The 267,504-nt window shown below is 33.4% G+C and overlaps 10 protein-coding genes, 1 long non-coding RNA gene, 1 other non-coding gene and 1 pseudogene across 16 annotated transcripts in view; 6 read left to right on the top strand and 7 right to left on the bottom strand.

Moving 5' to 3' along the window:
• Window positions 1-66,455: 66,455 nt before the first annotated feature.
• LOC120081849 (cytochrome P450 77A3-like) lies at window positions 66,456-70,079 on the bottom strand. The gene is made up of 2 exons (XM_039037023.2): window positions 68,742-70,079; window positions 66,456-66,954 (listed from the first exon to the last, which is right to left on the bottom strand). Exons 1-2 carry the CDS (start codon window positions 69,988-69,990, stop codon window positions 66,599-66,601), a joined length of 1,605 nt encoding a protein of 534 aa, XP_038892951.1. The 5' UTR covers window positions 69,991-70,079; the 3' UTR covers window positions 66,456-66,598.
• Window positions 70,080-90,176: 20,097 nt separating this feature from the next.
• On the bottom strand, window positions 90,177-90,250 carry TRNAT-AGU (transfer RNA threonine (anticodon AGU)). Its single transcript has one exon. It is a non-coding gene; the product is annotated as a tRNA-Thr (tRNA).
• Window positions 90,251-92,100: 1,850 nt separating this feature from the next.
• Window positions 92,101-93,891, bottom strand: LOC120081038 (mogroside IIIx synthase pseudogene; annotated as a pseudogene). The gene has a single exon (XR_016530537.1). The product of XR_016530537.1 is annotated as a mogroside IIIx synthase pseudogene (transcript).
• Window positions 93,892-122,786: 28,895 nt separating this feature from the next.
• On the bottom strand, window positions 122,787-123,756 carry LOC120081264 (uncharacterized). The gene is made up of 3 exons (XR_005482747.2): window positions 123,641-123,756; window positions 123,007-123,267; window positions 122,787-122,914 (listed from the first exon to the last, which is right to left on the bottom strand). It is a non-coding gene; the product is annotated as an uncharacterized LOC120081264 (long non-coding RNA).
• A 146-nt stretch (window positions 123,757-123,902) lies between these two features.
• On the top strand, window positions 123,903-126,840 carry LOC120081263 (mogroside IIIx synthase-like). The gene is made up of 2 exons (XM_039035990.2): window positions 123,903-124,614; window positions 126,055-126,840. Exons 1-2 carry the CDS (start codon window positions 123,940-123,942, stop codon window positions 126,724-126,726), a joined length of 1,347 nt encoding a protein of 448 aa, XP_038891918.1. The 5' UTR covers window positions 123,903-123,939; the 3' UTR covers window positions 126,727-126,840.
• A 274-nt stretch (window positions 126,841-127,114) lies between these two features.
• Window positions 127,115-127,746, top strand: LOC120081037 (uncharacterized). The gene is made up of 2 exons (XM_039035716.2): window positions 127,115-127,435; window positions 127,537-127,746. Exons 1-2 carry the CDS (start codon window positions 127,115-127,117, stop codon window positions 127,744-127,746), a joined length of 531 nt encoding a protein of 176 aa, XP_038891644.2.
• A 12,525-nt stretch (window positions 127,747-140,271) lies between these two features.
• Window positions 140,272-153,965, top strand: LOC120081506 (Galactose oxidase/kelch repeat superfamily protein). 3 transcript variants are annotated; one of them, XM_039036455.2, is made up of 17 exons: window positions 140,272-140,429; window positions 140,510-140,607; window positions 141,662-141,800; window positions 142,936-142,964; window positions 143,067-143,163; window positions 143,244-143,299; window positions 143,456-143,563; window positions 145,097-145,153; window positions 145,858-145,949; window positions 146,702-146,786; window positions 147,089-147,241; window positions 147,506-147,606; window positions 148,510-148,689; window positions 148,781-148,884; window positions 149,377-149,467; window positions 150,625-150,707; window positions 153,567-153,965. In XM_039036455.2, exons 1-16 carry the CDS (start codon window positions 140,368-140,370, stop codon window positions 150,685-150,687), a joined length of 1,515 nt encoding a protein of 504 aa, XP_038892383.1. In that variant the 5' UTR covers window positions 140,272-140,367; the 3' UTR covers window positions 150,688-150,707; window positions 153,567-153,965. The 3 variants fall into 3 exon arrangements, with proteins under 3 accessions (XP_038892383.1, XP_038892382.1, XP_038892384.1); XM_039036454.2 differs by having other exon boundaries at window positions 148,772-148,884; XM_039036456.2 differs by having other exon boundaries at window positions 140,368-140,429; window positions 141,662-142,579; window positions 148,772-148,884.
• On the bottom strand, window positions 151,728-153,567 carry LOC120081508 (uncharacterized). The gene is made up of 4 exons (XM_039036457.2): window positions 153,312-153,567; window positions 152,315-152,425; window positions 152,079-152,159; window positions 151,728-151,987 (listed from the first exon to the last, which is right to left on the bottom strand). The coding sequence occupies exons 1-4, from the start codon at window positions 153,498-153,500 to the stop codon at window positions 151,913-151,915; spliced, it is 456 nt and encodes a 151-aa protein (XP_038892385.1). The 5' UTR covers window positions 153,501-153,567; the 3' UTR covers window positions 151,728-151,912.
• Window positions 153,966-159,134: 5,169 nt separating the features above from the next.
• Window positions 159,135-164,880, top strand: CDC2 (cell division control 2). The gene is made up of 9 exons (XM_039037151.2): window positions 159,135-159,322; window positions 159,747-159,795; window positions 159,906-160,090; window positions 160,693-160,813; window positions 161,337-161,510; window positions 162,541-162,704; window positions 163,449-163,536; window positions 163,654-163,707; window positions 164,485-164,880. The coding sequence occupies exons 2-9, from the start codon at window positions 159,787-159,789 to the stop codon at window positions 164,572-164,574; spliced, it is 885 nt and encodes a 294-aa protein (XP_038893079.1). The 5' UTR covers window positions 159,135-159,322; window positions 159,747-159,786; the 3' UTR covers window positions 164,575-164,880.
• Window positions 164,881-167,614: 2,734 nt separating this feature from the next.
• Window positions 167,615-172,548, top strand: INV-E (alkaline/neutral invertase). 2 transcript variants are annotated; one of them, XM_039036577.2, is made up of 7 exons: window positions 167,615-167,869; window positions 168,536-169,296; window positions 169,405-169,570; window positions 169,670-169,881; window positions 170,634-171,127; window positions 171,221-171,269; window positions 171,921-172,548. In XM_039036577.2, the coding sequence occupies exons 2-7, from the start codon at window positions 168,643-168,645 to the stop codon at window positions 172,245-172,247; spliced, it is 1,902 nt and encodes a 633-aa protein (XP_038892505.1). In that variant the 5' UTR covers window positions 167,615-167,869; window positions 168,536-168,642; the 3' UTR covers window positions 172,248-172,548. The 2 variants fall into 2 exon arrangements, with proteins under 2 accessions (XP_038892505.1, XP_090171980.1); XM_090315854.1 differs by lacking the exon at window positions 167,615-167,869 and adding an exon at window positions 167,872-167,970.
• A 763-nt stretch (window positions 172,549-173,311) lies between these two features.
• LOC120080766 (large ribosomal subunit protein P2y-like) lies at window positions 173,312-175,195 on the bottom strand. Its single transcript, XM_039035391.2, has 3 exons — window positions 174,967-175,195; window positions 174,000-174,232; window positions 173,312-173,504 (listed from the first exon to the last, which is right to left on the bottom strand). The coding sequence occupies exons 1-3, from the start codon at window positions 175,052-175,054 to the stop codon at window positions 173,478-173,480; spliced, it is 348 nt and encodes a 115-aa protein (XP_038891319.1). The 5' UTR covers window positions 175,055-175,195; the 3' UTR covers window positions 173,312-173,477.
• A 30,916-nt stretch (window positions 175,196-206,111) lies between these two features.
• On the bottom strand, window positions 206,112-208,231 carry LOC120082224 (copper transport protein ATX1-like). Its single transcript, XM_039037501.2, has 3 exons — window positions 208,144-208,231; window positions 207,308-207,383; window positions 206,112-206,526 (listed from the first exon to the last, which is right to left on the bottom strand). Exons 1-3 carry the CDS (start codon window positions 208,150-208,152, stop codon window positions 206,306-206,308), a joined length of 306 nt encoding a protein of 101 aa, XP_038893429.1. The 5' UTR covers window positions 208,153-208,231; the 3' UTR covers window positions 206,112-206,305.
• Window positions 208,232-264,450: 56,219 nt separating this feature from the next.
• Window positions 264,451-267,504, top strand: part of LOC120081466 (uncharacterized) — a 7,544-nt gene continuing 4,490 nt past the window's right edge. Inside the window, exon 1 of the mRNA XM_039036352.2 lies at window positions 264,451-265,106. Within this exon, the coding sequence (XP_038892280.1) occupies window positions 264,815-265,106 (292 nt within the window). The 5' untranslated portion in view covers window positions 264,451-264,814. The remainder of the gene's footprint in view (window positions 265,107-267,504) is intronic.

Raw genomic sequence — 267,504 nt, 5'->3', positions numbered from 1 at the left:
GGAACTAAATCCTTGGTAGGAAGAACTTATGTGATTAGTAGCACCTGAATCAAGTATCCAGGTAAAATTAACATTCTCTACCAAACACGTCTCCAAGACAAATAAATCGCGTTTAGTGTCTTTAGACTTCTTCCTCTTTTGGAGAGTAGTGGGATCAGTATCAGAACCTAAATAAGCTCCAAGTTCCATTTGAGAGAACAATTCTCGTCGATGAACTTCATCAGAGTCAGCAACAATTGCTTTCTCTTGTATTCCCTTGACATTTAAAAAAGACTAGAGGTTATCTTGGGAACTGACACTACTGATTTCTTTGTCATCCATCCCTTTTTGCTCAAAAAAGTGAGAACTGATGTTCAAACAATTCTTGTAGCGAGTCTATGATCTTACGTGCAATGACCACGTTCTCAACCCTTTTGGCCAATGCATCAGGTATGCTAGCCAAAATGTGAAGTCGGGCCATCGAATTAGCCTTCATCCACACCTCATATGCATTACAAACATTTCGCGGTGCATTAAAGGTTAGGACTTGAGGACACTCCTCAACCATGACAAACTCGAGGTCGTTTACCAAGAAATATGTTTTAAGAGACTCTTTTCAATATATGTAATCAGTTAAATTAAAAGAGGCAACTAATGGAAAATCATACATATTGCTGAAAAAACAAACCATACATGTTGCTGAAAAAACAAACACATTGATCTACATTAGATTTTAGCAAATACTCTTTAAAACAAAATCCAATCTGGTTTAGCAAAATCTAAATGAACCCCGTGTGACATCTAGTTTTGCAATGACGCTTCAATGGTTTAGAACAAAAGCCACCGAAGGGTAGTCAATTTATCCCTCCTCTGAATTGAGACACTCTCGACCAGTCATTAATACCAAAACATCTCTTGTTCCTATAATGACTAGCCATCATTGATTTGGTCAAGAAATCATTAACTTGCTTAACAATTTTTCGTAAGTGTGATCCTTCATTTTAGATCCTAGAGTTCGCCCCAAGCAGCCAATCTGAAGGGAAAAAATCCAACTGGGGCAAAAACTAAAGTAACCCTATCCATTTCTAGAGTTCACCTTGATATTGACCAACCACACAAACCATCCAAATGGGGACGCTCCCAGGGCGCCATGAGCCATACAAGAAGATCTCATGGTGCAAACCAATGAAGGAGACCGCAGGACATGTTCACACACATCGTTCACCCAGTTACTATGAATACTCTTTTCCGTCCACCTTGATATTGACTCATGCAAACACCATCTGAAGGGGGATACTCCCAGGGCGTAATGAGGCCAAGCGTGAATCTCACGGCATGAGCATTTAGAGAGAAACATGGTGGAATTGACATATCATATATATCTTTTCCTCCTACTGAGTATTTTATAACCTAGGGTTTACTTGACTTAGAAAAAATACAGCTAACGATTTTAACTGACTTTTTAGGTTTTTCCAAATGTAACTCTTACTTTGGAAAGTTATACAAGTTTTGATCATCATTCATTAAACTCTTTAGCGAAGTCTTTGATTAATTGTTGCATGCTTGCAGTAAATCTATCTAATTCACCTTTCCAGGTAGGTTCCCAGGTAGGGGTGTTTTGTTTCCATCAGCTTAAATACCCTAGCCTAGCCAGAACCAACCTTAGAGAAAAGGTCTCTTATAGATAGATTTAATACAAAGTTAATCTTTTACGGAAATTAATTTAATCCTATTAAACCGATTCAAAAGATTAAGCTAAGGTATCTAACCTCATTAAAACCATGAACTTAGGTCTATCTCAATCCAATTTTAAAACCCTTTTAAAACATGAGTTCACCTAAGTTCGCATGCAACTCTTTCTTATTGATTTTAGTTCTAATTTCCATTATAACTCTTATAACAGGAAACAACTAAAACAACCACAATGCAAAGCAACACATACAAGGCATTCATAACTCTTATAAATAAGTCTAAGTGTCATGCTCCATGCATTGTTCATTCATTACTACTAGTATATAACACTTATACAACAAAGCAATGAACCAAGCATACATGCTCTCATACACCCTTATACTATAACTCTTATAATATAAAGATGATGCATGAATATGCTTAATGCATGCATAAACATAACTCTTATATTTCATGATGCATGAGCATGGTTTCTTGTAATTTCATCATGCAATTAACTATATTATAAACTTATAATATATGATGCATGAATAAAATGCATAACCTAATGTGGGTTTTAAATCTATATGTCATACATTATGGCATATAAACAAAAATACATCTCATGATTAAGTAAAAGTTGATGAACCGGGATAATTAGCCTCAAAATCTTAAGAAAAAGCTAATTATTACAAAGAGCAAAGAGTCCACTAGTTTAAACAGGCGAACCGGGTCTTGAACCGTCTAGGCAAAGATCACATCTCCTTGATCGTGTAACAACTCCTTGTGATCATCTAGCAATGCTATATGAGCATAAATGATCGTTTAGCAACGATCATGTACCTTTGACTATGCAATGAAGTATGAAGGTCACGTGATCGTGCAACGCAAGCCTTAAACGATGAAGTAGATGACAACGATGCGGTGAAGCATAATTGTCTAAACGATCATGAAACAAACGTAAGGTATCGTATACCGGGTGATCGTGTAGTTAGTGACAATGCGATGAAGCATGCTGAACTACACGATCATTTAGTGTGTGCGCCTTCTATTAAACAATGAGTGTCAAAAACTCTATGCGATCATTTACCTCAAGCATCCACGCGATCGAGTAGCCAACACTACATGATAGAGTAAACTTTTTACTCAATCGTTTAGCATTAGCTATACGATCATTTAGTAAATACTACACGATCGGGCAAAATATTTCTACATGATCACTTAGCCAAATCTGAACGATCGTTTAGCATGGGCTACACGATATGACCAACCTTTGGTCTTCTTCCTCGATGAGAACTGCATCTCCATGCTTCGAAACTTCATCACGAACGACTAAAAAAACTTCAAATACTTTGAATACAGACTCGATTGCTTGTTAATTATACCCAAAAACACAGGGGCCCTTACAAATTAACACTTTGTAAATTTAAAGAAAGATTTAAACAGAGGCAATCATCCTGTAAACATCCATCAACACATCCGCAAACACATTTAACTCTTAAACACATCGTAGAAAACTTAAAACCCACCACGACTGTAAAAGAAGTTCAATACAGCAATGGAATTTGTAATATCAGAACAACCTTGCTCTGTTACCAATTGAAGGAAATCTAAAACAGAGATCTCCATGAGCAGTCGAAGTGGATCGTTCCAAATCACATTCATAATGAACACAACAATCACAGTCTAATTGGAAACGAACAGATTATGCACAAACAGAAATTACAGCATGCTACTTTAAGATACAAGGGATAGAGTATGTGTACCTTTGAAGAACTATTCGTCAAGTATCCCTCGATCAGTCTCCAATGCGTTCAAAGAAGCACTCGAACGCAACGAACAAAACACGAACAACACGAACAACTGAATGCTCCTCAAACCCAATCGAGTCCAACTCGATCCACGAATAGATTTAGAACACCATCATAAGCGTTACCTTGGTATGATCTTGGATTCAGGAAGATAGGAGGTATACGATCGAGTAGACGATTGAGTAAGTGGGAGATATGAAGACTGTCTATTGCATAGACGATGTCCTCAATCGTTTAGAAAACAAAAGCCTATCGTGTATACTTTGCTAATCAATCGTTTAGCAATGATCAACGAGTAACTATCGTATAGTCAACTCTTAATGATCGTGTATGCTCTAAATGGCTATCGCTTAGTAAAAACTCTTTTTTACTAGATAGCCTTTTTCCGTGAGAATTTCCCGAATGAATCAACTTTTAAATTTGGAAAACAATTTTTCTTTCTATCTCACGATTACCATAAAACTTCCAATAACCTCCCACTCAAATCGGTTATTAGAGAAAAAGAATTAATTATCATATAATTAATATATTATAAATAAATATGATAACCAATTTATCATATTATATTTATAACCTATAGTTTTAATATTTCATCATATGAAACATATAAGCCATAATTCTTTTTCTATTTCATGGTACTTAATATAAATCATATTTATATTAATTCCTTCAAATAATGTATCTAATACATCATATCAATTATATCATATATAATTGAATTTATTTTTGTTAATTTGAACACTTCAAACTAACCTAAAATCTGATTCTCAACATAAACCCATTGAGCTACCAAGGGGACCTCATGGACCTGTAGCTTGAATCTCCAACGGTACGTGAATAACTGACTAAACTCTTTAGTCACGAGATCTATCATCCGTTAACTGTTGATTACTCTACTAAAGAATGACAGTTGCACTCTTCTCACTACAGATATATTTCAGTGTCCATATGACCAATCAATAGTACGTTAACCCTTCAACAATCGCTCGTAAGTACAGGTGAGCCAATTTACCATTTTGCCCCTATGGTTACATCTACCTTCTTAAGTACCACTGATTCCTCTAATGAATAATAAGTCATAGTTCTACTATGACTAAGTTCTCTCTTCCAAAGAGAGGGTGTGACCACTATGTTCAAGACCCGAAATCAGCCCTTTAGGGAGCAATTTATCTACTTACCCCTGCTTCGAGGGAGGAGTGAATTCCGTTTTGTGTAGCTGAGTTCTCAGCTCCCCAATCAAATGAATCCCCAAAAAGGTAGGCTTGTTGAGTTGGCAATCTAGCTACTCTCACCCATACTAATCAAAGGACCGCTCTCGTAGGCAGGAGCTCCTAACGCACTCAGGATTAAGGTCTTGTCACCTATGACATTAGTGAAATGTGAGTATCAATTAACAACGACATTATATAAAGAGACTAATCATCTCATGGTCTGCTCTTATACAAACTCTTTGTATAGGATACCCCCGCTACCATGTCTCTATATGAACGGTCAGGATCAGACCATTTGTAGCACTTTACAACACTTGTAAATATCTACAAAGTGGGTTGTATCTGTAGTGTCACCAGGATAAGGTATCCCTCTTTTATCCTTATACTACAAACCATTTAGGTTATTGCTTAAGGCATGATCCACTTGTATGTCTCACATACAAGCTTAAGTTATATGAAATAACCACGGATCTTAGTTTATTAGATATGAGTAAATGCAAATAAAATAACATTTATTTTATTAATAACAATGTGTACAAAATGTTTACAAACTACGAGACCACTGGGAGAATTAGGACACCAATCTCAACAAGTAGATATCAATCCAATTCAGGATTTGATCATTGGAAGATAGTTAAAGTTATTCTCAAGTATCTTAGGAGACGAGAAACTATATGCTTATGTATGGTGCTAAGGATTTGATCCTTACAGGATATACTAACTCTGATTTTTAGAGTGATAAAGATTCTAGGAAATCCACATTAGGATTAGTGTTCACTCTTAATGGAGGGGCTATAGTATAGTGTAGCATCAAACAAGGCTGCATTGCTGACTCTACCATGGAGGCAGAGTATGTAGCTGCTTGTGAATCTTTTCGTGAAGCTGTATGGCTTAGGAAGTTTTTGACAGATTTGGAAGTTGTTCCAAACATGTCAATGCCCATCACCCTACATTGTGATAACAGCGGTGTTGTGGCAAAGTCCAAGGAGCTTCGAGGCCATAAACGAGGAAAGCACATCGAGTGCAAGTATCATCTCATCAGGGAAATTGTGCAACGGGATGTTGTGATCGTTACAAAGATCACTTCGGAACATAACATTGTTGACCCTTTTACGAAGGTTCTCATGGCTAGGTGTTTTAAGGTCACTTGGAAAGTCTAAATCTTTAGGATATGTGTCATCTTGTCTAGGGAAAGTGGGAGATTTTGGGGTATAGAGAATGCCCTAGTTTATTGTATTGTCCTTTATATTGTAGCTTGTACTGTACTCCCTACTCGCTTTAGGACAAGTGGGAGATTGTTGGATTTAGTTTTATCTCGTTCATCCATTAGTTTGTAATTTAGTAAATACAAATTATTTATTTAATAAAATAAGTAGTATTTTATTTAACCTTTAGATAACATTAGCTCAATCCAATAAACTAAGATCCAAGGTCGTTTAATGAAACTTAAACAATATATGGTAGACATACGAGTGGATCGTATTTAAGCAATGACCTAAAAGGTCTGCAGTATATGGTTAAGGTTGGGTGCATTATCCTTGTAACACTGCAGATACAATCCGCTTTGTAATTGTTACATGAATTCTAAGTGTTATAAACAACATGATCCATATTATTCATGTGGAGACATGTGAGTTGAGGTATCCTATATAAATAATTTATATAAAACCGGACCACAAAATGTTTAGTTTCTCAGTATAACACTATTGCGTGAAGAAATTGAGAAACTAACTTTAGAAAAGAAAAGTAGATAAATTTCTCCCTTAATAGCTTATTTCGGGTCTTGAACAATGAGGCCTCACCCTCTCTTTGGTCCGAGAGGGGTTAGTTTATAGTTGGACTATAAATTGTTTGTTCATTAGAGGAATCTATGGCATTTAAGGAGTTAGATATAACTACAGGGGTAAAACGAAAATTTTGTCCCAACTGTAGTTACGAGCAATTTGTGAAGGGTCAACTTACTGTTGATTGGTTATATTCAATGGATACAAAAATATATCTACAGTGCGAAGAGTGCAACTGTCGGTTTTTAGTGGAGTAACTGATAGTTAATGAATGTTGATTAATCCAATTAAAGAGTTTAGTTGGTTAATCTCGAATCATTGAAACTTCTAATCTATAAGTCCAATAGGCCCCCTTGTTAGCACACTAAGAATAGAAACAAGGATTAATTGTTTTCTAGAATAATTTTAATTGTTCAAATTATTTATGGGAATTTGAGTAATTAATTATATTAATATGATTAATATAATTTATGATGTATATTGATCAATTATAATATATAGTTAATCATAATTATGATTTATATATAATATGTGAGAGAAAAATATTTGAATGTGATTCAAATATTTTTAATGGATTTTATACTATAGATTAGTATTTAATATGAATCTGATTTATATTAAAACTATAAGTTAAAAGAGAAGGTTGCATTATAATGTGATTATAAATGCATATAATATGGTTACTAGTGATTAGTTAACCATATTATAAACATTATGTTAATATTATTTAATTAATATTAAAATAATATTATGTTAAAAAACATCATATAACTCCCCATTAGGGGACTTATTTCAGTAAACGTGGGGGAAAGGGGGAGTTATCGTAAGTCCCTCCTCCTCCCCTTCTTATTCCTTTTCTCTACCTAAAAATTCAAGTTGTTGCATGCAAAAAGAGAGACAGATCTCTTTGCAATTTGCCTCTCTCTCTCAAACTTCCCTCCCCCAAAATTCACAGAAGCTCACACTTCAACCTTGTGTCCTGAGAATAACAAGGACTCCAATTGGTGGTGTTCGTATTAGAAGAATGATTATTCGTTTCCGCATTGGGATTCAATCCCTTCAAAGATAACATGAGACAATATAAAATAAGACAAAATAAGATTTAATCTAGCTTGTTTTGTTTTAGGAAAAATCATATCCTAATCCTAGGAGGGTTAAATCTCATATATTATTCCTAGTAGGATTAAGATCAAATCCCTTACAAATAGACCATTATGGCTCCATATGAGATGAATTAACTTCTTGACTTCTTCTCTATTCTCAATTCTCTTACTGGCATAGGCATCAGAGCCATTTTTCCTTGTTTTGCAAGTCCTCTCTTCCCATAAATTACAAATTTACCGTTGATGTTACATAGAGGTCAGGTGTGTTTTCCCTTAACCAAAATTTGGTGTCACCAATAATTATTATGTTAACAAATTTTAGAATTATAATTTCAAACTAATACTAAGAATGCATGCGATAAGTGTATAATGCAAAAGATGTTACTTATTTCTAAGGAATCACTCTTCTTGTTTTATGAGTTCTAAATCTCGAGTTCTCTCAAACTGAGATTTAATCTACTTAGAGTAATCTTTCGAGTTATCAAAGTATTTGATCAGGCATACATAAAACAAGTACAATGCATGGTTTAAATATTGCTTACTTCATGTTAGCTAGATGCTTCTCAACCCATAAATAATTTAGTTGCTCATAATAAAAATGGAGAAAATGGATAAAAGATAAAATGAGTATGTATTCATATTGAAAAAATGAGTCTTTTCAATGTTTAAACAATACAAATACACTTAAGATAAGGAATAGGGATAAAGAATCAAGTGATGATGCATAATTTCTTGTTTCCTCCGGCTTTCTCAATGACCGCTTCATTGAAAGTGTTGAAAGATGGAGTTCCTCTTCTACTTCCATGGGAAACAAAGCTCCCACTAATATTTTTTTAATGGTTTTGTAAGAGAAGAATTTTTTAAGAGTATAACTTTTTTCTTCTAAGAAAATCCGTATTATGCATGGCGATTTCATGGCTATTTATAGGCATCCGAGGATAGCTTTTCTTCTCTCACTCATGATTGTGCTGATAAGGTGCATTAAATTCCATACTCTGATGCACTGCTTGCTGTGCGTCAGAAGTTCATTGGCTCTACAACGAAGCTTTCTTGTCATCCACCAACTCAATCTTTTATTTTACCTCTATCACCATGTGTCATATCATGTCTCATCGCTTGGAGTCACCGACTTGGCCAGCTATGCGATCATGTGTTAGCATTGAGAATTCTCATTCGATCACATCAGTCGACATTTTGCACTTAAACAAAGTGATTTCAACTTTAAAATGGAAAAATTAGACGTTGAGTGTGTGATCACATGTTGAAATTATTTCTATGAACTCCTTAGCAAATTGTCGCATTTTCAGAGCTTTTTCCTAATTGTTTTAGATAAAAGAGGCAGAATAACTTATATTTCTACAAGTTATCGAGCTACAAAGGGGACCTTATGGACCTGTAGATTGAAGCTCCAATGGTACTTGAATAATTAATTAAACTCTTTTAATTAAATTATTCAACATCCATTAACTGTCGGTCACTCCACTAAAGACCGACAACTACATTAAAGACTGACAAATTATCGAGCTATAGATATATTTTTGTGTCCATTGAATATAATCAGTCAACAGTGTGATGATCCTTCACAAATTGCTCATAAGTACAACTGGGGCCAAAATTACCATTTTGCCCCTGTAGTTACATCTAACTCCTTAAGTACCATTGATCCCTTTAATGAACAATAAGTCACAGTCCAACTATGACCAAACCCTTCTCGGGCCAAGAGAGGGTGTGGTACCACATTGTTTAAACCCCAAAATTAGCCCTCAAGGGAGCAATTTATCTACTTACCCCAACATTAGGGAATGAGTGAATTCCGTCTTATGTAGTCGTGTTATATAATGAGACTAATCATTTCGTGATCCGGTCTTATACAAACTCCTTTATATAGAACACCCACAAAATCATAACATTTGTAGCACTTTACAACAATTGTAACATCTACAAAGTGGGTCGTATTCATAATGTCACCAGGATAAGGTACCCGACCTTATCCATCTACATAGAATATTTAGGTTATCACTTAAACATGATCAAAAAATAACCTTGGATGTTAGTTTATTGGTTTGTGGGTTAATGCTACTAAATGACAGATAAAATATCTCATAAATAAAATTGTTTGTACATTACAATTACAAACCACAGAACCCACGAGATTTAGGTTATTAACCCCAACTGAGTGTATCCACAGTTAACGAACATTGATTAATTTGGTTAATGAGTTTAGCCAATTAATCTCATATCATTGGAGCTTCTGATCTGCAGGTCCACCAGGTCCCTTTGTTAGATCACTAAAGGATATTAAAGATGAGTGATTTGAATTGTTCAAATCAATTCGAGGAAATTGCATATTAATATGGTTAATATGTAATTGATTATGGATATGATCTATAATTGAAATTAAGTTGGAGAAAAACATTTGAATGAGATTCAAATAATTAATTCAAGTGAATTAAATTCACAAAAAATTAATTAATTAATAGAGAGATGTTGCACATAAACATACGATGTTTATGGTAATTAAATAGATATATTAAATTGGATTTAATATATAAAAGGTTATTTAATTAGTATGCTAATTAATTAAATAAGTGTTATTTAATTAATTGTGCACAAGGACAAATTGGGAAAGACTTAGAGAATGGGCTGACCTTTCTCCATATAAAGTCTTCCCTATGGCCCTTTTAGAGCAAGATTTCATTTTGTAATTTTTACCCTAATCATCAAAGAAATCCTCTCTACTCTCTCCAAAGAATTCTCTCCTCTTCAAGCTCTTCCAACAGTTGGATACCACCTATCATTCTATTAGAATCCTAGAGAATAATAAGGTTATTCTTGTGGTCGTATTTAATATTGTTCGACGAGACGTTCATGTTTTTCAAAAAAGCGAGAGGATCGTTCTAGGAGCTTGGGAATCTTCAAAGGTAAGAATGGTTCTTCCTTCTTATTTTCCTTATTTTCAACCATGCTTTTAACATGTTTATCTTTTCTATAATCTGTTTAGAACATTGTTTTTGTTTCCTTAAAAATGGAATTTCGAGATGTAAGGCGTTCACATGCTTCTGCTTGGGATTTGATCCCAACAATTAGTATCAGAGCTAATTGCTTGTGTCTTCGTTCTTCTTATTTTTGAAGCAAAAATCAGTTTAGAGGTGGGGTTTTAAATCTGCATTTTGAATGAAGGTTTGTAAGATTGGATGTTTCAATTTTGGCACTTAGATTATCTTTTAATTTGATTAAAATATAAAGGTCTGTTGTATTTTTGGGTATTCTAATTCTTGCTTCAAAACTGTAAGTCTGTGTTGAACGATAGAGCATCCATTGTTAAAGAGACCAGGAGAAATGAAGGTATTCCAGGCAAGTTTGAAGCAGAAAATGCACAAAAATAGCATTCTGCCTTACAACATCTCGCGCTACAATTGCAACGTTATAACGCTAAAGCGAGGCCTAACACGAGGAAGTAGTAGTGTCGCAACGCTGCCCCTTAGCATTGCGATGCTATGAACTTTGACGAAACCATGGCGGCCCACGCATGAGAAGGCTATGGGTGAAGCTGTTTTGGACCTAATTTGCTTATAGTATTAATTACTTATATTGATATAATAGTTATATTAATTTAATTAATTATTTTTTGATTAGGGTGCCAAAAATTGTTCACTTTTTGCTAGTTAAATTAATTTAATTATGCATTGGATATATGTTTAGATTAATATCTGAATTCATATTACATATTGTATGTCATACAGATTCAAAATACCCACCTTAGGATAAACATGTACATACATCATAATAAAATATAAAGCTTATATTTTATGGATGCATGATTAAATTAGCATACTCATGCATCATAATATAAGTGTTATAAGGATTTATGATCACATTAAACATGTCCATGCATCATGCTATGTTATAATTGTTATTATGAATGGTGGAATGATGTATGTGTATGCTTGAATTTCATGTATGATTAATATAAGTGTTATATTCATCAAATGAAAATGGAATTTGCATTGAGCATGACATTACTTAGATAAATATAATTCTTGAATTTAATCAATGTCACTAGATGCAAATTATAGATTTTAATAAAGCATTAAAATATAAATGTTATGTTTTTAATGAGAAAGATTAAAATCTATAATCAAGAGTTGCATGCAAACGTAGGTCAAATTAATTTTAAATTGTTTAAAATTAATTCAACTAGACTTATGTTGGAAGTTTTTCTAATGAGATTAGAAACAGGTTAATCTTTTAATTTGTTTTAATAGGATTAAAATGAATTCCATTAAAAGATTAAATTTATAAAATAGCTGCCCATAAGGTACCTTTATCTAAGGAACGTTCTGTCTAGGTGGGGGTATTTAAGCTGACGGAAATGGAACACCTCCACCTGGGATCTGACTTGGAAGGTGAACTGGACAAATATTTTATAAGCATGGAATAAAGGATTGATTTTATTAAAAGTTTAATAAATGAAATCAAGTATTGTTAAATCATTCAATATAAATGTTATATTGAACAAATTAAAAGGACTTAGATAAATTCATTAGCCAATTTTTAACTAAGTATAATAAAATCCTAAAAATAATAGAATACTTTAATGGGAGGAAATTGGTACATGTGATATATCAAATTTCAGCTCTCACGTCCCTAAGATTTCATACTGTGAGATCCATGCTCGGCTTTGTGTCGCCCTAGGCGCGAACTCCCTTTGAAAAGTGTTTGCATGGGTCAATAACAAGGTGAATGGAGAAAGTGTTCATAGTAAGTAGGAGAGGGAAGCGTGTCAACATATCCTACGATCTTCTCCATTAGGTTGCACTGTGAGATTCCTATAGTCCACCTTCGTGTTATCCTGGAGCGACCATCCCTTCAGAGGGCCTGATCATAGGAGTTGGAACAACGCAAACTCCAACAATGGATAGGGTTTCTTATGTTAATCTTCAATAGTTGGCTTTCCTTACGGTAACCTGTTGAAACGTACCTCTGAGATCCGAAAACGAGAGGGTCACACTTACAGAATGAATTAAGCTAGTTAATGAATCATTGACCGAAAAACAGTAGCTAAAAACTATAGGAATGAGAGTTATTCTGGTATTGGTGATTAGCTGATATTCTCTCAATTCGGGAAAGAAGTAGTCGATCACCTTTTGGTGGCCGTTGCTCTAAACCTCTGAAGTATCGTTATAAAAACTAAATCAATAGTTTAATCAAGGTTCTATAGTTACATGTGTTTTTGTTAAATTGATTGAATAATTAATAGGTTAAGACAAATATAATTAATATGGTCAATTATTCATTTAAGCATTCATTACTTAAAAGCGAAAAATTAACCAGTGAAAACTATGCAACGTGGAATTCTAACCTGAATACAATTTTGGTTGTTAACGATCTGCTATTTGTCTTGATAGAGGAATGTCCTTCAATCCCCGCTCGCAATGCATCCCAAATGTTGAAATATGCTTATGATCGTTAGACGAAGGGCAATGAAAAGGCCCGAGTTTACATCTTGCCAAGTCTGTTTGACGAGTCTTACCAAGAAGCACGAGGCCATAATGTCTGCACATCATATCATGGAGTCCCTCTAGAAGATGTTTGGACAATCGTCCATTCAGATCTGGCACGAGTCCCTCAAGTACATTTACAATGTGCGTATGAAGGAAGGTCAGTCAGTGAGAGAACATGTTCTCGACTTGATGATTCAGTTCAATGTCCCCAAAATGAACGGTGTGATAATTAACAAGCAAAGTTAGGTGTCCTTTATTTTGGAATCTCTTTCGAAGAGTTTCCTTCAATTATGTAGTAATGCGATTATAAACAAAATACAATACACCATGACTATCTTTATTAATGAGTTACAAACTTATGAGTCACTTATGAAAGGTATTGGACCAGTAGAATGAGAGGGAAATATTGCCCATTCTAAGAAGCTCCACAAAGGTTCATCCTCGGGAACTAAGTTTGTTACTTCATCCTCTGGCTCTATGAAGATCCATAAAAAGAAAGGAGGGAAGGGGAATTCTCCCACTATTGGGAAGAGCAAGTGCAAGGCCAAGGCCAACAACGAAAAATGCTTCCACTGCAATGTGGATGGTCACTTGAAAGGCAATTGCCTTAAGTACCTTGCTGAGAAGACGAAAGAGAAGGAAGGTAAATATGATTTACTAGTGATAGATACTTGTTTAGTGGAATATGACCATAATGCCTGGATACTTGATTCGGGAGCCACTAATCACGTTTGTTCTTCTTTATAGGGAATTAATTCCTTCCAGCAGCTCGAGGAAGATGAAATGACACTCAAGATTGGAATGGGAGATGCCATTTCAGCTCATGTAGTGGGAGCTGCTAAGTTGTTTTTTGGGAATATATTTTTGTTTTTAGAAAACTTATACATTGTTCCTAAAATGAGGAGGAACCTTGTTTCTATTTCCTGTTTAATGAAACAATCGTACTTTGTTTCTTTTTCGTCTAATGAAGCGTTCATTATGAAATATTGTGTGACTATCTGTTCAGCTAAACTAGAAGACAACTTATATGTATTAAGACCAACTGAATTAAAAGAACTTTTCAATCATGAGATGTTTAAAACAACGATTACTCAAACAAAAAGGCAAAGAATTTCTCCAAGGAACAATGATATGTATCTTTGGCATTTGAGATTAGGTCACACAAATCTCAATAGGATCGAGAGATTGGTAAATAATGGACTTCTAAACAAGTTAAAAGATAAATCATTACCTCCATGTGAATCCTGTCTTGAAGAAAAAATGACTAAAGACCTCTTAATGGAAATGGTTATAGAGCCAAAGGGTCCTTAGATCTTATACATTTGGAACTTTGTGGTCCAATGAATGTACAGGCTAAAGGAGGGTACGAATACTTCATTTCTTTCATAGATGATTATTCGAGGTATGGTTACTTATACCTAATAGAACATAAGTCTGAAGCCTTTGAAAAGTTAAAAGAGTATATGACTGAAGTTGCAAACCTATTAAGTAAAATGATTAAAACATATCGATCAGATCAAGGTGAAGAGTACATGGATTTAGAATTCCAGAACTATATGATATAACATGGAATTCAATCCTAACTTTCAGCACCTGGTACACCTCAGCAGAATGGTGAATTATAGAGGAGAAATAGAACTTTATTAGATATGGTTCGTTCTATGATTAGCTATGCTTGATAACTCTAAAAAAGAGTTATTATTCCTAGCTTAATTTGGTCTCGTTATCGGATTTTACGTGTTTATTTTCCCTATTTGTAGGTACTGAGCAACCAAGAGGTAGAATCGATAATTTGAAGCTGATGGGGGTTAATCTGAAGCAATTTGGAGGTGATTTGAGCACCCGAGCTTCAAAGGGATCAAAAAGACCAAAATGCCCATACTTCAACGTCGCAACACTCGTGGATTGGCTTGGCCTAACGCTCGCCCAATGCTATAAGTCAGAATGGGTAGCGTTGCAACGCTGGCCATCAGCGTTACAATGCTACGAGCTTTGACGGACGAGGAGTCTCACACGTGTTCGCCTTTTAGCCCTTAATCTCAAATTAATTAATTTTAATTAATTAATTAATCAATGTTTTGACGATAACAAACTCAATTTTTAATTACTGAAAATCTTAGTTTTTTAATATGTCCATAGCGTAGAGCTCAGAACAACGATTCCAACACCTCTTGAATCACTCAAATCGGAGCTAAAACAAAGACGATATGATCGAAAAAAGTCTATAGAGAAAATACCGTGGTGGATGGCGTGGCATAACCAGACCATTTGCATGTAGAGATGTAGTAGCATATTGGTTGAATGGTGGATCATTAAGAGATTAACATATGATGGACTTTTGATTTTTGGAATGATTTAAAATTAAAAAAAAAATTGAAATTTAAAAGAAATTTAAAAGGAAAATAAGTTTAATATTATTTTATGTTTGTGTCTAACGGCTAGTTTTTTACACATGGTATGTTTTTTATTTTTGGATTGACTTTAAAAAGAATGAATTTAAAAAGGAAATGAATTAAAAGGAAAATAAGTTTAATATTATTTTATGTTTGTGTCTAACGGCTAGTTTTTTACACATGGTATGTTTTTTTATTTTCTGGATTAATTTAAAAAAGAAAATGAATTTAATATTATATTTTGTTTGTATCTAATGACTAGTTTAGTTTAAACTCTCCACCATTGATTTTTCTTTTCCAAAATCCAATGGTCCAAATTAATTGTGGTTTCTAAAAATTTTTCTATCTCTATATAAACCATCTTCCATTCCAAATTTTAAACCAACAAATTTTACATTTTCATAATACTTCAAAACTCAAAAGTTCCATTGTTGCTCTCTCTAAGTTCCCAATTTTTTCTTTTCATCTTATTCTTGAGAGAGTGTTATTGTATTGTGAGGATAAATTTGTTGACTGCTTAAACTTGTAAATCTACTCTAGTGAGAGTTTATTGTGTTCTTCAAAAATTCCAATATTTGTAACGGTTTGATCCTAAAACGTGGAAACGATCGGGTTTTCTCTTGAACCCGTAAAAGGTGCGATGGTGTAACAGTTGGGCTCTAATCCGTGGAAAGAGTCGAAAATATTTTATTCAAATTCCCAAGAGGCACTTGGGGAGTGGAGTAGGTCGAGTTTGACTGAACCGCTATAAAAATTACGGTGTCTTCTTCTCTAACTCTTTCCTTTTTATTTTTGCAAATAATTTAAACAATTTATTGTATTTTTTAGTTTATTCTTATTTATTTGCTAAAATTTGATAGAATTAAATTATCACATTTTTGTCATCTTATTTGTTGCATAAATTGATTTTTTTTATTATTTATAAAAAGTATATTAATTAGTTTAATTGGGTTAATTTAGAAAAAAAGTTTAATTAAACCCTATTCACCCCACTCTAAGGTTTCCATATCGATCCAACAACACGCATGCAAGTGAGCATCATGGCAGCGTTGGACTTCTTCACCCTGACGCTCTTGATCAGCCGCCTCAGCATTGAAACGCTATTCTGTTTTCTATAAATATTCACCTTCGATTTTAGGTTAATTTATGCTGAATTTCAATGGAGGCCGAGGAGAGTTCGAGTTTTCTTCTTCCCTCTTCACATTTTCAGTATCATTAGGCTGGTTTTTTTAGTTTAATTTTGGATTGTGAGCACGGGTTGGATTGTATCTCATGGATTTGTCTATAAGTCGATAAGGTAATTTTCTATCTAGTTCTTGGATTAAGGATTCGATGTAACTCTTGAGTTTTCTGTCCAATTTGATGTTTATAATTCAGAATTATGTTTTCTTTGAATCTCAATTGAATTAGATTTGCATTTGTGTATTGGATTGATGCCCCTATCATGATTGCAATTCTCTGATAGTTAATTTCAAGCTCACATATTTCCTCGTAGTTCGTATATGCTTGAATTTACCCCATTAGTAACAATTAAATGTGTATATGCTGACCTTGAATCTTTGCATTGCATGTTTAATTTATATTTAAAGAATGTTTGGTTAATTGAACATGTCTTTTCTTGACAATTAATCGACATAGTTGAATACTAAATCTTAATGCATGTGTTTCTAGCTTTATATGGCCACTAAGATCCCAATTGAATCTAGGAGCATATAGATTAGTTAGGGCACGGTCTTTTCGACCTTAATTATTAATTAGGATACTTGATTGATTTTGATTTAATTGATTGTCGGCCTTTGTCGAGATTAGTTAAATCGCATCAATTAGGTAGTTGTGCACGCATAATTCGGTGACACAGTCAATTGACAGAAAATGATGATTGAAGTTACATTGAATGTTTACTTGCTCTGAGAACTAGATGAACCAATTGCGACTTACATTTATCCCTTGCAATTTATATTTCTTGCATTTTATTCAAATTTCAACTAAAAACCAAAATCCTGTTTTTACTGTTTTTCCAAGGTCAATTTTAATTTAAAGGAAACTAATTCAACGCTTCTCTGTGGTTCGATCCCGTACTTACTACTGTTGCTACGCTTTAGTAATAATAGGAGTAGTTTTGGTTAATACAAATTATTATTTTGACCAGCTTTAGAGTCGAATTAATGACATTGATTCTCGATCCTGTCAATGCTCAATACCTAACTCGTTTTGGGGGTATGCAATAGAGACTATAGTTCAAATCTTGAACAATGTTCCCTCAAAGAGTATTTCTGAAATACCTTTCGAGTTATGGAAGGGGCATAAACCGAGTTTAAGTTAATTTAGAATCTGGAGTTATCCTACACATGTGTTAATGAAAAATCCTAAGAAGTTAGAACCTTGTTAAAGGTTATACCAATTTGTTGGTTATCCTAAGGAAACGAGAGGTGGTCTATTCTATCACCCTCAAGAAAATAAGATGTTTGTATCTAAAATGCTACATTTTTAGAGGAAGACCACATGAGAGATCATAAACCACGTAGCAAAATAATATTAAGTGAAGTTATTGAAGAATCAACAAAGGTTGTTGATGCAGTTGGTCTTTCATCAAGAGTTAATGAAGAAGCCAACACTTCACGTCAGTCTCGTTCTTCTCAATCGTTGAGAGTGCCTCGACGTAGTGGGAGGGTTATGATACAATCTAACCATTTCTTGGGTTTAACTCAAATTCAGATTGTCATACCAAATGATGGTGTTGAGGATCCATTATCCTATAAACAGGCAATGAATGACGTAGACAAGGACCAATGGGTCAAAGCCATGAACCTTGAAATTGAGTCTATGTACTGCAAATCAGTATGGAAGCTTGTAGAACCACCTGAAGGGGTCAAACCCATAGGGTGTAAATGGATCTATAAAAGAAAGAGAGACGTATCTGGAAAGGTATAGACCTGCAAAGCTAGACTTGTAGCAAAGGGTTATACCAAAAAAGGAAGGAGTTGACTATGAGGAAACTTTTTCCCATATTGTTATGCTTAAGTTTATAAGAATTCTCTTGTCCATAGCCACATATTATTGTTGGGTTGTATGTCCTAAAACTCGCAGTTTGTAAAGTTAAACATTTTCTATTATCAATAAAGATGTTGTTCGACATTTATTCAATAAATTTGTTATTGAATTTGTATATTGCACTTATAAAGACTAAATCCAATAAACTAAGATCCATGACAATTATATGAATACTTGAACTTTATGTGTAGACATAAAGATGGATCAAGTTCGAGTAAATAGCCAAAACGTTTTATAATATATGAAAAAGGTTGGGTGTCTTATTCTGGTAACACTATTGGATCTGGGCCACTCTGTGGTTGTTACAATTTGTTGTAAGGTGCTACAAACGAAGTGATCCTGATTTGTTCATGTATTGACATGAGGAGTGGGGGCGTCCTATGCAATGAGTTTACATAAGATCGGACCAAGAAATAAGTCACTCTTACTTTATATTGTTTAAGACTGACTATTTCGCATAGATGACCTAGGTAACTCGATCTTAATCTTGAGCTAACTATGAACTCCTGTTAATTTGGGATTATCCTTAGATTTGCATTGATGAGGGTTGACTCAACAGCGCTAACTCAATAAGCCTCCCATTTTAAGGATAAGATCGGGTAGATAAATGGGGATATAGGGTGCAAGATGGAATTCACTCCTACCCGATTTAGAGATAGAAGAAAGGTTGTTCTCTTAAGTGCTGAATAGAACAATGGGCTCCACCCTCTCACTGGCCCAAGATGGATCCGATTTAGTGATTGAATCACAAACCAATTGTTCATTAGTGGGTGAGAGAAACTTAAGAAGCAAGACGTAATTTCGGAGGTGAAACAACATTTGACCCAGCCATTATTATGAACAACCTGTGAAGGGTTGAATTACTGATTATGGTTAAATCAAGTGGACACAAATATATCTACAGTGAGAAGAGTGCAACTACTGAGCTATAATGATGTGACTCGGTAGTTAACGAATATTGATTAATTCGGTCTAAAGTGTTTTAGTCAATTAATCTCAAATCCTTGGAGCTCATGATCTGTAGGTCTATAAGGTCCCTCTACTAACTCCTAAAACATGAACACCTTGAATTAGTAAATTGAGTGAATTTGAAATGATTTCAATTTGAAGTGTTCAAATTGAATTTCAATTTGAAATGTTCAAATTGAATTTAGGGTTTTCCAATTTGAAGTGTTCAGATTGCAATTAGGGTTTGTATAATTATATTCGATATAATTAAACATTTAATTTATCAAAATTAAACGAAATTGGAGAGTTTATAATATTTAAATATTAATTACATGAATAGGATTCATGTTTAAATTAGGTGTTTGATTAATTTAATATTTGATATTAAATTATTATCTAATTAATTAAATTTGTTTAATTAATTAAAATCAAATTAATTTTCAATATTATTATTCAATTTAAAAAAAATTGAGTTTTGATTTTGAATTTAATGAGTTTTGAATTAATTAAAAATAAAATTGAAAATGAAGAGAAAGTGGATTTATCCACATTTAAGGATGTGGTGTCATCCTCTCAATTCAAACATCTAGCCCACTCTCAAAGTGAAATTGAGGTGGCCATGGCTAGAATCCAAAATGCTTGCATTAAATGGATGAAAACTCTCAAATTATCAGATTGATGATGATTAGAGCTAGAATTTAGTGAAGTCTCTACAAAAAATTCATCTTCATTCCAAACCCTCTAAAAATCCCTTCACTATTCAGTTCAATCTAGAGTTTTACCACTCAAATTCAAGGTTGAGAATAGTAGAGAAGATCTCTTGGTGGTTCATTGAAAATTTGAAGCCGAAATTTCATTTAGAGCAGCTTGGATTTGGAGGATTCTTCAAATGTATAATTTATGGAAATCATTTTCTGTGAAAATATGTTTTGCATGCTTTTTAGAACTCAAATTAAATGTAATTAGAGTGCTTATTAATTCTATTTGCTTCCATTGTACGATTATACATCCTATCAATTATGACTATGAGATATGGCAAATGGATGTCAAGACTGCTTTTTTGAATGGCAATCTTTAAGAGAACATCTTTTTGTCTTAGTCCGAGGGGTTCATAGCCCAAGGTCAGGAGCAAAAAATTTGCAAGTTAAATCGATCCATTTATGGGTTGAAGCAGACGTCCAGATCCTGGAACATTAAATTTGATACAGCGATCAAATCTTTTGGTTTTGATCAAAATGTTGATGAATCTTGTGTTGGGATGGTATCAACACAGAGCGGAAGAGACGAGGATCGATAAGCACTCTAATTCATTAATTTTGGCAAAAACGAAGACATGCTTAAATAGAATTTAATGGGTTTCAAGAACATACCTTTGAAGAACGATTGAAATTTCGATTTCCCGCTGCTAATTCCTCCAAATCTTTGTACAGACCACCACAAGATCTTCCCTGCTATTCACTTGTTGCTCTAAATTGAGTTATGGAACTCAAAATAAGCTGGACTCAAAGGAAACTTGGAGAATACTTACTGCAGCAACCCAAAATGAAGAACATCTTCTTTTACCAGAATTTTTCAGAAAAATTCAATCGGTTGCCCCCTTTCAAAATCACTCCAATCTCTTCTATATATTGCAAACTATCATACAAAGAGATTTACTACATGTGATGCAGCTCATGCTTGGAGTAAATGAAGGTTGAAGAGGTGGGTTCTTTATGAGCAACTTAAAGATGAGGATGGAAAAACCATTTTCCTTTTTTGTGTTTTTCTATTTCCAAAATCTAATTTTGATTTTAAAATCATATTTTATTTTCTAAAATCAAAATTTATTAATTTTACAAATTAATTTCACAAATTAATTTTCTAATAAAATTAATAAATAATTATTTAAACAATTTAAATAATTCTAATTAATTTAATACCTAATATTAAATTAATTTTACACAAATCATCTTCATATATTTAAATCATATTTAAATATATATTCTCCAATTTTGTTTGATTCTAATTTGAACGTTTCAAATTAACTTATCACACTGCTCTAGAGCTAATCCATTTTCAAGCTAGTAGGGGGACCTCGTGGACCTACAGATCATGGGATCCAACGATCCGAGATTAATCGGCTAAACTCATTAGATCGATCTAAACCCCATTCGTTAACTAATGGGTCACTCCACTAAAGCCCATAGTTGAACTCCCCTCACTGTAGATATATTATGTCCATTCGATATAACCATGATTAATAAGTCAACCCTTCACAGGTTGTTCGTAATAACGATGGGTCAAATCTCTATTTTACCCCCGAAATTACCTCTTATTCCTTAAGTCCCATTGATCCCCCAATGAACAATTTTTTTGTGATCCAATTAACAAACCCGAGTCCCTCTTGAGCCATTGAGAGGGTGGGGTCCTTTGTTCAAGACCCAGAATCAGCACTTAAGGGAACAACCTCTCTACTATCCCTAAAAGCGGGTAGGAGTGAATTCCGTCTTGTACCCTATGTCCCCAGCTATCTATCTGGTCTTACCCCTAAAATGGATATTGAGCTGGCGTTGTTGAGCCAACCCTCACCTATGCAAATCTAAGGATAATTCCAAATAAATAGGAGTTCATAGTTAGTTCAGGATTAAGGTCAAGTTACCTAGGTCATCACCTTGAAATAGTCAGTCTTAAATAGTAAACAGCGTTATAAAGTAAGAGTGACTGATTTTGTGGTCCAATCTTGTACAAATCATTTTGCACAAAGATACCCCCATTCCTCATTTTCCAACATGAACGAATTAGGATCACTTCGTTTGTAGTACTTTACAACTCCTTATAACAACTACAGAGCAGACCACATCCAATAGTGTTACCAGAATAAGGTACCAAACCTTATTCATATACTATAGATCATTTTGACTATTTACTCGAACCTGATCTACCTTTATTTCTCCACATAAAGTTCAAGTACTCATCCAATAGTCAAGAGACTTTGAGGTTTATTGGATTTCTATTCAATAATACCTTATTGAATTTTCAAAATAAGTTCCTTTGTTTACAAACCACGAGTTTTAGGATATAAAACCCAACATCTTGTATCTAAAATAAAATCATCAATGATAAAGTATCTTTCTTAGTACTTTATGTGGATGATATCCTACTCATTGGGAATGATGTGGAATACCTTACTGACATTAAGGAATGGCTGGTAGCCCAATTTCAAATGAAAGATTTGAAAGAGGCATAGTATGTAATTGGGATCCAAATAATTAGGAATCGCAAGAAAAAAACATTGGCTTTGTCTCAAGCAACTTATATCGGCAAAATGTTGACTTGATATTCGATGCAGAACTGTAAGAAGGGTTTATTACCTTTCAGGCACGAGGTTCAGTTGTCTAAGGAACAGTGTCCTAAGACACCTCAACAAGTTGACGATATAAGACGTATTCCCTATGTCTCAGTTGTGGGCAGCTTAATGTATGTTATGCTCTGCACTAGGCCAAACATTTGTTATGCAGTGGGAATAGTTAGTAAGTACCAGTCCAATCCATGGTTAGACCATTGGACTGCAGTTAAGAACATCCTCAAGATCTTAGGAGAACAGGGGACTACAAGCTGATGTATGGAGCTAAGGATTTGATCCTTACGGGATACACCGACTCTGATTTTCAAATTGACAAAGATTCGAGGAAATCCACATCACGATCAATATTTATCCTGAACGAGGAAGCTGTAGTATGAAGAAGCATCAAGCAAAGATGCATTGAAGATTCCGTTATGGAGACTGAATTTGTAGCTGCTTGTGAAGCAGCAAAGGAAGCAATTTAGCTTAGGAAGTTCCTCAGTGATTTGCAAGTGGTTCTAAATATGAACTTGCCCATCACCTTATACTGTGACAACAGCGGGGCAGTAGTCAATTCTAAATAACCTCAACATCATAAACGAAGAAAGCATATTGAGAGGAAGTATCATTTGATATGGGAGATTGTGCAAGGAGGAGATGTGATCATCACGAAGATTGCCTCGAAGCACAACAATACTGATCCATTTATGAAGGCTCTCTTGACTAAAGTGTTCGAGGTTCATTTAGAGAGTCTAGGTTTACAAGATATGTACATTGTATAATCTAAGGTAAGTGGGAGATGTGTAATGGGTATATAGATGCCTTAGTTTACTATATTTATTTACCATATTCCCACGGTTTTGGATTCTGATATTATGTACAAACCAATTACTAGAGTTTTAGTTCAAGTGGGAGGTTATTGGGTTTCATGCCCTAAAACTCGTAGTTAGTAAATGTTATCAATTGATCATCATCAATAAAGAGTTATCGATGTTAATTCAATATATGTTATTGATTATGTTGTATTCTATTTTTTCTTAATAATCCTAAATCCAATAAACTAATATCCAGGGCTGCCTTATGAGTCTTGAACTGTATGCGGAGACATATAGAGATCAATGTTCAAGAAACAGCCTAAAGGGTCTATAGTATAGAGATAAGGCTAGGTACCTTATTCTGGTGATACTATCGATACGATCCACTTTGTATTTGATACGAACACAATGATCCAATGCATTTTTGTAGGTGACATGCGAGTGAGAGTATCCTATATAATGGATTTGTATAAGACCGGACCACAAAATAGTAGCCACTAGATGTAACGCCGTTGACTAGTTTGGTTCCTATTTCGATTGGATGACCTAGGCAACTTAGTCTTAATCCTGAGTGTATTATGAATTCCTGTTCACGAGAGATTGTATTTTGATTTTTATTGGTGAGAGTGGTCAGTTTGCCGACTCAATAAGTCTACCATTTTGAGGATAAGACTGAGTGGAAAGCTGGGAACATAATAATACAAGATGAAATTCAGTCCTTCCCGATTTTAGGGTAAGTAGGTGAGTGTTCCCTTAAGTAGTGTCTCTGGGACTTGAACAAAGGGCCCTACCCTCTCACTGAGCCGAGAGGAGTTTATGTTTAATGCTTGGACCATAAACATGTTATTCATTAGAGGAGCATTGGTACTTAAGGATGTAGATGGAATTCTACTTGTTTTAAATGATTTAAGGTGGTTTTGAACACGTTTTAGCAAGTTTTTTAGCTACTATTTTTTATCTTGCAACCATCTGGCAAACATCTCACAACTATCTCACAACTTCCAAACTTAAAATACCTAAACCAATTAATTACATACTTATTTTAGGTGATTTAGGGTGGTTTTATACATGTTTTGGCAAGTTTTTTTAGCTACTGTTATTGTAATGACCCCAATTTTTACAAATACTTAAGTAACTCAACTTGAGATCATTACTCATAAAATATAATTTCTTAAAAAAAATTAAACCTCATGTCTTCTATTAAACCATGTATTACCAATGTAAATAAAACTGAAACTAAAGTTTAGTAGCGAAAATAACAACATGATCTTAAACATCATGTAAATATAAAATAGATATGTGGTTCTAAATTAATTAAATTAAAATTAAGGTGAGATGTCTCATGGCTTATCCTCTTCAATACCAAGATCATTTTCGACGAACTCATCATCATCGTCCACATGACCATCTTAAGGAACCTTCATGCTCAATCACACACATCATGCTTACATAACCTATCCTAACATATAAATCATGAGACAACCTAACATAACTGATTTGCACTTACTTGCATATCCTTACATACATAATCATATCCTTGATTTCGCGTCGTGCTATTCAGAAATACCCTATACTATAACCGTCAATTCCTCATGTAATATTTACAACGTAATTGTCCCTTATAAATACCATTAACATGAACAAATTTTGTTTCCTAGGCCCAACTGGTTAGTAGAAACCATACTTATCATATCATGCACCTTACTACATAACATAACTACTTAATTTGAGTATTTCATGCATAACATATTTTTACTTAATTCCATGACACGTAAAACTACTAGCTGGGCTTCAATGCAATGTAACACATAAGTATGACATGCTTAACCTAAACATGCATGATCAATCAACATGCTAACATAAATCACGATAAGTGAAAAATCATGGAAAATTTACACACTGTAACATGCTTTCTCAAACATTAATATATATATATATATATATATATATATATATATATATATATATATTCAATCAAACATATACAAAAGAAACATAATAAAAATAATCAATAATCAAATTCTAACATTCAACACATCACAATTCAAGAAACCAATTCAATGGATAATTATTTATAAAAGTCAAACACAACAATAAACCATAAGCTACACATATATTATAAAAGATTCAATTAGTAACATATGGTAGAAATTACTTACGAGTAATCATACAACTATACAATTGAATAACACAATAATAAAACACACAATTCAGTAATTTATGATAGAATCCACTTACCTCAAGCTTGAAATATAAATCCTTTATAAGATTTGTATATAACATTTATCATGATTTCAATTAGTTTTTAAAAAATCAAATTTGGTCTCCTAAAGGAATCTCATTAGCTAGCTACGTATACTAATCTAGCTAACCTAAACTACATATTAATTATCATAGTTATCATTACTAATAAAATTATTACATATATAAATCTCATAATTTAATCTTTATGTTATTAGCCTCTAATCTATACCTGAAAAAATACATGAAAATGTTTTGTAAATTTTAAGATTGATGAAAGAAAATGAAAAACTCGACTAATAGTGTTTTTACCAAAATTTAGTCCTATGAAAAATAAATCATATAAATAAATTTTAATGTTTTAAACATACTTTTGGCTAACTCTAAACTACTGGTCATGATTTCAAAGTTTCATAGTCAACATATTTTAATTTTGATATAAACAAGCTAAAATTAGAAAGATGACGTAAACTGATAAAACACAATTTTAGACTAGTTTTAGGGATGGTTTTGAACCATTTTTCATTCTGATTTTCAGACCAAAAATCAAAATTTTGAGATCTAAATAGCACTACAAAGAATACCTAGGTTTGTTTAGAACAACGCCTAAGGAAAATTGAAAGCTAGAGAGAATTGTCCTTACCATTGGATATATTTTCGTCTCTACCGTAACGATGGATGGAGACAACTTTAAATATCTAAAGAGCTTGAAATAATGTTGGAATACATGAGAAAAGATGGTAGGAAGATGTTTGGGATCTATGAAAATTAATAGGAAAAGATTCACTACTACAAACTAGATTGAAAAGGGATCATTTCTTGTTGATTTGATGCTACTATTGAACAATCTTGTGAGATCCAACAACACCAATTGAAACCACTTTTAAAACCCACTATTCTCTTTAAGAAGTATGATTTACAATATTAGGATAGGGGCTAGAGAAGAAATTTTTAGATTTTTTTAGTCTATCTTGAAGGATAAATGGCAAGCCACTTAAATAACTTAAGAAATAAGGTTTTTGGAAATTGATCAATCTCCTCTCCTTTTTCCTTTATGCATGCATGACCATGTAGCTTTCCAATGGGATTTTTGGTTCCTCAATTCACCCACCTAAACTCTTATTTACCTTAGGGTGGAAGCTAAAATGGTTGGGTTAGAAAATCATACTATGATTGATGTTAACTTGCGTTTTGACTAAGAATCTTCCTATTTCTTAGTACTCTCTTTAAACAATCACCAACTAATGATTTTAACCTCTTATATTTTTAAATTCCTAATTATCTTATTTTACATTCCTAATAATTTAATTAAAACTCATGACAAAAATTATAAACTATGAAATTGTAAGTAACAAAACCATTCATCTATTTAATATCATATTTTTACCAAGTTAATTAATCTCGCATTTAAATTCATGCCTCCATTTTAAAACTAAAATAACTAAATATAAATATAACTAAGTTAGAATAAAGTTTTAATTCATATGCAACAAGTATTGAAATGAATCTTGATGGAAAAAAAATAAACATATCGCTTAAGCTTAATGACTCTCAATCATCATAAATTTAGTTTCCAAATGACTCTAAATTATATTTAAATAATTTATTAAACTACTTTATCTAAATTAGCAAAAGCATAACAATATTATAAAATTACAAAAATACCCTTAATGATTATCTAGGTCATTACATTTTTTTATCTTGCAGCCATCTCACAAACATCTACAACTATCTCGTAACCTCCAAACTTAAGATGTCTAAGTCCAAATCAATTTTCTACTTACTTTAGGTGATATAGGATGGTTTTACACATGTTTTAGCAAGATTTTAGGTATTGTTTTCTCTCTCTCCCACTCATCTCGCAAACATCTTACAACTATCGACTATCATCCCAAATTAATTTTATAATTACAAGTCTCAATATATCAAGTATTATCTTCGAATCTCATCATATATTATGTGGCCTCTCACTCATGTAGCTAATAAGTTAGCGTGTTAAAAGCCTGACCCGTTGATAGTAAGTTGTATTTTGATCTAATTAATAACCCCTTCAGACTACTGCAATCTGTTATCATTGTTCTATGCGTTAACCATATGATATTGGAACTCTTTAGCCTAACAGTCTATGAAAACCCATAATAAGTGTTTTTCCAAAAAAGAAAGCAACACCGTTCGCAAGAAGAAAGCAAAATAAATCCAACTCTTCCATTTTGGCAGCCAAGATAAATTTACAAATAAGAAAATTCAATTAAAAAATAATAAAAACGTAAGAAAAATTCAGCAAAAATCAGCAAAAAATACTCTCCAAGAAACAACAAAAAGCAGTCAACAGCCAAATCCAGGTTTTAAGTTCATTAGAATGGTTGAAGTTTGAGAAATTATTCTGATTTGTAAGGAACTTAAACACATTGTCGTTGCTGTCTAAGTGTCCAAGTCGCTGCTGTCCTATTTTGAGTAAAAGGCAAAACCCAAATGTCTAAAACGTGCCGCTGTCATTGTCCAAGTCTTCGCCGCCGTCGGATCGTGCTACCGTCGTCCGATGGAAGTATGTGTTCACTGCTGGTGCTGGGTAGTCGCGTGCAAGGGGCATGAATTGCAAGGGGAATGAATGTGGAAGATAACTTTTTGTTTTAGGGTTTTTTTTTTTAATAAGGCCAATTTAGACCTTTCACATGCTTATTTGTCTCAAAAGTCTATATTTGAAAATTTATCCCAAACGTCTTTACCCTCCATAAAATTGTCCTATTTTTGGAAATTTTCCTTTATAAAAAGGGTCTCCATAGGCATTACTTCACTGATGTTATCACTCTTCAAGTAAAACTTCGCATCTGCAAAATGAGACTCAACTTCTGAGAATGGAAAAGTGAAAGTAAGTGAAAGAAATTATGACATCACTACTGCCCACTTGGTTTTCTTTCTCGCGGAGCGGCATACTGAAAAAAAAAAGAAAAAAAAAGACGAGGATTAGAGTCTGCTTTAATTTTCTTAATGTCATCTTGATAAAACTTAAAACATTGATGCAGTGTTGAAGATATCACTCCATTTTCGTGAATCCAAGGACGACCCAACAACAACTTATAAGTGGTCTTCGATTCTGACATGAAACAATGTGTTAGCCTCTATGTCACCAATGAAGAATTCTATGCATATCATGCTTATCGCTCTTTGCCTACCCTGGTTGAAGCCTTGAATTACTAACTTATTGTTTGACAGTTCTTCCATCAGAATGCCTAGTTGCTTCATAGTTGACTTAGTCATGATATTAACAGTTGATCCATTATCAATGAGAATTCGACCAACTCTCTATTCTCGAACATATCTTGAGACATAAAAAGGCCTATTATGAAGCTTTGATCCCAACAGCAAATCGCCACCTGAGAAGTCTATGAACGTACGACAAGAGGCACATGTGTGCGTCATAGAGGTTAGAGCACTAGATGCATTTGAGTCTAACAATGCGTCGATGAGATCCATCTTAGTTGTTTGAGGAAGTGACAACTACTTATTTATGTTGAGTGATAGTACGTCTTTTGATTCTTCAACCGTCTCTAATGACCTTAAAGGAGTATCCTCGCTTTCTACTGTGTTGGCAGCATGACACGCAACAACTTCTAATGCTTTCTTCGAATAGTCATTGTAGAAGTTCTTTGGAAGGAACTCTGCTAGTATCACCTGTGATCACCTGGGTTCAAAAAAGTCCTCATCTTCCTCCTCAACAAGATTTGGTTTCCACATCTTTTTCTGTCCTTTCTTTTTCAGAGTCTTGCTTGTTGGGATTGGTGTCCTAATTCTCCTGGAGTCTCGTTGTTTGTAATGATACACATTATTTTATGAATAAAATAATTGTTATTTCATTCTGGCATTTACTCATATCCAATAAACAAAGCTCCATGGTTATCTTATGTAAACTTAAGCATGTATATGTGATATACAAGTGGATCATGCCTTAAGTGATAACCTAAATCGGTCTGTAGTATAAAGATTAAGGTGAGATACCTGATCCTGGTGACATTACGGATACAACCCACTTTGTAGAGGTTTGCAAGTGTTGTAAACTACTACAGATAGTAGATCTTGACCATTCATGTGTAGACGTGCAAGTGAGGGTGTCCTATATAAAGAGTTTGTATAAGACCGGACCACGAGATGACTAGACTCTGTATATAACGTCGTTGATACTAGAGACTTACATCTCACCTAAACAATCATAGGTGACAGGACCTCAATCCTAATTGTTTTGGGAACTCCTGCCTTTGAGGGCGGTCATTTGATTAGTATGGGTGAAAGTGGTCAGATTGCCAACTCAACATGCCTACCTTTTTGAGGACTTGTCTGATTTGGGAGCTGGGAACTCAATACACGAGATGGAATACACTATTTCTCTGAAGCAGGGGTAAGTAAAGAGATTGCTCCCTTAAGGGCTAATTCCAAGGCTTGAACATAGTGGCCACAGCTTCTCTTTGGAAGAGAGGACTCAGTCATAGTAGGACTATGACTTATGTTCATTAAAGGGATCAATGGTACTTAAGGAGTTAGATGTAACTATAGGGGCATAACAGTTATTGGCCAAGTTGTACTTACGGGTAATTTGTGAAGAGTTGTCGCACTGTTGATTGGTTAAGATGGACACATATTATATCTGTGGTAAGGAGAGTTTAGTTGTCGATCTTCAGTGGAGTGTCTGGCAGTTAATGGATGGTGGATCCCGTGACTAAAGAGTTTAGTTAGTTATTCACGTACTGTTGAAGTTTCGAGCTACAGGTTCATAAGGTTCCCTTGATAGCTCAATAGATTCAAGTTGAGGATCAGTTCTTGGTGTTGATTTGAAATGTTCAAATTGGCAAAAGGTAATTTGATTATATATGATATGATTGGTATGGTGTATGAGATACATCAAGTAGAGGATTAATGTAAATGAGATTTACATCAAGTGCCATGAAATAGAAAAAGAGCTATGGTTTATATGTTTCATGAGATGAAATATTAAAACTATAGGTTATAAATATAATATGATAAATTGGTTATCATTTATATTTATAATAATATTAATTATTGGATAATTATCTTTTTTTCTCTTATAACCAATTGAGTGGGATTGGTGGTTTCATGGTAATCGTGAGATAAAAGGAAAAATGTTTTCCTAATTTTAGTAAGGTTGAAAATTGTATTTTTTGAGATTTCCAATTTCGAAAAAATCTCACTGAGAGTTGTTAAGTAAATTAGATTTACTAAGCGACAACTTGGAGTCAGCTAAACGATCGTGGAGTATTAGTAGGCGATAGACACTCAGCTAAGCGATGAGCTAAACGATCGCATAGCTTTTTCTAGACGATCGCTTAGCTTTTCCTAAATGATTGGGCATCGACTTATACGATAGGTTCTTCCATCTCCCACTTGCTCAATCATTTACACGATTGTGTTTCCTCCTATTTTCTGCCTCAAATAAAGTCCACACAGAGCCCACCCTCTGGATTCTCATACCAAGAATACCAAGGTAACCTTCTTGGTGGTGTCATACTCAACTCGACATTGTCGAGGTTCTGTGGAGGCCGTTCGTGTTGTTCGGGGTGTTCATGACCTAAGCGATTACTGAGTTCAAGTGCACGGTGATCGTGCAGTGTAGCGGTCGTGTTGGACGAGCATTCGTGTGTTTCTGTGTTGCTATGTTGCTATGATCAAGCGTTCGTGATCAAGGGGCTTTGTGTTGAGATTGCAAAAGTGTGTTACTCTTGTCCTTGATCATTTTATTAGCATGTTGTAATTTATGTATTTTGCATAACCATATGTTTTGTTTGAGATTGTAATTGTAAAGTTCATATACGATTGTAATTTGGAGTGATCCTTCCACTGCTCATGGAAATCCTCGTATTCGATTTCCTTCAATGCTTCCTCTTTTGGAACTTTAATAGAAGCGCGACTCATTTTAGGTGTAACTCAACTTTCTTCTCTTCCAATGAGTCACAAGGATCCACCCTTCATCGTCATCATTAACATGTTCATCTTTGTTTTAAGAGTCTGTCATTTGAATCACTTGTTAAAACCAAACAACTATAGGTTTGAGGGTCCCAAACAGGACCAACCTTTCTTTTTCATCATAAAATGCATTTGATATTGGAGCACTTGAAGTCACAGCAACTGCAACGTGATTTGTTTGAGCTACTTCATCTAGATCGAGCTTAATCTTCTTCTCACAAGTTAACCTTAAAATCAATTCCTTCAACACAAAACATTTTACTGGGTGGCTAACGACCCTGTGATACATGTAGTAATTAGGATCATCTACTTTTCCTAATTGTTCTGGTCATTTACATTTCGGTAGCTGAATAAGTTGCTTCTCTAAAAATTTCTCCAACATATCAACAACATCAGAGTCAACAAATGGATAAATATTTTCTTGTCTTTCCTTCAAAGTTAGGTGACTCCTCTTGCCTCATTCACTTTTCTTTTTAGCTCATGCCTCTTTTCCTTTTGAGGAAAATCTCAGCGGAATCGCATTTACGACCATAGATTCCATTGTGGCACTTTTCACAGTCTTTTCAGTGCTTTTCGCTTCTTTCTTGTCCTTTACACTTCAGGGACTAAGAAATTCTTAGTTCCCCTATTGACAATGCTTAATTCCATATCATCAGCATGAGTTGCCAATTCCTTAACCGTGCGAGGTTTTATTCCTTACAAAATATAAAGAAATCCCAAATGCATGCTTTGGGTGCACATCTCTACTGCAGAAAATTCGGTGAGTCCGTCCTTGTAGTCAAGACTCAGAGCTCTTCATCGATTGATATATTCAATGACTAGCTCTCCCTTTCGTTGCTTAACATGTCAGCTCCATCATGTTAACAATACGCCTAATGTTGTAAAAGCGGTTCAAAAACTCTCTTTCAAGTTGTTTCCAGCTGTCAACCACCTTGGGCTTTAGATCAGTGTACCAGTCAAAAGCGTTCCATTTTAGGGTTCAGACCAACTACTTAACTAGTAGCCATCCTCTAGTTCCTGTGTTCTCACATGTTTCAACAAAGTGGGAAATGTGTGTGCTTTAGGTTGCCCTTTCCATCGAGTTGCAGGAACTTTAGGGAGTGTTGGTTGAAGAAATCAAATTCCGCACAAAAGCGAATGATCACCGTGGAATTGAAATTCAATTTGAAAAACACTGAAAAATAAAGAAGCAAATATACAGGATAAATACAAGAAACCTAAGGATGCTTTTTATTGAGTATGTGAAGAATATAAAACTTACCTTTGAAGTATCACTTCTTCACATTAATCCGCTCTACGAAACACGAATTGTAACTTTTTTGTTGAATGGGAAAGTCTTCCTTTAAACCGACAAGAACACAATCTCAGTAAAAATAAATTCTTAAGGACATGACCATCCAATCACCTTATTATTCTCAAAAAACAAGGAATGATGGATGTGTGGGCTCCAAAACCTTTTTGGCAAAAGGAATTTGTAAGAGAAGAAGAGAGAAAGAGAGAGAGAGAGAGAGAGTTTTTTTCCCTTTTGTTTTATTGTGTCTAAGTCTTACAATAGTACTCTCTTTTTCAAAAATGGATAAAACCAAAAGAGTGAGGGAGAAGGAGTTACGTTAACTCCCTCCACAATCAGCATGGATAACTCGCCTACCATGGGGAATTATTGAATATTATATTATTAAAATATAAATAATATAATATTTTTATTATATGGTTAATTAACATATTAACAAATATAATGTGCATTAAAATGCAATTCTCTCTTATAACATATAGTTTTAATATGAATCATATTCATATCAAATTTTAACTTATAGTATTCATATAAATCTTATTTACTTAAATAATATTTGCATATCATTCAAATATTTATCTATCGCATATTGTATAGTTTTAATTATAAATCATATTTATTAAAGATATATGTTATAATGTATCAATATAAATTAATATAATTAATAGCTTAAATTCCTTTACATAATTTGAACAATTCAAATCATTCCAAAAACAATTATTCCTTGTTATTATCCTTAATGAGCTTTGACCTTATGGACCTAAAGATTAAAAGCTCCAATGATACAAGATTAATTAATTAAACTCTTTAATTAAATTAATCAATATTCATTAACTACTAGTCACTCCACTAAAGACCGATAGTTGCACTATTTGCATTGTAGATATATTTATGTTTTCATGGATATAACCATTCAATAGTAAGTTGACCCTTCACGAATTGCTCATAATTATAGCTAGATCAAATTATCGTTTTACCCCTAGTTACATTTAATTCCTTAAGTACCACCGATTTCTTTAATAAACAAACGTAGTCCAACTATAAACTAATCCCTCTTGGGCGAATAAGAGGGTGAGGCCTCATTGTTCAAGACCCAAAATTAGCTATTAAGTGAGCAACTCATCTACTTTTCCTTAAAGACGAGAATGTGTAAATTCCATTTTGTGTAACTATGTTCCTAACTCCCTACTCAGGCAAATCCTCAAAATGGTAGGCTTATTGAGTTGGTCAAACTGGAAACTCTTACCCATACAAATCAAAGGATTATCGTCATACACAGGAGTTTACAACTCATTCAGGATTTAAAGTCAAGTCATCCATTCAAATAAAGGTGTTATAGAAAGAAACCAATCATTCCATGGTCCGGTCTTCTATAAACTCTTTATACAGGATACCCCCACTCACATGTCTCCACATGAATAATATGTATCATATTGTCTATATCACTTACCACTCATGTAATAGTGCCCAAGTGGGTTGCATTCGTAGTGTCACCAGGATAAGGCACCCAACCTTATCCATATACTGCAAACCTTTTAGGTTATTACTCAAACATGATCCACTTGTATGTCTACCATATACTATTCAAGCTTCATGAAATAACCATGGATTTTAGTTTATTGGATCAAGTTAATACAATCTAAATGTCGAATAAAATACTTCTTATTTTATTAAATAAATAACTTGTATTTAAAAATTACAAACTGTGAGATCCACGAGATTTAGGACATAAATCCAACAACTCCCATTTGTCCTAAAGCGAGTAGGGTGTACAGTACAAAATACAATATAATGTACAATACCATAAACTAGGGCATACTCTATACCCCATAATACTCCCACTTACCCAGACAAGATAACGCATATCTCGTAGACCCTCAAATACTTTAACCATGAGAGCCTTCTTAAATGGATCAACAATATTATGCTCTGAAGCGATCTTGGTAACGATCACATCTCCCTATTGCACAATCTCCCTAATGAGATGATACTTACGCTCGATGTGCTTTCCTCGCTTATGGCTTTGAGGTTCCTTGGAGTTTGCCACAACACCACTTTTATCACATCAAAGGGTGATGGGCATTGACATGTTTGGGACTACTTCCAAGTCTGTCAAAAACTTCCTAAGCCAGACAGCTTCTTTAGCAGCTTCACAAGCAGCTACATACTGTGCCTCCATGGTAGAGTTAACAATGCATTTTTTATTAATGCTACGCCATACTACAGCTCATTCGTTAAGAGTAAAAACTGATCTTGATGTAGACTTTCTAGAATCTTTATCAGTCTGAAAATCAAAACCAGTGTATTCTGTAAAGATCAAATCCTTAGCACCATACACAAGCACATAGTTTCTCATTCTCTTAAAATACTTGAAAATAGTTTTAACTGCCATCCAGTGATCAAATCTTGGATTAGATTAACATCTACTAACTATTCCTACTGCATAGCAAATGTCTAGACTAGTACACAACATGGCATACATTAGGCTACCCACTACAGATGCATAGGGAACCCGACTCATCTCCTCAACTTCTTGAGGTGTCTTAGGATACTATTCCTTAGACAAGATAATTCCAAATGATTCAACATACCATATGAAAATTATAACACCCTGATTAAAGTAACCAGAAGAGGGCTAGAAATGAGAGGAAAAAATGAAATAGCTAACATGTCTCCTCCTTCTAATAGAGTTTAGTTAAGGCTCAACCTATTCTAACTCCTTAGTCCATACGATATTTCATACGGGATCTTTCAATGGCAAAAATCTGTCGACCTGAGTTAAGGCTATGGCATGAAGGAATGCAAAGAAGTCCATTCGATTTATCTTGTATTTTATATAAGATCTGTGTCCTTACCCTCACGGTTGGTTAATTGGTCACATTTTGTTCTGAAATGGGTTGGATTGATATTAGTCTGGATACAGGAAAAAAATGGGCGAAATAAGGCATACAACTAAGAGTTTCCAGCAGCAACCAGAGCATCTCATATGAAGGTTGAAGGCAGGAAAGCAAGCCCTAAAGTACAAGGAATAAATAAGACTTAGTCTCTTTGGTCGTAGGAAAACAAGCCATTGGCTACAAGTAGATTTATGGGGATCTCAACTGAGTTATTTAGATTCTAGAATTCCATCTGACATTGGAGGTTTCAATTTGAAGGTTATATAGTCCCCTCCCTTATACTTTTTATAGACAATTTACTATACTTGAAGCTACTTCCTCAACTTAAGGAAGGTAAAAAAACCTTTCTTGGAATTTTGCATCGAATACCTAAAAAGTATTTTATCGATATACGATGCTTGAAATAAGGCCAGTGTTTTGTTCTTACGATCTCTTATAATTTGGATCCCTAGAACAAACTATGCTTCACCCAAATCTTTCTTGTGAAATTGAGTAGCTAGCCATTTCATAATATCAATCAGTAAACCTACATAATTCCCAATGAGTAGGATATCATCCACATATAACACTTAGAAAGCTACTAAACTGTTGACAATCTTCTTGTAAACACAAGGTTCATCAACATTCTTATCAAAGCAATGAGATTTGATTGCAGTATCAAATCTTATATTCCAAGATCGAGATGCTTGTTTCAATCCATAGATGGTCCGATTAAGCTTGCAAACTTTTTGCTCTTAGCCTTGTTCAATGAATCCCTCTGAGAAGAACGTGGCTGAAATGAACGAGGCGGTCATTGATGAACAAAGTCCGATATCTTTTATTCTAGAATCTCTTTCGCAGATCTTTCTTCAATTCGTAGCAATGCGGTTATGAATAAAATCCAGTACACCATAATGACTCTCCTTAATGAGTTGCAGACCTACCAGTCTCTTATGAAAGGTAAGGGACCGGTATAAGAAGAGGCAAATGTTGCCCATTAAAGAAAGTTCCATAAGGGTTTATCCTCAGGAACTTAGTCTATATCCTCATCTTCTAGTTTTAAGAAGGTTCATATGAAGAAATGAGGAAAGGAAAAGGCTCCCTATACTGAGAAGAGTAAGGGAAAGGCCAAGGCGGCCGAAAAGGGCAAGTACATTCACTACAATGTGAAAGGTCACTGGAAGCAGAACTGCCCAAAGTACCTTGCTGAGAAGAAGAAGAAAAATGAAGGTAAATGTGATTTACTTGTTTTAGAAACATGTTTAATGGAAAATGACCACAATGCCTTGATACTTGATTCAGAAGCCACTGATCATGTTTGTTCTTCTTTATAGGAAACTATTCCTTCTAGCAGCTTGTTGAGGGTGAAAGGACACTCAAGGTTGGACCTGGAGACGCCATTTCAGCTCATGTTATGGGAGTTGCGAAGGTTTTTTTTACAAATAGATTTCTTTTCTTAGAAAGTATGTATATTGTTCCTAAAATGAAAAGGAACTTAGTATCTATTTTTTACTTAATTGAACATATGTATTAAGTATTTTTTACAAGTAATAAAGCGTTCATTTAAAAAAAATGGGTACATATTTGTTCAGCTAAATTTGAAAACAACTTGTATGTGTTAAGATTGCTAATACTCAAACTAAAAGGCAAAGAATTTCTCCAAGTAACAATAATACTTATCTTTGGCACTTACTATTAGGTCATATTAATCTCGATAGGATCGGGAGATTGGTAAAAAAATGGATTTCTCATTAAGTTAGAAGATGATTCATTACCTCCATGTGAATCTTGCCTTGAGGGTAAAATGACTAAAATACCTTTTAGTGGAAAAGGTTATAGAGCCAAAAATCCCTTAGAGTTCATACATTCGGATCTTTGCGGTCCAATAAATGTAAAAGCTCGAGGAGGGTACAAATACTTCATCTCTTTTATAGATGATTATTCGAGATATGGTTACTTATACTTAATGGAAAATAAGTCTAAAACCCTTGAAAATTTCAAGTAGTATAAGGAAAAATTTGAAAATCTATTAGTAAGACTATTAAAACACTTCGATATATGCTACGCTCAGCTGTGGGCAACTTAATGTATGTTATGCTCTGTACTAGGCTTGACATTTGTTATGCAATGGGAATAGTCAGTAGATATAAGTCCAATTCAGGGTTAGACCATTGGACTTAGTTAAGAATATCCTCAAGTATCTTAGGAGAACGAGGGACTATATGCTCGTGTATGGAGCTAAGGATTTTATCCTTACGGGATACACGGACTCTGATTTCTAAACTAACAAAGATTCTAGGAAGTCCATGTCAGGATCAGTGTTCACCCTGAATGGGGGAGTTGTAGTATGGCATAACATCAAGCAAGGATGCATTGCAGACTCAACCATGGAGGTTAAGTATGTAGCTTATTCTTAAGCAGCAAAGGAGGCAATTTGGTTAAGGAAGTTCCTAAGTGATTTGGAAGTTGTTCCAAACATGAACTTTTTGATCACCTTATACTGTGATAATAGTAGGGCTGTGACCAACTCAAAAGAACCTTGTAGCCAGAAACGAGGAAAGTACATTGAGAGAAAGTATCTCGTAATACGAGAGATTGTGCAACAAGGAGATGTGATGGTCATAAAGATCGCTTCGGAGCACAACATTGCTAATCCATTTACAAAGGCTCTCTCGGCTAAAGTGTTCGAGAGTCATCTAGAGAATCTAGGTCTATAAGATATGTATATTGTGTAATCTAGGGCAAGTGGGAGATGTGTAATGGGTATGGGATGCCCTAGTTTATTGTATTTTACTTTGTATTTGTAACATCCCCGTTGTTTCATGTAATGTACATCCCACAAACTAGAGTTTTAGTTCAAATGGGAGTTTGTTGGGTTTTATGTCCTAAAACTTATAGATAATGAATGCAATTAAATGACCATCATTAATAATTTTTTATTACTATTTTTTTTTATCAATTAGTGTTATTTATGTTTTATTTCATTTTGTCTTATTAACCTTAAAATCCAATAAACTAACATCCCAGGCTGTCTTATGAGTCTTGAAATGTATGTACAGACATATAAGGATCAATGTTCAAGATATAGCCTAAAGGATCTATAGTATAGAGACAAGGTTGGGTTCCTTATCTTGGTAACACTATGGATACAACCCACTTTGTATTTAATACAAACGCAATGATCAACCATGTTCATGTAGGAGACACGCGAGTGGGGTTATCCTGTGCAATGAGTTTGCATAAGACCGGACTACTAAATAGTAACCATTAGATGTGAATCCGTTGACTACTTAGGTTTCTATTTCAATAGGATGACCTAGGCAACTTAGTCTTACTCCTGAGTATATTATGAACTCTTGTTCACGAGGGATTAAACAAATTAATTCCCCATTTTAGGAAAGTTATGAGAAAACGTGGGATCAATCCCATGTTTTTCTCTCTCTCTCTCACCATCTCTCTCTTTAACAAAAGGGTTTTGTTTTGAAGAGGGAGAATGAGGCTCTCAAGCTTTCTGTATGTCTTTTTTTTCTTCCTGAGAAAAGAAAGAAAAATCGTTTTGTAACATTCTTAAATCCCAAAAGAAAGAATCCCATAATTCTTCAAAGCCTCAATTCCCTACAAGAATAGGGAGGTTTTCAAGTGGTGGTGTCCAATCTCAATTCAACAGATAAATTCTATAGAATTGTCAAAAAGTTTGCAAGGTAGGGTTTCTTTTCCTGTATAATTAGTCTTTCTGTGAATTGCATGCTTAATCGATATTACGTTTTATTCCAATGCAAAATTTAAAAAATATGAAATAGTTCTGTGTTTTGGCTTCCGTTGTGCCTTAAGGTTTTCATCCCTTCAAAAGTGACAAAATATTTGTTGGGGTTGTCTTGTCTAAGGAGTAGTGTCCTAAGATACCTCAAGAAGTTAAGGAAATGAGATGGATCCCCTACGCATCGGCTGTTGGCAGCCTGATGTATGCAATGTTATGTACTAAATCTGACATTTTCTATGTAGTGGGGATAGTCAGTAGATATCAGTCTAATCTAGGATTAGATCATTGGACAACCGTTAAAACCAACCTTAAGTATCTTAGGTGAACGACGGACTACATGTTTGTGTATGGGTCTAAGGATTTGATCCTTACAGAATACACTGACTCTGATTTTCAGATTTATAGGGATTCTAGGAAATCCACTTCAAAACCAGTGTTTACTCTTAATAGAAGAGTTGTAGTCTGGAGAAGTACCAAGTAGGGGTGCATTGCTGACTCCACTATGGAGAGAATATGTAGCGACTTGTGAAGCTAACAATGAGACTATTTGGCTCAGGAAATTTTTTACTAATCTGGAAGTTGTTCCAGACATATCAAAGCTCATCACCTTTATTTTGATAATAGTGATGTTATGGCTAATTCAAGGGAGCCTAGGAGTCACAAGTGTGGAAATTATATTGATCGCAAGTATCACCTAATACGGGAGATTGTGCATCAAGGGGACATGATCGTCACAAAGATCACTTCGGAATAAAACGTTGCTGATCCGTTTACAAAGGCCCTCACGGTTAAGGTGTTCGAGGGTCACCTAGAGAGTTTGGGTTTGTAAGACAAGTCGCATTTAGTCTAGGGAAAGTGGGAGGTTTTACTAGACGCGTATTACATGGCCTAGTTTCTTATTCTTTGTGTACTATGTACTTGATTGTACTTTATGTACACCCCATTAGCTTTAAGACAAGTGGGAGATTTTTGGGGTTGATGCCGTAAATCTCGTGGTCTTGTAGTTTGCAATTATATTGTACAAATATTTTATTTATCTAATAAAATAAGAGGTATTTTATTCAACATTTAGTTGCATTAACCCACAAAAACAAATAAACTGAGATCTCGGGTTATCTTTTGTGACTTAAACATATATGTGGATCATGTTTAAATGATAACCTAAACGGTCTATAGTAGACGGATAAGGTTTGGTACCTTATTCTGGTGACACTATAAATATGGCCTGCTTTATAGTTGTTACAATTATTGTAAAGTGTTACAAATGATATGAACATGATCATTCATGTGAAGACATGTGAGCAGGGTTATTCTATAAAAAAATTTGTATAAGATCGGACCACGAAATGAATAATCCCTCTGTACAACACCGTTACTAGAAGAGACTTACATTTCATCAGGGTGACCAAAGATGACTTGATTTGAATCCCAAGTGAGTTGTGAACTCCTACCTATGAGGCGGTCCTTTGATTTGTATGGGTGAGAGTGACCAGTTTTGCCGACTCAATATGCCTATCATTTTGGAGATTCGTCTGATTAGGGAGCTGGGAACGTAGCTACACAAGAAAGAATTCACTCATGCCTAATAGTTAGGGTAAGTAGATAAGCTGCTCCCTTAATAGTGGATTTTGGGGCTTGAACAATGTGGCACCACACCCTCTCCTGGCTTCAAAGGGGTTCCGTTATATTTGGACTATAACTTACTACTCATTGGAGAAATCAATGGTACTTAAGGAGTTAGATGTAACTATAGAAGCAAAATGGTAATTTGGCCTCGTTGTACTTACGAGCAATTTGTGAAGGGTCAATGCATTGTCGATTTAGATGCACAATTCTAATAGAATTTGTTTAATTTTTAGCAATGTCGAACTCGATTATACAAATACTAGCTTCCGATAAATTCAACGGAGAAGGGTACTCAAACTAGAAGTCAAATATAAATACAATTCTATTCGCTGTAGATTTGAGGTTTGTTTTAACGGTGGAATGTCCTCCTCTTCCCAACTCAAACGCTAATCTAAATATTCAGGAAATCTATGACAAATGGGTTCAAGCTAACGAAAAGGTTAGAACCTATATCTTAGCGAGCATATCTGATGTGCTCAACAAGAAGCATGAAGCCATGCCCACTGCCCGTGAGATCATGGCTTCATTGCAAGAGATGTTTGGGCAATCGTCATCCTCGGTATGACATGAAGCTATAAAATATGTTTACAACTCATGCATGAAAGAAGAGACCTCTGTTAAGGAACATGTCTTAGACATGATGGTCCATTTCAATATTGCAGAAGCTCATGGCGCTATCATAGATGAAAGAAGTCAAGTTATTATGATAATGGAATATTTTTCAAATATTTTTCTAACATTCGGTACTAATATGGTAATGAATAAGATTGATTACAATTTGACCACTCTTTTGAATGAACTACAGACTTACCAATCCTTGATGAAAAACAAGGAAAGTGAAGCAAATGTTGTTTCACAAAGAAATCTCTGAATGGATCTTCCTCTGGAATGAAACCTTCAGAGAAAAAGAAGTTTGTTTCTTCTTTAAAGGATAAGAGTATCTAGATGAAGAAGAAAGGAAAAGGGAAGAAGAAAACCCTGCTAAGAACAGCAGAAATAAAGCACCAAAAGGAAATCGTCTCCACTGCAATGAAGATAGGCATTGGAAACGTAATTTCCTGCAATATCTTGCTAGAAAGAAAGTTGAAAAGGCAAAACAAGGTAAATTAGATTTACTTGTAATTGAAACATGTGTAGTGGAAAGTTCTCACTTAACCTGGATGTTAGATTCAGTCGCAGCAATCCATATTTGCACTTTTCTTTAGGAAACTAGTTCTTGGACTCAGCTTTTAGAAAATGAAATGTCTTTCAAGGTAGGAATGGGTGAAGTCATTTCAGAAGAAGCAGTGGGAGATGTCAAGTTATATTTTGGAGATTCTTACAATTTGCTTGAAAATGAATATTGCATATCCAAAATAAAAAGGAACCTAATCTCCATTTCTTGTTTAATAGAAAATATGTACAAAGTAACTTTTGATATCAATGAAGGGTTAATTAGTTCAAGAGGTGTTCATATTTTTTCTGCTAAACTCGAAAATAATTTGTATATATTAAAACTGACTAATGCAAAAACCATTTTAAATATAGAGATGTTTAAAACAGCAGAAACTTAAAATGAAAAATGAAAGATTTCTCCCAATGCCTATCTTTGGAACCTAAGACTTGGTCACATAAATCTTAACAGGATTGACAGAATAGTAGCATAAAAAAATATGTTATTTTCCTCTTCTTAATTCGAGGTCGTTACTATGTTTAATGTGTTTATTTCATGATTTTGTAGGTATTAAGGATGTGAGGTAAAATCAATTGTTACGAGCTAATTGGGGTTAATTTGGAGCAATTAAGAGTTAATTTGAGCAACCAGGCTTCAAAGGGATATGAACAGATGAAAAAAAACCCCGAACGGATCGTTGCAATGCTATAAGGTAGTAGCTGCCTATTTTAGACAGCGTTGCAATGTTGAATGTAACGTTGCAACGCTACGAACATCATGACTGACGTGTGTGAAAGGCAGGGCAGCGTTGCGACGCTGCGACCAACCCCTATATATATGTTTCTTCCCTTTAGGTCAGAAATATATGCCCACCTTCGGCCTCCAGTTGAATTTCCCCTCTCTTTTCTCTTCCACTTTGTATTTTAGGCATTTCTTTAGTAATTTATTGAGTAGATGTCGGATTGTAGTTTCTCATCCTCCATGGGAAGGTAAGATTTTGGTTTCTTAGTTTAGGGATTCGAAGGAACTCGAATTTCTTGAGATTTCGATTTATTGATGTATACAAACTTGTCAATGGGTTTTAATCTGAATTTATATTCATGAATTGCATGATTTTAATTGTTGATTGATGCCCAATAATTTTGTTGTATGATTCTAATGCTTTATGATTAAGTTGTAATATTTGAAACATATTTATAAGTTAAGCACATTGGAAGCAATAGGTTAATTAGGCAAAAAGGACAGCTCCTAGGAACCTAGAGAAAAACCATATTGATTGTTAATTAGACGTTGGAAGTTAAACACTCATTTTAGCGTAATCCCTAGAACTTAATGTGATTCGTTAATTTGTATGGAGCGAATTCGTTTTTTGTGAATTTTGATTAATTAGATAATTAGGACCATTGATTGGGATTCTAATTAATTGGGCTAAGCATAAACAAGAAGTTTAAGTCATAAATTGGTTTAATGATCTAAACTACATTGGGTGAATCCATTCCTCCAAGCAAAATATTTCGATTAATTGCGCTTTTAACTTTTATTTTCTCACACTTTATTTTATGCAATTTCAATTATCCATCCACCCCTCCCCCCCCAAATTCATCTCTTTAACTGAAAACAACTTTCCGCGGTTCCCAAAGGTTCGACCCCAGACATGCCGCTTATACTACTAGTTAGTCTAAATAGTTAGTTCAATGATTTATAAATATTATTTGCATAGGTGTGGGTTTACAGGTGATGGTAAACTCGACGCGGCCAAATTTTCGCCATTCTCGGGGAAGCCAATTAGTTCTTCTTAGTTAGTTTTTAGTTAAAGTTTCTTTTGCTTTGATTTTTTTTCTTTTTGTGTTATTGAAGCATGGCAAGATTTTCGAATCAATCTTGGATGTCTGAAGGTCAAGTTGCAAATTTTGATGACGAGGTAAGTGGCCTTTGCCACGAGCTTATCGAGTTGACTTCCTTGGTTGGCCACTTGGTGAAAAGGAGATTCCAGCAAGTAGAGGTCTGCAGGAGTTGCCTACTCGAAGGGCATCCCACTCAAGCATGCCCGAGGTTGCAGTGGATGCTAGCACTATGTGGATTCGCCGAGGAGGGGTATTATGGCCCCTGGGACTATGAGCCTCACCATTCTGGGTGAGGGAAATCCTTTGACCATGGATACTTAGGATGGCAACAGAGTTTTGGCAACCAATATTTCACAGCACACACCAGTCGACTCACGCTTAGTCTTCAGGGTCAGGTAAATCTTTAGAGGCTTTGGTTGTGGAGCTTGCTGACAGAGCTTTTAAGTTTGAGCAAGACAACCTCCGTAGGAAACAAGAGTTCAAGCGCATCTAGCAGGAGAGTCTTTGCCCCAAGGAAGAGGCCAAATTTGACTAGCAAAGCCTGAGTGACCTTGTTGCTCGACTTGCAACTTCCGTTGGGAGGCTAGACGAGCCATTGCCAGACCATTCCTTTGATTTTCCAGAGGCTCCATTCTTGCTTATGCAAACCTAATCTATCCCTCTCGAGCATCGATTCTAACCTAGCTCTCTCGAGTCTTAGGTTCTTTCTTTAGACTCTCTATCGAGTAGCTCTAAAGGTGTGATGGGCGCATACATAAGATAAGGTAACCACACAAACTCGGCTGACGCAAGATTATTCCTATCTCTAGTGAACAATGACTTACATTGCTTAATGCGACCAACCATTACCCTCCTAGGCAGTTGATTGTTGCTGACTTTACTCATAGACAACCATTTACAGTGCCTACATCCACGGGAAGGAAAAGAACTTTTATTTCAAGAGCTAAGTCACACTTTTCTTTACATATCTTGTAGCTTTCTTGTAAGCTTCTAAAGATTGTACTACAAATTGTAAATGATGCATATTTATACTTTTTTTTAGCTGATACAAGTAGTTACATAATAAACTGTAAAGAAAAATGTAAAAAGCTGTTGAAGATTTGTTTTGAATTCTTGAGCTTATTTTATACTTCAAATCTCCACCTTAAGCTCAACATGCAAGCTTTTCCTCCTTCTAGATCTAACTTGTCTTCACTCTTTTTCAAGAAGCTGGAAGTCAATCTAACCAAGATAGTTGGAGAGCTTGAGCTTTGAAACTGGTTTGGTAAGCATATCAGCGGCATTCTCACTGGTATGAACTTTGAGAATTTCGACTTCACATTTTTCTATTTTGTCCCTTACGAAGTGATATTTAATATCTAGGTGTTTGGTCCTTGAGTGGTATTGGGGGTTTTTGGAAAGATGAATGGCACTTTGGTTATCACAGTAGATCTTAACTACTGTTTGATTGATACCAAAGTTCTCCATCAACCCCTTTAAACCACAATGCTTCTTTTATTGCTTCTGATAATGCCATGTATTCTGCTTCAGTAGTCGATAGGGCTGTGATTGACTGAAGATTTTCTTTCCAACGTAATAAATTTGGACCATATAAGAATAGATAACCTGTTAATGATCTCCTTTTGTCTTCGTCACCTGCAAAATCTGAATCAACATATCTATATAGCTCTAATTCTGTTTCTTTTGTACTTTGATATGTTAATTTAAACTGTTTAGACCATATTAACTATCTTAATATCCATTTTGTTGCTTCCCAATTCCTTTTTCCAGGGTTAGACATGTATCTACTAACAAGACTAGTAAAATAGGATGAGTCTGGTCTAGTTGATATCATTAGATACATTAGACTACCTACTGCTTGGTTGTAAGGAATTAATTGCATTTGAGTCAAATGTTCTATATATTTTCCTTAGGTGAATTATCTGAAGAAAGTTTAAAATGACTAGCAATGGGTATAGTGATAGATTTAGCATTAGACATATTAAATCTTTTAAAAACTTTTTCACAGTAGTTTAATTGACTAATGTGAGGATAAAGGACACCCTGTTTCTACTTATTTCAATCCCAAGACTCTTTTTAGACTGACCCAAGTCCTTCATGTCAAACTCTCTCTTTAGGACATCTTTGATATGTTTTAAATGCTCCTTAGATTTCCCAGCTTGCAACATATCATCCACATAGAGTAGTAAATAGACTTTATTCTTATAGGTAGTTGAATTAACATAAGAACAAATGTCATAGGTACTTCTTTGAAACCCAATACTCTCTATGTAATCATTGAATCTTTTGTACCAGCATTTAGGGGATTGTTTAAGACCATATATAGATTTTTTTAGGAGACAGTAAAGGTCTTCCTTTCCTCTTTCTTCAAACCCTTTAGGTTGAACCATATAGATAACCTCTTCTAGATTTCCATGAAGGAAAGTTGTTTTAACATCGAGTTGATCTAATTCAAGGTTGTAATGAGCAACTAGAGATAGTAGAAGTCTAACAGAGGTTACTGGTGAAAACATTTCAGAGTAGTCTATGCCTTCCCTTTAGGTAAACCCCTTAGCCACTAACCTAGCCTTATACCTAGGCTTTTCTTCTTTAGTAGAACCCTTCTTTAGTATATATCCACCTGGAAGCTATAGGCTTGCATCCTTTAGGAAGAGAGGCTAGGGTCCAAGTATTATTGACAGTGAGTGATTCCATTTTTTCACACATAGCTTCAATCCAAGACCTAGCATTAGGGTAGTTCACTGCCTCTTCAAAAGTAGTAGGTCCTTGGTCATTAGAAGCTATTGTGGTATTTAGAACTAGGTTTATGTGATTAGTTTCAGTATACCTAGCTGAAGGAACTATCACTCTTCTTTGTCTATCCCTTGCTGATGAGTACTGACTCAAATCAGGTTGAGTTTCAGTATGCTCAATAGGCTCACTTGAGTTTTCCTCTTCTTCTTCTTCAATTTCACTAGGAGGGTTATGACTAGTGGATGAATCTTTAGGTGCCTCCACCTCAATCCTAGCTGTACTAGGGCTTTTAGAAACTTCACAAGTTGTCTTTTCATTTTGTATAAACATCTCTTTCTCTTTAAAAGTGGCATCCCTAATTACAACAAATCTTTTCTCAATAGGATTCCACATCTTAAAACCTTTAACACCTTCTGAGATCCCAACAAAGAAACACTTCACTGCCCTAGACTTTAGTTTCCTCTAACTTTGGTGAATATAGCCAACACATCCAAATACCCTTAGATTTTCTAGGTTAGGAGGATGTTTTGTCCATTTTTCTTTAGGAGTTAGGAAGTTTAGGGAGGAATAAGGACATTTATTTAAGGTGAAAACAGTGTAGCTTGTTGCCTCAGCCCAATACCTTTCACTAAGAATTGCATCGGAAAGAAGACATCTAACCCTTTCCATGATTGCTCTATTAAGTCTTTCAGCAACTCCATTTTGTTGAGGAGTAAATCTAACAGTCCTATGCCTAGTTATGCTTGTTTCTTTACATAACTTATTAAACTCTTCACTACAGAATTCCAGTCCTTATCAATTCTCAGGTATTTAATTTCTTTAGAAGTTTGCTTCTCTATCATGAGTTTCCATTCCTTAAACTTATCAAACACTTGGTCTTTAGTTTTAAGGAAGTAAACCCAGCTTTTTCTAGAGAAGTCATCAGTGAAAGAGAGTAAATACCTTGAGCCACTTAGGCTAGGTGTAAGAGCTGGACCCCATAGGTCTGAGTGAATATAATCTAGGATAGCCTTGTGGTGTGTTGTGCTTTAGTGAAACTTTGTCTTGTAGCCTTTCCTAAAACACAATGTTCACAAAAAGTTAGATTTTCTAAGAGACCTTTAGGTAGAATCCCTTGCTTAGATAGGACTTCTAGGCCTTTAGCACTAATGTGAGACAATCTCTTGTGCCAAACATCGGCCTCAGTGATCTCATTTGTGGTGGCAATATATGCCCCTGTCATCATTTCAACTCCTTTAACCACAAATAAGTCATATATATTTTCCCCAACTAGTATTACTTTAGAATCTTTTAGCACCTCAAGGATTCCTCTTTTACCCATGTATTCACACCCAATTGCATCAAGCATTCCTGGAAAGTAGGTTTCTCTTAAGAAGTGGAACATATCTCACATTTCTAAGAAGTTTAATAGTTCCATCCTTAAGTTTCATAGAAACAGAGACAATGCCTTCTATCTTACAGCCTTGGTTATTTCCCATGTAAACCATTTCTCCTTCAATTTCTTTAAAGGTGTTAAACCATGGTCTCATAGAGGTCATGTGATAGGTGCATCCAAAATCTAGGACCCAATCATGTTTTCCTAGGGGATTTATATGGTTGGATTTATCTAAGGTTGAGGCTAGAGCATCTGAGTAGATATAAGAACCTTCTACCACAGAAGCTTCAGGTTGCTTACCTTTAGAGTCCTTTTCTTTCTCTTGGTTCTTCCTTTTAAGAATAAAATAATCTTTGATTAAATGTCCTTTCTTTTTGCAGTATTTGCATTTTAATTTCTGTTTAGGCTTGTTTTCTTTTGAATTATGTGGTTTTCTGTCCTTTGAGTGATTTGGTTTAAAATTTCCTTTAGCAAATAACCCTTCACCACTAGGATGATTCTTTTTGTCAGTTTGTAACTCTAGCTCTCTAGTTCTTAAGGTTGATATTATTGTATCAGTACTTATATTATCCCTTCCGTATTTTAGAGCATTTTTAATCTCCCTATAGGGTTCAGGCAGAGAATTAAGAAGCACATAGGCCTCATTTTCATCCCCAAGTTTCTCTCCTAAGGTTTTGAATTTAGCAACAATTTTCTTGAATTCATCTAGATTATCAGTTAAAGATTTTGATGAATCCATTTTAAATGTAAAGAATTTCTCCCTAAGGTACATTTTACTAAGAAGATATTTTGTAGCATATAATTCTTCCAATTTAGTCCATATCCTATAGGTTGTTTCTTGATCTAAAACTTGCCTTAAAACATTACCACTAAGGTTTAGGACTAACGTACCATAAGCTGCCAGCACCCAATCTTCTTTTTCTTGAGCTGTTACTGAGGCTGAGAGTGTACATGGGTCAAGGAGAGCTTTGTGAGCCTTCTGTTGGCCGAGAATTGCTTTGATTTTGGCCTTCCATAGGCCAAAATCTCCTTTACCATTGAACTTCTCTACTTCAAATCTTGCTACTAACATCTTGGAGTGAAAACTTGAATCTTGAATCTTCAAGAACTGCAATCTTGTAAGTTTTTTTCTCTGATACCACTTTGTTGGGCCTGTACAATTGAATTTTCTTGAATAAAAGCCCAAATGATGAAGCTAGCCTTTTGCTGATCCAAACCGTGATCAAGCCTGGTTAATTTGCACCAAATATTTTGGTAGGTAGATAACTTGGTCCTGGTTGCTCCACGATCTTCCAGTTGATGTGCAACACGTGGATAGATCCACGTACTTCTGCCTGATGGAAATGATACCACTCTGCTCTGATGGGAAAAGAAAATTTACAAACAAATTATTTTTCTTTCTCTCTCTCGTTCTCTCCTCTGTTTGCAGAAAACTCTTTCTCACCCTTTTTCTTCCTGATTGTTTGCATGAGTTTTGCTGTGTGAATGAAGAAGAAGAAGAACATGCAATATGATAAAGAGAAAAAAGAGAAGAAAATCTACACGGAGATGTACGTGGTTTGGCAATACAGTGCCTACATCCACGGGAAGGAGAATAAACTTTATTTCAAGAGTTAAGTCACATTTTTCTTTACAAATCTTGTAGCTTTCTTGTAAGCTTCTAAAGATTGTACTACAAATTGTAAATGATATATACTTATACTTTTTTTAGCTGATACAAGTAGTTACATAACAAATTGTAAAGAAAAATGTAAAAAGCTGTTGAAGATTTGTTTTGAATGCTTGAGCTTATTTTATACTTCATTAGATGTATGCACATTGAGAAGAATGTATGTATGAACTTGTTGGGTACCTTGACTTAGAACAACTAATTGTAAACCCCAAACTCCAAGTTTCCTATATAAGCATCTTTAGCCAAAGTAATGTTATATTAATTATTTGATAAGTAAAGATCCATGGTTACTTACAGGGGTTATGAAGGAAGGGAAGGAAAAACAAATTAATTGAAGGAACTCACTAATTAGAATTGGCCGGAAACACTAAGTGTGGGATGAGGTGGTGGCTTGACCATTGAACATGGGAGGCAGCAGGAAGAATAAATGGAAGCAGAACTTCACAAGCTCGGTTTTGGCAAATGACATGAGCAAATTAAGTGAGAGTAATGCCATTTGAAAGCTGAGAGAATCTAGTTTTCAAGGTTGTTTTTTCGGAGAAAGATCTCAGAAGGAGAAGAACAAAAAGTTAAGAATTTGCAGAAGGAGCAGATTCTCTAATTAATTAGGGATCAGGGTGAAGATTGGAATCTCCAGGCCAAACTACAAGGAATTTTTGGCTGATAGTTTAAAGTAAGAAAGTCAACTCAATTCAAAACAAGTTTGTAGTTTCTTAAAAAGAGTCCTGGATTTTGAGTTATGAATTTTTGAAGTTAAAACAGGAAATTTGTGCGTAAACAAGCAGCTGCTTAGGAAGATTAAGCAGGTAGCTCACGAGAGAGAGCGAGAGCGAGAGCGAGAGGTGGATCTTGCTAAGGACGAAAATCTTGCTAGTTTTGTACTGAATCTCGTTGGAAGTGCCAAATCTCGCTTGGAATGGTTAATCTCGCTTATAAGGATGATCTCACTCATGAGGGTGATCTCGCTCATGATGATCATCTCGCTAGTAATGCTGATTTTTTTTATAAAAGTTTCATTAGTAAACGAACTATCTGAGGCATTTTGCTAAGAATTCTAAGGAATCTAACCCGGAATTATGTTCTTTCAGGCCAAGAAGAGCTAGGAGAGGCATATAAACCGATAAGAGCCCCGACAAGCTATGAGTGACTAAAATAAACTTAATGCTTTCAATACTTATGAATAAAAGACCATGTAAGTTACAGTGATGTTGATGATGAATTTATACTTCCTCAAGCAACAAATGTTTAATGATTAGCATAGTGTATCTTCTCCAGCTTGTATATGTTTTAACGCATGCCAAGGTATGTTGTGAATTCATTACAAAAGTTAAGTTACTATGTTGAAGCATGTGTTCTGGAGGAAGGCTATGATGGAATGAGTCTTGTGTAAATGGTATGTAATGAAACTTAATTTGTTGCTAGGAAATAACCCGGTACTGTAGGACACGGAGAAGGTATCTAGGTAATAGTACCTAGAGTGTTGACGATACTTAGAAAACTCCACGTGCACGTAGGTAGTTCTAAATGAGAGGCCTAAGTATGGGTCTTCTAGGCCATATACCAGTAAAGGGAGGTTGAAGTATGGGTCTCTTGGCCAGTAATAGACTTGGGAGCTAGAGCTATGTATGCTCGTTCTCAACTAGGGAATAATGATGTTTAATGATGTTTAAGAGTAGTTATCAATGTTTATGTTTAGAGGAAGTTGCTTGAGATGACCATCGGTATATTTACATGTTTATAGTGATATAATGCATGGTGTAATATGATTCTATAGTCACTCACTAGGCTACTAGCTCACAGATTTTCTATGTTTTCCTTTTTCAGGTAGCGGTCAGATTCCTCCAGATTGATCCTGCTGCTGCTTGCCACTGAAAGGCACGGCTTGTCAAGAAGAACTTAGGTTGATGGCCTGCCTATGTACACATGTTTTGAGAGGGACTAGGGCTTTGTTAGTGATGTTTGGGCCCAACTGTAAATATTTTACCTGTAGATGTTGTGTCATGACTGTTTGCATGTGATTATATAAACTTATGTAGAACCTTATGAAGGCATGTTGTATGCGTACATTAATAATGTTTAACAGGTTGGTGTTTAGGTTAGAAGGCTTAGGTGGTAAGTGCTGGCAGTAGGGCTAGTAACTGCTACCGTCATATCTCTTTCCAGATTAAGAGGGTAATCTGGGAAGGGGTGTGACAAGTTGGTATCAGAGCATAAGGTTTTGAGAATAAGAGGGAAAGTTAATGCATAAGTCTAAGTCCCTAAAGTGTGAGTCCCTAACATGTGTACATTGTAATAGGTGGAATGTTGAGGCAAAGCTGCAGACAGAGTAGACAGATAGAAGGCAGGAATACTGACCCTACCAATAGAGGTCCGGAGGTTAGAAAGAGCCCACCGGGTGGAAAGAGGAAAATGAACAATCCAGTGGGCCAGGAAGTGACATCTGAGGGAGAGTCTAGTACTCCCCAAGCAAGGGCAGATTCCCAGCTAGAAGATATAGTTTTTGACAGGATAGCACAGAGGTTAGCAGCCAGTGTGGGCTCAGTATGAGCCAACCCAGAGAAGAAATATGGCATTGAGAGGTTTAAAGCCCTAGGGGCTGTAACATTTGAAAGTACAGCGGACCCAGCTGAAGCCGAGTTATGGCTGGATGTAGTTGAAAAATGTTTCAATGTTATGAGCTGTCCATAGGACGGGAAGGTAAGATTAGCCACCTTTCTACTACAGAAAGAAGCGGAGAAATGGTGGAAGGTGATATCCGCCAGACGAGCTAGTACAGATGCGATGTTATGGCTTGAGTTCAAGAAGGCCTTTGAAGACAAGTATTACCCCAACTCGTTCCGAGATGTGAAAAGGGATGAGTTCCTCAGACTGACGTAGGGAATGATGTCAGTGGCAGAATATGAGCAGAAATTTACAGAGTTATCACAGTATTCTTTACCGATTATTGTTGAGGAAAGAGATAGATGCAGGAAGTTTGAATAAGGTTTGAGGAAAGAGATTAGAACTCCGGTGACATCTACGACTAATTGACTAGACTTTAACCAGTTAGTAGAAATGGTGACACGAGTCGAGCGGAGTTTGGTAGATGATGAACAGTTGCAAAGGGGCAGTGAGGCTATAGTAGGATCGAAAGACAGGGGATCCCGACCTCCAGTTGCAATTCATACTAGTGGAAGTCAATTCAGGGTATCAGTTGGCAGGGATCCAAGAAGAGGAAATCGAGACCCTTGGCCAGTGTAGTCAGCCGACCAGAGATGCCACGAGCTGGTGAGTCGATAGCTAGCACAGACAGAAAACCGATGTGCCCTAGTTGTGGTAAGAGGCATTTTGGAGTATGCTATAGTGGCAAAGGGGTATGTTTCCAATGCGGACAAGCAGGGCATTTCAAGAGAGACTGCCCCCGAGTCAACAGGGAAGCCCTAACAGTATAGCAGACAACCTCCCAGCAGTTAACCAACTGAAGGGAAATCAAGGCGAAAGGTTAAGTGGTGCCAAGCAGAAGGGTATCGTAGGTCAACCCCAGCAACAGGGGCGAGTGTATGTCATGACACACCAGGAGGCAGCAGAGTCTCCAGATGTTGTGATCGGTAATGTCATATTATGTGCACAGTCTGCTCATGTTTTATTTGACACTACAGAGAAAGAACTCTTGACTGTGATTTTTGCGTTGGAAAAATTCAAGGCATGTCTGTTGGGAACCAAGGTACTCATTCACACTGATCACTCGGCAATCAAATATTTAATGATAAAGAAGGACGCAAAGTCGAGGTTGATCAGATGGGTTCTTCTCCTTCAAGAATTTGATATCGAAATAATTGATCGAAAGGAGACAGAGAATCAAGTTGCAGATCACTTGTCCAGATCGGAAAATCCCAAAGTTGACCGCAATGAATCTGAGGTGAGTGTCATGTTTTCGGATGAGCAGCTGTTCCACATAGAAGAATTGCCCTAGTATGCGGACATCGTTGATTATTTGATTTGTGAGCAATTTCCTGATAAGTACACCTATCATCAACAGAAGAAGCTCAAAAATGAATGCAGACACTATTATTGGGATGAGCCGAATCTGTATAAAAGAGGTGCATACCAGATTATTCGATTATGCGTACCAAATGCTACTCAACAATGCATATTGTCGCAATGCCACGACTCACCATATGGTGGGCACTTCGGAGGGCAGCGCACCGCAGCCAAAGTTTTGCAAGGTGGATTCTTTTGGCCTTCATTATTCAACGATGTGGCTGACTACGCAATGAAATGTGATCAGTGCTAGCACACAGGCAACTATTGCATGGAAGAACGCAATGCTAATGAACACTATCTTGGAACTGGAACTATTTGATGTATGGGGGACTGATTTCATGGGACCATTCCCTCCTTTGAACGGTAAACACTATATTTTATTAACCGTTGACTATGTCTCCAAGTGGATAGAGGCAACAGCATGCGCCACAAGTGATGGGCGGTAGTCTCCCAGTTCCTCAAGAGAAATATTTTCACTCGTTTTGGCACTCCCCATGCCATCATAACTGATGAAGGATCACACTTTGTCAATCACAATATCAAGAAGTTGCTGCGTAAGTGCAATATCCACCACAAAGTGGCCACCACATACCATTCGCAAACGAATGGTCAAGCTGAAGTGTCCAATCGAGAAATTAAGTTGATACTTGAGAAGGTGGTAAAGCCTTCACGGAAAGACTGGGCAACAAAGCTTGATGATGCATTGTAGGCATACCAGACCGTATTTAAAACACCTATAGGTATGTCCCCCTATGCGCTGGTATTTGGTAAGGCGTGTCATTTGCCTTTAGAGCTGGAGTATAAAGCACTGTGGGCGGTAAAAAAGCTGAATTTTGATTTGGAGAAGGCAGGAGAAGCGCGAAAAATACAATTGGTCGAGCTAAAAGAATGGAGGAACAACGCATATGAAAATGCAAAGATTTATAAAGAGCACACCAAGCGCTAGCATGATCAACGCATATGTGGTAAGAACCTCCAAGTTAGGCAAAAGGTCTTGCTCTTCAATTCACGTCTGCGACCTTTCCCGGGAAAGCAAAAGTCACATTAGTCCGGACCGTTCGTAATTCGACAAGTACTTCTGCATGGCGCAGTGGAATTATCAAATGACAACGGAACCAACATATTCAAAGTCAATAGGCAGCGAATAAAGGCATACCATGGAGAAGACTGGCATCGCCAAGTCGACTCCGTGGAACTAAAGAACTTTGAATGAAGAAAGAAGTAGGTGGTCCCCGCGTTATCAAATGATCGCAACTTATCAAGGATGCAAGTTTGGGAAACCTCAATTCTTCAACTCTTTTCTCCACTACTCAGAATTTTTACTATCTTTTCAAATCATGATCCACCTTTATTTTACTGTTACTATCTTTATTTCTACAAAAAAAAATGCGATAGCAAGTTTTATTTTGTTTAAAAGAATTTGACCCACTCTTTATTTTTCTTGCAACGATCGAGGCGCTAGATTGCGGAGAGGTTACGCGGAAAAGTGCGGGATGAGGTGGCGGCTTGACCATTGAACACGAGAGGTGGCAGGAAGAATAAATGGAAGTGGAATTTCAAAAGCTCAGTTTTGGAAAATTACATGAGAAAATTAAGTGAGATTGATGCCATTTGAAAGCTGAGAGAATCTAGTTTTCGAGGTTGTTTTTCCGGAGAAAGATCTCAGAAGGAGAAGAATAAAAAGTGAAGAATTTGCAGAAGAGGCAGATTCTCGGATCAATCAGGGCCCGGGGTGAAGCTTGGAAGCTCTCGGCCACACTACAAAGAATTTTAAGCTGATATTTTAAAATAAGAAAGTTAACTCAATTCTAAACAAGTTTGTAAAAGAAAGTTTCTTAAAAAGAGTTCTGGATTTTGAGTTATGAATTTTTGAAATTAAAATAGAAAATTTGTGCATAAACAAGCAGCTGCTTAGGAAGATTAAGCAAGCAGCTCACGAGAGAGAGCGAGAGCGAGAGAGAGCGAGAGTGAGCGAGAGTGAGAGAGAGCGAGAGAGAGTGAGAGTGAGAGGTGGATCTCGCTAAGGACGCAAATCTCGCTGGTTTTGCACCGAATCTTGCTGGAAGTGCCAAATTTCGCTGGAAAGTGCCAAATTTCGCTGGGAATGGTAAATCTCGCTCATAAGGATGATCTTCTCATGAGGGTGATCTCGCTCATGATGATCATCTCACTCCTGATGATCATCTCACTAGTAATGTTGATTTTGTTGATAAAAATTTCATTAGTAATTGAACTATCTGAGGCATTTTGCTGAGAATTCTAAGGAATCTAACCCGGAATTATGTCCTTTCAGGCCAAGAAGAGCTAGGAGAGGCATATAAACCGTTAAGAGCCCCGACAAGCTATGAGTGACTAAAATAAACTTAATTCTTTCAATACATATGCATAAAAGACCATGTAAGTTTCAGTGATGTTGATGATGAATTTATACTTCCTCAAGCAACAAATGTTTAATGAATAGCATAGCGTATCTTCTCCAGCTTGTATATGTTTTAACGCATGCCAAGATATGTTGTGAATTCATTACAAAAGTTAAGTTCCTATGTTGAAGCATGCATTCTGGAGGAAGGCTATGATGGAATGAGTCTTGTGTAAATGGCATGCAATGAAACTTAATTTGATGCTTGGAAATAACCCAGTACTGAAGGACACGGGGAAGGTATCTGGGTAATAGTACCTAAGGTGTTGATGGTACTTAGAAAACTCCACGTGCACGTAGATAGTTCTGAATGAGAGGCCGAAGTATGGGTCTCCTAGCCCATATACCAGCAAAGTGAAGCCGAAGTATGGGTCTCTTGGCCGATAACAAACGTTGGGAGCTAGAGCGATGTATGCTCGTTCTCAACTAGGGAATAATGATGTTTAATGATGTTTAAGAGTAGTTATCAATGTTTATGTTTAGAGGAAGTTGCTTGAGATGCCCATCGGTATATTTACATGTTTATAGTGATGTAATGCATGGTGTAGTATGATTCTATAATCACTCACTAGGCTACTAGCTCACAGATTTTCTATGTTTTCCTTTTCCAGGTAGCGGTCAGATTCCTCAAGATTGATCCTGCTGCTACTTGCCACTGAAAGACCCGGCTTGTCAAAAAGAACTTAGGTTAATGGTCTGCCTATGTACACATGTTTTGAGAGGGACTAGGGCTTTGTTAGTGATGTTTGGGCCCAACTGTAAATATTTTATCTGTAGATGTTGTGTCATGACTATTTGCATATGATTATATAAACTTATGTAGAACCTTATGGAGGCATATTGTATGCGTACATTAATAATGTTTAACAGGTTGGTGTTTAGGTTAGAAGGCTTAGTTAAGTGTTGGCAGTAGGGCTAGTAACTGCTATTGTCACATCTCTTTCCAGATTAAGAGGGTAATCTGGAAAGGGGTGTGACACATTCATCCTAAGTTGGCACCAAAGGTTGTGGGGAGAAGGACATACATACCTCCAACTTGTTACACGCTATCCAAAAATGAAAAGCATACAGTTTTTCAATCATTGTCCAAAATTAAAGTTCCAGAAGGGTATTCTTCTAGCATAAAAAATTGTGTATCACTTGACATTCTAAAAGTTACTGGGTTAAAGTCTCATGATTGTCACGTGCTCAACAACTACTTACAGTTGCACTTCGTGCTACACTACCTAAGCACGTGAGAAATGCTATCACACGATTCTGTTTGTTTTTCAATGCTATATGTAGTAAGGTTGTAGATGTCACACAGTTAACTATCTTGGAACAAAAGATTGTGGTAATATTGTGTATGTTTGAAAAATATTTTCCTCCATCATTTTTAATAGTTATTTCACATTATGTATATTATGCAAACATTATGATATCTTGTGTGTTTATTTTTCTAAGGCCATAAGATTGTTTTATGCTCGAACAAATATGAGAGCTCGACCTCTTACTTGGGTTCCTGTTAAGGTAAGCGTTTTAATTTTGATTAAATGATAATACCGTGAGTGGAAATATATGTGTGCTAAAAAAAAAAAGTAGTACGAAGTGTGGATACTATATTATGAAGTTCATGTGCGACATAGTAAAACACACGAGCAAAATAATTAAAGACGTGGTATACATTTTCTTAGACTATCTTTTTTAGCTATAATGTTTACACTTTTTACAATTTTGTTAATAAACACATTTATTTATTTGTTTGCAATTGGTGAGACAAACACCTTACAGTCAAATGGAGTTAGATGCGGTGAGGGTTAAGTATTGTGACTTTATAGGACGCTACATCTGATGAATCATTGTTATACGATGCATCAATAGTTTAGTACAATGAGTTTACGATATGAGATACAATATCAATTTTTGATAGGATTAGGTATTATATGATCTTATTTTTAGATATTGGTTGTTTTACTAGTTGATTACATAAAAATACTTGTTTGGTTCGTTGGATAGTAAGTTTATTATATATGTTACTCTTTTCAATGAGATGGTTTGATGATATGAATTTAGATATGTGGTATTAAATATTTAAAGTTGTGTATAGTTAGTAGATTGCAAGAGATCTGTGTAGCTGGCAGGTTTGCAGGAGTAGAGTGAAGTTGTGTAAAGTTGTTCTACTACAAACTTTATGTAAGTGATATGGTGTATTTTGTTGTTTGTGTATGAAGCACAAGTTAGATACCATGAGTGTAAATGCAAATTGCATATCAAAAGCTTGTTTGAGGTCAATTACAGGTTGTATATAAGGGGTCCCAATGATCAAGATTTTTTTTTTCAAATTGATATAGTTGACAAGTAAAACACGTCAACAAAAGTGTATAGTTGACGCTTAAAAGCCGTCAATAAAAACATTTTCTTGACCTTCAAAACACGTCAATAAAAAGGGTTTTCTTGACGTTCTTAAAAAATAGTTGATGGACAAAAAATGCCAATATTATCTTACTTTAACATTCGAAGCGTATCAACAAAAGTGTTTTTCTTGACATTTTTTTCCATATAGTTGATGGGAAAAACACATCAAAGTACCCTTTCTTGATAGTCAGAAAGGTCAAGAAAGAGTTTCTGGTGACTTTTTTTACCATCAAGAGAACCAGTTTTCTTAATGGTCAGGTTTTCTTGATGTTGGTTATCTTGACGTTTTTTGGTCATCAAAGTAGATATTTTTTGACATTTTTTGCCCATCAACAAAGGCCAATTTTTAAGTAGTGAACTTATTTCTAATCATATTAGAAATAATATAATATAAGTCTAGGTGAATTGATTTTAAACCATTTAAAATTAATTATGACCTATGTTTGCATGCAACTCTTGATTATAGATTTTAATCTAATTCATTAAACTTATAACTTTTATAAAATAATGACATATTAACACTTATAATCATGCATCTAATGACATTAATTAAATATAGCATTTATATTTACGAAGTAATGTCATGCTCAATGCAATTTCATTTTCATCATGTAATATAACACTTATATTATTCATTAATGAAAATAAAACATATCCTTCGCATATATAACAATTATACTATAGTATGATGCATGGATATACTTAATAATGCATGCAATCATATAATACAACAATTATATTGATTATGATGCATGTGCATGCTAATAATATCATGCAACTATAGAATATAACATTTATATTAAATATGATGCATGAATAATGTTTATCGTAAGGTGAAATTTTTAAAACTATATGGCATACATTATGCAACATATAAAATTTAATTATACATCAAATGTAAAATTAAATAAAAAATTAATTAAATCAATATAACAATTATATTAATTTAATTAATTAAAAGAAAATAAAATTACATAATTCGAATTTTAAATGAAAAAACTGAAGAAAACTACTCCAGAAGGCTTGATCCCACGATCAATGGACAGCAACTGTAGCACGTCAGAGCGCAGCTATGCTGGTGGGAAGTGCCACTACGCTTTGGTCTTCTTTCCAAAGTGTAGCTCGGTGCTACGGCAAGGCGCTGCGGCATCGGGCAGAAATTGCAGCATCACGCTATGCACAAGAAGAGTGTCACAACGCTCCATATGATTTCTTCCGAGTGTTGCTGCGCTGCGGCAGGGCGTCAGCGATGCTCTGGTCCAGAAACTTCTTTCTTCTTCGCTTTTCATCAATTTTGCTCTAAATTATGGTCTCCATCACGACAAATGCTTTACCACGAACGAAATAGACTAATACAGATTCGATAGCGATAATAAATGTCCAAAACAATAAGTTCTTACAACTTGAATCAACATTGAAGCAGTAAATCTAAGTGCCAAAACTTGAAATTATTCATTTTTGCAAACCAACATTCACAATGCAATAAACACACATTTTCTCTAATTTTGTTTTTAAAATGAAAAAACAAATCATACGATTTGGCTCTAATACCAATTGAAGGAATTGAATTCCTTGCGAAAGTGAATGATCATGCGATTGAAATTTAATTTGAAAAACACTGAAAAAAAATAGAGAAGCAAGTATACAGGATAAACACAAGAAACCTAAGCATGCTTTCTACTGAGAATGTGAAGAATAGAAAACTTCTTAGAATGTGAAGAATAGAAAACTTACCCTTGAAGTATCCCCTCTTCACGTTAATCCCCTCTATTGAACACTAACTGCAACTTTTTTGGTTGAACATGAAAGTATCTCATTAAATCGGCAAGAACACGATCTTAGAAAAAATAAATTCTTGAGGACACGACCATTCAATTGCCTTCTTATTATCAAAACACGAGGACTGATGGATGTGTGGACTCCAAAAACCTTTTTGGAAGAAGGATTTTGCAAGAGAAGAAGAAAGGAAGAGAGCTTTTTTTCCCTTTTGCTTTGTTGTGTTTAAGCCTCACACCATTACTCCATTTTTCAAAAACAGATAAAAAGATAAGGGTGAGGGTGAGGGGGTTACGATAACTCTCTCTCACGATCAACAAGAATAATTTCCCTACCATGGAGAGTTATTGAATCTTATATTATTAAAATCTTAATAATATAATATTTATATTATATGGTTAATTAACAGATTAACAAACCATATAATATGCATTAAAATGCAATTCTCTCTTATAACTATAGTTTTAATATGAATCATATTCACATTCAATTTAATCTGTAGTATTTATTAAAATCTTATTTATATAATTGAATCTCATTCAAATATTTATCTCTCACATATAACATAATTTTAATTATAAATCATACTTATAATTAAATATATATGTTATAATGTATCTATATACATTGATATAATTAATAGCTTAAATTCCCTTAAATCATTTGAACAATTTAAATTATTCCAAAAACAATTATTCATTGTTTTTATCTTTAGTGGGATCACAAGGGATCTTATGGACCTACGGATTAAAAGTTTCAATGACAGAGATTAATTAATTAATTAATCAATATCCATTAACTACCGGTCACTCCACTAAACATTCTCGATAATTGCACTATTCACATATATTTTTGTAATCCATAGATATAACTAAATCAACAGTAAGTTGACACTTCACGAATTTCTCATAACTATAGTTGGATCAAAATATCATTTTACCCCTATAGTTACATCTAACTTCTTAAGTACCACTGATTCCTCTAATGAACAAATAGTTTATAGTCCAACTATAAACTAATCCCTCTTGAGCTAATGAAAGGTTGAGGCCTCATTGTTCAAGACCCGGATCAGCTATTAAGAGAGCAATTCATCTACTTTTCCTAAAGACGGGAATGAGCGAATTCTATCTTGTGTAACTATGTTTTCAACTTCCTACTCTGACAAATTCCCTAAATGGTAGGCTTATTGAGTCAACTAAACCGATCGTTTTCATCTATACAGATCAAAGGATTGCCTTTATAAACATGAGTTTACAACTCATTCAAGATTAAGGTCAAGTCACTTATGGTCATCCTAGTGAAATGTTAGTTTATTCTAGTAACGTGTAATAAAGAGAAACCAACAATTTCATTGTTTGGTTTTATATAAACTTTTTATATAGGATACCCTCACTCACATGTCTCTACATGAACAATATGGATCATATTGTCTATAATATTTACAACTCATGTAATAGTTACAACGTGGCCCGTATTCACAGTGTCACCATGATAAGACATCCAACCTTATCCATATACTGCAGACCTTTTAGGTTATTACTTGAACATGATCCACGTGTTTGTCTACTACATACTGTTAAAGCTTCATTAAATAACCATGGATCTTAGGTTATTGGATCGAGTTAATGAAATTTAAATGTAGAATAAAATACTTATTATTTTATTAAATAAATAATTTGTATTTACAAATTACAAACTACAAGATTCACAAGATTTAGGACACTAAATCCAATATTGGTACTCAATAGGCATTCTCAAGTTGTCGATTCTCTTAGTGTATGGCTTGGAGTATATAAAAGAATTCTGAAACAGACCTCTATACTAAGCTCTGATGAAGTTTTTGATCATATCTTGCAGTTGCTGGACCAACAAGGAGGCAACAGAAGTTGATTGTTATGGTTGGTTCTCATGCAACACAATTTTCTTTTTGTCGTTGGTTTTGGCTGTGGGAGTTTGACTTGACTCAGTGATAGCTCTAAAAAAAAGCTATTATTCCTAGCTTAATTTGAGCTCATTAATGGATTTTATGTGTTTATTTCTCTATTTTGTAGATAACGAGCAATCAAGAGGTAGAATCAGGGATTTGAAGCTGATCGGGACTAATTTGAAATGATATGGAGTAGATTTGAAGTGTTCAAGCTTCAAGGGACGTGAAAAGACCAAAATACCCCTAGCATCAGCGTCACAACATCGTGCAACGCTTCAGCCCAACACTGTAAGACGGTAGCATAGCGTTGCAACACTCCTTTAGAGCGTCGCGACGCTACGACATTTGACGGACGAATGAGAAGCGCGCGCGTGAGTAAGCATTACAACGCTCTACTATAGCATTGCAACGCTGCCCTAAAATTTTCTATAAATATTTCCTTTTTCTAGGTCAAAAATATGCTGAATTGTATAGAAAAAGGCCCTAAAAACGCCAAACTCTTCATGAAGGCTGAGGAGAGGCCTTGATTTTCTCTTTTTCCTCTATGTATTCAGTATCATAGGTTAGATTTATTTATTATTATTATTTTTTTTTGGATTATGGCTTTATATCAAATTATATCCCATTTCTTTGTCTATGAATCAATGAGGTAATTTTTTATTAGTTCTTGGACTAAGTGTTCTTGTAATTTAATGAGTTACGTGTTCAATTTTGTGCTTTAATTAAAAATTGTGTTTTTCTTTAATCTTGCATGAATTTGACTTGCTTTTGTGTGTTGGACTGACGACCCTATCACGATTGCATGTCTTTGCTAGTTAAGTTCAGGCTCGCACGTATCCTTGTAATCGTCCATGCTTTGAATTTACCCCTGTAGCACAAATTAGATGAGCATGCTTAAGTGTATAGGCTAACCTTGAATCTTTGCATCGTACATTTAATCTAGACTTAAAGAAATACTTTGATTATTTGAACATGGTTTTCCTGACACTTAATCAACATAGTTGATTCCTTGATTTTCATGCATGTGTTTCTAGTTCTTTATGGCCGCTAAGGACCCAATTGCATCTAGAAGCATGTAGGCTAGTTAGGGCACGGTCTTTCTAGCCTCAACTACGGATTAAGACGCTTGATTTGGTTTGGATTAGTTGGGCATTTGTAGAGATTAATTAATTCTTATCAAATTAAGTAGCTATGCATGCATAATTGAATATTAGTCAATTGGCATATAACAATGACTTAATTTACATCGAATGAGCACTTGATCTGAGAACTAACGAGTCCTTTACTATTCCATACATCCCTTACAATTTACTTTTCTTGCATCTTTATAAATCAAAACCAAAACCCCGTTTTTACTATTTTTCCCGCAGTCAAAATCTAACACAAAAAGAAATTAATTCCTCACTTCTCTGTGGTTCGACCCCGCGCTTACTACTGTTGCTACGTTTTAGTAGTAATAGAAGTAGTTCGGTGTTTTGTAGAGTTTCTTTTGACCAGATTCGAGGCTTATTAAAGACGTAGGCTTTCGGGACCTGTCACTCAACTGTTTTTCAAGGCAACATTTGATCTTTTAAAGTAGTGATCTCATGATCTCGCTCCTCAACAACTTTCATTAGAAGGTTGATCTTTCTCTCCATCTCTGCCATGGTGGCTTCGGTCATTATGTCCTCCATCATAACAGACACCACATCAATGTGACTATTTCCTATATCAATCAGGAGCAGGAGCAGAGTTATTAAACAAGAGATTTTCCTTGATAATAATCCCACTTTTAGAGATCCCTTCAATTGTTCCCAAATTCTCTTCACGATGGCATAACCTTACTCTTGCTCCTGCATGATTCTCTTTGAGCAGCTACGTGTGATAGATCTCATGTAGGTGTCGCTTGCATCAATAGTTCTGGATGTAGCTTTCTTTGGTGCTATTAGTTTGTTTGAATGTCGAGAGAGAGATGAGAGGTAGAGAGGTCCGACTGAGTATGCTAATTTGTTCACACGAGGTTTCTGGAGAAACGTGTTTCATGGAGATGAACTTATGTCGATATTGATTTGATGTAGATATGATTTGATTTCTAGTACTTGATCTTCTAATTCTCTCTCAGTTAAATGTGTACGCTTGACTTGAGGAAGCGAAGCGTGTGATGTTCTTGAAATTGATGTCTTGGAAGAATCTTTGTATCTTCAGCAGTTGAGCTTTAAGGAGCGATTCAGTCTTCAGGAGCTAGTCTTCAGGAGCCAGGGAGTCTTCTAATTGTATAGAATTCTCTCTAGGGTCTTTGAAGTCTAAAATTTCTAACCCCAACAAATGGAAAGAACTTCTCTATTTATAAAATTCTTTGGTGGGCTTTGTGGACTTGGGATTGGTTGGTTCATGGACTTAGCCCCTGAGCCCAACTAATTAAATTTGGGTCTTATTTGACATTTGGGTCAAATCAACCATATTCTTGAACACAATTTGACTTTAGTCCATACCCTAATCTTTAATTGAATCAAAATAGTTAATTTAATCTGTGGACAAGACGAAAACACATGGTATCATTGGGATTCGCCAATTTATGTCTTCAACTTTAGTTTGAGACGCATATCAACTTTTAATTGGTCTCAAATCTAATTATTTGTAATTTCGTAATTAATTTGATAAATGATATGATAATTTGTAGTTGATCCAAAATTTTTCATTCAAGAGTATCCATTAAAAGAAATTTTCTCATGAAGCAATTATGATAATCTTAAAAAAACAAAAAGAAGAAAAAACTCTTGAAGCAATTTTATACATAAATATCAATAGTATTTAATTATAGTACAGCTACTTAACACCCATTTCAAGAATCTATTCATGTGACCATGCTTTATGAAAATTACATAACTTCAACACATTTATTGGGGATCATTATTCTATTTTCCCTTTATTCATTTATTCATTTTTTTTTATAAGTAATCTCTTTTCCTTTTCAGTTGGCTTTGGTTAGGTCATTTAATTAAAAGCTTGTAATAAATCACCTCCAATAGTGGTTAGTATACTTTCGTAGGATTGTTTCCATAAATTCTTACGTATTTCAATTTTTTAGATACACATATAACAAAGCAGGAATTCAAACATTAAATTAAAATGAGTAACTCGATTGACATAGTATTTGTATTATCAATCTCGATGTTTGAGATTCGATTATTCTCATCCACACTTTAAATCAATATCATTGCAAAAAAAAAAAAAATACATTAAATATAGAAGAAAATTTCTTAATATCTTCATTAGTCAATGAATTGTGTTTAGGCATTTGTTTTTTTTCTTTAACTTAACAAATACTTGCCCGGAGTAATTATATTATTAGATATATTTTTTTAAGTGAGTTTAGCTTTTCTTTAAAACTTGAGTGGATTTTCTATCCTTGCAAAACATACAAACAACATATAATATCTTCTCTTAATTCCTTTTCACATTTCTTTGGGAAAAGGAATATAAAAATTCACAATTTTTAATACAACAAATGTGGAAGCGAGAGCATAGAATCGGAGCTATGTTGACTATAAAATTTTAAAATTTGTATTCAATAAATGTCACTAAATTTTTAAAAATTTCATTCCATACATTTAATGTTTATAACTAATATACTTCTAAACTAAAAAGTATCTAACAAATATTTTTTAAACAAATAAAAAAAATATTTAAATTTTTAATATTTGGTTTAATAATTTATAATTTCATAACTTCATGAAATTTAAATGAATCTAAATTTAATTGAGATTGAGATGAAATCAATTAGAGGCTTGAACTCCATTTCTGATCACAGTATAAAATATAATAGACAATTACTAAAAAATTTTACACTGATCAAAGCTATTGTAAAATATTTATAAAAAATATATATATATATATATACTTTTTTCAGAGAGAGATAATTAATGAGAGACCATGGTTTGAGCTTAAACCCTTGATTTGACAACAGCCCTAAGAGGATTCTTCATAACGACGGTGAACTCCATCTTCCATGAAAAGTCGACGGCGCTCGACGGCGGATAGGCGGTCCATTCAAATTCCTGCAGCATTCTGGCAAGCATTAAATGAATGTGGACGGTGGCCATTCCTAAGCCCGGGCAGATCCGCCGCCCTACGCCGAACGGCATCATTCTGACGCCAGTGACGCCGGTAATGTCGGCTTCTTCCTCACCGGAGTGAAATCTTTCCGGTTTGAATTTCTCTGGATTCTTCCACAGCTTCGGATCCCTTCCGATCGCCGGTAAGAAGAATTCCACGTTCGTGTCTTTTGGGATGTCGTATCCTGTTGTTTTTTTTTTTTTCAAAAAAAATAAAACTATAAATAAATAGATATTAGGTTTTAATACTATTTTCGTCAATACTATTCACCTTTGTTTCCATACATTTAAAATATTTATTCTAGTAATTATATTCGTAATTTTTTTTTTTCATTTTGATCGCTTTAAAAAAGTTTATTTTGGTTCTTATACTTTCAAAATAATCATTTTGGTTTCTTAATTTCCATTTTTACTTCATTTTAAAGGATCAAAATGATTACTTTTTTAAAGTTAAAAGAATCAAAATGAATAAAAATTGAAAATACAATGACCAAAGTAAACATTTTAAAAATATATAGACGAAAATAAATCAAAAATTGAAAGTTAAGTACAACTAAAATAAACAAAAGTCAAAAGTACAGAGATCAAAGTAGTATTTAAACTTATATATTATTATCTTAAATATTTAAAGAAAAAAGTTATGTGCCAGGTGCACCTTATGCATCCACGAGTTACCTAATTAAAAATTTATAAATTGTTATTTGACTTTTTCTTTTTACAGCCAGCCTAATAGAGATGCTACACCCAAGTTTTTTTTTTTTTTTTTCTGTTTTTTAAAAATAAATTGTTATTATTATTTATTTTACTCACTTACAAAATAGGGTTGCATGATATAGTACAGTACAAAAATAAGTACATTATCCATTGTATGATGTATCTTTTTGCAACTTATCAAATTATTCAATTAAGTGTTCTTTCTTTCTTTTTTTCTTCTAAATACATATATATATATTTTTTATTTTAAAGTTTTTTGAGTGAACTATAACGAGATGAGTGTAACAAGGTACGTCAATATATTGCACTTTAAATATTTACTTCACTTACTATTTGTAGTTATGTTCTAACTTGTTCTTAAGATAATTAATTTTTCTATAAGTAATTTGGTAATGTTATCGGACCTGCATTAATTTTTTTAAAAGAAAAATGGTAAACACTTATTGAAATTATTTTAAAGAACTCCGTTTAGATGCCCGAGGAATTTTGGTGAAGGTTTAAAGAGAACATTTTTACTTGTCAGATCATTCACGAGGAAAAACCTTGAGGTGGTAAAAGTTAGGAGACTCCTACATATTATTGTTTTTCAAAAGCATGATTTTAAATCATATGTATTGAAAACTCTAAAAAGTATTTTATTATTGTAATTTTTAAAAGTATGAATCGGTTAAATATAGGAAAATAAATCAAAATATTTATAAATATAATAAAATTTTATTATCTATTTGCAATGGACAACGATAGACTATTATTTGTGTTTATTTGTGTCATGATAGACACAAATAATAATTTTCTATTAGTAGAAACATTTGAATAAATAGTAAAATTCTAAAGGAAAAAAAAAGTTTTAGAATAGTTAATTTAAAATTTAAATATTTAATTTGGATTTTGAAAATTTTAACTTTGGACTTCGAAAAAATGAAGAAAATAATTATACGAATTCAAACGTTTTAAACCAAAAATCTAAAACCCAAATAGTTAAAAATATATATATAAAGTAGTCTGTGTCAAATGTAGAGTGAGGATAAATTAATTTCTATTAATTTTTACTATATATGAAAATAATGATAAACAGTTTATTTTGTCAATTAAAATAATTTATCGTAATTTTAGTATTTTCGATAAATCTTAAAATTTAGTTTGATTTAAGTTTTTCAAAAAAAATCCAAAAAAATTGTGAACAAGAATTAAGTGGGGCTTAAACTGGATGTAGCTCAGTTCTTTTTAGACAGATGCAGCAAGATAGTTTTGAGATAACCTGCCAATTTCGCCGGCTCCGTCACGGAGTGCGTCAAAGCAAAGAACGTCGGAGGATGTTTCCGCAGCACTTCTTTCACAACCGCTTGTAAATATTCCATTTTCTCTACATCTTTTTCCTCTACTTTTCTCTCACCAACTGTCTCTTTTATTTCTTCCACAACCTTCCTCTGAACTTCCGGATTTCCTATCAGTTCCGCCATCCCCCACTCTATCACCGTTGCCGTCGTGTCCGTCCCTCCGTTCAAAAACTCCGAACAAAGTGTCACCAATTCCTCTTCCGTCGCCGACGACTTTACTCCGCCTCCACGGCCGTCGATTTTCAAATCGAAAAGGGTGTCGAGGTACGAAAACGACGTCGCTGCGCCGTCGGACGCCGTATTCTCCAGCGCCCGCCGCCGCCGATTAATCAACTCAACGACGAATTCGACTTGTTCTTTCCGAACTAGATTCGCTTGATTTCTTTCTCTAGAGAAAAAAGGAGTTAAAATGGGGAAATAATCGTCGATTCTCGGATCGAGAGTGAGCAAAACGGATTTGAGAATCTCGTCCATTTTCACAACCGTTTCTTCTTCCATCTCGAATCCGAAACACATTGTCAACAGAATCCAAAACACCGCAAAACGCGCGCTTTTAAGGACCGAAACGACGCCGTTATTAGCCTCTGCTTCATCTCTTAACCGCTTAACGAATTTTTCCATTGCTTTTTCTCTCACGCCACGGAACTCCTTTACCTTGCTGGAGCTGAGCATATTTTCCACCATGTTGCGGCGGAGGGACCGCCATATAGGGCCGTAAACCGCTGCATTGACGGAAAATTTGTTGCTACTGAATATAATCCGGGTAGGATTTTCTCTGGGCCGGTTAGCAAAAACTGCCCCCTTTTTAATTAGAGCTTCGTGAATGAGATTCGAATCGCTCAACACAACCATTGTTCTAGTGCCCATTTTTAAGGTAAAAATTGGGCCATAAATTCGGCGTTGATCTTCGATGTATTCGAAGAAGGGTTTTCTGGACCGGGCGACTTGGAAGAGGTTGCCGACGAGGGGCCAACCGGGCGGTCCAGGAGGGAGTTTGGGGCGGTTTTTAATGGGTTTTCTGGTGAGGAAGAAGATTAAACCGGAAAGGAAAAAGGCAATGAGGGAGAAAGAAGCCATTGAGATGTTGGGTGTGAGAAAGAGAGTGGAATTATAGTTAAAAGATGAATGGGTGAAGGGAAAAAAGTTGGGCATAAAAAGAGAGAGAAGCATGAAATTTCAGGTGAGGTTCAATTAAAGCTTTTGTTAGGAGAGTAGATATTCATCCTTAACCTTTTAGTCAAATATATAACAAAATTTTTGTTGATGGACTTTGAGGTTGATAATATAAATTGAATAATTATTAGGTGCGAATTAAGTTATATCTAATAAAAAAAAAAGTAACTTTCGGATAAATTTTACGGCAATTTATTTATGTACATATTGACTCAAATATATATATAATCAATTAAACAATGTGGTTGACTGTACTAAACTTACTATATGTGATTCATTAGTTTGTTAATTACAGTTAGGTACACTTATTCTATCAAAATTTGGTTACCATTTTGTTTTTTATTTTAGTTTTTGAAAATTAAATTCATTTCCTCTTAATTTCTTATAATGATTTGCATATTTCTTAAATATAATGGTTGAATTCTTAGCTAAATTCCAATAATAAAAACAAGTTTTTAAAAGTTATTTTTTTTAGTGTTCAAAATTTCACTTTTTTTTAAATCATTGAAAAGAAATAGATAACAAATAAAGAAATTCGAAGATATGGAAGTAGTTTTAAAGAACAACAAATAAAAAGTCAAATGATTATTAAATGAGACATAAATTAAATACATCACGTTAAGCAAAATTGACTTATATGTGAATAAATAATTTCAAATGGATATGAGATAGTTTCCAAATTATAGAAGCAATAATTTAAAATACATCGGGTTTTATAATTATGTTGCTTTTGCGAGTAACTTTATTTTTTTTCTGAGATGATATATATGAATTATGTGGTTTGGAATTATAACCAGATAAATAAATATGATGTTTTTGGTTTCTAAATTTCAGATCTAGTTTAGATATCATATTTCAAAATGTGTTATATTTTTAATTTTTAAATTTTAAATTTGATTTCAATTTAATCTTAGTACATACAATTTTAAAGTTTTTTTTTAAAAAAAAAAAAAAAAAACTTGGAATGTGGGATCAAAAGAAAACGAAAAAAAAAAAAAAGAGTTTATTTATTAGTAATATCAATATAGATTTTGATCTACTATTAGAAAATCAACATATGGCCATATTAAATTATAATTTATTTTTTGAATTTTATGGACTTTAACAATAATGTAATGTAAAAATGTACTTGATTTAACTAGTATAGCATTTAGATTATCAATCTCGAAATTTGAGGTTCGATTTTTCTATCCTATATATTATAGAAAAAATAATACTGTAATATTTGGGTGTTCTATGATGTACCAATCTTTATGCATTCTCTTCAATTACAAATGAAAAAAAATAAAAATATATATTTTAAAAAAAAATTACCTTTGTGATCTAACATTTAAATGAACTGCATCAAGATAAATATAACTTAAGATGCATCTAAATATTTTAATTTTTTTAATAATAAAGTCATATAGTACTCTACTTATTAGTACGAAATTAGACAAATTTGGTTTGAATTTATGCATCTTTCCTTTTAATTTGTTTGTTTGTGGTCAAGAAAATGGTCGGAGGGTGGACTTCATTCATGGCATTGTCTAGGTTGTAGATCCTTCAAAACTTGATATCTTAACTATGATAAGTTTATAAAATATGGTCCCATGGACCATGGTGACCCATTCAAGAAATTAAAAATGAAAATTTATCCATCTTCTCATCTCTTCTATTCAATTATTTTATTTTAGCTGATATATAATCAACTCGAGTAAGTGTACTTTGATCTGAAATTTTATTCTTGTTTTTTTATTTAAAAGAAATTCTTTAGAAATTACAAATTTGGTCATTTTCAATTAGAAGAAAGTTATAATTTGGTCCTGGGATTTGAAAAGTTAAAATTAGTAGACTCTAGTTTCTATGCCAATTTTGTCTCTAATTTGATAAACTTCTCATAAATAATCTCTATTATAGAGTCTATTTAGGAGAATTTTAACCTACTCCAAGAACAAAATTCAACATTTTAATGAAAAAAATTAACATTGACACTAGATGATCGAGGATAACAATTTTAGAATATTAAAGTTGAGTTGTCTTGCCAATGCACGCTTAGTTCAACAGTAATTGACATGATTTTCCTATCTATAAGTTCGAAGTTTGATTTCTCAATTATTGTCTAAAAAAATGAGTTGTCGCCAACGAGAGCTTAGCTCAACTAACATGTATATGTATTGAGGATCAAAAGATCCGTAGTTCAAATCTTTCACCCTCAACTTATGCTAAAAGAAAAATGAGAGGTCTCTTATAGGAAATTATGAGCTTTGAAATAATATTTTTGAGTGTACCTAATTTTAAGTGTAAGCAAAGAAACTACTGTAGTAACTGCTTCAGATATATATATAAAGACTTGGTACCTCAGACATCTCCACTAAATTATGTGCCTTGGTGCATTCAGTGTTAAATTAATTAAGAGAGTTAAATTATTAAAAATAGCATTGAAATGTTAATTTTCTAAACTACTCATTTAAATATACACATTTATATTCATATATTAAAAATAGATATATTATCATTATATGTCTCCAGATTATATTAAACTCAACAAAACCAACAAATAAAAAATCGACAAACATAAGAATGGATCAACAATTAAAATATTATTATTATTATTATTATTATTATTATTTACCTTAAGATGGAAGGTTGAAACTTCCACTACCACATTTATTTTCTAAAAATAAAATAAAATAAAATACCATTTTGATTCTTTATTTGGGATGTTAGTCTCCTCTAGTCCTAAAACTTGCAAAATGTTAAAATTAAAACCTTTTAATTTCAATAAATATTAAGGATAGTGTGGCTATGTACACTGAGAAGTGTAAGTTATAATTTCGAGTGCACTGCTTGAACGCATGATTCATATATTTGCTTAGGGATAGTTAGTGAATATTCTTCTCAACCTTATCATCACACATCTGCATTTCACAACCATCACATATAATGTTTCACTCGAAGTGTAAACCCCATTACACATAACTTAGCGTTAGAGTAGTACCAAAATCAATCATCTAATTAATATTCCAATCGCTTCAAGATCAAAGCATTAGTTTTCATTGCATATTTGTAAAGTAATCTCTGAGTTCGACCCTTGACTTACCAGGACTCTAGTTGAACTTGCACTTGGGTTCAACTAGATAAAACAATGTGATATAACCTCACAATTAACATTCCTTTTATCGCATGGTATGATCGCATCATAGCTCAACTGGGATTATTGAGAATTAATTTTGGATTAATTTGAATTGTTCAAATTAATAAAGAGAATTAACTAAATATGATATAATTAATTTAAATTAATTATATGTGATATAATTAACATAATGTATTCGATACATTGTAGTATAAAGTTTATTTTGAGAGGAATTAAATATTTGAATATGATTCAAATATTAATTATATGGATTGGATTCGTATAATTAAATTTAGTATAAATGTGATTTATATTAAATACAACAAATGATTGAGAGAATTAAAAACTATAGGTTATATTGTATTTGATACAATATAAACTATATGTTATGTGTTTTATTTGATATAACGTATAGTTATATATATAGATATAATAAGTTAGTTATTATATATATATATATAACTATTATTTAAATGATTTTTTTTAATTTAATTTTGAATTTAAAGGAAGGGAAATAAATTTCCTCCCCTTAATTCTCTCTCTCAATTTTTTACGTGGAGAGTGGGGAAGTTAGTTCGATAGATCTGGTTTTTAATCTTCTTCAAGAAGAGAGGTCTCTGTGAGTTGTGATAGTATTTTTATCTTAGTGAAAATTCCTCTCTCAATTTTCATTCTCTCTCCCAAAACACAGAGTCCACACCTCTTGAGAATTCTCATCCCCTATAGAGAATATAAAGGTCTCACTTGTGGTGGTGTCCTGTGTTTTTCGATGAAGGTTCGTGAAGAATAAGGATTACATGAAGAAGGATTCTTTAAAGGTAAGCAATTTCTAACCCTAATTCTTTTCTTCTTGCATGCTGTAAAATATTTTTTTTATTGAATTGCATAATTTTTGTTCTGTAAAGTTTGTATTTTGTGATAAAATTGAAACTAGGATGATCTTCGCTACTGATGTAGACCTTAAGGTTCCTTCACACTCCACTAAAAACCCACAACTGCATTCTTCTCATTGTAAATTGTTAGGTTTTTAAAGGATGTATATTTTATATGTTAATTTTCCCAAAATTATGTTGATTATTTGCTTTAAATGTTAATTTTGTAGGTAAAATGGTCCTCGAGGCATTTAGGAGTCATTAAGAGAATTAGGCCTAAAGGATAAAAAATAACCAAGAAAATCAACAAATTGAAGAGAATCGAGTAAACACCAAAACTCCATCGAGTATTTAACAGAATACTATCGTGTATAATCGAATAAAGGCCATCGAGTAATCAACTATCGAGTCATCGAGTACTATCGAGTTCCTTCTTATTCATCGAGTATCATCAAATTTCATCGAGCAAATTGTCATCAAGTAAAAAGGCCATCCAGCGTCGAGCATCGAGTAAAGTACCATTGAGCATCGAGGATCGAGTATGAAACAGAAAACTCGCTTTTTAAACTGCAAAGAAACTCGATGCGTTCGTTCTTTTTTCCAGATTTTGACGCGATTCATCCCCATGCCTCACAATGATTTGATGTTGGTATAAATTTTGGTTCATTTCGTCAGCAAAGAAGAGGATATCATTTTGATAAATATTTTTGAAGAGAAACTTCGGAAAGGAAAAACCCATTTCTGGGGAGGAAACACGATTTCGATGGAGGCTAGAATTTCTCTTTGTATCAATTAGTCTCTATGATAATTTTGTTTCCTACCTAGGTTAGATTTTGATGTCTTTTTTTATTTGTAATCAACAACTTGTAATTCTTCATGAATTTGTCTATGGGTTTATGAAGTAATTGAATCTTATTTCTATTTCAAGAGTTCTTGTAAATTTTTTTGAGTTTTCTACTTTTCTTTATTATTAGCAATCTGAATTTAAGCATTCTTGAATCTGATTTTAATTCTTGAAGCATGTTGAATGATCTATATCTTGAGCATGTTTAGCCTAGATGCTTGGTTTTGTCACATTCACTCATGATTGAATACGTTGCTTTTAATGTTTTCGATAGAAAGTCTAGCCAAGATCTCCAAGAGGCAATAGTAATTGTGTGTTGAATGGCTGACTAACCTAGGATGCACTAATTCTAGATTTGTAGAAAATTCGGTTAATTGAGTAAGTTATCTTAACAATTAATCGATGCAATTGAATCCTAGAACTTAATGCACGTGTTTTCTCTTCTATATGACAGCTAAAGAACCCAATAGAGGTAGAAGCATGTAGATAGATTAGGGTTAGGGCTATCCTACCTTAGTTGTTAATTAGGATGCTTTCTTGACTAGGTTATACTAGTTCTCCGCCTTTGTAGAGACTAGTTTAATCTAGATTAAGTAAGTAGTTGCGTGATTAATCCGATTGTGAATTAAATTTGTAGAATTCAATGATAAGAATTGCAATGAACGTATAAACTTGGATTAGAAGCAAGATTTTTCTAAACTTGCTTACATCTATCCTTTCTCTTCTTATTTTTAGCATGTTTTTTGTTTTAATAAAAAAAACCCTCGTTTTATAACTTTCATAGTTAAGCTTGGTTAAAGAAATGATTAAATAACATTTCCCTATGGATCGACCTCTTACTTCCACTTTAACTTCGAGTTACTTAGGTTGTTGTTTGAGCTTTATAAATATTGTTTGTTTTGGGTTAGGTAGAATTAACGACACCTACTTAGCTCCAGACAAACTGGCACCGTTGTCGGGGAAATGGCTAACCATTCAATCTTTTTCTTAGCTAAACTTAACTAGAAAACTTTAAAACACCAAAAATATTTTCTTCTTTTAGTGTCTACTTGTTTTAATATGTCGAATGTGAACATATATTACGCGCTTCAAGCGATGTATACGGCCCACCAGAGAGAACAAGAGGTAAGAAAATTCAATTTGCTTAAAAGTGAAGTAAATGAACTAACCTTTCTTGTTTGAGTTGTGCTTACTGAACAGATACAAGTTTCGCGTGGTCCTGAACGCGAGTACTACCCAATTTTGGATGAGCCCGACCGAATTCCATCATCGATGCCGTATTCTACTACCAATTTAGGTAATTCCTTAGGAAATTTAGTTGATGAACTTTCTGACTACTCTTGTGAGTTTGTGTAGGAACATTCTTATCTTTCAAGAACCATCGAATTTCTAATAGAATGGGTTTTATTCTGGACAAGAAGTTAGAGCCGATGTTCAAAATTTTTGTGACATTGCCCAGATTACCGATTCGGTTAGGAGAATCGAGGAGTCTTGGAAAGATACATTTTCTGAGAATATTGAGTTAAGCGGTGGAGGAATTCACATCGACAATCCAGTAGAGCTGCCAATTCTTTGAAATTCCTATCAAGGTAAGACGTTGGATTTAGTAATGTGTTAACTTACTAATGGCTTTTCTGATTGTGAGCAGGATTCAATTGAGTTACACCTAAAAACTCAAGCCCCCGTGCCAGCTGAGGTCCATCAAACGTCTAAGCTTGCACACTCCATGCCTACATTGGAGAATCATTTAGAGCCTTATGTCACTAAAGTCAATCTAATTAGGGAGTTTCCTTGGACTGACAGTAAAGATGATGTTTATTCCATGCAATATTCAGAACAAGTAAGTTGGGATAAGTATAAGTCTGCACCACATCTTAAGGAATCTTAGGTAAAACAGTTAGAGGCTTCTAAGCCTAGAACCATACTTTGTCCTGGAATTTCTTGCATCTTCGATTATTGCTCGTATTTTCCTTATGAGTCTGAGTCTGTTGTTGAGTCTTTTCTTTCTTTCAACTCTTTTGAGTCATTTGAGTCTTTTGATTCTTTCGTTATCTTTTTTTTTTTACCAAATATTAGAAAATTCAAATTCGACCTGTCTGGTTCTCGAAAGAGGATGAGTTCTTTTATAGCCCTTCCCGGCTATATAGATTCATCCAAGAGAAGACCCGAGAATGTGAGAATTTTTATGTACCTTGAAAAGCATAAAAGACTGATCGTGTCGAGCAATCGACGTTAAGAATTTTCCCTTCCTTGAGGTAGCCAGGCGTCAAAAATAAAACAACTTTTACTTGCTTTCTTTATTAGCTTTCTAAGTTTAGAAATTTTTAGACTAACTTTCTTTATTTTCTTGTAACTATTCTTTTCCTTTCTTTTTCTTTTCTTTTCTTTTCTCTTTTTTGCAGGAACAAAAAAAAAAAGACAAAAATTTGATGCAGGAAACGAACATCAGAATAACAAAAACAAACAAGGAAAAATTTCTACCACTACTCATTGCATGAAATCAGGGAGTTCTCTGTTCCCTTTTCTTTTTGTCAACTCACTCATATTTTAGTTTTATAAACATTAAGGACAATGTTTAGTTTTTAAGTTGGGAGTGAGAATACATTGCATGTTCTTAATATTTTTTTAGGGTTGTTAAAAATGAGCCTTACAAAAAAAATTTCTCTATTTGCTCTATTATCTCTATTATCTTTGCATGTCTGGAACCTTTGAGCACCTAAGCTCGAGTTATGTGGATTTTATGATCTTGATGAAATATCGATTAGGCTCTATTACATTCCTATGGCATTTTTTTTATTCTCTTAAGAAACACAATATTATTATCTTGACATCATTTTTCCTTTATATGACTCATTTTTGCTTTCAATGCATGTTTCATCTAAGTATGTTCATTCATTCAAGAATAACATTCACTTTGTTAGGCATGATCATTTGTTTTTCTCAATTTTTTATTCTTATCAAAGAACTTTGATGACACATTCTCTCAAGCAATGATACAAATCAATTTTAAACTTGTTAAAATCTTTTCAAACAAAATTTGAAACTCATTTTTCAAAAGAAACTTTCTTTTCCTTTTAACTTCATAAAAATTTGAATACTTAGTCTTTAGATTTATTTAGAATCTTAAACTCTTAGAAATGTCATATCTACTTAATTTTCTTTGTTACCCCGATAGGACAAATTTTGGTCTAAGAACAACCATCTTGTTTTAGAGGCAAGTCTAGACATAGAGGAATAAAAAGAGCCTAGTGTATAAAAAAATTTGCTAGCTTAAAAATAAAGCAAATTTTCCAATTTAACATAACTTTCACTAACATGTGTGTGTATGCATGGAAAGAGGTGAAAAGAGCTACCTCTATCGTGTTAGTTAGGGCCTGCGAGAAAAGAACGATAGGTTCCCTGCAGTGTGAGTGTGAAAGCTATCCCTCTAGGTAAAAGAAATGCGATTTACGTTTTGTGTGTGTGAGTTTTTTTTTTTCTTTTTTAAAGGCACCCTTGTATTAGAATTGTTTGTCTCTATCCAATGCAAGTTAGGTATATCATAGATCGATAACTGAGCCAATGTAGGTCGAAGAGGAATTGAGAGTTGGATATACCTTTCTACTAGTTTTAGCCTTTAAATAAACTAAAACTTAGTAGTCTTTTCTTTTATGGCTTTACAAGAAAAAGACGTTTTCTTTTCAAAAATAGGCTTCAATTCTTTGCTGGAAAAATTTTAAAGGTTTAAATGCCCATTTGTATGATTCGTTTGCTTGATTGTTGAAAAGAGAGATATGAATCAAATTTTTTAGTAAACCACATGAACATATTAACATTTTTGAATGAGCTCTCTGAATGAACGCACGATTGATATTCATGTTTTTGCTTGAATGTATGCATATTTCTAGTTTAGACTTTCTCGAGATGACCAAGAGTTAAGTTTAGGGTGTTTTATTAGATTTTTAAAGGATGTATATTTTCTATGTTAATTTTCCCAAAATTGTGTTGATTATTTGTTTTAAATGCTAATTTTATAGGTAAAACGGTCATCGAGGCATTTAGGAGTCATTAAGAGAAAATTAGGCCAAAAGGATAAAAAAAAAAATAACCAAGAAAATCAACAAATTGAAGAGAATCGAGTAAACACCAAAATTCCATCGAGTAAGGTTGTTGAATAATCGAACATCGAGTATTTAGCAGAATACTATCGTGTATAATCGAATAAGGGCCATCAAGTAATCAACTATCGAGTCATCGAGTACTATCAAGTTCCTTCTTATTCATTGAGTATCATCAAATTTCATTTAGCAAATTGTCATCGAGTAAAAAGGCCATCTAGTGTCGAGCATCAAGTAAAGTACCATCGAACATTAAGGATCGAGTATGAAACAGAAAACTCACTTTTTAAACTGCAGAAAACTTGATGCTGAAGGAAATCAAAACACAAGGATCTCCATGAGTAGCGGAAGGGATTGTTCCAAATTCTATTCAGATTGAACACAAACAATTACAGTCTTAAACGGAAACTAACAAGTTATGCATCAATAGAAATTACAGCATGCTTAAAATCAAGGGATAGAATATGCGTACCTTTAAAGAACTATTCTTCAAGAATCCCTCGATCAGTCCAATGCGTCCAACAAGGCACTCAAACGCAACAACCGGTACAGCCAATAAACATGAACATGAACACAAAAAACGACCAACAGCTCCTCAAACCCAATCGAGTCTCACTCGATTCAAGAACTGAGTCAGAACACTGCCACAAGTGTTACCTTGGTATTCTCGGTATGAGAATCCAGAAGTTGTGGGCTTTGTATGATCTTAGCTTGAGGAAGAGAGGAGGTATGCGATCGAGTAGACGATCAAGTAAGTGGGAGATGAAACACTGTCTATCGCATAGACGATGTACTCGATCGTTTAGTAAAATGAAGCCTATCGCATAGATTTTTCTACTCGATCATGTAGCAACGATCAGCTGAATGACTATCGTATAGTCAACTCTACACGATCGTTTAGTTTCTGTCAACGCTATCGCTTAATAAAACTCTTTTACTTGATAGCTTTTTCCGTGAGTAATTTCCAAATGAAGCAACTACTATATTTAGGAAAACAATTTTTCTTTTATCTCACAGTTACCATAAAATATCCAATAACCTCCAACTCAATCGGTTATTAGAGAAAAATAATTAATCATCATATAATAATATATTATAAATAAATATGATAACTCACTTATCATATTATATTTATAACTTATAGTTTTAATATTTCATCTCATGAAACATATAAACCATAGTTCTTTTTCTATTTTATGGTACTTAATATAAATCATATTTATATTAATTCCTCCAAATAATGTATCTTATACATCACACCAATTATATCACATATAGTTGAATTTCCTCTTGTTAATTTGAACACTTCAAACTAACCCAAAATCTGATTCTCAACTTGAACTCATTGAGCTACCAAGGGGATCTTATAAACATGTAGCTTGAAGACCGACAGTGCTTGATAGCTGACTAAACTCTTTAGTCACGAGATCCACCATCCATTAACTGTCAGGCACTCCACTAAAGACCGACAGTGCTTCTCACTACAGATATATTTCTTTGTCCATATTAACCAATCAACAGTGCGATAACCCTTCACAAATCGCTCGTAAGTACAGCTGGACCAATTTACCGTTTTGCCCCTGTAGTTACATCTAACTCCTTCAGTACCACTAATTCTTCTAATGAACAATAAGTCATAGTCCTACTATGACTGTGTCCTCTCTTACAAAGAGAGGATGTGGCTACTATGTTCAAGATTCGGAATCAGCCTTTAAGGGAGTAATTTATCTACTTACCCCTGCTTCAAAGAAGAAGTGAATTCCATCTCAGTTACAGCTCCCCAATCAGATAAATCCCCAAAAAGGTAGGCTTGTTGAGTTGGCAATTTGGCCACTCTCACCCATACTAATCAAAGGACCACCCTCATAGATAGGAGTTCCCAAAACACTCAGGATTAAGGTCATATCACCTATGGTGGTTTTAGTGAGATGTAAGTCTCAATTATCAACGACATTATATAAAGAGACTAATCATCTCGTGCTTCGATCTTATACAAACTCCTTGTATAGGTCACCCTCATTCGCATGTCTTCACATAAATGGTTAGTATCAAACCATTTGTAGCACGTTACAACAATTGAAATTATCTACAAAGTGGACCATATCCATAGTGTTACCAGGATAAGGTATCCCTCATTTATCCTTATACTACAGACCATTTAGATTATTACTTAAGACATGATCCACTTGTATGTCTCACATACATGCTTAAGTTTATATAAAATAACCACAAATTTTAGTTTATTGAATTTGAGTAAATGCAAATAAAATAACTCTTATTTTATTATTAACAATGTGTACTAACTGTTTACAAACTACGAGACTCCAGGAGAATTAAGACATCAATCCCAACAGATGCGTCCGTTCTTTTTTCTGGATTTTGACGCGATTCATCCCCACGCCTCACGACGATTTTCCGTTGGTATAAATTTTTGGTTCAGTTCGTCAACAAAGAAGAGGATATCATTTTAAGAAATCATTTTTTAAGAGAAACTTCGGAAATGAAAAACCCATTTCTGGGGAGGAAGCGCGATTTCAATGGAGGCTGGAATTTCTCTCTGTATCAATTAGTCTCTATGGTAATTTTGTTTCCTACCTAGGTTAGATTTAGATTTTTTTTTTTTTTTTATTTGTAATCACAACTTGTAATTCTTCATGAATTTGTCTATGGGTTTATGAAGCAATTGAATCTTGTTTCTATTTCAAGAGTTCTTGCAAATTCTTTTGAGTTTTCTACTTTTCTTTATCATTAGCAATCTGAATTTAAGCATTCTTGAATCTGATTTTAATTCTTGAAGCACGTTGAATGATCTATATCTTGAGCATGTTTAGCCTAGATGCTTGGTTTTGTCACATTCACTCATGATTGAATACGTTGCTTTTAATGTTTTCGATAGAAAGTCTAGCCAAGATCTCCAAGAGGCAATAGTAATTGTGTGTTGAATGGCTGACTACCCTAGGATGCACTAATTACTAGATTTGAAAAAAATTAGGTTAATTGAGTAAGCTATCTTAACAATTAATCGACGTAATTGAATTCTAGAACTTAATGCATGTGTTTTCTCTTCTATATGACCTCTAAGAAACCCAATAGAGGTAGAAGCATGTAGATAGATTAGGGTTAGGGCTATCCTATCTTAATCGTTGATTAGGACACTTTCTTGACTAGGTTATGCTAGTTCTCCGCCTTTGTAGAGACTAGTTTAATCTAGATTAAGTAAGTAGTTGCGTGATTAATCTGATTATGAATTAAATTTGTAGAATTCAATGATAAGAATTACAATGAACGTCTAACTTGGATTATAAGCAAGATTGTTCTAAACTTGGTTACATCTATCCTTTATCTTCTTATTTTTAGCATGTTTCATGTTTTAATTAAAAAAAAAAACCCCACGTTTTATAGCTTTCATAGTTAAGCTTGGTTAAATAAAGGATTAAATAATATTTCACTGTGGATCGACCTTTTACTTCCACTTTAACTACGAGTTAGTTAGGTTGTTGTTCGAGCTTTATAAATATTGTTTGTTCCGGGTTAGGTAGAATTAACGATACCTACTTAGCTCCGGACACAAATATATTTTTGTATCCACGTTTATAGATCAATAACAGTAAGTTAGTCCTTCATGAGTGTCCCTAACACCAACTAGATCAAATTACTGTTTTACCCTTGGTTACCTCTATATCCTTAAGTACCCAGTGTTCCTCTAATGAACAACCTGTTTATGGTCCAACCAATAAATAGAAACCCCTCTCGGACCAATAAGAGGGTAGGACCCTTTGTTCAAGTCACGGAGACACCACTTAAGGGAACACTCATCTACTTACCCTGAAATTGGGAATGAGTGAATTCCATCTTGTATTATTATGTTCTTAGTTCCTCACCCGGTCTTGTCCTAAAATGATAGGCTTAAATAGTCAATGAACTAGCCACTCTCACCCATAAAAATCAAAGGACAATCCCTCATGAACAGGAGTTCATAATAGACTCAAGATTAAGACTAAGTTGTTTAGGTCATCCAATTGAAATAAGAACCAAACTAGTCAACGGCATTACATCTAGTGGTTACTATTTTGGGTCCGATCTTATGCAAACTCATTGCATAGGATTCCTCACTCGCGTGTCACCTACACGAATGCGTTGGATTATTTTGTTTGTATCAAATACAAAGTGGGTCGTATCCATAGTGTCACCAAGATAAGGTAACCAGCCTTATCCCTATACTGTAGACCCTTTAGGTTCTTTCTTGAACATTGATCTCTATATGTCTCCGCATAAAGTTCAAGACTCGTAAGGCAGCCCTGGATGTTAGTTTATTGGATTTAGGTTTATTAAGACAAAATAGAATACAACACAATCAATAATATTTATTGAATTAACATCGATAATTCTTTATTGATGACAATCAATTGATAACATTTACTATCTACGAGTTTTAGAACATAAAACCCAATATCCCCGACGTGTTCTATAACCTCTATCAGAGTTGGTAACGTGGGACACATTCACGTAGAGTCAATCTATGCCCTAACATGCCCTATAACCTCCATTGGAATTGTTGCAATAACTTCACAACAAAGGAACGACCAATGTATCACATCCTAAGTTGACGCATCGATGTCTTAAAGGAGCACACCAACATGCCCAACATAGCTACAAAGAAACGACAAAAAAGACCAAAAGAAAATATAAGTGCACTCTTGGAGGAAGTTCTATTACCTTAAGACTTATCTTTTTGAGTAGTAGTGAAATATTCTGTGTTCAAGAACCCAAAAAAAGAAGCTACAAAAGAAAAATGCAATGGAGACAAGTTAGTAATTTTTTTTTTTAGAAAAAAGGTGGAACAAGTAGAAAAAAAGTATATATTAAAAATAGAGAAAGCCCTAGTTTCCCTCATCTTTCTCTCCCTTGCACACAGCCCCCCTCTCCTCTCAAGTTCCTCTCTCCATCTCTCACTCTCTGGTCTCCATCTCTCACTATTTGCTCTCCATCTCTCACTCTCAGCTTTCACGAATCATCTCGACTTCGACAGCAGCAACGACGAACCTTATGGCTGGCGGACGATCAGAAACCTCAACAACCAACGCGCAGTCTTTCACCTCCAGTGAATCAAATCCGACGACCCTTCCGATTCTAGACGCAGCGGCAGACTTGCGCTCAGTTTTGGCGAAGACCCACCTCCGGTGCGACTTCTAGTGAGCAGCGCAGCAAAAAAAGGGGGGCAAAAAAAAATGAAAATCGAATTTCTGCAAGGATGAAATTCCAAATTGCCTTAGTATAGTCCAACACCTAGAGAGTATGTTTTTTTTTTAGTGTGGGGTGATTTGGTTGCCTTTGTAGTGCAATTTGAAATATATCCAATTTGTGCGGTTCTGTCTTAAGGTTGGTGTGAGTTATGTATGTGCATCCTATTTATAATATGCTTCACTCCAAATTGATTTAGATTTCAAGTGAATCTTTTCAAATCGGTAATTCTAATTCAAATTGAATCGAGTTATCTTAGGGTAAATTTGTATGGTTTAGCTTATAATCAAAGGCTAAAACTATCATAATTTGAGTTTAGGGAATATTTCAAGTGTTTTTCCAAATTTTATCTTGATTCAAATCATCCAAAGTCTAGTTGTTTATCCTCAAATCAAATTAAAATGGATTAAAATCATGAAATTATCTCAAATTAAAATTTGACCATATTTCAAAATTTATCCTAAATTCAAATCATCAAAATTTAGGCTCTTATTCTCTAACCAAATGAAATGGTGGGTCAGACCTCGAGCAAATCAAAATTTGGCTATATTCCAAAATTTACTCCAAAGTCAAATCATCCAAGTTTATCCTCAAGTCAAATTAAATTGCAGATAAAACTTTAAATTTATCTCAAATTAATGTTTGGATATATTCCAAATTTTATCCAAACTTAGCTTTTATCTCAAGTCATATCAAATGGTGGATAATACAGTTCATTTATCTCAAATTTAAATAAGGAGCATAATCCATAATTTTATCCATAAGTAAAATTAAGTGAGGTTGAAATCCCATCTTCATGTTTCATTCCAAATTCAAACCAAGTATCTTGGGTAGAAGTTCAATTTTACTCCAGATTTAACTTTGAATTATGTAGAGCATAAATTCTAATTAAATTCAAATCAAAATTTATGACAAAAAAGAAAATAAAAACTTTGACCTAAATTCACATTTTGATAAGTTGACATAAAAAAAATGTCTCAAATATAGACAAACTTCAAGTCAAGCTTATGTACCAAATTCATAGCTTGATTAAATTGACACATCAAATATGAGTTAAATTCAAGAGTATCTAGCTTGTATTTTGATTACAACTTTACCTGTTTTGAGATTCATTCACCCATACATGGGCATAAATCTCAAGAAATGACATTTGTTGAATAAGAAATTTTGGATCAGTCACAAATTGTCACGTCATTTACCAATTAATGATGAAATTACAAATAATTGAATTTGGGACCAATTAAAAGTTGACATGCATCCCAAAATGAATTTGAAGATATAAATTGGTGAATCCCGATGATGCCATGTGTTTTCGTCTTGTCCATTTTATTAAATTAATTATTTTGGTCCAATTAAATATTAGAGTTAGCCTAAAGTCGAATTTGGTTCAAGAATATGCTTGATTTGACCAAATGTCAACTCAAATCTACTTAGTTGAGCCCAAGGGCCAGATACATGAACCAACCAAGCTTAAGCCCACAAAGCCCACATAAGAACTCTATAAATAGAAGAGTTCTCTTCATTTGTGGGGGTTGAAAGTTTTAGACTTCAAAAAGCACAATCAGAAGGCTTCCTGACTCTTGAAGACTGAACCACTCCTTCAAGCGTATGCATTCAATTGAGAGAGAATCAGATATTCTTTCAAAAACTTAGTGCAAACAAATACAAGTCTTTTTAGGAAAATAAAAAGGTGTCTCACCAAAATTTGTTAGTTTATATATATTTTAGCCTATCTATATTCATCTTAATAAATTGCACCTCATTGAAACAATAACTTCGTTTTTCTGAACATAATTCGTTTGATCTTATGAATCACACCTACCACATCCTAAAAAACTCATTTCTTAACAACTTTTGTGAAGGATGTCTAAGCTAAATGTGAAGGGCAACAGTTGAAATTGTAGGAAAAAGTGACCAGTTAGGCATTTTGAGTAGTCTAGAATTCGAGTAATCTGGACATGGTATGATGTTCGAAGGATAACAAGTTGTAAAGATCGATTTTGGAGCTGAAAATTTGAAGTTAGTAAGTTAACTCATTTTTTAACAACTTTTGCGAAGGATTCCTAAGTTAAGGAAAATAGGTGAAATTGTAGGAAGAATCGACTGGTTTGGCCTTTCGGGTAGTCTGAAATTCGAGTAATCTGGACAGGATATGATTTTCAAAGGATAACAAGCTATAGAGATCGAGTTTGGAGCTGTAAATTTGAGGTCAGTAAGTTATCTCATTTCTTAACAACTTTTGTGAAGGATGCCTGAAAATGTGAAGGGAAACAGGTGAAATTATAGGAAGAAGTGACTAGTCTGGAATTCGAGCAATCTAGACAGGGTATAATGCTTGAAGGCCAACAAGCTCTAGAGATCGAGTTTGGAGCTGAAAATTTTAGGTTCACTCAGTTCTTAACAACTTTTGTGAAGGATATATGAGCTAAATGTGAAGGGAGATAAGTGAAACTATAGGAAGAAACAACTAGTTTGGCGTTTCAGGTAGTTTGGAGTAGGGTGGAGAAATTTTGAATTATCTGTTGAACGAAAAAGGAGCTAGACTGTGAAATTTGGGAGTCTTGCTGGCTTTTCTTAGTCTCGCTAGTTATTTGGTATCTCCAATAAACTAAACTTTAATGCTAAAGATCTATTTGTTATACCTTTGTGGGAATCTTAGGGAATCTAACAAAGGAAATTATACCATTTTAGGCCAAGAAGAGCTGAAAGAAGCCTATAAACCATTAAGGGCCGGGACAAGTAGTGAGTGACTAATGTTTCAATGTTTTAAAAGTTTATGTTATACAAGCTATTCTCGTGCCAAGTTTTATATACATTTCCAAGCAACTTGTCTTTATGATTGATAAACATAACCAACACATGATATCTAACAAAGTATGATTTTTCTAAGTATGTTATGAATGTTTAACGCATGCCAAGGCTTCTACGAGCTAGTTCACTTGATTGAAGTTAACTTGTTTTCTAACGATAGAAGCTTGTGTTAGAAGTGAGTTTAAAGTTCTACAATGTTTTGTTGGCTATGTTTTGAACATCTAGCTATCAGTATATGTGTTGATATTTCTAAAACACAATGAATAAGGGATGTCGAAGGTAGGGAAGGTGTCCTACAGTGTTTTCTATGCTATGTTTTAAAACTTTATTGACTAATAATTTTTGAGAATTTGATAACCCGAGTGGGCCAGATACAAAGGTAGGGAAGGTATCCGAGTAAATGTACCTAAGATATCGAAGGTACTTAGTAAACTCCAAGTTAAGTATGAAGAGACCAAGATAAGGGTCTCCTGGCCACATTTAGTATAAAGAGATCGAAGTAGGGGTCTCTCCTTGCCAGAGCTTGACGTTGGGAATTAGAGCGATAAATGTTCATTCTCAACTAAGTTTTAGTTGGTTTTATTAAAAAAAAAAACGATGTTATGTTTTATGCCTTATGATTTATGAAAGTTGCTTGTTATGTTTTCCAGGTTGAACTTTAGATGTTTTATGTTAATGTTTAAAGCATGAGATTTCCAATTTTCTTTAAGTCATTCATTGGGCAATTAGCTCACCTCGTTTTAAAATGTTTTTCCACTCCCAGGTAGCGGTCAAGTTCCCAGAAGTTGATCTTGCTACTACTTGGGAAGGTGTTCAAGAACTAGTAAATGTATTTTGGGACCCACTGTATCTGATTCTGTATACATGTGTCAGTTGTATGAGTTGTATGTTAACATGATAAAACTCTATAGTTGAATGTGAATACTCTGATGGTTATGTTTATATAAATATTGATGGTTAAGGTTGTATACGCATATCAAGGTCTTTATACCGGTTATAGGCCGTAAGTACCAGCTAAAGGGGTAATCTGATAGCGGATGTGACAAATATAATAGTAAAAATAAAAAAATAAAAAAAAAGTATGATTTAAAGAAAATCAAGCTTTGCAAATCTATACTATATTAAATAGAACAATAAGAGAGTATCTTTATCTTTCTTTTTTGCCCTTTTTTTAAAGACACTCATATTTCTCTCATGGCATTTCTTTTCCCCCACACATGAGCATGCAAATGCCAGTCTGAGTTTAGGATCCAAGAAGCCAAATCAATCACACTATCCTTATTATGCAATTCTTCACTTTCCCTTTTATCTTATCCCTTTTTATTCTCCCCCATTCTTCTTCTGCTGCTAACATCCGCTTAGCTTTTATGTTATCTCACATTTTTCGTTTTAATATTTCAAAAGGTTCCATGGTTATTTCTGTCTTTATATGTACATATGTACGATTGTTTTCTAATGCCTCAAATTAAGGGCTTTGTTATTAGTCTATGTTCATTGCATTTTTTCTATTAGGGAGAAGTTTATTGATGAACAAAATAGTGGTGTTGGAGATACATAGCAAGAGATTTGGTAAATTTAGGAATCGTGAAAAATTGGGAGAGAAGTTGAGAAAAATAGATAATTATTAAGTTAAAAAATTCATTTAACTTTAATGTAGAATAATAAATTTGTCTTCCTCCATTATCGTTTTATTCTCATAATTTTAGGTATTTATTTCAACAATCAATCATCTTATGCATTTTTTAGAATTAAACAATTATGTACTATCTAAACTCTTTTTTAATTTTCTTTGAATTAATAAAATAGTATACATTATAGTTTTATTAACTTTTAAGTATGTTGTTGCCCTCTCAAGTCATATTCAATGAAAAACACTTTGGACAGATTTTATGAAAAGTTTTAAAGTAGTAAACAAACAAATTTTTAAATAAGATAAGAAAGAAGGCTCATTTTCAAAAATAATATTAATAATAATATGGTTTTTTAAAAAAATTTAATTAAAACTACGAGATTTCATGTGGTTGTACGTATTTCTTGATTAGTATAAATAAAAGGGACAAAATTGAGAGAATCTTTATATTCTCAAGTTGCCCCTCACTTTTAAATATATGTCCATTAAACCCTCCATTTTAATGGTAAGTTATTTAAATCTATTCTCACTAAAAAAACATATCTTTTCACCAAAATATATTTCGACGTAAAAACATACTTTTTCACCAAATACTTCTTGTGCATGTAGGTTTATTTATCATCTTTCCTTTCATTTCTTTGTTTTGATTTTGGTTTCTTAGACCGACAATTATTGATATCTTTTCTTTTCTCAACTTTATTATTGTTTGGTGCGTAATGTGGCCGATTCCAATACGCATTTTTCGGCCATGTCACGCTATTATAATTATTGAAATCAACTAATTATTTATCTTCTCATGTTCATTAGTGTGTTTTTTTTATGTTTCTTGTGTTCGAAATTTGTGTTCTTCATTGCTTGCAGGTACGTTCATTTATCATCTTTTATTTCATTTCTTTGTTTTGATTTCATTTTCTTAGAATGGTGGTCATTGATATTGTTTTTCTTCTGATTTTCATTATTGTTTGGTGTGCAATGTGGGTGATCTCAATATGAGGTTTTTCAGCGATGTCACTAAAGGTATGAGTGTATGTTTATTTTAGAACAAAATGTTCATTGCGATTTCTTCTGTTCCACCATTGGGTAATTTAATAGTTAATGAAATCAACTAATTATCTATCTTCTTATGTTGGTTAGTGTTTTTTTTTTTTAAAAATCTTTTTTATGTTTCTTGTGTTCATAATTTGTGTTCTTCGTTGGCTTTCTAAATAATTTTTGTCACATTTTTTTTCAAAAAAAAATTGTTGGGATTGAAGTATATGGGTGATGAGTAGTTGGTTGAGATGTGAATGGAGAATTAAAAAATATATATATAGAGAGAGAGGATGAGAGATATAGAGAGGATTTTTCGAGAAAATTAGGGAATGGAGTAGATATGAAGTTGAAAGGTGAGAATATAATCTTCCTAGTTTAATTTCTAGAATCTCATCATGTTTTAATTATTGTATTCATTATCCTCCATTTTTATTTTTTGATGTAAGTTTTCATATATTTGTTCTCAATAGCATAATTAATACTAATAAAAAAAATCTAATTATTTGTCTAATATCACGTATTGTTTGAAAAATAAATTAATTGCTCTCGTTGAGAGTCGAACTCAAGACCTCCCGCTTACTAAACGGGTGCTCTAACCAACTGAGCTACAAGAGCAGATATGACTAATAGTTTTAAATAAATATTTATTACCACTAGTAATAAAATCGCTTTTAGTTCGGTACTTTAGAACGTAAGCCAAACACATACTAGGATACTAATAATATAGGAATACTTGACCAATCTCCATGAGTTTCTTTAATCACAAAAGAGATATATAAAAATTATATTTTTTAAAAAAAAGAAAAGATGGTCCCGTAACGACTTATGATTGGATATTAAAATGTGCTGCACGAAAATGAGTATAACCTTAATAATGTATTTAAAGAAATTTTCTACTAAATTACTATATACAAAAAGGTAATTATAACCATTTGTCACTGAAAAAGAGCTAACTCATCAAGTTATTTGATAAATAGTGATTGCCATGGGCAAACTTTTGGTTTTATTTTTATTTTATTTTTTTAACTCTAGTTTACTATGTAATTAAGAGAGATGTATGAAAACGGTTACGACTTGTACTGCACTTGAAAAGGACCAAACTCCTATAAGTTGTAGAAAGAATATCATCCACAATCATGAAATCAATTAAATAAACTTAATGAGGTTGTAATAATGTTGTTGTCTTATAATAATAGTTGGATGTTGATTCAATAATTTATCTGTCTAACTTAAAAATAAATTTGAGTTACTTCTCTCTTTACATCTAAGTGTGAAAAATTATTATTCACACATTGTGAGTACCTCATCAAAAAGTTTGTTCTTTACCATCAACTACTGCTATGAATTCACGAGAAGTTGAACGATCAAATTGCAATGAATGATGATAATACAAATGGAAAGAGTTTAGTACAAATAAATGACATCAAAAGGGTAAGAACACTCGTGAAATTCAGAAATTCATTATTCATTACATACTTTTGTAACATTGATTCTCTACATTATCTCTCCACAAAAGAAGTATGTTAATACTTAAGGTTTACTTAATTTTGATCTTTGTACTATTAATAAATCAATTCTTTTAAAATATATATATATTACTTGAATATACTTTTAAAATTGACAATGAACATACTAATAAATAACAAAAAAAAAAAAAAAAAAAAATCAACCAACTAAATTTAAGATTTATTAAAATTACATAGACTAAAATTAAACAAATTTTTAGAATTAATTTTGGGAGATTTTCAAAATAGAAAAACAAGGAAATTATTTACACAAAATAACAAAATTTTAATCTTCTTTGATATCAATGTCTATCAAACTGTAAACTATGAAGCACAGATACTTTATGTGAGGCAAAAAATTAGTATCAGACACGTATCGGATACCGATACTTCTAGATACTTTCTAGATACGTATCTGACACATGATTTGACGTATCTATTTCTATGCGTACTTTTTTCTTTTAAGAAAAAAGACAAATAACTCATCTAATTTTTCCCAATCTAAAATTAGACAACTTATTTAAAAAGCTCACTACTCAAGTCCAAAACTAAAAGAAAAATAAATAAATAATGTTCATACTATCATATGTTCAAAATAACTACTCGAGTCCAAAATTAAAAAAAAAAAAAATAGTCTATATGAGATTCGCCTTGCTAATCTTCAATCCATATGATAGTATGAACATTATTTATTTTGAACATAGAATTTCATATGGATTGGATTCTATTTCTGACATAATGTTCATACTATTAACCTCGTGGTTTGGAATTCGATTCCTCCACCTCACACTTTAATTACAATACTTCTTCAAAAAAAAAAAAATTTACATTTTTAACTTTCATTGTTCATCTATTAATAGTCAATTATAGTTGTGTTAATGTCTATTACATAACTTAAAATATTTAAATTACTTATAATTAAATTATTTTATTAATAATTTTCAACACTATCAAAATCAATTAAAATTTTCAAAACACCCAGGTAAAACTATAATATTTTGAAATTTAATGGCAAATACAAGGTAAACTAAAAACTCTGTAGTTCCAAATAACTCAATAACCATACAGATGTGTTAAAAAACTTCGTTAGGAAAAAGAAAAAAAACAGAGTTATTTTCTCCTCTTCGTTTGGCACAACATCACTAATTCCGTTGTCAATTTATCAACCTCTTGTTCGTCATTCTCCTTCAAAACGCTGCAAATTTCTTTTGCTTTCTTTCGAAAAACTTCCCCTGTTTTTCCCATCAAAACCTTCTTGATTGCTCCTGCAATTTCATCCCTCATCATTCTCCCTTCTTCATCTCTCCTGATCTCCAACCCCACGCCGATCTCCTCTGCCAATCTCGCCACAATCGGCCCGTCGAGTTGCATCGGCGCTCCAATCACCGGCACGCCGAACATCAAGCTCTCCATGAACGAGCTCCATCCACAGTGGCTCACGTGGCCACCGGTGCTCCGGTGAGCCAGTATTTCCGCCTGTGGAGCCCAACCTTCAACGATCTTCCCTCTCTCTCTGCTCCTCTCGATGAATCCTTCCGGCACCGCCGCTTCCACCGCCGTCTCCTCTCCCTTCGGAAACCTGACGATCCATAAGAAATTCGCCTCGCTGATCTCCAGTCCGTGTGCTATTTCTTCACTTTCTTCCTTGGAAAGGTAATACTCGCTCCCGAATGAAACCAGCACCGTCGAATATGGCTCCTTCTTGTCCAGCCATTCAATGATTTCGCTGTGGTTCTCGTTTTCACTGCATCCAGGTTCCTGAAGCAGAGGACCGGTGGTCACGATCTTATTCACGAACGAAGACGCGAGAAATTCCAAGTACTTTGTCTCGATTTCTCTGGAACTTTTGAATAAAATTATGCCTGAAGATTGATCCAAGGATTGTTTAAACGATTGACGCGATGTTTCGTCCATTTCCAAATAGGGGCATTTGGATTTCCAGTACTCACGAAGCTCAAATTGGGGAAATGGAACATGGTGGGAGACGATTCTGATCGAGAAAGAGATGGTTATAGCGCCAAAAATAGGGAAGAAAATCAAGGGAATGTTGAGTGATGAAGAAATGGGAAGCATCCATAGTTGAAGAATGTCGACGATTAGGAGATCTGGATTTAGGGTTTTGATGATAGATTGGAGATTGGGGGCAGCCATTTGAAAGGCGACTTTGAGTTGGGGCATTAAATGCGGTGGAAGGCCTTTGGCTGTGTGAAAATGGGGAGGAAGCTCTGGTGTTGAATGGAGATGAATTTTCACTAATTGGATTGAATCAGAGTGGGTTTCTGAAAGGTAATTTGATTTAATGGCTTCTAAATTTACAGGCGTAGAGCAGAAATAAACTAGAAATTTTCTCTTTGCAAGCCTTTTGGCTAACTCTAGGTAGGGCGATATATGGCCATGGGCTAACCATGGAAGCATAAAAACTTTGAAGCTTTCTTGCCTTGCATCCATGGCCAAATGCCTACCTACCAAAGATCTCTTTTCTAGGCATATGTCTCTAATTTTCTTCCTTCTGTCTGTGTTCATTTATAGAGAGTGTTAAGATGTTTGCTCGCAGTGGCGTTTTTTTTCTCTAAATTTTTCTAGACATTAGATCCAAAGTATTAGTAGATATAACTTAATATAAAAAAAATTACAAATATGACCAAATTTAAATAGTCCATATCGCTATCCGGAGTCTATCAACAATACAAGTCTATCATTGGCTATATTTGCAATTTTTTTAAAATGATGTTATACACTTGGTTATTATTCCTAAAATGTTACCAATTGTAATTTTTTTTTTTTTTTTTTTAAAGTATGATAGTCATGGAAAATTCGAACCACGTACTTTTTAGTTGGTAAAACAGAACAATGCTGATTGAGCTAGTAAACATCTTAAACATTCTCTGTAGATGGAAGGGGAGAGACATTTGAAGCATTTGAAATATTGGTGTCTTAATCGATAATATATGCTTGAATTAGTCAAGCTAGGTTCAATTTAAGAAAGTTTTTAAAGCTACGTAGATTGAAAAAAATGAGTAATTGCATTGGATAGAACTTTTAAGATAATAATTAAGTGTATAACAATATTTTAAATAATTACAAATGTAGTACAATCTATCAATGATAGAGTGTATCATTGATACTCTCACTAGTGATATAATCTATCACTTATAGCATTCGAAAGCAAAATCTAATTTTTTGTGCATTGTACTATATCTGAAAATACTTTGGGTCTGATTACTATATTTACAACTGTCTCGTTAATATTCGACATTTAGAAGTAGAGACCAAAATGATATAGAAAACATTTGCACCATGGGCTTACGAGTAATCCTACTATAGTTTATTTTGTAACAAACTCTTATTTATTCATTTAAAAAAAAGTATGTGGTAAAAAGATAAGTCTAGTTTAAATACTCCAAAATACTCTAAACTATTGTTAAAAGAAATACTTGATGCATTTCAGGTTACACTTACTTATACATCTTATCTAATCATTCCATCATAATTTACCTTAGATCAACTCTTATAGTTTCATTTTAAAATTATTTTTGAAAAAAATAGTGAGATGCATGCAACATATAAAACCAAAAACTTTGAGAACATAAAACACATGACACTACAAAACAACCTTACAAGCTTACAAAAGCGTCACGTTTTCCTCGTTCTTTTCACCAACGAGTTAAGAGAGAACAACGCCTTATGCAGCAAAGTGTCAAATGAAAAAAGAAAATGATCCTTATATTAAACCAATCTTCTTTATTCATTGATCCACAAATCCAACACAACCATGCCTACCAACATACAAACCACCAAAAAGAAATCCTCATGCTCCCCCGATTACCCCATTCTTCGAGCTAGCCAATAGATACTACAAAAAAAACTGTGATACCATGACATTTAAAAACTGTCATATTTAGAATTCATAACAATTATTTTCCGTCATGGTATCCCCTGTAAAAATATGATGTTCAATGAAAAGTGTCGTAATTGAGCTTTAAATGACAACGAATAATTGTCATTAATGAACAATTACTGAAATGATAAACTGTCATTGTCAAGTTTAATATGATATGTTATCGTTGTTATCAACTAACTCAAAATTGGCTAATTTATGTAGTACGTTAGGTAATGATCACAGTTTAAAATGTCAAAAAGGAATATATAGTGATATTTTTTTTCTTGTCAAGAATAAATGGACCATGAAAAATTTCAATGTCATCGAAATATGAATCATGACGAATTTTGTATGTCAAAAAATATTATATCATTATATATTTTAACTGTCACGAAATGTAATATTTTTACACTTTTGTAATATCATTAAGATGCACTTTTTTATAGTTATTATTTATGTGATCCCTATCATCACATATAAGATTTCCATAATGAATTAATGCTTTTCAACCCAAGAATACCAATATAAAATACTTTCATAAATATTGGAAATAAGCATAACGTTGATAATATGTTTACATAAAAGATCAACTAATAACCATTAATAAATGTTTTATAATAAGCCACATCAAATTACATTTCAATCAAAGTTTAGCTATTAACCCTACAAAAAATCATATAAATATATCAATGCTCTATGATTTTTTTTTTTCCCTCCAACAAATTCTTACAAAATTTGTTAAGAAAATAAAAAATCATTTTAGAGTTCCAACCCAAGGCTGGTAAAAAAAAAGTACACAAGACTTCAACTCTACCCATCAATATTGACAATAATAACAATATAAGAAGGTTTTATCTTTTCAATGTTAACAGTTTTTCCAATACATTGATCTCGCTCGAGTTCATAACCTATATCCACGAGTATGAATATCCATAATCAAATTGGGTACATGTTTTACTTATACAACATTGATATAATAACCTACACTCGCAATTCATCCATATCAACAATCATAACAATATTCAACAAAATTCTCCAAAACGGTAGTAAACACATAATACTCGACAACAAATAGCATCCTTCTTTACCTTATTATTATTATTATTTTCTGGGGGGGAGGGTAGGTATACATGTAAAAACAACTACATTACCTACTGAGCAACAATATGTTGCCAAAAAATGACAAAAGAGATCCCGTCAACCTATACATTTCTTTGGATAATCATCACAAATTCTTTCTAGAATAAAAAATCAATACTCAAATTAATCTACATATATAGCAATCTAAGTGTTCTTATATATCATTCAAGCACTAAACTCATCACTTTTTTTGTCTTAATTTTCCCTATTGTATATTCGTACATGTATTTCTTCTCCAAAAAAATCATTTACAACAAAATGCAGTCCAAAAGCAACAAAAAACACCAAATGCCACATATCATGCAAAAAATATATGTGATCCTATAAACTCAGCCCATTCAGATCACACATAGTCAATGTCATCTTGTGTATAAGTAGATGGTGCACCTTTTATTTGTATACAAGAAAGTAGATCTAAACTTATGGCACTAAATTTCTAGTTCAAATTGTTTGAAGTTCTATAGTATATATCATGTCTACAATTGAATTATTCTTGGACATATTACATCACGCATAAACTGCATGACATAATTGTTGGATTTTATGTCCTAAAACTCGTGGTTTGTAAACAATAAACTCATTCTGTAAATCGATAAAGTTGTTATTGAATACATGAATTGTTTATTTCGTTTTAGAAATAAATCCAATAAACTAAAAAGATCCATGACTATTACATGAGTACTTGAACTTTATGTGGAGACATAAGAGTAGATCAGGTTCTAGTAAATAGTCAAAATGATCTATAGTATATGAATAAGGTTGGGTGTCTTATCACTACAAGAATTCTGGGCTTTAATGTCGGTTGACAACCAACATTAAAGATGGTGTTATTAAAATCCTTTAATGTCGGTTAAACCAACATTAAAGCCCAGAATTATTGTCCATTTTGTTCAATGTCCGTTTTTTGTAAATATCATGTCCGTTTTTTTCAATTATTGTCCGTGTATTCAATATCATTATTGTCCAATCCATTTTTAATGTCTGTCACAAATTTAAAAACGACATATCTCTAAAACCAAGGTAATCAACTTGTACATGCACAAAATAAATTCTTAATTGCTTTCACAAATTCATAATAATAAATTACAAAAGAGGAATTGGAGATGATAATTTAACTTTAAAACCAAGGTAATCAACAAATTACCAAAACTTATAAGCGTTACATAACAAAATTAAAGTTTTGATCCAAACAAGAGCGAGAACTTACTTTTAAACTATAAAATACGAACTAAAACTTTATTGTCTTGTGAATCTCCAAAACAAAACCTCCCCCCCCCCCCCCCAAAAAAAAAAAAAAAAAAAAAAAAAAAAACAAACACACACTTGTTGTCATTATATAGTGTTTTCCAAATAGTCTTTCAATTGCTCCTTCATTATGTTCTCTCCACCATCCACCACAGATTTGATCCAAATCGACCTGCAAGCAGAGAAAAATGGACAAACAACATATAATAAGAACTTATAAAAACATATTAAAGAATGTTGCACATCAAGAAAATATGTCATTTGTTCTTCAATATTGCACATCTTCACAAACTTAATATACAATTCCAACCTTTCAAAGTTTATACAACAGAAGTTGCTCTTAACACAAAATATACACTAATTATTTTCCCTTAGCTAGAGTTGAGCTGAAACTAATAAGCCAAAAACTACTTAAACTAAGGTTATTTTTCCTTTGCATTATGTTCATAGCCCACCCCAATTAATCCCAAAGTCCTTGAAGGGTATCTTCAAATGTCTCAAACTCTTTCCACCTTTGAACACTCTTGAGATGCTTAAGATTATACCAAATCCAAGAAAGAACAAATTTTAAGCATGAAATTTATATCAATTGAGCTTTCTTACCTCAGAACACCTTCTACACATTCATCAATGAAAGTGAAAGATCTTGTTTGAAGACCATCTCCCCACATCTCAAACTTGTCTACAGAAGTGAGGGCCTTTCTGCAGAATGCAGCAAGAGCCTTTTCCCTTCCATCTATATGAATAAACCAATAGCATTAGATCTTACATTATGAATTGTCCAGAGATAACATAACCATTTCTTGCATTTGGATCTACCTTTCCATGTTCCAAATGGACCATAAATGTTGTGGAACCTCCCAATTTGGCACTCAATACCAAAATCCTTAGTATAATATTTGCACAACTCCTCTGTAGCAAGTTTTTCCAAATCATAAGCATCTTGGGCTACGAAACAAATGTTCACAATTTTAATAAGCACATGTCTAACAGTTGTTTTGTTTTCAAAACATTAACACATAAGTAAATATGAAGCATAGAAAAACCTACACTCACATGATAGAAAAACCTGCATTCACACTAGTAGCACAACTATAAATGTTACATTGTATGAACATGGGGTAGGAACTCATACCTTATCTTTTATCCAACCTTTCAAATTAAATAATTCTCTTTGACATATTTACATTACCAAAGTGTCTGAGACTTAAAACATGTCAAGTTTATTTCTTAAGTTGATATTAAAAAAAAAAAAAAAACCTTCATAATCACAACCTCTTTATATTACCAATATGCATAAATGGTACATTCAAGGAAAAATTCTTGTAGTGAATGTGTTGGATCTAGAGTTCCTCAAGAAAAAGCATAAAGAAGTTACGATACCAAATCTTTACTCCTTTGTTGCACCTGCAAAACAAGAAAATTCAATAGTTGAATAAATAAGAGAATCTTCTTTTTTAAGATCTTGAAGAAGAGAGGCTTGGTTATCTAGATAAGACGATGAAAAATTTTCAACAGCATAACGTTACCACAACAAAACAAAAAATTTACTTTGAACTTGTTCAAAGAAACACACTCCTAATAATATTCCACAACCACTTGTTCTCAACAAAACTATCATAATTCCCAAAAAAAGAATATTCAAGAACACATACATCAATAAGCAAATTTAGCTCACAATGTACTTCAAATCTCAAAAGTTGTCACAAAAACAACAATGATTTACAAACACTCTCCTTGTAGGTTTCTTCAAACGTTCAAACATAAACAACAATGATTTACAAAAACTCAGATCTGATTACTTACTTGACTTCAAATCTCAAAAGTTGTCACATGGGCATTCAATCTTATACCTCTAGATTCATGGACTCAGTTCCTATCAATGAAAAGAAAAGCCAAAAAAAAAAAAAAAAAAAAAAAAAAAAAAAAAAAAAAAAAAAAAAAACTTAGCAAAGTTCAAAATTCTATTAATCCAAACAAATATCCCAATAAACCACAAAATCTACAGAAAGAAGTGATTTCAAAAGCCAACAAACACAAGTAGTTAGCATAAGAAAGGGGAAGACAACCATCTATCAAGTAAGAAATGAGAACTCTAAAGATTAATTTCGAGAACTCTAATACAAAATTAAATTTTGTTGCTTCTTCAAGTTCATAAATTGTTCTGAAACAATAATAGAAACTACTACATAACACTTCTATTTCTCAAAAATTACGAAATGACTCCACAAATCCCTACACTACCGTACGTGAAGAATGTATGAAGAAACCTCTAAGGAGAGTTTTGAAGTACTAAACTAGAACAAAAGTCTTGAAGTAAACAAACCCAAATACCCATTTTGCTTCTTTCTTCTTCCACGTGTTCAAAATGTCCACTATAGAAACATATCCATTTTGTCTCTTTCTTGATTTCTTTTTCTCTACAATCAAACAATATAGAAACTAAAAAAAAAAAAAATCCATAGGCAAAGTTTTAGGGATAGAATAAGAACAAAGAGACACTCCAATTGAACTCCACCAACTAAGGGAGTTGCACAACTGTACTTGGTACTGTTAGCCTACCTACAATCGTTTGGCTACTTAAGCCAAGCAAGAGAACACTATTCAATATCAACTGGAAAAGATAAATTCATAAAAGAATACTCATTAAAGCTTGCTCAAGATGAAACACATAGAAGAACTATAGTCAATAATAGTACAGAAACTCACATAGATAATAAAAAAACAAGTAGGCAAGGTATTAACAGGAAACATGAAAAAATCAGCAGAACAATATTCAATTGTGACAAGACCAAAAGGCAATAGAAACTAACAACAATAACTTGAATAAAAGCTACCAAATGATGATATGTTGTACGTTTTCTTTAGTTAGTCTGAAGCAATTGTTCTCACTAAATAAAATACATCACTATACATTTTAGCTTCATCTATGACAAGCTGAAAAGTGCAACTTCCCATATATGTAAAATAATTACTTTTTAGGAGTTCTACTATATTTTGTCACACTATCATAAAAAACAAAGGAGCTCTTATATATTCATTCATCTAAAAACTTCTTTACAACCCATCAAATTAATGTTTAAGTCGAATTAGGAATGAGAGTTTGAATATTGTGTGTAATATTAGAAATTTTAAAGGGAAAAAAATGGAAATACGTTTTTCGGAGTGATGGGTGGAAAATAGAGTAAATAAATATGCGTGCGTCTCATGATATGCGTTCGTTCTCCATGTGTCGTTGGTCATGCGTTGGACTAAGGGATATGCAATATGTGTTTAGGAATATATGCAATGGCCATGCGTTCTCGTCACAAGTTTTCTTGCTCTCTTGCCAAGTATAACAAGATCGTAAGTTTTTCAAGGTGATCCGGGGTCGAACTCAGGGACTTGTAACTAAATGTTGCAAAGTGATGTGTTTGCAACGAAGAATAAAAGAATAATGAAGTTTAAGGACTATGCGCTACTCCTACTTCTATCTAAATAGATTAAGCAATGGAAGTATAACTATGAGAGTTGGTAGAGACACGGCAACTGTTAACACGTAATAAGATGTATAAAAAAATAGATAAAATGGTAGAGGGGATGACTTCACCGCATCAATAGGCTTGATCGCAAGAGTAACCCCAGCCAACACAAGTTATGCGATCATACTATACACAATTGTCTAGGACGCATGCGATGCATATGCGACAATGTTGATAGAACTTATGTCTAAGTCTCTATTCTTGCTTATGCGAGCTAACACACATAAGACAAGGTGACCGCATACCACCATATCCTAGTTTTAGGGCGTATGCGTTGTGTAATAGCAAATAGAACTTATTCCTAAGCCTCTACTCTTACTCATGTGATCCAATCTGACTCTCTCAAGCCTAGATTTGATTTTTAGACTACTTTCTCAAGTATGTCCAAATGATGAATGATGCACTCATAAGACAAGATGATCACATAAAACATGGTTGACATAAGATTATTCCTATCTCTAGGAACACTGCTTACTTTGCTCAGTGAGTTCCATTACTTACCCTCTCGGGCAGTTAGTCGTTGTTGATCAGCTCATAAATAAGTATTGCGACCGCTCATAGACAAGCATTGATATAGCCTCATGCTAAGCAAAGAGGATTTACTCACTATACTCGCGCAACACACACCTCTCGATGGTTTGCTACATGCTTCATATGTCTATGTCGCATGATTAAGTATGCGATACTCTGGTAATCTTACTTAGTCGTTGCAGTGAAAGTAAAGGATGATAAAGAAGAGGTAAATGAAGATGGAAACGAATGAAATAAAGAGATGCCTTGATTACAAAATGTATTAATGTCTTAAGCCAAAATGTAATACAATACAAAGATAGAAGAGAGATGGAGGGCCAGATTTAAGCAATGTCTTGCTTCCATCATATGTGTGTCAAGGCTGCCGGTGGTGCCATGGATGGGCGATGGAGTAGTCTTTCTCGAGATCTATCTCCGACGAAGCTCCGGTCATCACTGGGAATGGTTGAAAGAATGAAGAACTCTAAAAAATGTCTTCTCACGCTCTCATCTGTGATCACAAGGATATGCCTGAAGGTAGAAGCTTGGATGATTTGAAGTTGGGCTCTAAGGCTCTTTTATAGAGCTCAATCGCCGACAACATTAATGGTTCTGTCCTGAATCTCTGCTACTAACGGCGTGATGGACTTGCTCTGATCTCTGCTACTAACGGCATGGTAGGTGAATGTCAATATCATCTTTTGATGCTCCCAAGGTATGCATTCATGCTTGGATTCCGAAGTACCATCGCATTCCACCACCCTTGCATTCATTCCTCTATTATGGTTATTACTCTGTAGCCACAACCTTTATGCGATGGACGCATGCGGTTAATGGCCACAACATCCATGCGACGAATGTATGCGATCGCCTTTGCGATGGTGGGATTCACCGTATGCGATCAATTCCTACGATAGCTACAAAATAGACATTTGGACACAGAATAATGCATAATATTAGGTTAACCGAGATTTTCGATGCTGAATGACGTAAGCTCACTTTTCACATGAATTCTTAGTATAATTACCGCATATTCTACTTGTTAACCCTCATAATTCTAAATAAAAGGCTATAATAACCTGCATTTCTACCAGTTATCACGGAGCAGGAGAAGAGAAGGTCTAGTTTATCGTTGATGGTGTGAGCGTCGAAGGCTTGGGTGGAAGTCCCAATTTGTTGGCTTGCAACTATCACAAAGATCTTTGATCTCATTTGTTAGAGCTCTATTTACAAAAGTTAAAAGGTATTTATTAACTTTTTTCTTTCCGAGGGATTCATTTTCGATCAAATTTAAAAACTGAGAAGTAGAGTAGTGAAAATTACGGGGATATTTAGCTAAGAACGAACCTGGCGACGCATGCGGCAGAGATACGCGAACAATGGCGCATGGCTGTGGCACTTTGGTGGAATGAGCAGCAGATCCGGCGAAACGAGCAGTAGATCTGGGTAAAACAAGCAGTAGATCCGGGCGAAACGAGCAGCAGATCCGACAGAACAAGCAGTAGCTAGGTAGAACGAGCAGCAGATCCGACGGAACGACCAGTAGATCCGAGCGGAACGACCAGCAGATCCAGGCGATTGGGTGCAACGGCACGGGTTGCATGATGAATAGACCTGCACGAAGGCCAGATCTATGCCATGATAGACTCTTCACCCACGATCGACGGAGGAATGGCAAGGGTTTGGAAGAGAGAAGTGAGAAAGAAGAGGGTCTGAAGAGGGAAGTGTGAGAATGAGAGGAAAAAGAAAATAGGGGGAGAGTGAAGAGGGAAATGAAAAAAAATGGGGGGAAAATATAAAGTGAAAGGATAAATTAAGTGGGTCTTTAATGTCGGTTTAAAATCGATATTAAAGGTACCCCTACAATGTCGGTTTAAAATCGACATTAAAGATCTATTTTTAAAAAAAAGAAAACCGTCATTATACATCCGATTTTACTTTTTCCAACCGACATTAAAGCCCAAAATTCTTGTAGTGTATTTTGGTAACACTATCGAATGCGACCCACTCCGTAGTTATTATAAGGATTTATAAAGTGCTACAGACAAAGTGATCCTGTTTCGTACATGTAGTGACATGAGGAGTGGGGGTGTTCTGTGCAATGAGTTTGCATAAGATCGGACCAAGAAATAAGTCACTATTACTTTATAACGCTGTTTACTGTTTAAGACTGACTATCTTATAACGATGACCTAGGTAACATAACCTTAATCTTCTGAGTTAACTATGAACTCCTGTTTATTTGGGATTATCCTTAAATTTGCATAAGTGAAGGTTGGCTCAACAGTGCCAGCTCAATAAACCTCTCCATTTCAAGAGTAAGATTGGGTAGATAACTGGAGACATGGGGTGTAAGATGGAATTCATTCCTAGCCGCTTTCAGGGATAGTAAAGAGGTTGTTCCCTTAAGTGCTAACTTCGGGTCTTGAACAAGAGGCCCCACCCTCTCATTAGCCTGAGAGGGACTCGGTTTGATGATCGGATCACAAACCAATTATTCATTAGAGGATCAGTGGGACTTAAGGAATAATAGGTAATCTCGGGAGTAAAATAGACATTTGACCCAGCCATTATTACGAACAACCTGTGAAGGGTTAACTTACTATCATGGTTATATCGAGTGGACACAATATATCTATAGTGAGGGGAGTACAACTCTAGGCTTTAGTGGAGTGACCCAATAGTTAACCAATAGGGGTTAATTCAGTATAAAGAGTTTAGCCAATTAATCTCGGATCGTTGGAGCCCATGATCTATAGGTCCATTAGGTCCCTCTAATAATTCACAAACAGATTAGCCTTAGAATAACATGATAAGTTTGTTTGAAACGTTCAAATCAGAATTAAGAGAATTAGTAATTATATGTGATATAATTATACGTTTAATTTTGGAATTAAACAGAATTGGAGAATCAATTAATATTTAAATATGATTTAATATTAATTTCATGAATAAGAATTCTTGGTAGTGGAATTGGTGACTAATTAATTTAATATTTAATATTAAATTAATTGGAATTAATTGGAATTAATTAATTATTAATTTTATTAGAAAATTATTTTTGAATTAATTTTTGTAAAATTAATAAATTTTCAGTTTTAATTATAAAATTAAAAATCTTAAAAATGATATCTAATTTTGAAAATGGATTCATAATTAATAGAAAATTGGAAAATGGAAAAACCCATAAAAAGTGGGATTTTTCCACTTTCTAACCAAGCACCTTATTCACTTCTCACTACCAAAAATTGGAGTAGGAGTTGGCAGAATTTGATGTAATTGGATTGCTTGTTCTAGGATATATCACATAAGCTTCAGCTGAAAGACTCTCATGCAATTGACTGAATTTGTTGAGAAATTCTGGAGGTTGAAGAAGGTCTTCAACCTCGATAAACCAGTGACCTCCTATCCATTTTTCCCTAATTCAAGCTTGTTTTAAGTCCCACAACTCAATCTAAGGCTCCAAGAGAATAATAGAGAAGACTTTGTGGTGGTTCACAACCAAAGGGAAAGGAGATTGCAGCTGAAGATCAAGATTCCAGAGGTTCTTCAAAGGTATGTGTTGAAACCCTCTTAATTCTCTGTGAACATGCTTATTTTGATGTCAAAATTAAGGAATTAGAATGCTTAATGATCTATTTTCTTCCGCTACATGTATTTGTATCCCAACAATAATAGCCGCATTCAACCACGTCCAATTGTTTAGGACACTGTGCATAAAACATAAGAAATATGGACATGGTAAATAAGGTAAAAACAACCACGTACCTATTGAGCATCAATAAGTTCCCAAAAAATAACAAAAGAGATCCTGTCAACCTATACATTTATTTGGATAATCATCACAAATTCTTCCTAGAATAAAAAGTCAATTCTCAAATTAGCCTACATATATAGCAATCTAAGTGTTCTTATATATCATTCAAGCACTAAACTTATCACTTTATTGGTCTTAATTCTCCCTACTGTGTGAATGTACATGTATTTTTTTCTCCAAAAAAATCATTTACAACAAAATGTAGTCCAAAAGCAACAAAAAACACCAAATACCACATATCATGCAAAAATAATATGTGCGATCCTACAAATTTAGCCCATTTAGATCGCACACAGTCAATGTCATCTTGTATATAAGTAGATGGTGCATCTTTCATCTGTATACAAGAAAGTGATCTTAATTTATGGCACTAAATTTCTAGTTCAAATTGTTTGAAGTTCTACAGTACATACCATGTCTACAATTGAAGTGGTCTTGGACAATATTATATCACACATATATCGCATGATATGATAGCCGCATTCAACCACGCCCAATTGTTTAGGACACTGTGCATAGAACATAAGAAACATAGATATGGTAAATAAGATTTTTATGAACTAACTTATCACTTGCATTATCATTTCACCTATCTTGATGACCTTCCAACTTGGCTTTTTCTTTTTTGAGATGCTGAAGGACCTATGTATGCATACATGGAATGAAAAAAAAATTAACTATTGACATAAAATAGTTAGTCATTATATGCTAAATGATATAGTAAGTATTACATACATTCCAACTACTTCCATAGCATCCTCATGGATACAATTTTTTAAAGGGTCCATCCAGAATACAACACCTTTTGTGTAATCAATAACTACCCAACTCTAGTGATTGTTATATGTTATATTAATTATGGACAACAATTTTGAAAAGCTAGAATTACTCCATCCAAATCTGACCTTTAAGTTGTACAATCTTACAAGGGTCGATAACCTTGTGAATTTTTTACATCCAAGGTATAAAGGCTTCTTAACATCATCAAATATAGTGTTAAACCTATTGGGTACATCAAAAAATTGTTCGCGAGCAGATTGCACCATGTCAAGTACATTAAATAAATCACCATCTTCTTCATAATTTTCAGTCACATTATTCTCTAATTCGTTGTTAGCATTTTTTGTAGTCAAATCTTCTCCATGCCAAAATCATACCTTATAACTTTGATCGATTCCATTGGCGTACAGGTGATACCTAACTATTATAACATTGTTGGATACACGATTCTCACATTTCAAACATGGACATGTGATTGTATTAGAACCATTGCTATGGTGTAAACCAAATTCAATGAACTTTTCCACTCATAACTCATATTCGCTAGACATCCTGTTTTCATCATCCATGTCTTGTCCATTGTATAAAAATAGAAAACTTAGTTCTTCGTAATTAGCCCCCAAACAAGAGAAAAACTGCACGAAATGTTATTTGTCAATCTGGTATGAGAAGGAAGTATATTCTCCAACTTTCACAAATTAAACATAAACAAATAACAATCAACTTACACTTACCTATTAAAATGGAAACTAAAGCAACACAATATATACATAATCATGGTCAAAGATTACCATAAAAATCATATATTTCAAAACAACGTAAATATGCATAAACTATGTACTGTTGAACAACGACATACATGTGTATAAACCAGAAATCTCGAATTTCAACACAAATCTAATTAAGTCGGTAAGAACTAAAATCTAAAAAAAAAGTTTAAAATAAAATGAAAATAGTTACTTCACCACAACTGTTTGGCTCCTAAAGTGGCAAATTTGGTCTAGATGCCGATTATTTGACTATGACCATCGCAAATCTGGTGATGAACGACGATGAGTACCAACAGCGGATGACCAATGAGTATCGGTGGAGAACGACAAGTGAAACGAAGAAACGCTGGAAAATGTTCTGGGGCTGATGGATTCGATCATTGAGGCTGACTGATTCGACTCGCCGAAAAGCATCTGATATGGAAATATGGAAACGAAGAAATGTCGAGGATGTGCAACGAGGGTAGGGGAAACGTCCGATATGGATATGGAAATAGGAAAACAAAGAAACTCTACAACTGGCTATTTGGCTTGTTAGAATATAGAAACAAGTAGTAGAAGAGACCAGGATCATTAAGCATTCTAATTTCTTAATTTTGATATTAAAATAAGCATGGTCAAAGGGTAACAAGATGGTTTCAAGAAACACATACCTTTGAAGAATTCCTCCCCGGTCCAAGCTGCTCCTCATGAATTCTCAACTCCAAATCTTCAGTGAACCACCAAGAGATCTTCTCTACTACTCCAAACCTTGAATTTGAGTGGTGAAACTCACAGTTGAGCTGAATTTGTGAAGGGAAAGGGATGAATTTTCAGGTGAAGGAGAAAAACTCAGCAGGAACTTTTTCCTCTAGTTCTTCAATACTCCTCTTCCCAAATTCTCACAAATCGGAGTGTTTTTATTCTTTAACTACATGCAAACATCAGTGAATTCAGTCAAAGACACCTCAAATATGAAGATTTAGTGGGATAGATGTGTGAATTGTAGAGTTTCACTCACTAGTTGGTGAAACATTTGGAATTTTCTACTACCATGCAAATACAATTTGAATTTTAATTTCAATTAAATCAAAATTAATTTAAATCAAAATTTCAGAATTCAATTTCTTAAATTGAATTAAATTTGTAAATTAGTTTATTTTTAATTAATTAAATAACAATTTAATATCAAATATTAAATTAATCATAAACCTAATTTTAAACATGAATCATATTCATGTAATTAATATTTAAATCTATATTTAAATATTATAAACTCTCCAATTTTATTTAATTTCAATAAATTAAACATTAATTAATTATATATAACTGTACAAACCTTAATTTGAATTTGAACTATTCAACAAACCCTAAATTCAATTTGAACACTTCAAATTAATATCATTCAATTTACTAATTCAAGGTGCTCATGTTTTACGAGCTAGTAGAGGGACCTTATGGACCTACAGGTCATGAGCTCCAACGATTTCAGAATAATTGGGTAAAACTCTTTAGACCGAATTAATCAATATTCGTTAACTACCGAGTCACATCACTATAGCTCGATAGTTGCACTCTCTTCACTGTAGATATATTTGTGTCCACTTGATTTAACTATAATCAGTAAGTCGACCCTTCATAGGTTGTTCGTAATAACGGCTAGGTCAAATACTGTTTTACCCCCATCATTATGTCTTGCACCTTAAGTTCCACTGATCCTCTAATGAACAATTGGTTTGTGATTCAATCACTAAACTGGATTCCTCTCGGGCTAATGAGAGAGTGGGGCCCCTTGTTCAAAACCCGGATTCAGCACTTAAGAGAACAATCTCTCTTCTATCCCTCAATTGGGTGGGCGTGAATTTCGTCTGGTACCTTATGTCCCTAGCTATCTTTCTAGTGTTACCCCTGAAATGGGAGACTTATTAAGCTGGCACTGGTTAGCCAACCCTCACCTATGCAAATCTAAAGATAATCCTGAATAAACAAGAGTTCATAGTTAGCTGAGGATTAAGATCGATTTACCTAGGTCATCTAAGTGAAATAATCAGTCTTAAATAGTAAATAGCGTTATAATGTAAGGGTGACTTATTTCATGGTCCGATCTTATGCAAACTGATTGCATAGGACGACCCACTCCTCATGTCAGTACATGAACGAATCAGGATCACTTCGTTTGTAGCACCTTACACCAAATTGTAAAAACTACAGAGTGAGCCGCATCCGATAGTGTTAACAGAATAAGGCACCCAACCTTATTCGTATACTATAGATTATTTTGACTATTTACTTGAACCTGATCCATTTTTATGTCTCCACATAAAGTTCAAGTATTCATATAATAGTCATGGATCTTAGTTTATTGGATTTAGTCTTTACAAGTGCAATTTACAGATTCAATAACAACTTTATTGAAGAAATGTTGAATAACATCTTTACTGATAATACAAATTGTTTAACTCTACAAACTACGAGTTTTAGAACATACAACCCAACAAACTCCCACTTGGACTGAAACTCCAGTGGATAAATATATATAATGTTGAGTTCAATGAGAGAGAATAAATACAATAAACTAGGGCATCAGATACCCATTATTTCTCCCACTTGCCCTAGTAGAAAGTATCTCATAGTCTTAGTCCCACTAGGTGACTCTCGAATACTTTAGCCGAGAGGGCCTTTGCAAATGGATCAACTAAGTTGTCTTTTGTGGCTATCTGTATGACAATCACGTCTCCTCTGTGTACAATCTCCTTGATGAGATGGTACTTTTGTTTGATGTGTTTTCCATGTTTATGGCTTCTATGTTCCTTTAAGTTTGCAACTGCTCCACTGTTATCACAGTATAAAGTGACTGGAAGGTGCATATTTGGAACCACTCCCAAGTCAGTTAGGAACTTTTTGAGCCATACTACTTCTTTTGTTGCTTCACTTGCAGCTACATACTCAGCTTCCATTATGGAGTCAGCAATACAACTTTGCTTGATACTCCTCCACACTACTGCTCTTTCATTCAGAGTGAATATTGACCCCGAAATTGATTTCTTTGAATCAACATCGGTCTGGAAGTCGAAATTAGTGTATCCAGTAAGGATCAGATCCTTAGCACCATACATGAGCATATAATTCTTAGTTCTCCGAAGATACTTGAGAATGTTCTTAACAACAGTCCAATGATCATATCCTGGATTGAACTGAAATCTGCTAATTATACCGACTGCATAGCATATGTTGGGACGAGAACACAACATGGCATACATTAAGCTCCCTACTGTTGATGCATATGGAATTCGTTTCATAACCTCAACATCTTGAGGTGTCTTTGGACTTTTTTTTTTAGACAGATGAATTCCATGCTTGAAAGGCAACATTCCTTTTTTGGAATTTTATATTTTATATCTAGAAAATATCTTGTCTATATAAGATGCCTGAGATAATGCTACAGTTTTGTTCTTTCGGTTCCAAACTATTTGGATCCCAAGAACATACTACGCTTCACCCAAATCTTTCATTTGGAATTGCATAGCAAGCCATCTCTTGACGTCAGCCAGAAATGCTACTTCATTTCCTATGAGTAGAATATCATCAACATATAGAACTAGAAAAGCGACAGTTTTGTTAACGATTTTCTTGTAAACATATGGTTCGTCAACATTTTGGTCAAATCCATAAGATTTGATCGAAATTTCAAATTTTATATTCTAGGATCGAGACGCTTGTTTCAATCTATAAATGGATTGATTAAGATTGCAAACCTTTTGCTCTTGACCCCGTTCAATAAATCCTTATGGTTGAGACATATAGATACTCTCCTCAAGATAGCCATTTAGGAAGGCTATCTTGACATCCATTTATCAGATTTCATAATCATAAAATATAGCTATGGACAAGAGTATTCTAATAGACTTTATCATGGAAACCAAAGAGAAGGTTTCTTCATAGTCCACGCCCTCTCTTTGGGTAACCCCTTTTGCCACAAGCCTAGCTTTGTAGGTCTGTACCTTTCTAGCTTGGTCTCTTTTTCTCTTGTAGATCCACTTACAACCGATGGGTTTTATCTCTTCTGGTTGATCTACAAGATCCCATACTGAATTGAAGTACATTGACTCCATTTCAAGATCTATGGCTTTAATTCACTGTTTTTTATCCACATTTTCCATTGCTCATTTGAAAGTTAGTGGATCCTCTAAGCCATCATCAGGTATGATGACTTGAGTTTTAGTTAAACCCATGTACTAGTCAGGCTGTTGCACAACCCTTCAACTAGTCAAGCTACTCTTAACTCTTGAAAAGGACCTGGAGTACCAGTTTCATCAAAAACTCTTGTTGGTCCTTTGTCGTTTCTCTGGTCATTTCATTCATTACTAGCCTACTGCGAGGTTGGTGATTCTTGATGTAGTCTTCCTCTAGGAAAGTTACATTTGTTGATACAAATACCTTTTCTTCCTGAGGATCATAAAAGAAACCACCTTTTGTCTCTTTAAGGTAACCTACAAATAGGCATACCTTAGAACGACGTTCCAACTTATTAGGATTTTGCACCAACACATGTGTTGGGCATCTCCAAATTTATGGAGGCCTAATCCCATCAACTGTAGAAGATAGCCCATGAAATTATAAGCAAAGGTATGCCTCTGAATGAACAATTTCAAATTGTTGTCATTATTGACAAATTTCCCTTGTTATGGAAGAACTTTAAGAATACCTTAAGGCATAAGACCAAGGAGTTCTCTGTGGAGAGTCTGATCACCTGCCTGAGAATTGAAGGGGAAGCCCGAAAGTAGGACCAAAAGGAGGAGGTAAACATCGTACCGAGAAAGCCCACCTCATCTGTTGTGAAACCTAACCAAAAGCAAAAGGGAACCAAGAGGAAAGGTCAGAACCGTGGATCCAATAACCAGAACAATCAGAAGAAACAAAAACCCTCCTCTGGAGAAATAGTACAGTTCTGCTGCTTTAACTGTAACAAACCTGGGCATATAGCTAAGAATTGTAGGTGTAGGTATTGTCCTGCTGAGTAGGAAAACTTGACAGAAGAGCCTTTAGTAGCCATGATCATAGAAGTAAATGTGATCAATGGCACTGCGGGGTGGTGGATAGACATTGACGATGTGCACCATGTCTATCATGACCTTAGTCTCTTTAAAACTTATACTGAAACTAAGGATAACAACATGCTATTGGGGAATCACCATTGAACAAAATTTGCTGGAATCGACAAGGTGGAGCTGAAGTTTACCTCCAAGAAGACTCTCACTCTAAAAGAAGTCCTGCACACTTCAGAGATAAGAAAGAATTTGGTCTCGGGTTATCTCCTCGACAAGGTCGGCTTCACTCAAACAATAAAGGTAGATTTATATACTCTCACTAAGAATAACGTTTTTGTAGGGAAATGTTATGCAACTGATGGCATGTTTAAATTAATCTTGACTTGAATAAAATGAAATCTTTTGGTTATATATGTTGTGTTCATTTAATGTTTGGCATGCTAGACTTTGTCATGTTAATAAAAGGTTAATTAGTAACATAATTAGGTTAGAAATTATTCCTAAGTTATCTATGAATGAATTTTATAATTGCGAATATTGTAGTCAGACTAAAATAACTAATACTTCGTATAAATTTGTACTTAGGGAATCTGAGCCTCTAGAGTTAAATTATTTTGACCTATGTGAATTCGATGGTGTCTTGATTAGGAATAGTAAAAGATACTTCTCACTTTTATTGATGACTATTCGGAATTCACATTCATATACTTGTTGAAAAATGAAAATGATGCTTTTGATGCCTTTAAACTTTCTGTGACTGAAGTAGAAAACCAATTTAATCGAAAGGTTAAAAGACTTTGTAGTTGATAGCTTGTAGAAATACAAGCTATTGTAGCCTTTTACTAAGAATTCATAAGAAAAGTGAGCTAGCGTCGTTCAGCAATGAAAATCTCGGCTAACCCAATATTATGCGTTATTTTGCGTCCAAATGTCTATTTTTGTAGCTATCGTAGGAATCGATTGCATGCGGTGGTTCCCACCATCGCAAAAGGCGATCGCATACATGCATCGCAGGGATGTCGCGGCCATTAACCACATACGTCCATTGCAAAAAGGTTACGACTATAGAGAAATAACCATAATAGGGGGATGAACGCAAGGGTGGTGGAATGCGATGATACTTCGAAAATCAAGCATGAACGCATACCTCGAGAGTACCAAAAGATGATGTTGACATTTCACCTACCACCCCGTTAGTAGCAGAGATTTAGAGCAGGTCCATCATGCCGTTAGCAGCAGAAATTCAGAGCACGACCATTAATGTTGTCGGCAATTGAGCTCTATAAATAGAAGCCTTGAAGCCCAACTTCAGATCATCCAAGCTTCTGCCTTAGGGTAGATCCTTGTGATCCAGACGAAAGCGTGAGAAGACATTATCTGAGAGTTCTTCATTCCTGCAACCATTCCGAGTGACGACCGGAGATTCGTCGGAGATAGATCTCGAGAGAGACTACTCCACCACCCATCCATGGCACCACCGACAGCCTTAACACACATCAAATGGAAGCAAGACATTGCCCATCTGGCCCTCCATCTCTCTTCTATCTCTGTATTGTATTACATTGTGGCTTAAGACATTAATACATTTTGTGATCAATGCATTTCTTTATCTCTTTCGATTCCATCTTCATTTACCTCTTCTTATCATCCTTTACTTTCATTGTAACGACTAAGTAAGATTGCTAAAGTGTCACATACTTAATCATGTGGTATAGACATATGAAGCATATAGCAAACCACCGAGAGGTGTGCGTTTCGAGAGTGGTGTGAGAAAATCCTCTTTGCTTAGTATGAGGCTGTAATAACGCTTGTCCATGAGCGGTCGCAATGCCTGTCTATGAATAGAATCAGCAGCGACTAACTGCCCGAGAGGGTAAGTAGTTGAACTCACTAAGCGAAGTAAGCAGTGTTCCTAGGGATAGGAATAATCTTATGTCAACCATGCTTTATGTGATTACCTTGTCTTATGAGTGCAGCATTCATCATTTGGGCATACTTGAGAGAGTAGTCTAAAAACCAAATCTAGGCTTGGGAGAGTCAGATTGGATCATATAAGCAAGAATCGAGGCTTAGGAATAAGTTTTATTTGCTATTACACAACGCATGCACCCTATAGATAGGATATGATAGTATACGGTCACATCGAATGCATCCAGAAGTAAGATACGGTGGTATGTGGTCACCTTGTTTATGTGTGGGAGCGCGTGAGCAAGAATAGAGACTTAGACATAAGTCCTATCGACACTATCGCATATGCATCGCATGCATCTTAGTCAATTGTGTATAGCACAATCACATAACTTGTGTTGGTTGGGGTTACCCTTGCGATCAAGCCTAATGTTACAGTGAAGTCATCCCTTCCACCATTTTATCTATTTTTCCATGCATCTTATACACATTAACAGTTTTCGTGTCTCCACCATCTCTCATAGTCATACTTCCATTGCTTAATCTATTTAGTTAGGAGTAGGAGTAACGCATAGTCCTTAAAACTTCAATATTCTTTTATTCTTCGCCGCAAACACATTACCTCATAAAATTTAGCTATAAGTCCTTGAGTTTGACCTCAGATCACCTCGAGAAACTTGCAATCTCGTTATACTTGGCGAGAGAGCAAGAAAACTTGTGGTAGGAATGCATGGTCATCGCATAGATTCTTAGACGCATATTGCACATCCCTTAGTCCAACACATGACCAGCAACGCATGGAGAATGAACAATGATCACATATTTATTTACTCCATTTTCCACGCATCATGAGCTTACATTGACCAGCAATGAAAATCCTCATTAACCCTATATCATGCATTATTATGCATCAAAATGTCTATTTTTGTAGCTATTCTAGGAATCGATCGCATGCATTGATCCCAGACCATCGCAAAGATGATCGCATGCGTTAATCTTCATGAAGACTAGTTCGTCGCATGAAATGCTACAGCTATAGAGTAATAACCATGATAGAAGGTTGATCGCAAGGTGGGTGGAGTGCATTGATACATCAGAAGAAACGATCATGAACACATACCTTAGGAGTATCAACAAGATAGGGTGATGCTAACATTTCACCTACCGCATCAGAAGTGGCAGTGATTCAGAGTAGGATTACCAATGCTGTCGATGTTTGAGCTCTATAAATAGAGCCTTGGAGCCCAACTTTAAACCATCTAAGTCTCTACCTTGGGCAAATTCTTGTGAGCATAGATGAGAGCATGGGCGAGACATTCTTTGAGACTTTTTCACTTCCATAGCCCTTTCCGAGTGACGACCGAAGCTTCGCCGGAGATAGAGCTCTAGAGAGACTTCTCCACCACCCATCTATGGCACCACTGGTAGCCTTGACGTACATCTGATGGAAGCAAGAGATTGCCTACATCTAGCCCTCCACCCTTCTTCTTATCTCCGTATTGTATTACATTTTGGTTTAAGACATTAATACATTTTGTAATCAATGCATTTCTTTAGTTCTTTCAGCACCATCTTCATCATCATCTTCTTCTTTATCATCATTTACGTCCATCATTTAGTTAAGTGTTGATTGCAAGAATTATCGAATACTTAATCATACGACATAGAGATATGACGCATATAGCAAACCACCGAGAAGTGCGTTGCGCGAGTATAATGAGTCAATCCTCTTTGATTAAGTGTGAGGCTATCGCAATGCTTGTCTATGAGCTGAATAGCTATAACCAACTACCTGAGAGGGTAAGTAATGGAACTCACTAAGCAAAGTAAGCAGTGTTCCTAGAGATAGGAATAATATTATGCTCAATGCAACCATGCATTATAGAGATATGAGCATGTGGCTGACCACCGAGAGGTGTGCAATGCGTTAGTGTGGCGAACTGGGATTACTCTTACGACCAAGCTTAATGATGCGGTGAATTTACCCCTCCACAATTCTACTTCTCCATGCATCTTATTACATGATTCACAGTTGTCGTATCTCTACCAATTCTCATAGTCACACTTCTATTGCTCAATCTGTTTAGTTAGGAGTAGGAGTAGCGCATAACATTTTAACTTCTTTCTTTTTATTTACATTCACCACCTTAAACACATTACTTTACAAACATCATTTAGTTATAAGTCCCTATGTTCGACCTCGGATCATCCCGAGAAACTTTTGTTCTCGTTATACTTGGCGAGAAAGTAAGAAAACTTGTGACAGGAATGCATGGTCACCGCATACACAATTAACGCATATTAAGTTCAACGCGACCATTAATGCATAGAAATCAACACATAACAAAAGAGTGCATTTTCCAGCGCATCAAGTATTTGGGGTCGTTGTCGGAGACTTGACAGCTAATAGTTTGTTAAGTTTTGTGTTTTCCCAGGCACCCTTTTGATCTTAGGCATATTGTGGCTTATGCAACCAAAAGGTGTTGTGCCCGAATTCAATATTGACCCTGAGATCGAAAGGTTATCTGTTGCACGAGCTAGAAGCAGTCTTAAGAGCATGGTAACTGCCATGGCGGCCAATGAATGCTGGAAGCTCCGATGGTCGGGACGGTGAGTTCCTTAACCCAAGCAGTCGAGTTCAATCTTCTGCATGGAAGAGTCCTTGCGATGACCTCACTCCAATTTCTCCAGGGACATGTTCTACTCTATCTTTACTTTGCTTTCCTAGTTAACTTCTTTAGTTTATTTATTTGATTGTTGTTATTTTGTATTTGCAGCTGCTTTTTTTGGATGTGGTGTAACGTTCACTCCTTGTGGATGCGATAATAATTTCCTCTCGTTGTGTTGTTTTGAAAGAAGAATCCTCTCCATCATTCAATGCATGGCTATTTCATCTACATGAATTCTAAGTATTGACACAATTGATATTCTGCTCACATGTTTCTTTTCTTGTTATCTTTTTTAAATTCTCTTTTGTCTGCTTGCTTTCTTTTGCGTTGATAGATTAACATCCATGATGATGCTTATGTAAATTCACTACATCGAATAACTAAATGTCGCATGAGTCACCTTGCTTTAGTAGTTTTTTCAAAGTTTGACAGTTTTAAGTTTATTCTGTGCAAACCTCTTTTACTGCATGTCTAATGAGTTTGTCTTTAACTTTTTGGCAAGGACCCTACCACTCTCTAAATTTGGGGGTGGCAGTGGTCCGGGCAAATGCATCTATTTTAAACATTGCGATGATTATTCTTAAAAAAAATCATAATAAAAACTCCACTGTCAGTGTAAAGGGGAAACCTAAGCTGATAAGAGTTAAAGTTGTGAAAGGCACCTACCCATAGTTGGATACTTCGCATGATACCCGTGCAGGTAAGCCAAAACGAAAGTAGGAACCAGAATCGACACATGATAACAACTCTTCTATCTGGCACAAACTAGAATTAGCTAAGACAAGATTTGAGTTGAATATGGCACGCAACCGAAGTTGGATGCTCGCATGACACCCATGGGAGAAAGCAAAAACGAAGACCGTAACAAGGTTCAATGCCCCAATCCAATAATGAATCACAAAGCTTTGAATCGTATTAAACAATCGTATTGTAAAAAGTTAAAAGCAAAGTTGACTACGATGAGTAAAAAGTTTTTTAACGGAGGCTTTCCAGAATTAAACTTAGAAAATATTTCTTATAAGAAGTGGCTAAGTTTGAGGAGAGTGTTGCTACCATGGTTAGAGGTGCAAATGAATAATATTCTTAGAAGCTGGTCAACGCAAAGGAAGAGTCAGAGGGCAAGTTTTGAATTTCCTTAGTATAAGACATGCTTGAGAACAAGATTCTAAATTTGGGGGTGTGATAGCTTGTAGAAATACAAGCTATTGTAGCCTTTTACTTAGAATTATGGGAGTTGATGAGCAGAATATGTGTTGATAATACTAAGAATTCATGTGGAAAAGTGAGCTTGTGTCGACCAGCACTGAAAATCCTCGCTAACCCTATATCAGCTATTCTGCGTCAAAATGTCTATCCTTCTAGCTATTGCAGAAATCGATCACATGCGTTGATCCTAGACCATCGCAAAGATGATCGAATGCATTAATCTTCATGAAGACTAGTTCGTCGCATGGAATGTTGCAGCTACAAAGTAATAACAATGATGGAAGGTTGATCGCAAGGTGGGTGGAATGTGTTGATACTTCAAAAGAAATGATCATAAACGCATACTTTGGGATTATCAACAAGATAAGGTGATGCTAACATTTCACTTATCGGATCAGAAGTGGCAGTGATTCAGAATGGGATTACCAATACTGTCGGCATTTGAGCTCTATAAATAGAGCCTTGAAGCTCAACTTCAAACCATCCGAGTGTCTGCCTTGGGCAAATTCTTGTGATCGCAGATGAGAGCATGACTAAGACATTCTTTGAGAATTTTTCACTTCCACAGCCCTTTCCAAGTGACGACTGGAGCTTCGTCGAAGATAGAGCTCGAGAGATACTTCTCCACCACCCATTCATGGCACCACTGGCAGTCTTGATGTACATTTGATGGAAGCAAGAGATTACCTACATCTAGCCCTCCACCCTTCTTCTTATCTCTATATTGCATTACATTTTGGCTTAAGACATTAATACATTTTGTAATCAATGCATTCATTTAGTTTCTTCACCACCATCTTCATCATCTTCTTCTTCTTTATCATCATTTACGTCCATCGTTTAGTTAAGTGTTGATTGTAAGAATCATCGCATTCTCAATCATGCGGCATAGAGATATGACGTATGTAACAAACTACCGAGAGGTGTGTTGTGTGAGTATAGTGAGTCAATCCTCTTTGCTTAAGTGTGAGGCTATCGCAATGCTTGTCTATGAGCTGAGTAGCTATAACCAACTGCCCGAGAGGGTAAGTAGTAGAATTCACTAAGCAAAGTAAGCAATGTTCCTAGAGATAGGAACAATCTTATGCTCAACGCAACCATGCGTTATAGAGATATAAGCATGTGGCTGACCACTGAGAGGTGTGCGATGCATTAGTGTGGCGAACTGGGATTACCCTTGCGACCAAGGTTAATGATGTGGTGAATTTACCCCTTCCACAATTCTACTTCTTCATGCATCTTATTACACAATTCACAGTTACCGCATCTCTACCAATTCTTATAGTCAAACCTCCATTGCTCAATATGTTTAATTAGGAGTAGGAGTAGTGCCTAGCAATTAAATTATTTCTTTTTATTTACATTCTTCGCCTCAAACACATTACTTCACAAACATCATTTAGTTACAAGTCTCTGTATGCGACCTCGGATCATCCCGAGAAACTTGCATTCTCGTTATACTTGGCAAGAGAGCAAGAAAACTTATGACAGGAACGCATGGTCACCACATACACGATTAACGTATATTGAGTTCAATGCATGATCATTAACGCATAGAAATCAACACATATCAAAAGAGTGCATTTTTCTCCTCATTAGTAGTAATAGGGAAACTGAGTACGACTTAGACAGTTTTAGTGGATTCTATAACTCACATGGAATAATACATGAAAAGACTAACCCTATTCTCCTGAAATGAACGGAAAAGTAGAAAGGAAAAATAGAATTCTATTTGAATTAGTAGTTGTTATTTTGCTTAATTCAGGAGTTGTGTCTTATTGGTGAGGTGAAATTATCCTTACCGTGTGTTATGTCCTAAATAGAATACCAAAATCTAAAAACACAACTTCATCCTACGAAGTCCTTAAGAATAAGAAACCTAACTTGTCATACTTTAGAACTTGGGGGTGTCTAACCTTTGTAAGAATACCAGTCCCTAAAAGAAGAAAGCTTACTAGTAGAGTCTATGAGTGTATCTTTATAGGTTATGCTGTAAATAGTAAAGCCTATAGGTTATATGACCTAGTAAACCAAGTGATCATTGAGTTAAATGATGTCGACTTCTTTGAGGATAGATTTCCTTTTAAATCTAAGAATAGTGGGGCTCGAGTTCTAGTAGTCTGCCACCTATTAGAAGCCTAACCTCTAATAAAGAAACTGACCCAGAGCCTAGGAGAAGGAAAAGAACTAGAACTGTCAGGGACTTTGGGAATGACTTCCAGACCTATAACATACAAGAAGATCCTAAAGACCTAAAAGAAACCTTGTCCTCTATAGATGCAAACTTATGGCGAGAAGCTATAAATAATGAAATGGATTCTCTTGAGTCAAATAAGACTTGGCACTTAGTGGACCTACCCCCTAGGTTGCAAGGCAATAGGATGCAAGTGGATTCTAAGGAAGAAGCTTAGACCTGATTGAACAATAGACAAATTTAAAGCCAAGTTAGTAGCAAAAGGCTTTAGACAGAGAAGAAACATAGACTTCTTTGACATATTCTCCCTAGTAACTAGAATTGCCTTAATCCGTGTATTGTTCTCTCTCGCTACCCTATATAACCTCATAGTACATTAGATGGATGTAAAGGCAACTTTCCTAAATGGTGAACTTGAAGAAGAGATTTACATGGAACAACCTGAGGGCTTTATAGTCCACGGTTAAGAGAATGAGATTTGCAAGTTAGATCAATCTCTTTATGGCCTGAAACAAGCTCTTAACCAATGGCATGAAAATTTTGATAACCTAATCTTGTTTAAAGGTTTCAAAGTCAATGAAAGTGACAAATGCATCTACTATAAGTTTAAAAAAAATCTTTGCACAATCTTATGTTTGTATGTAGATGATTTGTTAATATTTGGATTGAACTGGCACATTATAAATGATGTGAAATCCATTTTAAGTACAAACTTCGATGTGAAAGACTTAGGAGAAGCGAGTTAATCTTAGGCATAAAAGTAACCAGGACTGAAAAGGGAATTTCTTTAGATCAATCTCACTATATAGAAAAGATTCTAAAAAAATATAGTTACTTTGAATGTAAACCAACGTGTACTCCTTATGACCTTAGTGTTAAGTTGTTCGAAAACACTGGTGATAGTGTTAATCAATCTAGTATGCGAGCATCATAGGTAGTCTTAGATGATATAGCTTATGCTGTAGGATTACTTGGTAGGTTTACAAGAAAATCTAGTATAGAGCACTGGAATGCTATAGAAAGAGTTATGAGGTACTTGAAGAAAACCCAGAACCTAGGATTATATTAATAGAAGTTTCCTGTTGTCCTAGAAGGGTTCAGCGATGCTGATTAGAACTCCCTTTTAGATGATTCAAAGATTACTAGTGGCTATATTTTCAATATAGCAAGCGGAGCTATCTCTCGGAAATCCAAGAAACATACTACTTTAGCTGGATCTACGATTGAGTTAGAAATGATAACACTAGCAACAACTAGTGAAGAAGCAGGTTGACATAGAAATATGCTATTAAAGATTCCCTTATGAGAAAAATTTGTACTAGTTATATTGATCCATTGCAATAGTATTGCAGCAATCGCAAAAGTTTAGAACCATTATTACAATGGAAAAAGATGAAAAATACGTGTAAGCACAGTATCATTAGAGAATTCCTCTGGTACAGTTAGAGTGGATCAAATATGAACTGATGAAAACTTGATAGATCATTTGACGAAAGAACTGGCCAGAGAGAAGGTTTTCAAAACCTCAAAAAGGATAGGACTCATGCCTATAGAGAGATGAATCACTGTGAGGAAAACCCAACCTGTAGACTGGAGATCCCAAGAAACAAGTTCAACGGGTAATAACTGATAACAAGTGATATGAAGTGAATCATGCTAAAACGAACACAGAGTTCCCTTCCTATGACCTAGGGCCTGAGCATGATATCCTGGAGCGTAAGAAAGGTTGAACTTAGTTCTTAATGAGATCTATACTTGATGTCAAATGGAGTACCTAGCTACATGAGTACTGTTGATAGACTCACCTATGTGAATATGGAAGTGGGGATCACTTCCTATGGAGTTTTAGGCAAACTTTCTAGAGTGTCCACTAAATTGGGATACACGTGTTAGGTCTTAAAGCACGAGCTTTCGATCCATACCTTAATGATGTTGTGTGTGAGATGTTGTTAGAGATGGAGTTCAAAACCAAGAGTTACTTTAGTATACTCTGAATCATCTATACTACGTAAAGGTTAAAGTCGTAAGACATCTTTGCTTATGCACTGTATTGTGCAGACTGATATTACTCGATAAAAATTGTTTTTCTTATGATTTTAAATTTTCAAGCGAGGGATTATTAGTAAAAAATTAATTTTAAATGAAAAAAAAATGACTTTTTGAGAATCCCATATTGCTAAGTTTAAGAAGTGGAATCTCCTTTATAAACTCCCACCTTGAGTTGTGGGTTTGGGCACGAAAGGGTACCCATGTTTTGGGGGGAGGGGGGAGGCAAATATGGGTATGGTGGATATCCCACACGCGCGTGTCGCCGTTCGTCCAATCGGTCTTGGTGGGGCACGCGTGTGTGTGGAAATTTTTTTATTAAAAAGAGTAATTATTTTTTTTTAATTATTTATTTATTATTAAAAAGAAAAAAGGGGAAAAGTCTTTTCGCACACTTCTTACATGTGGCCCGCGTGCACGTTTCATGGTTCCACGCGCTTCGCTCTCCATCCGTTTTGCATAACTGTTGGCCTTCAAGGCCTATATATTGCGTTGAGTTCTACCAGTTTTCACACAACATTTCATTCCCTCTCTTCTTTGCTCTTCGACGAAAACACTTCCCTTACGCACTTCTCTTTCATTTACGTTTTCCGAGAAACTTAGTTTTGAAGGGGAGTTTTCTGATCGGTTCCAGTGTAATTTCGTTTGAGATCATTTGTTTGGGTTGTTTTTATCCTGAGGACGATGTAGCCATAGTTGAACTGCTTGCACAAGGGGCAAAGCCACGAAATGTCTTAAAGAAAGAGAGCTCTACGAATCAGCTTGGAACTGATTTTTGTTTTCCAGGTTAATTTTTGACGTCCCACGTCGTTCGATCGGAGTTATCTTTTGACCACGAGAGGTAGTCGTTCCAACATGTATATATCTAAATAAGCATTCATACAAAATTCATATGACCCAACAAAAATGAGATATAGTAATGAGTACTATACACTTGGAGATGAAACAAAACGTAAACTTTATAAATTACAAAAATATGTTGATATCAAAATTCCAAATAATTCTAACATATTTGTATTTGTGGTCAAAACATTGCATGCATTTGATAGTCCTTCATCAACCTACAAAAAAAATATTAAGTTATAAAAGGTTCAAGTAAAATTTATTGAAATAATATATGAAATAAAGAAATAAAATAATTAGATATACGTACTAATTAAACTTTGTCATGAGGTCATGGAACTGTATTGCCGATGGCATCCTCAATATATGTCATTTCTGGGTTTGGCCTCCCATAAAATTGTATCATGTTTTATTGGCAAGTCTACCTCAAGTCTTACTACTTGTACCAAAGAAAACATGACGAACAAGAACTTTTTGGTCATTTGAAGACCATCAACCTTCAACAACTACCTCTCATGTACTACATGATTCTAGCAACTTGCACTTTCGGAGCATTAATATTGTTAATACCCTTTACCAACACGGAAATATAAAATACAATATATCACATAATGAGAAACTTGTAAAAAGTTTGTTAATCATCTAAAGTAGTTCACTAATCTATGAGTAATAAACAAGAAATTAAATAAACAAACATTACATACTTTTCTAAAGGTGAATATACAATTAGGTCAATAGTTGTTCATTTGTAGCATTAAAGAGTTGTTCTCTTGTATTTTCCTAAAATTAAAATTATTAAAAGAAACAAAGTAAACTTTCACAAGTATTTCAAATTGCGATACCCCAAAATCTAATTTAAAACCTCGTAATTTGAACTTCAGTCAAAGATTCATTAATTAGAAGGGAAAAAATAATCAAATTCTAAAATAATTTCAAAATAATACCTGCCTTTCTCCCAATAACCTTAGTACATCACAACCTTTCAAATCAAATTTTCACGTAAGTTCGAAGTACATTAAAAATACATTTACAAGAGAGAGGAAAAAACATCAAAACTTACTGAAGCAACAAATAGAATTCAGTTTCCTCCAAATATATATATATATATATATACACACACAAAACAAGCTTACAAAAGCGTCACGTTTTCCACGTTCTTTTCACCAAAGCCTCAAACCAAAAAATGTTCCTTAATATTTAAATCAATCTTCTCATTCATTTGTCCACAAATCCAACACAAACCATGGCCAGCAATAAACAAACCACCAAAAAAATCCTCATGCTCCCATGGTTAGCCCACGGCCACATTACCCCATTCTTTGAGCTAGCCAAAAGACTCTCAAAAAGCTTCCAAATTTGCTTATGTTCTTCCCCCATTAACCTCCAAGCCATAAACCCAGACCCTGCCCCAAATCACTCCATTCAACTCATTCCCCTCCATCTCCCATCCCTGCCCGACCTGCCCGCCCATATGCACACCACCAAAGGCCTTCCCTTGCACCTTGAGCCCACTTTGGTCAAGGCCTTCGACATGGCCGCTCCCGGTTTCGAGCTTCTCTTGGACCGGCTCGAGCCGGACCTGGTCCTTTCGGACCTGTTCATGCCATGGGCGGCTCGGTCGGCGTTGTCGAGGAATATTCCGGTGGTTAGCTTCGTGGTCACTGGCGTAGCGGTTGTTGCTGGTTTGGTGAATGGGTTTTGGAACAAGGGCCGGGAATTTCCCTTTCCGGAAGTTGATTTGAGTGAGCATTGGGTTTCGAAGAGTAGTGGAAGGAAGGTTTGTGATGAGGTGGGGCGTGATTGGGCTATGAGGTTTTTTGAGTGTATGAGAATGTCTTGTGATGTGGCTTTGGTTAATACTTCTCCCGAGTTTGAAGCCAAATATATTCAGTTTCTTGCTTCCTCCTTGAAGAAAAAGGTTTGGTTTTTATTGCTTCTTTGAACGAAAGCTAGTTATTTACTAACCATTTTATTTTATTTTTTTATTTTTAAAAGAATAAATTTATTTTCCAAAATTATTTTTAGTTTTTATACTTTGGCTTGTTTGTTTTAAATATTAGGTAAAAGTAGATGATAAAGCAATACATTTAAGAATATTTTTCAATAGCAAAAGACAAAAGATGAAGTGGTTACTAATGGAGGGTTTATATTTTGATTTAAATTTTATAAATTAAAATTTGTATTTTGATATATATATATATATATATTAAAATTCATGAATATGACGAACTCATAATTAAAATTTTAGGATTATATTTGAAAAAAAATTAATTTATAATCACTAGATTAATTAATTTAAAAATATTCAAATTTGTTTAGACTCCGTTTAGTAACTATTGACTTAATTTTTAAAAATAAAAATAAAAAACAAAATAGTTATCAAACGTGAGCTTAATTAATGACCTCAACACATAAAATGATAAGGTTTTAATTTAAAATAGTTAGTTAGAAAGAGTGACTAGAAAAGCTAAAAACTAGTATGTAAGTGCTTTTAAACATATAAAAAGATCCAAAAGTGTTTTTTAAAAAATTAAATAATGATTTGTTTAATCAAACATACAAAAGAAGTTAATATTCTTTTAGAATATATTTTGACCTCCAAAAGCAATTCCAAATGTAGTGTAAATCAATTTTTAATCAATTTTTTTACCTTCCTAAGCAAATATGTTTATTTTAATTTCTAATTGAAAAATACTTGCCCTACTCCCTTTCTTTTCTGTAGTCCAATTCAATAATAGTATAATCATAATTTTCTACGTGACAAATTTTTTTTTCTTTTCTTTTTTTTTTTTTTTTTTGTTATTGTTTTAAAATATTTCATGTAATTATACATATGTTTTGGATTCTAAATTTTGATATACATTTTTCAATGGAGTTTGGTTCAACTTATTTTTGTCTAATCTTTATTTTGTATTCTACACATGCACTTTCTTTAGAGGAAAAAAAAAAAAAAAAAAAAAAGGTGGGTGATCAAATGAAAATTAAAGTAAATAAGCAAGAAAAAAACAACAATAATAAAGAATAATGTGTTGAGAATTTTTCTTCTTGTAATATGCCACATTCCACTCAACTTTATTTTCACCATCACCTCTTTGATTCAAAGGATAATGATTAGATGCAACACATAAGTTCATACTCCCTTTTTCCTTATATATTAAAAATAAGATTAATAAAATCATTTTTCAAAAAGTTGCCACATGACACATTATTATTGGATGTTGTCCGTGTAATCAATTTTTTTTTTTTGTTTAAATGAATTAGTCTTGCTTTTAAAAACTATTTAAACCCATCTGTTTTTGCCAATTTTTTTAAGTAACATTGTTCTTCCCATTAATCTTCTAATTCATATTCTTAACAGGTTCTCCCAATCGCTCCTCTAATTCCACAAATCGAACCAACCAATGAGAAATTAGAAATCCTCGAATGGCTCGACAAAAAAACACCAAAATCAACTATTTACGTTTCATTCGGAAGCGAATACTACCTAACAAAACAAGACACAGAAGAGCTAGCCCACGGTCTACACCAAAGCGGTGTGAATTTCATATGGGTCATTCGGTTCCCAAAGGGCCAAAACCTCACAATCGAAGAAGCATTACCAAAAAACTTCCTCAAGCAAACAGAAGACAAAGGACTCATCATCAATGAATGGGCGCCACAGTTGAAAATACTGAGTCATTCGAGTATTGGCGGGTTCGTGTGTCATTGTGGATGGAACTCTGTGGTCGAGAGCATCATGTTTGGGGTGCCGATTATGGCGCTACCAATGCAGCTCGACCAACCTTACCATGCAAAGGTGGTCGAGTGCGCCGGTTTGTGTGTGGAGGCTAAAAGGGATGGTGAAGGGAATGTTAAGAGAGAAGAGGTATTGAAGGCTATTAAAGAAGTAATGTTTGAGAAGAGAGGAGAGGCTTTGAGAGGGAAAGCGAGAGAGATTGGTGAGGCTTTGAGGAAGAGGGAAAAATGGATTATTTATGAAGTGGTTGATGAGTTTTGTAAGCTATGCAAGCAGGAAAGTAAAGGCGTGTAGAGATCGAAGAATGGAGTACTTGATAAATTATATGGTGAGACTGTTGTAATGTGACTGACAACTTAAATAAGAAATTTGAGTTAAAAGAATATATTTTTTATTTTAGAAATGTCATGTCGAAAAATGGTAAACTATTTAATAGATTTTGTTAATAGAGGACAAAAGTTGAGGATTTTTTTAAATATATATATATATTAAAGACTTAATAGTTCAATTTTCAAAATTGATAGTTAATTTGACATAAATCACCAAACTTCATAAACCAAAAGTGTTATTACTAGAATAAACTAACTTTGGTGTGTAGATATAGAAGAATAACACTTGGAACAAAACCATAAATTATTTGGTGAAATCGCTATAATGTGGCCGATGATTTATTTTGTTTGTGATGGTGATGGAGGTCTTATCTAGGCTGTTGAATAAACCTCCTGTGTGGTTTAGGTTCTATGATCGGTGTGAGCGTCTGGGCCTGACTCATTTGGTTTTTGCAAACAATTTGATGATTTTATGTGCAGCTGAGAAAGATTCTTTAGAGTTTGTGAGGCAGGTCCTGACAGATTTTGCAGGACTATCTGGGTTAGTTGCAAATGTTGAGAAGAGTTCCATGTTTGTTGCAAGTGTAGAGTCTAGGGAGGCAAAGAAACTAGCTGCGTCTATGGGTTTCTCTCTTAGTTCGCTGCCTGGTTTCTGGGTTTACCTTTATTGGTGGGTCAGTTGAAGGTTGTGGATTGTGCGCCTTTGATATGAAGGATTACAACTCGTATTAGAAGCTGGGCAATGTGGTCCCTCTCTTTTGTTGGGAGGTTGCAGCTTGTTAGGTCTGTTTTACAGTCCTTTCAGGTGTTTTGGTGTAGCATCTTCGTATTACCTGCGTGTATAACTCATGAGGTTGATCGTCTGTTACGTAGTTATTTATGGAAGGGTAGTGTGGTGAGTCGGGGTGGTGCACGGGTGGCGTGGGATGAGGTGTGCTTGCCGTTGGGAGATGGAGGTTTAGGTGTGAAGCATGTGGCCTCTTAGAACCATACTGCTATTATGAAGTTGCTCTGACTTCTCTTAATTAAATCGGGGTCATTATGGGTGGCGTGGGTGGAGGCGTATTTTTTGCGTGGGCAGTCGTTGTGAGCTGTTCAGAGTGAGGTTGGGAGGTCTTGGTGTTTGAGGGCTATCTTGCGAAGTAAAGATAGATTCAAGCATCTGGTTCGTTTGATGATCGACGATGGACGGCCTTGTTTTGTTTGGTGGGATCCTTGGCTATCAGGGGGAGCGATTTTGGATTCATACAGGTCTACAGTGGTTTATGATATAGGGAGTAGTTTGGAGGCGCAGTTGTCGAAGTTCATGGATGGTGAGGGAGGTTGGAGGTGGCCTACAATGTCTTGGGAGCTGCTTGAGATCTGGGGTTTTATTCAGGCAGTGGGGCCTAGGGTGAGGGGGGAGGATTATTAGGTTTGGGTGCCGGATGCTAGTGGTCGATTTTTTATTGCTAGTGCGCGGGAGAGTTTGGGTCCTCATTGTTCTAGGGTGTCTTGGGCTGGTATTCTGTGGGGGGGGGAGAGGAGGTGGAGTGGTATTCTGCGTCACTCTTTCTGTGCGTGGTTAGCTATGAGGGATAGGTTGGGTATGCGGGATTGGTTGAGGAGTTGGGGTGTGTTGTCAAAGGGGGGGTGTCTTTTGTGTGGGGGCGGGGTGGAGTCGCGGGATCATTTATTTTTGTAGTATAGGTTTGGGAGAGAGGTGTGGTCTGGTGTATTGCATCAGTTGGGTTCGTCGTATCAGTTGGCGGGTTGGGATGTAGAGTTGAGTTGGTTGTGCCGAGTAGGGTTGGGTAAGGGAGTGCGTAGTAAGTTGTTCCGTGTTTTCTGGTGTGCTTCCATTTACTACATCTGGTAGGAGCGTAATCAGCAGCTGCATGGAGGTCGATCGAGGTCGGTATCTGCTTTGGTTCACCTTATGGTCTCTACGGTTCGTGCTCATACTGCTTCCTAGCGGGTTGACCTTCGTGGTCTTATCTAGTGTGTTTACGAAAGTTTTTTCTTTTTGAACTTTCTGTTGTTCTTTGTTTTGCTGTTGTCCCTAGTTTATGGGGTTTTGGGTTCTTTTCTCTGGCTTTCTCCCTAATGGTTTGCGAGTTTGTGTTTATGTGTTGGTTATGTTTTGGTCTTATCTTGTTGGCTTCATTTTGGTTTTGTTACTCTGTCTTTGCCTGTGCTTTGTTGCTTTGATGCCTTGATCTCGGATTATGGGATCCCCTTGTTGTTGTATAATAATATCACCTATTTTTAAAAAAATTTGGCAAAGAGAAAAGCTTTATTATATAATAATTTTAGAAATGCCACATCGGCAACTGTTAACGATTTAACGGATTTTGATAATGGTGGGATTAGAGTTGGGCATTTTCTAAATGTTGATGACTTGATAGTTCAATTTTAAAATTTATGGATTAATTTGACACAAGTCTCCAAATCTCAAGGATCAGTAGTATTATTTATCTAAATTTTGTTTTGAAAGTACAACATAATCTATCTATTCTATATTAAAAGGGGCAATAAGGTGATAATTTTTCTCTTTCCTTTTTACTCTTACAATTTTTTACAATTTCCATTTTGTCCCTATTATATTCCTGGTAGACACCTGATCAATCAAACCCTTTCATCGAAGTACCCTTTTGCAAGACGCTCCATCCCTTTTACAATAAACCCTCTAACCTCTTTTTATTTAAGTTTTTGTAGGATTTTATTTTTATCAATTGTTCATAAGCAACCCTTTCTAAATTACCAAAGATCAAAATGGGACCAGAGTGTTAGACATATTTAAATAATAATACGTTTAATTAAAGTATGAGCTATATATGTGGATTAATAATTTATCACATTGGGTTATTTTATTAGATTGGTTCATATTGTGTGATCTAATTAATTAAGGCCTAGATATGAATGGAAGCTCATTTCTAGTTAATTAGAATTTAATGGGAATCATAATATAAGCTTAGGCTATGGTCCCCAATATACTAAAAGATATCTAGAGAGAGGTCATTCGGAGTTTGGTTGAGGAAGATAATAGCAAGTTTAGAGCCATCATTAATTCGCCAATGGAATCCGATACGTATATATTCTTGACAATTTGACATTAATGATTTTAGGATTTATCTATTTAATATAGATATAAAGTTATATGCTAATAAGTGGTATAAGACCATGAATTTCATGTTGGATTGTTGGTTTATGTTTGTTTTTCATTGGGATTTGATCCAATTTTGATTTCTTTTAAAGTTGATTAAAGATTTAAAAGGGAAAAAATCCGCATCGCAGCACACATGAAAACCTTAGGCCACTATTTTTTTTTTTTTGGGTCAATTAGTATTAAAGAAACCATCGGCGATGGTTTTGATCAAAAGCCACCGATTGTGGTTATCATGGTTTTCCGGCGATGAATTTTTCAATCAAAAGAGCTTGTCCACTATGAATTTGAGTGGCTTTTAATTTGATGAATTATGTAATTTTAAGTGGGTTTTTAATTGGATAAATTCGGTGATTTTAAGTTGGTTTTAATTTGATGAATGATGTGAATTTAAGTGGGTTTTAGGATTAATCTTATTGAAGATCTTGTATATTTCAATAATGGATCAATCAAAGTTAACCAATCTTGTAAATTATTGTTTAATTACGAATTGATTGATAATTTTGTAATTTTAAATTTAAATTATGGAATCATCCCGCAATACACTATGTCGGGACAACCCAGCATGAATGGTGTAGCAGAAAGGCGAAATATAACACTTAAGAATACAGTAAGAAGTATGATTAGTCATTCTTCTTTACCAGAATCCCTCTAAGGTGAGGCACTAAAGACTGCAACATATATCCTTAATAGAGTGCCTAGTAAAGTAGTAGCTAAAACTCCTTATGAGTTATGGATAGGAAAGAAGCCTAGTATTAGGCATCTTCACATCTGGAGTTGTCCATCTGAGGCTAGGCCTTACAGGCCTAATGAAAGAAAATTAGACTAAAAAACTATTAGTTGTTATTTTGTTAGATATTCTGAACGCTCTCGGGATTTCAAATTTTATGATCCCAGTTCTAGATTATTGTTTGAAATGAGAAATGCTAGATTCCTTGAGGATGTTGAGTTTAAGGGGAAGATAACATAAGGAAAGTTGTCTTTGAAAAGGAATTAGTTTCTTTTCCCAATGTAGTTATAAATGATGTTCAGGCTCCAATTCCTGACTTCACTATTAAACCAATTACAGAACAGGACAACATTAACGTTCCCGATTATTGAGCATGAAGTTCAAACTAAACAACTTCAAGAAGTACCACTAAGGAGATCCACTAGAGAAAGAAGCAGTGCAATTTCAAATGATTATATTGCATTTCTTCAAGAACATCAAGATGATGTAGGCGTAATGGAAGATAATCCAATCGACTTCCAACAAACTCTATAAAGTTCTAACTCTCAAAAGTGGATAAATGCTATAGAAGAGAAAATAAAATCCATGAAAGACAATGACATATTGTTAGGGTTGATGCCCTAAAGCCTCGTGTCCTGTAGTTTGTAAACAATATGTACGAACACTTGTGTTATTAATATTGATATTTACTTCACATCTTGTATTTTGCTCGGTTAATTGTTTTATTTGCATTACCACAAACCAATAAACATAAAATCCCTGGTTATCTATATGTGACTCAAGCATGTATGTGGTGACATTCAAGTGGATCATGTCTTGAGTGATAACCAAAATGGTCTGTAGTATATGGATATAGGAGGGAAACCTTATCCTGGTAATGCTATGGACGCGGCCCGCTTTGTGGAATGGTCACAAGTGTTATGACTTGTCACAGATGGTCTGATCCTGATCATTCGTGTTGGGGACATGCGAGCGGGGGCATTCTATACAAAGAGTTTGTATAAGATCTGACCACGAAGTGTTAACGTCTCGTTATATAACACCATTCATGAAAGAGACTTCACTTCACTAGGATGACCATAGGTAACATGGCCTCAATCCTGAGTGAGTTAGGAACTCCTACCATTGAGGGTGGTCCTTTGATTTGTATGGGTGCGAGTGACCAGGTTGCCGATTCAAACCTACCATTTTGGAGATTCGCCTGATTTGGGAGCTGTGAACTCAGCTATACAGGTGGAATTCACTCCTTCACTGAGGTAGGCGTAAGCATATAGATGGCTTCCTTAAGGGCTGATTCCGAGGCTTGAACGATGTGGCGCCGCACACCTTCTCTTGGCCTGAGAGGTGTTCACACATAGTTGGACTATGTTGTATTGTTCATTAGAGGAATCAGTGGTACTTAAGGAGTGAGATGTAACTACAGGAGCATAACGGTAATTTGGCCCAGCTGTACTTACGAGCATCTGTGAAGGATCATTGTACTCATGATTGTTTATATCTGATGGACACAGAAATATATCTGTGGTAAGAAGAGTTCAGCTATTGGTCTTTAGTGGAATCACTGATAGTTAACGGATGGTGGATCTCGTGGCTAAAGAGTTTAGTCAGTTATTCACGTACTGTTGGAGCTTCGAGCCACAGGTCCATTAGGTCCCCTGGGTAGCTTGGATAAAGTCTAGAACCAGTATTTGGTGTAATTTGAAATGTTCAAATTGACAAGAGGAAGTTCGATTATATATGATATAATTGGACTGGTTAATTATATATGATATAATTGGCAAATGTATGAGATACATTATTTTGGAGAAAATTAGATATAAATATGATTTATATCAAGTAGAAGAGAAAATACTATAGTAGATATGTGATATCAAACTATAGGATATAAATATAATATGATTATATTTATTTATTAATTAATTGATTAATTATATGATAATTAATCCATTTTTCTACGTTCGGACGTGGGTAGTGGGCAGCATTGGTTCTGGTAACCGATGGGTTAAAATGAAAAATGTTTTCATTTTTCGTAGTCGTTCGTCCACCCAAAAAGAATTCATGAAACAATCACCCGAAAGACTATACAACTATTCTCTATGAGTTTTCATGTTTTAAAATCGATCTAATATAACTTCATTATCTAATTTATCCAATAAATCTTTCTGAATATGTTATTTGTGAGTGGTGAATGATGTGATATGTATATCCAAATGAGGGACGAAAAAATTATCTTGCAGCTTTAATTATGAAATTAATTAAAATAAATATATACATATGTAGTGTGAATCTGAAAATTGCTTTAAGAAATGAATGATATATTTTCAATAGAATATTGTTGAAGGTGAGAATTTATGTTGAAATAGAGATCTATGGACAATAGAAATTGTTGCTGATTTTTTCTTCTTTTAAACTTTTGTTAAGGTGACCACTTGGAAATTTTAGTCAATGTCCTTCTCTCTCTCTTTTTAGTTAAAATATCATTTTGGTACCTGTACTTTGAAGTTTATTCAATTTTAGTCTCTAATCCCCATACTTTCAATAAATATAAAATTTAGTCCCTCAAGTTAATTTTTATCAAAATTGATTAAATAATAATGATAATTTTCATGCAAAAAAAAATAAAATATGTGAATATGTTTTCAAAATTTATAGTAAAAATCAACAATACACTAACATTGGAGACTAGATTTAAGATTTGTTGAAAGTATTGGGACTAAATTTGAACAAACTTTAAAGTATGGGGACGAAAATATATGTAATATATATATTTTTTTTTTTGGTTAGTGTGGGTGAAATCCTACCTTGTACTGGGGCAGAATAGAAGCACCTATAGACTAACTACAACCATAAAATCTAATAATCGAACGAACCCACGATCAATAGTGTCAAAGAGCGCCCCCTATCACCGCTCTATACACAGATTTTGATTATTATATCGAATTTTATATGCATATGTATGTGTGTATATATATATATGTTATACAAAAATCGATAATCTGGGGGACACGTGCCTCTAGTTGCTACGTGGATCTGTTGGTGATGTCACGTGTTTTATGTTGGGAAGGAAGATTTTTTATGCTGGTTTTAAAATGTCATTGTTTTATTGATCACTGTTAAAATAAACAATTACCTATAATATGAGTGACCAGAGTCAATTGTAAAATTTTATTCAAATTTAATTTAACCTTCAAATTAAATTCATCAGCTCACGAATATTAGGGAATCAAACTCTTGAAATTATAATTTCCATAGTAGGGAAGTTTTATTACAGGGATATTTTTCAAAATAGAAAAACAAGAAAAAATATTTATACAAATAGTAAAATTTAATTATAGTTGAGATAGATATTATTATCGATGTCTATCACAAATAGACACTAATAGAATTCTATCTGTGAAACTGATAGAAGTCTATCATTGGTACTATTAAGTGATAGAAATTGATAAAAGTCTATCGTTGATAAAGGTTGATAGAAATTTATCGGTGTTTTTTCTACTATTTTTGTAAATAGTTTAACATTTTTTCTATTCGTAAAAATTTATCTTTATTATATATAAAAAAATAATATAATTATGATAGAAAAATCAAAACTCCTCTTTTGTTAAAATAAATCATTTTATAAAAATATAAGAGAAACATCTTTATTAAAATTCGATTATTATTTTTTATATTAAAGAAACTTTTTAAAATCAAATAAGAAAAATAATAACAAGAAAACATGTTCCTTGAGATGTGGGATGAGTTTGGAGTTAGAGCTAGAATTTGGGCAGAATTATGGCTGTGAAGAGTTTTGATTTTCTTTTTCTGTTATTAAAAAGTAAAATGAAAAATTAATTAAATAAAAAAATCCATAAAATACAACTTTTACGGGAGATATTTGAAAAATTAAAACTAATTAATAATAGTGGAGAGAAAAAACTGTCCCTATAACTAAAATTCAGAAGACAAATAAAACTTTATTTTCGGCTTGCTAATATATCTATATTATGTTTAAAAGAGTAATAAGGAAGAATTTTAACCTTTCTTTTTACCCTTACAATTTTTAAAATTTTTTGTTTATCCCTATGGTATCTCTTCATTAAAACCTTTTGGCAGAAACCTTATCAATTGAAACCTTTAATCAAAACATCCATTTGCAAAAAAACTTCACCCCTTCACTACAGCAACCGCTCTAGTCTACTTATTTATTTATTTACTAAAGTCCTTGCAAAATTTTGTTTTTCTTAGGCATTGTTCTTAAAAAACTATTTCAAAATTAAGGTTGAAGTCTAAAACGACAATTTAAGTTCTTTTTCCCTCTTTTTTATGTTTGTTTGAATTACTTTTTAGCGAAATGGTAGTGTACGATTTTTGTGACTTACATTTTGCAAGTGTTAAGAAGCGATGGATCCATGATATTGTTGACGATTTACAAAATGTTGGAACAAGGAATTAGTTGTTCATTTGTTTGTGTTCTTAGATGCACATTGTTCTCTTTTTAGTTTAACAATTTTTATTTGGTTACATATTCTTTGTAGAAAGACGTTGTCATTCTAGATTGACGTGATGAAATGTCTTATGTCATTCTTCAATATGAATATTTCTTAATCTAGGTGCAATATTTTCTCTAGTTAAATCCAAGTATAAATCTAAATAGAGTATGCCTCAGTGCGATCTGAGTGTCGAAGTTAGGGACATGCGATTAAAATATGCGGTAAAGTTTTGCTCGATCTTGACACAGTGTTTTGACTATAAAGTAGGCGATGGAAATGTATATATCTAATGATCCTATTTAATCTAAGCGATGGGATGGATGAAATAGATGTGATGATAATTGCAATTCAAAATAAAGCAGTGTGCGACGATAACGGATGAAATACAAATAGATGAATAGGGTTGAGAAAGATTTATCGACATTCTCCCAAATAGTGTATTAAGTTAAGCTTTCGTGCTAGAAACTCATACTTAGCAAACTTCACCTCTCGATTTTGATGCCACACTATCCTATCTAGATGCATGTGATGAATTTTGATTGTGAAAGATTATCTTTATCTTTATAGTTTACTTTTTTCCTTGTTAAACAGGTTCCACAATCGCTTCATTTCTCAATACATTAATTGTTTTGTATTTAGATCAATCTCTCGACTTAATCTTAGTAATTCGATAAGCACATGTTAAAACAAGATAAACGCCTACTTATGCATGACTTAGTTAAAAATGATAACTATTTTTCCTCAACCCATGGATAATTTAGCTACTCATGCTTGTGGAAGAAGACAGAGATGTATGAAACATGGAAGGAATTACATTCATATTAAGAATAGTATTCTTCAATCACTACACTTAATACAAATATAAAGGAACAGATGATGCAAAAAATAAAAGATAAGTAAAGAATCAAGACGTAGGTGACAATCTCTTGCTTCTTAAGACTCTTAATGGTGACTACTTTATGTTGATTGCATGATCTAGAGAAACTCCTTCTTCCTCCCCAGACAATTATCACAAGAGAAGCTTGGAAGAACGGTGTGTTGGGTTGTATGTCCTAAAACTTGCAGTTTATAAAGTTAAACATATTCTATTATCAATAAAGATGTTATTCAATATTTCTTCAATAAAGTTGTTATTGAATATGTTAATTGCACTTGTAAAGACTAAATCCAATAAACTAAGATCCATGGCTATTATACGAATACTTGAACTTTATGTAGAGACACAAAGATGGATCAAATTCGAGTAAATAGTCAAAATGGTCTATAGTATATGAATAAGGTTGGGTGCCTTATTCTAGTAACAATATCGGATACAACCCACTCTGTAGTTGTTACAATTTGTTGTAAGGTGCTACAAACGAAGTGATCCTGATTCGTTCATGCATTGACATGAAGAGCAAAGGCATCCTATGCAATGAGTTTGCGTAAGATTGGACCAAGAAATAAGTCACTCTTATTTTATAGTGTTGTTTACTGTTTAAGACTGACTATTTCGCTTAGATGACCTAGGTAACTCGATCTTAATCCTGAGCTAACTATGAAATCCTGTTTATTCGAGATTATCCTTAGATTTGCATAGATGGGGGTTACATTTCAGGGGTAAGACCAGGTAGATAGTTGGGGCATAGGGTGCAAGACGGAATTCACGCCTACCCGATTTAGGGATAGGAGGAGGGTTGTTCTCTAAAGTGTTGAATCCAAGTCTTGAACAAGGGGCCCCACCCTCTCATTGGTCCGAGAGGGATCCGGTTTAGTGATTGGATCACAAACCAATTGTTCATTAGAGGATTAGTGGAACTTAAGGAGAAGACATAATTTCGGGGGTAAAATATCATATTGACCCAATCGTTATTACGAAAAACCTGTGAAAGGTCGATTTACTGATTATGGTTAAATCAAATGGACACAAATATATCTATAGTAGGAAGTGTGCAACTATCAAGTTATAGTGGTGTGACTCGATAGTTAACGGATATTGATTAATTCGGTCTAAAGAGTTTTAGCCAATTAATCTCAAGTCGTTGGAGCTCATGAACAGTAGGTCCATAAGGTCCCTCTACTAGCTCGTAAAATATGAACACCTTGAATTACTAAATTGAGTGAATTTGGAATGATTTCAATTTGAAATGTTCAAATTGAATTTAGGGTTTGAACTTGAATAGTTCAAATTCAAATTAGGGTTAGTATAATAATATTTGATATAATTAATTAACGTTTAACTTATTGAAATTAAACGAAATTGGAGAGTTTATAAAATTTAAATATTGATTTAAATATTAATAACATGAATAGGGTTCATGTTTAAAATCAGGTGTGTGATTAATTTAATATTTGATATTAAATTATTATTTAATTAATTAAAATTCAAAATTAATTTTCATTTTTATTTCAATTTCAGAAATTGAAATATCATTTTTTATTTTAGTTAATTTTAAATTAATTAAAATTAGAAATAAAAATAGAAATTAAGTTGGAGGAGTCACGAGAGGCGGAGGTGGCGGTGGAGTTGGAGGAGGAGGATATACTGGAGAAAGAGTGAAGACTGATGTCATAACCAAACTTGAGAGCAGCCATCATAGAGATGATAATCACCGGAATCATCTTGGTCTCGAATTCAACTGCAGCTAGAGCCATGGGAAATGCGACTGCCGACATAGTAATAGAATAAAGAGTCAAATCAAATAATCACGAGAGAATGAGATTTTGAGATAGATTTGAATAGGTTTTATAGACTAAGAATGAAACTGGAGATACAAAAATTAAACCTATCATCAATATATTTATGCTTGATTCTCTCGTCTGATTAAATCATATCATATAAATTTGAGGCAATTTATGATTCATTAGCTGAAATGGTGGTGATGATGGCTTGTTTGGAGCTTTTGTCCGAGGATTCCACCATGATAAGATGCAATTTCATTTTTCACTACAAATTCACATAATTTCAGTATCGTTGTTCCTCCTCCTCTGCATGCAAACTCATATGAATTCATATATATAGTAAGTGTTGACCAATATTTTTCTATCTTTGAATTTTGAAATTTGTATCGATTTGATCCTTAAGTTTTCAAATTTTTAAGGACAATATGATAAATAACAAAATTTAATTATGTATTTTGAAAAATGACAAAATTTGTTTGTTATAGTAAAAATGACAAAACATATTACTTTAATATTAAAACAGAATTACTAAAGGATTAAAATACCGAAATCTATTTAAATCTCAACCCACTAAAATTAGTTAATTTAAATCTCAAATTAAAATTAAATTCCAAAACAAGATAAAGAGCATTATTTCAATCTTGAATTAAAATTAAATTTGCAAACAAGACCCTCATGTGAACACCAATCTATACTCTCTAGCACGATAAGTCCGCCCGAAAATTATGTTCACTCCATAATCTTGTCAAACGTCATTAATTATATCCCTCAAGCGGTATGTTTGACCAACTTGTTCGTATTTGGACTTGATTAAGTATCCAATAAACCCAACTTTTTGCTTGTCAATGATTACCTGCTCTAATTTCAAGAAAACATGTATGTTTGCTTGGATATTTAGTCACTTTGAAGGAATCACTTTCTTTCATTTTTTTCGCACGGACCCTCCACTTGCATTCCTCCACCAAACACCAGACAATTAGCAAGCTCTTTGTTGATTTTTTTACACGATAGTTAAAGTTCTTTCTTATTGCAAGCAACAATAATTTAATTGACAAATCATATTTCGAAAATAAAATTTGACCGACCTTTATATCCTCGTTATTCAACAGTCATGAGGTATTGTGATGAGGTCGTCATATGATGGGCCATCTGATGGTCTGGGTATATCTACAAATGGTTGGGTTGGAATAATGGAGTGCATTTGAACCGAAGGCATCACAATTGGTGGGACGGGAGCAGGTGAAGTTGGAACATAGATGTAAGGTGTTGGAGAAGTTTGTGATCCTGAAGATTGTCCATATCCATATTCAGTATCAAACTATGAAGTACATTTAGGTTCACTGTTGTGACCAAACCAAGCTTCACTTCAGTCATCCCCCAAGTTTTGACTGGTGGAAATGGGTTGATCGGTTGGATCGCAATGCTGGTACATATTGTCTGACTTTTGCAAGGTGTAACTGATACAAATAACAACATTCAGGATGCATCACTGCCTTCTAAGAAAAATTTAAGGTCTTCATCGTCGATTATGTCAATCGGGGGAGCTAGGACCAATTAATTGTAACATTTGATGTGTATATCAAACATATCCGGATCAATATTCAGTCGTTGGTGCATCATACTCACTAATTTACTGAATGTTATATCATTTCTGACCTCCAAAATAATTTCTTCCAGACTCATCCCAATTCCCACCAAATCATACCAATGCGAATTAGCAAATATTGTAATTTATGACCGATCGTTTATATATATACACAATCGTATACTAAGTTATAAACGATTGTGTAATAATTTATAAACGATCGTGCAGTATTTATAAACGATCGTGTAGTACTATATAAACGATCATTCATAAATTTATATATGATCACATATACAATATTAAGTATACAATTATTTATAAATTACTACACGTCGTTTATAAATTACTATACGATCGTTTGTAAATGAATGATCATTTATAAATTATTACATGATCGTTTACAACTTAGTATACGATCGTCTAGTAATGCTAAACGACACTTATATTGTAATGAACGATTATGTATATATTACTATACGATCGTTCATTTAATGTTAAACAACACTTATTATGATAGCGATCTGGGACAAGAAATATTGTAGAATATCACTTACATTATCTTCGTTTCTGAATCTGATGATGAAAGCGATAAATGAATATGTTGGACTAAAACTATGAGAGAACACTCCGAGAGAACAATGGGAGAATTTCATGGGGAGTTCAACAAAAAGTGAATACTGGGAGTGACCTTTCATTCTGTTAATACCAATGTTATTAAATGCTATTGGTAGAATATTAATTAGGAATAAATGTTTTGGTGGAATGTTAGTGTCATTGGATACACATTGAATTGTTGAATGGAGAAGATGAAAGGCTTTGGTTGAAGGATTTTTAAAATGGGAGGTAATTTTGAAATTTTGCATGGTAAAAGATCCGTGGTAAAAAAGTTTTTCGAAACAGATCGTTGATAGAATTATTTTTTTTATTCTTGGGTTTTCCTGACGTAATTATATGTTGACCAAGTCCTCTCGTTTGCCGTCTCAGGTGAACAGAGGAAAGCGGAAGAAGAAAGTATGCATTACTGGGTGAAAGCTTCTCCCTCCGATTTCTCTGGAACTCTTCCCAGACCTCGCAGGCATTCATCTAGCTCTCTGTACGAATTCTCTACGATTTATCTTTACAATGATTTCATGGACTGCTCCTCTGGATTTTCAGTGGCCACTCTGCTGTTAACATCGGAAATTCGAAGGTCGTCGTGTTTGGTGGCCTCGTTGACAAGAAATTTCTAAGCGATGTCTCTGTTTATGACATCGGTACTTATGCCTTTTACTCTCTCATTTACAGAATTGTACTGTTCTGCTACTTTCTTCATCGCCATGTACTCAAATTTGGTCCGGTAGTTCGTTATATCGTCATTTCCATAGTCTGATCGATTTTTATTTGTGTTATTATCAGCATGGATTGGAGTTGTATTTTGAGTAGTAAACACAATTCTTAATCCGGCTGTTCTGATCCGACGTCTGATATTGTTATTTGATATTTACTGAGTGCGGAGTTAGATCATTATGATACGGATTTCTGTATTGCTTATGCGTCACCACATTTCGTTTACAGAGATTTATTCACTAGAATTTTTGTGATAGCTGTAGAGATCGGTTAGGATGAAGTTCTGGTGTAAACTTTAATGCAAGAAAGAAGATCTATTCGTTAGTGTAGCTTTTAGGGTAACGATGAATTGGTCAAATGAATTTCATACCTGATAAAAATTTGTAAGCAAGTGTGCGATTCTTTCATTCAGGACACAATTTTGCACTGTTTGTCTGAAATTGGTTTGGGAAAATTTTTCTTCAAGGAAGCAAATGGACGGCTTGGGAAAATCTTGAAGTTAAAAAACTAACTTTAATTCACATTGAAGATCTACATTACACTCATATTTGACTATGTTGAGTTATAGGATGAAAGTACCTTGATTGCTCTTAGATCAGATATTTTCATTAGTGAAATGGATAGGCATTAGCTCCGATCATGGTTTTATAAGGATATCATCTCTCAAAAAAGACCTAGATGTTGGCCGGAAATTTATTAGAGTAAATAAATTAGAAAAATGGTTAATGTAATTTGCTGTGGAAGTAAGTTTAGGTTGCTAGATTGAGATTAAGCTATGTAGTTCAGGTCATGAAGTCTTTAGGTTTGTTTACTTCAGAATGTAGGTCCTTTGAATGGGCTAATTGATTGAGGTAGATTCTCATCTCCGCAGCAATCATGCTCCTATTGTATTCATGCTGATCATATTTTACAGAGAGGAAAAACTATAATGGTTTTACTTTTATTCGTTTCATTAAATCCTTACTCTGATATTCATTGCAGAAAAGAAAATATGGTTTCAGCCAGAATGCACGGGAAATGGCTCAGATGAACAAGTTGGTCCCAGTCCACGAGCTTTTCACATTGCTGTTGCAATTGACTGCCACATGTTTGTCTTTGGTGGACGTTTGGGTAGCAAAAGGTATTCACGTCAAGAAGAAAAAAATGTAGGAAATATCCGTGCCCTAGTTTAGGTGTACTGTTTTAGTAATAGAATGAGGACAATCATCTATATTTGACTCTAATTTGAAAATATTTAGCTTCTTTAGTAATGTTCGAATTACTTTTTCAAAGAAGCATAATCTTCTTATCAAAAAGAAAACAACTACAAGAATCAAGATTAAGGTTCCGGTCAAATTTCCCCGACTGGGAGGTATAATTGGACTACATTATTACTACTACAATGGCTTCCCAGGAATTTTTGGGGCATGAGGTTTCCCGTTCTCCAGGTTTTTTATATCCGGTCTTTTACTTCTCCCTTTTTCTATTGAAGCTATTGGACATTTTCTGAGTAGAATCTACTATTGTCAGCTATAACAGTCAATAACAACCCCTAATTCCAGCTAACTAACTACCTTCCCTTAACAACTGCCAGCCCTGGTATTCACTAACAATTCTTCATTCTTTATAGACATATATAACTTGTTATTGGTGATCTTTCTTTCTTATCAATTCTTGCTGCTCAGAATTTTACCCTGTCCTCAAGGCTCAAGGTGACTGAAATGAAGCGATATCTACCTTGGGCTGATCATAGCACTGGATCAGTACTTCTAACTCTAAAGACGCATGTTGAGAGCAGGTTGAACGCCAAAAATGAAAGCAAGTCGTAGCATTAATTTCAAGTTGGAATAAAGCCAGGGTGGAAATATACGGAATAGAGAGTTGACAGTTCAGAAATTCATAACTACGATGGTGTAGGAAGTAACTAATCAGTCTACGATTTTTCTTTTTTAGTCAAATAATTTCTTTTGATTTTTATTTGTACTTAATTACTTTATTTAAAAAATAATAATTTTATTAAAAAACGAATTAGTGATTTTGGATGTATTTGTATTTATCCACTTGCATGGTTCAAAAACCTGCTGCATCATCTAGTTTGTTCCTCTACGATGAGGACTTTTTGCATTTTTTATTGGTAAAAAATTGGAGCTGAACATGGAATACTTTATTATATGTAATAGCTATCTTATAGTCCTCCCGATCTGTACTCAAAATTACTCTTGATTCATCTGGCAATTTTCACATTACTTGTACTGATACTGACATTGTACGTGTAGGATGGGTGATTTCTGGGTTCTAGACACTGGTAAGGTTTCTTATTAAATACATGCGATTGTTATGGATAGAAATTGCTTATGTTTGAAGCATAACTATATTTTCTATCCTTTGGCTCCCTTGTGTCTTCAAGATATCTGGCAATGGTCTGAGCTAACTAGTTTCGGTGATTTGCCTTCACCAAGGGACTTTGCTGCAGCCTCTTCTTTTGGGAACCGGAAAATTGTCATGTGAGTATTAATATTTCCATTCTTCTTTGGTGTTAATCATTTCTTTTTATATCCTAAGTTCAAATATGAATTGAGTGTAGGTATGGGGGCTGGGACGGTAAGAAGTGGTTGTCAGATGTATATGTCCTAGACACAAGTAACTTCTTTGGCTTACACTTCTTAGTTTCTTTCTTCTTCCATTTTTTTTTTTTCAGAGTTTTTTCTCCTTTTGCTATTAGTCGTCTTCTTTTAAGTTATATTGTATGATTATTCTGTAAGTTTTTTTTTTTCATTTTTTTTTTTGGGTAAGCAGTGTCACTTGAATGGACTGAACTTTCAGTTTCTGGATCACTGCCTCCTCCAAGATGTGGCCATACAGCAACTATGCTTGAGAAAAGGTTGCTCGTCTATGGTGGAAGAGGTATGTTCACATGTACTATTTTCTGTCCTATTGGGTTTTCTAAACGATATTTTTCTCTGTTAATTACCAATTGTACATTTAACACATTTATATTTCATCAATATATATGAGTACTGTGGTCTAGTGATGTATAAATTTTTTCTCTATGATTTTAGAAATGATAGATTTGTTGAAAAATGAATTTTGTACATGGATAAGAAGAAATGGAAAAAGATTTGATATGACATTGAATATTGCAAGTAATTTTGAGGCAATGGATCTGTTTTTTGACCCTCGTATTTGGTTGTTAGCTAGCTTGGTTCATCTCTTCCATGTTAGTAACACTTATGTCTTGCAAAATATAGTAGAGACAAAACCTGTGAAGTGAAGGTTTTTTAGAAAAAATAAAATCTGGACCTTTTCAATTGATTTATGTTATGCATATAATATGGATGGTCATCAATGAGACAAAGCTTATGTATAGGGGCTTTGGCTTTATTTGGATAGTCTATGCTTATCTTTGATCTTCTAGTTGCAATTGTTGGATCAATTATGCCAATCTTTTTTATTATGCTGCTCAAATTCAAACAATACTTGGGTAACATTCCATGGTCCTAAATTGTGTCATCTTTTCTGCTATTGTGGTATGTATGGGTGTGGGTTTGGTGGAATGTGTTTACTGTTATTAGGTGGTTTGCCCTTGTTATAGGAGCATGTGTAATTATTTATTGTTTACGGTGGGCATTCCTTTGTTGTCTTATTCCTCTATGAGAGTATGGTTGAACCTACAAAAGTGTGATATTGTGACCAATTGTTGAAAGTTGTTTCTAGGGTGATCTGTGAATTGCTTTAAGAATAGGGGCATTATCCCTTTGGACCCCAGGCATTGCAGAACAGTTCAGCCCACGATCCATCCCCAAGCATTAGGCATCACCACATCAGGTGGCCTAAAGATAATTAAGAGTAATTGTAAACGTTAGAACTTTTCTGTCTTTGGGAATGTATTGACACTTGGTAACATGCCTTTAAATCGTTTAGTTAAGTTTTAACTGTCGTTATTTCTAGGTTGTAAAAGGAGGCTACAAAATATTAATTTGTAAGATTTCGGATTTTGGTTTTTCAAAATTCATGAAGATTTTTTCTTCCATGTTCTCCAGGATGTCTACTAAGAATGACGCTGGTTCATTTTCATTGACTAGCTTCTTACATTGTGAGAGATCGTTATGCTGGGAGACTAATAGTTGGATTGCTTTCTTGTTTCAGACCATGTTATATAATAGTTATTATTCCTCACATGTCTGACGCTGTTTTTATTACCTTAACCTAGGGGTTGAGAGTATGTAAACTGGAAAATCACTATTTTATGCTTTAGTTGTGCTATATTGAAAACCCTTTTTTATTTTGGTATGATACCTTATCTATAGTTGAATAATCTTGTTGCTGATAAATTGATATCGCACTATTTAACTTTGTCATCCTTTTTTTATCATTTTAAATGTGGTTCTGTAAATTTGCATTTTGCTGCTAAACTAATTGACCCTTTTGAATTGATAGGAGGTGGTGGGCCAATACTGGGTGACCTATGGGCTCTGAAGGGATTAATTGAAGAAGGTCAGTAGATATTTTTTTTAGTTTATTTTATTTTTTAATAATAAATATATATGTATGCAACTATGCATAACCTCATAAAAGAGAAGTTTTCTGCTTTTATTGTCTCAAGTTCTATTATTATTTTTTCTATGGCATTTAGATCTGAGAAATGGAGTCATTTTTCAGATCTTGCTGATTTTTCTATGACGTTATTGTTTCAAGGGTAATGATACGTGTTTGAAGGGTAGCGATGAGTGATTCATCGTTAAGATATATGCACTAAGACTTGGTTTTTCTTACTTTCATTATAAAGTTGTAACTTCATTTTCATGGTTGTAAGGTCCAATTTCAAGTTGTGGATCCTTGGCTTCATTTTAAGGATATTACATCCTACTTCTTTGTAACCTGTATGTTCAATACCTTTATTTTTTGTTTTCTTGTCCCAAATATAGATGGGTATATGTTATGTCATTGTTTCTCAGCTTCAATGTGTCCATAGACTATAGTATATTTAATAGAAACTATTATAGGACATTTTAGATATATGGAAGGATGAAACACTGTTGGAGCAGTATTATTGTCTGCTTGATTTGGTTGTTTCTAAATTATTTTGCGTGAGGTCAAGAAGTTCAGGCTCTAAGGTTCCATATGGAATTTCTTTTTGAGGCCCTGTATATTTGCATTTTTTTAACCAGCTCATGAAATGTTTCTCGATTTTGTAACAGAGAATGAAAGCCCTGGATGGACTCAGTTGAAGCTTCCAGGTCATGGTCCTTCTCCCCGCTGTGGCCATACCATTACATCGGGTGGACATTATGTAATTACATTTTCCAGAATTGTTGCCCTTTTCACTTTACTTGTTTGTACTTCACTTTGAAAAGGCTGTTGTGTAATTGTCGTGATATTTCAAGCTTCTCGTCCCGTTAGTGATTTCTATTATCGGCTTCATCACAAATGAAAACTGTTAACAAGCGGTCAAGTTGTAAACTTCTATTGGTAGCTAGTATATCATCTTTTATCCAAAATGGGACGAAGAAAGAAGTTTGGTTGAATTAGTGTACGTTGAAGTTTTTCTTTTAATGAACAAAATTGTTTCAAGGACAATTTACTCGACACAAAGGAGCAAGGTGAAAATAAGTTGTCTTCCCCCACCGTTCCAGAGATTTAAAAATAGAAAAAGATACCAAGATTGATCTCCCATTAGTTTCAAACAAGCTTCCAGACCGAGATGTAGTGAGTCGATCCATGAATCTACCCTCCTACTCCTGAATATTTTACTGAATAGATGTTAATATAGGAAATCCTCAATGTTACTATGGCTTCACAACTGGAGAATAAAAATGCCAAAAATCCTTAACCAAATTCTCTTGGAGAAATGACATTAGGGGAAGTGATGATGTTGAAATTCTATTTTCACTATTAACTGTTTCTCAGTTATCTTCCACTCTTCCAGTAGTGCATTACATCAATTTACAGGGCTGAGGGCTATCATTATTTCCCTTAAGTTTAAAACCTTTCGCTCTCTCATTGCTATTCTACTTGGATATAACCCCGTCCTTGTCTTAGCAGCTACTGTTATTTGGAGGACATGGGACTGGTGGTTGGCTGAGTCGCTATGACGTTTACCACAATGATTGCATTGTGTTGGACAGGGGTGAGTACATCAATACCTCCTTATGCTGCTAAAAGATAATCTCTTCGATGATTTTTTTTGTTCCCACATAAAGATGGAGAGGTGAGGAAGGAGGTGAATTAAATACTCGGTGATTTTTTAGTTTAGAACTTCATATGCCAACTCGTAAGTATAACAAATGAAATCTGAAGGAGAACAGGTTGTGCACTCCATTAAAACCTGAAACCTGTCAAACTTTCCTGATATGATTGATACATCTTTGCTTCATCTATTGAATGGTTTACTGTTCTGTCTTGAGTAGCCTTTTTCTCTTTGAAATGCAGTGACTGCTCAGTGGAAACGGTTGCCTACTGGAAATGAAGCTCCTTCAGCGCGGGCATACCATTCAATGAACTGTATTGGATCACGTTATTTTTTATTTGGTGGTTTTGATGGGAAATCGACCTTTGGCGATTTGTGGTGGTTAGTTACTGAAGGTAGTTAAGTTATTTTCAGAAATCAGTTCATTGAATCCTCTGCAATGTTTAGTGAAATGTTTGAAGTGTTTTATCACTTTTATGCTCCTTAGATGGTCTCTTAATTTGTATTTTTCCTCTGCTAACCGAGAGAAAATATGGATCGAAGTGTCCCTTCAAACTGGGGAGGTACTAGTGAAATAGCTCATGATTGATTATTGTGTAATTTTCTTGTTGTCGATGTATTAGTTTAAAAGTCCTCATAAAGTATATTTTGCCTTACAGAGGACCCAATTGTAAAGAGGTTGTTTTCAACATCATCCAACGATCTTCTTCAAAATAACGACTTATCATCGTTGAACAAAGATTCCAATTCCGCACATGAGGTTGGAACAAAGCCTCCCACTTAATGAACGCATAGCCTATGTGCAGTCTTAGTTCTAGTAGGTTCATTTGCAAAATATGTTTAGTGAGAACACGGCACTTTTATTATTAAAGAGAAAATGACATAAGATAACAAGAGGATAAACTTCCTCTTTACTAAGAGAGAATTATTAAAACGACACCATTGGAAATGGATAGTAATCAGAAGTCAAAAATCTTGTTTTTCTCTGATAATCATAATCATAATCCTGTCCAAACATTCTCAATATGTTCATATTCTTATACAAAATCATCTGTAGAATATTTTGTCGAAAAAAACCACAAAATGTTTGAAGTTGCAAACTTCGATAAATGCTTCCTCTTTTTGGATGCTCCTCCCAAAAGTTTTCCTGCATTCTGATTGGTGAAGATCTAATTGCAAAATAACAGTTAGGAAAACTAAGTGATGATGGTTTGGTCACTATTACATATTAATTTGCATTATTTTGTGCAGGCTTTGCATAGCAACGCATGAAGTAAAATATTTTACAGCGAAACATTTAAAGTTCAAGGCATATGTAATTGGTTCTGCTTATTGTTTGTAGGCTTGATAATGAATTACTCTATTGCTGTTAACAACATGGATTCACCCTTATCTCCTAGCTATTTGATGTACCTCCTCCGTTTTCAATTAGAACTTTCTCTCTTATAAAAAAATAAAAATATATATATGTATATATGTATATAAAACAAGTAGATGAATAAATGAATGAATCAGTAGTCCTGAAGAATCTCAAATCATTCAGGTTACTGTTTTCTTCCTATTTGGTCTCACATTAACACTATTATTCATGTTTATCTTTACCTACACCCAGAATTGTTTCTTGTTGATATTTTTGTAATATATTTCATATTATTCTAAACAGGATTCTCGTGGGAGGCACAATGCAGTAGTAGAGTTAGGAAAAAGTTTGGGGATTACCATCTCATTCTCAAATCCAGGTCTTCCAGTAGTAGGCGAGATGGATGACAAAGAGTTCCTTAATCTAGCATACAGTTTAAGTGAAGTTAAACCTTCTAGCTCTGGACAGGTCACGCATATTGAGGTGAGTTGGGCATATTTTGATGCAAGGGCATCTAAGTAGTATATCTGACAGTTTTTTTTTCTTTTTCCTTTTTTTGTGGAAGGCCATCCAGGCACTTCGGAACCATTGGAGGAATTCTAATCCTAGGTTAATTCCACTGAAAGAGCTTGGGCCATTACTTCGTGATTACCAGCGCTTGATCACTCATAATTATTTGTAAGAATAAAGACTTACCATGTATCAGATCTATTAAATCATAAATGAGTTTTATCTCTTTCTATTTGTTCTTAAACCTCATTATATGTGCACTGACATTGATTAATTTGACTTCTAGTGGCATCCACCTTATATGACTGTTGATGTGTAGAACAAGACGTAGGGCCTTTGTTTAGAAAGTCTCAACATTAAAATATACATATACCATGTCGATCTACCTTAACTGTATTTGGTTTTTTCAAATAACCATGTCTTTGTCCTGTAAAGTAATTATCAACATTAACGCTATATGGTTCTTCCAAGTTAGCACAAAATCTGGTTTAGGTTACTTGGTAGGTCAACTGATTGAAGCATGCTGTCAAGTTGAATACATAATATTTGGTTATTGTTTATTTCATCCTTGGTGTGAAAAGCACGAACTCCACTCCTAGTTTTATTTTCATGTTAATAATCGCCTGTTGATCATTGTTTGCTTCATGTATACAATGACAGTGCAAATGATGGGCCTCAGTCAGAATTCATTAGTACCAGTCTTCCCGGAAAAGATGCGTATCAATTTTACCATATTAATGACATCCGTCAGGTATGAACAAGTATTGTATGATGTGGTTCACAAGTGAATGTTTTTGTTCGCTGTCAACTTTATCTTATTTTCTTGTTGTGGCTTTATCCCAAGAAGCACGGACACTGTAGTTTGGCTAGTGTGTCCGTGTCCGACACGTGTTAGAAATTTGGATACTCCAACACGAATTGGATACGTATCGGATACTTATTAGTGCAAAAAATGTGTTAGATATACATAGAATACTTGTTGAGTAGACTAAGAAATTACATATATGACAATAATAATAAATTGAGTGTAAAATAAATTAACCTAATTTTTTAAGCATATAAATGTGTCAACCCATTCACTTTGAATTTTTTTATGGCATCAAAATTATATGTATTTTTTAAAATATATATTTTAATAAACGTGTACTTGTCGTATCATATCCTAGATTTTTAAAAAAATGACGTGTCATCGTGTTCATGTCTTGTGTCTGTATCTCAACTCCGTAGGTGTAATCCTTTCTGGTATATTTCAACCTTAGATATCACTTTCACTGTTGGGGAAACTTTACATATGGTACAAAGTCACATGGAAATCAAACCAGCCTTCCCCCCAACCCTCAGTACACACTATTTGATCTTTTTCCCCCTTAAATTTTTATATCTACGAGCGTCCGAGCCAGCTTATGGACACCTCGACTAATCTCATGAGACAACCTGTCCGACCCTATAATATTTGGGTGTCAAGGAAACTAGTAGGAGACAAATGATTGAACTCATTTTCTCTTAGTCCTTTATATACTACTGTTTGATTTTCATGATAGGTGTAGGGAATGGTTCTTAAAATTCTCCGGTGTGATGGAATTTGTGATGGAATTTTGCCTCGAGCTTGCTTTATGTCTAGATTCTCTTCTCAGTTAGTATAAAAGATATGAGCTATGAAGTTGAATTAACAGGTGCTGTTCAGAGACCAAATGACTGAAAAATGTTTAAACGACTTGGAAGTTAAAGACTTCTAATTCTACGAAAATATTGGTTTCTAAGCATATACGCCTCACACAATTCTAATCTTCGTATGTGTTTATTCTGATTCTATCCAGGTTTCTCTTATGAAACATCATTCTTTTCTCACTGAATTTTTAGCCATCATATATTTTTTTATTCCTTTTTTTTTTTTTTTTAAATTCACAGTTACGTATGGACGATATCCCTAAGCTTTTGGCAGAGTACAAGCAGCTACGTCTACCTGATTGATGCTTTCTCCGTCGTATTTTGTAAGTCATCCCTTCGTTCATGCATATTCTCATGATCTGAGAGCCTTTTGCAGCCAGAATATGGCCCATGTCGTGCATATCATTTTATTCAGTCCATGATTTTAAGTACAATTTCTATTAAAAATGCTTAAAAGATTGTTTAAAAGAGGAAGGGGAAAAAATGATAGTTTCTTTTTTCTTCAATTTCTTGCATATTTTATTTGTTATATAGCTTATGGGCCATCTGTTTAATTTGCTTGGGGCGGAGCAAAACTTTATCCATACACATTCACCCATCCCGGGGTTTGTTCTTTAAACTATAAGGGTTGATAAACGTCACAATTTCTTCCTGATAATACACTTGAATTCTTAACCAAATTTTAAAAACAAAAATAAGTTGTTAAGACTCCGTTTGTTAACCATTTTGTTTTTTGTGCTTGTTTTTTAAAATTAAGTTTATGCACACTATTTTCATCTCCAAATTTGTTCATTTGTTATCTACTTTCACCAACGGTTTAAAAAACAAGGCCAAATTTTGAGAACTAAAAAAATAGCTTTCAAAAAATTGTTTTTGTTTTTGGAATTTAGCTAAGAATTTAACCATTGTATTTAAGAAAGATATAAATCATTATAAGAAATGTGGATGAAATAGGCTTAACTTTAAAAAATAAAAGCAAAAAATCAAATGATTACCAAACGGGAGCTAAACAATGTGTTTTTTTAGTTTTCAAAACTTGGCATGTATTTTGAATACATTGTTAGAAGGTAGATAACAAAACAAAAAAAAAAAAAAAAAAAACTCATACGAAAGTAGTGTTTATAGGATTAATTTTCAAAAATTCAAATGATTATCAAATAGGACCTTAATTTTTTTGTTTTGGATTTGTGAAAATTATACTTATGAACATTATGCTCGTCACTATATTGTTGTTTTATTATTTATTTTATTTTATTTTGTTATCTACTTTCTATATATCTTTTTCAAAATCCAAAGACCTAAAACCAAGTAAAATTTGAAGGGAAAATGTACAAAAAAAAAAATAATAATAATAATATTGTTGATTCTAATTATGATATTGATCAGAGACTCTCTACTAGTCTTGCATAGGGAATATGGCCTGAATGTTATCTTTAAACACTTCAGAAATATAAAGTTAAAAAGAAAAGTAACGTGCTACTGATACGACTATAGTTATTCATATCTTTTCGTTTGATGCACTCATCGATCAGTTTGTTGATTCTATATTCTTATTCAACTCCTCGAGCTTTTTCATCCTCCATTTCTCACTCTGGCCCAGCAGCTGATAAGATTATGGCCATGTACAAATTAATAAAATACTTTTGGTTGCCAAGAAAATGCATGAATATTTACAGATGATGAAAGTTATATACCTCCATTAGTGTAGCGAGCAGCTGAGCTTTCTCGTTGCTTTTTTCGTTGAATATATCCTGGACTTCCTTACACTCTTTTTCCTATTACCATTTGTTTAGGGGGGAAATTGACTTTTAACTTATATCTTCCATTTCTTACTGAAACTTTCTTTATAAAATTAGCTTTGAAACAATTATACAAATTATTGAAATCTTAAAAATATGAGTCGAAAGAATTCTGGTCATTGAGGAAGCACCTTCTTTTGGCAAATCTGTCCCAGAGATTTCAGTTCTCTCTTGACCGTGTCGATTCTTTTTCGCACATTACCAACTTCCTTTTCCATTGGATCTCCCATTACCTCCAGCTCCTTCATTATCCACAACATTGTTATAGTAACATGTTTCTGTGTTTATTAAGAAAATGCATATTGCTTTCTATTTAATTACATTGGAGGTTTTATTTGATAGCCGAGAATTTGAAATTCAATTGTACGATACTTTTTTCTTTTTGGAAAAAAAAAATAGGGTTAGAAATATCATTTTGTTCCCCATAGTTTTGATCGTGCTCAATTTAGCCTATATATGTTTAAATCTCTGAATTTTAGTATATCTAGTTTTAAAAATTTTTAAGTTTATTTTAGCCCACTTAACTTTTTCGAAGAAATTTTAGTTTCATGGTAGTCTTCTATAAATTTTGGAAAGAGTTTCAAAATGAATATTATTATTATTGTTTTATAAAATTTTACAAAAATTAACTCAAAATTCAAACTAACTATAAGGATTAATTTTATGATTTGTTTCTCCGTAATTTCTTTGATCCTACTATTAAGAACTTAGTTCTATCAGTTTCCACTTGATATAAATTGAACTCCAAATGAAGATTATTGAAGTTTATAAAGAATTGAGAAAAGGGAAACAAAATTTGGGGTGGTAATTGCAGAATGGAGGCTTGGCATAAATTCAGTGTACTATATACTTTCATCCCTCTGCATCAAGAATTAATTATATTACAGTTTTATTCCAGGAACAAATTTTTGTTCAGCCTAGAAATTTGAGTATTTTAATTAATTTATTTTTTTTTATAAAGCATAAATCTCGTCGTATATTCATACATGCGACTAATTCTTTTGTTTCTTGAGAAATAAATAAAGTGTAATCAATACAAGAATTTACATTATAATTCTGTAACCAAAGGCGGTAAAAACTTGGACCCTTTTTACGTATGTTACATGAAAGAGTAATTGTTAAACTTACTTCCCAAATTTGTGCCAAGCGTTTGGCTTCTTCCTCTGCACGGGTTAATTGAAATTCGACCTTTTCTTTTACTTCCATCTTCTTCTTCTCAATCTCCTCTTCCCTAGCTTGCAATGTAGATATGGTCAGTTTAGACATCATCTCGTCTTCGTTCCGATCATTTCCTCCGCTTCCGTTCTTACTCGTCATAATTTTCTCGCTTTTCTCTTTTAATCTTCGTCTCCTAATCAATGGCCTTTCTTTTCTTTTCTGCAGCTCCTCGGAAAGCAAGCCTATTTCTTCTTTATACGAATGTACATGTTTGCTTTAGTGATATTGATCGGTCTGGTTGTGTGCTTTTAGATGGCCAGAGCTTTTCGCCTTTTGCTTTTGCTTTAAAACTTTCTTTCAAATTCCCTCTCTTTGTAACTACAGGTTTGTTTCCTTGGAAAATGTCTGAAAGGGAATACACTTGTGCAATGCACTGAGCATGTCTGAATATTTGTTTTCTTTTTTATTAAGTTTTAGAGGATGTTAGTGAAAACTGTCGTACAGTTAATGAATGGGCAGTTATATCCCCAGAAAAAATAGTACATAAAAAATAGGAATTTTTTCACAAAACTGTCAAACCATTTAAAGAAATGGTAAAATAAAAGATAGACTTATATCGGCGTCTATCACATAGCATGGATGGTAGACTTCTATAAATTTTATCACTGATAGGCATTGATACACTTCTATCAGCTTCTATAAAAAATAATAATAAATTTTGTTATTTTGTGTAAATAGTTTTACTTAATTTTTATTTTTGAAAATCTCCCTAAAAGAATGAGGAGAAATTAAGTCAATTTGAATCTTTAACACGCAGTTTGCTCAATAAATTAATTACTTTTTTTAGTTCAAACAAAAGTTAGAGATTTGAAACTACTAGGAGGGAGGTTATTTAATATTGAAGTTGGACAGAGATCAAGAATTAAAACTTAATTTTTTTCACTTTCAAAAGAAAAAAAAACAAAAATCTTGGATAATTGTAAGGGGTAGTACTTTTAAGGTTAATAATTAAGCGCATAGCAATATTTTTAAAAAATTGCAAATATAGCAAAATCTATCCGTGATGAACTATGTTGCTAATGGACTCCTACCGGTGGTATAGTCTATCATTGATAGGCTTCAAGAGTCAAATCTAGATTTTGCTATATTGACATATTCTTTTGTATTGTACTATATTTATTAATATTTTAGACCTGATTGTCATGTTTACAATTACTTAAAAAATCTAGAGTATGGTGAAGAGAGGCCTTCAGAATTTCCTTTTTAAGTTTAATTTGTCGCTGTTTCTCTGCTGCAAGTGGTTAGGTTGTCAAATTTGAAGGGAAAGCTTTCCCCACTTGGTCAATAAATTAAACACGAATCCATCTGATTGGTGATTGAGCCAAAAACATTGCTTCACGCAAGAAAAAGACATCACCTTCTTGCTATATGTTCTCGCGCAAAGTTAAATCTAGGTCATGTTTGGAATAACTTTTCGAATATCTAAAAATACATCGTTTTTATTTAAAGTATTTTTTAAGCACTTAAAAATTTATTATAGACAAGCTTTTAACTTATGTCATATTTACACTGAAGAAAAAAGAATAAATGATTGGTAATCTAAAAAATAGGCCTCAATGAATTACGTTTATTGTTGTTTATCCTATTTTTCGTACTCGTACATAACATGTGGGGTTCATTGTCTAATCTATAATAAAAAAACACAAATTGATTGACGAATAAAAAGCGATCAATTTGTTTGCATTTTGAAATTACATTATTGTTATTATCATCATTAGTGTACTACTACAATATGAATCTGTCAAATTTGTCGTTATTATAAATGGTAATAGTAAATGTGGTAAATTTATAATTATAAGTAAACGTGATTAAAAATAATTTAATCATATTTGCGATTTTAGTCCATTACACTTGATCGAAATTCTATTATAATCATCAATTTTTATTATGAATTGATAAATGTGACGTTAATACACACATCAAGTCTCTATTTTGTTGACAGTATTATACTTTTGGTTGATTGTGTGGCTAAAAAAACTAACCAAACAAAAGCTATTAATTTACTTTAAAAACAAAAACAAATTAACTTCAAAACAAACATATATATTCTCCATCTTCTTTTCAGCCACCTTTGCAATTTTCTGATTTTTTTTTTTTTTTTCCAAAGTTTCAATCGTATATGATGAGTGACTTTGACCATGACAACAAAATATGGGGTAGAATCTCCTGTGCTCTTCTTGGCCAACATTCCTCTTTGTCTTCATTTTTATTTGATTTCTTTTTGAGTAGGAGAAAAATACATGAAAGGAATATATAATTTAATCTAAAAGATAAAAAAAAAAATTAAAAATAGAAAAATAAAGAATTATTTACACAAAATAATAAAATTTTAATTTTATTTGATAGAGGTTGATAGAAGTCTATTACTGATATACGTCGATAGAAGTCAATCAGTGTTTGTCACTATTTTTTAGATTTTATCGATAGATAGTCTTGACATTTTTTTCTATAATTGGAATTTAAAAAAAATCATGCATATCACGAGGAGGCCATAGCCATATGAATTGTTCACATCAACAATAACTTTCTTTCTTTTCTTCTTCTTCTATTTTACTATTATTTAAAATTTTGGAAGAAAAAATCGATCATAAAAAGAGTGAGAGAAATAAATAACCCAGAAATCACAAGGAAATGGGAAAGCTAATAATGTGAAAATTAAAAATAAATAAATACATGAATAAATTCCTTTGGCATTAAAGCGACAAGGAAAGTTGAAAAAGTGGGCCTAAAAGGCTAACATCTGGGCTCATATGGGCCTATCATTTCTGGTCCAGCCCACTACCTCGACTCTCGAGCATTATGGAAGCTGCTTCTCTCCTTGGCTGAGGTTGCTCCCCTTCACCTGTTTTTAGTGTTCAAAAAAATCCATCAATCCGTGACTTGTATTCGGTTGGGTTCAAATAAATAAAAATTTTATAGATTGGGTTGGTTTATGAGTTCACTGATATAAAATTTATATATATTGATTTTAATTTTATTTCATTTCAATATTTTTTTAATAATTTATTAATTAAAAACTTTTGAAAATAGTTTATTTGCACTTTAGATAAACAAATGAAATTTAGTTGTTAATCTTAATTCAATATATGAAGATAACTAAATTAGATTTTTACATATTTACGTTTTGCTTCTTTTTATAACAAAATTTTAAATAAATGACCTAATTAATCCGAATCAACCCAACCCAAATATTTCATGGTTGGGTTGGGTTGAGTTTGTTTTTTAATAAAGGTTATTTAGGTTGAAGAAATTTACAACTCGAACAATTGATTAAGTCTATAAAGTCTTTCAATCCTATCTAACTCAATGCATGAACACCACTACCTCTTTTTAACCAAAAGCACGAAAAAAGAATAAACCAAAGTATTGACATATGCCAATTCGTGCTAAATTTATTGACCTTTCTCACTCTATCTCTCTCTATATATATAACCGAAGTTTTCAATTTAGTATTTATGGTTTTAAAAGTGGGTTAAATAATAATAATAATAATAACTTTGAATTTACCATTGATTTGAAAAATACTCTTGTATCTTCAAAAAATTTAATCTTAATCCTAAATTTCATAGATGTTACATAACTATGTTTATAGATTTTTTTTATAAAAATTGTGACATGAAATGATGTGGTGGTAATGTAGAACGAAAGTTTGAATCACCATATTGTTTGAACTTATTGCCACATCGTTCAAAGTCTCAATTTGTCTATAATATTCTAAAGGAATTCTATTATAAGGATGATTTTGAAACATATATTCATTTAAGGGTAATATTGTAACTTTTAAAGCAAATAACAAATTTCAAATCTTTTTAACTAAAATAAGAAAACTAACCTTAAAAGTTTCATCTGGGTGGTTTTCATAATTTAACAGAACTTCGAAAACCATTCATATTGTTAATTATGTTGGTTGAATTAATTTGTGGATGGGAATTAAAAAAATATATATATATCAAAGAAAGTTTTTAGGCATAAAATGAAATTTAGAGACCATAGCTCTAATTTAACCAAATTAGAGCGATGGTCAATTCATAAAATCCAATTGATACTTTTTAGAATCACGAGAATGAATTGAAATTAATGTTATAACTAAAAAATATATCGAAGCTTTTAGAACTATAAAGATTAAAAAGAAGAAAAAAAAAACAAATAACTCAAATAATTGTGAGATGGAAGATTGAGTGATCAATTTTTTAGATGATAATTGATATGTTATCTACTAAGCTATATTTGGATTAACTATGAATATCAACTTGAAATTATATAAAAACTACCAATACCTAATTTGTGAGCTATGATTTTCCCTCTCTCTGATTAGCGTAACTTAATACTAAGAATTAAGGTCACGTTTACCAATATATAATGAAAATTGATACACTTATACTGAAATTTCATTGATAGATCAATCGTGACGGGTCAGAATCACAAATGCAATTTGATTGTTTTTTATCACGTTAACTAAGGAAATAGATTTGTCACGTTTACTATTACAGTTTGATTTTGAACAATAATGATAACAATAATGGTAAATGTGACACATTCACGAATTGGTCACATTTCACTCGTCAATCTATTTGTATTTTTTTATTATATATTATGTAATGGGTCTCATATGTCTATATCTATAAAAATATAAAATACACAATAAACGTCAACAAACAGAATTGATTGAGACCCACTTTTTAAATCGTCATTTATCAATGATTTTTTTTTTCGTGGGGTAAACATGGCAAGTAAGAAACTAAATGAAAAGTTTCGTTACTTCTTTAAAAAATTAGAGATATAAATTTGAATTTAAGACAAATTAGGTACTAATTGTCTCGTTTCTTCCTTATTTGCTCTCGCACGTGCCAGACCGCAAGTAAAAGTGAGGTGGTCTCCAATCTAATTTATAAATATATATTTTTTTGCGCTTAAATGGTTTATTATATCACATCTTATATTTTCAATTAAAAATCGAAATCTTACACGGTATTTATCTCAACTTTCATGGCTAAATTTCTGCTGATTATTTTTCAACTTTCAAACTAAAATATTACTTTTCAATTATATATATATATATACTATGTGAATTGGAAAAATTCATAACAAACTGCAAACACAAACTTTATAATGTTTAATTGAACTATATGTATTTATTTTTAATAAATACAAAATTATGTTTTGAGAACTAAAATAATGTTTGTAATTTATAAAATAAAATTATAATTATTTTAGTTCAATAACAATGGAAACCAAAATTTAGACCTGTAAAATGATAACGACAGTCAGTTGATAACTAATTGATAGTTTTTTATTTTAAATTTTAAAGTTGCATAAACTACCCAAAAGGTAAAGTGATAGTGACAATTATATCATCAAATTTTTTAATCATAAAAAACGAGTCCTTAGAACTCTCAAACTTTATAATGGTAGAAATTGTAACAATTGTATAAGTTTGATGATTTGATTTCTACAATTATTTTAAGTTTGTGAAAATGTTTGAATATGTAATTACAACTACCATCATACTCAAGATTTTTATCATTTACTGTTTTTTAAAACTAATTTATAGCATTTTTAATTATAAATACAAGTTCAAAATTTTAGGTTTTTAATCATCATAGATTGATATAATGGTAAATAAGGATATTATGATAAAGATCTAAAAAGATTGTCCCGTAAAATTAATCGAAATATCCACAAGATTGAGGGAAAAAAAAGATTTTAGGTCCTTAAAATCCAAAAATAATCGTAGCCAATAGAATGATTAATAAATTAAAAAAAGGTTCAGCCAAAGTGAAATTACATAGATACCCAGTCTCCTTCCTTCCCCTCCTCCTCCTCTTCTTCTTCTACTTTCTTCTGCGGCGCCATTTTTACTGCGCCTCTCTACGCTCCGACACCGTCTCCGATTCCGACGGGTTCGGCTTTGATTCAAGCAGGTTGGTTCTTGTTTTTCATTTCACCTCTCTCTGTTATTCCTTCTTTAATTTGGTTCCTAGATGCTTTTGCTCTACTTTGCTTTTTAGTCTAATGGTAATTGGAATTCCAAGTAAGGAAAGATGATAAAGGAATGAAGTGAAAATGAGCGATTGATTGAAGAAATTCCGATGTTAAACTCCGTTTTCGAAATGCTTGCTTCCAATGTGGTCCTAGTGAGTTCAACCGAGTCTACTATGACTGAGTTGACTCCATTTCAACGCGGATCCGGTCCTTGACCTGTGCGAATCTGTTTTCTTCGCCTTTTCAGTGGTGTCCGTTGCCGTTTCTGACATTCTCGCTTTCTTATCATCATTTTGTTATTTATAATGTTATATGGTCTGTATTGCACTAAATCTACATCGTTCTTTGTCTTGTTGTTTGTAGGATTTAAGCTTTGAGGCCTTTGACACTTTTCTTCGACTCGATGGAACAGGTTAGCGATGATTTTTTGGATTTGAAATGCTTGTTTTTCTGTTTGGTTTTTCATTTTTTTTCTTAGCACAATATTGTTGCTCTTATTCGCGATGTGGGTTGGCTTCGTAGTATGAGAAAGTTGAGAAGATTGGAGAAGGAACTTATGGTGTAGTTTACAAGGCACGCGATCGCGTCACTAATGAGACTATTGCTTTGAAGAAGATCCGTTTGGAGCAAGAAGATGAGGGAGTGCCAAGCACAGCCATTCGTGAAATTTCACTGTTGAAGGAAATGCAGCATGGCAACATTGTAAGGTACGTGTCACTGTTAATTATCTACCCTCAGTCAACTAATAACTGTCCAATTTTTGCACAACATTGTAAGTAACATGCTTCTTCAATCTGCTCCATGTATGAGTTTTTTTTTCCAATTTAGTTTGAATTTTAAAGCAGCCTTTCTTTTTATTGGAAAACTATTGTGTTTGAAGACAATGTTGCAATAAAATGCCATCTGCCACTGCCAATTTTAACTTCTCTTAGTCTTAGGAGCCCAATGTAGAAACTATTTGTTCAATTCACGGAGATGGGGTGGACTATGTGTAATTTATTTATCTCAAATGCAGCTTCTCTTTCTGTTATAGCTATCATGTAGGTAATCCTGATATATATGTAGTTCTCAATTAAAAGGGACCGTCAATTTATTACCTATTCTCCAGTAGTTTGCAATTAGGCAAATAAATATGGGCTTGATGTCATGTACCTTTTCTATGGTCTATCACACCGGTTAAAGTGGCACTTGCACTCTACCTTCTTGTTACCGTGTATAATCAAATTGTCCTGGAAACCAAATCATTTCCATCTGTGATGTTTTTATATACGTATGACAATGTAGTCTACAATTGGTTTACTGTCTGTAGGTTACAAGATGTAGTGCATAGCGAGAAGCGCCTGTATCTTGTTTTTGAGTACCTGGATTTGGATTTGAAGAAGCATATGGACTCCTCTCCTGAATTTTCAAAGGATCCACGCCAAGTAAAAGTGAGTGGCTGCATTTTTTATTTTTAATTTACCTGCCCTCTATGTTAATTAATATGGATTGTAACTTCTCATTTATATTTCAACATAACATTAGAGGGTGGATTGGTTAGAATATTGTATTTTTATCTTCCATGAGGTGCACATCTCGTTTAACATCCTAGTTTTGTTCTTATATTAAAAAAAAATCCTAGTTTTGTGGATTTCTTAATCATTAAAAAGAATTCTTTGGAAAAAATAATTTGTATTTTCATAGTTTTCGAGCAACTTATAACTATGTCAAGGTTGGTCATGGTAGTCCTTTTTAGTATATACAATACCCTCTCCTTCCTAACTGATATCATGAATAGGTTTGATGCTACATTTTTTGTATCAATGCAGAATGGTGCTTATTTCTTCAGTTTTATTTTGTTTCATTCATTCGTTTCCTGAGATTTTCCTTTGATCTTGTTATAACTCTTGGTTTATCAATATAATGGTGCAGCAAGACTCTAACGAAAAGTTCTTTTCCACTTATGTCATGCAGATGTTTCTTTATCAAATTCTTCGGGGCATTGCATATTGTCATTCTCATAGAGTTCTTCACCGAGATCTAAAACCCCAAAATCTACTGATTGATCGTCGTACCAATGCCCTGAAGCTGGCTGACTTTGGACTGGCAAGAGCATTTGGTATTCCTGTTAGAACATTCACACACGAGGTATGAATATACACTGGATGATAATCTTTTCAATTTTTGTATTGTGAATTTATTTCATTGCATGATTGTTTATTGGGATATTGAATTTGTGTCCTCGGCTCTTTTTCGTTTAAATGTTGACATTGTGCTACAATTTATTTCTCAGAAAAAATATATTGGAAACATAAGTTGGAGCACTAATATGATGTGCAGTTGGTTGTACTTTCAGATAATCATAATTAATGAGGAGAATTTCATTAAATGGGTGTAGGCGAGCCATATGGAAACTGGCTAGGTAAGTCTAGGGCAAGTTTTCCATCTAATGACAACATTGGCAGGAATGATTAGCTTTGGCTTCAGCGATCTATAGAAGAAGCCCTTGAATCATGAAGCAACTTTCTGAGCCTATGTATTAATCAGAAGAACAAAAATGCCATATAATCTAATTTTTTTGAAAAATGTTCAGTAGGCTTTTGTTCAAGAGTGATGGGACGTCATACAGTAAAATGTAATGAAGCTAGAAAACCTAATTGGGTTCATCTATTTTTTCATGTTTGAAAGAGAACTGCAAGTGTGCTTGAGAACATGATCTCCATGGGGTTCAGATTTCTAGCCTGTGCAACGTCACAGTCATGCATTTTGATGGTTTTATTTTGTTTCGCCTTTTCAACAACTTGTTAGTGAGAAAATTCAGATTTACTCGTTGAACAAATATAATGACAAAATAAAGCTGTTGATTTTTCTTACCCTCCCAAAAGAAGTCAAAAGGACAATCTCAATAGGTTTCTTTGTGTTGCTGAAAGTAGAATGTGTTGTGGACATTTTTCCTGACCTGACACCAAACTCTACTAAGGTTTGGAAAATGTATTAGTTTCCTTTTTTTTATGGCATCTATAACTGTTCCGTTAGTGTAGGTCCCACATTTTATCATCTTCTTTTTAATTTTTTTCCCTTCGTAATTCAATTTGTCTACGACTTTTTTCTTTGATGCATCATCCTGTTATATTGTCGTGTTCTCAAGTTAATAATAATAATTGGAGGAACTGTCTAGGTGGTGACCCTTTGGTACAGAGCACCAGAAATATTACTTGGTTCCCGACATTATTCCACCCCCGTGGATGTGTGGTCAGTGGGTTGTATATTTGCTGAGATGGTTAATCAGCGGCCATTGTTCCCTGGAGACTCTGAGATTGATGAACTGTTTAAGATATTTAGGTAAGTAGCTTTATTTTGCATCTGTCCTCCACTCATTACGAGGATATAGTCCAATCTATTTACAAAATTTAAATTGGATTATACACTAGCATGCTATTTTGTTGGTATCATAATATTGTTACAATTGGGAGCTCTCCATGGTAATCACTTAGGTAGGATTTAAATATCCGACTAGTCTTACCAGAGTTGGTAGTTTTCCTATAGTCAAGATGCGTGCAAGATAATCCAAACACTAATGGATATAATAATAATAATAATAATAAAAACTCTCTATTCCATTGGCGAGGGAGGAGTTCTCCGTTTTCTTGGTGGCTGGATTTTCTTTTCATTTCTTTCGTATGAATTCCCCTTTTCCTCAAGGGGAGAGGATATAGGAAATTGAAAAATAAAGGCAACAAAAACGTCTTTTGTACTCCCTTTAAATGGGATCTTTTTGTATCTCTTTGGATAATTTCATTCACCAATGAAATAGTTTCTAAGCAACAAAACCTGGTTCATCTGGCTACTGCGTCTTTATATGTATGTGCAAATTGCAATGATGGAGAGTATGGAATATGTTTCTATAAATTAGGCCCTTAAAAGGAGTGATTGGGTTCGGAGTTTTGTTCATAATAGTATGATTAGGATAGCACCTAAAACAAATAGATTAGGATAGCACCAAGCAATATTTCTCATCCGAGTCTCTGTCTGTTTATACTAACATATTCATGCTTTCAACCAACCTCTTTGTATGGGGATACAAAGAGTTCTGGGTACTCCAAATGAAGATACGTGGCCTGGTGTTACATCCTTGCCTGATTTTAAATCTGCTTTCCCCAAGTGGCCTCCCAAGGTAATTAATTTCACATAATTTCATTTCATATTTTTCTTATCTTACCAAAATATCATTGTTCGGTTTGCTATATTCCATGGTCACAAGCTTGACTTTCCTCCTTCTCTACTCGCACAGGACCTGGCTTCTGTAGTTCCTAATCTTGAAGCCGCGGGCATTGATCTTCTCTCTGTAAGTATATCCTTTTTCATTGAGGCCTGGGGAAGTGGGAGTAATACCAAATTGTTTTTTTGTTCCTTCTCATTTAAATCTTCATTTATGATATCACATGATCTGGATCAAAAAGTGTTGGTAGTCAATGTTTTCTTTATTTCCTTTTCTTTTTTTGGCTGTTCTCTGTTTTTCTGGTTTAAGGAGGGACGGAAGTGAGAGCCAGTGTTGTTAACCATAAATTTGTAACATGCTGACAGTATGTATCTGGCTCCCCCAATCTGATCCTATTTTTCAAAATCTATCCCTTAGGAAAAGATATAATATAAACATCTCTAGTGTAAAGACCTTCAAATTCGATGCCTGATGCGATGCTAGAATGGTCCTTTCCTGTTGTTCACATTACTTCTATTAGAAATGAGAAAATTCTTGGTTTCTACCGAAGAGATTATGATCAATATATCTAATTGCATGCAATAGTAAAAGGTATATGCTTTATTATAGGATCAGTTTCAAATATAGCAATCAGATCCAAAGTATTGGCAAATGTAACACAATGTAAAAGAATTTGTAGATATAGTAAAATTTAGATCCAGATTTCGGAGTCTATCTGTGATAGACTCTATCTTTGATAAGAGTCTATCAACGATAGAGTCTATTATCAATAAATTTTGCTATATTTACAATTCTTTGAAAATGTTGTTATACACTTAATTACTAGTCTTAAGACCGCTACTCATTGCAAGTACCCTTTACTATTATATCTCTGTCTTGAAATAGTTGTCCATTATGTTTCAGAAAATGCTGTGCTTGGATCCCACCAAAAGAGTCACTGCCAGGAGTGCCCTTGAGCATGAATACTTCAAAGATGTTGGGTTTGTTCCCTGATTCTTCTACCAATCCTCCTAAGGAGAGTGTTTATATAGCTCCTCTATTGTGTAGCATTTTATGGGTTTTAATTGCGTGATTTAAAAAAAAAAAGGGAAAAAATATATATAAAAAAATATAATGAGTGTGCTATCTGCTTATTAGTGGTTTAAGTTCTTATCAATTTTCTTTCCCCTCTGATTCTTGAAAACTTAGATCAGGTTTTGTTACATGTGGCTTTCAACAGAACATTGGCTTTCCCAACTATACTTCTCTCTTTCATGTCTTGGCCTCAATATATATATAATACACGCATATATGTGAGAACTCTTGATTCTGCTTGTAATCTTCTTAGCTATCCTTTACCCAAAATTTTGCCCCATGGAATGGATAAGCCTTTGTTTGAGAACCATATTTATTTCAATCTTTGCATCCAGGTTTAAGGACTATAATAAGGCTTTGTAATCTGTTTCTTTGTTTGTTTGGTTGAATCTTCAGCTTGTAGTGAGTGTGCCCCACTAGCAGTCTAATTCTGCTTCTTTAAGTGTTCTATTCAATTTTCTTGAATTAGTGTATAGGTGAAGTGAGATCTTGAACCTCTTTAGAATGACTTTTCAAGGCTTTTAAGAACTTTTTTTTTTGGTTAAAAAATACTTTTGGTTCCTGAATTTTCATGAAAGTAACAATTTAGTCCCTGAATTTTGATTGGTAACGATTTGTCTCTATACTACAATTTAATCCCTGAACTTTAATATATAATAATTTAGTCATTGTACTTTTGACATCGTAATAATTTAGTTCCTAACGTAACAAAATTTATCAAAATTTGACGTCAATTTTTAATACTTTATGCTGTAAACTTTGTATTTTGTAAAAAATATTAAGTCTCTAATTAGTTTAACGGTTTATTTTTGTATGAAATTTTATTAAACCTTAACATTAATTTCTAACATTACAAATTTTAAAATTCAAGGAATAGATTGTTATACAGTAAAGTTTATGGACTAAATTGTTATAAAATTGAAAGTATAAGAATTAAATTATTACAATCTAAAGTTCAGGGACTAAATTGTTGCTTATATGAAAGTTTATGGATTAAAATTGATTTTTAATTTTTTTTTTTCACTTAAAAGATATTTTTTAAGCACTTGAAAGTTATTTCAAACATATCTTAGTTATTCTGTAGTGCATTTATTCTATTTGTGATTGAGAAATATATATATTTTACGGGGTTATAAACTTCTGTTTCCCCCCCCCCCCCCCCCCCCCCCCCATTTTTATTATTTCTTTTTTTAAAACAAAATAAAATCTTCATCTTCATCTTCATCTTCTTCATCTTCTTGAATTTTTCTATTTGTTGAAAAAGTGTTTATATTCTTATCAAAGTTGCAATATTATCCGTAACTTTTACCATCTTTTCAAAGCTACTATTGAAGCATAGATCCATTAAAATGTTGGATGAAAATTGGGACTTTGAATGGTAAGATGGTAAGTTGAAATAAAAATTAGAATTCAAGACTCCACATTATTTGAAGTCATTGGCATACCTCTCAAGTCTCAATTTCTCATTCTAGTAGTTTGTAAGTCTTTATCAGAGGTTTAAGGTTAATATTGTATTTTTCAAATAAAAGCAAAATTTAAAGATATTTTCATAATTTTGAAAAATGAAAAGGAGTGTTATGGTTCCTCACGTGAAAGGGGGGAGCAATTGGATAAGCTTATGGTCAAACATGTATAGAAGTAGAAGCTTTTTGTTGGCAATGAGTGGTAAAGCTTCGGACATGTGTGAGTGTTTGGTACGCAAAACATGATATCCTTGTTTCAAATATTCAAACAAAAACTATCATAATTGTAAGAAATGTAAAATTATTGTCAATTCGAAACAAATGCAGGCTCCATAGTTTTGCAATGTGTAAAACACAGCCATTATTGGTTGAACCATAATTATTGATCAATTATGTGTTATTGTCAAGCTAATAGTTCAATTATTGGAATATTTATATCTGTTTCTTCTTTTATTATTTATATTTTTGTACATGATAAAGTGTTTGGGTGTTTTTCTTGAAAAGATAGTGTGTTAAGTAGGGGTATTCAAATGACCCGATAATCCGAGAAACCCGGATTATCTAACTCAAATTGTAAGGGTTGAGTTGGGTTGGGCTAGTTCTAATTTAGGATTGGGTTGAGTTGAAATTCTTATGATTTTTTTGGATTGGATTGGGTCGGGGTCGGGTTTGGGTTACAATTTTCAAAATTCGTGTTGATCCAACCCAACTCGAATTTTTAATATTATTAAAAAAATATGTACTATAATTATAAATATTATAATTCATATATTTTATGATGTTTGTTTAAAATTTTAGATATGTTGGATTTTGATATTTAACATTTGGGTTTTATGAAATTTTAGTTTTTAATATGTAATGTATACAAATTTAAGAATTTTAATTAATAAAAAATGTAATTAAAAAAAAAGTAAATAAATAACGCGATAATCCAACCTAAATTTTAAGGGTTGGATTGGAGATTCTGTTTGGGTTATTTGGGTAGCCAAATCAATTCGAATTTTTGAGTTGGTCCAAAAAATCTCCCTAATTCAACCCATGTACATCGCTGTTTGATATTCATCGAGGGTACATAATTCATAAAAAAGAAAGGTTTTAGAATTTATAGAAATTTGGGAAAGTGAAACGGGATTTTAAAATTGTTGGCATAATTAATTTTTTTTAAAAAACACAAAAATAAAGGTACAGACCTATATTTTTAGAATAATTGTAATTAGTAGCATTTTAGAAATAATAACCATGTAACATCATTTAAATAAAATTATAAATATAGACAAATACGCTTCTATGATCCCAATCAGCGATTCTTCCCATATACTGATAGACTCCTACCAATAATATGGTATAGATTATTTAAATTTGGTCATTTTTATAAATTTTTTAATATTATATTATATACATTAATATTTTAAATCTAATATCTATATTTATAACGGTTCTATGTTAAAAAAAAAAATTATTATTATTATAAAAATCAGAGCATTGGAAAAGAAAAATGGTGGAGATGTGGACAAGAAGATTACAGGGCGGGAAAAAAAAAAAAAAAAAAAAAAAAAAAAAGTTCACGTAAGAATACAGGTTGATTTTTGCCTCTTTCGTCCGCTTGACGGATTTGTGAAAAAAACATGCTTTATATTTCGTGGGCTTAACACATTGATCGTCTTTTTTTCTTCTTCTGTTCTTCTTTCACGAAAGCTCCGAAAATTTGTTCATATTTCTGCTCCAATTAAATTATTGCATCATTTAATTCGGTGAGTTGCTACTTCTGTCTTCGATGATTTTTGTTCAATTAACTTTCTGTGTTTTCGTTTTCCTCTGTTCATTCCTTCTTTGTATCCAATCTGGCCCCCAAGTATCGTCTATCTTTTCTAATTAGTTCGTCGAAATTTGATTTACACATTAGATTAATGCTATGAGTTCTGTTTTAGAAATTTTTTAGGTGATTAAACTAGAGCTTTGAAGGTTATTGTATTTGTTTCTTTTATTATTTTCCATGTTCATAGCATTTCTTATTTTGTTCGAATCTAATCTCCATTGCAGAAGATGCCGTGGTTTTTTTTTTTTTACTATACAGTTATAGACTCGGTGTTTCAACAATGGATTGTGAATCGTTTACTAGATATTAGCTAACCTGATCGAAGAAAGTAATATTACAAGTTCAGATTTTGAGGATTCAGTCGACTTAAAAAATCGTTCGATATGTAGCTTTTAGACTTTCTGACCCTAAATTTTTGTATTATCTCAGCTATGTTCCTTCTTCTTTGGAGCAGAAAGTTGAAGAAATATATGCTATTTTACGACAAGCTTTTCTAGGATGTGATTGATTCACTCGTTTGAAGTTCTATTTGTCCCCTGTAATTTAAATGTTTTGATGTTTCTAATTTAATGATGATTGGGTTCAATCTCTCTCTGTGCAGATAGTATTCCTGTTCTTCGAGTGGAGTTGAAAAACCAATAGCCCAGCGTTGGCATTGGAGAAACTTTAATTTAGATCAGATATTTGGGATCTGTAATTTCTTCAGATATGGGCACATCTGAAGCAGCCCTGCAAATCTTTTCAGGGATCATACCTCGGGCTGTGTGTTCAAACCCGTATTCGAGCAATTTGGATTGCAAATTTTCTTTTAAATCACGAGTGAAATATGTGAAGAAAGGGGTCTTGAGAAATAGGTATTTGTCAAAATGCCCGAGTAGGCTAATTCAGGGAATAGACACAGGCTTTAGTGGGAAAGCAAAATGTAGTCGTCGTCTATTATACAGTTGCAGATGCCAAGAAGCAAAAAGTGCAAGTGGTATGAATCAAGAAGGTGGAAATGGAACATGGTTTGTGGACATACCAAATGGATCAAGTGCTTTAGAGGTTCAAGATGTTCAGTCTGCAAAACCTGAAATTAAGAATTCAATTTCTATTGGCACAAATGGAGCAGTTGGAGATTCCTTTCATAAGATTAGTATTGAGTCGACTGAGGATGAGGCATGGGACTTGCTTCGGGAATCCATTGTTTATTACTGTGGCAGTCCAATTGGAACGATTGCTGCAAGGGACCCTACTAGTTCTAATTTACTGAATTACGATCAGGTCTTTATACGTGATTTCATACCTTCTGGTATAGCTTTTTTATTGAAGGGAGAATACGATATTGTTCGCAATTTTATCCTCCACACGCTTCAGTTGCAGGTAATCTAAGTATATGTACATCAATCAGGTAACTCATGAAGGTCATGTTTAGTTACCTTCCATTATTTTTATGTCTCTGATTAATTTTTGTGATTCATTATTCAATAGAGCTGGGAGAAAACTATGGACTGTCACAGTCCTGGTCAAGGATTGATGCCTGCTAGTTTTAAGGTCCGAACAGTTCCTCTAGATGGTGATGACTCAGCAACAGAAGAGGTTTTGGATCCTGACTTTGGGGAGGCAGCAATTGGCCGTGTTGCACCTGTCGATTCAGGTACATAGACCATCAAGTATTTCCTTTTTCCTTTAGAAAAAAAGTTTACCCATTGTATTTTTATATCCAAAAGGTCACTCATCTACCTCTTTATCTTAGGCTTGTGGTGGATAATTTTATTGCGTGCATATGGAAAATGCTCTGGTGATCTCTCAGTTCAGGAGAGAGTTGATGTCCAAACTGGGATCAAAATGATCTTGAGGCTTTGTCTTGCCGATGGCTTCGATATGTTCCCTACTTTATTGGTAACTGACGGTTCTTGTATGATAGATCGTCGTATGGGAATTCATGGTCACCCTCTAGAAATCCAAGTAAGGAGCGACCAAGTTCTTCAGCATTCTCAATTTTAATTGCTTATGATCTAGAAGTTGTGCCTGTAATATGTTAAATGGCTGCCATGGGATTGGAATGTAAGAAGAGAAAAGGAGATTAATATGTTAAATGGCTGCCATGGGATCAGAATGTAAGAAGAGAAAAGGGGATTCAGTAACCATGAATAGCCTATATATTACAACAATACCTTCCTTTTCAATGGGATCACCTCGATCGGGGAGTTCCTCCTCCATTCGTCTTTCAGTGAGAAGGGTTGCTTTTTGTGGTTTATGGGGTGTGTTCTCTGCTATGGGATCTTTGGGGAAGAGAAACAATAGAGTTTTTATAAGTGTGGAGGGAAGGGACCCTAGTGATGTTTAGTGTTTAGTGAGGTTTCATATTTCTCTTTGGGTTTCAATTTCGAAGACTTTGTCATTACTATTAAAGCAAACTCCTTTCTGTAGTGGATTCTCCCCCCCTTTTGATATGCTGCCCATGGTTAAATTTTTTGAGCCAAGTAATCCTATGAGCTTGCCTGTGATTCACTGATTCATTTTATCCATTTACATTTTGAAAGTGAACATGTTAAAAGAATTAACGGTATGCAGTATGATTTCGCAGTTGCATTCTAAGAAGTTTATGTTTTTACTTTATACACCTTAGATTTCACTGGTCATAATGTCTATATTAAGGTTTGTTCTCTATAAATTACATAGAAGTGTAAACATATTTGTTTTTACCTCCTTTGTAGGCACTTTTTTATTCAGCATTAGTTTGTGCACGAGAGATGCTTGCTCCTGAGGACGGATCAGCTGATCTTATCCGTGCGCTTAATAATCGTTTGGTGGCTCTTTCATTTCATATCAGAGAGTATTATTGGGTTGATTTGAGAAAACTAAATGAAATTTATCGTTACAAGACAGAAGAGTATTCATACGATGCAGTCAACAAATTCAACATCTACCCAGATCAAATTCCTTCCTGGTTGGTGGAATGGATGCCTAGTAAAGGAGGTTATCTAATTGGAAATTTGCAGCCGGCTCACATGGATTTCCGGTTCTTTTCTCTAGGAAATTTGTGGTCCATCGTAAGTAGTCTTACTACAATAGGCCAATCCCATGCCATTTTGGATCTCATTGAATCCAAATGGGGGGATTTAGTTGCAGACATGCCATTCAAAATTTGTTACCCTGCTCTTGAAGGTCAGGAATGGCAGATTATCACTGGCAGCGATCCCAAGAACACGTAATTTACTTGACTTGGTACTTTTGAGATTCATTAGAAGAAAAAAAATACTCCCTGTTTTCTTGAAATCAAAATTTGTTTCTGTCAATGCAGGCCATGGTCATACCACAATGCAGGTTCATGGCCAACATTGTTGTGGCAGGTATGTTACTCTCAAATTTCTGATCTTACTATTTTGCTCGACCCTTAAAAATCCAGCAAAACTCCATTAGAATTTGAAGTTTAGAAGAACTTGATCACTTTTGATTACTCAATTAGTATACGTAGTTCACTTTATTCTCTATAACAATCATTTTGCGAACCGATCTATTCAAAGTCAAACTTTGGCTCAAAGATTAAAATATCGATGTTGATATCGATATCAAGATTTCAATTTACGGATATATCGATAAAATATCAATATTAACGGATATTTTTGTAAATCACGAAATTTATAAAATTTATTTATATTAATAATTAAGTAGATTTTACTCCCAAACTAAGCTATAAATATTGTTATTACTAGTACTCAGATCCATGTTTGACTAAATAGATGACATTTTGTTACGAGCATCTATAAAAGATGTTAGAGATGTACATGGATTATATCGATGTTGGATTCTTCGATTTATGGATATATCGATATATCGACGGATATTTTCATCCTTGCTTCAACTCAAAATTTGCTCTCTCTCTCTTTTGAAACTCTCCTCAACAAGGGCGTTACTATGTATGTTTACATTTGTTTCCGTTGTCTTTGGACTCAAGAATGTGAAATATAATATGGAAGTTTTTTTTTATCTACCATTTTCAGCTCACAGTTGCATGCATAAAGATGAACAGACCAGAAATTGCAGCAAGAGCCATTGAGATTGCTGAGAGACGTCTGGCTAGAGACAAGTGGCCCGAATATTACGACACGAAAAAAGGAAGGTTCATTGGGAAACAAGCACGCCTATATCAAACATGGTCAATTGCAGGTTACCTTGTAGGCAAGCTCCTGCTTGCTGAGCCGAGTAAGGCCAAAATTTTAATAACCGAAGAGGACTCGGATCTTGTCAATGCATTCTCTTGCATGATCAGTGCCAGCCCGAAAAGAAAGCGTGGCCAGAAAAACTCAAATCCAACCTACATAGTTTAAGTCGTAGCATATATCGAAATTCAATACTTAATATAGGCAGTTGTAGCGTAGCGGATTTGTTATCTACCATTTGTTGAGTGGTTAAGTCGAGTTTATAGAAGGCTTATTCACATATATGTAGATAACATACACATATCAACTTAATTGATGATGTTCTGTAACTCCCTAGGATTGAGACCTCAGTGTGGAATTTGTAATACGATGATGTAAATTTATGTCGTGATTAAAATAAATCTTGTAGGGTGTAACTCAATTTTTCGAACAGCTCAATTAATTTGATAGTATGGTGGGTTATTAAGGATGTTTTGGACCAATTAAGATTTGAGTTAGTCAGTTCTCCAACCCAAACAACACATACAAAGATGGCAACCCAATCTTTTTTATTACCTTGCTTAGTTAGGTCTAGCCTTCATCCATTTGTGATTGTCTAAATTGTAGAAAAAATAAAGTTAAGAAGAATTTTCTACGTCATTGCATTTTGTTAAACCTATTTATGGAAGAAAAATATTTTCCATTTCAATTTCAATAGCCATTACACGTTTATTATTTGATGAACACAACAACATTGTAACTCAAGTCTGAAGTAGTAAATTGTAACTCACTTTTCAAATCCCATACTAAATTAATTAGTAGCTCAACGTCAGTTTTTTCTTTAAATAACATGTTCTAAAAAGAATTTTACACCTATTGCTCATAATCTACACTGGACAAATTGAATATTTTCTATAGCAATTCTATTTAGTGATTGCTAATCATAACAATCCAAACAGGGAGGGAGTTAGACGAAATTACACGTTATTTTTCTTAAAAAATAATAATAATAATAATTCAACATTATTTACCAAAACTAATTTCCTTCATTTCACAATTGATTATTTTCCTATAAGGATAGTTGCTAACAATTATTGATGAATTTTAAAATTAAAACCGAACCTTAGCCCTTGCAGTTTCTCCTTCTGGTTAGACGATGGAAATGAGGGAACGGCAGCAACAGAAAATTTGGCCTCCAATTTACTCAAGTCATAGCAGCAATTCCATTTTTTTCTCATATAATAACACAGATATTTTAGAGCATCCAAAAATTACGACGAAAATTCATTAACTTAAAAAAAAGTACCAACATTTGGCTCATCATAACACCACGATAATGTTAAAAAACTACATGTGAAAAACAAAAATTCCAATCTAAAATCTTGAAAAATCTCTGAACATTCAACTTTGTCATTATACTTAATCGAAAAGACTGAACCCCATATCCTGCAAAACATTAAACAGGGAGGGAGTTAGACGAAATTACACGAACTGAAATGATGGTCCATAAAGAAAAAGATCCATTTGATAACCATTTCTTATTTCAAAATTTTTACCTGTTTCCTCCAAAATTTTCAGATTATGGTTTTCCTCTAAACTATTTTCTTTTCGAAGGGTAGAACATAACATAGAAGCTTATGGATGGAGTTGGTGCTTATAAGCTTATCGTTCATAAACCAATGATAGATAACCAGATGATTATTGCAGTTCATTATCAAAAACTAAATGGAAGTGGTGTTTATAGGCTGAAACATATTACAGAACCAACAAAGAGCATTCATGCTGTCAGATGTTTCAGCCTTTCAATAAGGTGGAGTATCTTTTGGCATTTCCTTCAATATATGTTCGACAGAATTTTGCTTCCAGTGGTTAAGAATGAGAACTTCAACCATTAAAATGCAATTCCAAGCAACAATATTCATAAAGATTTAGAAAACTTACATCGTCTGATTCTTCCTTCTCTTCAACCTTCTCCTCTTTCTTTGACTCAGCTGCAGCAGGGGCATCGGCACCACCGCCGCCACCACCTACGGCAGCAGCTGCCACAACAGCACCTCCACCAGAAGGAACAGATGCTAGCTTTTCTCTTCCGGATGCAATGAGCTCTGTAACATCCTTACCCTTAACATTAGACAGCAAAAGCTCGATCCTTTCCTCATCAATTTCAGCTCCAACTGAAAAATGGTTCGTGGTTCAGGAAAGATAAATTATGACACCATTCAAAACATTTGACTTCCATGTAATTCAATATCCAACGTATAGGTGCGAAATGAAAATCAGATACATAACATGACATTAGAAGAAAAAACCTGTGGAAATATAACATAAAAGGCATTAAAACATGACCATTTCAAATAACACCAATTAGAACGATAATCATGTTAACGCCAAATAACTGTGTGACGTAGAATTGTTCCAAAGAAATAGTCAAAACCCAGCTCCAATCTCTTAAACCATCGAGAAAAGTAGGATAGATACAAATTTCATAAAACTCAAATCTAATCATGTCCAACCACAGATAACCACCAATTTTTCTTATTGTTTCTCATGCACGAGATAATTATTTTAAAAGAACTACGTTAAAGAACGACAATAATCAAGACAAACAGTACGTAGATAGGTATTTCCTCGACAAATAAAATTAAGAGAACATTAAACAAAATTTAAAGTCGAACAGCCCACAATGAGATAGGAACAATTAACCATCGCTACTGCAAAACCATCGACGACGAAACTCCATAGCTTGAAATCGCAACGAAGCGAATCAAAGAACAAGAAACCAAATAACAAAATATTTCTACAAAACCAACAATACATATTAAACAAACATCAACACAGAAATTCCCCAAAAACGATTGAATCGAAGAAAAACATGGGGGTGAAAATGAGAGAGATACACGGAATTTACCAGATCCGAGAATATCCTTCAAATCTTTAGCAGAAGGGCTGGAGTTGCCTCCCAAAACGGCGAGCAAATAAGCAGCGACGATCTTCATCGTTCTTCGTAGACAGACAATGGGAAGCGGAAGATAGAGAGAGAGAGTTTAGTTAGGGTTCTGTAAATGTCGATGAAGGCTTCTTATTTATATTATATAGCGAAGAGGTAGGGTTTCTGATTTCCTTTTCGTGAAGTTAAGTGCCTGGCCGAGGCCGAGCGAAGGTTGGGTAAACTACCGATGTTTTGGGCCGACTGTATTTGGACTGGGCTCCTTATTTGACTGGCCCATCAAGCCCAACCTACTTGTTAACTTCCACCTCCTTCCGTTGAGGCTAATTGGAATATATAGACACCATTTAGGTTTCATTTGAAAAAATGTAAAAACTCAAAACTCAAAACTCAAAACTCAAAAATAATAAATAATAAGAATTTTTACAAATCAAGTGTAGATCACGTATCAGATATTTTCTTAACTCCTGTTTTGTCTTTAATGGAGCCGTTTGTTTTGTCGTTCATGTTCTTATAAATACACGATAATTGTTGAAGTTGATGTAAGGAAGCAATTATGGATACAGTGTAATTATTAAGTTATTAGATTTCAAACCTATTGTTGCAATAAAAAAAGCTAAATAAACAAAACCCTAGATGGTAAAACTATGAGTTATTAGATTTCTATTTAAATATATAATTCTTCCTTCTTTTTTTTTTTTTACTTAAATATCTGTTTGGTATCTATCTTTTCTCTTCATATTTGATTTTATCTTCCTATGTTTCAATTTCTTTAATTATTTGCCACAAGATTCAATTTTATCTAAATCTAATAGCTAAAGATATATTTCTATTGATTTGTTTACCTTCATTTCACATTTTATTCTTTTTTTCCTTTGTTTAATCATATTGTTTTTAGATTCAATTTTTCCATTTTTTTTACGGTTATTAGTGTATATTTTTATTTCATATTATATTATTGTATTATTATACAATTGTTGATGTTTTGAAATATATCTTTAGTTATTTTACCTTTCTTATCTAAAAATCTTGTATTTGTTAATAACACATAAGTAAGATTGAATTTACACATCTGTTTATTCTTTCTTAATTTCATTTTTTTTTCATCCTCGTTTTTTTATTTTATTAAATGTGTCTATCGATCCATTGATTTTCCTATCCATCTGTTCTCATTATTATAATCAGTATTCTTCATTTTTCGATAAAAGAAGATGAAATCTTCTTTATCTTAGAGAATCAGAACTTCCACAGCTGCGGTGGACGTCATGGAGTCATGATTTTTTTATGGCAGTTTATTACTCTCTAATGTATATGTGAATCTTGCAAATACACTATATTTGTACAATAATTTAGTATAAACAGATCCTTCTCTCAAACCTTATGAGCACATTATTATCAAATTTGGTTTATCTAACTCATTTTCAATTAGTTTAGCTTTTTGCTACCAAATTCATTTTTATCTACATGTTTTTTCATTAGTTTAAACATATTAATATTAGATTCAAAATGTAATATAAAGACGTATTTCCAGTTTGCCTTCGATGGGCTTTGGAAATTAACTAAATATATATTACACATACAGTATAATTGTAATGTAGAGTTATGAGATTAACTAATATATATTTACACATACAGTTTAATTGTAATATGAAGTTATACGATTTTAACCATCATTTTTTATGTTTTATGATTAGAGATTCTCCCTTATTTTTCTCCAACAATATCTATTTGAATATATCCTTATCATATTTTATTTTATCTCATTCTTTTTTATTTTTTTACAAATTTTGTTATGATATGCATATTTTTTTTGTTTATATTATTACCATTTATATAGTTTATCATTTTTAAAATGTAATATAATGATATAACTTAAGGGAAAACCAACGAAGGTTCCCACAACATAATGTGGGGATCAGTCCCAATTTTTGTTTTTCACGGAATTTACAAGAATTAGAGAATTAAAAGATAAGGATTATGCATTACAATTTAATCTACAACATGCTTTTCTAATTAAATGGAAGGGAGAAGAAAGATTTTAGCTTTCAAGAATGATTCTTCAAGAATTCCCTCAAACAAATCCTTCCTCCAAAAGGGACACCACCAAATGGTGTATTCTCCTTAGGGATTAAGAATGATAGGAGGTGTGGGTTATGCTTTAGGGTTTTGAAAGAGGGAAGGAGATGGAGAGGAGGAAGAGAGGGGATTTTTTCTTCTCTGTAAACTTTTTCCAAAGCTGAGAATTGTGGAAGAAGATAAATCGAGACCATTCATTCTTCCGCAACCCAATGGATGAAAGGAGTTGTAACTCCTTCCCTTTAATTAATTTAATTTCAATTAATAAGAATAATATATATAATAACTACTTGATTATATATATACACTATATATTATATCAAATATAACATATAGCTTATAGTTTTATATTGTATCAAATACAACATAACCTATAGTTCTATTTTCTTTCAACAATACATGACATTTAATATAAATCACATTTATATTAAACTCACTTATACAAATCTCATTCATATAATTAATATTTGAATCATATTCAAATATTTAATTCTTTTCAACTTATTTATGGTATTTAATATAAATCATATTTATATTAAATTTAATTACAGGAATCTCATTTGTATAATTAGTATTTGAATCATATTCCAATTCCTCTCATATTACCTTATATTATAATGTATCAAAGACATTATATTAAGTATGTTACATATAATTAATTTAATTAATTATATCATATATAACTAATTTCCTCAATTAATTTGAACACTTCAAATAAATCCAAAAATAATTCTCAATTAAATCTGAGTTACATAGGGGACATTATGGACTTCTAGATTGAAGCTCCAATGGTACTTGGATAATTAATTAAACTATTTAGTTAAATTACTTAACATCTATTAACTGCCGGTCATTCCATTAAAGACCGACAGTTGTTCTGTGTCCGTATAGCTGAGCCAAAATTGTTGGAATACAGAAACATGCAGTGGAAGAAAACAGGATCATTAAACATTCTAATTTCTTAATTTTGACATCAAAATTAGCATGTTCATCGGATAATAAGATGGTTTCAGGAAACACATACCTTAGAACAATTCCTCTCCAATCTAAGCTCCTCACAAATTCTCAGCTTCAAATCTTCAGTGAACCGTCGATAGATCTTCTCTACTATTTTCAACCTTGAATTTGAGTAGTGGAACTCAGAATTGAGCTGAATTTGTGAAAGGAAAGGGATAAGTTTTCAGGTGCAGAAGAAGAACTTAGCAGGAACTTTTTCCTCTCGTTCTCTTTACATTTTGTGTAAAATTGAAGAGTTTTACGTAACCATTACATGCATCTACTAAATTTTTCAGCAATATGATACTTCAAGAAACACTCAAGAAGTAGGATTAGGTGTTTCAGTGAGATCATTCCACCAAAATAAGCAAAATTGTGGATCTTTCCACTATCTCAATTTAATTCCAAAATTAATTTGAATTAATTTAAATCTTCATTTTAATTCATTCAAAATTAATTAAACTAAAAAAAACAATATTCAATTTCTGAAATTGAATAAGAAATGAAAATTAATTTTATTTCAATTAATTAAAAAAATTTAGTTAATTAAATAATAATTTAATATTAAATATTAAATTAATCAAACACCTAATTTTAAACATAAATCATATTCATGTAATTAATATTTAAATATTATAAACTCTCAAATTTTGTTTAATTTTGATAAATTAAACGTTAATTAATTATATTGAATATAATTATACAAACCTTAATTTGAATTTGAACTATTCAAATTCAAACCCTAAATTCAATTTGAACATGTCAAATTGAAATTAAATGTGAACACTCCAAATTGATATCATTCCAAATCCACTCAATTTACTAATTCAAGGTGTTCATGTTTTACGAGCTAGTAAATGGACCTTATGGACCTACAAATCACGAGCTCCAATGATTTGAGATTAATTGGCTAAAACTCTTTAGACCGAACTAATCGATCTTCTTTAACTATCGAGTCACACCACTATAGCTCGATAGTTGCACTCTCCTCACTGTAGATATATTTTTGTCCACTTGATTTAACCATAATTAGTAAGTCGACCCTTTATAGACTGTTCATAATAATGACTAGGTCAAATGTTGTTTTACTCCCGAAATTACGTCTTGCTTCTTAAGTTCCACTGATTCTCTAATGAACAATTGGTTTGTGATCCAATCATTAAACCGGATCCCTCTCGGGGCAATGAGAGGGTGAGATCCCTTGCTCAAAACTAGGATTCAGCACTTAAGAGAACAACCTTCCTTCTATCCCTAAATTAGGTTGGTGTGAATTCTGTCTTGCACCTTATGTTCCCAGTTATCTACCCAGTCTTACCCCTGAAATGGAAGGCTTATTGAGCCGGTGTTGCTGAGCCAACCCTCACCTATGCAAATCTAAGAACAATCCCGAATAAATAGGAGTTCATAGTTAGCTCAGGATTAAGATCGAATTACCTAGGTCATCTAAGTGAAATAGTCAGTCTTAAACAGTAAACATCGTTATAAAGTAAGAGTGACTTATTTCTTGGTCCGATCTTATGCGAACTCACTGCATAGGATGCCCCCACTCCTCATGTCAATATATGAATGAATCAGGATCACTTTGTTTGTAGTACCTTATAACAAATTATAACAACTACAAAGTGGACTGCAGTGTTACCAGATTAAGGCACCCAATTTTATTCGTATACTATAGATCATTTTGACTATTTACTCGAACCTGATCCATTTTCATGTCTCCACATAAAGTTCAAATATTCATATAATAGCCATGGATCTTAGTTTATTGTGTTTAGTCTTTATAAGTGTAGTTTATAAATTCAATAACAACTTTATTGAAGAAATGTTGAATAACATCTTTATTGGTAATAGAAAATGTTTAATTCTAAAAACTGCAAGTTTTAGGACATACAATCCAACAAAAAATAACAATTATATTAATTTAATTAATGAAAATACAATAAATAAGTAATTATTACAATTAATAATTAAATAAAAAGAAAAAACTGCAAAGAAACCGCTGGGAAGATTCAAACCCACAATTTGGTAGAATCCAAATGCACACATTGACCATCCGAAGCGTCACAACACTAGCTTTTATGTTGTCGCTGCGTTACAACGCCGTGATAGAAGCGTCGCGACGCTGCACGGCAGAAGCCTGCTCTACTTTGCTTGTTCATCTCATTTGCTCTGTTCTACTCCAAAAATTCATCGATTCGAAGTCGGAGCTCCATCACGAACGACACAGAGAATTATAGACTCGATTACATGAAATAAGACATAATCCCTCTATGCAAAGTCCCTCTCAGGCTAGGAGAGGGTGTGGCCACTATGTTTAAGCCCCTGAATCAGCCACTAAGGAAGCAATTTATCTACTTACCCCATCATCGGGGAAGGAGTGAATTTCGTCTTGTGTAGTTGTGTTCCCAACTCCCTAATTAGACAAATCCTCAAAATGGTAGGCTTATTGAGTTGGCAATATGGCCACTTTCACCCTCAAATGACCGTCTTCATGAGTAGGAGTTCACAACTTACTCAAGATTTAGGTCATGTCACTTATGGTCATCCTAATGAAATGTAAGTCTCTATCATTAACGGCGTTATATAAAAAGACTAATCATTTTGTGGTCTGGTCTTATACAACTCTTTGTATAGGATACCCCACTCACATGTCTCCACAAGAATGATCAAGATCAAATCATTTGTATTACTTTATAACACTTGTAACACCTACAAAACGGGTCGTATTCGTAGTGTCACCAAGATAAGATACTCAGCCTTATCCATCTACTACAGACCATTTAGGTAATTATTTAAACATTATCCACTTGTATGTCTCTACATACTTGTTTAAATTACATAAAATAACCTAGGATTTTAGTTTATTAGATTGAGTATATGCTTATAAAATATCACTTATTTTCATAAAATAACACTTATTTTATTAACAACAATATGTTTATATAAAGTTTACAAACTACGAGATTACAAGAGATTTAGGACACTAATCCCAACAATCTCCCACTTGTCCTAAAGCTTAAGGAGCCTAATGTATAATACAAATAAAGTACAAAATCACAATAAACTAGGTATACACTATACCCCAATAACATCGCCCGCTTGCCCTAGACTATATCGCATATCCCGTAGATCCAGACTTTCTAGATGACCCTCAAACACTTTAGCCATGAGAGCCTTCGTAAACGGATCATCAACGTTTTGCTCCGAAGCTATCTTCATGATAGTCACATCACCTCGATGCACAATCTCTCGAATCAAATGATATTTCTGCTCTATGTGTTTACCTCTTCAGTGATTCCTAGGTTCCTTAGAATTTGCCACAACACCACTATTATCACAATAAAGTGTGATGGGCAAAGACATATTTGGAACAACATTCAAATCAGTAAGGAACTTCTTAAGCCATACAACATCTTTAGTAACTTCATAAGTAGCTACATATTCGGCTTCCGTAGTGGAGTCTGCAATGCATCCTTGCTTGATGCTTCGTCATACTATAACTCCTCCATATAAAGTAAACACTGACCCTGATGTGGATTTTTGAGAATCCCGATCAGTCTGAAAGTCAGAGTCTGTGTAACCTATAAGGATCAAATTCTTATCTCCATACACGAGCATATAGTCCCTCGTTCTTCAGAAGATACTTGAGGATCGTTTTGACCGTCGTCCAGTGATCTAATCCTGGATTAAACTGATATCGACTGACAATCCCTATAACCGATATATGATGCATGAGACAAGGCCAACCTTTTGTACTTCCGATCCCTGATAATTTGGATCCCTAGAACAAATTGTGCCTCTCCCAAATATTTCATTTGGAATTAGGCGGCTAACCATTTTTTTGCATCAATCAGAAAACCTACATCATTCCCAATGAGTAGGATATCATCCACATACAACACGAGGAAAGCTACTCAGCTATTGATGATTTTCTTGTAAACACAAGGCTCATCAACATTATGATCAAAACCATAAGACTTGATCGAAACATCAAACCTTATATTCTAAGATCGAGATGTTTGTTTCAGTCCATAAATGAACCGATTAAGCTTGCAAAACTTTTGCTCTTGATATTGTTTTATGAATCCTTCCGATTGACTCATTTAGATGGTCTCTTCAAGATTACCATTCAAAAAGGTAGCCTTGACATCCAATTTTCATATCTCATAGTCATAATATGTGGCTATGGACAAGAGAATTCTAATAGACTTTAACATGACAATAGGTGAGAAAGTTTCTTAGTCCACTCCCTTAACTTAGGTATAACCCTTTACCACAAGTCTAACTTTAAAGGTTTGTACCTTTCCATCTATACCTATTTTCCTCTTGTAGATTTTTTTATTCGAAAGAGGAAAGGAAAATAAATATGCAATTTATGCTATACATTGATCTCCATGTGTCGATGGTCATGCGTTCGACTAGAAAAATATACAATATGCGTTTAAGCATGTATGCGATGACCATGCATTCCCGTCACAAGTTTTCTTCTTTCTCGCCAAGTATAACGAGAACGCAAGTTTCTCGGGGTAATCTGAAGTCGAATCAGGGACTTGTAACTAAATAGTGTTTGTGAAGCAATGCGTTTGAGGCGATGAATAAAAGTAAAAAGGCAGAAGTTAAGGGATTATGTGCTACTCCTACTCCTAACTAAACAGATTGAGCAATGAAAGTTTAACTATGAGAATTGATAGAGATGCAACGGTCATTAATGCATACCAATGTTCATTATGTTAGGCCGCCCGAGTAATCCCAGCTCGCCACACTAACGCATCGCACACCTCTCGGTGGCCAGCCGCATGTTTATATCTCTATAATGCATGGTTGCGTCAAGCATAAGATCGTGTCTATCTCTAGGAACAATGCATACTTTGCTTTGGTGTGTTCCACCACTCACCCTCTCAGGTGGTTAATCGCGGCTAATCAGCTCATAGACAAGCATTGCAACGGCTCATAGACAAGCGTTGCTGTCGTCTCACATCTAAGCGAAGAAGATTATCTTACTATACTCGCACAACGCACACCTCTCGGTGGGTTGCTACATACGTCCTATCTCTAGGCTACACGATTGAGTATGCGATCGCCTTTGATAACTAAATAATGAAGGTAAATGATGACAAAGATGAAAAAGATGGCGTTAAAGGAATTAAAATATGCATTGATTACAAAATGTATTAATGTCTTAAGCCAAAATGTAATACAATATAGAGACAAGAGGAGAAATGGAAGGCTGCTGGTGGTGCCATGGATGGATGATGGAGAAGTCTCTCTCAAGCTCTATCTCCGGCAAAAACTCCGGTCGTCACTTGGAATGGATTGTGGAGGTGAAGAATCCTCAAAGAAAATCTCGCTCATGCTCTCATCTGTGATCGCAAGCATCTGCCTTAAGGCAGAAGCTCGGATGCCTTGAGTGAAGGTCCAAGGTACCATTTATAGAGCTTAAACGCCGACAGTCTTCATGATTACGTTTTGCCTCACTGCTATCTTTGTCCCGGTATAGGCAATGTCAACTTCATCTTATCATGTTGATACTTCCAAGGTATGATTTCATGCTTATTTCTCCTAAGGTGCCAACGCATTCCATCTACCTTGCGAGCAGACTTCTATCACGATTATCACTCTGTGGACGCAACATCCTATGTAATGAACTAATCAACCCAAAAGGTATGAACATCGTCTCATCGATGATATGGTGGCTTATGCACTTACGAGTGAAGGAGGTTATGTCTGAGCATGCAAGAACTATGATGGAGATGTTCAGAGTGATTTCTTAGCTCAAGGTGTGTGAAGATTGAACACATACCTTATGCACATTGCTTTTTGGTTTTGAAATTTCTTTCATGTGGTTGCTTTATTGGTTTAGGAAATCACTCAAAAAGTTATACTTGCCTGCATTTTCTCCATTTAATTTCTAACTTTTATCTATATGGTTTTAGGATTTGGATCCCTTGGGTTGATGACTTCTATATTGGTATGTTCCATTCAAGTCTTCAATAGATTATATTACCAGACTAAGATTTATGATCCGCAAGTCATTCAATTAGCAGATCAAGTTTAATTTCTATATTTTGTTTAATCTCTATGAACTTTATTGATATCTAAGAAAAAGAAAAAAAATGGAAGATCGAACAATTACATTTGTTTGCTTTACTTACCGTTATGAAAAAGTAATCCCTTTTTGTGGTCTTGGTATTCATTCGGTCAACCCTGCAGTAGTCTGGGACTGACGCATGCGATCAATTCCTGTAATATCTGCAAAAATGGTCACTTTGACCCGGAATAATGCATGGTATAGGGTTAGTGAGGATTTTCGGTGCTACTTGATGCAAGCTCACTTTTCACATGAATTCTTAGTATTATCAACGCATATTCTGCTTATTAGCCCTCATAATTCTAAGCAAAAGGCTACAATAGCTTGCATTTCTACGAGCTATCATAGATCCATTTGTAACCTATAGGTTTTATCCCATGAGATTGATCTACAAGCTCCAAACATAATTGAAGTACAACGACTCCATTTCTTGATCCATGGCTTTAATCCATTCATCCTTGTCAACATCTTCTATTGCTTGTTTATAAGACAATGGATTCTCAACTCCATCATCAATTATGATGCTTTGGGCTTCTGTTAAACCCATGTAGCGTAAAGTGGGTTCATAAACGCCTCACTACGTCGAGGCAATCTCAACTCTTGAGATGGATGACTAGATGAACTAACATCAACAACTTCTGTTGATATATCAGCCCTTTCAACAACTCTTGTTGAAGTCTCAGTAGATTCATTAGAAATTTCACTTAAAATAATTTTGCTTCGTGACTTATGATCCCTCATATGGTCTTCTTCCAAGAAGGTAGCATTTGTCGATTCAAACACTTTATTTTCACTTGGATCATAGAAGTATCCACCTCTCATTTCATTGGGATAGCCTACAAATAGGCACACTTTTGAACGAGGTTCCAACATTTTGGGGTTTGCCATTAGCACATGGTCTGGACATCCCCAAATTATGAAGTGGCATAAACTACCTTTACTTCCTCTCCATAACTCAAAAGGTGTTTCAGAAATACTCTTTGAGGGAAAAGGAACTTTTGTGAGGAGAATATTGAGCGGAAGCAGCTTGACTAAATTTCATTAATTATCGAATACAAAGTTTACAGTAAACATACAACAAACATGCATTTAAAATTAAATTACAGCATGCTTTTACAAGAAAATAGTTCAAGATACATTACCTTTGAAGAACCTTTTCTTCATGAATTTCCCTTGAACAGTCACGTACAACTTGAAGATCTTCTTCAAGGTGGAACTCGAACCAAAATCGGACACAACCACAATAGAATCCTCGGGTGGTGGGCTCTAACTATTTTGGTTTAGAGGGGAAGATTAATGTGAAGGAGGAAGAAGATTGAGAAAGCTTTCACACAAGGAAAATTTACATAATACTTTTGTAATTTTTCTCTCAATCATTTAATGGAAATTGTAGAAGAAGAAGAAGAAGAAACGATTTTTCTTTTATTCTTCTTGCCATAAAGAATAACCACCCCACTAAAGAGGGCGGAGAGAAAATATTAGTCAAATAATAATAAATAATATAAATAAATATGATAACTAACTTATTATATTATATTTATATTAAATTATATGTCATATTAAACACATAAGCTATAGTTTTAATATTGTATCACATACAATATAAACTATAGTTTCTTTTCTCTATTATATGATATTTAATATAAATCATATTTATATTAAATTTAATATCTATGAATCTCATTCATAGAAACTATATTTGAATCTCATTGAAATATTTATTTCCTCCCATTAAGATATAATGTATCAAAGATATTATGACAATTATATCGCAAATAATTGAAAACAATTTAATAATATCATATATAATTAAATCCCTTTATTAATTTGAACAATTCAAATTAATCCAAAAACGGATTCTCATCTTAATCCTATTGAGCTACCAAGGGGACCTCATGGACCTGTAGCTTGAAGCTCCAACCATACATGAATAATTAATTAAACTCTTTAATTACATTATTCACCATCCGTTAACTGTCTGACACTCCACTAAAGACCAACAGTTGTACTCTTCGCACTACAGATATATTTCTGTGTCCATTAGATATAACCAATCAACAGTGCGATGACCCTTCACAAATTACTCATAAGTACAGCTAAGCCAAATTATCGATTTGCCCCTGTAATTACATCTAACTCCTTAAGTACCACTGATCCCTCTAATGAATAATAGATCGTAGTCCCATTATGACTAAACCCCTCTCGGGCTAGGAGAGGGTGTAGCGCCACAACGTTCAAGACCGGGAATCAACCCTTAAGGGAGCAATTTATCTACTTACCCCTGCCTTGGGAAAGAAGTGAATTTCATCTTGTGTAGTTGTATTCCCAACTCTCCAATCAAACGAATCCCCAAAATGGTAGGCTTGTTGAGTCGGCGATCTTGCCACTCTCATCCATATAATTCAAATGACCGCTTGTTGGATTTTATGTCCTAAAACTCGTAGTTTGTAAATTGATAAATATATTCTGTTTTGTTTTTCGATAAAATTGTTATTGAATCCAATAAACTAAGGTCCTGAGGCTATTTAATGTAGACTCGAACTTTATGTGATGACATAAAACATGGATCGAGTTCGAGTATATAGTCTAAAAAGGTCTATAGTATAGGGATAAGGTTGACGCATTGTTATGGGGACACTATGGATGCGACCCACTTGTAATTAATACAAACGATGTGATCTTGAATCGTTCATATAGAGATATGTGAGTGGGGGCATCATATGCAATGAGTTTGTATAAGACTGGACCACGACTTAGTCACTTTTACTTTATAACACCGTTTACTGTTTAAAACTGACTAATTCAAATTTGATGACTTAGATAACTCAATCTCAATTCTGAGCTAGCTATGAACTCCTGTTTATTTAGGATTATCCTTAGATCTGCATGGGTGAGAGCAGCTCAACAGCGTTGGCTCAATAAGCCTCTCATTTTAGGGGTAAGATCGGGTAAATAGCTTGGGACATAGGGTGCAAGACGAACTTCACTCCTACCCGTCTCTATGGGTAGTAGATAGGTTGTTTCTTTAAGTGCTGACTTTGAAATAAGAACAAGAGGCCCCACCCTTTCACTAGGCTGAGAGGAACTGGATTTGTTGGTTGGACCACAAATCAATTGTTCTTTAGAGGTTTAGTGGGACTGAAGGAACAAGAAATGTTCTCGGTGGTAAAACGATATTTTGACCTAGCCAAGACCACGAACAACCTGTGAAAGATTGGCTTACTGGTTATGGTTATATTAGATAGACAGAAACATATCTACAGTGAGGGGAGTGCAACTAGGGACTTTAGTAGAATGACCCATTAGTTAACAAATGTTGATTAATTAGGTTAAAGAGTTTTATTGGTTAATCTCGGATTATTGGAGCCCATGATCTGTAGGTCTATTAGGTCCTCCTGCTAGCTCATATGGATTAAACTTAGAACAGTATGTTGGATTAATTCTAATTGTTCGAATTAGGAAAAGGGATTAAAACCGACAAGTATATGCGATATCAGTATCAGTTTTTTGTATGGCGCTCTATATTCAAATGTGATTTGTATTTCGAAAATATGAATGCGGATTCATATTCGAGAGGTCAAAATTAGTCAAGAGGGTTAAAACTGTAAAAAGTCAAAAGGTTGACTTTTTTTTGCTAAAAGTCAAAGTTTGACTTTGACCAAATAGAAAAAGACCATTTTTCCCTTGACTAAGAGTTAGTGGAATTATCCAACATTTTTGTTGGATAATCCCACTAACTTAAGTGGACTATGTGTAAACATTATAGAATAACACATAGCCCACTTTGGTTTAGTGCTTTGTGAGGTGTTGAATTTTGGTGAGTTTTTACATGCATTTGATGCATGTACTTGTTTAATAAAAAGAGGTTTTTGAAATCTTTTTTTCTTCTTGAAAAATGTTTTCTATTTTTAGGTTTCCAATAATTCTCACCAAAATTTTTCCTTTATTTCACACATTAAACTTGAACCACTATTTCCTCCCCTTTTCATTCCTTCATTCACCGGGTCCCACAACCTGGTTCTGAGTCCAGAGAATAGCGGGTAAACTCTAGTGGTGGTCTGAAAGAGTTTGGGTCGAGATTCAGCAAGGAAAAGCTTTTTTCGGGAGCTACAAAGGTTGTATTATACTCACTTTTAATTTATTGTTTTTTCTATATTTGCATGCTATTTTCCTTATAATTAGAAGCAATTAGAGTGTAATTAGATCCTTATTCTGCTGCGTATGTCTCGTGTTCCATCACCGTTCTCATAGGTAGGAGTTTACAACTCACTCAGGATTCAGGTCATGTTACCTATGGTCATCCTGGTGAAATGTAAGTCTCTATTATGAACGGTATTATATAATGAGACTAAACATTTCGTGGTTCGGTCTTATACAAACTTCTTTGTATAGAATATCTCCGCTCGCATGTCTAATACATGAATGATCAGGATCAGATCATTTATAGCACTTTACAATAACTAAAACATCTACAAAGCGGGCCATACTCGTAGTGTCACAAGGATAAGGTACCCAACCTTATCCATATACTACAGACCATTTAGGTTATCACTTAAACATGATCCACCCATATGTCTCCACATACATATTTAAGTTACAAAGATAACCTTGGATTTAAGTTTATTGGTTTGTGGTTAATGCAACTCAAATATCACATATTTTGTAGACAAAGTGAATAAAATATCATATATTTTATTAATCACAAAATGAGTTTGTTCATACAATGTTTACAAACTATAGGACCCTACGAGATTTAGGGCATGAACCCCAACACGATATTCAAAATATAAACTATAGTCTCTACTGCATATCCCTAAAACGAGTCAGGAAGATGAGCATGGCTCATCATAGATCGAACCATTTCCAACAAGATTTTGTCTCTCCTTTTCGATACACCATTCTATTGAGGTGTACCTAGGGCTAAGAATTGGGACATGATTCTATGTTCTATCATATAGTTTGGAATCTTAAGTCTATATACTCTCCACCATGAACTTTTCAAGAGCTTCAAACTTATGTTGAATTAAGTATAGATACCCGGATCTAGAATAATCATCTATGAAAGAGATGAAATATTCATACCCTCCTTGTGCTCTTACATTCATTGGACCATAAAGGTCTGAATATATAAGCTCCAAGGTTTCTTTGGCTCTATAATATTTTCCAGTAAAAGATCGTTTGGTCATTTTGCCTTCAAGGCATGACTCACATACTGGTAAAGAGTTTTCTTCTAAACCATTTAGAAGTCTACTTTTCACCAACCTCTCAATCCTAATAAGATTGATGTGACCTAACCTTAGATGCCAAAGATGGGCATTTTCTTTAGGAGAAATCCTCGGTCTTTTTACAATTGTTGATGTTTTGAACATTTCAGTATTCAGCACGACTTTTATGACTAACGACCTTAGTACATATAAGTTATTTTCTATTGAACCAAAACCTAACTCCATTCCATTCTGAAAATAAACACTTTATTCTCAGAGAAGGATATGGAATATTTTTGTTCAATTAAACAGGAAACAGAAATTAGGTTCCTCTTAATATGAGGAACTACGTATACATCATCTAATAAATATATCGTTTCTTGTCAAAAAAATAACTTGAGCCTGCCTATAGCAACAGTTGAAACGGCCTCATTAGTACTGACTCTAAGAGTCATCTCTCCAACTTCCAACTGTTTCCAAGAATTAAATACTTTATAGGAAGAACACACGTGGTTAGTAGCTCTTGAATCAACTATCCAGGTAGAATTATCATTCTCTACTAAGCACGTCTTCAAGACAAATAAATCAAGTTTGTTTTCTTCGAAATTCTTCCTTTTCTGGAAAGTAGTGGGATTAGCTTCACAACCCAAGTCATAAACTCCAAGTTTCATCTCAGAGGACAATCCTCATCAATGAACTTCACCAGAGTGGGCAACAATTGCTTTCTCTATTAGTCCCTTAACATTGAATATGGACTGGAGATTATCTTGAGAACTGACACTACTGGTTTCATTTTCATCATTCCCGTTTTGCTTGAATCGTGAGAACTTTCGTTCAAACAATTTTCGCATTGATTGCATGATCTCATGTGCAATGACCATGTTCTTAAACCTTTTGGCCAACGCATCAGGTATGCTTGCCAAAATGTGAACTCGGGCGTGGTGCATCAGGAGTGGACTTGAGGATAATCCTCAGTCATGAAAATTTCGAGGTTGTTTACTACGAGAAATGTTTTAACGGATTCTTTCCACGTCGTGTAATTGAAATCAGTCAAACTAGAAAAGGCAACTAATGGAAAAACGCTAATTGGCATATTTGCTGAAAAATAAACTCATTGATCTACATTAGATTTTAGCATAACTCTTAGAAAATCCAATCAATTTTAGCAAAATCTAAATAAGCCTCATTTAACATCTAATTTTGCAATGACGCTTCAGTGTTTTAGGACAAAAGCCACCGAATGGTAGACAGTTTCTCCCTTCACTAAATTGAGACACTCTTAACTAATTATTACACCAGAATAACTCTTATTCATATAACAATTAGTCACCATTCGTTCAGTCAAAAAATCATTAACTAGTTTAACAATTTCTCGTAAATGTGACCCTTCATTTTTTAGACCCTAGAGTTCCGCCTCAATGAGCAAACCGAAGAGAAAAACCGATTGGGGAAAAAACTAAAGCAGTCCTATCCATATCTAAAGTTTGCCTTGATATTGACCTACTGCACAAACCATCCGAAAAGGGATGCTCCCAAGGCGCCTCGAGGTCGTGTAAGAAGGTCTCACAGTGCAAACCAATGAAAGAGACTATAGGACATGTGACACACATTCCTCTCCCACTTACTATAAATACTCTCTCCATTCACTTTGATATTGACCCATGAAAATACCATCCGAAAGGGTATGCTCCCAGGGTGCCTCAAGACCAAGCATGAGTCTCACGGTGTGAATATTAAGAGAGAAAAATGAGAGGAAAATTTGACATATCATATATATCTTTTCCTCCCACAAAGTATTTTAACAACCTAGGGTTTAATTTGTTGGGGTTGATGCCCTAAAGTCTCGTGTCCTGTAGTTTGTAAACAGTTTGTACGAACACTTGTGTTGTATAATATATGATATTCACTTCACATCTTGTTTTTTTTACTCAGTTGCATGTTTTATTTGCTTTACCACAAACTAATAAACATAAAATCTCTGGTTATCTGTATGTAACTTAAGCATGTATGTGGTGACATACAAGTAGATCATGTCTTGAGTGATAACCAAAATGGTATGTAGTATATGGATATATGAGGAAAACCTTATCCTGGTAACGCTACGGATGTGACCCGCTTTGTGGAATGGTCACAAGTGTTATGACTTGTCACAGATGGTCTGATCTCGATCATTCGTGTAAGGGACATGCGAGCGGGGGTGTCCTATACAAAGAGTTTGTATATGACCTGACCACGAAGTGTTAACGTCTCGTTATATAATACCGTTCATGACAGAGACTTCACTTCACTAAGATGACCATAGGTAACATAACCTCAATCTTGAGTGAGTTAAGAACTCCTGCCATTGAGGGCGGTCCTTTGATTTGTATGGGTGCGAGTGGTCAGGTTGCCGATTCAAACCTACCATTTTGGGGATTTGTCTGATTTGAGAGCTGGGAACTCAGCTACACAAGATGGAATTCACTCATTTCCCGAAGCAGAGGTAAGTAGATAGATAGCTCCCTTAAGGGCTAATTCCAGGGCTTGAACGATGTGGCGCCATACATCTTTTCTTGGTTCGAGAGATGTTCACATATAGTTGGACTATGTTGTATTGTTCGTTAGAGCAATCAGTGGTATTTAAGGAGTGAGATGTAACTATAGGGGCAAAACGGTAAATTAGCCCAACTATACTTACGAGCATCTATGAAGGGTCATCGTACTCATGATTGGTTATATCCGATGGACACATAAATATATTTGTGGTAAAAAAGAGTTTAGTTGTTGGTCTTTAGTGGAATGCCTGATAGTTAACGGATGGTGGATCTCGTGGCTAAAGAGTTTAGTCAGCTATTCACGGACCGTTGGAGCTTTGAGCCGCAGGTCCATTAAGTCCCCTAGGTAGCTTGGATAAGGTCGAGAATAAGTGTTTGGGTCAGTTTGAAATGTTCAAATTGACAAGAGGGAGTTTGATTATATATGATATAGTTGACTAAATGTATGAGATACATTATTTTGGAGGAATTTAGATATAAATATGATTTATATCATGTGGAGGAGAAATTACTATAGTAGATATGTGATATCAAACTATAGGGTAAGAATATAATATGATTATATTCATTAATTATATGATAATTGGCCTTAAACTTCTCTCGGACGTGCGTTAGTGGGAGAATATGAAGTCGGTTATAACCGAAGAATAAAATAAAAATTTGTTTCATTTTGGAAAAGGTTCAAAAATTCGCATCAGTGTGGAAATGTAAACGACCGCATATCAAGAGCCTATACGATAGAGTTTTATCGTCTAAACGATCGCACACCTCGCGCCTAAACGATTGCAAGTCTGTCCCTACACGATCACATCACGTGCGGAGTTTTCTAAACGATCGTGTATCTTTTATTAAATGATCGCTTAGTAAAACCTACATGATCGTGTAGCTTCTTCTAAACGATAAGCACACAGCTATACGATAGCTCTTTCTCTCCCACTTGCATATCGTCTACACGATTTGTTCTTTCTCCAACATCTACCAAATTCACCAAAGACCACACTTTGGATTCTCACTCCGAGAATACCAAGGGCTCCATTTGGTGGTGTCGTCCCCGCTGTTGTTCACTTGTTCGTGACTATTTGTGTAGACGTTCGTGCTACTGCAGCCGACTAGTTTGCTGGGCGATAGAGTGCGAGTGGAGGTTCATTCGCTGCTTTCGAGTTCAAAGTTTGAATAGGGTCTTCAACTAGTATGAGAACTCTTTCCCTTGTATTTTAGTTTTCGAAGCATGCCATTAATTAGTGTAAATTGCATAATTGTCTATTATAATGTATGTGTTGTATTTTGGTCACGATGAAATCAGAAAGATCTGAACACGCTCATGGATGCTCTTTGTTAAGAGTTCCTTCAATTGGTATCAGAGCTTGGTTGTCTAGGATTATGATCCCTAGGTAGAACATTCAGTGGGAGGTACTTGGGGCATAAGATGCTTCACTTAAACCTTTCACATTTCTTCTAAATAGTCCACACCATAAGATCTACCCTCGGCCTCGAGGAACCTTTGGCGTGTCCCCCTAACGGATGGTGTTTGGGTAGGCCAATATTAAGGTGGATGGTATCAGAACCAGGTTCTAATATTCCAATTTCATTGTTGCAACGAATTACATATACATTCTTGGTAGGTGCATGTCTACTCTGTTTAATCGTTAAATTGTTGTGGATGTGCGAATTAATGGATGTTTTCATGGATGTTAGTATCGGTTTGATTTAATTCTTTTAAATTTTTGGTTGTTTGTAAAAGCCCCTGCGTTTTTGGGCATTAATAATCGTTATTGAGTCTGTAATTCAAAGTCTATTTGAGTCTTGAGTCGTTCGTGAAGAGGATTGGAGCAAGGGTTGCAGTTCTTCGAGGAAGGAGACGATCAAGGGTTGATCGCGTCGTGTAGACGATGGGTAAGCGATCGCTGAGTATCAGGGTCATATTGACGATGGGATGCTCACGTATCGTTTAACGTGCACGCGCACTAGACGACCGTTTAGGTTAGCAAGCTTTATCGCTTAGTAACTAAATAAACGATTGCTTAGTAATGGAAGGTAAATCGTTTACCTGTCATCACATTAAGCGATCACCTAGACGATCAGGCTTCGCAACCTCGTTGTCGTCTACGCGATCATTTAGTTTTTGCGTCTATCGTCTAGTGCGCGTTGGGCGATCATCTACCTTCGACATTTACTACACGATGGAGTCCTCCTGGCGGTTCAAGACTCAGTTCGCTTGTGAACCGGTTCAATCGATGAAAAATGTAATAGACAGGGTTATTTCATTCCGATTTTTTATAAAGGCTCATCCCGATCCATTAATCCTTAATTTATTACATGCGATGTATGTTTATAATATGTCATATGGTATGCACATATAGTAAATCCCACCTTAGGTTATGCATTGGTCATGCATCATCTCTTTATTGTAAATGTTATAATTTAGAGAAGCATGATTTAATAAGTAAGAGCATGCTCATGCATCATATAATATAAGAGTTATATTTATGCATGCATAAAAAGTATTAACATACATCATCTTTATATTATAATTGTTATAGTATAAGGGTGAATGATAGCATGTTTGCTTGGTTATTACGCCTTATATAAAAGTTATGTATCGTAATGACCGGACATTGCATGAAGCATGACACATAGGTTTTTTAGTTGTTTCTTTTTAAAAGTTAAAGAGAAATTAGAATTAAGAGAAATAAGAAAGACATGCATGCTCACTTAGGTTTAATTCATGATTTTAAAATGTTTAAGACTTGGATCATATAGACCTAAGATCATGGTTCTAATATGATTAGTAACTCTAAGGCTTTAATCTTTTAATCAGGTTTAATAGGATTAAATTGACTAATAAAAGGTTAAAGTGTAGCAAATCTATCTATAAGGGACCTTTTGTCTAAGGCAGGTTCTGTCTAGGCTGGGGAATTTAAGTTGGCGGAAACGTAACACCCCTACCTGGGAACTTATTTGGAAAGGTGAATTAGATAGATTTGATGCATGCATTCAAGTTAAGGACAGTCCATTAAAGTGTTTAAATGTGACTACTTGAACTTGTTCATATTTCAAAGACAAACGTTTTTTATGAACAAAGTATTAAAAAGACGACCTAGACTAAAATCAGTAGCCGGATTGTCTAGGTTAATGAATCCCTAGGTAGAACATTCAGTGGGAGGTACTTGGGGCATAAGATACTTCACTTAAACCTTTTACGTTTCTCCTAAATAGTCCACACCATGAGATCTACCCTCGACTTCGAGGCACCTTTGGTGTATCCTCCTAATGGATGATGGTGTTTGGGTAAGTCAATATCAAGGTGGATGGAGAGAGTGTTCATAGTAAGTGGGAGCAGGAAGTGCGACAACATATTCCTCGGTCTCCCTTGTTGGGTTGAATAAAGTTACTGTGCATCGCCTCGAGGCACCCTGGGAGTGTCCCCCTAAAGGATGGCAGTATTGCGCTTTTCTTTATTTGATCTCCTATAAGAGGATAAGGTAACTTAGTCTCTTGTCCTAATGTGCTTTTCCCTATGGTGGGCTCATTAGGGCGGGACTCTGATAGTGAAAGCGAGGGGTCACACTTATGCGGAATTGTTAAAGTTTAACAGTTTTGGACCAAAAAATGGTTGCTGTTAGGTTCAGTTCCAAGAGTTGGTTCTGCCTAATGGTTGAGAATGTCTCATCCCAGCAAAGGGGCATCTGATCACCCCACCGGTGACGTTTGTCCTGCCTCATTGGGGCATCATTGCAAAATAGAAGTCTATTACTTAGGGTACTTGAAACTATTTTGCAAATCTGGTTGGTTAAATGTGGTTTAGCAAAAATCTAATAAAGTTTTGTTCTAATTTTCAGCAACAACTTTTTAAAAATGGAAACAGCCACGTTAGCTATGTTAAGCACCGAAAAATTAGTTGGCGATAGTTTTGTGACATGGAAACATATGATCATGATGATCCTGATCATCGAGGATCTCATGTTCGCTCTTATGGAGGTCTGTCCTCTTATTCCAACTCTAAATGTCGCTCAAAATGTTCTGGAGGCATACGAGCGATGGACACGGGCGAATGAGAAGGCCCGAGCCTACATCTTGGCAAGTTTTTCTGAAATCTTGGCCAAGAAACATGAGCCTATAGTCTCAGTACGTGAGATCATAGAGTCCTTGTGGGGGATGTTTGGACAACCGTCTGAACAGCTTATGCATAAGGCTCTTAAATATATATTCAACTCCAAAATGGAAGAAGACACCTCTATTCGTGAACATGTGCTTAACATGATGGTCCACTTCAATGTGGCGGAGTTGAATGGGTCTACCATCGATGAGGGCAGCCAGGTTAGCATAATCATGCATTCATTACCGAGAGCTTCCTGCATTTGTTAGCAATGTGATTCTTAACAAAGTGAAATATAATCTTACAACTCTCCTCAACGAGTTGCAGACCTACCAATATTTACTAAAAAGTAAGAAGGGGAAGAAGGGTGAGACAAATGTTGCTTCATCTTTCAGGACGTTCCATAGAGGTTCAACCTCAGGAACAAAATCTGCACCTTCTACTTCTAACTCTGCAAAGGGGAAAAGAAGAAAGGTGGTAAAGGAAAAGGGAAGGTGCCTGCTAACCCACCATTTGTCTCTTCAAGGAGGCGTCCACAGGTTGAAAAGGGAAAGTGTTTCCACTGCAATCAGGATGGACACTAGAAGAGGAATTGTCCTTGCTATCTAAAAGAGAAGAAAGCCGCCAAGGCTAAGGCCAAGGTAGATAAAGGTAAATATAATTTATTTATACTTGAAACTTGTTTAGTGGAGAATGATGATTCTGCCTGGATAATTGATTCGGGCGCCACTAACCACGTTTGTTCTTCTTTTCAGGGGATTAGATCTTGGCGACAGTTAGAGGCTGGTGAGATGACGATGCGAGTAGGCATCGGGCACGTCGTCTCAGCTGTGGCAGTGGGAGGGCTCTAGTTAACTTTACAGAATAGGTTTCTAGTTTTAAATGATGTATATATTGTTCCCGAACTTAAGAGGAACCTAATTTCTGTAAACTATTTATTGCAATGTAAATACACTATCTCTTTTATTATGGATAAAGCGTTTATTCATAAAGATGGTGTTATTATTTATACGGTAAATCTGGAATCTAATTTATATGTGTTAAGGTCGTTAGCCATTAATTCCCTCCATAACACAGAATTGTTTAAAACTACCGTAACTCAAACAAAACATCGACGAATTTCTCCGAAAGAAAATGGCCATCTTTGGCATCTTTGGTTAGCTCACATCAATCTCAATAGGATTGAGAGATTGGTGAAGAATGGACTTCTAAGTGAGTTAGAAGAAAATTCTTTACCAGTGTGCGAGTCTCACCTTGAAGGTAAGATGACTAAACGACCTTTTACTGGAAAAGGTTATAGAGCTAAGGAGCCTCTTGAGTTAGTACTTTCTGACCTTTTGGTCCTATGAATGTGCGAACCCGAGGTGGCTATGAGTATTTTATCAGTTTTACTGATGATTACTCTAGGTACGGGTATGTTTATCTTACGCAACGGAAGTCTGAATCCTTTGAAAAGTTCAAAGAGTTCAAGGCTGAAGTTGAAAATGCATTGGATAGACGGATTAAAACACTTCGATTGGATTGAGGTGGAGAGTTATTGGACTCGACATTCCAGGACTATTTGATAGAACATGGAATCCCTCAGTAGCTCAATGGGATTTAATAAGAATAAGTTTTTGGATTAATTTGAATTGTTCAAATTAATTGAGGGAATTAATTATATGTGATATAATTAATTTGATTTAATTATATATGAAATAATTACTATAATGTATTTGATACATTATAATATTAAGTATTTATAAGAGCAAATATATAAATATGATTCAAATATTAATTATATGAATTGGATTCATATGGTTAAAATTAATATAAATGTGATTTATATTAAAAGTCATTGGTGAGAAAAATGTATGTTATATTTGATATAACATATAATTTAATATATATTATATGATAAGGCAGTTATCATATAAATATATATTAAATAATTTAATTTATTTTATTTTATTTATTTTTGAATTAATGTTATGTGAAAAGGAGTTGTAACTTCTTATCCCCCCTTCTCTCTCAGATCGTGTATGTAGGTTAGTTATATTTTCTTCTTTTCTGTGTGGTGAATAAAAGAAAACACATAGAAAAATCACACAAGGTAGTTCTGATATCTCAGATCAGATCTCAGACCTTTCCTCTTTTTTCCTCTCTCAATCCCTTCCCTCACCAAAATAGTTAGAGCACATTCCTCCTGGATTCTCATCCAGAGAATGCCGAGGTTGCTTTTGTGGTAGTACCCTTTTGGTGTTTGTGATTTTCCCAGTGAAGAGGAAACGTGAAGTTTTTGTTCTTCAAGGGTAAGTTTTCTATTTCTTTTTTTTCCCCTCTCTCTTTTTAGTTCCTTAAGCATGTTGTATGTCTTATTTAATTAAATCCATGATCTGTTCTGTTTCTTTGTAAAGTTGTGTTCTGTAAATTTTTTAAAGTTGTGTTCTCTCGATATTTAGTAATTACCCTAGTCAACATGACATGATTTTTAAATGACGTGGTCGATTTCATCTAAGTGGTTAGATGTTTGAGTGTCTGATCATTCAACAGTTATTATTCAAAATATTCATTATTCAATTTGTATATATATGTATATATCTAAAAAAACTTGATTGAAAAGTTTGGATCCCTTATAAGTAAAAAGTTCGAACTTTTTAATTGGTAATTGACCAGATTGAAAATGACGTGAACTCAAAAAATTAAATTAAACATTCTACTTTTTGAAAATGTTTCTATAGGAAGAGGAACTGTCTCAAGTACTTGGCAGAAAGAAAAAGGCCAAAAAAGGTAAATTCGATTTACTTGTTTTGGAAACCTATTTAATGGAGAATAATGATTCTGCCTGGATTATAGATTCTGGCGCCACTAACCACGTTTGTTTTTCATTTCAAGGAATTAGTTCCTAGCGGCAACTTGATACTGGTGAGATGATGATGTGGGTTGGAATTGGGCACGTCGTCTCGACTGTAGTAGCGAGAGGTCTCCAGTTAACTTTACAGAATAAATTCATTTTACTAGAAAATGTGCATGTAGCTCTTGGTTTAAAAATGAACCTAATTTCTATAAAGTGTTTACTTGAACAATCTTATTGTATCAACTTCCATGTAAATAAAGTGTTTATTTCGAAAAATGGTGTTGATATTTATTCTACTAAACTGGAAAACAACCTTTATGTGCTAAGACCGTTAGCAACTAAGGCACTCTATAACACTGAAATGTTTAAAACTATGGTAATTCAACATAAAAGACTTAACATTTTTCTTAAATAAAATATCCAACTTTGGCACCTAAGGTTAGGACACATCAATCTCAATAGGATTAAGTGTGTGAGCCATGCCTTGAAGGCAAAATGACTAAAAAACCCTTTTACTGGAAAAGTTCACAGGACCAAAGAACCTCTAGAGCTAGTACATTCAGACCTCTGTGGTCCGATGAATGTCAAAGTAAGGGGAGATTTTGAATATTTCATCACCTTTACTGATGATTATTCAAGATATGAGTATGTTTATTTAATGCAATACAAGTCTGAATCTTTTGAAAAGTTCAAAAAATTTAAGACTGAAGTTGAAAATACATCAGATAGAATAATTAAAACATTTCGATCTGATCAAGGTGGAGAGTTTATGGATATGACATTCCAAAACTATTTAATAAAACATGAAATTGTATCCCAACTCTCAACACCGGTACACCTCAGCAGAATGATGTATCAGAAAGGAGAAATCAAATCCTGTTGGACATGGTTCGGTCTATGATGAGTTACGCCTCCTTACCTAACTCATTTTGGGGTTATGCAATAGAGACTGCAACGTATATTTTGAACTGCATTCCATCCAAAAGTGCTACTAGAACACCTTTGGAGTTATGGAATGATCATAAAGCTAGTTTACGTCATTTCATAATCTGGGGTTGTCCATCACATGTGCTTGAGGAAATTCCTAAGAAACTTTTGTTTAAAATTGTGCCTATTTACAGACTATCCCAAACGAACGATAGGTGGTTTCTTCTTCGACCTTAAAGAAAACAAAGTGTTTGTATCGATAAACACTACTTTTCTTTACGAAGACCACATAAGGGAGTACAAGCCGCACAGTAAAGTTTGTGTTGAATGAACTTTCCAAAGAAAATTTTGAACCTTCAACAAAAGTTGTTGAAGAACCCAACACCTCAACAAGAGTTGTTAAAATTGGATCATTAGTAGATCAAATCCACCTCAAGTGTTGAGGGAGCCTCGATGTAGTGGGAGGGTTGCAAAGCCACCTGTCCGTTACATGGGTTTAACGAAAACCCTAGCTATGATAGTTGATGGCGATGTTGAGGATCCATTGTCTTACAAGAAGGCAATGAAGGATGTTGATAAAGATGAGTGGATCAGAGCTATGGATCTCGAAATGGAGTCGATGTACTTCAATTCAATATGAGATCTTGTAGATCAACCTCATGGGGTAAAACTTATAGGTTGCAAATGGATATACAAGAGAAAACAGGGTGTTTTGGGAAGGTGCAAACCTTCAAGGCTAGATTGGTGGCAAAGAGTTATACACAAGTTGAGGGAGTTGACTACGAGGAGACTTTCTCACTTGTTGCCATACTAAAGTTTATCAGAATCCTCATGTCCATTGCCTCATACTATGACTATGATATTTGGAAAATGAACGTTAAGACTGCCTTTCTAAATGGTAATCTTGAGGGGACCATTTATATGGAGCAGCCGGAGGGATTCATAACCCAAGGTCAAGAGCAAAAGGTCTGCAGGCTTAATCGGTCCATTTATAGACTAAAGCAAGCTTCTCGATCTTGGAACATAAGGTTTGATACAGCGATCAAATCTTCTGGCTTTTATCAAAATGTTGATGAGCCTTGTGTATACAAGAGAATCATCAACGGTTCAATAGCTTTTCTAGTGTTATATGTAAATGACATCCTACTCATTGGCAATGATGTAGGTCTGTTGACTGAAATTAAGAACTAGCTAGCGACCCAATTCCAAATGAAAGATTTAGGAAAGACTCAGTTTGTTCTAGGAATTCAGATCTTTAGAGATCGAAAGAACAAAACGCTAGCTTTGTATCAAGCATCGTACATTGGAAAAATGCTTGTCAAGTATTCGATGTAAAACTCCAAGAGAGGCTTACTACCTTTCAGGCATTGAGTGATATTGTCCAAGGAGCAGTGTCCTAAGACATCTCAAGAGATCGAGGAAATGAGATGGATCCCCTATGCATCGGTTGTTGCGAGCTTGATGTATGCGATGTTATGTACGAAACCTAACACCTGATATGTGGTAGGGATAGTCAATAGATATCAGTATAATCTAGGATTTGATCACTGGACCGTCGTTAAGAACATCCTCAAGTATTTATGGAGAATGAGAGACTACATGTTCGTGTATGGTTCTAAGGATTTGATCCTTACAGGATACACGAACTTTGTTTTTTAGACTGATAAAGACTCTAGGAAATCCACATAAGGATTAGCGTTCACTCTTAATGGAGGGGCAGTAATCTGGAAGAGCACTAAGCAAGGGTGCATTACTGACTCCGCTATGGAGGTCGAGTATGTAGCGGCTTGTGAAGTTGCTAAGAAAGCTGTTTGGCTCATAAAATTCTTGATTAATCTGGAAGTCGTTCCAGACATGTCAAAGCTCATCGCACTTTACTGTGATAATAGTGGTGCTATGGCTAATTCCCTAGAGTCTAGAAGTCACAAGCATGGGAAACACATAGAGCATAAATATCATCTCATCTGGGAGATTGTGCATCAAGGGGATGTGATCGTCACACAGATAGCTTCGGAGCACAATGTTGCCAATCCATTTACAAAAGTCCTCACGGCTAAGGTGTTTGAGGGTCACCTGCAGAGTATGAGTTTATGGAACAAACCACGTTTAAACTAGGGCAAGTGGGAGATATGTACTAGGCGGTTTGTGCTTTAGTTTATTGTTTTGCGTACTTTGTATTTTAGTTTGACTTTTACACTGTACACCCTATTAGCTTTAGGTCTAGTGGGAGATTGTTGGGGTTGATACCCTAAATCTCGTAGAGTCCCATAGTTTGTAATTGTAATGTATAAACATTTTATTTATGTAATAAAATATGTGATGTTTTATTTCAAAATAAGTTGCATTAACCACAAACCAATAAACTAACATCTAGGATTATCTTGTAGCTTAAACATGTATGTAGAGACATATAGGTGGATCATGTTTAAGTGATAACCTAAATGGTCTATAGTAGATGGATAAGGCTAGATACCTTATCTTGGTGACACTACGAGTATGACCCGCTTTGTAGATGTTACAATTGTTGTAAAGTGCTACAAATGATCTGATCCTGATCATTCATGTGGATACATGTGAGCGGGGATATTCTATACAAAAGAGTTTGTATAAGACCGGACCACGAAATGTTTAGTCTCATTATATAACACCATTCCTAATAGAGACTTACATTTTACCAGGATGACCATAGATAACATGAATTGAATCTTGAGTGAGTTATGAACTCTTGCCTATGAAGGCGGTCCTTTAATTTGTATGGTGAGAGTGGCTAGATCACCGACTCAACAAGCCTATCTTTTTGGGGATTCGTCTGATTGGAGAGTTGGAAACACAACTACATAAGAAGGAATTCACTTCTTCCCCAATGTCGGGGCAAGTAAATAAATTGCTCCCTTAAGGACTGATTCCGGGGCTTGAACAATGTGGCGCCACACCCTCTCTTGGCCCGAAGAGGTTTAATCACAGTTAGACTATGATTTATTGTTCATTAAAGGGATCAATAGTATTTAAGGAGTTAGATGTAACTATAGGGGTAAAACGATAATTTTGACCAAGTTGTACTTATGAGCAATTTATGAAGGGTCATCATACTATTGATTGGTTATATCTAACGGACACAAAAATATATCTGTAGTGCGAAGAGTGTACCTGTCGGTCTTTAGTGGAGTGTTCGACAGTTAACAAATGGCGAATAATTAAAGAGTTTAATTAATTATTCACGTACCATTGGAGCTTCAAACTACAGGTCCGTGAGGTCCCATCGGTAGCTCAATGCGAATAAATGAGAATCAGTTTTTGGATTAATTTGAATTATTCAAATTAATTGAGGGAATTAATTATATATGATATAATTAATTAAATTTTAATTATATGTGATATAATTATTATAATGTATTTAATACATTATAATATTAACTATTTATGAGAGAAAATAAATATTTGAATATGATTCATATGTTAATTATATGAATTAGATTCGTATTGTTAAATTTAATGTAAATATGTTTTATATTAAATGTCATTGGTGAGAGAAAGAAAACTATAGGTTATATTGTATATGATACAATATTAAAACTATAAATAACATATAGTTTAATATATATTATATGATAATGTAGTTATCGTATTAATATATATTAAATTATTAATTAATTAAATTAATTGTTTTTATTTAATTAATTTAATTAATTTTTAAAAAGTGATTAATGGGAGGGAGTTGTAACTCCTTCTCCCCTCTTTCTCTCCTGATCGTGTGATTGAGATTCGTTGTTCTTCTTTCCCTTGTGTAAAAACAGAAAAATACACATAGAGCTCTCAGAAAGAGAAAAATCTCTCATCTCTATCAATTCTCTTCCCTCTCAATCCAAAATCACCAGAGCCCACAACTTTAGGATTCTCACCAGAGAATACCGAGGTCATGTGGTCGTGCCCTTTCCAAGTTTGGGATTTCGTTTGAAGAATGTCTTCAAAGGTAAGAGTTTTCTAAACCTTCTTTTTTTTTTTTTCTTTTTTTTTTTGTAATTAGCATGTTGTACTTTTATATGTACATGCATAATTCTTTCTTCCTTTGTAAAATTGTAATTCTGTAAAAATTGAGGCTTGGGAAGATTCACTTCCGCAAGGGTTTCTTCAATATATACTCTTTTTCCTTCACTAGGATTTTTTTTCCAGTGGGTTTTTTTCTAGTAAGGTTTTAACGAGACATATTTCATATATAATTGGCATCTAAGGAGAGTATTATAAATATGTTAAATTAGGTGTAATGTAGATGCTCATTATTAGTATTCATTGATCATATGTTACTTATCGATGACCCCATGTGTTGTCTATATGTTTCAAGATTACACACTATTAGTGTTCATGTAATCTACCTCTTACTTACCAAATTGCCCATAAATAGTAGCATTTAGTGAGCTTTGAAAGATACATATATTGATGATCAATAAAAAAAGATCGGAGAAAGTGGAGAAATTCATTCTTTGTTATTTTATTTACTTGTTGTTATTTATTTATTTTATATTTTTATATATTATATTATATATTATTTTTTCTTCGTATCCGTGTTCTCGTTGTGCGTCCTTGTGCTTCTCAAATTCACACCAAATTGTGTTTTATCACTTGGTTATGAATATTTAGCATTTGAAAAACAAGAAATTTGTAGATTGAAAATAATGTTTTTTTTTTAATTAATAAACATCACATCCCAATTCAATAATAAATTGATTTGAAATTTTTGGATACAAAGAGGGAGAACATCCTCGGCAGTTATTTTGAATTTGTTAAAATATCATGTTAAAAAAAAACATCCAAAACATATTTTAAATCCTTCAGATTCACTTTAATATTTGATCTCACATTTTAAATTTGTTTTCCATACTATATTTTTATTCATTTCCAAATATGCCCCAAAAGTTAAATCTTTTTTAAAATTTAGTGGACCAAATTAAAAGTGATGTAGACTAAACTAATCAAATATTCCATATCATCAACATCCGAAATAGTTAATTTCTAAAAGGTCCTCCAACAATTTAAAGAAAAAAAAATCTATTACATGAGCTCAAAAGGTTCATCAAGCAAACACAATTATATATATCTAACAACGTCATGGCATGCTCAATAATCTATTGGCAGAGTTTGACTATGTAACTTAATGGAAATGTATCAGACTATAAATCTTCAATCTCTTCTTGAAGGTTGATCACCGTTCTCTCAATCAGAAATTACTCTGGTCAACATGACATGGTTTTTAAATGATGTGATTGATTTTATCCAAGTGGTTAGATGTTTGATTGTCTGATCATTCAACACTCATTATCGTGGACAAGGTGGGACTGGGATGCTATTCCCCATTCTCGTTCCCGCTCCCGTGAAATTCCCATCAGGCGGGATTCCCCGCGAGAATTTTTTTCTAAAAAGTCAATTAATTTAAATCACCATGAGCAAAATTTAATTAAATAATTAACTTTATCACTAAATTATTTATTATGATTAGTTTTATATGACAATTTGAATTTAAAGATAAATTAATCAAATTTTAGCCCAAAAAAGCTAATTAATTTTTTAGTAGAAATAAATAAATATAAATTAAATTATTCACATATATAATCTAAATTTAAACATTCAATTTAAATATATTCATTATATTTCCCAATAAATAATCAAATTTAAAATTTAATTATAATATTTATATAATAATAATAACATAAATTAGATAATTATACTAAATAAATATGTAAAAGCTAATTGGGATGATAATTATACTAAATAAATAGGTAAAAGCTAATCGGGGTGGGGACAGGGAACAAGGCGGGGCCGGGGAATGTTCCATCCCTGTTTAGCTCACGGAGAATTTTTCCCCACCCCGTTCGGGGTGGACCCCGAGACTCGTCTCTATAGTAAAATTGGACATCTCTATTTGTATATATATGTATATATTTAAAGAAAAGACCTTGATTGAAAAGTTTGGATCCCTTCCAAGTAAAGAATTCGAACTTTTTAAAATGGTAATTGACCAAATTGAAAATGACGTGAACTCAAAACAATCAAATTAAACATTCTACTTTTTGAAAATGTTTCTATAGGAGTATAAATATTGGTAGTCATCTTACCAAGTATAAAATAACAAAACGTTCCTCTAATATTCTATCAATTCTTTTTACTCAATTCAGACAAACGTGGAATAGACTCGAATACCAAAATACAGATCTAACCGACTTTCCAATTCAACATCAAATTTGTATCTAAACAATTTCAAACAACGACACGATGAGCCATTGAATTATGGTAAATTTAATTATACCAATACTTACTTTAACACAGCAGACACAGAACGTCCAAATGAACAAAGAAATGGGGGCAAAACAGATATATATATCCGTAAACTATAGTTAAGTTTTATCGTAGAAGGTCATACAAGAGAGGCTCAAATAAAAATATTACAGACTAAATAGACAAGTTTGCATATTGTTACAATATTATTAGCTTCAGGAAACAAAGACCTTATGCATTGAACAGAAAATTTCCATGGAGTAAATGGAGTATACTTTAAGCAGCAGCCACGGTCTCGGCAGGTTTAGCTTCGGCTTCAGCCGGTGCTGGTGCCGCTGCTGGGGTTGCCTCCTTTGCAGATGCTGCTGGGGCATCCTCTTCCCAGTAGGCAGTCTTCTTCCCAGTTTTCGAAACAGTTTGGAAAACTACTTCGCGCTCTACATTGCCTTTCACAGTCACCTTCTGTGCATCTATGTCGATGTCAAACGCCTCAACTCCTGAAAATGGTAGCCAAGAACTTTGAGTAGGAACTAGTTAAATGTTCGAAGTGTTAAAATTCAATGGTAATAGAAAACGTTTAAGAGATCATACCAAAGTACACTCGGATTTCGAAATATTGAAAGATTTAAAATCCACTAATTAACCATCATTCAAGAATTAACTTTACTTGGCAATAGAAAACGTTTAAGAGACTATACTAAAGTACACTCGATTTCGAAATATTGATAGATTTAACATCTATCAACCAATTCAAGAATTCACTTTAGTTCAGCACATCGCATAAGTATTGGATGCACCGGATCTTCAAGTTCACTGAATTACCATGGACAACCTTTGACAATAAACAGAACTAAAACTTGCAAAGAAATTAACCAAGCTTGCATATGATTGTTGAGATTGACCCATGGTCAAGTATAATATGTCCAGCATTTCCCAAAATACAAAACGCCATACATTAGTGAAAAACTAATACCTAGCTAGCTAATACTTAGCTGCTAGCTAGGCTGCACTAAAGCATCTGATCACATGGTGCCACGTGACAAACTTGACTTTAAATATGTATATATTCTTTTACGTTTCTTTTTTCTGTTGTGATATGGCTGGACTATGAAAAAGTGGCAGTGGCCCAACTAGCAGCTAGAATGTCGAAACATAAATCTCAAAAATGCAATATGAAACTCCAAAACTTGACACTCACAGTCCGATAAAAAGGTTGCATATCAAACTAGAGCATAGAAAATCATGAGACAACCAAAATTTAGCGAATGAATTACAAACCTTCCAATTTTCCCAAGACCCTTTTGACAGCTCCAACACAGCCTTGACATGACATAGCAACCTTGAGGACAGTAGTCTGCACAAAAAACAAATTCCAAATTGAATTTATTAAGATGAAATCAAAAAACTCAGCTAAAAGGGGAAGGTTGAATACAAAACAGACTGTCTGATACCAAGAAATAAAAGTTAGCTCAGCTCACACACGCACTTAAATTGACAGGACAAGAGTGTTTAATATCAACAGTTCATCAAATTCGTCAATAGAAATTTACCATCCAATTCAATCTAATGGAACTTGTATCCATGAGTTAAATCCATAGATATTTTCGCCGACTTTTCGACAATTCCGGTTCCCAAAAATAACAGATTAATTAAAAAACGCACAATAGTACAGAACATTCAAGTTTTGCAAATCGAGAAAACATTCAAGCAATGACCAAATTATCAAAATATGATCAACATAACGCTTCCTTTCTGATTAATCGACCAATTACTAACTAATAACTTAGTCAATATGCGATACTAACGAAATACTTCTATGGAGCTCTCTCAGACTTCGACCTCATTGGCCCGGTTACAGTGATTTCCGTCACTCGTCTCAGATTCAAGTTACGGATTGAATAAAGTTTGAAAACAGATCCTTATACTTCAATTTAAATCAACTATTCATGCTCCGAACAGCAGATTTGAAGTTCAAAAAGAATCTTCGATCTCCAAATCATACGAAAAACGGAGAGAGACAGAGAAATGAAACAAAAGATTAGGATGAAAAACGGAAAACGGAAAACTTCAACAATTGCATAGAAGAACAAACAACCAAGAAATTCATAGCGTACCTGAGACATGGTTACAGATTACAGAAAATTGGAAGAGAAACTAAGGAAAAAATATTGGAAAATTCGCCCTCGCCGATCTCTCCGCTATGGGTTTTGCCAGGCATTCACGGGGCTTTAAATAGACTCTGTGTTGATGGGTCGGGTCAACCGAAATTATAATAATTAAAAAGAAAAATCCTCCCACCATTCCTAACAGGATAGCTTTCCAATTTCAACTACCAGTCGAGGGCTTTTTTGTCATTTCACCTTCTTCAATAATATTTTAGTAGAAAATATTATTAGAAAGTCTATGTCCTCAAATTTTAAATATTATTTATTTTATTTTTTTTAAAAAAAGACAAATATCAATTTATATTCCTAAACTCCTGGATCTATTAATTTAAATTTTAAATTAAGAATTGTATTAATTTAAACGAACTTTGGGATTTGTATCTATTTAAACCCTAAATTAATAACTATATCAATTTAAATCTTAAGCTTTTATAAATATATCAATTTAAATCTTGAATATTCATAAGTGTATCCAAATAAAATATAATGGAGGGTTTATGTTGATATTATTATGAATATTCAAAGTTTAAATAGATATACTTATTAGTTTGAGATTTAAATTGATATAATCCCTAAAATTTAAGATTTAAATTGATATAATTATTAGTTTAGGATTTAAATTAATACAATACAAAAAGTTCAGAGATATAAATTGATATTTGTGAAAAAAAATATACCTATTTATTTTTCATATTTTTACGATACATTTGAAATGTTTGTGACTTTTTTTTTTTAGAAAAAAGAAATTTTAATAATTTTGTATTGTTGACATGGCATGAAAATGGCGTGTCAACATTTAAAATAATAACAAAAAATTACTTAAAAACCTTTAAACCAATATATTAAAAAAAAATGCATAGACTAAAAGGTAAATTTTGAAACTTTAAAATTAAAGGTCAAACACATCGATAATTTTTCCTTATTTAATCTTTTTGGTTGATTTTTGCCGTCCTGTCTGAAATTTTTTCAATTATTATCATTATTTAAACTTATTTTTAAAGTATATTAATTAGCAACTTTGGCAACTTTTAAGAAGAAAAGTCGAGAATGTGGTCACTATGAAGTAAATATTTGCTCGTGGTGTACTTTTGATCTTCAAAATGCTCTCCTTGATTTTTGAGTTTTAGAAAATATTTTTAAATAGTTTGTATATGAATTTGATCTATAATTGACTGATGAAAAAGTGATGTGACATATTAAATTTACAATTTTTTAATGATTAATTGTCAGCTCGATTAATCTCATGGAAAAATATTAATTCCTAAGTATTTATTGAGACTATATCTCCTTTTTTTTACCACTAGTCAATCCATGATGGTTTCTTTAACATTCGTTTAGTTCCATGTTTGGTCCCTATAGTTCCAAAAAAAAATAAAATCGAATCCATGTGATTTTAAAAGTTAGAACTTAATTCTTAGAATTTGATAAAATTTCAAATCTAATCTCAATAATTTGATAAAAACTCTTGTAGGTATGAACTAACTATGCAAGAAATTTTTTTCAAATCATAGAAACTAAACTTTGATTATGAACCACGACACGATGAAAAAAAATTCAGGCTTCGTTTGATAACTATCTTGTTTTTTGTTTTCGGTTTTTGAAGATTAAGTCTATTTTTTTTTTGCATTTTCTTACAATGGTTTGCATCTTTCTCAATTACAAGAGGGTGAATTCTTAGCTAAAATTCAAAAACAAATAAACATTTTTAAAAATTGTTTTTTTTTTTTTTTTTTTTTTTTTTTTAGTTTTCAATTTTTGACTTGGTCTTTAAAAACATGGTAAAAAATAGACAACAAAGAAAGAAATCTAAAAGTTGTAGAAATATTTGTAGGCTTAATTTCAAAAATTAAAAAAAAAAATTGATTATCCCTTAATTTTTTTGTTTATTTCTTTTATTAGTTACAAAACCACTTTGGACTCTCACAAATTTCTTAAACTACTTTTTACCACTAAAAAAAAAAAAAAAAATTTGGCAAACAGTGAAGATGTAGGTTAAACATTCACTCATGGATTGAAGGCCCTATCCAAAACGAAACAACAATAACAAATAATAATAATAATAACCATGGATTTAATATATTTAAATCTTTCAAAAAGCATAAAATTTATAAACCAATCTTAGACTCTAAATACAGTTTTCTTAAATCTTGACTATCTAAAACCTCCAAAATGTAAAATTAACTTTAGGCTTGATTTTTTCAATCATAAGATACCGAACCTACGAGCCTACGCGTTATATGAGCTTTAATTAAAAGATGCTTTTTCCTTCTTTATCTCATCTTTTTTTAAGGAAAAAAGAGAGAGAGAAAGAAAAGAAAAACTATTAGATATATATAATTAAATTTACCTTAACTCATCAGATTAAGCTTTTGAGTCAATTGTTGATTTAAGATGATATCAGAGTAGGTAGTCCAGGAAAGTCATGTATTCAAGTCTCTATATTGTTGAATAGTGTATTTTCATGCATGAAAATTATTATTAATATTTAACCAATTTCAATTAAATCTAAATTTAAATGATTAAAGTTAACCAAACTAAACATACCTCAACTAATATTGTGTTTGTACTATCAATCTCATAGTCCAATCTCACCGTCACAAGTTCGACTCCCCCACCCCATATATTGTAAAAAAAAAAAAAAAAAAACTAAATTTAAGATTTAGTAAAAGTACATGTATTGAAATTAGCATTAGTAGGGGTGTTCAAAAAACCCGATGACCCGAAAAAATCATCAACCCAACCCAACCCGTGTGATTTAGGTTGGGTTGGGTTGGGTTCAAATTAGTGAAAATTTTATGTGTTGTGTTGGTTCGTGAGTTCACCTAATATAACCCAAACCAACCCGAACCAATCTGAATTTATTATTAACTTTAAAATATACATTTTTTTGTTACTTATAACACAATTATTTATACATATATTGATTTTAATTTTATTTAATTTCAATATTTTTTGAATAATTTATTCTTCAACAACTCTTAAAAGTAGTTTTTTTACACTTTAGAAAGAAAATTTTCACTATATAAATTGAAATTGAATAGTTAATTTTAATTCAATATATGAAAATAATTAAATTAGATTTGTACATATTTACATTTTGCTTCTTTTTAGAACAAAATTTTAAATAAATGACCCGATTAATCCAGACCAACCCAACCCAAATATTTCATGGTTGGGTTGGGTTGGATTCATTTTTTAATAAGGGTTATTTGGATTGAAGAAATTTACAATCCGAACAATTAGATTGAGTCTAACAAGTCTCTCAACCTAATCCAACCCAACCCATGAACATCCCTAGGCATTATGACTAAAATTCTGAAGTAGATAAGGACGGAATGATATTTTAATTCTTATTAAAAAAAAACAATAGTATCAATTAACAAAATTCAAATGTTTTGAGGAATTTCAAATGTTTCAAACTTCTTTTATGTTTTTAGAAGTAAAAGCATAAAAGAAACTATTGGAATTTGGCTTCTTGGAATGCCAAACAGACGTAGAAATAAAATGAAGTTTTTGGTGTGTGGTTGAACAAAGGATGGTGGAATCTATATCAACAACTGCCTTTTCTTTTTGTTGTTAAGGGTATCGACTTGTAGTGGTTGTACTACTCCCTTGTTGCTTGTATTTTAACTTGTACTACAAAAAACACATTGGTACTACTACCATCCATGTGAGGTACAATTCAACTTTGAGATTATTTCTCAAACACTTCTTTGTATGTTTTTTTCAAGTGAAGAATCCAATATATGCCATGTTTGTTGCATCATATATGGAATATTAGTTTCTTTTTTTAGGATTCAGTATTGACATCTTCGAATTTATTTTTACGAAAAGGTTTACATTTCGTCATATATTCGCGTTTTAGGGTTTTCGGTTTCGAATTTATTCGATATTGGTTTGTGAATGTATGTATGTAGTGTCAAATAAATCGACTGTTGTCTCAGGGAATGATCATTGTCTTTGAAGCAATTTTGGCACAACCTTGATGCTATTTGTCTCGTGTTGGTTGCTTTCTAAGGTTAACACAATACTCTTGGTCGGAAAAGAGTTGGAATGGACAAAAATTTTGCTAAGAGAGATGAAAATAGAGAGAAGAAGAAATCTATTTTTTTTCCAAACTAAATATTGATCTAAGAAATCTATTTTTTTTTCCAAACTAAATATTGATCTATATATAGGACACATTAGATTTATAATGGTCAAACATTTTTAAAACATTCGATTTGTAACGATCAAATGGTTTTAAAACATTAGATCGGCAACAGTCAAAACATTCTTGAAATTTGTAACATTAAAACGGTCATAGAATTAAAAGATCTTTAATGTGGGAGAAAAGCAAAAGATACTTTTAACAAGTCATTCCCAACAATGAGTTTGTAGAGTGTGGAGTTTAGTCCCATCTCTCTCTAATGTTGTTATTTTTTTTTATTATTATTTAATAGAAACAATTGCCTTCCTTGAGAAAAAAATGGAAAAAATACAAGTGCATATAAAAAAATATGGATTTCCAACTAATTAGTAAGATGTTACTACAAAAATAATTACAACAATTTTTCAAGTTAAAAAAGAAACGAGGAACTTCACCCATGACCAAACCTCACTAAGGTACCTCTCCACATCTCAACTAAACATTCTATTGTTTCTCTCCCCAAATGTCGTTTATTTTATTAATACAACATATATGAAATGTGCATGAGAAATAAACCTCCCATCTCAATATATATATAGTTTAATTGTCTCTCTTTTTTCTTAAAAAAAAAACTATATAATTTTATTTTGATTAAAAAAATGTATATTTATATCTACATATTGATACAATTAATGTTTAAATACGTGCATTAACTACTAATGTGCATGTATTAAGATATGATCATACAAAATGCCGAAATGAATGAATATATAGGTGGTAGCGAATTACTGCAAATTTTAAAAGCGGTAATGACATGATAAATGTTATAAAATTTAGAGACCAAAGGACAATAAACATGAAATTTATTACACTTGAAATACTATTTTGGCCGATTTATAGAGTTTTTCCAATTTTAATCCCTATAATTTTAAATGTCTAAATTTATCTCTTATATTTTCAATATCACTTAAATTTAGTCCTTATTATTAGTATAATGTTAATTTTGCAATTTTTTTTTATCTATTAGCATTTTTATTATAAATTTTAAAAACATATTCCCATATTATACTTCATTGTATTAAAATTATTATATTTATTTAGCCAATTTTGATTTAAAAAATTATAAGAACTAAATCTGATTTATTCAAAATATAGAGACTAAAATTAGACATCTTCAACTAAAAAACTGCAAAATACAGAAACTAAATTGGTATTTCAACCTAAAATTAATTATTAGTTATTATTTTTAGACCTTTAAATTTATTTTAAAATTCAAATAAAAAATGATTATTTCTTTTGATTTTTAGTATCTGGTTAAAATAATATAAAACGTGTTTAATTTGGATTGTTCATAAATAAAATATGCTTTTTTGAAAAATAACACCCAAAAATAATACAATGTTATCCAAGGGTCCCACAGATGATTTTTTTTAACCTTAAAAAGTAAAATATTTATTTATTTATTTATTCCCTGGGCCATGCTCTGGGAGATCGAGGCTTTCATTCATTGTAATTCTTAATTTAATTTACTTTGGCATTTCATATTGTAAATGTTTCAAATCTGATTATCTTTTAATTGATTAACTGTAAAATTAATAAATGTAATAAATGCTCAATTTAATTATATAATATTTCAAACAATGTCATATTATATATATTGATTTATTTATTTACGTATGAGATGTTAATTTATTTTGCATTAAAATTGAAACAACTTATATCAAAGCCATGTTATGAGTGAATTTTGGCCTAATAAGATAAAACAAAAAATAAGATAAAGTGAGATAAGATAACATTTGATCTTGTTTGTAAATTTAAAAATCTTTAGATTTTAGATCAAATCCCCCTCTAAATATAACATTATGACTCCACTTTAGAATCGGAGTCTTTTTTCTCTTTATTTTGTTGGTCTATCTCTTCTCCAAATTACAAATTTATCATTTTAAATAATGTTTCTCCGTCCAAAATTTGACATCAACTCCATAAAAAATTTGCACATACAAATTTACCAAAGGAAAATTTAGTATTAAAAGATAATTAAAATTTGATAGGAACACACATTTTATTTAGGACTACGTTGAAATCAAATGTACTAGTATATAATTATCAATCCTACCAATAAACATAGTTATTAACTTTTTATGAAACATCTTTTTTTATTATAAATACAATTGTCTATAAACATTGACATTACGAATAGTAGACATTTTATAGTAGTTGTATTTCCTACCGACAAACCCTCTTCAAATTTATCATTTTTTTTTTTTAAAAAAATGGGTACTCTCTTGGACGCACCTATCTCGGTGCATCTCAAATATTGTTCAATAAAATATTGCCATATGACATTTTTGTTTTTAAAACGATAATTTTTCTTATAATTCTATTTTTGTGTGGTTAATAAGCGGGAGTATAAGGGTTAGGTACAGCGTCATTCAGAAGTCTTTTCTCTTTCTACTTTGCTGCATTTTTTTTTGTTTTTCTCTAATCAATGAGGATATTGAGTTCTTGGTTTGTTTATTCTCATGATCTTTAATTAAAAAAAAAAAAAAAAAAACACAATTTTTTTTAATTAATATTATTTTCAAGTTTTTTTTTTTTTATATAGATTATGCTATTCAACCAACTAAAGAAAGAACATTTTGGATAATATACTCACAGTACCAAAAACAAAGACAGAAAAATCAAGATATGTTATTTCCAATTTTATATAAATCAAAGAAAAGAACACTACCGAGGAACAGTATCAAACAAATGTTCCAAAAACAGCAGATTATACACTCACCAAAAAAAAAGGTTGGAAATAAGGGTCAATTTTCAAACTTTTAAAAGAAAACATCTTATCTTAGGTGGTGGGATATTATCATGTTCAAAGGCATTTTCTAAAAGCCACCATATAATTTGCCAAAAAAAAAAAATAAAAAAAAAAGTATGATTGGAAAGGGATGGTAAATTTAGTCTCTATTATTTAGAAAAATAATCTATGTAGTTTATAATTAGAATTTAGTCATGACTTTATAACATCTTCATAAATAGTCTACATGGTACGGGCTATTTATGAGAAGGTTTATCAAACTATAATGACTATTTATGAGATTTTATCAAATTACAAAAAATTAATTTTAATTATTTAAGAATACAGGCCCTAAATTAAAATATAGGCCATAAATTTTAACTTTATCCATATCATAGGATCATATTTGTAATTTAAGTACCTTTGGTAGTTATAGTAAATTTCATGAAAATTAAAAATTAGATTTTTTGTTGCAAATCAATTAAGTAGAATTTTATAACTAACAATCTAATTCATCTGATTGTGCTAAAATGAGCATAACTCAACTAAGATAGTATTTATATTTAATTCAATACTTAAAAAAAAAAAAAAACTCTTTTAGTTAAAATATTTTTTTTATAAACATGTTAAATTTTCAAATTATCATCTTCATATATATTGTTTGAATAAGAAAACAATAAAATATTTTTCGAAAGGAAAAAAAAAAAAAAAAAGAAAAGGAAAACAAGAAATCAATTTTTGTTTGTACAATTTCTTTACAAATTCTACCAAATTAAGGGTGCGTTTATATTTTCAAGTATTTAATATAAAAAGTAAGTTATTTTAGAAAAAATTGTAGTGTATGACAACCACTCAAAATAGTTTTTTAATTGTATTTTGATCTGTTTATATAAAAAATATTTTTTTTCAAATCAATTCAAATGGATCTTTAATAAAAGAGATCTCTAACCATACTTGTGAGTGAGTTAACTTTTATACCTTTATTATTATTATTACTATTTTTTTTTAAAAAAAAAGAAACTCATATTTTAAGACAAATATGACCATGGCATGAAAGTAATGGAAGGTATCATTGTTTGCTTTCTAAAATATTATTTGGAGGTGGTAGGGCTTCTCATTGCTCAAATAATAATAAAATGGATTTTTTTAAGTGCTTATCAAAAGTGGAAATTTTGAGCCACATATCTTTTAATCATATTAACAAATATTATCTTAGTAGAGTTAAAAATTTATTTGGCAAAGTTATTGATTTTAGAAAATTAAGTGTATTAATCTTATCTACATGTATACCTTTCTTTAAAAGGTGTTTACCTTTTGGGAAAAAAAAAGTATACAATGTTTGATATCATAGACTATTTTAAAAATGTTTATTTTAAAAAACAATAGAATAATTAGCCTTTTAATAAACAAAAAAAGGTTCTAAATTATTATTTTGAAGAAATAAATTCCAACTTACATCCTACCCTAAACCCTATTAGGGATAGGATATTGATCATCACCATCATTGACCAAGTATTATGTCTAATTCACCTAGAGTTAGGTTTAAATTAACCACATTTTTTTTTGTTGTAATTATATTTTCAAACTTTTAATGGTAAAAATTGAGTCGTCGCATTTATACAAGTGTTAAAATAGACTTTTAAATTTACATAATTATAGAAATGGTAACAATTGTTCATTTATCCTTTAGGGGTTTGTTTTTTACAACTATTGTAAATTGGAGAGTCTAATTTTACCACTTTGTATAAGTTTAAGAGTCAATTTTTATCGTTTGAGGGTGTAATAACAACTACCTATTATCGCTACATGCCCAAGACGACGCGGAGTGGCTGACATCATCGAATAAAAATGAGTCACCACCAATCTTTTTTACAGTATGATTGGACACCAGAGTAAAATAAACCATTTTTAATTAGAAGAAACAAAAACGGTATGCAAAAACTAGAGTTGAATTCGGGAATCATTTGTGTATGAGAAAGGTGTTAGCTCACCACAACACTCGTTTAGAAAATGGTGACCAAAATCTAAATCTTGAATTGGAATTATTCTTTAGAATAAAATTTGTTTAAAAAAAAGTTTTAAAATAAGCTCTTATTTTACACTTGTTATGACCTTAAGGATATGAGAAATCATTACAATTTCTCATAATATTGTGTGAAATTGTAATAATTTCTCGCAATATGTCATAGGAATAGTTTTTTTAATAAAAAAAAAATTAAAACCATTAATTAAATTCATTTTTTTCTTGGGTTCAAATCTTAGACTTCAAAAAATGTGATCTCTCACCTCAATAATTCTAGAAAATCAAATTCCTAAATTTTCTAGATTCAATCGTAGGAATTTTTAAAAAAAAACAAAATATTAGAAAAGATTTTGCAATAATATATTAATTTTTAAATGTTTCAAAAAATGTGTAATTTAAATGACTTCAAAAGAGTTAAAAAAAAATATTAAAAAAACTTAAAGAAAAATTAATTAGAAATCAAAATTAATTTCAATATGAACTATATAAACAAGAGTGTAATTAAAGAAACATAATAATAATCTATCGTATTAAAGATTTAATAAAAATGTATTGGAGATCAATCTTGAACTCCCAAAGAATTAACTCTTCACCTCAAGAATTCTAGAAAATCAGACTCCCAAATATTTCTAGAAGTCGTTGAAAATTTTAGAACGTCCTTGAAACAAATATTTAAGAAAAGAGATTAAAACTCATTTAATCAAAAGGAAATTAATTTCAAAGATTTGAAAATAAACCTAAAAGTATTAAAAATACTAGAAAAATTTTACTAAAAAAACATTAATTTACATATATAAAGCTACATTGGCAGAATATACAATTTAATAATGCATTTAAAGCAAAACGAACGAACAATAATATTTACAAAGATATTAAAAATTTAATAAAGCATGTTAGAGGTTGATTCAGACTCCCAAAGAATCGACTTCTTCACTCAAAATTCTAAAAAATTGGAATTCCAAATATTTCTAGAATTTATTATCAAAAAATTTTCAAAAAGAAAATTAATTAAAAATATTAACAAATCTAAACAACAATTAGTAAGACTATATTAAATTGATCACAAAAAAAGCAGAAAAATATAATATTTAAATATGCATATATTAAAATTGATCACAAAAAAAAGAAGAAAATTTAAATATTTAAATATGCATATAAAAATGGAAAAATACTAAAAAAAACAATAATCAATACTATAATGAAAAATAAAAAGAATTAAATTAAAATGCTAATTATAAAATAAAATAGAGATAAATATATAAATAATAAAGTTTAAGAATAAACTAACAAAGGAAATAAATAATAAAGAAAAATAATAATATTAACCAAATTGAATTTTTTATTTACTAACTTATTTTTTTTTTCTCATCGATTTTGTTCTACTCTCTTTTTCTCTCACACTCTAAACACTCTGTTTTTTTATCTCTCTTATTTTGTTACTAAAAAAAATTATAAGAAAAAAAAACAGAGAAGTAAGACCAAACCATGAATAAAAAAAATAAACAACAAGAAGGAAAATAATATGTATAAATAAATAAAAGAGAAACTTACAAGACAATAAAGAAATAATTGTAATAAAAAGAAAAATTGAGAAATAAAACAAGAACAATAATCAAATATCTAACTCTTTAGTTTTTTTTAGAGGAATTTGAAGAAAAAGAAAAAAAGAAAAAAGGTTGAAATCCAAAAATACGTTAGTTTTTTGTGTGTTGGATTCTTGACATTGTAGAGAGGTTTTTTTTTATTATTATTATTATTATTGTGTATGTGTGTGTAAAGATGGATGCTCAGGATTTCTAAGGAAGAGGGGATTTGGGGTATAATTGCTATGTTTCTTTTTGGAAGAGAAAATGAGTATTGCACACACTTTATCTATGTATACATCTAAAACGTGGTTACTTTTCTAGGCCAGACTCTAACTAGAATATTTTGTTGATCAACACTTACCAAATGAACATTTCATAATAGAAATTAATGAATTTTTTTCATATCTCTTCGGTATTTATTAAGTAAAATTATCATTTATATGGTCTCATAACCAATCATTCATGATTGGCAAAATCATTGATGCAAATGATATCTAAATACCAAATTTTCCCATATATACCCTCCGTAAAGTAAAAAAAGCCTTGGGAAGATCAAAGAAAAAACTTGTTTTTGTTCCATAAAGAATTCTTCCAATAATTATGAATTTAACCTTTTAAAAAGAGTACTTTCGTGTTTACGAGCCAAAGATTTAACCCAAGAAAAAGGTGAAGTATATATTGGATTTGATACAAATTCTTTTTTGGATACATGCACAAATCGATCAATAATATCAAAATTTGATGAATCGACTTGGAAAAATTGTCAGAAATAGCATGTTTAAGTTTTTATTTTATAAAACTAGCATCTTTTTTGAAAACTTGTAAAAATAGTTTTTCTCGATCTATCTCGAGTGATATCGACCACGAGATTTTAGTTAAGAAAATCGATTATATGCATTATGGTGTTAATCTCGCTTGGTAAAATAACACCGAGATTCTATATATTTGAGCTTTCTCATAAAATTCTGGGCATAATTAACATCAAATTTCATATATTTGAGCTTTCTTGGTGGAATATCAGGCAGGATTAAATATCGAGATTCTATATATATCCTAAATCTTATCCAATTTTTTTCAAAGAAATTGATCTTTCCCAAAATTTAAAAATGTTGAATCAATTTGTAGAATCTATTTTGATGATTGAGAAACCTATTTGGAATTTTGGAAATTCATATAATTGTGAAAACATAAATTATGCTAAATATTTGAAAATTTACGTAACAATTTGATATAATATTAAGTAAACATAACCGAATTTAGAGAAATCTTGAAAATAATATAAGATTTGGGAAGATTACATAAAAAAAAATTAGCAAATATGATGTGTAATTAGACTAGATATATCGAGAAGGCCCAAAACAAAGTTAGAAAAAATTGATTTTTTAACTAATTCTCGATGGTTGATCTCGCACAAGATGAACCGAGAAAAATTATTTTTACAAGTTTTCAAAAAAGGATTCTGCGCCATGTTGTTTGGTATTTATATGGTTTAAGTTGAACAATTGTAGGGTTAACTTCGAGAATAATGTATATTTTTTAAAGTAATAACAAAAATAAGATAAATAGGAAAAAAAATTACAAAGATAATGGAAAGAAAAAGTATTGACAAAAATATGATAGCAAAATCGTGTATCCGATTTTTTGTTAAACCTCCATGTCAGCATGTGACTTGGTCAATGAATATCAAACTCGTGGACGGGTCCACTATTTCTATATTTTTGTTATTTTTTTTATTTAGATTGACCGGGTCCATAGTTCTAAATCCAACCACCATCTTTATCGATCAATTTTTTTTTGTCCATTTTTATTTGGAAAAACAAAAAAAAACTCCATTTTATTTTTCACCACTTCCATATCTAAGATTCCCACTCCAATCTCCATATCTGAAGAACCCAAGAAAACTGAATCATCACCACCGTTCCACCCTTCTCCGCCACTGCCCCAAGAACTCCCCAAAGACCTTTGTAGCCAAGGAGAAAACCGTCGTTCCACCACCACCCAACCCCCTTTTTTTCCTCTTTGTTTTCTTTATTTTATTTTAAAAAGATATACTTTTATTTTTATAATATTTTTCAGCTCAGAATTTTCTTTTCGATTTGTTTGGTTGGTGGAAAAAAAAGGGAAAATGGAAAAATTAATTATATATATATATATATATTTGAAACTCTACTTTGATGAAATTTGATTTAATTTTTATTTTACTGTATACCTTTAAAATTTTGAATTTTCTAGTAAATGATTCTCCGAAAATACTAAAAAAAAGAGAAGAAGAAGTTGGGGAAAAATAAGAAAAAAAACAGATTTAACCTTAAATTCGTGGCTAGGAAATCGTGGCCTCGTTCATGATTTAGCCTTAAATCGTGGACGAGGTACATGATTTATCTACTAACTTGAAACTCGTCGACCACGTCCATGATTTCACAACCTATTTTGTCAATAATTTCAAACACACCCTATTTTTTACAATAAATATTAAAATAACATTATTTTAAAAAAAATCCCACAATTATACGGTAGAGTTGAATTATCGACTTTTCTGACTATACTCAAATTTTATTTACTTTTTAACTTAATCGATATTTTGATATTTGTTGTAGTAAATTGAATAAATGGTTGGATTTTATGTCCTTAAAACTCGTAGTTTGTAATATCATATTCTTGTTCAATAAGGTTGTTATTGAAAATCTTTAGTAAATTTAAATTTTATATTCATGAATCCAATAAACTAAGGTTTCGAGGTTATTAAGTTTAAGTTTGAACTTGTAGTGACATAAATCTAGATCAAGTTCAAATATATATAGCCAAGATGGTCTATAGTATATGAATAAGGTTGGGCGCCTTATTCTGGGGACACTATGGATGCGGCTCATTTTGTAGTTAGTACAAACGATGTGATCTTAAATAGTTCATGTGGAGACATGAAAATGAGGGCATCCTATGTAAAGAGTTTACTTAAGACTGAACCATGAAATAATTACTTTTATGTTCTAAATGTCGTTTAATGTATAAAACTGACTGTTTCGTTAATTAATGACCTAGGTAACTTAATCTTAATCCTGATCTAACTATAAACTCCTATTCACTCTGAATTATCCTTAGATCTGCATAGGTCAGGGCAGCTCATTATCGCTGGCCCAATAAGCCTCCCATTTCAAGGGTAAGATCAGGTGGATAGCTGGGAACATAGGGTACAAGACGGAATTCACTCCTACCTGTTATAGGGATAGTAGATAGATTGTTCCCTTTTAGTACTGAATCCAGGTCTTGAACAAGGGGTCCTACCCTCTCATTAGCCCGAGAGGGGTTCGGTTTATAGGTTGGACCTTAAACCAATTGTTCATTAGAGGATCAGTGAAACTTAAGGAATAAGATGTAGTCTCGGGGGTAAAACGGTTTTTATGACCCAGTCAAGATTACGAACAACCTGTGAATGATTAACTTACTAATCATGGTTATATCAAATGGATACAAATATATCTATAGTGAGGGGAGTGCAACTACGGGACTATATTGGAATGACTCGTTAGTTAACGAAGGTTGATTAGCTCTGTCTAAAGAGTTTAGCCAGTTAATTTCGGATCGTTGGAGCCCATGATCTATAGGCCCATTAGGTTTCCCTACTAGCTCATATGGAATAAACTTATAACAGTATGATAGAATAATTCGAATTGTTCTAATTAGGTGAAGAGAGAGAAACCGATAAGTATATGTGATATAGTGATCAGTTTTTTAGTTTAGAGATACAGGTTTAATATTTAAATGTGATTTAAATATCAAGAATATGAATACGTTCATATTCGGAAGCTCGAAAATAATGGAAATGGTAAAATATGTAAAAAGTCAAAGAGTTGACTTTTGACTTTGAAAAGTCAAACTTTGACCGACCTTATATTCAATTGTGATTTGAATTTCGAGAAAATGAATGCGGATTCATGCTCGGGAGGTCAAAATTAGTCAACGCGAAAAAAAATCATAAAAAAGTCAAAATGTTGACTTTTTGGTCAAAGTTTGACTTTTACCAAATGACTATTTTACCCTTTGACTAAAGTTAGTGGGAAATCCAAACTTTTGTTGGATAACTCCACTAACAAAATAGTGGGCTAGGTGTTGGCTTATAGTGGAGACATTAAGCCATAGTGGATTCTAGGTGTTGGGATTTTGTGAAGTTTTTTCATGCAATTTTGCATGGCCCTTTTCTATAAATATGGGCTTGTGATTTTGGATTAAATTTTTTTTGAAAATTTTGCAAAATTAGTTTTTAAAATTGGACTGAAAACAAACTAAACCCAACCCAATTTCACTATACTATTTCCATTTTTTTTCCTCTCTCAGTTCTTCATCCATCGGGTCCCACAACCCGGTTTTGAGTGTAGAGGATAATAGGTCAGCTCTAGTGGTTGTCCGGTTCGTGTTCGAGCAGAGATAGACGAGTTTCGGGAGCTTCAAAGGTATTATTGCAAAATAACCCTAATTAATTCTTTTGGGTTGCATGTTTAATTTGGATTATTAGAGTAAAATCGATTCTTATTTCCGCTGCGCATGTCGATTTTTCCATTATAAATATAGTCAATTGGTTTCTAATTTTTTAGAAAATTCTAAACACAATCATCAAATTTTCAAATTTTTATTTATCATTTGACACAATTATTTGAATTTTTCAAGGTAAGCCCATGTGCACTACTTTCACAATTTAGTTTAGTTTTTTTTTCTTTTCTATTTTTAAATATATTTTCACACATGTATTTTGATTTAATTTTGAGTTTATTTAGGATTAAATGATCTTTTCAAAAAAAAAAAAAAAAAAATTAAGTAGCAAACAATCGCTACATGTCATGGGCTCAAAAGTGTAAATAATATGAAAAAGTCAATTTTTTGGTTGTGAAATTCAAACTATTTATTATTTTTTTTAGAGAGAGAGATTCAATGGTCGAATTTAAGGTTTAAAAAGGAACGAATCACAAAAATAACATCCACAATCCATCTCGAAAAATGAAAAGGAGACATTTTAGGAATATATCAAGTGTAATTACTTGTATTTCTGTTATTGGTTGTTGCAAAGTTTTTATTATTCATTGACTATATATATGCCACACGTCCATAAATAAAAAGTAGGCAAGTTTTATTTACTTTGACTTGCTTAATATGGTATATATGAAAAACTTGGGTTTTGAATTTCCCTCCTTCTCTAATGGCGGGAGACAATATTCCACCACCCACGACTTCTATCGGTCCACAGGCTACAAATCCTTCAATTATTGAACAATATGAAAATCCATGCTTCATTCACCATTCTGATGGTATGAACATCATCTTGGTTTCCAACCTTATGATAGAGATGAACTATACAACATGGAGCCAAGGAATGGTTATTGCTCTTACAGTCAAGAACTGGATTGAATTCGTTAATGGCGCCATTCCTCGACCAATTGAAAAACTTCTAAGATCTTGGATCATATGCAATGAAGTGGTCACTGGTTGGATCCTTAATTCTTTGTCCAAATAAATTTTTGCAAGTATTAATTTTTCAGATTTTGCTCGAGAAATATGGCTAGATCTTCAAGAACAATATCAACGGAAAAATCAGCCTCGTGTTTATTAGATCCAATATGAGTTATCTAACCTTGTTCAAGATCAAGACTCCGTTTCTACATATTTTGAAAAACTTAAGGCGCTATAGAATGAACTTGTTTCTTACCGACCAACTTGTACTTGCGAACAATGCACCTGTGGAGGCGTTAAAGATCTTATAACTTGTTTTCAAATGGAACATGTAATGACGTTTCTCATGGGACTCAACGAGTCATTTGCTCAAGTTCGCACTCAGTTGTCGCTTATGAAATCAGAACCAATTATTAATCGGGATTTTTCACTGGTTGTTCAAGAGGTTGATCAACGTGCTGCTAATTGTGAAAATAATGTGGTTCCTTCGATTGTTCCTACTAATAATATTGTTGCTGCTACTGCCTTATTAGTAAAAATTTGTTTGTTGAGATTGGATTTAATTCAATAGGAAATAATCGATCCATTAGATACAACACTAAGAAAGATCACCCAATTTGCTCTCATTGCGGAAAGAAAGGCCATATTGTTGACCGATGCTACAAGGTTCATTGTTATCCTCATGTTTATCGTTTCAAATCCTCCAATGATGCTTCTAAAAAAATAGAGACTTCTTTAACTACTGAACAATGTCAATGACTATTGAAAATGCTTCAAAGTCATCTTACTAATTATGGTTATGTCGAGTGGACACAATTATATCTACAGTGAGGGGAGTGCAACTACTGGGCTTTAATGCAGTGACCCGGTAGTTAACGAATGTTGATTCGTTCGGTTTTAAAGAGTTTAACAGAATAATTTCAGATCATTGGACCCATGATCTATAGGTCCATTAGGTCCCCATACTAGCTCACAAACGGATTAAACCTTAGAATAAAGTGATGAGTGAATTTGAAATGTTTAAATTCAGATTTAGGGAATTAATAATTATATGCGGTATAATTACACGTTAATTATTGAATTAAACAAAAATTGGAGAATTGGTTAGTATTTAAATTCGATTTAAATATCAAATTACATGAATAGGAATTCATGGTTGTAAATTGGTGTTTAATTATTTTAATATTTGATATTAAATTAATTGAATTGATTTTGTAAAATCAATGGAATTTTAGTTTAATTAAAGAATTAAAATACTAAAATTAATAGAAAATTTTGATTTGGAAAAATCTACTAAAAGTGGGATTTTCCCACTTGCATAAAACCTATTAACACACTCAAATTCAACTCACAATTGGAAGTAGAGTTCTTCAAAATTTTCCTTGAATTTAACTCATTTTGATTCCCACAAATCATGTAGGGACTAAAGAGAATAGTAAGGAAGATCTTTTGGTGGTCTACACTTCTGAGGAAATTGGAGTTGAATTTGAAGCTTAAAGTCATCAAAGGTGAGTCTTTTCTGAAACCCTATTTTTACACGATGCACATGCTTGGTTTGATGCTAAAATTGATGAATTAGAATGCTTAATGATCCTGAATTCTTCCGTTGGTTGCATGCTAACTCCAACAATTGGTATCAGAGCATGATTTAAACACTCAATTTGAGTTAATTTTAGATTGGTGGGTGATTTTCATAGGATGTATGAAAATGGTGGACTGATATGATTTTTTTGAGTTTTGGCATTAAATTCTCTTCAATTATGTTGTAATTATTGTAATTGGCTCTTGGTTGATGGGCCTTAATGTGAATTTAAGTGTCTGTAAATTTATTAGAGTAAATAGAGTTGCAATTAGATTGTAATTGAAAAAAGAAACAAGAGAGGTTAGTTGCAAAATTTCAAGTTGGATGCTTCTGCTAGGCAACGTTGCAACGCTGCTCTTCTTTTAGCCATAATTGAAGAAGCCAACCCGTGATGTTGCAATGCTGGGATGGAGCGTCGCAATGCTGCTCATCCAAGCCTAGAAAGCGCGCGCGTGACCCGACCGGTGGTCCAAGTGAACCGGTTCAGCTAGTTCAGGTCTGGGAGGTCCCTGTTTTAGGCCGTTTCAACCTATTTTGGAGCTTAGGAGGTTCGGATTGGGCGGTTCGGGTCGATTCGAGTGGTCCAGAAGGTTTTTGAAGATGTTTTCAATTATTTTTGTAATAATTTAGGCTGTTTTGTTTGTTTAAAATGTCAAAACTGGTCCATATCAGTGTGTGTTTAATTATTTATGCATTATGAATGTATGTTATAATTAAATAAAGGAAAATTGCATTGTATGGAAAATACATTTTAAGAAACCAAAGTCATGATTTCAACTTTTTTGTAATTGCAGGTGTGACAATCACATAGCAATCATATAGCAATTACATACAAATCAGATAACAATCACATAGAAATCAAATAGGAATCAAATTTTGTTTTTAACCATGTTCTCAAAAAAAGCAAAATCTAGAGACACGCACCCAATTTTCAACTTTTTTTTATTTATTAAAGTTGCAATTTCCTCTTAAATAAATCTTGTATGTGCATGTAGTATGCCACATAGATTTAAAATCTCACCATAGAAAGCATGTTGCATGCATTGAAAGTATGTTATAAAAAGTTATAATATATAGTATGCATGTTTAGGGTTTCAAGTGTTTAATATAAGGTGTTATATTAAATCTCGTAATGCTTGATGATTGTTATGGATGCAAAGCATGTCTAGAGTTTTATAAGTTGTTATAAAATTGGGCTAGACATTTAAAATCCATAACAAAGATAAGTTGCATGTTCACCTAGGTTAACAAATAACCACTTTTTTTAGTAATTAAAATAGGCCGTTATCTTGTAAAACTTTGGTTACAAACTCAACCGATATGTAATCCTGTCTAAGGCTGGAGGTACTTAAGTTGATGGTCTACGGAACACCTCATACCTGAGGATTATGGTCGTATAATTGAGCGTTGTTAACCTAATTTTATAAGCATACGTGAGCGATGTGAGGTTTTAAAACTGGTTTATCACCTAGATATCATAGGTTAATTCCAAATATAATCATTATACTTGAAAAATCACCTAGACTTAGGTTATTTTAATTAGTCGGAACATACCTAAGTAAATATTTACCCAAAAAATAGAACAATTCAGTGGTAGATTAATAACATATACAATGCATGTAACAGCTTCCTACGATAGGGTTTTAAATCTACATGGCATACTATATACATATACATGAATTATTTAATTATTACATACACCTCATGCATAAACAATTAAATACTAACTGATATGGTTTTTGGCATAAACAAGCAAACATGTGTTTAACTATTACAAACAGCTTCAAAACCGTCTATGAACTGCTCGAACCGCTCCAAACCGAACCTAAACATCTTGAACTGGATTGGATGAGTCTAAACCGGACTAGCCAAAAATCCTTTGAGGTTGAACCGAATTGGACCTTGAGAAAATCAATTGAACCGACTGCTCTCGGTCTAACCTCAAAGTCTTGCTAAGGCCGATCGTGTAGCACTGAAGGCAATCGTTTAACACCATCGCCTTGTATTGAGAAGAGGTACACGATCGCTTAGTGTCTGCCAAAGCTAAACGATCGTTTAACTCTATCGTATAGAACTATACGATCTCTTAACACCATCGCCTAGTGCTTCATGTCATCATTTAGTATCTGTCGCAGCTAAACAATCGTTTAGCTCTATCGTATAGAACATCATTGTCGTTCAGCACTTCGTCTACACTATCGCTTAGCGCCACATCTAAACGATCGCTTAGCGGTATCGCATAACACTTCATCGCATCGCTTAGCGCTCGCCGCAGCTACACGATCGTGTAGTGCCATTGTTTAGCAAATCCAACGTATCATTTAGTTCCCACGCCAAAAGCTAAACAATCGTGTAGTGCTATCGTATAGCATTTAAACGTATCGTTTAGCTCCAGCAGGTACACAATTGTTTAACGTTCAACATCACAACGACCAGCGCTCTTTGCTATACGATCGTCTAGTTTTTCTTCACATAGTATAACGCTTGGAACTAGACGATCGCTTAGCAACTGAACCTCAACAACGAATTTGAGCAGAAGCTGAAAAACTTAAACAGCAGCTCGACCTCTTTCACTTGTTTCTTCAATTACATCTTAATTTCAATTCTAATGACTCTAAATAAATTACAGACTTTTGTTAACACATAAAAGCTCATCAAACAAGATCCAATTACAAATTTAAATGAGAAATTAAAGAGAATTAAAATGTCAAAACTCAGAAAACCATATCAGTGCATCGGTTTCATATATCTCACGAAAAAAACCCACCACACCAAAAATAAACCGAATTGAATGCTTATATGATGCTCTGATTCTAATTGTTAGAGTAAGAAAATATGCAGTAGAAGTATCAAGGATTCATAAATATTCAAATTCACTAATTTTGACAGAAACTAAAGCATGCTCATCTAAATAAGAGGGTTTTAAGATCATACCTTTGAAGAACTCTTCAAGAACTTGATCAATCAGCAGCAGTCTTCACCAAAGATCACCATGAACCACCTCAAGATCTTTCCCACTATCCTCTTAGAGCTTTAGATTGAGTTTTGGGACTTAAGAACAACTTGAAACGATGAAGAACAAAGAGATACTTACAGTAGCTCATTTTGAAGAACCCTTTCTTCCCACTGAAATTTTCTCTTAAAATTTTTGTGTTATGCATGCTTTCAATTTACTCCGATCTTCTTTATTTATTGTAGATGAACATGCAAAAAAGAGATATGCATGGCTTACAGCTCATGCTTGGAGTATTAATGAAGAGGAGGAAGTGGGCTTTGTGTGAGCATGAAGAAGATGATATTGGAAAATCAAGATTTTCCATTTTGTCCATGCAAAACGATTTTTCCACTTTTTCTTTAAAAACCAAAATTTGATTTGAAAATTCAATTTTTATTTTAATAACTGAAAAATCATTTTCTAAAATTAATTTCATAAATTAATTTAATATCAAATATTAAATTAATTTTTGCACAATAATCATCTTGATACATTTAAATATACATATATTCTCCTATTCCGTTTAATTTGAACGTTTCAAATTAATTTCTCAAGCTACTCTAAAGCTTAACCATTTACGAGCTAGTAGGGGGACTCGCAGATCTACATATCATGGGTTCCAATGATTTGAGATTAATCAGCTAAACTCATTAGTCCGATCTAACCCCCCATTCGTTAACTAATGAGACACTCTACTATAGCCCATAACTGAATTCCCCTCACTGCAGATATATTATGTCCACTTTATAACCATAATCAGTAAGTCGATCCTTCACAGGTTGTTCGTAATCACGGCTAGGTCAAAATTACCGTTTTACCCATATGAATACATCTTGTTCCTTAAGTTCCTACTAACCCTCTAATGAACAATTCTGATTCATAATCTCTATGGATCAAATCCTTTCACTATCATGAGAAGGCGGAACCCCGATTATTCAAGACATGGAATCAGTATTTAAGAGAACAACCTATCTGCTAACCCTTAATAGGGTAGGAGTGAATTCCATCTTACAAGGCTATGTCCCCAGCTATTCATTCGGTCTTATCTCCAAAATGGGAGGCTTATTGAGTAGTGTTGTTGAACTACTCTCACCGTTTGCAGATCAAAGGATAATCCCGAACAAACAGGAGTTCATAGCTAGCTCAGGATTAAGATCGAGTTAACCTAGGTTATTTGATAAATGGAATAGTCAGTTTTAACAGTAAACGGTCGTTATAAAGAAAAGTGACTATTTTTGTGGTCCAGTCTATATGTAAAATCATTGCATAGGATGCCCCCACTCACACGTCTCAACATGAACGATTTGTGGATCACATCGTTTGTAGCACTTTACAACTTATTGTAACAACTATAGACTGGGCCGCATCCAATAGTGTTACAAGGATGAGATACCCAATTTCATCAATACTTATTAGACCATTTAAGCTATATACTGTCGACTTGATCCTGTTTATGTCAGTACATAAAGTTACAATATTCAAACTATAGCCAATGATCTGTTTATTGGATTTTCATAATAAGATGCAAAATCAACAAGTCATTATCATTGATAAATAGAATTTTTAACACGAACTGCGAGCTCTAGGACATTCCTAACACCTTCTCCCTTAGACATGATGCTATCAAGTACGTTTACAACTGTTGTATGAAAGAAAGGGCCTCTATTAGAAAACATGTCCAGGACACGATGATCTACTTAAATGTGGCAAAAGTAAATGATAACGGGTAAAAATGCACGTTATCATAGTGCTAAGTTCTTAAACAATGCTAGATTGCATTGATAAAACATTATTAAATTGCGTCCAAAAAGCATCAAATTCATAATATTGCGGTCGCATGCATTCATCGCATTAGAACAGTTGATTTTTGTATTTTTGTGCAGAATATGCAATGATGCAAGGCAAAAATTGTGATTATAGGAAATAATTGGTCGAACACAGCATTACCGTAAGGCTTTGTGGTGACCGTGTTCGCAAACATTTGCTAAAAAAGGATTGTCGTAACTTGGTCGGTACAACATGGTGGGTGCATCTGGGTGAAAGGCTAATTAATCGCGATGGGATAGAAAGCTGATAACAGTCGAATCCGAATTAAGTTGACAGCCACTAACGATAACAAGTACATTCAGCTTTTCGATGACAAATATTCGACGCATCAGTCAAGGAATTAAAGCCATCCCATCTATGCAATCATGAGAGAGAAACTGTTGTTCACTCTGTATGTTCTATAAATACCAATGGCATCCTTCAGAAAAGGGGTTCACCGTTCCACCAATTTGAAAATTTAGACGTTCGGATCGCTCGTCTTGTTCGTAGTTTTCCTTTCATTTTAAGGTGGAACAAGAGAAAAGTGGTGAAGCTGGAGATCGCTTAGGGCAACTCAAGAGAGAACCTTGAGGCGTAGAAGCAAAGAGCGGGTCGACTTTTGTGAGAACGAGATTATCTTTTGAACACGAGTATAAAAACAGTGTAAAAGCCTGGGCAGCAAGAGATTGCTACCAGGGTCTTTATTCTATTCTTGCATTGTTGTTTTGCACTTCATCTCTATATTTATACAATGGAAGTTTTTATTCTACATATGTTCAGTCTTCTAGTACGCATGAGTAGCTAAACTAATCGAATGAGTTAAGAAGAACTAAGCTAACATGACATAGGAGTTCATTGCTTGCGATTATCTTGTGTTATGTTGTGCCAAATACCATATTTGGAGCTACTCGAGAGAGAGTCTGAAGAAAGAAACTAAAACTCGAGAGAGCTAGGTTAGAATCTAGACTCGAGAGAGCAAGATTATAACTGTATAAATAAGAGATAGGGACTTAGAGATAAGCTCTGTTTGCTAACCTGCATCGCATGCATCCTAGAGATAGGAATGATATTATGTGGTCGCCTTATTTGTGTGTGTGTTATTCTGTCATCGCATAAATGAGAATAGAGGCTTATGTGTAGGTCCTATAGACTTATCGCATATATCACATGCGTTCTTTCATTAGAAGCTGTAGTATTCGCATCGAGAGATGGTTTACTATTGTATGCATGTTGCATGATCGTAAAGCATGAACGCATCCTAAGAAGTGTTAGCCGAAACCCTTCTCAATCTGTTCACTGCATACTCATCATATCTTCCGTTTACCAACTCTTTTCAAACTCCACTGCATTTGTTTATTTTTCATTAACGCAATCAACAATAAACTAACAACTATTTATTTATTTGGTTACCGCAAAGTTTTCCTAAAAATTACCAAAGCAACCTGTTTTCATAAGTCCATGAGTTCGACCCTGGACTTACCAGGAAACTCAGTGGAGTTTACACTTGGATTCTGTTGAAGAAACTTTAGTGCTCAACGCAATCTCATCACCGCATATCATCCATAATCCACATCATAAAATCAAGCATCAGTAAACATAGCTGTCATAGACGAGAAAAGTTAAGTCGATTTTATTCTAAAGTCTCTTCCGAAGATCTTTTTGCAATTTTGCACTAATGCGTTGATGAACAAAATAGAATATAACTTGACCACTCTGCTCAACAAGCTTTAGATTTTTCAGTCCATTTTAAGAACTAAAGGACGAAAAGTAGAGGTAAATGTTGCCACTATTGATAAAAGAGAATCGTCCTCTAAAATAAAGTTTGACTGTTCTTCTTCTTCCAAGAACAAAACTATTTAGATGAAAAAGATTAAAGGGAAAAAGAAGGCTTCTACTGGCCACAAAGGCAATGTTAGAGTTGCAGATAAAGGAAAATATTTCTACTGCAGCGAAGATGGGCACTGGAAGAGAAACTACCCGAAGCACCTTGAGGAAAAGAGAGTGGAAAAAGCAAAACAAGGAAATTAGTTCCTGAAGATTACTTGTAGATAAAGAAACAACTCTCAAAATAGTGAACCAAGGAGATTATCACAAAAAAATCAGTGGGAGTTCTTGAAGTTGTTATCAAAAGATGTATTTATGTACTTCTTATTAATTTAATGAAAATTTTTGTATCTATCTTTTGTTAAAGAACTAATTGTACAGATGTATCCTTTTGTTATAAATGAAGTGTTCATTAGCAAAAGAAGTATTTTTATTTATTCTACTTTTATGTTAAAACCAACCAAAGTAAAATCCATTTTAAAGTATTTAAATATTTAAACGGCTGAAAAATATAAGGCAAAGATTTCTTCAAGTACTTATCTCTGACAATTAAATTTGGACACATAAGTCCTAATAGGATTAAGAAAAAGGTTAAAAGTGATCATCTAAATAAGTTAGAAGACTATCTTTTAACACTATGCGTGTCTTATCTTAGAGATAAAGATGTTCAAAACTTGTTTTTTATAAGAAAGAATCTTAAAGAGCCAAAAAAACCCTTAGAGCTCGAACATTCGGACCTTTATGGTCTGATGAATGTCAAGGTACAAGGAAGGTATGAATATTTCACCGGTTTTAGTGATGATTATTCAAAATACAATTATCTTTACCTAAATCATAAGTTTAAAACATTTGAAAAGTTCAAGGTGTATAATAACTTATTAGGTAAAATAATTAAGACACTTCGATTGGATCGAGATAGAGAGTACAGAAAATCTTAGATTTCCAGAACTATTTGATAGAACATGGAATCAAGTAATAAATCTCTACACCTAGTACCTCGGCAGAACAATGTATTGGGAAGAATAATAGAACCTTGTTAAACATGGTTCGGTTGTAAGATGAGCTTTTTCTTAGTTGCCTAAATCGTTTTGGGGATACACAGTAGTGATTGTTATATACTCTTTTGAACATCATTCCATTAAAAGTATTTTTTGGAACTCCATATGAGATGTGGAAAGGTCATAAAAGTTGTTTATGATAAGTACAGGTTGTTTACATATTTCATAATTTGAGAAAGTTTGACATATTATTAGCGTCGAATCCTGAGGTATTGGAACATCGTTCAAACAATATGCTATCTGTAGGCTACCCAAAATTAGTATACTTCTTCAACCCAGGATAAAATCAGGTATTTGTATCTATAAATGCTATTTTACTTGAAAAAGTATACTTGATAAATCATCCATAACTGTATCAAATTTCCATAGTAGCAACATAAAATCAACAAGAGTTATTGATTAAGCTAATCCTATAACAAAGGTTGTTAAGATAGGTCAGAAGCATTTTATTCTCAAAAAGTTGAGAGTGTCTCGATGTAGTGGGAGGGTTGTGTGACAACTTAGCCATAACATGAGTTTAGTAGAAACTCAAGTCATCAATACTTGGTGATAACATTGAGAATAAAAAATGTTGAGAGTATAAGATGCATTCCCTATTTATTGATAATTAGAAGTCTATTGTGACTGATATGCTTACGGGGTCCTCTTGACTAAAATGTTTGAGGGTCACCTAGTGAATCTAGGATTACGAGTTATATAGATCTAGGGCATGTAGAAGAAAAAAACCCATGGGTATTAGATACCTAAGGTATATGATACCTAGTAAAGGCAAACCATGGGTATATGATGCCCTAGTTTATTTTATTTCTCTCTAAAAACTCAAAACTCAACATTATATATATGTGTGTCTGTTACCACTGGAGTTTTAGTCCAAGTGGAAGTTTGTTGGGTTTTATGTCCTAAACCTCGTAGTTTGTAAACAATAAACTTATTTTGTTGACTAATAAAGATGTTATTGAAGTATTGATTCAATAAATTTATAACTGAATGTATGAATTGCTCATTTCATTTTAGAAATAATCGAAAGCCAATAAACTAAAGATCCATGGCTATTACACGAGTGCTTGAACTTTATGTAGAGACATAAGAGTGGATCAAGTTCGAGTAAATAGCCATATTGGTCTATAGTATACGAATAAGGTTCGGTACCTTATTCTGGTAACACTATTGAATGTGATCCACTTTGTAGATGTTACAATTATTGTAAAGTACTATAAACGAAATGATCCTCATTCGTTCATGTGGAGACATGCGAGTGTGGGTATTCTATGCAAAGAGTTTGTATAAGATCAGACCAAGAAATAAGTCATTCCTACTTTTTAATGTTGTTTACTATTTAAAACTGACTATTCAAAGCGATGATCTAGGTAACTTGACCTTAATCCTGAGCTAACTATGAACTCCTATTTATTCGTGATTATCCTTAGATTTGCGTGGGTGAGGGTTGGCTCAATAGCGCTGACTCAATAAGCCTCCCATTTCCGGGGTAAGACCGAGTAGATAGCTGGAGACATAGAGTACAAGATGAAATTCACTCCTACCCGCTTTTAGGGATAATAGAAAGGTTATTCCTTTAGGTATTGACTACGAGTCTTGAATAAGGGGCCCCATACTCTCATTGGCCTGAGAGGGACTCGGTTTACTGATTGGATCACAAACTAATTGTTCATTAGAGGATCTGTAGAACTTAAAGAACAAGAGGTAATCTCGGGGTAAAACAGCTATTGACCCAGCCGTTATTACGAACAATTTGTGAAGGGTTAACTTACTACTTATGGTGATATCGAGTAGACATAATTATATCTATAGTGAGGGGAGTGCAACTACTGGACTTTAGTGGAGTGATCCGGTAGTTAACAAATGTTGATTATTTGGTTTAAAGAATTTAGTTGATTAATCACAGATCATTGGAGTTCATGATTTGTAGGTCCATTAGGTCTCCCTACTAGCTCACAAATGGATTAGAATAGAGTGATGAGTTAATTTGAAATGTTCAAATTAAGATTTAGGGAATTAGTAATTATATACAATATAATTACATATTTAATTATTGAATTAATCGAAATTGGAGAATTGGTTAATATTTAAATTCTACTTAAATATTAAATTACACGAATAGAGATTCATGGTTATGAAATCGGTGTTTAATTAATTTAATATTTGATATTAAATTAATATAATTAATTAAATTGTTTAATTAATTATTAATTTTATTTGAAAAATTAATTATTGAATTAATTTTGTAAAATTAATGAAATTTTAGTTTAATTAAATAATTAAAAATACTGAAATTTATTATTTTTGAAAAATAATTTCAAAATTAATAGAAATTTTTTATTTGGAAAAATCCACTGAAAATGGGATTTTCCCATTTGCATAACACCTACTAATACACTCAAATTCCACTCACAATGGAAAGTAGAAGTTGGCTTTCACCTATGCAAAGTAATTGCATTTACAAAAACTGAAGGTTTTTCAACTAGGAGAGCCATGCAATCCTGATTTTTCTGTATTTGGAAGAGAAGAAAAGTTCTTCATTTTTCCTAGCCAAAAAGAGTAGAGTTCTCTAAAATTTTCCTTGAATTTAGCTCATTTTGATTCCCACAAATCATCTAAGAACCAAAGAGAATAGTAAGGAAGATCTTTTGGTGGTCTACACTTTGTAGCGGAGGAAATTGGAGTTGAATTTGAAGCTTAAAGTCATCAAAGGTGAGTCTTTTCTGAAACCCTATTTTTACTTGATGAACATTCTTAATTTGATGCTAAAATTGATGAATTAGAGTGCTTAATGACCCTGAATTCTTCCACTGGTTGCTTGCTAACTCCAACATCAACATGATGGGGTAAAACCTATAGGTTGCAAATGGATCTACAAGAGAAAACGGGATGCTGATGGGAAGGTGCAAACCTTCAAGCTAGACTTGTGGCAAAGGGTTATACCCAAGTTGAGGGAGTCGACTATGAGGAGACTTTCTCACCTGTTGCCATGTTGAAATCTATCCGGATCCTCATGTCCATTGCCTCATATTATGACTATGAGATTTAAGAAATGGATGTCATGACTACCTTTTAGAATGACAATCTTGAGGAGACCATTTATATGGAACAACTTGAGGGATTCATAACCCAAGGTCAAGAGTAAAAGGTTTGCAAGCTTAATCGGTCTATCTATGGATTGAAGCAAGCTTCTTGATCTTGGAATATAAAATTTGATACTGCGATCAAATCTTATGGCTTTCATCAAGATGTTGATGAGCTTTGTGTTTACAAGAGCATCATCAACAAATCAGTAGCATTTCTAGTGTTATACGTAGACGATATCCTACTCATTTGAAATGATATAGGTCTACTGATTGAAATTAAGAATTGACTAGCGACCCAATTCCAAATGAAAGATTTGGGAGAGGTGCAGTTTGTTCTGGGCATTCAGGAACAATGTCCTAAGACACCTCAAGAAGTTGAGGAAATGAGACGGATCTCCTATGCATCGACTGTTGGCAACCTTGTGTATGCGATGTTATGTACTAGGACTGACATTTGCTATGCGATGGGGATAGTACATAGATATCAATTTAATCCAAAATTTGATCACTGGATCGTCGTGAAGGATTTCTTACCGAAGAGTACCACGAGCGCATTCGGATCGCTCTGATCTCACCATGACCGAAATACACATTATACATTCAAAACACACAGTTATGCAAACAAATCTTAATTAACGGCATGCTATGAACAAGAAAATAACAAGGGAATGAGTTTCCATACCAGTTGAAGACGTTCTTCAAACTTCGAAACTCAACGCAGCGGAACCTTCCACCTGATCAACCAACAACCAGCAGCAGCATCGACTACAACAGCACAAACAACCGCACGAATACGAACGCCGCGGGGACGATACCACCAGAAAAGAGCCCTGAGTATTCTCAGAATGAGAACCCAAAGCGTGGTCTTTGGTGAATTTGGTAGAGGAAGGAGGAAGCACGGATCGTGTAGACGATAAGCAAGTGGGAGGGAAAAAGGCGCTATCGCATAGCACAATGCTTATCGTTTAGGAGAAGCTACACGATCATGTAAGTTTTACTAAACAATCGTTTAGGAAATGGTACACGGTCACTTAGTAAACTCGACACACTATACGATCGTTTAGGGAAACTATGTGATTGTATAGAAGCTAGTGTGCGATCGTTTAGGCGCGAGATGGACGATCGTTTAGGCAGAGAGGAGCTATCGTATAGGCTCTCAAAATGCTTAAGCGATCATTTAGCTTTCACCAGTGCGATCTCTCTAATTTTCTTTTGGACGACAGTTGAACCATTCAAAAAATGAAAAAAAAAATCATTTTAATTCATCAGTTACAATAACCGACTCATTCCCACTAACCCATGTCCAAACATGATTTTTGGATTAATTATCATATAATTAATCAATTAAAATATTAAAAAATATAATCATATTATATTTTTAACCTATAGTTTGATATCACATATTTACTATAGTATTTTCTTCTCTATTTGATATAAATCATATTTATATCTAATTTCCTCCAAAATAATGTATCTCATACATTTAGCCAATTATATCATATATAATTAACAAGTCCAATTATATCACATATAATCGAACTTCTTCTTGTCAATTTGAACATTTCAAATTAACCCAAACACTGCTTCTTGACTTTATCCAAGCTACCTAGGGGACCTAATGGACCTGTGGCTCGAAACTCCAACGGACCGTGAATACCTGACTAAACTCTTTAGCCACGAGATCCACTATCCATTAACTATCAGGCATTCCATTAAAGACCAATAGCTGAACTCTTCTTACTACAGATATATTTTTGTGTCCATCGGATATAACCAATCATGAGTACAATGACCGTTCACAGATGCTCAACTGGACCAAATTACCATTTTGCCCCTGTCGTTACATCTCACTCCTTAAGTACCATTGATTCCTCTAATGAACAATACAACATAGTCCAACTATATGTGAACACCTCTCAAGCCAAGAGAAGATGTGTTGCGCCACATCGTCCAAGCCTTGGAATCACCCTTAAGGGAGCTATCTATCTACTTGCCCCTACCTTGGAGAAGAAGTGAATTTCATCTTGTATAGTTGAGTTCCCAGCTCCCAAATCAGACGAATCCCCAAAATAGTAGGTTTGAATCGGCGATCTGGCCATTCGCACCCATACAAATCAAATGACAGCCTTCAATGGCAGGAGTTCCCAACTCACTCAGGATTGAGGTCATGTTATCTATGGTCATCCTAGTGAAGTGAAGTTTTTGTCATGAACGGTGTTATATAACGAGACGTTAACACTTCATGGTCAGGTCTTATACAAACTCTTTGTATAGGATGCCTCCGCTCGCATGTCCCCAACACGAATTATTAGGATCAGATCATCTGTGACAAGTCATAACACTTGTAACCATTCCAAAAAGCGAGCCGCATCCGTAGCGTTACCAGGATAAGGTTTCCCTCCTATATCCATATATTACAGACCATTTTGGTTATCACTCAAGACATGATCCACTTGTATGTCACCACATACATGCTTGAGTCACATACAGATAACCAAGGATTTTATGTTTATTGGTTTGTGGTAAAGAAAATAAAACAAGCAACTAAGCAAAATACAAGATGTGAAGTAAATATCATATATTAACAACACAAGTGTTCGTACAAACTATTTACAAACTACAAGACACGAGACTTAGGGTATCAACCCCAACACGTCGTTCAGGACATCCTCAAGTATCCACGGAGAACGAAGGACTACATGCTCGTGTATGGTTCTAAGGATTTGATCCTTACATGATACACAGACTCTGATTTCCAAACTGATAAGGATTCTATGAAATTCACATCAGGATTTGTGTTCACTCTTAACGTAGAAGTAGTAGTCTGGAGGAGCAATAGTTTGGAAGAGCACCATGCAAGGGTGCATTGCTGACTCCACCATGGAGGCTAAGTACTTAGTGACTTGTGAAGCAGCTAAGGAAACTGTGTGGTTTAGGAAATTTCTGATTGATTTAGAAGTGGTTACAGACATGTCAAAGCCCATCACCCTTTATTATGATAATAGTGGTGTTGTGACTAACTCCCGAGAGTCTCGGAGTCACGAGTGTGGGAAGCATATAGAGCGGAAGTATCATCTCATCCGAGAGGTTGTGCATTGAGGAGACGTGATCGTCACGTAGATAGCTTCAGAGCACAACGTTACCAATCCGTTTACAAAGGCCCTCACGGCTAAGGTTTTTTAGGGTCACCTGCAAAGTATGGGTCTATGAGACAGGCCACATTTAGTCTAGGGCAAGTGGGAGATTTTATACTGGGCGCATGTTATGCCCTAGGTTATTGCTTTGTGTACTTATATATTAGTATGACTTGTATATTGTACACCCACTAGCTTTAGGATAAGTGAGAGATTGTTGGGTTGATGCCCTGAATCTCGTAAGGTCTTGTAGTTTGTAATTGTATTGTACAAACATTTTATTTATTTAATAAAATATAAGACGTTTTATTTGACATTTAGTAGCATTAAACCCACAAACCAATAAACTAACATCCAAGGTTATCATCTGTAGCTTAAACATGTATGAAGAGATATATAGATGGATCATGTTTAAGTGATAACCTAAACGGTTTATAGTAGATGGATAAAGCTGGATACCTGTCTTGGTGACACTACAAATACGACCCGCTTTGTAGATGTTATAATTGTTGTAAAGTGCTACACATAATCTGATCCTAATCATTCATGTGGATATATGTGAATGGAGGTATTTTATATAAAGGAGTTTGTATAAGACCGAACCATGAAATGACTAGTTTTATTATATAACGCCGTTCATAATTGAGACTTACATTTCACTAGGATGACCATATGTGACATGACTTGAATCCTGAGTAAATTTTGAACTCTTGCCTATAAGGGCGGTCTTTTGATTTTTATGGGTGAAAGTGGTCAGATTGCTGACTCAACAAGCCATTTTGGGGATTCATCTGATTAGGGAGCTGGGAACACGGCTACACAAGACAAAATTCACTCATTCCTTGACATCTGGGTAAGTAGATAAATTGCTCCCTTAAAGGTTGATTTTGGGGCTTGAACAATGTGTCGTCACACCCTCTCATTCGAAAGGGGTGTGGTCATTGTTGGACTATGACTTATTGTTGATTAGAGGGATCAGTGGTACTTAAGAAGTTAATTGTAACTATAGGGGCAAAACGGTAATTTTTTCCTAGTCGTACTTACAAGCAATTTGTGAAGGGTCATCACACTGTTGACTGGTTATATCCATTAGATACAAAAATATATCTGTAGAGCGAGCAGTGTAGTTGTCGGTCTTTAGTGGAGTGTCCGACAGTTAATGGATGTTGAATAATTTAATTAAAGGAGTTTAATTAATTATTCAAATACCATTGGAGCTTCAAGCTACAGGTGCATTGGGTACTCTTTGTAGCTCAACAGGGATTAAATGAGAATCAATTTTGGATTAATTTGAATTGTTCAAATTAATTGAGGAAATTAATATACGTGGTAGTTAATTTAATTTAATTATATATGCTATAATTACTATAATGTATATGATACATTATAATATAAAGTTTATTTCAGAGGAAATAAATATTTGAATATAATTTAAATATTAATTATAATGAATTGGATTCATATAATTAAATTTAGTATAAATGAGATTTCTATTAAATACCGTGCATTAATGAGAGAACGAAAACTATAAGTTATATTGTATTTGATACAATATTAAACTATAGGTTATATGTTATATTTGATATAACATATAGTTTAATAAATATTATATGATAAAGTGGTTATCATATAAATATATATTAAATATTTTATTAAAATAAATTATTTTTTAATTAGTTTATTTTGAAAAATAATTTGGGAGGGAGTTCTCTCTACTACGTGCGTGAAAGTGGGTGTGTGTAGATGAATGGTTATTGATCTTCTTCCTCTTGAGTTTTATAGAGACTCACAGAAAAACCCTCCAAGAAATTGATTCTCTGGTTTTCACACTTTCTTCTTCCTCTCAATCTTTTCCCCTCCCTTTCAAAATACAAAGAGTCCACACAACTCCTTGGATTCTCATCCCAGAGAATACAGAAGGTTCTGATTGGTGGTGGACAATTAGGATTTTGAGTACATTATAGTTCGTTACATTTTGGAGAAGAGGATTACGTGAAAAAGACTAAATCTTCAAGGGTTAGTATCTCTTTATCTCTTTTCTCAGTTGATATTAACATGTTATAATTTTTTATTAAATGCATAATTTTCTATATGTTTCTGTAAAATTGAATGTTCTGTAAAAATTGGGATTTGAGACTGATCCCTGCTTCTGCTCAGGACCTTCACCGGTTCCTTCAGATACTTCATTTTGCCTTTTCACATTTCTCCCTCATAGTTCAGGCCGTGAGACCTATACTCGATCTTGAGACACCTTTGCTTGTGTTCTTCTACAAGTGGTGTTTGTATAAGTCAATACCAAGGTGAATGGAGAGAGTGTTTATAGTAAGTAAGAGCGAGACGTGCATCAACAAATCCCACAAGTGCATTACTGACTCCACTTTGGAGGGTGAGTATGTAGCAGCTTGTGAAGCTGCCAAGGAAGCTGTGTGGCTCAAGAAATTCTTGACTGATCTGAAAATGATTCCAGACATGTCAAAACCCATCACCCTTTATTATGATAATAGTGGAGTTGTGGCTAATTCCCGAGAGCCTAGGAGTCACAAACACGGGAAGCACATAGAGCGAAAGTATCATCTCATTCGAGAGATTGTGCATTAAAAGGACGTGATTGTCATGTAAATAGCTATGATGCACAACATTGCTGATCCATTTACAAATTTTATAAGACAACGACTTTAACTATTAAAACAAGTTGTTAACCTAAGTGAGCATGCTTTTTATCTTTTGTTATAGATTTTAATGTCTAATTCAATTTTATAACAACTTACAAAAATAGACATGCTAAACATCCATAACATACATAAAAGACATTCAATATTTAACATAACTTTTATATTAAAACAATTGAAACCCTATACATGCATACTATACATTATAACAACTTATAACATACTTTAATGAATGTAACATGCATCCTATGGTGGGATTTAATTCTACATGGCATACTTTATGAACATACAAGATTTATTTAATTATAACATACATCAAATGCATAAATAATTAAACACAAAACTGATATGATTTTGGTTTTGGCATTTTCAAGCAAACAAAGGCCTAACTATTACATAAATCAGCAAAACTGACTTCAAAAAGCTTCAGGACTGCTTGGACCGCCTTGAACCAGGTAAAACCCATCAAGTATCAGTAAGCATCCAACAACGAGTATTCCAATGTGCATCGAGTATGACATCAAGCATCATCGAACATCAAGTATTTCACAAAATACCATCGAGTAGATGCCATCGACCATCGAGTAAGGCATCATGCATCGAGCAACGAGTATTTCATGAAATATCATCAAGTGAACGCATCGAGTACCATTGAGTATGGCATCGTGCATCGAGTATTTCGTGAAATATCATCGAGTAGATGTATCGAGTACCATCGAGTATGGCATCGTACATCGAGTATTTCATGAAATATCATCAAGTGAACCATCAAGTATTCCATCGAGTATCTGGCAGAAATTTGAATTTCCAATTCCTACTGCTTCGACCTTCTTCACTTCTTTCTTCAATTGCATCCTAATTGCAACTTTAATGACTCCAAACGAATTACATACACTTAAGCATACATTAACGCCCATCAAACAAGAGCCAATTACAAGAGTTACAACATAATTGAAAAGATTCAGATGCCAAAACACTAGAAAAACATATTAGCTTACCATTTTCATACAGTTTATGAAAAATACCCACTAAACTCAAATTAACGACAATTGAGTGCTTAAATCATGCTCTGATACCAATTGATAGAGTATATTAACATGCAGCGGAGAAAATCAGAATCAATAAGCACTCTAATTATACTTATTTTGAGTTTAAAACATGCTTCAAAGTAACTATTACAAAAGAAGGATTGTTGAACACAATACCTTTGAAGAAACCTCTTCAACACTAGCTAAGTTCAATGTAAATTTGCTTCAATCTATAAGTAGACCACCACGAAGATTTTCTCTACTATTCTCTTGCACGGATTATGTGGTGGAAACACTAAATTGAGCTGGATTTGATAAAGATATGAAGAGGGTTTGGAGGGTTTCCGATTTCTGTAGAGTTCTTCAAGAAGTTCTTGAAAGCTTAATCCCATTATTCAGCCAACACTTTAATTTATAAAGCTTTCATCATACAAATTCATAGCTTGCATGAAGGCTAGCTTCTACTTCATGGAGAAAATGGAATTAGATGAATAAGGTGCTTTGCACCATAGTGGAGATTTCCAACTTTTAGAAATCTCTACTTTGATTTTTCAAAAAAAGTTTTTGTTTTCAAATTTAGTTTTTCAAAAATTTATTTCTAAAACCAATTTTTAAACAAACCAATTTATTTAGTTTTATAAAATTAATTCAATTAATTTTAAATAAAACTAATTAATTAAACCTTTTAATTAATTTTGTTAATTTTAATATCTAGTATTAAATTAATAAAAAAAAACAATTCAACTATAATGAAATTAATTTTATACAATTAATATTTAAATCATATTTTAAACATTAATCGATTCTCCAATTTCGTTTAATTTCGATAAAATTAAACATTTCAATTGTATCGAATACAATAAATAGAAACCCTAATTGAATTTGAACATTTCAAATTCTAAACCCTAATTTCAAATCTCATCAAGATTACTCAATTTACTAATCCAAATTACTAGCTAGTAGAGGGACCTCATGGACCGACAGATCATGAGCTCTAACGATTTGTAATTAATTGGTTAAACTCTTTAAACCAAATTAATCACTATTCGTTAATTACCAAGACATTCCACTATAACTCGATAGTTGCACTCTCCTCACTGTATATATATTTCTGTCCATTTTAACCATAATCCGTAAGTCAATCCTTCACAGATTGTTCGTATTTACAACTGGGTCAAATATTATCGTTTTACCCCTATAAATACATCTTGCTCCTTAAGCTCCAACTAATTCTCCATTGAACCATTGATTTATAGTCCAACTTATAAATCATGACCATCTCTTCCATGAGAGGGTCAATCCTTCACAGATTGTTCGTATTTACGGTTGGGTCAAAGATTACCGTTTTACCCCTGTAAATACATCTTGCTCCTTAAGCTCAGCCTAATCCTCCATTGAACCATTGATTTATAGTCCAACTTATAAATCATGACCCTCTCTTCCATGAGAGGGCGGGGCCCCGATGACATCAGCGTTTAAGAGAACAACCCATCTACTAACCCTAAAACGAGTAGGAATGAAATTCCATATTGCAAAGCTATGTCCCCAGCTATTTACTCGATCTTATACCTAAAATGGGAGGCTTATTGAGCACTGCTGTTGGACTACTCTCACCTATGCAGATCAACGGATAACCCGAATAAATAGGAGTTCATAGTTAGCTCAGGATTAAGATCGAGTTACCCTAGGTCATTGAGTTTGAGATAGTCAGTTTTAATAGTAAACGGTTGTTATAAAGAAAAGTGACTATTTCGAGGTCCGGTCTTATGCAAACTCATTGCACAGGATGCCCCCATTCACATGTCTCTACATGAATGAGTTCTGGATCACATCATTTTTATCAGTATACAAAATCGATCACATTCAATAGTGTCACCAAGATAAAGTACCCAATCTCATCCGTATACTTGTAGACCATTTTAGCTACATACTAAAACTTGATCCAATTTTTATGTTACCACATAAAGTTAAAGTATTCAAGTTATAGCCATGGATTCGTTTATTGGATTTTCATAAAAGGATGCAATATCAATAATAATTTATCGAATAAAAAATCCCAACAATATTTTTATTGATAAATAGAATATGTTAACAATATTTACGAACTACGAGTTTAGAACATTCCCAACAATTATTAAATTAGCAGACCCATTTTCTTCGGTTGAATGGTCATGATGTTGATTATAGTCCTTTGAAAGTATTTGGTTGTCTTTGTTTTTCTTCTACCTTGCCATCTCAATGTTGTAAATTTCATCCACAAGCAATTCTATTAGTTTTCATGGGTTATCCTAATGAAGTCAAAGGATACAGATTATATGACATCGAACACAAGAAGTTTTTCATGTCACGGGATGTCGTATTTCATGAATTTGTGTTTCCCTTTCACAATATGAGTAAACAAGATGAGATTGTTGATTCTTTTCCAGATTTGGTATTGTGAAATTCTTTTGAATTCTCAGGGGTACAACAAATCCACATGACTCAACCATGTGTTGATCCTTCTCCTCATCCAGTAAAACCTTCTAATATTCCTAATGATCAGCCTGATTCTTCTGTAGTTATCTCTCCATCATAAGAATAAATGATTTCTTGAACTGCTATTCCTTCTAATGTAATTGTAGTAGCTCATTGGCGATCTACAAGAATATCAAAGGCTCCTTCATACTTAAGAGAGTACCATTGCAATCTTCTTCAAAATACGTCTCAGCCTCCCTCCTGTTCCAGATTTTCCATTCATAGGTACTTGAATTATGATCGTTTATAATCGGATTTTCATGCTTTTACCTTACATGTGTCATTTACTTTTGAGCCTACATTCTATCATGAAGCGGTTCCACATGCTTATTGGAGAGAGGCCATGAAAGATGAGTTATCTACTATGGAATCAAACAAAACATGGACTGTTGTTGACCAACATTTCATAGGGTGCAAATGGGTGTATAAGGTGAAATACAAAGCTAATGGAACTATTGAGCGCTATAAGGCACTATTGGTTGCAAAAGTGTACACTCAACAAGAGGGTCTTGACTACATAGATAGCTTTTTCTCAGGGAGCTATAGTATCCGTTATTTCTTGTAGTTTTCATAATTTACTGTAAAAGTTTTGTTGACTCTTGCTGCCTCAATAAATTGGCCTTTGGTTCAATTAGACGTTAATAATGCTTTCCTCCATGGTAACCTTATTGAAGAAGCCTACATGGACTTACCTTTAGGTTACAAACATGATGTTGTCTACAAACAGGGAGAGCGTCTTGTATGTCGACTTCAAAAATCCATTTATGGCTTGAAGCAAGCGTCGAGACAGTGGTTTGATATATTTTCTCATGCACTTTTGCTTCTTGGATTTTCCCAATCAAAATATGACTATTCTCTATTCATATGCAACAAAGGTCATTCTTTCATTGCCTTACTTGTGTATGTCGACGATATCATCATTATAGGGGATTCCATGACTAATATTGATCGGCTTAAACGCCATTTTGATGCCACTTTCAAATTGAAAGATTTGGGGACATTGCGATATTTCCTAGGACTTGAAATTGCTAGATTCCTAAAAACATTTCTTTGTCTCAAGAGGAATTACACTTTGCAACTTTTGGAAGATCATGGCTTATTGGCCTACAAACCTTCCCTCTTGCCGTTGAATCATCACATCAAGCTCCAATTTGATGTTGGCACCATATTGACTAATCCTACCGTCTATTGGAGATTGATTGGGCGTTTACTATATTTAACAATTTCTCGGCCAAATATTACGTTTGTCGTACACAAATTAAGTCAGTTTGTCGCTCAACCTCGCCAACCCCACTATGATGTTACTCTATCCTTGCTTCAATTTCTTAAGAATGCATCTGAACAAGGCATGTATCTTCAAACCTTATCTAATTTCTCCCTCCGAGTTTTTTCCGATGTTGATTGGGCATTATGTCCTGACTCAAGAAAATCTACCACTGGATTTTGTATCTTCTTTGGTGATTCATTAGTGAGTTGGAAGGCTAAGAAGCAATCCACTCAACCGCTCCTCTGCTAAGGTAGAATATAGAGCACTTGCAGTAACTATGAGTGAACTTTTGTGGTAACAACAATTATTGAAAAAATTATGGGTTGATGTTCCTTCTCCTTCAATTTTGTGACAATGATGCTACAATCTATATAACCACCAACCTAATATTTCATGAAAGAACCAAACACATTGAGTTAGATTTCCACTTTATCAGGGAACATATTGTTAAAGGACTTATCAAGCTTATGGCTATTAAAACTCATTTGTAGCCGGATGATATTTTTACCAAGGCAATCCATGCTCCTGTGTTTCGGTCTTTATTGTCCAAGATCGATGTCATAGACATTTACTCTCCATCTTGAGGGGGAGTTTTAGGAATACATCAAGTGTAATTACTTGTATTTCTGTTATTGGTTGTTGCAAAGTTATTATTTATAAATTGTCCTGTACTCATTGGCTATATATATGCCACACGTCCATCAATAATAAGTGCGCAAGTTTTATTTACTTTGACTTGCCTAATATGACAAACCCTAACCGTCTTGCCAAAACACAAACACAAACCTCATCAGTTGCATTATTGACCTTATTGAAAATTAACGAGGAGTTTATTATGAATATTATTTGTAAGTTTCAATATATTACCCGGTACAATCAATGATTTTAAGAAATAAAGATTTTGTTTTCAATTTAACTCGTAAACTTATCAAGTTGTATCAATGTTTTGCCACAAGCTTTCAATGTCATCAAATTATACAACAAATTCAAATATGTGTTGTAATATTAACTTTAGTATAGTAAATTTTACTTATGATAAAAAAAAAATCATTTTCATATGTTTTTTGATGAATTAAAAAAAAAGTGTTTACCAACCTTTTTAATACCTTTTTTTTAACGAATTAAAAGATCAACCATTCATCTAGTCCCTAAATCATTCTTGGTTCGAGCAATTATTTTTAATGTCATATAATTGACGACTTTATAAATTAATTTGTTTTAATTCACGACCAAATGTCATGTGATGCCAAAATGGCGTAGAATTTTTCATAATTGATCAATCATGCCTATTATAATGATACAAAAAAATTGGTCAATTAATTTAGTTAGTAATTAACTGTTCAAGTCCTTGTATATAATATAGGATCAACGAATCACATTGAATTTAATAATCACGTTGAATTTTACTTTCTTAAATTATTAATATATAAATGGGATTCATTTCATTCTATTGTTTAATTCCAAAATTTATTTTCAGAAAAAGGAATCAAATGTGTGTGTATATATATATATATATGAACATAGACGCAAATCCATAACAATTGAAGTAGTTTGTTGACAATTACATAAACAAATTCATATATTGAATTAAATTATACGTTTAATTCATGAATTTCAAAAATTTTGTCCAATTGATCTCTAATTTGTAAAATGAATAACTACTTATATTGTTGGATTTATAATCCTTTCTCCCTCACCAAAATTCTCATTGATATGGTTTTAAATTTTCGTAGTTCCAAGATTTCTTATGAGAGGTATTTTTATCCATTAAATTACTATAAAATCCTCATGGATTAATTAGTTTTAACCTTTTTTCGAAATGATCAACTTAGAAAGATTATTTATCTAAGATTTTTTTAATTTTAAAATCGTACAGGAAATTAGTGATTGCGTTCTTTAAAGTCCATAAAGAAGACTACGCATTATATTCAATATAGTCTAGGTGTAGTTTGCATAGAGGATATCCAAAAAATGATATTCGATCCAATAAGAGATCAGTTTAATTATTTTATTTTTACATCCTTTGAAGTAAAATTAATAAAACAATCTCCAAACAAACAGTCTGCCAATAAGATCAATGAACATAATGAAATATAATCAACAATAATACAAAAATGAAATATATTTATCAAAATTTTATAATTCATACGTTATGCTCAAATGATCAATCACAGAACTTGATTGCACTCTAAGAGATTTGCAGTCCCCATTGCAAGTTCCAAAAGGTTTCGCAAGTTTAGAGAACGAGACGACCAAGATAGGGGTGGTGGCACATTATCGAGATCAAATTCAAATTCACAATCCACTACAATGTCAAATACAAAAGTCATATTGTAGCTCAAATCTTTTTTGTGTTCCTTCAACAATGCTTCTAATGATGATATGAGAGTAGCAATGCCTCTCTCATACTCATTTAAACAAAAGCCAAAGATGCTTCTCACACGTTTGTCTAAGTCTGATCTCTTGAGTTGTTTCACAAGGTAGGAATGACTTTCAGTCATATTGGGAATAGAATGATTTATAAAGATGACTAAAAATCCCGAAACGTTTAATTTCAAGTCTTCATGAGGATCTGAATCTATCACAGTAATACATAGTTTGATGAACCTTTTTTGGAATCGATTGCATGCGTTGTTGTTAAAATTATTTGAGACGTGAATACTTTTCATCCTTTTGAGCAATACAACACAAAGTAGTGCTAAAAAAAAGTAAAAGAAGGATTTTGGTATAGCCATCTTCAAATGCTCTCTTTCTTTGTCTTTTCTTGCGTCTCCATGGTAAAATAATGGGAATATTTATATACAGAGAAAATTATTATAATTATAAACATGGATTCTTTCTCTAAAGCTTCCGTATGGAAAGTTAATAACTGTATTTACAACAAAGAAACCTAATTAATATTTTAATTCAAACAGCATATTTTCAATACACTTGTTTATTTTTTTAAAAAAATCAATATCTTGTTTATTTTCTAAAAAATTAAATTAGAATTGGGCTGATATGTTGCGTTGGCTTTTTTGTTTTTTTAAAAAATTTATTTATCATTATTATTTTTGGAAGTTCAACCAACATGAAATGTGACATATCTTCAGGGACACTTTCACATTTCTCCAAGTTCAACATGACATAAAAAATAATGACATTTTTATTATGTTAAAAAATTTCTATGATAAAATTAATAAAGAAAGATTATTTTAAATAGTAAAACTTTTAAAAATATTTATAAAATATAGTAAAATTTTAGAACTATCAATGATAGATGTTGATAGACACTCAGTGTCATGTTGAATAAACTATAAATATGATTAATTTAATTTAAATAATTTATTTGTTTATAATATTTTTGAAGTATTAATCAAGATCAATTTGTCATCATCATTTCTATTGTCATGAAATATTGATATTTCTATGAAAATTAACATTTTAAATAACTTTATTTTGATTTATTTTAATTCTACATTTTTCCATTGTTTTTAATTTTCAATAATCAAAACATATGGTTCTAAATTAAAATATTGTTACTTTTATGAAGGCATATAATTTTACATTTCACTGATTCATCTAGATGTACATGGGGCGGGACGAGGCCGGGATGCCATTTTATTCCCTATCCCCATGAAATTTTTCACGGGGATTGGGCTCCCCGCTGGGAATTTTTTCCTTTTTTTTTTGTAAAAAATAAATTAATTTAAATCATTAATGTGAACAAATTTTAATTAAATGATTAACTTTATCACTAAATTATTTATTATTAAATTGTTTATTATCAAATTTTGGCCTAAAAAAATTAATTAATTTCTTAGTAGAAAGAAATAAATGTAGATCAAATTATTCACATATATATTCTAAATTTAAATATTTAATTTAAACATATTCATCAAATTTGAAATTTAAATGTAATATTTATATAATAATAATAAGAACATATCATTAGATAACTACACTAAATAGATATATAGAAGCCAATCGGGGGTGGGAACGTAGAACTGGGGGGGGGCGGGGACGAGGAATGCATTCCCCGTCCCCGTCCCCATTTAGCTCTCGGAGAATTTTTTTCCCCACTCCCTCTCCCATTCCCCGCCTCCATGGGAAATTGAACAACTCTAAATTCATCCTTTTGTCTTTAACAGTTTTTTTTTTCAAGTAAAGCTATTAAGAATTTTGGCTCAAGTATATGAATTGCATTTTCCAATCTTTTTGTGATTTTCTATTTTGTCCCTCATTTAATATTTAATTCTAATTTGGTTCATTTAATATTTGATTCCGATTTTAGCTATTAAATAGATATTTTTACTGTTAATTTTTATATTACAAAATTTGATGTAATATATTCTGATACATGTTTCCCAAAAAATATATTCTGATAAATACAGTTTAACTTTAATTTAGAAACAAAATGCATGAGCTACTTATTATATATATATATATATATATATATATATATATATATATATATATATTCGATCTTATTGAATAATATAATTTTTAACATGTAATAATAACTTTTAATTATTAATATTATGCTCAATATTTTTTTTAGTTATAAAAAATCGTAGAGACAAAATTTAAATATATTAATTTAAAACATAATTATTTAAGCTTTAACTAATTAAAAAGAAAAAAAACGCAATATAACCTATAAATAGAATGTATAGTAGGTCATAGGGCATTTCAGAAACCAATTCATAAAAGCGAAGAATTTACTTATTTTGTAGTTTCCAAAAAGAAAAAGATATTTTTATTACAATATTACTTGGTGAAATTATATTGCGATTCTTTCTAATTTTAACGAAGATTTCTCTATTTCTGTGAAATAATTTTTACTATTTTTTGAGAAATTCAAACCGAAATAAAACTCTACACCTTTCAAAGAAAAAAAAACCATCAATTATGGAAAGGAATTAAGTTTCAAAAATGTGTTTATTATACTGTACACAATTGCATAATGAAATTAGACATATTATTTTAATTATTTTAATTATTTTTTATTCATATTTGATATCGGTTTTTAAAATAGATAATTATTGTCAATTTATTATAAGATAATTACTTTTTCTAAGAAAATGATAGCTTTAAATTGAAAATAACTTTGTTTAGTTTAAAATATTTGTCATAAAAAAAATTGGATCAATTCAAATTTTATTGATATTAGAGAATAAATGAAAAAGAAAATACAAAGATAGACAATTTTGAAATCTTTACATCATAATCCATAATGATATTACATATTCACCCAAATACTTAAAATGTTTACTGACCACATAAATATACCAAGAAATACATTAATATATATTTAAAATTAAAGTCCTAGTTTAAATGGTATACCGATTTCAGGTAAACATGTATTTCCATCGATAAAGACTCTTAAGGTAAAGCTAATGGTTTCTATGGGATTAGTTATTATATGGAAATCAGACCATTTTACTCTTCCAACTAAATTAGCTCCTAGACCCTGTTGTTATATTCCCCATAAAACAATAAATCAAGAAGCCTCTCTAGTGACCAAGCTGACCATCTCGCTGTATTCACCACAGAATATAGAAATGACTGCATGGAAATTACCTTTGCATAATCTCTCCATGGTCACCCAAGGTAAACTTCAAAATCATGAGGTTCCTTCGTTGGCCCAAGCTCTGGAGAAGCCATCACACTACAATTCTGAAAGCAAAACCCACTCTTTTGGTTTTGTGATTCTTTAGATTGAGCGTTAATTGTAATAGTTCTATTTGGCAATCGTGCGTATACTTGGCAATCCTGAAATACCACAAATCCGCCCCCGAATATGAAATCCACTATCGATTTGACGGTCTTTAAAGAATACCTTGTGTTTTTCTATGAACAATGTATCTTGGAATCCCAATAATCTTGACTTGTAATACGTAGTTTCATTTGCATTATTTTAAACGCAACTGCTTGGTCATTATCTGCTTTGACACAATTTTCAAAAGTAATGGATATTGCCATGAAATTATTACCATTCACAACTGGAAAAAAAAAAAAAAAGAAAAAAAGAAAAAAGAGGAAACAAACCAATTCATCAACATACAATAATTAATCTTCCTCTACAGTTCGTTACATTCAACAATACCTTGCAATGCTACTAAGGACAGAACCACAAATATATGAGTATCTTTGTAATTAAAAAACTAAGTGAAATTAATTATGGAGCAGGAAAAAAAATAGAGTTGCTTACTGAAAGTGGCTTATTCGGAAGTTCCAAGATCGCGTATGTTGCTCCTATTATCAATAATAACAGTACTCGTTGCATCATTTCTGACTAGTGCTATGAAAGTTTTGTCGTTTGGAATTTCAACATGTTCGTTATATCTTCCCGACTTTACGTTGATGTAAAATCTCAAATTGCTATTACTCAGTATCATGACTATTACAACATTGATACTTCTAAAATCTCCCACGAAAAATTAGAGATATTAAGAAAAACGCAACAAGAGCTAGTTGGATTAAAGACATTTTCAAAAACTAAGAACTTAACAAGAGAATTGGTTGAAACACAATAAGAGCATCATATTTATAGAGAGTGATGGAATTGGAAACTTATCTTGATCTCATCCCATAGTAGCTAGTGACCATATAATTAATTACATTAATTAATTATACTTTGGCATTAATTTTCTACTATTTGTTGACAACTAATGAATAAAAGATAAGAAGGGGGGAGGCCTGCTGGTTCTAATTTTTTCCACAGAGAGTAGTATTTCATGTATGTATATATATACTTAAAATAAACTGAATTCAACTTAATTAGGAATAAAATGGATAAAGTTTAGTGGAAATTGAGCATTTGTTTACATATTGGATCAGAAATAAGAGAATTAAATAAAAAAAAATCTTTATATATTTGTGATTTACTTAATCATAAAATAACCCATTAGAAATTATGTTTAAAAGAAGTTTGGCTTGAGTTTTTTATTTGATTCGGAAACATAATTTATTAATTATACTAATTAAGTGAAAATGCTATCGTTTTTAACTATTAATTGGATAATTTGTTTTTCTAATTGAGAAGATTATGAAGAAAGAAAAAAAAAGAGGATTGTTTTTCAGTTGGTTAAAGGAAAAAATAATAAATAATCAAATAAGAGTAATATATACCTGTTATGTCTTTCTATAATTATGTTGCAATTATTAATTAATTTAATAATATCATAAAAAATGGTCAATTGTCTCCTACACAAGAACTAACAAAGTGAATTTTTTTTTTCAAGAAAAAAAAAGAAAGAAGTTTATGATTTCTAATGAAAAGGTTGAGTTGATCTGAAATATGAAAAGTTAGTAATAAATTATAAATAGAAAAATAAGAGAAATTATTTATACAAATTAGTAAAATTTATTTATTTTTTTATAGAGACTACTGATGGAGGTTGATAGAAGTATATATTGGTAATAGAAGTTTATAGAAGTCTATCATTGACGTTGATAGAAGTCTATCTGTTTTTTATATAATAATAATTATGATAATAAAAGTTTATATCATTTTTCTCATTTTTCAGAAAATTGTCTTTTACCGTAGAATTTATCCCTTCAAAAAGGTTACTGATTTGATAATAACTAACACTCATTCACTCAATTAATTTGTAGTGCTCATAGTCTTTTCAGAATTTCACATAATTTACCAACTAAATTTAATGAAAATAAAAATAAAAATCCTCATTATCTCATTAATTTTGTTAAAATTTAATTTTACCAAAAAAAAAAAAAAACCAATACACAAATTAATAATTAAATAACATTCACGAAATTTAAATAAAAAAAATTGTAACATCGTTTTTCTCTAGAAAATGTCAATTTCATATTGTATATATGTTATGGTTCTATAATTCATTAAATGCATAAGACGACATTTTTTTTTAATGAGAATTGAAGCAAGAAATTTTTAGATTATTAAAATTGTAACATTTTTCTAAAATATTAAGGTTAAAATTGCAACACTTGTATTAAATTTAAGGTTGAAATTGATAAAATTGAAACTTTTAGAATCCAAATTGATACAAGTTGATAAATTTAAAGTCAAATTATTTTTTTTATATTCATCTCAACTACATTAATTTTGTTCGTTCATTCACCATTTTGTACGCTTCTTGTTTTTTAAAATTAAGTTTATTTCTTCTACATTTCTTACAAATATTTGCATTGTTCTGAAGTATAATAATTAAATTCTTAGCCAAAATCTAAAAATAAAAACAATTTTTTAAAGTTGTTTTTTTTAGTTCTCAAATTTTGATTTGGTTTTTTAAACTATTCGTGAAAGGTAGATAACAAAACAAAAAAAAAAATTGAAGATGAAAGTAGTATTCATAAACTTAATTTTAAAAAAATTAAAAATTAAAATTAAAATGATTATCAAACCAAACATTAATATTTGAATTATGAATATTATATTTGTTTAAGTTTATCCAAATATAAAAGAAAATGAGATTAATGAAAGTGAGTTGTTTCGGGAAAAATGTAAAAGTGGTATTTCTTAATTATGAATGGGTGGTATGAGTCAAGGAGTGTGTTGTAATTCTAAGCTTCTTAGCTTTTTATATAATAATAATTATAATAATAAATGATCGCATCATTTTTCTCATTAAACAAAAGAAAAACTATCCTTTACCATAGAATTTATTCAAGAAAAAATTACTGATTTGATAATACTTTGGTTATAATTAATTTTAGTGCTCAACTGCTCATAGTCTTCTAGGGATAAATCAATTATGGACTATAAATTTATCATTTTTAATCAATTTAGATCTAAATTTTCAATTTCATCAATTTTAATTTTAAACTTACATAAGTATTACAATTTTAACATTCGATTCAATTTCAATTAATTTACCAATAAATTTAACAAAATAAAAAAAAAATCTTTATTATCTTATTAATTTTAATAAAAATAAACATGTTCAAAAAAACAAGTTTGACTGACACTTAAATTAATCATTAAATAACATTTACAAAATCAAATAATGTTGTTTTTTCTAAATAAAAAAAAAAGCAATTTTATATAGAATATGGGTTCTTCAATTCACAAGAGAGAACTTTTTTTTAAAAAAAAAAACAGTAATGGCAATCAGAACTTATTAGATTATTAAAATTTCAATATTTTTTTAAAATATTAAAATTAAAATTGTAACACTTATTCAAATTTATGGTTAAATAGATGAAATTGAAAGTTTATAGTCCAAATTAACACAACATAGCAAGTTTAAGGTCAAATTTTGAATTTTTTTTTCTCCTTTTTGTTTTTGTTCAATATGAACAGAAGATTTGAGGTTGATAATACACGTTTATGACCGTTGAATCACGTTTGCTTCAAGTGTACAAATATTTATTTTGTTGTGTCATTGAATCAACACTTACGAAGATATTTTTTTGGTTGACTAAATTAATTATGGTTTGAGACTTTGAGTATTAATGATAATAGTTTTTTTTTTCCTTAAAGCGTATTATTGGTAATGGATAATTTTTTCTGAATAGGTAATATTATTATATAACAACAGGAGGGATCCCACAACCCAGTATCAAGGCACCAAAACAAAAAGAGCACCTACAAAGACGCACAATAGCAAAAAACAAAACTAACAAAAATGACAATACGAACAAATAGCAAAACATTTAAAAGAACAAAAAAATACCCACAATCTAGGAGCCTCAGAAACTAGACAAACAGAATTAAAGTATCCAAACAAAGAACGAAAAAATCAGATAAATTAAAAAAGACCAAATGGCATTGACATAATTGCTTGTTGGCTTGAAGTTATATGATCAATTTCCTCATCTACACATTAATTAAAAAATGGCAGAGAATATTCTATTCTAATTATAATTAATGATTTTCCCCTTCAACACACAACTCAATATATATAGGCAAAAGCAATTGATTCTTTATTTTTTCACTCTCCTCGTTTGTAGACTCTTCTTATTGACTTTGTTGTTTGTACATGTGATCTTAGGGCAAATTCATTTCTAAATAACTCCACGTTAAAAATCCCTCTATTTATTTAATCTTTAAAATTTTATTTTTATGTTTTATAGGTCTATGGTTTTTTTTTAAACAAAATAATAAATTGGTAAAAACATGATGGACATGAAATTAAAAATTTTAAGAATTTATAGGACACAAAAATAAAAGTTTTTATATATATATTAAATAAACCAAACGAGTTTAGCTTGGCGGTAATTAACATGCACTCTCTCCCTTAAAGTTGGAGGTTCAATTTTTCATCCTCTCAATTATTGAACTAAAACACATACATACACACACATATATCAATAAGACACTTTCTTAATATTCAGTCGTCTATTAAACACAATTTTGATAATTTAAAGATTATGAGTGTGTACATTAAATTTGAAAATTGTAATAAATAATAGATTAACTAAATATATAATCTTTTTTATATTACACCTATCAATTATTTATGAAATTAAAAAGTATTGTTTTAAGAACAAATAGAATGTTTTTAGTACATTTAATTCATTTTATTTACTACTAATAACTATTATAATGCTTCATAGTCCATGAGAATTATTATTATTATTATTATTTAAAAAAAAGAACCAGATGTGTAAGTAATTAATGAGATTCAAGAGTTTAACCTTGATGACAATTATGTAAGTTAAATATAGTTAAACTTTGGCAGTTAGATAACTTTACCTTTTACTTTTATGTATCTTTTTTTTTTTTTTTTTTTTAATGATTAATAGGTTGAAGGTGCAAATTGGATTAACAATAAAAGCTTTATGAATTTTACATGAATATTATAATGGTTAATTTTAATTTAATCTTTTGGATAAAGAGTGATACCAAATAACAATAAAGAGTGATACCAAATAACAATAATTTTTCCTTTAAATTTTTAGTGCTGCTTATGATTACATTCTCAAACGTTTGTAAAAATTAACATTCGACTATTTAACTTCTAAATTTAAAAATTAATTAAACCCTTTTAACTTTTATGATTGTTATTTTTTTTTTATTTTTTATTTTTGCATGATTTATTAATTAACATTTTTTAATTAAGAATTGTTTGTTTTACAGATTGATAATATTTATTTAAATTAAATTTTTTTAATAATATGAAAATAAAAACTGTAGTATAACATAATAAAATAAACTTTTTATTATTATTATTATTATTACTTCTCTCATAGAAGCCGAAGAAAGCACCATCAAACTCTTTTTTTTATTTTTTTTTATTTTTAAGTTACAAAAATAAGAATCATTCTCTCTAATAAGTTTTACGGAAAGGAAAAAAAAAAAAAAAAACTTTATCTTAGGATAGTTGAGGGAAAAATTAATAGAGAATTCTACGTAAAAATTGATGGAGAGATGGATAATTAAGAGTATTCCCTCATAATCTGACATTTAGAAATGAAATAATGATGATTGAGGAAGAGAATGAGAAAATATCACCTAAATAAAGTTCACATTATCCCCGAATAATACAACCATATTGTTGTATATATATACATATCTACACATACATATGTATAGATATATAATAGATGTCACGTAAGGATGTTCATTTATTCTGTGGGGATCAGCCCCGAATGAAGCAGAAAATTCCCGATTAGACGAAAAATAGGGAAAAGAGCGGAGATAATTGTTTTCCCGTTAACTAAACGGGGACGGAGATGAGGATTATATTCCCCATCCCGATGAATATATTATATAATTATTATTATTATTATTTCTCGATGAATATATTATTATTATTATTATTATTATTATTATTATATCTATATACTTTTTACAAAAATTGTGGTATAAAAACTTAGTTATTTTCTAATTTTTATTTCAACATTTTCATACTTTAATACATTTATAAACTGTTTTAACATTTAAGACCTTCTACTTTAAGCCATAAATGTTATAGTATTAAATTAAAAACTTGACTATAATATTGTAATATTTAAATTTTAACTTTTAGAAATCATAGGATCAAGTTATATTTTTACACATATAATAGTATTATTTTTATAATGAATTTTTATACTATCATCTTTGAATGAAAAATTTATTAGAAATAACTCATTTAATATATATGATTTTATTTGGTTGAGAATAAGTGAAATTCTTAAAAATGAATATATTAAAAAAATCAAACAGATAAATTTTTCCCGTGGAGAACCCGATCCTCGCGAATTCCTGTGGGAAATTTCGAGGGGACGGAGAATTAAATAAGGGGGCGGGGATGGGGATGGAGAAGTCTTCTCTATCCTCGTCCCGTGAATATCTCTAATGTCACATCTGCTAACCAATAAATAGATAGTTAACGTTAAATACTAGAATCAACCCATTTTTAAAAACTCTATTTGTATATTACAAATTTTAATGTATTATATCATGGTAAATATGTTTCCAAAAAAACAAAATATTCTGATAACTATAGTTTAACTATACAATATATTTATAACCCTCTCTTTAGTGTTTCATCCCTCTCTCTCTCTCTCTCTCTTTTTTTTTTTTTTTTTTTTTAATGTTACTAGGATTATGGCACTAGGAACTATATACCTTGTTAGAATATGATTTAAAAAAAATAGTTTGTTAAGTACAACAAACCAATTACAATTGAGTTGTTCACTTTGACAATAAAAAAATGTAGTTACATATAAGAGATAGGGTGAAAGTTGGTTGAATTTTATTGGTTTTGAGGTCAATGAAGGCCTAAACCAAATGGTTTTATAAATAACATATCCATTTCGATATTCAATAAAGAATAGAACTAACGGATTAATTTTTATTTGACTCGGTTTATTATCGTTAGTTTTTGGTTTTTGCCTTTTTTTTTTCCTTCTATTTTTTATTTTAATTATAATTTCGTTTTGAATTGGTTCTTTTTGCTATTTTAAAATTAAAATTAGGTCTTTTATTATTATTATTTTTTTAAGATTGAAATTAGACATTTTTGTTTTTTCTTCACTTTTCTAAATAGCAAGCATACATGCTCCATAAAATAAATTGATCTTTTTTAAACAATAAATATGCATGCACCACAACAATTAAAATACTAACAGATACTAATGTTAGAATGCATTTTAAGGGTATGTATTGAAAGATCTCATACCGAGAGTTTCATGAGCGGGTGTAGATCGCTCCGATTTCACAGTGACCGAAACACAAACGACATACATTCAAATATACAGTTATGCATATAAAACTCATTATCGACATGCTTAAAATACAATAAAATACAAGGAAAAATGGTTCATACCAAATGAAGATTGTCTTCGTATGTCTGAACCCTCAGCAGCGAAAAACCTCCCACCGATCTACCAACACCCGACGAATATGTCGACTGCAACAACACGATTCAAACGTACACGAATAATGCCGCGGGGACGACACCACACAAGAGAAACTCGGGTATCCTCGGCGTAAAAAACCCAAATAGTGGGCTCTGGTAAGTTTGGTAGAGGACGGAGGAGAAGGCGTTGTGTAGACGATAAACAAGTGGGAGATGAATTATGCTATCGTATAGCGGAAATGCTTATCGTGTAGTAAAACTACATGATTGTTTAGGAAAAACTGAACGATCGTTTAGGAAAAATGTATACGATCGTTTAGACGAACGAGCTTCTATCGTATAGGCTCTCGCGATCGCTTTCACGGATTCTTTTAGGCGCACGATAATATGAATGCACGATCAAATTATAAAATGAAAACGATTTTCATTGCTTTAACCGGCCGATTACCATAACCTTTGCAACCCCACTTCCCACATCCGAACGGGGATCAATCGGTTAATTATCAAATAATTAATCAATTAATTTAATTAATAAATATAATCATATTATATTTATATTCTATAGTTTGATATCATATATCGACTATAGTATTTTCTCCCTTACTTGATATAAATTATATTTATATCTAATTTCCTCCAAAATAATGTATCTCATACATTTAGCCAATTATATCATATATAATTAACCAATCCAATTATATCACATATAATTGAACTTTCTCTTGTCAATTTGAACATTTCAAATTAACCCAAACACTAGTTCTCAACTTTATCCAAGCTACCCAGGTGACCTAATGGACCTGTGGCTCGAAGCTTCAATGGTACACGAACAGTTAACTAAACTCTTTAACCACGAGATTCACCATCCGTTAACTGTCAGTGATTCCACTAAAGACCAACAACTGAACTTTTCTTACCACAGATATATTTATGTGTCCATCAGATATTACCAATCATGAGTACAATGACCTTTCACAGATGCTCGTAAGTACAGCTGGACCAATTTACCGTTTTGCCCCTGTAGTTACATCTCACTCCTTAAGTACAACTGATTCCTCTAATGAACAATACAACATAGTCCAACTATGTGTGAACACCTTTCGGGGCAAGAGAAGGTGTGTGGTGCCACATCGTTCAAGCCCCGGAATCAGCCCTTAAGGGAGTCATCTATCTACTTACCCCTAGTTCGGGGAATGAGTGAGTTCCATATTGTGTAGCTGAGTTCCCAACTCCCAAATCATAAAAATCCCCAAAATGGTAGGTTTGAATCGGCAACTTGGTCACTCGCACCCATACAAATCAAAGGACCGCCCTTAATGGTAGGAGTTCCCAACTCACTCAGGATTGAGGTCATGTTACCTATGGTCATCCTAGTGAAGTGAAGTCTCTGTCATTAACAGTGTTATATAACGAGACGTTAACATTTCGTGGTCAGGTCTTATACAAACTCTTTGTATAGGGCGCCCCCGCTCGCATGTCTCCAACACGAATGATCAGGATCAGACCATCTGTGGCAAGTCACAACACTTGTGATCATTCCACAAAGCGGGCCGCGTCCGTAGCATTACCAGGATAAGGTTTCCCTCATTGATCCATTTACTACAAACCATTTTGGTTATCACTCAAGACACGATCTACTTGTATGTCACCACATATATGCTTGAGTCACATACAGATAACCAGAGATTTTATGTTTATTGGTTTGTGGTAAAGCAAATAAAACAAATAACCGAGCAAAACAATAAGATGTGAAGTAAATATCATATATTAACGATCATAGGTGTTCATATATACTTTTTACAAACTATAGGACACGAGACTTTAGAGCATCAACCCTAACAATCTCCCACTTCTCCTAAAGTGAAATGGGGTGTACAAAAACTTAGTACATAACAATAAACTAGGGCATAAAAGCCCAGTACAAGAAAATCTCTCACTTGCCCTAGTTCAACCCCGGGCGATCCTGTAGACGCATGCTCCGTAGGTGACCCTCAAACACTTTGCTCCGAAGTGATTTGCATGACGATCACTCCCCTCAATGCACTATCTCGCGGATCAGTTGATACTTCCGCTCTATGTGTTTACTGCATCGGTGACTCCTTGGCTCATTGGAGTTCGCCACTGCCCCACTATTATCATATTAGAGGGTAATGGGCCTAGGCATATCTGGAACGACTTCCAGGTCTGTCGAGAACTTCCTAAGCCAAACGACTTCCTCGGCAGCTTTGCAAGCTGCTACATACTCCACCTTCATAGTGGAGTCGGCGATGCACCTCTGCTTAGTGCTTCGCCACACTACAGCTCCTCCGTTAAGAGTAAAGACTGACCCTGATGTGGACTTGCGAGAGTCCTTATTAGTCTGAAAGTCATAATCCGTGTATCCTGTAAGGATAAAATCCCTCGAACCATACACGAGCATGTAGTCCTTCGTTCTCCGAAGATACTTAAGGATGTTCTTCACTGCAGTCCAGTGACCTTGGCCTGGGTTAGACCGATACCTACTGACTATGCCCACAGCGTAGCAGATTTCTGGACGAGTACAGAGCATCGCGTACATCAAACTGCCAACGGCAGACGCATATGGAACCCGTCTCATCTCCTCAACCTCTTGAGACGTCTTAGGACACATTTCCTTAGACAAAGTGACTCCATGCCTGAACGGCAGTAGGCCCATCTTGGAGTCCTGCATCGAGTACTTGAGCAACATCTTGTCAATGTACGATGCCTGAGACAGTGCTAGCACTTTGTTCTTACGATCCTGAAAAATCTGAATACCTAAAACAAATTGAGCCTCTCCCAAATCTTTCATTTGGAATTGGGTTGCTAGCCAGTTCTTAACTGCAATCAGTAGATCTACATCATTCCCAATGAGTAGGATATCGTCTACATACAACACCAAGAAGACTACTGACGCGTTGATGATCTTCTTGTAGACACAAGGTTCATCAACATTTTGGTCAAAGCCATACGACTTGATCGCAACATCAAATCGTATGTTCCAAGATCGAGACACCTGTTTCAGTCCGTAAATGGACCGATTCAGTTTGCAAACCTTTTGCTCTTGACCTTGGGTTATGAATCCCTCGGGCTGCACCATATAAATGGTTTCCTCAATATTGCCATTTAGAAAGGCCGTTTTGACGTCCATTTGCCAGATCTCATAATTTTAATAAGCTGCAATGGACAGGAGGATGCAGACCGACTTTAACATGGCAACATGCGAGAAAGTCTCCTCATAGTCGACTCCCTCTACTTGGGTATAACCCTTTGCCACAAGTCGAGCCTTGAAGGTCTGTACCTTCGGGTGAACCCCATCAGGCAGATTTACAAGATCCCATAATGAGTTGAAGTACATCGACTCCATCTTGAGATCCATGGCCTTGACCCATTCATCCCGGTCAACATCCTCCATTGCCTTCTTATGAGACAATGGATCCTCAACGTCGCCATCTGTTACCATAGCAAGGATTTTCGTAAAACCTAGATAGCGAACGGTTGGTCCAGTTTCAATTGGATTTTCTACTAAAAAAACCAATCCAAAGAAATACCTTTTGATTTTCTCTAAATACAAATCAAGAAGTCCAATTTTATACTCAAAACCAAATCAAATTAGTGAATTGATTTGGTTTGATTTGGTTTTTCGGTTTTCTAGGGTTTAGAAAATATAGATTTTGTTAATTCGAATTTTGTTTCTGAAAACTTTTTTTTTGGATTATGTATACAAATAGTTCAAATTTTGAAAACAATATTTTTTATATTCCTATTGTATCTAGATTTTGAATTTTAAAACCTTAAAATGCACAATCATATTAAATAAAGATAAAAGCATTTAGAAATTAAACTCAATTATTTTTTTTAAAAAAATATAATATGTTTAAGTTATATAATATTACAAAATAATTCTATAATTTTTTTAAAACATAAATCATATTCATATATATTATCACACACATTTTAAATCATGATTTAAATAGAATCTAATTTATAATAAGCTACTAAATACATATATGAAACACATAAAATACAACTTTATTCTTATTGGATCATTTACTTTCAAATTTTTATTAATACGAAGAATATGAATATGAAGAGGCCCAAAACACTTGAGACTTCAACTTCACACACGAACCAAAAGAACTGGAGAGGATATTGTGCGCGTCGCAGGCACGCAACCCCTTTGACACGGTCTCAGACCATTCAACTTTTCATCATCAAATCAAATTTCATCCCACCGTCGCCAAATTCTCTCTAGACTCTTCTTAATTTTCTTCTTCCGCCTCCGTCACGGTGGTCGAAAGTCCAAACCCTAATTTCTAAATGCAATTCCGATCTAGAATTTCGCTTTCTACCTCGATCTCCTGTTTCGGGGCCTTTATTCTCTGATCTTTGATGTCTCGCTTCGTGGCAGGACTTTAGAGTTCTCCTCCCTTTGTCTCCCCATGGAGGGCTCTGCGGTTGAGGATCTCGGAGCACCTGAGTCATGGGAGGTTGCGGATTTGGACGAGGCCATGAGCCGATTGATGCTCCCCTCTTCATCTCCTAAGAAGAACTCCAAATCATTGGACCACTCTGTTGCCGATGCTGCTCCTGCTTATCATTTTTCATCCGCTTCCTTTCCCTCCCTTTCCGCTTCCCCTTCCTCTACTCTCGATAGGGTTTCCGAGGATGCTATCAATCAGGTTGATCAGTTCCTTCGTGAGGCTTTGCATAACCCTCGGGAGCGTTTATCAAGTAAGTTGTTTATTTACCTTCCCTGTATTATGGATGATGTGATTGGTTTCAGGAGCTCTCTAATGTCATCTTTGGTACAAGGTAAAGGTTTGTTAGCTGCCTTGTCAAAGCTGGGCCGGAAGTGGCCGGTTGATAGCTGGTTTTATCTAGGCTTTTAGTATGGTCTAGTTTTTCAAATGCTTCCTTTGCGACGTTGTTTGCCTTCTATTTTTCAAGACAAGATATACCGTTTATCGATAAACAGGAATTCATAACGATAACGCCATACTAAGAAAAAGCGCTCCAATTTGGATCAATGGTATTGGAAATTTAGAAGTATTATTACCAAAAGCAACGTAGTAGATTTCAGGAAGTCTAATGATATTTGTTTGGAACACTATCGATATGATATGATTTTAAGCAATTCCAAGACAAAGGTTGGCAATGGTGGTAGGACAATCTTGGGAAGATGTATGGATAGGTGGAAGTCCCTTGGTTGTCTGTTTTCCTAGTCTGTACTCTGTATAGGGTGGTGGTTTCGAAGAATTAATTGTTAAAGGAGTTGTAGGACTTAAATGCTGGGTTGGAAAATGAATGCATGACGAAATTTAGAAGATGGAGAAGAAAGGTGGTTGATATTGGATGTTATGAATACTCAAAGAGCTAAATGATAAGGATAGAAGAATTTATGGGTTGAATTCTTCAGGTTGGTTTTCAGTTTAATTCCTAGGAAGGATTTTTGACATGTTCAGATGGATTTTTAGAGAATGAAGCAATATGAAGTTGTTAGGAAAGGATGAAAAAAAGGCAAGTTTTCTGACGGTCAGCATGTTTAGAAAGTTTGAATACTATGCAAAGGTTGCATAAAGGTCCAGATTTGGTGCTGGTTCTCTGTTATAAATTAATTGAAGTTGTTTCAGAGGGTTGAGGGCCAACGTTGAGGAATTTTGGGGTCTAGTGAATATTTTTGCTTGGTGTACTATTTGTGATGATTTTCATAACTATAGTCCTGTGCATTTGCATATTTCTTCCAATTGGGTTTCCTTATTGTACCCTCATTATTTGGATTTTTTTTACTATTATAATTATCCAAGTTCTTTTAAGAAAAGTTAAGGTTTTACGGATATGGTTGGAAAAGAACACTAGGATTTTGTTTTCAGAGATCGACTTGGGAAATAAAAGAGTTAGCCTAGAGGGATAAGGGTTAAGCCATGGGGCAATAGGTAATTGAGTGTCATAGACCATTTATGATGTGCAACATGTGGTTACTTCAACTAAGATAGCATACTCATGATTTTTTTTTTTTGGGGATATGTGATTGCGGTCGGGAATCAAAGCTCCCAACAATGGGGGGGACCCCATTCCATTTGGTCTCTGAGTAACTTGGTACAGAGGTCACCTGTTAAAATCTTCAAATGAGGTTAATAAATAATATCCTTGATGTCTCCAAAGTCTGGGCCTTCGGGTGTCGTGGCTTTAAAAAAAATAATGGAGATTAGAAGAAAAAGATTGATCCAAGAATTTGTGAGGGTCACAAAGGAAAAGTTTAAAGTTTAGTGGTATTATGTGGAAAAGGTTTATGTTTTTGCTTAGAAGGAAAAATAGGATGTCTTTTTTTGTCAAAGACCAACTATGGCTAGTTAATGAGTTAACACGGAATGAAAAAATGTTTTAAGCTAGTTGGAAATTTGGAATTAAGTAATTTTTTATTGCCATTTGGTTTTCGGTTTGTGAAAATTAATCTTTTAATCACTACTTTTGCCTATTGATTTTATGTTTTGTTATCTACTTTTTCATTTTTAAGAGTGTCAAGAAGTTTTTGAAAACTAAAAAAGAGTAGTTTTTGGAATTTGGAATTTACTTAGAATTCAAGTGTTTTGTAGAAAAGATGAAAACCATGGTATAGAAGTTGTAAAAAAGAAAAAAAACTTTCAAATACAAAAAATAAAAAACCAAATGGTTATTAGATGGAGACTTAGTTTTATAACCATCGATAGCAAGCAGATGTGGTTACTTCAACTGAGATGTAATTTTTACGAATGTCTTTCTAATATTTGTGGATTGGGGGTTAGAAGAAAAGGTTTTGGTTTGGTTTTGATTTGTTTTTGGTGAGGTTTTAAGAATTTGCGAGGTCTTGAAAGGAGAAGTATAGGTTTTATGAAATTCTTTCTCATGGGCAATATCACAGAATATTAGATTAAATAGAAACAATTGAACTTTTGGTGTTGGAAACCAACTATGGCATAGAAAAGGGTCAGCATTGATGGGCAAATGGCCGCAAGCCACATGTAGAAGTAATATGGTGTCAGAGAAAATCTACGGCTAGGTGGTTGCTTCATTGAGTTGGAAGTCTCTTGGGTGCTTGGAGGTCGTTTAAAAATGTTGGGGGATTGTTTTGTGGGCACATTTTCTTGGAGAA

The sequence above is a fragment of the Benincasa hispida genome, chromosome 7, assembly GCF_027475165.1.
Source record: "Benincasa hispida cultivar pf3 chromosome 7, pf3_genome.v1.1, whole genome shotgun sequence".
NCBI classification, from domain to species: domain Eukaryota; kingdom Viridiplantae; phylum Streptophyta; class Magnoliopsida; order Cucurbitales; family Cucurbitaceae; genus Benincasa; species Benincasa hispida.
This window is presented reverse-complemented; position numbering and strand designations above follow the sequence as displayed.

Excerpts from the sequence above, each read along its gene's own strand:
- LOC120080766 (XM_039035391.2), bottom strand. The coding sequence starts at position 175,054 with ATGAAGATCGTCGCTGCTTATTTGCTCGCCGTTTTGGGAGGCAACTCC. Across the intron at positions 174,233-174,966 it reads GAAGGATATTCTCGGATCTG|TTGGAGCTGAAATTGATGAG; the intron begins GTAAATTCCGTG and ends ACCATTTTTCAG. Across the intron at positions 173,505-173,999 it reads AGAAGGAAGAATCAGACGAT|GATATGGGGTTCAGTCTTTT; the intron begins GTAAGTTTTCTA and ends AATGTTTTGCAG.
- LOC120081508 (XM_039036457.2), bottom strand. The coding sequence starts at position 153,500 with ATGACGAGTAAGAACGGAAGCGGAGGAAATGATCGGAACGAAGACGAG. Across the intron at positions 152,426-153,311 it reads GCTTGGCACAAATTTGGGAA|GAGCTGGAGGTAATGGGAGA; the intron begins GTAAGTTTAACA and ends TGGATAATGAAG. Across the intron at positions 151,988-152,078 it reads TGCTCGCTACACTAATGGAG|CTGCTGGGCCAGAGTGAGAA; the intron begins GTATATAACTTT and ends TAATCTTATCAG.
- LOC120081849 (XM_039037023.2), bottom strand. The coding sequence starts at position 69,990 with ATGCTTCTCTCTCTTTTTATGCCCAACTTTTTTCCCTTCACCCATTCA. Across the intron at positions 66,955-68,741 it reads GGAGCCGGCGAAATTGGCAG|GATACGACATCCCAAAAGAC; the intron begins GTTATCTCAAAA and ends AAAAAACAACAG.
- CDC2 (XM_039037151.2), top strand. Across the intron at positions 160,091-160,692 it reads CAGCATGGCAACATTGTAAG|GTTACAAGATGTAGTGCATA; the intron begins GTACGTGTCACT and ends TACTGTCTGTAG. Across the intron at positions 160,814-161,336 it reads AGGATCCACGCCAAGTAAAA|ATGTTTCTTTATCAAATTCT; the intron begins GTGAGTGGCTGC and ends TATGTCATGCAG.
- LOC120081263 (XM_039035990.2), top strand. The coding sequence starts at position 123,940 with ATGGCCAGCAATAAACAAACCACCAAAAAAATCCTCATGCTCCCATGG. Across the intron at positions 124,615-126,054 it reads CTTCCTCCTTGAAGAAAAAG|GTTCTCCCAATCGCTCCTCT; the intron begins GTTTGGTTTTTA and ends TATTCTTAACAG.
- LOC120081037 (XM_039035716.2), top strand. The coding sequence starts at position 127,115 with ATGGTGATGGAGGTCTTATCTAGGCTGTTGAATAAACCTCCTGTGTGG. Across the intron at positions 127,436-127,536 it reads GGGTTTACCTTTATTGGTGG|CTTGTTAGGTCTGTTTTACA; the intron begins GTCAGTTGAAGG and ends GGGAGGTTGCAG.
- LOC120081506 (XM_039036454.2), top strand. The coding sequence starts at position 140,368 with ATGCATTACTGGGTGAAAGCTTCTCCCTCCGATTTCTCTGGAACTCTT. Across the intron at positions 145,950-146,701 it reads TTACATCGGGTGGACATTAT|CTACTGTTATTTGGAGGACA; the intron begins GTAATTACATTT and ends TTGTCTTAGCAG. Across the intron at positions 147,607-148,509 it reads ATTCCAATTCCGCACATGAG|GATTCTCGTGGGAGGCACAA; the intron begins GTTGGAACAAAG and ends TATTCTAAACAG.
- LOC120082224 (XM_039037501.2), bottom strand. Across the intron at positions 206,527-207,307 it reads GGTCTTGGGAAAATTGGAAG|GAGTTGAGGCGTTTGACATC; the intron begins GTTTGTAATTCA and ends TACCATTTTCAG.
- INV-E (XM_039036577.2), top strand. The coding sequence starts at position 168,643 with ATGGGCACATCTGAAGCAGCCCTGCAAATCTTTTCAGGGATCATACCT. Across the intron at positions 169,571-169,669 it reads TGTTGCACCTGTCGATTCAG|GCTTGTGGTGGATAATTTTA; the intron begins GTACATAGACCA and ends TCTTTATCTTAG. Across the intron at positions 169,882-170,633 it reads GTCACCCTCTAGAAATCCAA|GCACTTTTTTATTCAGCATT; the intron begins GTAAGGAGCGAC and ends CCTCCTTTGTAG.